The sequence below is a fragment of the Lutjanus erythropterus genome, chromosome 2 (assembly GCF_056507025.1).
Source record: "Lutjanus erythropterus isolate fLutEry1 chromosome 2, fLutEry1.hap2, whole genome shotgun sequence".
Lineage (NCBI taxonomy): Eukaryota > Metazoa > Chordata > Actinopteri > Lutjaniformes > Lutjanidae > Lutjanus > Lutjanus erythropterus.
Genome location: NC_139318.1, coordinates 21,469,579 through 21,750,936, shown reverse-complemented (window position 1 = coordinate 21,750,936; position 281,358 = coordinate 21,469,579). Strand labels below are relative to the sequence as shown.

General features: G+C 38.4%; 12 protein-coding genes across 52 annotated transcripts; 4 read left to right on the top strand and 8 right to left on the bottom strand.

The window, feature by feature from the left end:
* Positions 1 to 5,253: 5,253 nt before the first annotated feature.
* On the bottom strand, positions 5,254 to 10,038 carry faim2b (Fas apoptotic inhibitory molecule 2b). The gene is made up of 11 exons (XM_084732548.1): positions 9,960 to 10,038; positions 9,669 to 9,736; positions 9,518 to 9,582; positions 9,355 to 9,408; positions 9,204 to 9,254; positions 8,604 to 8,643; positions 8,463 to 8,500; positions 8,286 to 8,373; positions 8,010 to 8,105; positions 6,475 to 6,528; positions 5,254 to 6,371 (listed from the first exon to the last, which is right to left on the bottom strand). The coding sequence occupies exons 1-11, from the start codon at positions 10,036 to 10,038 to the stop codon at positions 6,222 to 6,224; spliced, it is 783 nt and encodes a 260-aa protein (XP_084588674.1). The 3' UTR covers positions 5,254 to 6,221.
* A 5,186-nt stretch (positions 10,039 to 15,224) lies between these two features.
* LOC146331530 (nuclear receptor subfamily 1 group D member 1-like) lies at positions 15,225 to 28,337 on the bottom strand. Its single transcript, XM_084732537.1, has 8 exons — positions 27,573 to 28,337; positions 21,033 to 21,344; positions 20,830 to 20,918; positions 20,567 to 20,711; positions 17,746 to 18,347; positions 17,464 to 17,649; positions 16,757 to 16,967; positions 15,225 to 16,499 (listed from the first exon to the last, which is right to left on the bottom strand). Exons 1-8 carry the CDS (start codon positions 27,589 to 27,591, stop codon positions 16,303 to 16,305), a joined length of 1,761 nt encoding a protein of 586 aa, XP_084588663.1. The 5' UTR covers positions 27,592 to 28,337; the 3' UTR covers positions 15,225 to 16,302.
* Positions 28,338 to 47,667: 19,330 nt separating this feature from the next.
* LOC146331529 (retinoic acid receptor gamma-A-like) lies at positions 47,668 to 97,966 on the top strand. 3 transcript variants are annotated; one of them, XM_084732511.1, is made up of 9 exons: positions 47,668 to 47,888; positions 65,857 to 66,260; positions 92,333 to 92,481; positions 93,825 to 93,966; positions 94,082 to 94,245; positions 94,393 to 94,569; positions 94,807 to 95,011; positions 95,456 to 95,614; positions 96,458 to 97,966. In XM_084732511.1, exons 2-9 carry the CDS (start codon positions 66,092 to 66,094, stop codon positions 96,775 to 96,777), a joined length of 1,485 nt encoding a protein of 494 aa, XP_084588637.1. In that variant the 5' UTR covers positions 47,668 to 47,888; positions 65,857 to 66,091; the 3' UTR covers positions 96,778 to 97,966. The 3 variants fall into 3 exon arrangements, with proteins under 3 accessions (XP_084588637.1, XP_084588645.1, XP_084588653.1); XM_084732519.1 differs by having other exon boundaries at positions 47,668 to 47,893; XM_084732527.1 differs by lacking the exons at positions 47,668 to 47,888; positions 65,857 to 66,260 and adding an exon at positions 76,278 to 76,801.
* Positions 97,967 to 100,166: 2,200 nt separating this feature from the next.
* Positions 100,167 to 109,205, bottom strand: LOC146331528 (calcium-binding and coiled-coil domain-containing protein 1-like). 3 transcript variants are annotated; one of them, XM_084732503.1, is made up of 14 exons: positions 109,051 to 109,205; positions 108,184 to 108,332; positions 107,974 to 108,076; positions 106,885 to 107,087; positions 106,490 to 106,702; positions 106,216 to 106,364; positions 106,058 to 106,127; positions 104,927 to 105,181; positions 104,697 to 104,822; positions 104,305 to 104,400; positions 102,847 to 102,934; positions 102,607 to 102,758; positions 101,315 to 101,397; positions 100,167 to 100,916 (listed from the first exon to the last, which is right to left on the bottom strand). In XM_084732503.1, exons 2-14 carry the CDS (start codon positions 108,313 to 108,315, stop codon positions 100,889 to 100,891), a joined length of 1,698 nt encoding a protein of 565 aa, XP_084588629.1. In that variant the 5' UTR covers positions 108,316 to 108,332; positions 109,051 to 109,205; the 3' UTR covers positions 100,167 to 100,888. The 3 variants fall into 3 exon arrangements, 1 of the variants encoding a protein (XP_084588629.1); XR_014771659.1 differs by lacking the exon at positions 101,315 to 101,397 and having other exon boundaries at positions 102,607 to 102,937; positions 104,275 to 104,400; XR_014771657.1 differs by lacking the exon at positions 101,315 to 101,397 and having other exon boundaries at positions 102,607 to 102,934; positions 104,275 to 104,400.
* Positions 109,206 to 110,630: 1,425 nt separating this feature from the next.
* LOC146331527 (single-strand selective monofunctional uracil DNA glycosylase-like) lies at positions 110,631 to 113,135 on the bottom strand. Its single transcript, XM_084732488.1, has 2 exons — positions 112,762 to 113,135; positions 110,631 to 111,308 (listed from the first exon to the last, which is right to left on the bottom strand). The coding sequence occupies exons 1-2, from the start codon at positions 113,092 to 113,094 to the stop codon at positions 110,778 to 110,780; spliced, it is 864 nt and encodes a 287-aa protein (XP_084588614.1). The 5' UTR covers positions 113,095 to 113,135; the 3' UTR covers positions 110,631 to 110,777.
* A 2,370-nt stretch (positions 113,136 to 115,505) lies between these two features.
* Positions 115,506 to 141,454, bottom strand: znf740a (zinc finger protein 740a). 34 transcript variants are annotated; one of them, XM_084732211.1, is made up of 21 exons: positions 140,967 to 141,452; positions 137,543 to 137,705; positions 137,173 to 137,355; positions 136,391 to 136,537; positions 135,255 to 135,372; positions 134,925 to 135,008; positions 132,516 to 132,599; positions 130,596 to 130,679; positions 129,994 to 130,077; positions 129,434 to 129,517; positions 128,972 to 129,055; positions 128,215 to 128,298; positions 126,294 to 126,377; positions 125,836 to 125,919; positions 123,972 to 124,055; positions 123,422 to 123,505; positions 122,742 to 122,825; positions 122,225 to 122,308; positions 120,115 to 120,198; positions 119,574 to 119,692; positions 115,506 to 118,904 (listed from the first exon to the last, which is right to left on the bottom strand). In XM_084732211.1, the coding sequence occupies exons 2-21, from the start codon at positions 137,585 to 137,587 to the stop codon at positions 118,731 to 118,733; spliced, it is 1,962 nt and encodes a 653-aa protein (XP_084588337.1). In that variant the 5' UTR covers positions 137,588 to 137,705; positions 140,967 to 141,452; the 3' UTR covers positions 115,506 to 118,730. The 34 variants fall into 34 exon arrangements, with proteins under 34 accessions (XP_084588337.1, XP_084588353.1, XP_084588345.1 ...); XM_084732227.1 differs by having other exon boundaries at positions 136,421 to 136,537; positions 140,967 to 141,451; XM_084732219.1 differs by lacking the exon at positions 140,967 to 141,452 and adding an exon at positions 140,618 to 140,811.
* A 4,529-nt stretch (positions 141,455 to 145,983) lies between these two features.
* LOC146331525 (LIM domain and actin-binding protein 1-like) lies at positions 145,984 to 169,359 on the top strand. Of its 3 annotated transcripts, none has more exons than XM_084732192.1 (10): positions 145,984 to 146,070; positions 151,321 to 151,460; positions 154,866 to 154,908; positions 160,218 to 160,619; positions 164,830 to 164,884; positions 165,258 to 165,355; positions 166,008 to 166,086; positions 166,228 to 166,259; positions 166,371 to 166,501; positions 167,356 to 169,359. In XM_084732192.1, exons 2-10 carry the CDS (start codon positions 151,342 to 151,344, stop codon positions 168,422 to 168,424), a joined length of 2,028 nt encoding a protein of 675 aa, XP_084588318.1. In that variant the 5' UTR covers positions 145,984 to 146,070; positions 151,321 to 151,341; the 3' UTR covers positions 168,425 to 169,359. The 3 variants fall into 3 exon arrangements, with proteins under 3 accessions (XP_084588318.1, XP_084588309.1, XP_084588325.1); XM_084732183.1 differs by having other exon boundaries at positions 166,368 to 166,501; XM_084732199.1 differs by lacking the exons at positions 145,984 to 146,070; positions 151,321 to 151,460; positions 154,866 to 154,908 and adding an exon at positions 155,388 to 155,417 and having other exon boundaries at positions 166,368 to 166,501.
* Positions 169,360 to 173,203: 3,844 nt separating this feature from the next.
* Positions 173,204 to 194,890, bottom strand: LOC146331524 (SPRY domain-containing protein 3-like). Its single transcript, XM_084732171.1, has 11 exons — positions 194,781 to 194,890; positions 192,179 to 192,325; positions 191,966 to 192,041; positions 186,517 to 186,641; positions 185,298 to 185,430; positions 184,983 to 185,171; positions 178,153 to 178,302; positions 175,581 to 175,638; positions 174,782 to 174,901; positions 174,562 to 174,686; positions 173,204 to 174,050 (listed from the first exon to the last, which is right to left on the bottom strand). The coding sequence occupies exons 2-11, from the start codon at positions 192,304 to 192,306 to the stop codon at positions 173,916 to 173,918; spliced, it is 1,239 nt and encodes a 412-aa protein (XP_084588297.1). The 5' UTR covers positions 192,307 to 192,325; positions 194,781 to 194,890; the 3' UTR covers positions 173,204 to 173,915.
* A 4,312-nt stretch (positions 194,891 to 199,202) lies between these two features.
* LOC146331523 (insulin-like growth factor-binding protein 6) lies at positions 199,203 to 203,217 on the top strand. Its single transcript, XM_084744724.1, has 4 exons — positions 199,203 to 200,198; positions 202,014 to 202,042; positions 202,153 to 202,272; positions 202,744 to 203,217. Exons 1-4 carry the CDS (start codon positions 199,889 to 199,891, stop codon positions 202,846 to 202,848), a joined length of 564 nt encoding a protein of 187 aa, XP_084600850.1. The 5' UTR covers positions 199,203 to 199,888; the 3' UTR covers positions 202,849 to 203,217.
* Positions 203,218 to 207,887: 4,670 nt separating this feature from the next.
* On the top strand, positions 207,888 to 218,532 carry LOC146331522 (phosphatidylinositol 5-phosphate 4-kinase type-2 gamma-like). 2 transcript variants are annotated; one of them, XM_084744705.1, is made up of 10 exons: positions 207,888 to 208,216; positions 208,345 to 208,442; positions 210,834 to 210,930; positions 211,513 to 211,662; positions 214,180 to 214,326; positions 214,689 to 214,727; positions 215,903 to 216,016; positions 216,096 to 216,351; positions 217,567 to 217,670; positions 217,790 to 218,532. In XM_084744705.1, exons 1-10 carry the CDS (start codon positions 208,070 to 208,072, stop codon positions 217,868 to 217,870), a joined length of 1,233 nt encoding a protein of 410 aa, XP_084600831.1. In that variant the 5' UTR covers positions 207,888 to 208,069; the 3' UTR covers positions 217,871 to 218,532. The 2 variants fall into 2 exon arrangements, with proteins under 2 accessions (XP_084600831.1, XP_084600839.1); XM_084744713.1 differs by having other exon boundaries at positions 208,103 to 208,220.
* Positions 218,533 to 223,717: 5,185 nt separating this feature from the next.
* Positions 223,718 to 252,538, bottom strand: LOC146331521 (arf-GAP with GTPase, ANK repeat and PH domain-containing protein 1-like). Its single transcript, XM_084732158.1, has 20 exons — positions 251,729 to 252,538; positions 249,988 to 251,233; positions 241,331 to 241,389; positions 241,095 to 241,182; positions 240,351 to 240,436; positions 240,077 to 240,218; positions 239,854 to 239,988; positions 239,648 to 239,769; positions 239,291 to 239,452; positions 237,975 to 238,058; positions 237,593 to 237,697; positions 237,333 to 237,492; positions 235,161 to 235,289; positions 234,649 to 234,786; positions 234,384 to 234,443; positions 233,855 to 234,006; positions 231,776 to 231,866; positions 229,326 to 229,548; positions 228,166 to 228,469; positions 223,718 to 225,526 (listed from the first exon to the last, which is right to left on the bottom strand). Exons 2-20 carry the CDS (start codon positions 251,144 to 251,146, stop codon positions 225,257 to 225,259), a joined length of 3,669 nt encoding a protein of 1,222 aa, XP_084588284.1. The 5' UTR covers positions 251,147 to 251,233; positions 251,729 to 252,538; the 3' UTR covers positions 223,718 to 225,256.
* Positions 252,539 to 255,480: 2,942 nt separating this feature from the next.
* cdk4 (cyclin dependent kinase 4) lies at positions 255,481 to 274,150 on the bottom strand. The gene is made up of 8 exons (XM_084732146.1): positions 273,871 to 274,150; positions 263,186 to 263,420; positions 262,963 to 263,098; positions 261,945 to 262,112; positions 260,819 to 260,928; positions 258,346 to 258,396; positions 258,109 to 258,244; positions 255,481 to 256,373 (listed from the first exon to the last, which is right to left on the bottom strand). The coding sequence occupies exons 2-8, from the start codon at positions 263,410 to 263,412 to the stop codon at positions 256,272 to 256,274; spliced, it is 930 nt and encodes a 309-aa protein (XP_084588272.1). The 5' UTR covers positions 263,413 to 263,420; positions 273,871 to 274,150; the 3' UTR covers positions 255,481 to 256,271.
* Between the last annotated feature and the right edge of the window lie 7,208 nt (positions 274,151 to 281,358).

The following is a 281,358-nucleotide window of genomic DNA, read 5'->3' as shown; positions in this document are numbered from 1 at the left end:
TGTAACTCCATGTTACATCCGTGTCCATGAGAAGTGGTTTTAAGCGGTTTTGTTGTGGCAAACCTTCAGGTATCATTAAATTCATCCTCTGTCAGATGGATGAAGTGAACATGCTTTAGATCTGAGCTGAAAGATAATGTGTACAAAGAACAATGCAGTTACTAAATTAAGATATAGTTTAGCAAAAAGCAATGAGGGAAATCAGATAGAAGACTTAACATGATCCCTGAGAATAATTTGTTTGAAAGGAAAGGGAGCTGTAAGTCTTTTTTGTTTCAATGCTGCTGTTGTCACCTGAGTTTGATTCTCTGTCAGTGATTTTTTTAGTTTATAGAAAGTTAAATGTTTTCTGTGTTTTTTTTTTCTTTCATCTGTCACTTGAAAACCTTTTGAGCTAATTTGCCTTATTTTTTGATGAATTTATCTTTGAAGTAGATTTGATTTTAGCTGTAGAGTTTAGCTTTTTATAGAGTAGATGTTAGTTTTTTTTTTCTCTGCGTAGGGATTGATGCTGTTAATTTTGTGCACATCAAGTTTTCTCTTGTTTTCACACAAATCTCCGTTCCAAACCTTGTGTTGTCTGTCCTCATATTGTGTTAGGCCTGTTTGTAGAAAAGACTTTTAGAGTGGAGAGCTGAACCAAACAATGGAAGCTCATTTCTGCCGGTGTGATGACAAAAAAGATCCTGTGAGCCATGAGAACGAGAAACCTTCTCAAATGAAAGGTCTAGTATCTCAAAATAATGACGTGGTATCACAAAGTAATGTCTTAGTATGGCGATATAATGAGAAACTTTATCTAAATACTGACATAATATGTCACAAAAATTAGTATTTCTTTCAAAATAATGTCATAATATCTCAAAATAATGAGACATTTTCTCCAAGTGACATATCTCAAAATAGTAAGATTTTTTTGCTGGAAACAGTGACTATTATTTATAAAACATTCATGCCAATAAAGCATGTTGAATTGTGAATTGCATTGCAACAGAACACAAACATTTCAACAAAATAATGACTTCGTTTAATGAGATAATAATGAGATGGGTAGACTGACTCATTATTTCAAGAATGTTTCTCATTATAATGACATACAGGATCTTTTTTTCCCATCACACTGGCAGAAATGGGCTTCCATACCAAACAATGAATTCATTTAGCGCTGATCCAAAAGATTCATACTGATGCTGCATCAGTGTTGCAGCACAAAGAGGCTTCGTTCACACAAGCCATGGGTATGTTTCAGTCTGTCAGTCAGCACATCGAGTGGAGCTCGCATAACCACACACAGTACATCCAAAATATGTTAACCTTTAATTTATACAGACATCAGAAACTGTAGATATGTAGATAATAGAAATCATGGTTTTACAAAGGACTGCTCACTAGACCATGGAAGTGCCATTAAAGACGATTCTTACAGCCTTTAGTGAGACAGCAAGTCTGAATGACTTTGTGAGTGATCCTAAATTCTGCAAAAACTATTTTGAGCTAAGCCTTAATGTTTTTTCTCTGGATGAACTGCCTGATCTCTCAAAGGATTGACACTAAGTTGTATATACTGCAGACAAATGGCAACAGGCTTGTTTGAACGCCATCGAGGTCGTCGTCATGTCAGTCGAGTTAGTTGTTAGGTTTCATGAGGATCTGCTCCTCAACCATCCATGTTTGAATCCAGTGAAAAAATGCAGCGTGATAATGTCTTTCTCAAAGCTTGCAGTTTGATGATTCTGTTTTTGTTTTTGTTTTTCACACTTCGACTGTTTTTTTTTTTTTTGCTGTGTGTTTCTGTTGTTCATTTCCGCAGCCAAAGATGTTGTAGCCCCGTATCGTTTAGCTCTTGGTCACACACAAACTGCTCTCATTCACGGACGATCATCTGCTGTGTGCAGCTGGATATAAAATGACCTTTTTCTGGTTTCTGATAGATTCAGAAAGAGAAAGATCACAACCACCCCTAGGTGGTGACATGTGCACAATATTCCACATAATGACTACAGATTAAAGGGATATTTCGAATGTCGTATGAGGTACTTATTCATAATCAGTGTATTATCTAGAGTAGATGGCGGCAATGTGCTGCTGTGGACAAAGTCAGACATAAAAAAGCTCACAAAAAATATATTAGTTTAAGTGTATGCTATATTTAAAATCTTTTCATAGCTTTACCTTGATATCACGCAGCCTTTCCAGTGTCTTTCTCCCTCATCCAGACTCCATCTGCAAAAACAGTAATTTTACCTCACAGTACACAGGAGTTGCTCGTCTACTACTGCCTTGATTGGTTAGTTTGGTTTTTTGTTATTATGTGACTTTGTTGAATCTGAACTAACCTCTTAAAACACAGAAGTCACACAATTGCACAAACAAATTAACCAGTCGAGGCAGCAGTGGACCAGTAACTCCTGTGTTCTTACAGAATTTGCATATGGAGTTTGATTGGTTCAGAGAGAACCATATGTGGCTTGTATAACAGTGCTTTCTTGTTGGAAAAGGCTGTCAAGTGGTGAGAACATTCTAAATATAGCATACACTTAAACCGATGTTGTTTTTTTAGGTGGGCATTTTTTTTTAGGATGGTAATAAACGTTTTGCTGATGACCAGCAGCTCATCTCTCAGCTTCCTAAACTTGTACTCCTGCTACTTCTCCAAACTGGGGGTGTGCAGACCACCATCTACTGTAGGTAATACACTGACTATGGATAAGTACCTCATACAACCCCACTTCAAAAAATCCAAAATATCTCTTAAAGGTTTTTTGAGAACTTTTTTTGGCACTACTGTATCCATCATAAGTACACGTATCAGAAAAATTCAGCAGATTTTCAACATGAACAACTCAAGAAATTATCTGGTTTTGATTACATGTGCTAATTAAACTGAGTTGCCCTCAGTACACGTTTGAGTGCATGTAAACAGACTCATTATAAAGTTTATTGGCCTCTGCAGACACCCAGAGCAGAATGGTGGCAAGACTTTCAGACACGAGAGCTAATTTTGTAAATAGTCTTTTATTTTTCCTTCCACTTCCTCTTTACACCATTTTGTTTGTTTCTTCTTGTGTGTGTGTGTTTTTGTTTTTTTTTAAATGATTCATAACCTGTCCAGATAACACAGTGACTAGCAAGTTTTCAGATTCAGTGCACCATGAAGGAAAATGTCATGGATATTGTTTATATGTTCAAAGAAATGATATTCCATGTATTAGCCATCACTTTTAATACAAAAAAACAGGATTTTGGAACTATGAAATGACCACTTGTTACAATGCAGTGTTTATTTATGTTTTATTTTTTTTTAACAAACTCATCAGCAGAGATCATATTAGATGAAAACATGATGCTCCAAAATTAATTACCATCATGAAAATTATAAAACCTTAAATAACTTTTAAATTGTAAGAAGATCGGTGGTGTGCTCTATAGACACTACACAATATTTCAAAACAAAATTTGTCCTTGCACTTACTGTTTTTAGTTGAGACCGATTTGAAATTCTTCATCTTTTGTCCATCCTGATGTAGATTTGATGGCTTATTTCATAGCTTCAAAATGTTTTGCTGCTAAAACAGGATTTCCAAACAGGTGGTGAGATGTTGCCCAGACTGGATTTTCAAAATGTGTCTTTTATCGTAGTTTGGTTAATACAGAGTATCCCTCTTTTGTTTGATTGTCAAGAATAACTTTAATAATACTAACACAAAGAAATTAGTTTCCTAATGGAAGTAGTTGTACTTTAAAATTTCAGAAATGTTGCCTAAAGGTGACATTTTTGAACATGAACATAATGCCTTGTTTTTCCACACTGTATGAACCAAGTTTGTGTGAATCCCAAACATTATGAAAATCCGACAGGCTCATCTCGCTCCCTGCTTGTGAACAGTTTTCTTATTTATACAAGAACTCATTTTGTACAGTTTTGTTAGAGGAAAGAAGTTTTGATATTTGGTTATTTTGCAAAGCCACTTGGCTCCTTTTGTCTTCCTGTGCCAGAGTTGCTAAATTGTCTGTAACTTGTGTTTTTTTTATTGATGGAGATAAGACTTTCCTTCTTTCTTGGTTTTCTCTTTGAATTTGAATATGTCAATTTTTCTTTTCTTTTTTTTTAATAAAAGCCTTGTTTCAATGACCGGGTGAACTGTGAGTTTGATTATCTGTCATTTGCTCACCATTAGAGTGCATTATTGACAGCAAATGGGTCATTACCTCCCGCTGTTGTTGTTTCAGCTGTATTGATAATTAGGGATACACGATATTATCAGCATGTCGTCTGTAGCACCTGAGAATGGGTTAGTAAGGTATCATATTATCCTAAAATGAATGTTTCTGCCGATGTGATAGGCCAGTAAAATGGCGCTTTAATCATGCACACCTGATGTGGGCGCATCTGCAGTGTGGAAGTGTGTGATATTCTCTGCAATTAGGTGGGAAAAATATGTGCACATATCAGTACCAGCAATCGGCCAACACAAGATGGAAAATATCAACATATTGGATATCTGCAAAAAAATATAATATTGTGCATCCCTTATGATAATTACTGTAGTGGTAGGTGTCATCATAACTCCAAGGAATGTTGTGTATCTGTTGTTGCTGTCAAAACTGATGTATCGTATCAACTGTCCGTTTTATAAATCCACATGTTCATGTCCCCTCTGACTTTTTAAAATCCCCCAAAAATACTGCAAACTCCTCCACACATTTTCACTGGTTAAAAAGAAATTAAATAATATTTTTTTACAGTGAATATTCTCCTTAAAAGATGTTTGAACTGAATATTGGTCAAAAATAAGGCAGTAGAGGACAAGCATTAAGAAAGATAACCAACCATTAATTTGGAAAGATCACTTTAGTTGTAATACTCTTAATAATAATCTTTCTAGATTCATGTAAATATAAAAAGTGCAGGAAAGCATTCACATATTTTCTTTTTCTGAAAACAAACCACACATAGGAGAAGTTAGTCTTAATGCCTTTTCTGTTGCAGTGTAGTTTTTGTGCCTAAATATAACCAAACTGAGAGAGAGAACTGAAAGAAAAGAAAATAATAGGTCAGCTAAGTATTAATAGGTATTACATGAGACACAAACCCCTTGACCTACTCATCCACCACAACCTGCTCCCCACATGGACTTCATTGCTTATTATACTACAGCACCTGACTTCCTAAAACATCTCCACCAGAGCCTTTCTGGCAGAAAGCCTGGAAGGCTGATCACATGCAAGAAACAGTATTTTTCACGTGTTGGTTTTATTTTGACGTCAGAATCAAATGAATACAGCTTCTTGTCTTTAGAAAAATATTAACATGTTATGTTTACTATACAGTTAAAACATTTCTAATAATAATAATTTTCTATCACATCCACATTAAAGGCCACATTAAAGTTGCAATAGCAATGACATCAGATCTCTAACTAAAGTTAAAGCATGTGCTCTTTCCATTTGTCGTCTTAGTTTCAAAAGTTGCGATGTTAGCTGAATCCCCTTGTTCAGGTTTCACTGCTAAATGAATTCTTCCAAAAACATCCATGCTCAAACTGAGATGTTAGTATGAAAATACCTTACACACATACAATAGAACTTTAAACTTGTCATCTATTATAATGTGGTTTAAAAACAAGTATAAAACAAACTATCTACTGTACATAGCCGGTGAAACAGTCAATTATTGGTTATTGAAACAAACTCAACTGTGCTCAACTTGAAAGTGCAGATTTTCTGAATCTTCCCTTTTTCTGTTAGTGAGGGATAAATACAGAAATGCAGCCAAAGGACCCGATCATAATTTGGTGTTATCATGAGCCTGATGACTGTTTAAACACAAACTGTAGGTCAGCGGGGGTCACAGCAGACCCCAGAACAATACAAAAACAGATCAACAAGAACGGCCAGAGTACAGTGAACATTTACAGCAAGGTATCAGGCAGGTGTCAGCCGTGTCAGGACATTATGACAAAACCAGCCGCCAGGTACGTAAAGACGAGATTACACAGTCCACAGCAAAGAACAAACTGATTGCTCCCACCTTGATTATATCATTTTGATGCATGCACAAAACAGAAATGGACAAAAATGGAACAAAGAAAACTTCAAAATAATCATTCATCACAAACCATAAAGCTCTGATGTCATCTTGTTCATGAGGGTAATGAATCCACGTTGTTTGCTGAGTTTGTTAAGCGTTAAGATAGTGCAGTTGAGTGATAGATATCGCTTTAGTCGCGGCCTCCTCCCATGATCTGCAGCAGGAAGCTGAACAGGTAGATAATGTCCAGGTAGATGCTGAGGGTGGCAAAAACATATTCCTCTGGACTTATAGTGTAGCGCTTGTTCCCTAATAACATCTGAGTGTCAAATGCGAGGAACTGTGGCAGAAAAAGAGACGGGGAGAAAGCAAGGAGTGTACATGAGTTAAAACAAACTTCAGCTGGGCAATATGGAGGTTTTGATGCAGTATCTGATTCTCACCAGAGTAAAGAGGATGGCTCCTGCCACAGCGTAGACGGCATGTAACCAGGGGACCTGTGGTGTGAGAGAACAAACACTTCAATCTATCCAGTTACTTTTAAATAATAACGCACTGCTGAATAGGCCTTCAATTTGAATCAATATACAAACCTTTTATCGACATTTTTGTAGCCAGTTATGCTAAATGGGCAACAAACAGGCACAAATTTGGAGAGGTGACCACAACTACTGACCAGAACAGGGCAGGAGTAGGGTATACTCAGGGATGGTTGCAACTGGGGACGGTTGTAACCAGTCTTCAATCAGAAACATGCTAGAGTGATGACACTCATACTGCACATGCTCAGTCAGACCCTGTTTCCACCAGGAGGTCAGAAGACACATTCAACATCTGCTGCTGCATTTATTTAAAAAAAACATAATGAGCTGTATTTGTGTCACTCTGCCCCGACCTTTTGTAAGACTTAATCAAAACTTACTTAGTTTGAATCCTTATTTTGTTGACTTCTAAGTGACATGGTTAGCATGTGTCAAGGTCAATTATCTAGTTCTCTCTATCCTCTATCCTCTGTCCAACCTAAGCCATATCAAAACCGACCATAGATAAGTCACTCTATGGTACATAATAGGATAGTTCACCCAAATATAAATATGTGAAGCTTTCTTAACACACATAAGTCATTGCGAGGTAAAAAAAAATGTATACAACAGTGAATACACAATAAATACACATTTTAAGACTTGTTCCATTTTTCCTGTCTGACAAGGAAATATAGAGACTGAATAGTGTCTGTAACATCTGCATACTGACTGTTCTTCTCATAAACAAAACTCAAAAACTGTTACTTTATAAATGTCATTAAATAAATAATACTATAATTTTATAGTAAAAACAAATTAAACTATGATATTATGGTAAATTAATGCATATTTTCAGAACACTATTTATTGTATTTTATTTTATTTACACAAAAAGCAACAGTTGCGAAATATGTGGCAACCATCCCCTGATTGTGTTGTAGCTGTGCCCTGGATTGGGGTCAGTTGTAGCATCTGACTTCCTTTCAAAAAAAATATTGTGAACAATATGCTATATGTAATCATCATTAAATGGTATGAGTAATTAGCAGACAGAAGTAACTTTAATAGAGATTTGGTTGTTTAAGTCTAAATAATCTCTGAGCAACTGACAGACATGCTAATACTCTAAGTAGTTTTTGAGAGGAGTATTTTTAAAGTATTTCTAAAACCAGGAGTTTTACATGTAGTTGAGTAATATTTCAGTAAAATAACAGTGCTGTTTGAATACAGGTTTTCAGTGCTATTTCCACCACTGGTAAAAAAGCATTATAAAACACTGTTAAGAAGGATAGCAGGATGCTAAATGAAGAAGGACAGTGCAGGGCTTTGCTAGATTATCTGCAAGGCTAATCCCTTTGCAGCACCTTAACCTGCAACTGCTGTTTGACTCAGCATCTATTTTAGACCCCTAGAAAAGTGTGTCTACGCTGAACTGGTGGAGGAGGTGAACTTACGTATCCAAAAGGGACGACAATGGAGATAGTGATGGCACAGAGGAGCATGACCATACACAAAGAAAACAGGATGCCCTGACAGGATGTGACATCAATCTGCAACAGAGGGAGAGAGCGAAAAATACAAGATGATCAATTGAAAATAAAGGCTTGAATTTTTAAGTTTAATTTGCTTGGATACATAAAGTTTATATATTTATGTTAAATTAAAGAGAAAAGATTAGTTGATTCCCCTAAATTACAGCATGATTTTTTAGAGTGAGCAGTTCTTCTCACCTTGCTCTGGAAGCTGAAGATGGTGACAGACAGACACACCAGAGCTGTGATTCCCAGACACAGAACGACTGATTTGGTGTTGTAAAAGCTGGAGGAAGAGAAGGAGCCTCGGATGAGTTGCAATCAATGTGTCAGACACCAAAATTAACACGCGCCTGCATCGAAATATATATTTACCTCGACACAAATCCCATCATGAAGGCCATGCTCAAAGTCTGACGGGAAAAAGGAAAGTAATAATACCACAGTTAGGCTTTATGTTAAAGAGCATGTTGTGTTCTACTGCAATGATCCGTTTTCACAGTGAGGAATACTCACAAAGAGAACTAACAGAATGAGATTCCAGGGAAACTGCCTCCTGTTTAGGTGAAGAAAAGGAAAATCTACTTTAACACTTTCATTATACACTCCATTTTGTAGGTGCTTGAATGCATTGGTTCCCAACTATATTCTCAGCCTGCACTCTTTGTGAAACAGCCCCCTCCTCATTTATAATAGTACACAGTTAAAACAACCAAAGAGCTGAGAGAACAATGGCCAAGTGTCAGGGAGAAGAAAAGAATGAATTTGTCAAAAAAAAAAAAAAAAGACGCCTCTCAAGTATGTATGATTGTTGAAGATAAAAAACACATGATATGGACAAGGAAATAGTTTAAATATTCAACTTTAACTATTCAGCACTCACTTGCAACATTCATAGGGAATAATGTGCACAGACTTTATCCAAATTGCTTGTTTAACACAAACTTCCTGCAGTTATTGTGTTCAGTATTTGGGTAATTAGTACAGTTTATCAGTCTCTACTATTTTTGGTATGCACTGAATATATAATAGCCATAGACTATATCACTTTAGTCAGGGGAACCACTGTCTGGATGAATGGAGGGTGCTGTAAGTAATGTTGCATAGAAAGAGTACCTCAGGTCTCCACAGCAGGACAGGGCAATGTAGGTGGCAAAGAACATGAGACTGTCAAAAAAAAGGGGAAATGATGAGACAAAACTTGATAAATTCAGTATAATAGATGAAGGTGACACTATAATGTGAGTTATGATGTGTTTTCACTTACTAGGATGCCATGTACAAGTCAGGATGAGTCTGAATAAAAAACCTCACAGGTGCGCTGTGGAGACAGAAATGACATGGATTGCAATCAGGTTTTAATCAAAATCATAAAAAAAAAAAAACCTTTGTGTCTACAGAGTGATATAGATTCCCACAATCGTAGTTACCAAAATGAAAAGAGACCAACAATGGCCACTGTCACAAACAGCTGAACCATGAGAATGGCGTAGACCTGCAGGAAGACATGGATGGTGTCAGAGCAATGGTGTCATTATGTTTATGTACGAGTGACGCTGGTCTCACATAATGCGTGTGTACCTTCCTGATGAAGGTCCGTCTGATGGTCTTGTCATCCCAGGCGAACTGGGCCTCCATCTCGTCATAGCCTGAAGAAAGAGATACATGAGGATTCAACTGTGTAGGAAACTTTTTATGACTATAAATTAAGATTACAAATAGCAATGAAACAAGATGAAATCAATATAGAAATATAAAATCATTGTTTTAACACCTATCCACTTGTTGTCTATGTGTTGTCAGTCTTTTTTCTCTTTTTTTCCACCTAGTACCTTCACTCAAACAAGCATATACAAAGAGATTTGTTCTTACCTGCAGTCGCCTCCTGATAGGTTGGGGGTTCATTGTCGTCTGTCACCTGCTGGGGTTTAATTACTGTTAGTAGGGTCATTACAAAAAGTAGAAGTACACATAAATGTCATTATTTGTATCTGTATCTGTTCAACCAATAAAATTATCTGTTTCTGTGTCTGTATGTGGATAGAAGACTAGAGGTGGGAGTGATTTACACCAGAAGTTCTGTTAAATCAGGAAAATGTTGTAACCTAATATTCACTGGTAATGCAGATGTTGTGCCTACAAAGCATCGTGATTTAAGATTGGTATATTATTATTTATAAAAAATATTTCCACATCCTCATTCCAGAATTTTAATCTTGCTCTTTCTGTCATCTTTTTTTTTTTTTTTAGCTAAACTAAGTTTTATGAACTGCCTGAAGTGCACCAACACCACCCATTTAACTGTGGGACACTGGGCAATAAGAAACTGAAAGGAAAAAAGTTTTATAAACCAGAAGATTCAGTTTTGCATTGGAGAAAGAAACTACAGATATATATAAGTATATAAAAAATATCCCTTAGTTGAAGGGAATAATCTTGGTGTATTAAATCAGTGACTGGTTAAGGCAGATACAATTGTTTTTTTTAAACATGCTGAGGTAATCATGGTGCTGAGCAGGTTCAGATAAAAGAAATATCCACCACAGTATTTGTTCACAGAATAACGTATTTGGATTTGGGCGAATCTCTGATAAAGAGCAAAACATTCTTTGCATTCCCTATGTTGTTTTAATAATTCATGTTTACTCTCATACACATGAACCAGCACAATACTACAGTTACTGTCATCTATTATTTATCTGTCCAGAGTCTATGACACATTATATTTTACTGTTAAAGCTGCCTGCATACGACAGATGTGTTCAAAAAAACAGCCTCCATGTTTGATAAATTCAGAGGATTAGGTTGGATGTGGAGGGCCTCCATCTTTTCGTCACCAGTATAAACAACACTACAGTTGAAGCACAGAGAACCCAATGTTCATTAAAAGACTTCTTTCACACAAATTTAAAAAAATCATGAAACCTTTGTCACTAATTGGTTAATGATTTCTGATCCTGGCTGTGATATCGCCATGTAGAAGCATCAGAGACAAGAGCCTCTACAATCCTACCTCAAAGTCATGATTTTTTTAATATGAGGTCATCTTGGGAGGATTTTGAGTATAAGTCACTATGTCAATTTAAAACAAAACAAAAAAATAAAAAATAAAACTCATGAAATTACATTAAGATGTAAAAGATCTTTGAACCAATCACAACACAGTGCATTGTAAAGCTGAAGTTTATCTATAAGGCAGGAAAGTTAAAAACATACCTTTCCCTTTTTCATGATTTTCCTTTTTTTTCACCTTTGTGGTGATGATGATGATGAGGAACTCTACCCTGATGTGATGTCACAGGTCAAATACTTTGCTTGCAGGCAGCCTCAGCTCCTCTTCCTCTTGTTTAAAGGGGGTTGTGTGGTCCAAAACACTGCAAGTTGCGAGCAGAAAATGCTGTTTGTGGGATAGTTGTTGCTCTGAATTTGTCTCCTGTGTGCGGATTACACTGAAGCTTTATAGGCCTCCATGTGGTTAATCTCTCCATAACCCTGATCCCACGCCACCCCCATCCCAGCAAAGTCCAGCTAGTCCTGAAACACTGAGATGAAGCCGGACCGTACCACTGCTGCTGGTAAACAGGGGTGTTGTGTATGTCTGTCTTTGCTGGCACAAACCGTCTGTACAGTGTTCCAGGACAGTTAATCATCCCAGAGCTCACCAGAAAGATTCAAAGGACTTATACATCTGAATTACATATGCATTACATAACTATATTTGCTCCACTTTAGGAGAAAAATGAGTGAGGCAGACCTGTGAGATATTAGATTATCAGTATATTCATATTGTATAAAATATATTATTCAAACAAAACCAAGAACCCACACTCATGTGAATTTGTTTACACATATATGCATATGAAGACAGACAATATTCATATATATTATTAATGAGAGAGCTCACATTGCATCATTACCAAACTTTTTTTAAATACTTTACTTAATGTAGACTTTGACGTCAAATTTATGTCTTTTGTACTTCTCTGTGTATAAGTGGAACAATTAAACAAACTACAGTAGACTAATATTTACTATATATGTGTTATATAAGGTAATCATTGTCCTCTTTTTTTAGTAACCCAACAGTAATCTATTGTGAACTATATGACATCATGTTTCTGTGTAAGACACTGGTTTAGTAACAGGCACACCAGACTAATGAGATTGACGTTAAGAACGTTATTGAGCACACACACATAACCGTTAAAAGACTGTAATAATAAGATTTACCAGCGAGCATCAACCTTTGATCTACTGGGACACAACAACAACAACATGATATATGGCTCTAAAGACAAGTGATATTTTATAATGAATTTTGTCTGAATATAGTTCATAAAGTAAGGAAGCACAAAAGGAAAATCATCTAATGCTTTCCTCTTCCACTGATAGCCAATGAGAAATACTGATAAGGATAAGGATGCATTATTGTCATTCTACCACATGTTAAACATGACAGAATGAAATTAGGTACTCAGGTATAAGTATAAAACATACAGGCAGATATCAGGGTGGCCAGTGCCCAAAGTGCAACAGTGTTCAGGTAGACAGCACAGTAAATAATGATTTTAATAGCAATAATAATGTAAGAGTCATTTCTAAATAGCAGCAGTTGGATCACAGTGACGAGTAGCAGCAGGTTTTGCATAATAAAGGAGCGGCAGCAGCAAAATGGATTTGAAAAGTCTCATATACATTGATATAGTGCTGCCACATCAAGCGTTACTTCCATAATCATACACTGTCTGGTTAAGTGCCATATTTTATTTTTTACAGTCAAACATTCATTTTTGTTGAACAGATTAAAAAAATCTACAGCCATAAAATGTAAGTAAGATACACATCAATACAGCTATAATGTTGAAACAAAAAAATAAGATATACTAGCAAAACACTGACAGGAACCATTTTAGTGCATAATTAGTACCTTTACTTTTGAGCCTTGAAGTAAAGTTTGCTGATAATACTCACACACTTTTTAAGTAAGGCTTTGAATATAGGACTTTCATTTGCAGTGAAACTTTTCATAATGTGGTATTAATGTTTTTACTTAAAAAAAGGATCTTCCATTACTGCTTCAGGCCATGCAAAAAAAAAACAAACAAAACAAAACAAAAACAATGAGGAAAGCCAGAATAAACATATAATTAGATAACCACTGCAAAAGCATATGCAGGTACCTCAGTAAATTTCCTCAAATCTTCAGTCCATAAACATGTGAAATCAAATACCGTGCATGTTTTCATCTTTTAGCCACTAGATGGCAGCAGCAGATAAGGATTTATTGTTTACTCTATGTTGCAAGAAGCAGCCTGTACCAGACATGGTGATAGTAGGTAGATGATAATATAGATGTTCAGATGTCTTATGAGGAGAGTTAATGCTTTGTGTCTGCTGCTAATCACACAAGGTTCTCCTTAAACAGTTCTCAGTTATTAACAAGAATCCCTGTTATTCTGAGTAAGGCCTAGGGAAGAAAAACAGAATTTAAAACATGATTATTAGGAAGATAACACCATTAAGAACAATCTGTTCACAGTTTGAGAGAGTGAGAAAGTTCCACTGAAAAGACTCAATTGATTTTGGTGAATATATACTGTCTCATGAAAAGCCTGGGGTTTTTTAAATTGTGGTAGTAATTCAAGTTACATTTTAAAATAATATAGAAGAGGACAGCAGGTTGGAAATTATATTGGTCCTTAATTAAAAAAGAAATCCGAAGTGTGACGAACTCCCACCTGCTGATAAAGATCATCAGGTATGATGAAAAGCTACAGATCAGCTGCTAAACAGATTGCATGGAGAGATTTGATTTCTCAGCTGTATAAGGTCATGAATGAATTTTTGGCTTCAGGTATTCTGGTCTCTGGAGACACACTTTGATACTTACATACAGCATACTTTGATACAGCACAGAAATGCTGACTATTTGCTGTTAACGGTGCACACACAGCTCTGTCATTACATTGTTGTTGCTGTAATGATAGGTGGTATTGTTGATTTTTACAGAATGGGACATCTGGTTTCAGAAGTAGTCCTGGTCCCTGTGTCACTTCATAAAAATATGCCATGGCCCAATATAGTTCTTGTTGTTCTCGTCCTGTCCAGCAGACGGCGTGTACAGACCATGACATGATTCATAGAAAAGACTGGAACACTGGTTGCGTCACAGCTCCAGCAGAGACAGAAGCAAGACTCACTCTATCAGGGTTTTTTTTTTTTGAGAGTAAAAGTTTAGCTAAGTTCAAATAAAGGGAGGACAGGAGGGAGTTTTTGGATGATGTGTTATTTTTTAATTACTTGCCATGAAGGGAGATCCGTGCACTGGATATAGAGACAGTAGAGCGAATCACCTGATGTGGAGGAGAGTTACTGCTTTAATTAAAACAGGTATATTAGTGGATATTTGTCTCCTGCTTTTCATATGAGGAGTCACTGGTTCTCCTGAATGTTTGAACTGAAAATACACAAAGGGGGAGGCAAGCCAATCATAATTACTTATTGATTTTTAGCATGAATCCTAACTAGGTATATATACATTCTTTAAATTAACAGTAATTTAAGGTGTCTTAAAGCAAATCACAAACATGTATAGATGATGTGGACACTTTTTAAGGCCACAGTCACTGTTTGAGGAAAATGCTCCCAAACATTTACACAAATAAGTTTTTTCCCAGACCTTCTACTCGACTGAAGAGACAGCAGAGATGGAGGAAGGCTTCTCCACGTGCTGTCTGGCACCCTATCTGTTAATCTCCAGAGCATTTGCATACTCACGTCCCATATTAACCTATGGTGTCATATTTGCATAGATCATTGAACAGAATCCGTCTCAGTTGACAGTCTCCCTCCGAATGGCTGCTTGTTGTCTGCGTGTTGGCGATGAAGAACCTCACCTTATATTTATTGAAGTGTGGCACTCTTTGAAATTACATTTACTTGTTATCACACACTCAAAAATCAAGTGGTGTTTCTTGTTAGTAAAAAAAAAAAACCCTAATGGCTCTCAGGCCTGGAGCATGATTGGCTGATTGCCTCTGTTGCTAGGCTACAGCTCCATGGTATGCCTCGGCAATACAGACGGGAGCATCATATTAAGGAGGAAAATGAAGAAAAGATGAGCACAAGGAGGGAAAATGCTATATAACGTTATTTAATAATGGAACTCTATGGTGTAAGCATAAAACATTTACAAAATATTCACAAGGTGATGCAGTCAGTTGACCATACATTTATTTCAATTATATATCTTCAAATAAAAATTTTAAACGCAGGGGTCAAACGTTGCTTTCTCATCGCAGTCCGGAAAGCAATCTATTATTTGTGATGTCATACATACAATAATTCATTACTAACTTCATTTACATATCCAAGAATCTGCAAACTAACAAGGCTTATATATACAAAATTTACATCAAAAACACCTCAACATATAACCCATCATACATGGTCTAAAATGACCAATAATTTCTCCCTGATTACCGCATACAAATACAATGCAACTTACTCTCATTTCTTAAAAATGTTATACATTTCTCAATCACAAATGGGTGATTTTTTTATAAAGATTTCCCACATGGTGACATGGTGTGAAAATAGCTTATGTCATTTCAACAGGGCATACACAAACCGTCTTCCCAAGACATTTCTATTGCTATGTTATGCATTGATTTAAAAGGTCTTCACGATGTATGGAAAGTGCATGAATGTACTGTAATAAATCATTGTTGGTGAATGTTTATACATGTTCCTTTTTCTCTGGGCCAGAGTTATGTGCTTCCCTCTTGTTAGCTTTGTGAGCTGGGATAGGAGGACAAAGTCTAGTGTGGAACAACGGGCTCTTTCTTCTTTTTGGTCTCCGGAACAGAAAACCGCCTCTGACAAATACTCCAGGAGGGAGAGGTGATGACTTCTGATACTGACTTGAAGAACCCAAGGAGGAACACTGTCTATGTTTTGATAATGTTTTTTTTTAAGCAATCCTGGAAACAACTGGAGGAGGAATCAGTTTGAATTCAGGAGCCTCCACCTCTTGCTGTGCCTACATCCTCCACTGATATTTTTTCCACACAGCTTCAGACTCTTGGCACAGCTCCCACAACAACTGTCCATCATGCATCAGGCCAGTGTACTGTATGTGGCAGGCCAGGCTCACATGGGGAAGCTAAGAGGGCTCCCCAAAGCAGACACCTCAGTCAGCTTCAGCTCTCGGAGCTCATGGATCTATGCGGAAAGCTAAAAGCTTGTCAGAGTGATGGTTGTTCAGGGTGCGCAGGTCAGGCAGACGCAGCAGCAACTTTGGGAAGAGGGTGCTGTCATCTGGGCGGCGACTGGTGATGAGAGAACGCAGAGCTTTTATTAGGTTCTCCTGCAGCTGCTCCACCGCTCCCACCTCCACAATACCAGAGCGATCTGGAGAAAGAGAGGACAAATTTGGGTTAAGGCACAAGAAAGTGTGTGCATACAGTATCTGCTTGTGTACATGTATATATATACTTGGCTAAAATATAAACACAGCACTTTTGTTGTTGCTCCCATTTTTCATGAGTTGAAATAGCCATAGTTCGAAAGTTCAAGAAGTCCTGGATTTTTTACTTAAACCCATGAATAATGGGAGCGTGTGAAGTGTTTAATTTTTTGTTGAGTACATATATGAGAATTAGTCTTACCAGCAGAAACCAGCACAACAGCCATGAAAAGGGCCATTTCATCTGGCTCCAGACCCATAGATCCTAGCTTCTCGCTAAACTCAAACATGGCGTCCAGTAAGGAGCCCATGCCGAGAGCCCTCAGTGATGCCAGTGAGTATGTCTGTCCATTGAGGAAGGTCACCGTCCTCTCCTTGGGGTCAAACAGTGAGCAGAACCTCACCATCAGAACCTGCAGACAGAAGAACCAGACCATGTCAGCAACAGAAAAAAACTCCAAAGGATAAGAAACGATATAACGAAAAACTTCCACAGTTGACCATTTCAAAATCCCGCCCCATTCCTGTAGATATGCTATATGCTACGTCTTGTGATGTGACTATATGTTGCTTTACAGATATCCCAGCAACACCTTTTAAATTTGGTTGGGGAATGCATGACCCACCCTACTATGTCTCTGATTGGCTTACCCTGATATTTGTATCCTAACTCTACCCAATCTCACTCCTCATGCCTAAACCTCTTCAATCCAAATGACCCAAACCAACAAAAGCAACAAGTACTAGCCAATCAGAGTCCAACTAGAGCAAATCATGACCTTGCTCTCTTGGGAAAAAAAAAATTGTGTACAGGGAGCAGGATAAAGGAAACTAGGCGGAGGTTCCGCTGGGTACGTTGCTTAACAGTTATTGGGGCACAGACCAAAAGAGCGGTGGGACTAGATGTACCTGGAAAGTGCCAGATTTGAGCAGCATGACCTGATCATGCTGGCTCAGGGTCTGGAAGCCTGGGATGCTCTTGGCGAACTCCACTACTTCTTTAACAGCAGGGGTGAAGCACTGGGAGAAAGACTCCCACACCTCCTGACTGGAGCGACTGGCCGGAGCCACAGGACATGAATTGAGTGGACATGCCTGCAGGAGAAGGCATTAAAAGAAGCGTTATAGACTTTTTATTGACATTAGATTGATAGATAATCACATACTTGATAAGGGGAAAAAGAGTCTCACCAGCACTTTGGCGCCACCATTTAGCTTCCAGGGGCATGGACTTTGGTTCTGGGAATCCCTGGCTGGGTAATTGTTCTGATTGGTTGAGTAGGACTGCGATGATAGGTTTCCACTGTAGGGGCACTGATTCTGATTGGAGGAGAAGGTGTACTTGGTGTTGTCGGTGTTATTGTTAGTGGAGTTTTCGTTGTTGTTGGGTCCGACGGGGCAGTTTGAAGGGACACGGTAGCTCGATGTCAGGTTCGCCTGCTCCACCTGAACTGTGTGCTGAGTTTGGGTTGCTGAGTGTGACAGGGAAGGCTCCTGCACCGAATTGTTCTGGAAAGACGAAGTGCCAATGTTGGCGTTGCCGGCAGCCATCTTGGGCGGCTTCTCGTCACTGTTCATTAAGTTGTTGCTGCGGTAGGACTGCGATATGGAGCCCGCTCCTTCATTCGTTCTGGGGTCCGGGTTCTGGTGGTTCTGGGGACTGCAGGGGGCATCAGGGGGAGGTGACACCTCCATCTCCATGGAAGCTGATTCGTTGAGACTGTTCATGTAGCTCTGCATCTCATCCAATAGTCTTTGCTTCTCCCGTTTGGGAATACGCCCAAAACGCACAGCTGAGGACAAGCAGAAGAGAGCAGCCTCTGTTAGCATTTACTGGCATCAAGCATTGATATCACTGCCAGCTCCTTACTGGCAGGAATTGAATACTAGTACACTGAATAACAGAAACACTCAGGCACTTAAAATGATTTTCACATTCAAACAATATACAGAAACAACCACTTCTTGTTCTAATATGCATTCTACATCTGACATTTGAGCCGTAATCTCTATGTGGATTAGTAATCCTGAGACCTCCCTGCTGTCCCGGACTATTCTGTGTCCATCACAGCTGTTTCACCACAATACAGAACACTTAAGCCTTCATCTCATCCAACTGCCTCATCCTCCTCTCCAGCCTTTCCAATCCTCCCTTCCCCCCCTTTTCAATTCTGCACCTCCACTGACAGCCCTATTTATAGCACGCTGTACGCTATACCACCTCCCCCAGTGTCTCTCTCTAGCTTTCTGTCTTTTAGTTGAGCACTCGCGCTCTCTTTGGCTGTGGAAGTAGGTCACTGGGTCAACAGCACTGAACATGATGTCATTAGCAAAGTGACAGAGTGAGTGAGGAGTGGAAAGGTCAAAAAGACACTGCAGGCAGGTAGGAGAGGTGAAGAGGAGGGTTGAAGGTGGAAAAAAACTGGATGATCAAAAATTAATTTGCGAGGAGATATCATGTTGCCAGGTCGAAAAACGTGACATGAAAATGAATAATGGCTTTGGAGGTCCATAACATCGATTAGAAGCAATAATATTTTTCTTTTTAATTTAATTTAATTTGTGTGTGTGTTCAGGAAATGAAAACATGTCAAATATGGTTATTAATAATAAAAGTTTCCCTGCTGTGATCTGACGAATTAGCAGGTGATTTTTCACTGCCGCATTTTGGCTTTTTTGGGTCAGCTAAAAATGTTTGCTCCAGAAAAAAACATGATTTATTATCACCTAGTTTAACCGCCTCCCGAGAGATCAGAGTCCTGCGGTGAAATAATGCAGTAGAGCAGATTAAATGTGTTAATATTATTTTAATTTCAAGTCGAGCACTGCAGGTTGTCATGATTAACAGGGCAGAATAACATTATGTCTCAAATGATTGTTTGTAGATGTCAGCGCTGAAAAAAATAAATAGGTAAGACTGTACATCTTGGAGAACACATGGGGTAATCAACAACTTTGTGCCCCAATTTCCCAAAATAAACTGTATTTGTCACAGTTTCTCCATGACTGATGACTACTGGGACTCGAGAGCTCCTCTCGCCATAAATCAGACAGCACTGCAGGGCAAGGAGAGGAAGACGGGGGGAACAAAAGACAAAAGGTGGGGAAAGGAGAGATGAAGACGAAGATGAAGAGAAAATGAAATTATGCGATGAGGAGTGAGACCTGCTTAAGTTCGATTTTTTGCTTCTATGAAACAACTGACTCTCCATGTATGTAACCCTGCATCCATGGATCAATAAAATCCTTTCATATCATTTAATGATCTCCATTTAACTTGTTGTTGTACATTAAGAGGTAAATCAAATGTATAGGCCCAGATTTATGGAATTTAGTGAATTTGACACTGAAATCATGTTCCTCCTTGTGAACCTTTAGGGTACAGTTAAAGAAATGTCATTTCATCTTAAAACTAATGGCAAGATGCTTCTGCTAGTTGCACAGATCTATTTGTTTTAAGTCTGCTTTTCTTTCTTTACTTCTGTTTATGCTTAAATATATAGTTTGTGTTATATGTTTTTTTATTGTTTACTTGTTGTTTGTTTGTTTTGTTTCCATTTTGATGAGTCATAATGTTTTTGCTTTTTTAAGGCATATGCTATTTGCTCCCGGGATACAAATGTGGCTATTTACACCTAGGCTGGAACTAAGTCTAAAGAGTTTCAAGTGACTTCTAATCTCACGTCAGCCTCAAATCCTTGACTCCTTGACAAGTTTTGAGCCCCACTTTCCTGCATGGGAATCTTGGGGTTAACCTATTTATCCACTGCAACTTAGCTTTTTATAGCTAAACCATGGGGGTCAGGCGTGAATAGCTTGGTGCAAATAGACACCACATTCTTCCCTCCTCTCCTGCACTGCAACTATTGTCTTTTCTGTTGGTTTTGTACCTTTATTGTACAAATAAACTAAACTAAATTACACTAAGAAAACAAAATAAATGACTTTCAATTTTCGTTGCCACTTGTCTAAATATCTTCTTTAAGGACATGACAGTCACACTGTCTCTCACCATCTCTGGACATGCCCACGGAGAGACACTTCTTAAAGCGGCAGTGCTGGCACCGGTTTCGGTTCATGCGCATGATGAGACACTTTTCATTCTTCACACACATCTTGTAGTGGATGTTCTGCTGAATGCTGCGTCGGAAGAAACCCTAGAGATGGCACAATCGGCATAAAGACTTTAGAGTGTCTTTTGTAGCAATGTGTGTGCTTGTATAGCACCTAGTGAACACAAAGACATGACATAATATTATCTTTGTTCGCTCTCACCTTGCAGCCTTCACAGGCATGTACGCCATAATGGAACCCAGATGCGATGTCACCACACACCTTACACAGAAGCACCATACCTCCAGTCTCTATGAAAGAGGCACACACACACAACATCAGAGAGAGAAATTCAATATCAATATGCCTGCAGGTAAACATATAGAAGAAGAGAACATGAAGGAGGGGAGTGAGCGTGTACTTACTGGTGAACGTGCCAGTGAAACCACAAGGTCTTTTGGCCACTGTGGGGTGGTTGTAGGTTGCAGATGATACCGTCGTTATTTGGGCAACAGGAGCATTATTTACTTCAGGAAACTGGAAGACCATTCGTGGGGAAGGAGTTCCTCCCCCTTGCTCCCCTCTCTGCTTCAGGGCCCCAATCTCCTGAAAGGAGACACCCTCTGGGGATGAGGGCTGCGAGTGGGAGGAGGGCGACTGGGTCTGATATCCACTTGAAGGGCTGCCAGGACTTGGGCTGGCACTGCCGGACGAACCAGCGTACAAGATAACACCACCTGGAGGAACAGAAAGGGGGCAAAAAAAGCTCAGTTCACTGATCTTCATCTAAGTCGGTGTTCGCATGTAGAAAGCGAGTGAGAATCCAAGTGTTGAGCAACGCTCCACTTTGATTCAGTGAGCTTACTTGGCAGACGTCCACAAACGCACACAAAAACCCAGTTCGTGTTGGGACAACAGAAATTTGATCTGATGAATAATTTAGAAAAAATGTCACAGCTAGAAGAACAACAACTCTGACCTGGATATCTGTGAAGAGTCTTTCGGTTTCTAATCTGTAAGATGATCAAGTAACCTAAAAGAAGGCTTTGTCATAGCAGTGGGCGTGCTGCTTTTACTGAACAGTGATACTTTGGCATCTATGAAGCCCATTGGAGAATTTAATGCTAAACACACAATACCAGGTAAGATAAACACCCTAATCTGTTGGCTGAACCAACACTCACACATTATTTACCCATGAATAACATTTAATTTTATCGTCTGATAAGGTAGGCTTTCTATAGAAGTTACATTTCTGTGGTGCAATAAGCTGCAATGTATCATAAGGGATATTTTATGTGAAATTGTAAACTATAAGCACGTAAAATTTGTGCACTATATAATATAAGCACTATAACATGCTTATCATAACATGACAGTAAGTCACTATACATCCACAATGAGTGGCATAGACAGGCTATAAACAGGCCTTTGTTTGGGGATGTCACATCAAGTCGGAAATGCCCTATTACCCCTCAACAGAACACCCATCCGCCCCCCTTGTTTTGCAGACAGTGTTCTTCCCTGCAAGATGAAAGACTGCCCCTCACGTGCAGGCTCAGCCAGCCAGCTCCCTGCCTGCCTGCCTGCCTGCCTGCTTTCAGCACTGAGTCTTTCCTCCTCCAGCCCCCTCCCTTCTTCTCTATCTTCCTCCCCTCCTACCTCCTCCCTCCCTCCCTCCCTCCCTCCCCGTTTTGGCTGCGGGCCTGCAGACCCATCTATCCGCCAGCCACCTGACCGGGAGCTCACATGGACTCTTGACACAGTTCCCGCCCGGCTCACAAGGCTCTTTGCGCAGTCCCGTGTAGACAACAGCAGCAGTACAATAACAAGCGCGAAGGCTGATCACGTTTGGAATAGAGAGAGGGCTTTAATGCTGTGACTACAGACGTAGGGGGAGGCAAGCAGGGCACAGCTACCTTAAGTCTTTGCATTCCACCAAGTCAAAACTGTGCAGAGGGTAACAGTCACGTTGTTGCTGGGCACTATTTTGACACATTTAATTGATTTGCTTGAAGGCTTTAGTCAATAAAAGGGAGAATTTTTTAATGCATTTAAATCACCAGTTTTTAAGGATGGGAAAATGCAAAGCCACCAAAACACATTCATAATTCATTTAAGTATTTAAGTAAGTATCATAGTAAAAGAGCTAAAAACAGTCATAAGATTTAATCTCATTATTCATTATTTTAAGAATTTATGAATTTCTTCTCATTTCGACAGCCCCCTTGTGTTGATCCACATCTTCAGTTCAGTTTGCCCCCATTTTATTAGCTGGATCACTGTGTCAGGTGTTGAAATACTCAAGAGCCTGCCAACTAAATCATTTCCCATGTGCAGAATTAGCATGTTTTACATTCTTCATTCACGATCTTCACAAGTCACTTGGCTCACATCACAATGATCATGATCGCAGTTTTGTGGGTCACTATCAGTCAGTTGACAGATATGAGATTCTCCTTGAACAAAACAGCTTTGCAACGCAAATCTCTGCCCTGCACCCTATAACAGGTTACTGCAGCCAATTCAAGAGATGTGAACGTATCTAACTGTGCTGGAAGTGTTATCTCAGTACTAACAATACCCTTGGGCCGTCTATTCTGTCATTCTGTGTGCATTTCCTCTCAAGGACTTTGAATCATCTGAGAAAAAGCCTTGCTCATCTCTTGTGCTGTCTCTCCTTGAGAAAACACGTGCTGTGTTTCTGTTTAGCTCTAAGTGCCTCCTTAATTCCTCTGCTCACACGTGTCAACACTGGATGCAAGGTACTCTGGTGGCCTGACGGCTTGTGTGTGGTGGCAGCTCTGGTATCAAGACTGTGACTTCACTTCACACACAAACGCTACATGTGCCTGTGCGAGTTTCCTGTGTGTGAAAAAGATAAAGCTTTATGGACATGTGTATCACCTGCAGGGGGACAGGGTCACTCCCTGCTGTCACATGAACTCCACACCCACTTTCTACACTCACAATCTCCACCCCTCCGGTATGAAAACATTCCATATACTGTCTCCTCGTAACTATTTCCTGGAATCTGGTTTGACCGGTTGCCAGAATGAGCACTGGGAATATCATCAACCCTGCTGTACTCACGCAGGCACAGGTTACAACATGTGACATGTGGATACACAGAGAGTCATAAGAACTACAGTATAAACAAAAACGGCCCACTGCCCCTCCTTTTGCCAGTCCTCCATAACTTCCCCTCTCGTGTGTTCCCACCCCCTGGGCATGCATGAATGCATGGCAGGCAAACTGTATAGACATAATGCTCATATCATGTCTGGGGGGGAGACGCCCCCACCGAACTCCAACTCTTACATGTGAACATTTACAACTGTGCATGAGCAGTAAGCCTCACTCCACGTGAAACAGCTGGCCTCATGTCATGTGTCTGTATTTATGAACTGTTTTCGAGGAGGATGGTTCCATGAAGGCAACATAAGGGCAAATTTGCTTTATATCACATGAATCTCTACTAATCTTTTATTGCTCTATAAAGAAACATTAATGATTCCATTGTATGTTGTTCCAGTTCTGGAGTTCAAAAGTTTTTCATGTAGTTCTTGTGTGTTGACCCATACACACACGGGTAAATAATTAGAAGGAGCACAATCCTTGAATAGAAATACTATCTGCCACCTGAATCATGTTTGGCTTTCAATGTGAATTAGTAGGTTGCGTGATCATTTGTCAAGGTGACAACCATGAGGAATCTGGTTACAGGACTGGCATCAGACCTCAACATTAAGCTTATTGTTCCTGTTAGGGTGAATTACACCTGTGACACACTCATCTACATAAACACATTGGCTTTTAGCAGGTTTTTAAGGTACCATTTCAGAAAACAAATTATTTGGATCACGTATCTCTGTCTTTTCAACTTTAAAGACCATAACGTTCAGGTCATAATCATGCTTTTAGGTCACAAGGTCAGCTCTCTGACCACTGGAGGTTATATAAAGGATGGTCATTAGACCATGGGGTCACAGTCTTCGTCCTTAAAATTATACTTAAAATTAATTACACAGTTTAATCTTGAACCAATGAAGTTGAAAGGAGAGATTATGGTTGATTATTTTTTTAATGTCCTGCAGTACATTAAATTTGGTTCTAGAGCTGCAACGATTAAACTATTAATCGATTTGTTATCGACTATAAAGTTTATCTGCTTTTACTTTGATTTTCCGTTCATCATTTTGAGTCATTTTTTGATCCAAATTCTATGACTTCAGCTTCTCAAATATGAATATGTTCTTTAGTCTTCTGTGACAGTAAACTCAATATACTTTGATTGTGGATAAAACAAGACATTTGAGTATATCACCTTGGGCTTTAGGAAACTGAACAACATTTTATTCAGCAAACAGCTAACTGATTAATTGATGGTCGACAGATAAACTGACCATGAAGATAACTGTTCATTGCAGCCCTGCTTCATACTCATAATACTTACATGATAATTTATTGGATTTAACTTTCATTTGACTGCTATAAAACTGAACATATACACAATTTGGATTAGAGACAACTCCAGGAATCATGTCACATTGCACTATGTGATGTTACTGCTAGAAAATCATTCTCTTCAAAATAAACACACACGAGAATAAATGGTAGTGCATTAATCTAGATACACAATATCCCATATTATATAATATTCCAATCTAACAGGCTCATTTTGTGGATACTGCTATTGCTCAGTGCCTGCATGATAGTGGCTCATTCAGGTATTAAAAGTCTTGCATCTCTGCCAACACTTGAATGGTTGTGCGTCAAACTCAAAACAAGTACTGGTTACTCATGTCACTCAAAACCCAAATTGAATGCAGCCAAATGTAGGTTAATATGCCATTTCAGACAGCAAACTGCGACACTTAAAGTTTAATATTCCCCACTGTAACTACCAAGAAAACATTTCAAACCAGTTATAGTAACCAGGACGAGAGAAGGAGCTGTTAAACCTCTCTGACCCACTGACCAGCTACCAGCGAATACAGCGGAATCCCCGTGCGAGCTGAGCGGAGCTGTGTGTGCGCTCGGTGGAGGGATGGGGAGCGACCGGAGAGGGGCGGGGTGCGGCACGTGGATGCTGAGGCTGGATACACGTGCTGTGAGCTCGAGGCAGGGTAGCTGCGTATTAAAAAAAAAAAAAAGAGGCGCATGATTCCCTACATTATCACGACTGTTTCTACCCAGGGTGCACTGGGGCGGGGAGGAGATGAGAAGACATGACAGTCATAATGGTCACCCGCTGCTCAAGGACGTTATACTGTCTGTTACCATAGCTATCATGTTTCTATCGGGGTTTATATGATGATTAGTGGTGGCGTCTTTAAACATTATTGGATTTTTATCTGTTGAGCTTGCTATGACGTGGCATACATTTAAATGTTGAATCACGTTCCTATATTATAATATAATATATTATATTATATGTATTATGTTGTTATTAACATTTTATTGCTGTTCAGTAAATTTCAGTTATTCACACAGACCTTAATCCAAATGTCGTATCCAGTACAATATTCAATCAATAGGCCAACTGCTCCACGGAGTTAACGGGAAATGGTTTTAAACTGGTATCGACTGGTTCGCTGCGCTCGGCTCATTCATCATCAGCTTCCATCATGATTCAGGCTCTGGCAGAACTGGATGTTTACTCCGAGATGGAAAATTTGGCACCGATTTACTTGTTTTGACTCAGTGGGCGTGACTGCTCCTTGACATGGCCTACTACTCACATGTGTTTTGGGGAAAAGCTGCGATATCATAAAACAGCCAAGGTGAATGACTCACACGTCGCTACAAAGTAACTGTTCCCACTCTTTACGTAGCAATTTGCCTTCGTCACGTAACAGTACATATTCTTAAAGTAACACCATCTACCATTTACAGTTCTCAACCTTGTAACAGTTCACGCTGTCAAAGTAACAATTCCTCAATCTTTAAGTAACAACTTGCACTGTAACAAGTCACACTATGAAACTTCCTTAAAAAAAACGCGTCACTTGACGTTTTTCACTAAAGTACGGAAGCCCAGTCTTCACTAATCCACGCACTTTAACTGTAGAGTGAGTGTGTGATTCACCGTATCTGCCGATCAATAACACATAATAAAAACAATAATGTTCAGATAAGTGGTGTGTGGGGCTGTGTGAAGGGAACGTGCCCGCTCAGGGTCGTTCTGGGTCGCGCTTCACGTGAGTTTGTTTACATGCAGAGAATCGGAAGTCCGCCGCGAAGACTGACGAGAGAAGAGGACTTCCCTCTTTTTTCCTCTCCTCTCAGTCTTCAGCTCACTCACTCCAAACTCTCAACTGTCTGCAGCCCAGAAGCACTTGGCAACCTGCCACATGTTACACAGCTGAATTACAGTTAAAAGCCTGCCATATTCATCTTAAATTATGTATCATTCCTGAGTGTGCGACTGTAACAGCGAGAATCCCAAAAGATGCACATAAAACCCCTACAGAAAGCGGAACTGAGAAGCAGATAAATGTGTTCTGCCAACTATTAGAAGAATTAAACACAATATTGTAAAATTACAGTGGAATGGGATAAAAAACTAAATGCATCAATGCATTTTTATGCTGCAGTGGCGCTATAAGAAATGTACATATTGACTGATTAGTCAGTTTTAAATATAATTTTTAATCTTATTTTGTGTCGTATACTGTATGTTTATATACTTTGTAATATTCATAGGTTTTTCTGAAATTACATTTTATTCACTTGTACAGTGACAATAAAAAAGTTATCCATCTTTCTACGCAATAGCGCATAAAAGGACAGTGCTGATAAATCATTCTTGACGTTAACCGATAAATTTGCTATACAGTAAGTATATCTAATGTAGAGAAAAGCAATGGCATATGGTCCCATAATGCACCACTGCCTGCATCTTTTGAAAATACTAGCACTGAAATAGCGGATTAAATTAGTACAGTATAAATATTACTTACCACCAGGACTATTTTCCATGTTTCTCACTTGATCGACGCTGTTCAGGTGTTCCGTGTTCAGCTGAGGTCGTTTAATGCTGGACTGACTGCCTTTGCTCGCCACCGAGGAGTTTCGTTGATACAGGTGAAAGAGTCATGAACTGCCAAGGCATAGAGAGTGTATCCAAAAGCTCAGACCAGCGGGAGTGTGCACAGGGCATTGGGGTTCTGGAGAAAACCCGCTCAGCGAAGAAAAAAAAAAGTCAAAAGAAATATTTTGTTTAAAAAAAGGAAATTAGAGCAGATCTCTATTTGATCCAAATAACTTCCAAAGGTGAGGAGATGGACGCACAGGGCAGCTCCGTCTGCACACCTTATGATGTCAGGCTGTGGTAAGATATCACTGTATAGGGCTTCTCTAAATTACAAGAGGTCCCAAAGCATTCAGCTGGTTGCTTCCATGTACAGTCACCATTAAAACATGACCAGAGTGGAAGTAGTTTAAACACTCCCCACTCATCAATAAGCAACACGCGTCCTAAAATAACCAGCACGTTTTCAGGTGCCTGAGAAATGTGACCATTTTTTTTCCTCTCCTCTTTTTGTGTGTCCCTTCAGCCGCCTGTTTGTTGATGTGTATCAGGGATGTCTCTCTCTCTCTTTCTCTCTCTGTCTCTCTCCTCTGTCACGCTCTCTGAAAACATTTCACCCACCTCCTCTCCTCATGCCCCCACTCTTTTTTACTCTTTCTCACTTTTTCATTGGCCGACAGCCCCGCATGGAGACGGCACATTGGGCTCGTTCGACACCGGAATGCTGCTTAAAGCTCCGCTGCATGTGCGCATGGCATGTGAGCTCACGCTGACCTACTAACACACATTTTATGCTAATGAGCTGCCTGGGCTCGGCGATAAGGCAGCGAGGAAACGAGGAAGAGGTGGTCAGAGGAGGAAGAGGTCTCACTCCTGCCTAGTTTCCACGCTTCTCTTTCAGTTTTGTTGGGTAAAGACAAATGATAATGGACTTTATGTCATAAGATAGGGCTGAGAAATAGGCCTGCATTGATATTGTATCAATATCATGACATGAGACTAGCTCATCTGTTATATCTTGATTTGGCATACATGTTGTATTTTCCTTGTTTTAAAGGAAAACAGTAGAGTGATGTAATTTTTTATTTTATTTACCAGACTTTATGTACTTTTACTTACTTATAACCACATTACTGATGATTATTTATAAAACATGTCATCATCTTAATATTTTATCATCAGTATCAGTATTTAGTCATCAGTATTGTTGCAATATTGATAATGAGGTGTTTTGTCAAAAAATATATTTATATCTGCACAGACTAGTATTATTCAACATGAGATTGTCTTTGTATTTATGCCATGTGTATTAATGTTGAGTACTTTCTGATGTATGATGGTGACGGTCCACAAAAAGAAAAATGTGATGATTTTGTCCATATCATCCAGCCCTACTGTGAGAGAAGCCATTTTTAATAATGATGCCTATGAGTGAAGACCAAAATTTTACCTTTGTGTTGAAAGCATGTTGTGCAAGCAAAGGTGATTAGCTCATTTCTTTTTCAGGATGTCAATGGTAATGATCTATCCCTTTAGATTGTATGACACATGTAATGGAGTGTCTGTTTCGAGCTTAACAAAAATGTGTCCCATTAGTTGCTCTGTATGTTGTATTGTTATATCTTTTCATAAACTAAGAAAGCCTTTTATTAATGTGTTGACCTTTCCCATCACACCACAAGTAAATTTAATAACATTAGTCAATAGTTTCTATACAATTAATGATATTTAAGATAGGAAAAGATAAGATCAAGCTGCAGGGAGACAAATTTAGCATTACAACAGCACAAGAAACTATCAGCGAGGGAGGCGGGACATTATATCCCACTGCTGAGTAGAAAAAATATACAAAAATAATGAATAAATCTAAGTTATAGACTGGGGTGACAGGTGGGGTGTTGCATGCACGTGGCATCACACTATGCAGGAAGTCACTGCAGTTATACCCACTGAGTGGCAAAAAGAAGACTGAGTGGGAGCGTTAGTGTTCGTCTTGAATGCCACAGAAACACAAAAAAACACATCTGAAAAGATCTTTTGTGTGATTGACTGTACATAGATTCAACAAGAAATCTGAGCAACCTTTTTACAGACTGGGTCCCTGCAATTAACAGAAACAACTGAAATCCACTGAAAAATGTATTTTATGGTTGCCATTTTGTGTTAGGTATGTTGGATTTTTGGGTAAAATCATAATTTAAGTTATATACTGAACTGAATAAAATTACTCATCAATTAAATATTTACCATCTTTCATTTATATTCAGTGTAACTGAGCCTTTTGTACCACAAACATGTACCACGTTGTGTATCCTCACTCCAGACATAACTGCAAACATAACCACTGCTGTAGGCAAGCATGTCTTTCCAGTAATGTCATAAAATAGAAATATCTGTACCGAAATTATTTCACCACCAAATCCTGCCTTGAACTGTCTGGGCTTTTGCATGTCTTCTTTGCTTTGTATATTTCCTCCAGCACCAAAATCACATAGGCCTCTTGTAGGCTACTGTCAATATCGATGAACCAGTGTTCTTTGGTAAATTGTAAAGATCACTGTTGCCAGTTGCCACTTCTCTCAAAAGTAACTGAATTACTTTACCAATTAATGCACCATAAAAATAATTAGCTTGTATGGAAAGTAACAGTCCAGTCAACATGTTTAATAGCTTGCAGCCATAGACGCCACCGATTTCTCTGAAATGGTCGTGATCCTACTGGAATTCTGTACAACTTAAGTCAAGCAGTTGAATATTGATTCTGACGTATCGTATATGCAACAAACAGACATTTTGGTGATTTTGGCACTGATAAAATGTTTTATTCAATATTTGCAGCTTGATAACTCGTCTAAATGACTGGGGGAGACGGTTACTTCTGTTGCCAAAATGACATCCGCTGTAAAAAGGTCTATAGTAATTAATACTCCCACCCACCAGAGGGCAGCAGCAATTAGCGTCTTCTTGCAAGCTACATTTTTATTGCCCATGGGTTAGACAGTAGGATTGAGTAGAAGAAGACTTACAGGTGGTTGACTGTGTTAACTAAGCAGCAGTTAATAAATAATTATGATGAACAGTTTATATTTAGCTATGATGAAAAACATTAAGCTCAAATTTGCTTAAAGTGTCTTGTGCCACCAGGAATAGGCTGCTTTCATCTGTAATGTCTGCTGCCCTCTGCTGTTATCCTCTGTTTTACGGTAAGACAAGGTAACAAGCAAATTTAAATTTTGCATTATCAGTTTGAGAAAAGTAACCAGTTAAATGTATAGTTACTGTCAAAAGTAACACGTTAGTTCCAATACTGCTAGTTTTAAAGGTCCCCTGCTAAAAGCTGCCTTGTTGCAGGATGGTTTGCCACTCAGTCCAACTGAGGGCGTGTCCTGCCCCTCACATGCCCTGTACAAACATGAAAGTTGCAGAGAAACAAAACAAAACGTGACCCTATATGCTAGTTTGCACTGATGACATGTAGGCCTTTGAGCAAAATCAATGATGCAGAATTATGCATGAAAGGTACAGTGGAAGGCTTTCACCTCACATTGTAGTATAATTTTTAGTTTTCATTTTTTGTTGTCTTTCTTTTTTCCATTTTTTCATTTTGAATATTTTGTATTTGTTGCATTATACAAACAACAAGGCGCATGTCATACTGAATATACAGTTCACAGCAAAACAATTGAGTGTCAGCAATGTCAAACAAAAATATGATTACAGGACAACAAAAAACAATAATGAAATAATTAAAGAATGAATTAATACAGGGGAAAAAACAGTTGTCAATCAGGAATTATGGTAGGCTACGAATATATTCATTTTTAAATTTGTCAACATTTCACGTAAATTTATATAGTATTATAACATTTTGATACCCAGCACATATGTTATGTGTTTTAAGAAACGACATTTATGTATGAAATACTTTGCCAAAATAATTAAATTCCTATTCCCAATCTCTATTTTTTCTGGTTTCCATTTGGAGACCAAATTTTATACTTTTCAAACGTTAGAATCTGAATATTTTGATTAATATAAGTTATCCAATACTGAAAACCCTCCTCAGAGGTCCTACTTAATCCTCATGAGAAAAACATTGTACTTCAATGTGAGGTGAATGTGTCAAAGCCTGTCCACGTGCCTCAGGATCAGGGCAACGCAGCGTGAAGAATGCACATGCGCAAAGGCTAACGCCCACTTTCTCAAACCGGAACCTGGCGCAGTCTTCTCGGTCGAGGAGCGCGCTGTCTTCTCAAACATAGACGATCTCTGGCAGGGAGAGCTGGCACGTGCGGACAGGGCGGTGCTCACCGTGACTCCCACCGTCCCTCCTCCTCTCCGTCACGTTTCCCTTTCTCTCTACAGATTGTGTTTGCTAAAAGCCAAAATAACGCCGGAGATTGGCTGGGACAGAGCGAATGTAGGTCAGGAGCTGCTTGTGCAAACATGAGCATCGTAAAATAGCCCAAATGTGCCCAAACCCGCGGTGTTCTTACAGAAAGCGCTCAGAAAGACCGCCTGTTGCGGGCAGACACACAGAAGATTAAATTTAGGTCACGTAGCTCACCCTGGGGGGGCTGGTTGGGATGTTATTATTCACAACCGTTTTCTTATTCTCGATAGGTGAGCTGAATGAACAACACCTCACTGCAGCCTCCGACTTGTAGGGAATTAGGCTATGGGGTCACAGAGTGTTTGATATTAAACTCATCACCTGCTCTGGATTTCTGTGTCATATGCTTGTGCCTATCAGTTTCAATTAACTACTGGGATCAAATTATGCAGAACATTTTGTTCTCATTGACCTCCAACAGTGTTTCTTACATTTTCATCCAAACATTTCTCCACATTAGGACTTGTTTATTATACATTAGGAGAAATCCCAGAAATCTTTGTATCCACTGAGCCAACTCAAGTCTGGTTATGTGGAACAGTGACTTGATGATATGGGACACTCAGGAGGAAAGTAGGGGAGAGCAGGGACAAAAGACTGGGGGGGGGGGGGTGGACAATTGCGACATGGATGACAGGAATGTGGAATGAAGTTTACAAAAAATACACTCCGTCATTGAGTCCAGAGCTGAAAATCAGACGGATCCAAGTTTTATTGTCCACACCGGGAACTACAGCAATAATTATGTAACATTCACTGGCACTTAGCCTATTGAACCATTTTTAATTACTTACTTTCACTTACTTGTACAGTAAAAGCAAAAATATTTTGTGTTTTGTGTGTTTGTTGAAGATTGTAAAATTATGTCATCTGTTAGACCTATCCATTGGCTGAGTACCGGTGAAGGTAATCATGCATCTTTGGTGCTATAACCAGGGTAAGGTTGACAGAGACAGGGGATAATATAATAAATATAATTAAAGATGGTTTTTTTTGTTTGTTTTGTTTTACTCATTGTATTTGCTGGAAATGTGCTGAGGTGAGGAAGACCAACAGAGGTCTCACCTGCCCAGGTGTGTATGTTAGAGCGTGTCAGGCTGTTTTATAGGGCTACAACTAACAGTTATTTTCATTGGGAATTAATTTGAAGAAATTAATAATTTTCTCAATTAATCAATTATGTCACAATCTTGTCACTTGAAAAATCGGTCCGAACATGTGGAGTACATTAAAATATGTCACTGTAATGATTGTTTTCTGTATCGATTAATCTGTTGATCATTTTTTCCACTAATTGATTAGTTGTTTGGTCCATATGTTGAAAAATGCTGATCAGTGTTTCCCAAAGCCCAAGCTGATATCCTCCTCAAATGTCTTGTTTTATTCATAACTCAAAGATATTTGGTTTACTGTCAGAAATGAGCAAAATAAATAAATTAATTGATTAAAACCCAGAAAATATTCACATTTAAGAAATTAAAATCAGAGAATGTAGATGTTTTCTTCCCAAAGAAATTACTCAAACCGATTAATCAGTTATAAAAATAGTTGATGGTTCATGTATAATCGATTAATATTCAATTAATTGTTACAGCTCTACTGTCTCATCTTAGGGACAGTACTTAAGAAGTGATGTGCACTTAACTGAGTTTGACACATTGGACCAATAAAACATTTAATGTTATTTTGTCCCTGCTCTCCCCTACATTTAGTTAAACATTTTACTTAAGTATTTTGATTTTATCTGACTTTTTTACTGATACTCCACTACATGTCAGATGTCAGCAGCTATTATCTCAGATTAAGATTTTACATAAAGGAATATATGATCAGTGTATAAAAATGATGTGTTGTTATAGATTAAACCAGCCAACAGCAGTTCAGAGCCCCACCTTAACCAGCTGAAACATTAGAAGAGGCACCAGTTTATACATGAATAATGATGATCCAGTGATAATATAACATTAACAGGGGCCTTTCTGTTTAATGACTCATTTTACTTTACATACCTGAAGTGCATTTTGTGCTCTTATACTTAATACAATTTTGAATACAGGGCATTGATCTTGTAACTATTGTTGTGTAACTACTTTCACTTTCTTTTCTTCTGCCACTGGCATAATCACCTACTGTACAATATTTTTGCATCAGTTGTTTGTACAAACAGTGACACAACAGGACTAACAGGTTTCTCTGCCATACAGAGATCTAATTAAAAGGATTCAGTTATAACCTGCTCTTCAACTTGCTGCCGTAGGTTAATCAGTCTCTCCTTTAGAAAACACACGTCTTCATGTAATAATAATAATGTGATAATATTATTGTTTAACACTGATTCCTTTAATCCTGATCCACAAACTTCAAATGTCACATTTTGGTTGACTAAATAATTCATGAGAGTTTTATTGCCTTATTTTGACTCCGTTTTATGCCATAGGTTGATACCATGTGTTGTTTTTAAGATCAACTTCCTGTTTAATGCTCGCTCCACCCTTTTCCATTAGCAAAACAACAATGAGTAAAGTTTCTTTTGAAAGGCTGAATGAAAATAGTTGTGGTTTCCGTAAGATATTCTAATACTATCTTATGCACCATACCTGAATTCACTCAACATTTTTAAAGTGGAACAAATAAATAAAAAAATAAACAAACAAACAAAGCATTAAGGTTGCAGGTCTGAGAATCACTCAAGTAGAGAGATCCTCACCACTAACCTGATCTTGAACCTGATACCTACAGCAAATGTCATAAGTAATTAAACAGCGCCTCCCTGTGGTTTAAATAAGCTGTGCAACCCACTGCTGGTGGATTAGACAGATGTGTCCATTGCCGTTGTCATTGTACCCAACAAAGAATCAGGTCGTCTGGACATGAGGAGGGATCTGGGCCATGTAGTCAGTGCTGCTGATGTTTTTGGGTGTTGCATTGTAGCATAAAATGAAAATGTATCAGAGGAGATAAAGCTGTTTGTTCATGAAAAATAGTAATATTTATATCAATTTTTTATTTGTTTATTTATATATAAAAAAATTATTCTTCATCTGTTGAGGATCGGCTGTCATCTCTTTATGCCTATCAGCTATTTCATAATGCCATGATAAAAAGCATCCACCTCTCCACATTCCCCTTTCAGAGCTTTTAAAATGCAAGGCTCTTTATTTTCCACAAGGTGGCAGTGCTTGTATAGGCAAAGATGTGAAAAGAGAATTGGGGTTATTTCCAATAGAATGTGTTGGCTATTTTGTCATGCTATCCAAATCCTCACAAAATTTAAAACAGTCTCAAGGTCTTTAAACCTCTGCTGTCTGTTACAACACTTCAGTGTACAGTAGGTGTGGAAGTATGTGTTAATATAAACAAAGATGCAAGCAGGACTAAATGACACATATAATACATTAGCATTGGTGCTCTAATTAAAGTTATAGGGCCATAAGGACATGAGCACTGAAGCCTCAGTCACTCTGTTTGTGGTATATACTCACACTGTGCTGAGGCCCTGTCTTCAAGGGTTGTCAAAACATAATGTGACTTGTGGAATTTACAAGATTTTTTTTCAGTCTCATTGCTATGCTGTGACACCTGGGAGAATGAATACAGCTCTGCCCGGGGCAATCATCCATCACGTCACAACTGCTCCGTGACACACTTGCCGGTTACACTAATAGCATATTGACAGTTTGTGAAAGTGTAATATGTTTAGTGGGAATGTAATGTCAGCAGAGACTTTTCTCAGTGACTTCAGTTTATCTACATGGAAAGTTTTAAAGACCCAGGAACACCATAGAGAAGCTGCAGTATTGATACAAACTGGTTCTTCATCTTCTGTTTGGATCTGGCCCAGTTTACTGCATCATTCGTATCAATAGCCTCAAATTTGAAGGGTAAACCCTGCTCTCATGTGAACTGAAATCATACAGAGGCGGTGTATGCAAAGCTCAAGTGTAGATCCGAAGCCAGGGTTTAGACTCTGTGTTCTGTATGAGGTTTATCCCCACACCTGCCTCCTCAAAATACAGTCATATCCAGTCATATTAAAAGATTATGCACCATGCAGCCGACTAAAATGACAACCAGAACTGCAAATAACCATGAATGTCAACATTAATAATATGTACACCAGTCTACTTTGAATTGTGATGTTCAGCGTTCTCTTATTTTCCCGAGTCAGCTGAAATGCAGCAACAGTTCTGCTGGGCAGCTGACTTCCATGCAGTGGCTGCAGAGTTATTGCATTTTGACAGTTACCACGGCAATGAGAGCCATCAGGGATGCAGATTCATCTGCTGTGTCATAAGAGGAGAGTTTAAAGACATAACGTAACATTTCCTCATTAAAATGTCTTAAAATGACTACTGCTATGTTGAATTGTGTACTTACATTATTCTAAATGTTTTCAACTATTTTCAAATTCCAAGAAATTTGTAAATTTATTCATGGTAACAACATGTTTCATTTGGTCGCCTGTCAGTGGCATCATATCCTGTTTACCCACTATAACTTCCAGGAAAGCACCAGATGAGTCAGAGAGTGAGGTAGGAAGTCGGCAAACATACAAAAAGTGTGGTGAATAAAACTTTAATACATTACCTCATCCATGAACATGCTTTCTGAATCACATCAGAAACATTTTTGATCGCAATGGTGAAGTGAAGGAATCATCTCCTTCACAACGTCATCAACATCCATTTTTTGATATTGTTTTGATTGAGAGACTCGTAGTGGCAGGAATTAAATATTGTGTGCTTAAACAATAGCATGATGGATAATAAATATGAAGGCATTGGTCCAAAAATAGACAAGAGAACAACTGTTAGGATATAGTGTCTAGATTTAATATTTCAAAACCAAGTTTTCAGAATAGTAGACCTTACCCCGTCTGAAAGGCCTCTAGACAGGATCACAGCTGGTAATATGAAAAGTGAAGCAGTTCAAAATTTGAAAACAGTGGTTGGTAGTGAGTCAGGAGGCAGCTGGCTTGTAGGAAAAAGTGACACCATGGGTGTGGCTGGCAATGGCAAATTAGCCGTTAAATACCAGTCAGTTTATGTGTATATATGAGGCTGTGAAGCAGAGCTTCGTCCATGTAGCTGTGACCTACAATGATGAGAAATGTTTGTCCAGTTAGAGGCGGAACCAGTGTGAGCTTCTCAGGGGGTACAGGTTTTGTTCTCATCATGAAATGATAAGGACCAGTGGATTTAGTGGCATCCAGTGAGCTTGCCGATTGCAAATACCTCGCCTCACTCTCCCCCTCCCTAACATGTAGGAGACCCTACGGTACTCGTGCAAAACTCGAAAAGGTTGCATCAAGAAAGTGTTTGGTTTGATTATTCTGGGCTGTAGAAACGTGGTGGTGCAACATGGTGACCTCCTTGCACTCTGTAGATATAAATGGCTCAATTTAAGGTAACAAAAATTCATCAGTTACATGCATAGATTGGAATGGCAATATTTGCTGCCGAAGAGACAAAATAAGTCACAGTTGTTTGTCTATGTATTGAAGATACACAGAGAGATAGACAGTGGAAAGCAAGTCTCAAACATTTGTGTGTTTGAGTGAATAAATCTTGTAGTCCAGCATGAGGATTAACATGTAATTTCATCTAAACTGTTCTATTAGATAAAATGTTAACATGACAACAAAACAGCTCAAAATGTGATGTACAGTATATAGAATATTTTATAAAATATACAGCTTAAAAAAAGCTTCATCTAATTAATGTAATTTGTGATTGCATATATATAAAAACATTTCTACACTTGCAAACCAGACAATAATTGGCACAAATCAATAAAACAACACTTTTTCCAGTTTTGTTGATCTATTTTAGCAGTGAACCACATTTTAATAATCTCCCACTGATTCTATTCTTACAGTGAGTACCACATGTCCCTGCAGTATAGTTATTTGTGCAGAAAGTAGCTCAAGTTCAAAAGTATTTGACTTCACTGTTGCCTGAGGGGACATTTGAGGGGAATGTAGGAAACAGCTGGTCACAATAAAATGGAAAAAACAAACAAACAAACAAACACATCAACAGACAGTAATGAAATATTGTACTGCTGGCTGCATTAAGGCACACTAAGTAACACTGAGAGATTATATTTCTGAATGTATTACTCTCCTGATAAACAAAAAACAAAGCCAGTTTGGTATGCTAATAGTCACAGCCTTTGTGTGATACTTGCCCCTGTTTACCCTCCAGAGGGCATTTACATTTTCTGACAGGCAGACAGACGTTGCAGCAGGCAGCCGAGATTTGCAGAGATCTGTTGACAGGCGTCTTCTTGTGAACAGGTGCCAGGTTATCCTGAGGGGGACGACTCCATCCCTGCTGTATCCTAATACTTTAATGTATTTACTTTTGTTTTAGTGCAGTCAGGAAAGTGGAGACAGAGTGAGGGAAAAGACGGGTCGGTAAGAAGTTGTTTCAGGCAAATAAAACATTTAGACATCCTCTGTCTTCATGTAATCATGTATATAAATGTGTACTATAACATGAATAAGAGTTTGTCTATAAAGTTCAATTTATTATCCATGTGTAACATGGATATTGAGCAATTTAAGCTGTCTTTAGTTACAACATTGTATACAATCAATTCAGTATGCTGTTGCTCAAAAGGTGGTTGTTACTAAGTCCAAGTTTTAATGTACAGATATTGATCATGTTCAGTGCTGCTTTCTACTACATGGAGCAGTGAAGCACATGACGCTTTGCTCATTTTTCATCTATTAGACCAATGAAAAGCAATTTGAAAGGGTAAATAATGGAAGCCAGACATAAATCTCACGGTTTGTTCTTGGTAGCACACTGGAGATGGTTCATTAGAAGGAGTTAGAAATGTCACAGTTTCTACTGGAAACTTGAGTGTGATAAAACTTGAGTTTAAAAGATGGTTCGATATTTTATATTTAGATTGGTGCCAATATAAAGCTTTGGCAAGCAGCCAGTTAGCTTAGCTTAGCATAAAGAGTGGAAACAGCAGAAACAGTTAGCCTGGCTGTTTTATTATATTATCATTTATTATCGCGAACACCTATATACAATACTTAAATCTGTTTACAACTACATTAGGCCTATAGAGTGTCCTAAACCATTTATCACATGTTTATGACATGCTAAATAAGGGGACTTTAGATTAAATTGTTGTCCATTAATTAATGAAATTTAAGGAATAAGTGTGTTAGTGGCAGCTAGCATTGAGCTCGCACATTACTTCATGACACCCTCCCCTTCCCCTTCCCCTTCCTGTTTACAGTCTTTATTCTAAGCAAAGTGAACCTGCTGCTAGCGGCAGCTTTATATTTACCATTTAGATGTGAGAATGAATCGATCGATCAATCTTCTCATGACTCATGACAAGCAAAGTGTGTTATACAAAATGTCAAACTATTCCTTAAAAATTGGTTTTTGCTCTTTGTTAGCCATTTAGGGGCTACGTCTACTGAAAAACTGAATGTGTTACTGAGGAGCATGTTGAATTTTGGTTGGTCTTGTTGGTCACGATTACCGATACCACTTTTTTCAGAGTACTTAATAATGCCATTAAAATTCTTACAGTAACTTTAAAAACATGTTTTGTTTTCATTAGATGGTCACTTTTTAAATGTAATTAATCAATGTTGCTGTTTTGTGCTACAAGTTTAACCATAGTTAACTATACACATTACATTTTTAGGTTATTTTAGCAGCTTATTATGAAAAAAAGATGGTTACAGGCTGGTGGCAGCAGTGTTTTTTCTTCGCCTTCGGATTAATTTGCCGAGGCATCAATTAGGTTACACCCGCCAGCACTTATTGGACAGCGGCTGGCTGCGGTCTACAGCTGCACTCTGCATTTATTTCAGTTTTGGACTTAGACGGAATTTTACGGACGGTTTCCAAAGTCTTTGTGTTCATTAGTGGATGATGTTGAGGACAGCGAGTCTCTCGCTGATGATGACGACGTGTCCAAAAAAAGAGGGTAAGCATCAACAAACACCTTGAACTCTGCATCATGTTGGTTCTTTACTCGTATTGAGCGGCTACTTTTCGTGACGTGGTGTCGGGCGTGGGGCATCGAAGTAGTTTTAGTTTTAGTTTTACGAGTACGAATATGTGAGGACAGTATCGGACCAATACCCGATTCTGATATCGGTATCGGTGCATCCCTACTCACGATAATCCCGCCCCAGCCCCTGATTTAACAGGTTCTTGGTTTAAATGCCATTCTCAAAATGAGTTCTCCTTGCCACGAGCAGTTCTTTGGTTGTCAGGCACTGGCTTCGAACCAGCTCCAGTGCTGCCTTGTTTGAAAAGGGGTATTTTTGGACTGTCTCATATGATGACAAGACACGGGGTGAATCTGGACTTCAGCCCATATGATGGTCGGCCCCTTCAATTGGGAAAAGGCTTGTTTCTGAGGCTGAGGAAAACGATGAAGGAGTCACAGTGACACTTCTCTCCATCTTTTTCTCCTCCTCCTCCTCCAATCACTCGTCTTGATTCCTCCCTTGTCCAATCGTTTCATTTTTGTAGTGTTTTGCCCTCCAATCACCATCTGTCCTCCAGGCAGTAACACTTATACATATCTGCTGTAATTAGACAATCATTTCCACATGTGGATCAAACTCCTTCAACCACTCAACCCCTACCTCACCCTCCCATCCGCCCACTGTCTCCTTTTTCCTCCCTCTGTTTTTCTTATTTCCCCGTCTCACACTCTACTACCCTCCGTGTGCCCCTTTTTCACTTCTTCTCTCCCCCTCTTTCCCCTCTCGTTCTGATTGAATTACCATAAGTGCAGGTCTTGGCCAAAATATGCCAGCTTGTTCTGATTAAAACTGTCCTTGTTATACCAGAGACTTTCCAAATGGCTGTGAGCAGTTTGTGTGTGTGTTTGGGGGTTGGGTTAGGAGGACGAGGAGGAGGAGGGTGAGGGGGGGACGCATGCAGTTTGTGTTGAAAAGAAAAATGCTGCCAGACAACATCGTATGGCGAAAGATTAAGAGTGGAATCCCCAGACCAAGATGGGGACAGAGTGGACAGAGATGGAGAGGCAGTGCGGTATAGCGGGAGGGAGGAATGAGACAGTAATGGTAGTTGACAGAGTCGGGTTCACAACAGGTTCATGGTGACATCATGGTTGAATTTTGGGGAACATTTATATAGGAAAAACTATTCGCTGCTCATTGGATGCACATGTACGCCCCCAACCTACACTCTGAGAAACAAAGGTGCTGACTAGAACCATAAAGTGTTCTTTGGCTGGTCCTCAGAGAAGAACCCTTATTGGTAGAACCATTTATAAAGTTTCCACTTTGAACCTGTTCAGAGAATTCTACCTGTAATCCAACATAAAGGTTTCACCCAGAACTCCCTATGAGAGGTTCTTCTATGGTGTAATGGCTCCACCCAGAACCGTATTTGAGGATTCTACCCAGAACATTTCCACTCTTAAAGGGTGCTTAAAAAAAGAGAACCCACCCAGGAGATTCCACCAAGAACCCTTTTTATATTACAATCCAGTGGGTTCTACTGAAAACTCATTTATATTCCAAGAGATCTATCCAGAACCCACGTAGAGGGTTCTACTGAGAACCCTTCTATGTTCCAAGAGTTTTATCTAGAACCCACTCAGGGGGCTCTACTGAGAACCATTTTATATACTGGCGATCCCTTAATATTCCAAGGGTTTAATCTATAACCCACTTACAGGGTTCTACTGAGAACCCTTTTATATTCCAAGGTTTTTATCCAGAACCCACATAAGGGGGTTCTACTTAGAACCCTTTTATATCCTAGAGAACCCTTTTGTATTCCAAGAGTCTTATCCAGAACCCACTCAGTGAATTCAACTGAGAACCCTTCTATGTTCCAGGAGTTTTATTCAGAACCCAGTCAGCAGTTCTACTGAGAACCCTTTTATATATTTTAAGAGTTTTATCTAGAACCCACTCAGGGGGTGTTACTGAGAACCCTTTCATGTAATGGTACAAAGAACCATTGAACAATCTCTCTAAACAGTCCCTGAGAATTCTTGACGGACCCTTCACTAAAGTATTCTTCACAAGCAAATGGTTCTGAGAGGAACCTCAGCCCCTCAAGAAGAACCCTTTTGGAACTCATATTTCTAAGAGTGTAGTTTTTCTTCCCCGGCTTCTTCCTTTCTTTCTCTGCACAGCCACAAACTCTAAACGTTGCCACCAAATATGCAAACTTTTGTTTGGTGTTTTCAAATGTATTTTTGGATATGGTGTAGTGAATTTATGCATCTTTGTGTACGCGAACAGTTTACCCAGATTTTGTCTGTGTGTGGATGAAAAACCTCCCTCATCCCTCAGGTTGTACATTAAACTTTATAACCTCAAACTGACAACTGCTACCCTGAGTGTCACTCTTTTCCTTTTCTCTCCCTCCTTTTCTTCCCCAAGTCCTCGTTTTCTCTCCTCTTTTGCTGCCTCTTTTTTTGCCTGCAAGTCTAGCCAGCCCTCACCACTGGTACAGTATGTTCTTTGTGTGCATGTTTAGCTGTTTGAGAGACAGAAAAGACATAAAGGAGCCTTGGGACCCGAAATGTGTTTATGGTGTATGTGTGGGTGTGATTATATTTGTGTCAGCTCTTTTTCTTGCTTGAAGAAAATTAACAGCAGGGAGTTGTGGTGAATTAAAGCTTCTTTGTGTCTTGTGCATTTTTTTTTTTTCCGGTGCCAGTGTTTATTGGTTTGTGGGCATTTGCCAGCCGTAATATGAGTGTAACTCTGTCTCTGCCTTTTTTTGCATGTATGCTTGTATGTTTGTGTGTGCCTGAGCAAGCAAGCAAGCTTGTCATGCATGCCTGTCATCCTCTGCATGCCTCTCCGTGCACCACAGAGCTTCACATGACATCAATCTGAGAGCAGTGGGATAGTGATCTCATTACCAACAGCCTGTTGCTGATTAAAACCTGCCGTCTGCACCCTCCTCCTTCACCCTTTCTTTTCTTCTCCCTCCTCTCCTCTCTGCTCTTGCCTGCTTCCTTGTCCTTTGCTCGCTGCCCCCTCCCCTCTTGCCTCCTCCACCCCTCAACTCCAGACTCGCACCATTCTGCGGTTTCTCCGCTGCTGGCTGCCAAAAAGGGCCCCATTTCGAGCTCTGCAGAAAGTTATAAGCTCCCCTCTTTTTTCCCTTTTCAGTTTTCCTCCTCCTTAGTTTCTTTGTTCTTTCTTCTTTGCTATACATCTTTAGGCTGTCTTTACCAGACGCCTCCTGTACCCGTACCTGCAGGCCTCATCTAAACCCTTCTCATGTTCCTAATCTTCCATCTGAGTCAATCTGCTTTGACACTCATCAACACTAAACAAGAGTAAAAAGTGGTAGAGAAGGAAAGTCTGTGTGAATGTGTGTGTGTGTGTGTGTGTGTGTGTGTGTGTGTGTGTGTGTGTGTGTGTGTGTGTGTGTGTGTGCGTGTATCAACATGTGGACATGTGCTTATTAGTGCCTCATAGATTTACAGTCAGAAATACACAAATGCTTCTTTCACACTCAGCCAGACGTTATACACTCCCCTCCTCTTTGAGCATTTCACTGACACAGAAACACAAACAGGACTAACCTCTCACCTCCCTCGCCGACACTGTTGCTGAGAAGTGTGGCAGCAACCCAGATGGGCCAGCAGTGGACCTGTGATTGGACGATCTCCAGTTCCATGTTTGTGAACCAAGTCATCAAAAAAAGAGACTCGAGTCAGAAGTCTCACAGCAGAAAATGCAGATTTTGATGAAGGTTTAACAAAGAAATTAAATAACGTGTTTATGATTTCCGTTGATAATTTTGTTATACTCTTAGAAATAACCATATAGGGTTCTTTGACATATCTCCATAGGTGAATTGTTTTCGGGCCCTGGTAGCACCTTTTATAAAGGTTCTCCCTGGAAACCTTTGAGATGGTTCTATCTTGAACTCATCATAATGTTGTTCCTAAACCCACCTGTTACACCCAGAACCTTCTGACAGCCTCTACAGAGAAGCTTCTATGGTGTAATGGTTCCACCCAGAACCCTTCCTGAGATTCTAATATTTTCTTCTTCTAAGGGTGCTAAAAAAGAACCCACCCAGGAGGTTTTACCGAGAACCTTTTTTTATATTCAAAGGGTTTAATCTAGAACCCCCCAAGGGGATCTACTGAAAACCCACTTTTCCCAGAGGGGTATCTAAAAAAGTTTCTTTTAGAATAAGGGTTTCACCTGTTACCCTCCTCTGAGGGTTCTATAGAGAAAAAAAATCTCTCCACGAGCCAAAAATCCATTGTGGCAGAACACAAATGAAATTAAATGAATAAGGAGATTCCAGATACATTTACACTTAAAAAGACCTTTTGGGTAAACATTTTAAAATTTGAGAGTGAAGACTTTTAACACCCATGCTTTTAAAAGTCCAGAAAAGGCTCTTCAGAAGCAAATACTTCTTGGTAGAATGTCATCCCTTCAGGAAGACCCCTTTTGAAACCCTTATTTCTAAGAGTTTATTTATCAGTAAAAGATGACAATTATTCTATTTCCCTGAAGCACAAAATAAAAGGTGCTGAGGTCAGCAACAACAGAAAAACAATCTCTGTCTCATATTTGTACATTAGGTCCCGTACGAACAAAATCCATTCCAGATATTTCTCTTGTTCTTTTGTTCTACTATTGAAAACACACACACATCACATCACCGCAGCGAACCATTTAGTTATTCATTTATACACCCTCCCTCACCATGTGGCTTAGATCTGTTCTCTCCATGTCATGTATGAAAGGAGCCGGTGAAGAGGTCTTCACAGATGGTGATATGAATTTCACAGAAGTGCATTGTCAACATGTTTTGTATATTTTGTTATAAAGCAACATGCTTCTAACACATAGTTTTGCAAGTGGGATTAGTTATGGTGATATTGTAGAGTTTGACGGTGCAAAGCTTTGTTACAGTCTTATATAAAGCCCTGTCATATTGCGTCAAAAAGTAATCACTTTATTTTGTCTGCATGCGTAGTCCTTTATATGAGCAAGAATTCAACAGTTCTGGGAACTATGTAAAGCCTACTTTTTCATGAAAACTCTTGTAGGTAGTAATAAGACTAAATAAAAAACAAACATTAGAAAAGCCTCTGTACGATCAGGTCTGATCAGACTAAATGGAAACAAAATGGAAAGCTAACATTTTATAGGTATCTTTTTTAGCTCAATTGGCCATTTTTGTTTCCAGACATCAAATTATTTCGACATACTTGGGTACATTTGTACAGACAGGTTTCTGTATAGAGCAGACCTATTCAACAATAATGTCACTGGTAACATTCGGTCAAACTGAATAAATGAATAACATTAGAAGAACATAATTTTAAGGGGACATGGTTGATAAAAAGATAACAGATAAAGATAAAGATAACCATTTCTAAATTATTATGAAACTTAAGGACTCAAACACAGTTATTTGATATTTTAAAACCTTATTGATCAATGAACATACAGAGAATTTAAAAGACATTGTGCTTTTGTCTAAGCTTTTGTTTTGGAGGGTGACCTGCGCTGACTGTTTGCTGTCATGGATCAGCCTGTATAGTGAGCTGACTTACCACTGAGGCCAGTCAGTCAGTCAGTCAGACAGTAGCAGACAGTTTTATCTCTGACATGAAGAGGCAGGTAGCTCTGCCCCTCAGGGGCCGACTGGCCAGGTTTGATCTCATCACGGATCAGATGTATCTCCATTAAATGCTTCCTTACCAGAAAACCGCTGGGTTGATTTGCTTAGGAAAATCCTGTAGGAGGAGAGGAGTCCGCTTGAACTGATTTAAAGGTGCGGAAACTGCCAGGAGAATGGCCCTTTGTACTTCTCAGGCTGGGCAAGATGGAAAACAGCTCATGGTAGTTTGCATTTTGGAGATTTAATAAAGTCATACAACATATATAACAGGCTCTGTAAGATTTGTTTGGAAACGAAATCTGTATTGTAGATTTGTTGTACATGTAGTATTTTGTACACTCCTCTTATTTGTAGCACCTCAAATGTATTGTGAATTAATAATAGTTGCAGTTTGTGTTAAATATATACTCTTTAAAATAAATGTTCGAAAAGGGTTCTTCCTGAAGGGCTAAGGTTCTACATAGAAACATTTGTCTCTGAAGAACCCTTTTTTCGAAGAAAGGGTTTGTCAAGAGTTGTTTGTAAGACTAAGGGTTTTATTAACAATACTTTTTGAAAGAAAATTCTTCAAGGAATGTTGGGATCTATTCCATCAAGGGTTCTTTGTACCATAAAAGGGTTTGTGGTAGAACCCGCCAGCTATGTTAATAAAAAACCTCTTGGAACATAAAAAGGCTTTCGTTAGAACTCCCCGGGTGAATTCTCGAAGAAACTCTTGTATCATCAGAAGGTTCTCAGTAGTACCCCCTGAGTGGATTCAAGATAAAACCCTTGAAATATAAATGGCTTTGTGGTAAAAACCCCCCAGCTGGGTTCTAGACAAAACCTTTGGAACATAAAAAGGTTCTCGGTAGAGCACCCTTAGAAGGTGGAAACCCTAACCCCCAGAAATGGTTCTGGGGAACCATTACACCATAGAAGGGTTCTCCTTTAGATCTCTCAGAGGGGGTTCTGAGTGGAACCATTCACAGATGTTTCTAGGTATAATCTTCTATGTTGGGTTCTTGGCAGAAACCTCTGAAAGAGTTTCAGGTGGAACCTTTTAAAGTGTTCTACTAAGAACCAAGTGGTTATTAACAAAGTGGTAATTAAATAACATATTTGTCTGAGTCTGAGACATCTGAAAATGTTACATATCATGACTTTAAGTTTAATTTATACAGTTTATGGCTGCTGTATGCATGTTAAATGCATTTGTGTTATTAATTGTGTTACATTTTGTAATGCAATCTGACACTGAATGTTTCATTTCCAGCTATTGTTCTTATGCGTCAGGAGGACACTTAGTGTCATGAGGACACTGTGAGGGTGTATTCCTCTCCCATTAGAGACACGTAGTCACAATAAAGCCCTGAGTGGCCCTTGATTGGCCCCAGTCCCCTGGACTCCCACATTGGCTGGCTGTGGTCCTAAAGTCGAGGCATTGTAAACATGGAGCGAAAGCCAAGGACTGATACTGATATCCCCAAAGGTGTGTGTACAGCCCTCTGCTGCAGCATGTGTGTTTGTGTATGTCTGTAAGTTAATGACTTTTTCATTAGTGCAAGTGTGTGTACATGCATGCGTGCACCACTCTCATCTGTGTGTGTGCATGTGTGTGCATGTGTGCGTGTGTGTGTGTGTGTGTGTGTGTGTGTGTGTGTGTGTGTGTAGGCCTATCTTTGGATGGTGAGCAGAGGAGGAACAAATTTAGAAATGCAAAACAAACAGAGTTGAAATCCAACAAAAGAGTGTTGACGGACAGTACAGTGGAGAAGGAGTGGAGGTAAAGAGAGGGAGAAAGACTATGAGACAAAGAAGGAAAGAGAGAGAGAGGAGGGGGGTAAAGAGGGGGTGGGCAGCAAGTTGAAACCTAAGCTTTCTGGACCCTGTTTTCCCTTCCTTCGGGCATTCTGTGGCTGGTAAAAAATGTGCTGTATATTTGAAGTGTTGGATCACGTGACAAAGGCAGGGTTTGTGAATCAAAGTACACAATGATTTCAGGAGGAGAAAAAGACACACACACTCAGAGAGAGTCAGAGAGGGTGTGTGTTAGTGAGAGAGAGAGACGGGAAAAGGAGAGGGAGGCGGAATGCAACAGGCTGAGCTCTACCGTCGCTGTGAGTGGGACTGACAAACACAACTACTACGCTCCTTCACCAGCTCATTTCTCCTCTGACTTACAACCTCACTGACCGACACACTGTGTACTGAGCTCACGGCTTCCCAGGTATGGTACGTTTGCTTTTCGATCCCACTTTCAAGATCTTCCTCTCCTCAAAAACGTAGCCTGTTGGCGTGTGTGTGTGAGAAAAGAAGACAGACAGAGGACATGTCAGAGCATGAGTGAGATGTGTGTGTGTTTCTCTTGTTCTCTTTCTGTGTGTGTGTGTGTGTGTGTGTGTGTGTGTGTGTGTCTATGGGACAGCATGAGCGCAGAGATTGAGTTTCCTGAGGACAGCTTTAATTGAGAACAGAGATTTTCGAGAGAGGGAGAAAGAACAACAGAAACAGCTAAAGGAGGGGAATGAAAGCTGATCAGCGCTTGCATGTGCTCCCCGGCCGCTCCATGTGAGGAGAAGAACGCTTGTGGACATGTGTGTGTATTTGTACGTGTGTGTCCTCATTTGTTTGCCCCATTGATGGATTCTCATCTGTGTGTTTATTCCTGACTTCATAAACTCTGATTCACAGTTACTGAAAGATTTTGATCATCAGAAGAAGAAAAGGGAATGTGTCATGTTAAAAAACAATGGATGTTAGAAATCCCCAGCTTGTTACAGGATGACACAAATAAGAGAAGAAGTTAAATTTAAGACTTTTTTGAGACCATTATGAATGCAATTTAAGACATATTTCAACATACTAGCAAAAAGTTTGTATTAGTGGTTAATTGGCAAATGTTGGTTTTGTTACAGCGTGATGAACAAACACATTTAAAAAGTGATACTGAAGTTGTTGCAACTTTAACGCACATGTAGTAACATTTATCATAATTAAATCAAAGACCTGTCAAAATCATATTTAAGATTTTTTAAAGGAAAAATCTGTAATATGTTTGTACTAATTCATAAAATAATCATCGTATATCATCAAAGATTAAGGAAACTTTTTATGTTAAAATATACACTTCTCTTAAAATAACACGACAGCTGTGGTGTCCTCCTTTAAAATTCCTATTCCAGCCTATAACTTGTGTTATTGTTACTTCAAATTGATACTGAATGTCAATGAATGATTTAGTATCTGTTTGTAAGTTGTAAGAAATCACTAATAATATAGCTTTAGAAGCGGTAGATGTTACTAGTTAAATTAACCAATATATTAATAAAGAAGCAGTAAGGCAGGCAGTCACCGACCTCCAGCTCCAAAGCAGTGGGCTTTTGTTTTCAGTATAACAGGGTTAACTTTACATTGACAGACAACTGACACTTCCAAACAATTTGTCAACCTACGGTGGAGAACTCGTCCTTATTTGTTATGGTCAATTTGCAATGTTGTCTTTCACTCCAGCAGCGTTCGAGCTTCCTCAAGTCTCGGGACAAGGGGGTGAAAGTAACAAACCCACTTTAACCAAAGATCATGTATTAAATTAGATTTCAACCTATTTGACATACCATCTATGACTACAACTTTCTATTTGAACTGCAGTTCTTATTTTTGGACACAGTTGTTACATATTGCTCTTTTAACTCCAGAAATTCAGATTATTGGATTTTAGACTATAAAGACCTAAATATGGACCTACAGAAGCAGCGTACTATACAACACACTTAATACTAGAGCAGCACTGATTAGTTGATTAATCATTTTGTCGATCAAATGAAAATTGATCGGCAACCATTTATAACTGAATCATTTCGGTCATTTTTCAAGCAACAGTGTCAAACATTTGCTGGTTCCAGCTTCTTAAATGTGAGGATTTGCTGCTTCTCTTTATCACTTATGGAAGCAAATGAAGAATCTTTGGATTTTGGATTGTTGGTCAGACAAAAGAAGCAATTTTAACATCTTAGTTTGGGCTCTGGGAAACTGTGATGACTATTTTTCACTTTTTTTGACATTTTATAAACCAAATGATTAAAGGTAGAATCAGTAGATTTTGACCAATTTGTCTGAGCTGTTCATAAACGCACCAGAAAGATAGTTGACTGTTGAGTCTCATTCCCAGTGCGTCAAACATCGACTTCTGAGGTTGGTTAAGTTTCTCAAACAGAGCAAAATAATGAGAAAAAATGAACGTACGAGTGGAGGGAAGGGTCTCTATAGATACAGACACCACCCAACACTTCAGGTGGGTCATATGTGATGATTGAAAGGGATTATGTTTATATTAGTCTGTACATTGTTCTTTTTTTTGCATGTTGCATATTGTTTCTTGAATTGATTAATTGTGTAGCCCTGCTGCAGTCCTACTGCATGCTATTTTCCACTGTTGCATGTATCCGTCTTGGTCTGGAGTGCTACAGGTGAGCTCGGTAACCATCTCAGGGCCATTTTCCAGCAGCAGACAGACAAAGTGACTTTAGCCTGCAGCAGTCTCTCAGCCAACAGACCGGCTGTCAGACTTGATGGATCACTCCATCAACATCACAAATGGCTGAGTAGGTCTGCTCTACCTGAGTATGTACACACTCAGTCACTCATCTCCCCCCTCAGAAGGTTATGTAAACAGGTCTCCATCCACACAATTACATAAACGGCATGGAAACAGTGAAATAGGCGACTCCGGATATCACAAGACAGTCTGCTGTGTGTCTGATCACTGCTGCTGCTTTGCATTGTATTTGTGTGCATGTGTGTGTGAGTGTGAATAAACTCACTGAACCCCTCCTATTGAAACACAAGGCCTTTTTATACACGCTGTGAATCATTTCAAATAGCATCCTCTGTGCGACATGTGCTATATAAATCCAGATGCACTGCTTGCTTGATTGATGATTGTGATTAAGATGCTATTTATCTGCCGAGTGTTTCAGCTGATCCGAGCTGCCCACGTCTGTCCGCTAACACCATACTGCTGACCGCCTCTATGCTATAATGCCCTCCAATGCAAGGAGCTATTCTAGGAAACTCCAGACAAATCTATTGCAGATTAATTTTCCTTAATGTCTGGAGGAATGCTCATCAGCACATCCTCAGGAGCTGCTTATAGATGGGTTTGTAAGCAGCTAGGACATCAACAGCTGGGTGTAAACAATACAGAGTGTATTAGAGATCACATTCTGCAGGACAGTGACAGACTTGCTAAATATAACTTCTCTTCTTCTTTGTCTTCTTCTCTTCTCTTCTCTTCTCTTCTCTTCTCTTCTCTTCTCTTCTCTTCTCTTCTGATTGAAAGGGTTTGATTAGACCATGCCTTTCATCACTTTGTCATTTTCTCTGTCAGTGGGCATCCTCAGAGGGTCGGCTACTGACTGAACTCTGTCACTCTTGTACTCAATCTTGAACACTAAACAAAAGGATGTTATTGCATTCGCAACTCTGTTGGCTCACTGAAGGACTCTGTAAATCTAGAAATCTCCCTCATCACCATCACATTAATTAAGGTTGAAAGATATAATTCTTATAAATATAATGAATATAGTTATAAATATATAAATATTATATCACTATTGTGATAAAACTAGATATTGTCTTGGATTTTAGATATTGTAAGTGTTGTCTTTTTAGTGTTGTCATTTTATTTTCTGAACCTACCAGATTGTTCTAGCTGTTCTGTTATTTGCTTTTACACATTTAGTCATTATATCCACATTCCTGATGATTCTTTATCAAAAATCTAATTGTGTTAATATTGTATGAAAGCAACGGTAGTAGTTGTAGTATTTGATTTTATCTGTATTGCGCAGCCCTAATTCCACTAGAAGTAAAAAAAAATTAATAAAGATATGTCTGTGTTATAGCAATTTACTTAAATTGTACAGTTTTCCTTGTCAGTGTTTTACTCTTATATATCTGATGTTATGGGTTAATATTACTGCTGCTTTAATGCCTGTGTTATACATTAATGTATATGGTGCATTTTACTGCTGTTGGCTGAGCTAAATTTAATTATTTTATATACGTTTGGGTACTTTAATCAACAGAAGTTATTTTAGAGAAAATGTGTATACCAAGATGTATGTTGTATATTGTGGAATAGACTAAAAATATCAATCTTACATTATTTATAAGCCATGTCAACCAGCCTTAGATATAATGTCATTTTAACCTTTCAAAAGATTAAGTAGAAATATTACATATATTTTGAGATGATCAATAGAATGTTTTTACTCAAAGTTACAACCCTTCTTTTCTTATTTAGCAAAACTGTCTGGGTTACGTTTGGGGCAGAGACCACTTGGTATTTAAAGATGTGCCCTAATTATGCTGAATTTGTCATTATTTCAATGTACCCTCGTGGTTTTGGCTGGCTTGTTTTCTTGTTACATGTATTAATTCTCTGGCCCATAAGATTTAAAAGGAAAGCTCACCTCAAAATCAAAAATTGCCAATTGCCAAGTTGCCAAGTTCTGGCAATATTGTCAGTAGTCTTCTTTCTCCGATATAATGGAAGTAGATGGCACTTGACATGTTGTGCACCAAAAGTAAATTCCGAAAACTCAACAGCAGTGTCTCTTTCTAGAAATCATGGCCTGGTTACTCCAGATAACCCACAGATCTTGTTGTGAGCACTTTAATGTTGAAACTATTTTCTGTCTAGTAGAAAGAAAATTAAAGGGACAGTTCATCCCAAAATCAAATGCAAATGCAACCCTTGCAATGCAAATGCATTTGCATTTGATTTTGGGATGAACTGTCCCTTTAATTTTACCATGCTTTTCATCACTTGGTCATTTTCTTTCTCAGTGGATGTCCGCAGAGTGATCTCTGTCATTCACTCCCAGGTCAAACGTTTTCAGCTTTTAAAATCTAACATTTAGGTTTGATACATCTGTTTTTGGTTAAATCCTGTTTTTTCCTTGGTTTTCATCATTTTGGGAAGAAACTTCTTGAAAAATGGGTTTGGTGTGTTGTATTGAACTCCTTTAACTACACTGCAATCTCATCTTTGTTCTCTACACTTTTCGAGAATGGCAGCCCCTCAGGCTGAGGAGGCTCTGGCTCCTCGCCCTCTTTCTTTCTGTGCATCACTGACCTCTTTCTTCTTTATTTCTTCAATATAAAAAAAAAATCCCTCCATCTTCTTTGCTGGTCTATGTCAGCTGAGTTTGATTTTGTACAGGGTTGTTCTCATGGTCGCTACATATAAATGGAAACTTGGAACTTCCTAGACAAAGAAGCGAGCGTTTTGCTACTTGTTTTTGAGAGGGGAAGACACAAATGTTTTCTTGTTCTGCTGAGCTACATATTGAGTTATTTTGAGAGATTTTGGTGAAAGCCATGGACTGGCTGTGGTTCGACTTGACGTGCCCAATTTGCCTCAGAGATTTGGAAGTCACTTGTAACATTCATTATTGCTTTCTCTGCACTTTTTCACAATTCAAGGCTGAATGTGTCTCAGTGTGTCTCTCAGTGTGTTCAGTCGTGGCCCGGGGCTGCTCTTCAGTGCAGGCTACAAGTCCCTTTAAACACACTTTTAATCCTCTCTGCGGAGGAACAGCAAGGCACAGATTTTGAGTGTGTGTGTGTGTGTGTGTGTCTGTCTGTCTGTGAGGTGAGGGGGTCCAGGCTCACTTTTCACCATAATACTAAATGAAAAGCTGCCTACCAAATGGTTCAATTAGGCCTGACCCATGGCTGGACCGCTGAGCCTGGAGCGACAGGGGCCTGACCCCGGGTCTGACCTGCAGACCCTCGACAGCCCACAGGGCTGGCTCCACATAATGACAACATTGTGTGTTTTATGAAACATTGCTATCATCAACACCATCCCCATTAGCACTGCTAACACAGAATTCACACTGTGTTATTTCAGCTATGTCGGACAGTTTAAATTTGTGCACAAGACAAAAGCCATAAGTTAGTCAAGTGACACTATATAGAAATGAACAAACAAGTTGGAGAGGCGCCCTAAACTGCCCACGGTGGCTCTCAGATCATTTTCTAGTATCTTTGATGCTTACTGTAAGTCTATTATGTGCTATAGTGTAAATATTTGATTATGCTATATTTTATAAATATGGACTTAAGGAAGCAACATCAATTAATATAATGTGGTGTATATTTTGTCTATTAAACAGTCTGAAACCATTTTACTATTATAGAAGATTTAAAGAAACTTCAAATATACACAGTGGAGAATCGGTCCATGTTTGACATTTTTGAGTCTAAAAAAATGATTAACCAGTTATCACTGTTGCAGTTAAGTTTTTGTCAATTGACTAATCAATCACTTGTTTCAGTTTTAGATACATTTTACTTATAGATCATCATTATGGATTCTTAAAAACATGACAAAGTGGATAAGTTATTGACCCAGCAATAGTTTTTCACAAATAATTCTGTTGATTTCCTGCTTGAAAACAGCATTGTTGAGGATACAGTCATAATTTCAGTTGTATGCAGTGTAACTTGAGTCCTTTCTGGGAACAGGTGTTGTGTCAGTAAACATTTCTATATGGTGTTAACACTCTTTTAGTAGATATACTATAATCTTAAAATAAGATGCATTATGGATTGTGGGCAGAATTGTAAGACCAATTGAATTTAAAGGACTAGTTTAACAAGTTTGGATACACACTTATTGGCTTTCTTACTGAGTTAGATGTTAAGATTGATACCACTCTCATGTTTATATGCTAAACATGAAGGTGGCTCTAAGCACCTCTAAAGTTCACTGATAAACACAGTATATCTTTTGTTTAAAACAACATGATGCAAGAATTATTTTTAATGTGATTTGGTACCCCTAAAGTTTCTTAGGGCAATTATGCACCACTGCTGTAAATATATACCTCTGCACACAGGCATTTGTTATTAGCATAGCTCTTCAGTCGGGGGATACTTTGTTCTGAGTGAAAAGTCTCCATTGTGACATCATGGGGGAGGAAGGCTGCAACAATTCTGTGCAGAAATGACAGCTGAAAGCGGCAAAGAGGAGAACAGATTTAAAGTTTTGACAACATGATTGGCTGATGGAGATTATCTGATTGGTTGACTTAAAGAGTGAACGTTCATGGATTGCTGATTGACAATAAGCGGGTAAAGAGAGAGGAGTAGAGAAGACAGTTACAGACAAATAAGGTGTAAATATGGATTAACATGCTGAGCTTCATTTACTAGTAGCTAACAGTAAGAAAGCCAGCTCGGCATTTGTCTTAGAGTCTTTTACTTCTCAAATGTTGAAATGACAATTTAAGCCCAGTCCAAGCAGCCTCTTGTTCGGTCACTTGCTCTAGTTAACTAACTAGCTAACTAACGGCAGCAGTTAGATGTTACTTTACTGTCTGTCAGGAAACTCTATAAACTCCGTTATTGAAGCAGGACTTCAGAGGGAAAAACAGAAAATGTTTTCTCCATGAAACATAATTGAGTTTAAACAAAATCAGTGACATAGTTGGTGGTGTGTGACATAGTGCCATTAAGTGTTGTGCACTTCTCATGGGAGATTGTACCCAACCCAAGTTACATAGTGCAAGAATAGGTGTTCAGGAGCAGAGTGGGAATAAAAGATGCCCCATTCTTTCTATTGCACGTCAGTGTACCGTCAAAATGATTTTGAAGCTGTTATTTTAAGGTAAAATAGTTACATAAGCTTGTTTTAAATGTGGGTTCAATGTGGAGTTATTAGCTATTTCTTATATAGTAGTGCAGTAGTAGTAGTAGTATATAGCACAATAGTTCACTATATAAGCTAAGCTAGCAAGCTGCAGGCTGTAGCTTAATGTTTGGTGAACAAACATCAAATACAAGAAGGGATTCAATCTTCTGATTTTACTTGCAGCAAGAAAGATAAAATAATATATTTCCCAAAATGTGGAACTGTTGCCTTAAGCTTGAGATGCAACAGTGACCAAATGAATTATCTTTCTTTTTTTTTTCAGACTTCAAACATAGTTATTTTATAGCTGATAAAATCTAGGCGAGGGAGATCTGATCCTGTTTACTGGAAATAATTTTAATAAAATGAATGGCTGGAAGTCATTCTGAAAGATGTTCCTAAATGCTTGGAACATAGATATCAAATGTTGTTTTGAGGCCTAATATATATACATCTGTGTGTAAATTATCGACATCATGGTTTGCATAAATTGAAAATATGTGCTTGCCACAGCCAGAGACATTTTGTGGTTATAGGATGTCTGTCTGACACTGATGGTTTATGGCTCAGCGATATTTGTATTCCTCAAAAGACATTTTTACATGTCAGTTTGACATAAAATATAGTACGGTCATTTGTTGGAAAATCTAATTATGTTGTTTGTGGGTGATGGTGCCTATGTTTTTTCTCATCTGTAATGGTTTCTGTGTGTCAGTATGTGCATTTTCTCCTCATCGTGTTCAGAACAGCTCATCCCTGGCTGCATTCTCTCAGAATAAGCTAGATTTGATTGTGGTTTTATGGTTTACTGCTAATTGTCCCTGCTGAAGTCATGTTTTTCCCTTGCATTTGGATGTTTTTGGGGAGTTTTTAGCCTTCATGTCCACTGAGACTCTGCCTTTTAGTTTGCGCTAAACACAGAAACTCTGTGGTTTCAAATGCGAAGATTGTGTTTAAGTTTCTCCTCTTGATTTCCTTCCCACTACTAATGTCTCCATGGATACATCCACAAGCTGAACAAAACCATAAACTTTCTTGTGGTGTGCAAGTCAAAAGTGGCTGAAAAGACTGACTCTTTGCTCAGTATTAAACTGATGAGAACACATAGATTTCAGAATAAAAGACAAACAAAGCTCACATCCACAAATGAACCTCAGAAGATAACAAAACCAACAAATTCAAAAAGAGAAGGTCTACTCGCTTATTTTCCAGCTGACTCACTTTGCTCTGGTTTGAACCCACATACTGGAAGTTTGGAAACAGAAAGATGACTAAATAGCTGGGAAGAGAAAAAACATAATTTTTAACTTTCTATTTACTGACAGGAGAAAAGAGCAGAGGAAAGGAGTAGTCTTTTTGGTTCATGTGGTCTCTCCTCAGTCCAAACGATCAAAGTGTGTTTATCATCACACAAACCATTTTTCTAAGTCTTAGACGAGCGTTCACACTCTCACTGGAGTGAACACATCTCCATGTAATTCATCTGATATGCTCGCATTGAGGACTAATCAACCACATGATTAAACAAAACAAAGGACATCATTATGTGATGTGGAGCGGAGCGTTTAAACCCTCTGGTTACAGTTTGGAACTTAATTAACACTGGTTCAATTTCATGGAAAATATTAACATTTACCTTTTGAACTGTGTGTTTATGATGTTGTTGCTCATTTTTTCCTTGTTCCTCTTTTTTTTCTGACTGAAATCCTAAAACATGGCAATGTGCTCCTTTGTAGTTGAGACAAGCTATTGTGCACACGAATGCTTTTCCATACGAATATAACATTGGCCATGCATGGTCCAAACTGGGTAACAGGGAGATTTTCATGTATTTTCTGCCTTATTCCTAATGGCATATAGCACAGACAGATAGACAATAAATATTGGAGTGAGAGAGAAAAGGGAGTGACGTGCGAGAACTGGATTTGTACCAGGAATGTTGCAGTTACCTGGTACTCCTTTTAGACCCCGAGGCCACCGTGACACCATATTGCAAACTGCAGAGCTAATGGTGATTCTGTTAATTAGCCTACAGTGAACATAATGTAAAAGACAGAGTCCTCTCCTGTCACAGTACATGAAGGTGTGGGGCATATTTTAGTGGTTGCTAGCTATACGGGTTGGACACAATGATATTAAGTACAAAACAATGCAAACACATTATAGGAAGTTTGTTATGTCAAGCTTACATGCAAAAGCTTACATCTAATGAAAAGACATTAAAAATATGTTAACATAAATAAATTCTGAGATGTTTTATTAGTCCTTTATTAGACTTAAAAAAAAAAAATAGAACCAATTTGCAACAAACTTTTTAAGGGAAATATAATGCCACTCAAATATGTTTTTTTTTAATTAACATAATGAGTAAATGTTGCCAGTTAACATGCTTGGAAAGCTGCAAAAATCTTGACACTGAATGTGTCACTAAAATGTTCACTGACAAACTATTTCAATTGTTTTCTGCCAAAATAGGAAAACTTACAAAACAGTGTCGAGTTGTAGTGAGCATAGCATTATTCATGACATAGAGCCATTGGGGAGGGCGTGGATGACCAAAGGAGAAACATGAAAAAAAAAAAAAATAGAAAATACAACGAAGTTAAAGGAATATGATCTGTGTTGGAGAAATAAACATAGAAGAGTCATGATAAGCTTTATTTACCTAAAATTCAAATTGAATCCCTTTTATCAGTTGCCTCCCCAGTTATTGTTATGGATTGTTAATACTTGTGGAGTGTGGGGGTGTGAACTGTCTTTGATTTCTGAAGGGGGACAAAATAGAGAACGTTTGGGAACCACTGGCCTAAATCTACCCCAAATCATGATATTTTCCTAACCTTAACCAAAGCACTTTTACTGCTACTGAGTCTGGATAAGAACCCCAGATTGTGGTGCTGAAGTCCTGTCCTGTGGTTTGTTCACCCGCAACCACCTCTTTGTGCATCCAGCACATGATATAAACGTAGGGTTAGTTCAAAGAGATGTTGTCTGTGAACAGATTCCCAGCCGGATTTATGTTGTCACCACAACATAATTATGAAAACAATTTAGTAATATACAAACCTTATTTCTAAGAGACATAGTTGGTTTTACTGATAATGTATTTGTACTTCTCAATATTCACTGACAGATTCAGTTCATAATACCGTTTATAACATTACAAGAGGGACTGAACAGCACCAGAGACAAAAAGGACCACCAACAGAGACAGAAGAGGCAACTCCAACAAAAAAAAAAAGTGGCACTCATGCAGCCAAACCCCAGCTTAGCCCTTTCAAAACAATATTACTCAAATTCATCCCATCTCTACAATACTAATAAATTCTTCTATTACAAGGAGAGTTCACTTGTAAGTGTCAGTAATAATACGATTTCTATGTGGCATTTATTGCGGTTTTATAACAAAAAAGTTGTGATTTTGACCAAGAGATTGAATCAGGTGATGATGCCAGTGAAAATAAAGAGGGATAAACTCTGAACCAGGCAAAGATTCAGAGTCTTTAAAGAGCTATCAATGTAAATGAATATTGAACTTTATTATTACTATTTTCTTTTTTTCAGAAGCAACAAAAGGCTGATTGATGCATGCTGACATGTGAAGAAGTACTGGTGGCCACCATGCAACAGTACACAGCAATACAAAAGTTTTTGTTCCTGCAATTGTGTAGCTTGTCCATACAGTCAGGACAGGAAACTTGGAGCTGTTAGTCCTTAGAGATGGATACTGTGACTTGGGAAAAACCTGTGGTTACATGGTCAAACACTAAAATACGTAACAAATTTATCACGTTGGCTCCAATTCTGCTCCCAACTGGGGTTTAATGTTTGTCAAAACCATGAGTAGAAGTGAATCATTGATGCATCAATTCTTTGGGCTTGATGGGTATCTGAAACATATTTTTGTTTCACGTCTGTAAGATAATAGATCAATATCCAGTGCAACCAACAAAACAGAGTGGATTATGCATGATGCATTGATCTTCTCTACTGAGGATAGCCAAAGTGCCAGTTCTAAACAACATCTATATTTTTCATTAACTTACTCACCCTGATCAAGCTTTAGTTTCTGAACACTTTAACTGGGGCGTTGTTCATTCACTAACTGACACTGAGAGACACGTAGACTTCCTATCACCGCACATTTCTCAGCCCTAAAAGTGGACTCATTATACCATAAAATTGAAGATTAACTGTAATTCCCCAGTAATCTTTTTTCCCTAAAAATGCAGCACCACATCAACTCCACACCAACAGGACATTTTTCTATAATGTGCCGGGAAAAAAACAACAAATGAAATGTAACCAAAATGTAACCAATGCACTAAAGATTGATGGATCTCTAAGAAAGCCATTTGCGGCCATAATCTTATGCAGACTTTTCGTTATGTACAGTACATAAATACAGAGAACACATTTTGCAAAGTGTCTGTCAAGGAGAAGAAATAATTGAGCAATTAATTTTACAGCAAACCTGTCAAAAGTTACAGACAGTGTAATTAACTCAGGTCAGGATACATCAACACTAACCCAATTGAAAGAGCACTTTTTTCTCTGTGTTTGAGGCTTCTGTACAATCTGTACACTTTTTTTCAAAGATTGACAGTTCTTCTCAGAAAGAACAAGTCTTAAAGTGATGGCTTGGCAAAGTTAAGAAGACAACTTTCTTCTACTTCTAACAGAACGTTTAGATTCTGATACAGCCAAGTACAGCATGAAGATGATGTCATTAAGCTGTATTTATTTTGATTTTGTCAGATGACTTTGCAATCACAAAACACACTCGGCTGTCTGACCGGCCAGAAGTTGGCCGTGACTGTTGTTGTTGCAAAATAGGATGAGAAATACCAGATTTTTCCTTTTGTTCCTGCAGTATGAACAGAGATCTTTATGAAAACAACCTGGGAAAATGTTTTCAAGTGCTGCTCACGTGACAACAGAAAACAGTGGCCGAGACAGGTTCAGAGGTTTAATATCTGCCCATCAACTCTGCGTGAGTTTGAGCATGCAGCATCAAAAACACTGAGTCCCTGTCAGCTCAGGGTTTGATCCCCCCCTCGGGTGCAATGGCCCGATCCAGGATGGTGTGGAAAAGGTCTCTCTGTGTGGCACAACAGTCTCTGGTGAGCACATTATCCAGGAGCAGCCATAAGTCCTTGCTGTAGCTCACCTCCTCTCCTCCTGGGTTGATCCTCGGCAGGGCAGCTAGCTAATCTGACTGCATGTTTGAAAGAGTTTGTTTTAGGTTGTTATATGTTCTGCGTGTGAAATAAAAGTTATCAACTGGTTAAGATAATTTTGCCACTATCGCAATACTAATTTCCATGTGCATGTTAATGGTAATTCCCATCATATGTTAACAATGAGCTAATGGAGCTAAAATCGATTCAGGAATTGCAAAGATTAATACAGCAATTGTTACAAAAAAAAGAATCACGATACATAAGAGAATCGATTTTTTTCCTCCCACCCCAAGTCCAAAGTAATAGTAGTAGTAGTAGTAAATATCATGCAGCTTTGCATGTTGTAAATTTAGTGCGATAGACTCTTGAATTACTAATCCAGACAAAAAGTCGTTTTCAGATGTAAATGAAAACTAAAATGACCCAGTTCAGTGTGGACAGACTCAGTTACGACCTTCTGTGCGTGTGTGAGCGTGTAGTTTCATAACTGTAACCTCAAGCTGATTTGAGTTGGAAAAACCATAAAGTTCAGTCGCATTTACACCCAGGATAACCAGCTCCAGATGATGCTCCTAACAAGCGCTTGAAACATGCTATTCAAAAAAATTGTTTTTGTCATTTCAACTGTTTACATCTGAACTGTGTTTACAACTGTTGCAACAATGCACTGAACACAATGACGTAGCTCCCGACAGTGTGGTTTGATGGAAGTTCTGTGAAAACAAGCAAAGCTTCAGCAGCTTGCTGGAAAAGACAGAGGAATGGAAAGCCCCATCGTTTTACACCAAAGCTGTTTTTAATCCCCTATAGTCTGGGAAAAAGGAGCATCAGCTGTGTGTGTTATGAAAGTACGTGTGTTGGTGTGTGCGTCTGTATGTCAGCAGGACCAGGACCAGGTGACCCGGTCTGACCTGACCCAGCCAGGTCTCATAAAAGCAGCATTGAGGCCTGGAGGCCCGGAGATACAGCACTGCTTTTGTTGCCCTACCCAAGGTGTATTCCCCCTGGAGGGAGAGTGGCAGAGGCGGGGGCAGGGGGGTGTTACTCATTAGAGAGAAAGAAACCATTCCTTGGCTTGGGCGCGCATTATTTCATAGTTTATTAGTGGAAATAAAACTGTTTCTTTATTTTTATGAATGTTTTCTGCAACCGCCGGACCTGTTTTTTTCTCCCTTCTCCTCCTCCTCCCATGCTGCGTTACCACAGTCCGTTCTTTCTCTTATTAATCCAGTTTCCAGTATGGCTCTAATTAATAGGACTCTGTTCACTTCTTACACATGGCCTGCCAGATGCTTGAAACTCCCTCCTATGAGCTTCCCCTCCCTTTCTTTCCCTCTGTTTCCCTCTATCTTTTCCGCCCTTTTTTTCAGCTTTCAACACTTTATTTTTTCTTCATCCCGATCCTTTTATACGTCTGGCTTTCATACGAGTGATTTTGAGTTTGATTGGTTAAAGAGTCAACTTGAAGGACTCAAAAAGGTGCATCTGTGGAAGGATCCTCTGTCCTATATTTACTCCTTCATTCTTCAAGGTCAATTGCAGCTTTCAATGGTGCTTCAGCATGTGTGAACGCAGTGTGTTTTCCACTGATTACTTGCCCATGAACATGATTAAAGTCACAGAACATCTGTGTGTGTTCACGTCTGCAGCCTGCATGTCCGTGCTTGTATGTTTCTGTGTTCTGCTTCTAGAGAGGCATGGGTATGCATATGTTTTGCAAAAAAATGTCACCGTTCTGTGTGTGCAATCACTTTCTATAATCACTACACACTTTGTCCAACCTGTGTTTGACATTCTTTGATGGTCAAACACAAAAGTTCTTTGTGGAAATACTTGCAGGGACTCTCCCTAACTGGCCCTCGCAGTGAAGAAAAACCGCAGCAGAGCCAAGCAGTTACAGAAAAAATGTCAATATGGGAAATATGACTTTAAAAACAACACTCACTGCGCTGACTTTGTGGCTTTGTGTGTGAATGTGTAATATGTACTGTATGTGAGTGTGTGTGTGTATGTGTGTGGGAAGAAATACTGTAGCTGCTGTAACAACAAAAAGATGTCAAGGAATTTTACTCTAATAATAGTAGCACAGATGCCTCATGATTCATCTGATAGTTTGTCCACCCATTTATATCAATGAGTGTTGAGTAAATAATAGAATCACCCCTCATAAAGCAATACAGTTCAGTTCTAATACTGATTCAACAAAAACTGAACATTATAACATTAAGGGAGGGAGGATTTGTTGCAGGGCTTTTGTTTTGGACAAATTAGTTTAAGCATAAGGGTAACCTAACAAACTGGTGCCTGGGTGTAACTTAAAGGAGAAACCTGTAATACATTTACTGCAATAAAGCATAAAATGACAATGATATGTCATCAGAGATGAAGGAAACGTGATAAATTGAAACAATTTTACAGCTGCTTTGTTCTTCTTTGAAATTCCTATTCTGGTCCATAATTTGTGTTATTTTTTGTCCATTTCATTTTTAATAAAGTAAAAATTAATGTAGAATGTTCACTGAATGTGAAAAGTTTCTGTTTATGAATCGTAAAAAAAAAAAAAATCATGAATGATCTTTTAGAAGGAGCAGATGTTTTTAACTTAACTTTTAACTTTAACAATTGAGCAATATGTTAATGTATGAAGGTACAGTACCAGCAGGGGGTGATAATGATGGAGCAAGGAATGAATGTAGTATAAGGAGGGAGAAAGTCTGGTCATGGAGGGGTTGGGGTGGATGAATGGGTAAAATTCAGGACTTTGACATGGGAGACCAGGGTTTGTTTCCTGTGTGAGACCAATAGTCATCAATGATTGTTTTAAGAAAGTAGCTATTTTAACCGAAAGCCTGATGTTTTCTGTAACCTAACCAAACACTTTCATTGCCCAAACTCAACCAAACCGCAACCACCACCTGAAATATTTCTCAGCAAGCTTTATTTTGAATGCGGAATGAGAAAATGTACTGTTAACGCCAAGATGAGGCAAACTGTGACGCTGTCATCATGGACCAGTGGGTCTGTTACACACTTTGGCATAATACCAGGTTGAACTGGAACACTGTTTCTGGGAAGACTTGTTGCCGTTGATTTTTTGGTGTGATATGTAAATTTTGTGGGTAGCATTAACATTCATCAGCACAAGGGGTAATTTGAGTGAATCAGCCCTTTATGAAATGCCTGCTTTCTTGTGAAATTAAAAAGTATTACTTGCGTGTAACCGTGTGTGGATATGTATATCAGGTCTGGGGTGACCATTTGCAGCAGAGCTGTAATTGACAGGATCTTTTGTGTGTAACTGCCTATGCATACTGTGTTAGTATACCTGAATTATATCTATGTCTAATCTAATCTAAGACAGATTACTAGTAGTTCCTCTCTGATTCACTCAGTATTTCTGCTGATTCTGTATTTCCATCATAGTAGTTCAATGAAAGACATTTATAAACTCATATTTCTCTCACTCTGGCCCTCACCCACCCTGGGTGTTTGATTCCCATGCCGAAGCAGGCCCAAAACAACAAGACATTCTTTGGCCGGGCTGTATTTACCACAGCTCCACCACAGAGAGTTAAGCTCCACCCACTCATGAAATCACTGAAGGGGATGAGAGAGTCAAAGAGAAACAAGAGGAGAGGGCTGCCCTCATTTAACTTAGTGACAGCGTCACAGAGCCACTACGTGAGTCCTCAGAGACAGAGAAGGTGAGACATCATCACAAACCTTCAGCAGCTTCAGCTTCAGCCTCAGCAGAGGGTTTGTGGAGTGGGGTGTTGTGGGAGTGAGTGGGTTATGTGTTTCTGTTGTTGTAAAGGGTTAATTGTACCCATGTTGTGGCTGGCTGTTCCCGGGCAGGCTGGCTAGAGTCAGGCTGGCAGAGGGAACAGAGAGACCCTTTATAATACTGTTCTGCTGATTGAAATCATATGGCATCGCCTGAAATCATTGCACTACTTTGAAGACAGACAAAAAGCAGGAGAGAAGTGTTGCACACCCTCTGCCTCTCTGCCCTTTAAACTTTTTCTCCAACACTTTCTTTTTGCTCTGTCTTCTTTGTTTTCATTCCATGTCTGGAGTTTGCTTTTGAGTTATTTCCAATATTGTTTTGGTTACAAAAAGGGATAATTTTGTGTAAAGTGTTGTCACTGACTTGACTTGAGCCACTGTTCTCTCAATGTTTTAAAGGGACAGTTCAGATTATTTAAACTGGGGTTAGTATGAGGTGCTTATCAACAGTCAGTGTATTACCTACGGTAGGAATCTAAGCAATGAACTGCAGTGGACAGGGTCAGCAACAAAAGGTATTTTAGCCACTTAAAAAAAACAATATCATCTTAAGCATATGCTATACAGCAGCCTTCTCTGGTGGGAAATTGACCTGTCATAGAGTCATGTGCAGTTAGTCTGCTGTTATCCAAACTAAACTCACTAGTGACTGCATATTTCATTAGTTTGAAAGTATTTTCAGTTTGACAAATGAATTATACTCCATACTTATCCTGTTTGACTACATTTCAAATTATAATATATTTGTAAATTTACATTTTAAGCCTGTCATCATTCATTCAATGATCTACCTGCTGCCAGGTATATTGGCTGTATATCTCCACATGCAGGTTTATGAAAGTCTCTGTCCAGCTGAACATCCTCACTTATTCTGTCCTCTTCCCCCTAACCCTCTCCTCTCACTGCAGTCATTGATCCCCCCTTGCTGTGGCTGTGGCGAGTCGTTTTTTTTTTTTTTTCTCTGAAGTAATTTTCATATTGAGAGGTTTCCTCTTTATTGCAGTGACAGTCTGACCCTCCGGTAACAGCATTAACAGCACTTGCTTTTCCTGTTTCGTTTCTTTTTGAGGTCTTTTAATACGACAGTTAATGCTGTTAAAATGACAGATTTTTCTCTTTGATGCCATTTTCATTTGCGAACATATGGGGCAGGAAGTGCAGCCATATAGGTATTATTGGGGTGTTAATTACGCTAATTTACTCATGCACATGCACTCAAATATGCACAGGTGGATCATTTACACAGTTATCTGAATTTATAAGCATTGGTTAAATCTGACGTGTTCGCACAAACCTTTTGTACGAAAAAAAAGTAAGACAAATTTAAGATAGCAGTACAAAAATGTTCGTACATGAGGCCCACTGAGTTCTCTGTGACTCTGTGCTGCTCCATCTACTGTAGATAATACACTGGCTCTGAATAAATCCCTCGTACAACCCAGTATCAAATAATCCAAACTAGACTTCTAACCAGACTGTGGTTCTGGTGTCTAACCCTCCCTTCTTGTCTTCTCTCTCTACAGAGTCTGGATCTGGTCAGGTCTTGGTCACGTGACTCCTGGTCTCTCTCTGACTCTTCCTCCCTCCTCAGCATCCCTCTCACCTCTCTGCAGCCCAGCAGCAGAGGAGCCAACAGCTGAGAGGGGCTGAATGGCACCGGCCCCTTTCAAACTCACCGTAGGCCCCTGACAAAGACAACGCCAGAAGAGGACACAGCAAGACAGTCAGCAAGACGAATCACCAGCATCACTTTTAACCATGGCAACCAACAGGGAGCACCAACTGCGACACGTGACTGGCTTCCCTCGCGCTATGTACCCGTTCACCTTTAACTCCATGCGGAGCCACTCCCCCTTTGACCTGCTGGCCAGCAGCCACCTCTTCGGCCGGTTTGGGGCAGACCTTCCAAAAGAAATGGCTGCATTGTGTAAGTAATAAATAGCATCTATTATTCATTTACACCGCTCACACAAAGGAGATCTGCTTCATGTCATGTGTCCATTACATAAAAAAGAAATTTAAGGGCAGTCAATGCAAGGATGATACATTCTTTCAAATTTCCAGCTGAAGGACATTTCGTTTCCCATAAATACTATACAACAATAATTCAACAAGTTTGTAAAGTGAGATTTAGTTGTAGTTCCTGCTTTGATTGATTGGTTGTCTTTTTATATCCTCTGGGCTGTGCACAGGCACTTTCGCTCCCTGACAACCCGCTCAAAGCTACAATTTCACATTCAACTAATTCAGATTCCAGAAAAAATGTGTTAAAAATGTTTGATATTACCATGAGGGGGTTCAATCAGGAAGCAAGAAATTCTAATCCCACGCACTAGCACATGACAAGACACTGTTTTGTATAAAACAGAGGAGATTAAATTTTTCTAAAAGTTTTCAGGGGTAATTTGGGGTTAGGGGCAGAGATGGCAGGCTGGAAAAAAATGGTGTGTAATTTGGTGCTGTCCATACAAAATTAATCTTTCAAATTATCATTAGAGCAGAAAGAAACAGAAGTGTCCTTAAAAGAAAGATGAGACTTTTGGCAGATGAAAGAGTTTCTCATTTGAACTTGCAGAAGCAACACTGTGTTTGGATAGAGGCATTTTGGGTCACAGGGGGCGCTATTGCACTTCACAGTGACAGAGGCTGGGTGAGACTGCAGAGGGAGTCTTTACAAGAGTTTAAACATGAATGAAAATGAGGTCGATTTGAAGAGTCAAGGACACTTTCTCCTTTACTTTCTCTCTCCTTAACTTCTTTCATTATATTTTTCCTTTATTTCTTTTCTCTTAATGGTTTTAAATGATGTTTCTCAGACTTCACAGGGTCACAGCAGTATGTAATTGAATCTAAACTCAGACAATTTCTAACTCCATACTCTCTGTAATGCTAGTGTTGTAGCAATTTCAAGTTATATCTACAGTTGGACTTGCTATTCATATAAGAGAGAGAAATATTGACTCAAACTCACATATCGTCAGACATGAAAGTACAAAGATATTTTTTGCTGGTGTAAGCCTTGTGCTTTGTGCTTTGATTATTTCTTCTCTTCTCTTCAGCATGATACAGTAATTATTCAACATTACAATTTTTTTCAGTTGCTAACAAGTATCAGTCAAAACTAAACACTCTTCTTACCGTCTGCATTACCAACATGCATGTTGGTCAATTAGTTATCCTCACTTCCACTTCCAAACACTTCATGCATGTCTTAGAATCAGCTTGTTGGACCAAAATACCAACAACTCTCAACTATACTTTCACATTGAAAGCATATATTGTCATTCATAACACACTGATCTAAAATACTCCACAATACTCCAATACAAAAGGGAGAATTATATAAATGTCAAACTGAGTGATTTTTCACATAAATCAGTATTTTGTTATAGAATATTCCAAGAATATCAGCATTTCACTTATTAACTGAATTAAATTATATGTAACAAGAATGATTCAGAAATGCTGCAGTTTGCCTCAGTTTTGTTTATTTTTTCTATATCTTTACATAAAGTAGTAATTTACTTGTGAAAAATAAAAAGTTGAAACAAAAAATAAACAATAAAAAAAATACAGTAATTACAATACTGTAATTGCAGGAAGTCTTGGTGTTTCTCTCCTTTGTCCTTCACGCTTTCTCTCTCTCTCTCTGCCACTCCTCTTTACCCTCAAACCTGCCTTCCTTGATGCAGGTTTCATACATACATACAGGTAGACATATATACATATAAACATGTTTCAAGACAAAATCCAGGATAATATGATTTCATCTGATTTTTTTTCCCAGACCAAAAAGGCTTACGAGACACCGCTATTTAGAAACAAACCCCAGCAGAGACCAGAATAAAAAATGACTGTAAACCCTTTAGAATAATTTTAATCATTTTGTCAACAATTCCCATAGCACAGGCAGCTCTTTAGTTTGTATTTGTCGTCATGTACGTTTTCAGTTTCACAATAAATTGATGCAGGTACCTGCAGCTCAAACCTGTTAGTGTGTTTCCATGAATAAAGCTATCCTCATCAAGTTCTCTGCATTTGACTGCTGTATGTATGTTAAAAACGTACTGCTGGTGGATTGTCTGTATTGAACAATAGTGTGTGCAATAGTGTGCAGTGATCAAATCAAACACTTTACACTTACTTTTTGTAAGAGTGAAATCAGGCGTAGAAATACCTGCTGAACCCTCCTGTCAATCACTGTGTGTGTGTGTGTGTGTGCACACAGATAATGTGTTCAGTGAGCTGCTCATATCTGTTTATCTGCAGTCATATTCTGGAGCCCAAAAACCAGGCTGGTAGCACTCAGACTGTCATTACATCTTTGACATGTTGCCTCTGGGAGATTTATACATACAAAGACAGAGACAGAAAGATATGAGGGTATGCATTATGTCAGTCAGGATAGATGGCAGTAAGGGTGGTCACGTAACAAAACAAAAGGCCCAGAAAACCAGGTGCATACAGAATATCTACATCAGTCACATTCATCAGTGGATGTATTTCAACTTGATTTAATAGTTGACAGTGAAGCCAAATAAGAAATAAATATTGCAGTTACAGGGTGAAACCAGGACACCATGTTAGATTTCTTATGCACGTAGTAATGATAATTGGAAATTATACGCTGAGCATGTACTGGAATAAGACAAAAGTGGCTTTGTATGTGTGCACCCATGTGTGTGTATGTGTCTCTGTGTGTGATACTGAGTAAAAGGAACACTGCAAAAACAGACCTGCTAGACAGAAGCCAGATATTCTTAACTATAGCCAAACTGTCTTGTTTTAAGCAAAAAAAAAATCTGGCAATGAGGTAAGCCAATTTTGCTGGGCTAGAATTCTTAAAACTAGCTTATAAATCTGGCCACTTGAAGACTGTAATGGGACTTAAAACTGGAAAAAAAAAAAGCCAAATATTTCACAGTCAAGCACTCACTTTAAAATTCATTGAGCTGGCTGAATCTCCATCTTAATTTAAGATTTAGAGTTAGAAAGAAAAAGTTATAAGAGGACACATTTTCTTGAAACTGAATATTTTGGTGAGACATTTTCTTCAAAAAAGCATGATAAAAACAAGCGACTTTGTCTTAAATTAAAGCACCAGAAGCATTCTTATTTTTAGCATTTTTTTACTTAAACAGGTGAGAAAATCTAGCCGCTTTAGTGAAAAATCTTGACAACATTAGTCCATCATTCAGGGAGTGAATGTGAGCAACAGAGAGAGCTAAACTGTTTCAAAGCAGTAAACTAAACTGCTGTAGAGTTGCATGAAATAAAGTTTACTGGAAGTAATAACAGTCTGTCATATTTTCATATCTGACAATGATGCTTGTAGGATCTGTCTGCATCACTTCACCAAATGCGTCATTGCACTGTGACTCATTAGGCTGTGTTTAGATCTGAAAATATCCCTCAAAACCACTATGAGTTCTGCAGTCTGTCATGCATTTTGCAAATGGATCATGCTAAAGTTAGATAAATTTTTCTTAAAATGTCATTACTTTTCTAATGCTAAACCTGCTTGACAAGATTATTTTTTATTTTAGGCAACAAATAAGACTTATTTCTCAGAAACACAGCTTTTTTTTTTAACTTTCTCAAAATTTCTTTTTTGCAGGTAAGGGAGGAAAGATGGAAATGTGTGTAAGATAAACACATGTAAGTTAATCAGGCAAAGGCAAACTAATTTACCCAGTGTACATATATAATGAATCAACACTGATTCAATAAATACTTTTTCAGATAATGAGATTACATTATACAAGTATACAGTCCCATTTCATCTTCTCAGCCTGCTGCTCCTCCATGATAACCTGCTCACAGGTCACCTGGACAGATACATACAAGAGACTACAGTCACTGACATACTGACCTAAAATTAGTCTGGACATTAAAACTATGTTCAGAACTGGACAACTCCTGGGGAATGTGAGAAGACCACTATCAGTTGACCAGGGGAAATACCAGACTACATCCTCTCAGATCAGGCCTCCCAATCAGGATACCTTACTGTCTCACTGAACGAATAAACTGAAACCTCAAGTCCATGATAGCATCATACATACGTGGAGAACAAACACAAAACCTAGAATACGTGCTTCACAACTTCTGCTTTGCTTTGTGCTCTGCTGTCCACATGTCAGGGGGTTTCACAGTCCTTCATGGTTTCTGTTTTGAATTGAGTCGAATTGACCGAACAGTGTCTTGACTTTAAAGTGGAAACAGACAACTTTTCAACTCCCCCAAGTGTTTCAAAGTGGTATTATTGTTTGTGCCGCTGTTGCAAAGACAACATCTGCACACAACACCAGATTGCTTTCCATTTCCTCAGAACCTAGCTGCATGAAGTAGAGCTTTAATTGTGTCTCAAAAGTAGAGCCTATGAAGGTCTGATGCAGACAAAATTCTAGAAGAAAATATCTGGAGAAAAATCACGAGTTTGTTGATTAATTTATTCTGTAATGGAGACAATTCTCCAGATTCTTCATAGTGAAAGTGAGGTTTATAGGGAACCAGTCTAAACATGGATGGTGTCATTATTCCACAGCCATTTCCTTTATAATAATAAGTTAAAGCAAAAAAGTTGTCTGTTTCCATTCCATTACTGAAATTTGCAGGACGATTAAACTGAGAATGGACTGAATATTCTGACTGATATGCGCTCTTGAAACTATATGGCCCTGTATTATAAAAGCAACAGTGCTGAACCAACTGAAAAACAACATGAGGGTAAGCTGGGTATATGCGATATATGGGTGTTTAATATACAGCTTATAGTCAGGGTCGTCACAACACACAACACTGATGTCAGAATTTACCGACCACACCCCGATTACACTTCTACATCACTCCAGAAGGTGAGAACTTTAATGACTGTAAGTCAGCAAAAATAAGATATCTGTACAGTGTTAAAGGACCAGTACGTAGGATTCAGTGACATCTAGCAGCGAGCTAGAGCTGCAAAACTCTCACAAAACATGAAAGGTTGTATCTAGAGCCAGCGTTTGGCTGTATTCAGCAGAATACTGTGAAACAATCAGGAAATAAAGTTTAATTTCTTTGATTATCTGACTCTCTACCTCGCATGACCACAGCTACATGCTCTCTCTCTTTCTGTCTCTCTCCCTCAAATAAATGGATGCACACCAAAGGAAGCTTCATGGTGTCGCTATTCTGCAACACAAACTACAAGCCAGACCCAGACGCTGAAGCAGGGCACACAAAATAATCGAAGTGATGAGACAACTGGACAATTACCATTGTTTGGTCCCTGAACTCAGTGCCCAGTTTCAGTGATAGCGATCAGACTGTGGAGCAGTCTGTTCGCCAGTTTATGTGATTTGCCCACTGCATTACAGAGCAAGAGTAAGCTTGTTTAAATATAACTGGAGGCATCTGCAGCCTTTCACTTCCTTTCTGGTAGCTTGTTCATCATGCTCTTCATATCATAATGTGAGAAAGGAGTTGACACATATATCAGATAAATAAAAAAAATACTTTTATCAACACTATAGTTGTCACTGAGTTTATTGTGGCTGTCAGCCAACAAGGGTTGCACTTCTTGTTATTTTCAATGAGCAACACTAAGCATGCAAACAATGAGCCCCCTCTTAACCATCAAGTGAAGCTATACAATAAATTACCTTATCTCTCATCAGTGCAAAGTGAACAAAATGAGACAAAATTACAGTGGAGGTTTTAAATGGGATTTGCAAATTAGTTCAAACCAGGTCCTAATCAGTGTGAGTGGAAGACTGGACTTTGTTCCCTAATGAGATGAAACTCAAAACATCCCTGGACTTGAAATTAGTGGATATCCACATCAAAAGCTCCCTGCTGTGCATTCAATCATACAGTAAGTCAGTGAGTTCTCTCTTCTTTTTTTTAATAGCACTGGGATCTGGGAATTCATACTGTAAAACCTCAGAGGGAACTCTTTTTGACTGGAGCTTTTCTGCCCAGAGCTTCCTGGAACTGGTGTAAATGCACGATAACATCTCTGGATTTTCTTAGGAATAAGTCAATATTTCTCAGAGGTTGTTCAGAACAACTTATTTTGTCTTTTTTCATGCCACCGGGATCAAAATTCTGGGTTTTTTTTTTTTTTTTTTTTTTTATTCTGTAAATGCTCTTAGAAATAAGGGTTACAAAGGGTTCTTCCTGAGGGACTGAGGTTCTACCCAAAACCATTTGCTTTTTAAAAAGAGGTTTACCAAGGGCTCACTGTAAGACTTGAAGAAGACTAGAACACCCGGGTGCAGAAAGGTTGTGGATGAAAGCCCCAGAGAGGGTTCTGGGTGGATCCAATACATTATAGAAAGGTTCTCTGCAGAACCTCTCAGAAAGGATCTGGGTGGAACCTTTCACAGATGGTTCTAGATATAACCCTTTAGGTTGGGTTCGAGGTAGAACTCTTTGTTCCCCTAATTGTTCTCCTAAGGCGACAAGCTGAAGAACCCTAAGTGGTTCCAATTAGCACTTGTATTTCTAAGAGTGAGAGGAAGAAATCTGTAGTGATCACGAGGAAAAGACGTGTATTTTTCCACAATGAACACAATGTCCTTTCGTAATTTCTGTACTAGTCACATCTTGTTCTTTGTAATGTTTTGAGTCTGTGTGTGTGTGCGTGTGTGCGCGCGCGTGTGTGTGTGTGTGTGTGTGTGTGTGGTGTGATATTAGTAACTTGAACCTAAAGGCACAGAGTGAGACTTGTGTGTTTTTCTTTGTGTCTTTCATCACAGGCACTCTGTTTAAGCACATACACACATAATTATCCATGCGTCCACACACACACACACACACACACACACACACACACACACACACACACACACACATGCACAGAATCAAACACACATTTCCACTGCCACTCTGTAGGCTGCACATTCCACCACCCATGAATATCACAAACCAGCAGTCTCTCACTCCTTTGCCTCACATTTTGTGACTATATTTGTGCGCTGGCTCGCTGATGACCGCAGTGAGACTTTGTGCAAATATCTGCGGCCGAGCTGGAGGAGCTGCTGGTGTGGAAACAGACAGAGGCCATTGTTCAGCTCTGTGTGTTTGTGTCAGACATGACGACTGGATGAATAGCCGGAGAACCTGATTGTGAATAGTTGTAATGTGACTCGCTCCTCCTGCAAATTGTGTGTACGTGTGTGGGACAGGGAGAAAGCTGCTGTTAAACTAGCGGGAGTGAGTTTATGTTTTGTTAAAGGCAACTTCTTCTTCTTCTTCTTCTTCTCTTTCCTCAAAGCAACAACAGGGGGCAGGGTGCTACGAGGCGGGGAGGGTAATTGTCTCAAGGTGTGGAGAGAGCTCAGCGGGCTGATACTGTGCAGCTCTGCTCCCTGCAGTGTGTCATTGTGGTGCGTGAATGTGTGTTTGTGTGTGTGGCTCCTGGCTGTGATGGTGAAAGACAGGTAAAAAGTCCCCCCTAAGCAGAGAAGGGGATAACTAAAAGACTGCTTGCAAGATGCATTAAAAGTTAAAGAAAAGGCTGCATCCTATTATCTTCCAAATAATAGTGAAAAAATAAATAAAAAGAAATGGATTCAGGGAGAAATATAAATAAACAAACAAACAAGAGAAACACAAAAGAAAATAGAGAGAATTTTAACTCACAAGAGCTGTATGAAACATACAACGCCACAGGCAGGACAATTTGGGAAGTCAGTCAGTGTGTGTATGTGTGTGAAGGGGGGTGTTAGAGCCCCAGTGGGGGTTTCTTCCAGAGTTCATCCTTCTTGAACGAGGGAAGGAAAGGGAGGAGGAGAGGGAGGAGGGTGAGGCTGTCTCGTATACAAACTATCCAGACTCCAGGCCAGTGCGGTTCGCCTGCAGCGGAGTCGCACTTCAGTGTGACTGAAGTATCCAATAAGCTCTGGGAGGGAAGATAACTGAATCCATTTGAACTGAATTGAATTAGATATGTGCACACATGCCAAAACCAAATGGAAAAAGAGAGAAAGAGCTTAAAGAGACTCAAAAAAATAGAACTTGGAAAATGCATTAGAGAGAGATGGAGAAGTATGACCATTAAGAAAGAAAAAACACAATGATGTATGGACTGAAACAGACTTCCACCTTAAGACTGAACCTTAATTTCCATCCCATGCTGAGCGCCTTTTCTGTCTCTTCTTTTGCTCTTCTGTAACACTTCATTTCATGGGTCTGAACAAAAAGTCTTACAATTAATTTCTTAGAAAGTTAGAGAAAGGCAGATTCAGACAGTGTTTAATTGGAATACTCACAAGTAATTGAATCCAATTAGTGAACCACAGGTCAGGTAAACATGCGAAAATCTGAAATTTGTCAACTTAATGGGACAGTTAGCCCCTAAATCAAAAATACATACATTTCCTCTAATCTTTAGTGTTATTTATCCATCTAGATTGTTTTGGTTTGAGTTGCAGAGTTTTGGAGATATTGGCAGTGCAGTACTTCTCTCCAGTTTAATGAAACGAGATGGCACTAGTCCTGTGATGCTCAACATGCCAAAGAATATGTTTGAAAAAATCAACTGCAATGTCTCTTTTCAAAAATCATGACTTCATTACTCAAGATAATCCACATATACATACATGTATAGGTATATACATTTTTTTGGGTGGCACTTTGAACACCACAAACTGAGTGTCATCTAATTCCATTATATTCAACAGAAGGCAGACATCACTATGGCAGTTATTTAAAAAAAAATCAGCAACTCACACCAAAATAATGTAGATGGATAAATAGCATTGCAGGTAAGAGGAAAAGTATGTATTTTTGATTATGGGGTGAACTGGCCCCTTAAGCATGCAATTCAATACATATAAATCATTAAAGCGTTAGTTCACCCAAAAATGAAATTTCACTCAATATCTTCTCACCCCTGTGCTGATGTGAGGATGGGTGAAGATCTACAGTTCACAAAACACTCCCAGAGCTTCAGCAGAAAACAGCGTTGCAGCCAAATCCAGTACAATTGAAGTGAATGGTGACCAGTTTTAAAATGTAAAAAAAGAACACAAAAAACCCCCACATACTGCTCATGTGGTATAATCCAAGTGTCTGTAAGCCGCGACATTAAAATTTGACCCAAAAAGACACCATTTACACCATGTTTTTAGCCTAAATGTCAACTGTAGCCTCTCAGACTGGATCTGTGTGCACATGAGTGTGAGCAGGTGTGTTCCTGTGGCCACACAAAATCAGGCCTGCATGATATGGTTAAAAAAATCATATTGGCATTATTTTGACAGATTTGATATGATTCACAATGATCATTTTTGCATCACAATTTTCATTTTCACTGAAAAAAACTTTTAAAATCATGATGACATGGCATGTCATGGGGTCTGTAGCAGTACTTCATTGTAATATTGTTTATTTACACTTTTTTTTAAATGCAGCCAATTAAATATTGTATTCGGCCATATTGCAATTCCGACAATATTTTGATTGATTGTGCAGCCCACCTCAAAATCCCTCTGCGTCTGCACTACACAGACAAGACAGAAGAGCATCCACTTGCAGTGAAAGCTGGGAAAATTAGCTAATGATACTGTCACTAAATTACCTCTCTCTCAGCACCTTTTGTTCCTGTTCTGAACAGCCTCTGTGAGGTGAGGTGGGAGTTTTTTGCTTAAGGTGGCAGAGCTGCTCAGGAAGCAATGCTCCCTGCTGTGCAGAAACAAAAAAGGAATTAATGCAGAAAAAGACAGAAAGAATAAAAGAAGAAGGAGTGGTGGGAGGAGGTAGAGGGGAGGCAAGGAGAGTTTGTTTTCATTTGCCGAATATGAAATATGAAGAAGCAAAGTTGGAAAACTTGAAGGAGAAAAGAGGGAGGGGGAAAAAGTTTGGTGCACAGCCAATCAGAGAGCAGGTACACACCCCCTTGGGCACTAGTTTCCCTCCCTCTTCTTCCTCCTCAGCCCCACCTCCTGTTTCTGTGTGCTGAGAGAGCATGCAGATAGTTGGCTGTGTGTCTGTGGTGGAGTGTGGGAGGCCCAGAGAGCCGGCAAGAGGGGAGCAGAGAGCAGCTACAGCAGTGAAGGCAAAGCAGACAGGAGAGGAGAAAGTGATCTAAGAACAGAGAGGGTTGTAGAGCAGAAATAAGGTGAGAAAGAAGAGATTTTGTCCGTCCGGAGGAGTTACTTTGGAAGAGACAGGCATTCAGGGTGCAGTGGCAACAACAGAGGTCAGACAGACAGACAGAAAGACAGAGAACACCTGGACCAGGCAGGGCATTGAGTTTCAGTCAGTTTTTACAGTCAGTTTCTCTCAGAACAAAAGCAGAGAGGCTGCAGTCGTGTTTGCTGTGATCTGAGAGGAGCATGTTTGACTGTATGGAGGCTCTGGGGCTGGCCCCGCGGCCCCTCTTTGATGTGTCCGGACAAGGCTCCTGCATGCTGGCCAAGGCCACCCCTTACTTCTCTGGCTTGGACCCCTTCGCCTGGGCTGGGACGAGCAGCATTCAGTGTGAGTACTCACTCCATTCTGACCATTAGGGCTGTGTACTGGCAAGAATCTGACGATACACATACGTATCATGATACAGGGGCTCCTACTCAATATAATGAATATAATGAATATATATGTAAGCAAGCTGATGAATTGCATCAACTTTGAGTTCAAAAGGTTAACTTTTTAGGCAATCAGAAAAGTGAAGATAGGTAATGAAACTGTTGTCTAGCAGTCAGGGGTTTAAAATCATAATCTGCAACATTTTCCTAAAAAGCTGTATGTAAACACAATCACTTATGACCCACTAGAAGTGTGGGGTGGGGTCTGTATCTGCAGAGACCCTGCCCACTATCTGTATTTCTGTATTTTCTCATTATTTTTCTGTGCTCAAGACATTTTAGAAACCAAAGATGTAGGTATTTTAAGTCCTGAGACTGGGACTCTGCAATCATTTATCTATTTTGTACGTTTATGAACAGCTTGGACAAATCCTGCTGATTCTACCTCTTAAAAAAACACAAAATGAACTACTGCCATGAATCTTTGCATGTATAAGGACATCAGCATACAGCGTTTTTGAGAATCAGTACTTACTTACAAAACGTAATATGGTGATACTCAAGCATATTAATATTTTCTTATACTCCTACTGTCCATCAGACTGGGAAAGAGCAGCTCTATGTGTGTGTGTGTGTTACAGTGTGTGTGTTTGTGTTCTTATCAGAGAGTCCTGGTTTTGTTATCATAGAGCTCTCTCCACAGGAAGAGTCAGATTCCTTTCGATTCTATGTACCCATTCTCACCCCGCTTCTTGTTTGTTTATGTGCTTAGTGTGCTTTGTGAGGCTGAGTGAGTGAGCTGGGGGGAGAGCATATTTATACATCATCGTGTTTGTTTTCTTTATGAATGACTTCACATGACTGACAGCTCTTTTAAACAATTCGGGGGGACCTGACCCGGCGATGTGTCCAGAAAACAACAACTGCCAACGTCCAAACAGAAACAGCACTGACAGATTGAAGGCAAATGGGCCTTGAAATCACTCATTCAGTCTTTTTTTTTTTTTTTTTTTTTTTTTGGCCAGTTGACTCACACGACAGAGCCACAGTTACTTAGAGACAGATAGTTTAGTTAGATAAATAAATGACACACTCTTCTACCCTACATAGTTTTGAAGTTGATGCAGTTGGAGGAAGTTACTCAAATTAATTTTCAGAATCAACTTTATCGGTACACGTCACACATCTGGAGCAGACCTAGAGGGCTGGTATGATGTGGCAGCTGCCATCCCTAAAATATGTCTTTCGTACACTTTCATACCATGAGATTCAAAAAAATATACATGAAAAGTTGTGTTTGGAGATTTACAAGAGTGAAAGTCCAATGTCCGAGTGCAAATGAGTCTACTTATCTGTCTATATAAGCTATATATTAGGGCTTTTGAATTCGATGCATTATGTAGATTAATTTGAAAAAAAAAAAAAAACATGTTAAAAAGCATAAATCAACTCATCATATAATCATCTGTTCTGGACACATTTTAGGCTTAGAAGTGAGGGTCTTATATTTAATGAAAAAAGTTGAATTTGGACAAACTGTTGATTTCTAACGCACCTTTAGATGTGTCTATTCAATGTGTCATTTATGTGCCACAGTAATGTAAAATATCTTAAAAAGATTTTCCATGCAAATATTTGACTCTGGTTTTTCTCTGATCTCAATGCACTTACACAGTAATAGATATACAGCTAAGAACAAGGATAACAAAGCTGAACAAATAAGGTAAGGTAAAAATGTTTAAGAATACAGAAAACATAAATAAAACTCAGTTTAGAAATCAAGCGTTTCTGAGGTAAATAGTTAACAACAGATGTACACTGTAGAAAATCATAGAGGAATCTAGTGAAATCTACTAATCTTTTCTCATTTACTTAACGTAAATAAACAACATTTATTTATTCAAGTTAACTAAAGTTAAAATTCTAGTATTTAAGTCTTTAAGTCTTTTGACTTGAAATGACAGGTTGAATGAATGTCCTCTACAGAGTTCAATCAAGTCATTAGACAAAGTTTAATACTTGAAACATGAGAAACAATCAGCATCCATTGTTTGAGGGTTAAAACTCTTCGTGTGAAATGAAGAACTGATTTCTGAAACACAGAAAATGTTGAAGTTAATCCATTTTGTTTTTGATGTTTGTCAGTGGGACTGAAGAGTACTTGGTTCATATCATAAGCCTATTGAACATATTTTCTCAAACACAACTGAATGAATATAATTAATATAATTAATTTGACTAGAAAAGTTTGAATCATTACAAAATTAGCTTTTTTAAAAAAATTCAGTCAACTTAAGAAAAACATTTAAGACAACCCAACCTCTAACATTTAAAACAAATAGCAAAACAAATCAATAAATATTGAGTGAATATACACGCATAGAGTGGTAATGTAGCAATATCCTTCAGAGGAAAAGACTACTGTGAGAATGAGAAGTCAAATGTTTAAAGAAGTATGAATCACTTTAGATATAAGTACTCCCTGTTTCCTAAGTCCTCGTACTAGACAGTATTTTGACACCTCTTCAAAAGACCTGAGCAGATGAGGCACAGATTGCATCAGGTATTAAGACACAGTGTTACAAAAGAAATGTAGCCACCACACAGGAACAGTCACACAGACAAACACCGCAGAGATGAATGAGGAGAATACATCCATGTGGCATAATAATAAGCAAACCTTTTGTCATTGTCATAGAGTCCACTTTCAGACTCTTTGATTACACTTGGCTTTGTGGCTCGGAAAATCAAACATTGACTCCATCTATCTATAGAAACAGACTGAGCAGGTACTGACCAAGCACACAATTGGTATTTTCAGAATACTTCCTCTCTCCACTGTCCTCTCCAAACGGTTTGGGATGTCCCCACTGGGCACCTTGAGTCTATTTATCTTCAGTAATTATTTAGATACCGGGGCATCAGGCCCTGTCGAGTCCTCGCAGTGCTTGCTAATGATGATGGATGAGCAGTCAGGATGACAAACACCACAGCAGGGCCTGTTTCAACTCGCTAAGGAGCTTCGCCAGATGCCAGCCTGACAGATGAATGTCCACGAATGTTCTCGTAATCAGCTTTTCTTTGTATAAAAATCAGTGGCTTAGTGTATTTTTTAATGACTGTGCAGGTTCAGTATCAGTCAAGACGTTACATGTTAAGATTTCTTTCTGCAAGGACAGAAGACACCAAAACAATGTTCACTGACCTACCGCAGGGGTTAGAGGGATTCAGTCCATGTCTGTCTGTAGTAACCTGTTAAAATTTATAGGCAGTAACATGTAAACTTTAAAAATACCTTTATTTCTTTATCCAAAACATCAGCATAGTTTTTACCTCAACCAGTTTCTCTCAAACACGAGGCTTTGCTGGTGGACTGCAACTCTATTGCAAGCTACAGATGAAATGATTAAATGATTTGTCAAATAGCAGAAAAAGAAACTGCAACTATTTTTGACTGTTGGTCAAATAAAATATATGCACTGGAGCTGCAACGATTAGTCAATTAATCAACTAGTTGTCAACTATTAAATGAACACGAACTGTTTTGATAAATGATTAAGTTAAAGTTATTTTATGTTTGAGAAAATTCAAAATACTCATGCTTGTGTTTGAATTGTAAATGTTTACTGTTTTCTTCACTCCTCTATGACAGTAAACTGACTCTTTAGGTTGGGGAGAAAACAAGATCTTTGAGGATGTTACATTGGGCTTTGGGAAACACTGAACATTTTTCTGATATTTTATGACCCAAAAACTCATCAATTAATAGAGAAAATGATTGGCATGAATCGATTATGAAAATAATCCTTAATTGCAGCCTATTATACAGTGTAACTGTGTGTTTTTCTTGCAGCCTTTATGTCCAAGACATATTTCCCAGATAGCAGATAAAGTAATCATGTATCCCTTAAATCTTGAAATTTAGACTTTTAAAGAAGTCACTGTATTTGACATTTTACAGACCAAATTATTAGTCCATTAATTAATCAATCACATAATTGGCAGCTTAATTGATAATCAAAATAATCTTTGTGGCCCTGCATATGATGTTGACTTAGCTGCATAAATTTCATGTTCTGATTAAGTGTTATTAACCAAAGGTGAGTATAGTCAATACACTTCATTCTACAATTGCTGGTAGTCTATTATTAAGTTATTTGTTTCTCATTATTTATAAAATATTAACCTTAAGATCTCACAGTATATACTCACTTTGCTTATGTTCCATTATATCCAAAATATCAACAAAAAAAAAGTCAATTTTGTCTAATCTTGTGAATTGTTGCATAGATTATGATCAGCTGGAAAGTGAATCAAAGTTTTCTTTCAGAGAACATAAACCGTTGGACACTGCGGCTCTAAATTCCTCAGAGCATTTTGGTCTCCGTCTTTTTGACACAAGCTTTCTCTCCTCTGTATGTGTGTCTGTGTGTTAAGCGGGGGTCATCTTTTCCTGTGTTTTTTTATATGTGAGGCAGTTCAGCACCTCTCTGCCTTCCTTTGTTTCAACGTCAGGAGGCATTAAAGGGAGCAGGGACATGCCAAACTCGGTGCGCTTGTCTCTGTCACTGCCTCCTGTGCAGCGGGGGAAGAAAAGAGTCCCTCCTCTGTGTGACATTTGTTTTTCTCTTCTTTTGAAGATCCCCTCTTTCTACACTTGATCTCTCCCTCCAGTAGTGTGTATCTGTGTGTGTGTGTGTGTGTGTGTGTGTGTGTGTGTGTGTGTGTGTGTGTGTGTGTGTTCCTTCCAGCAATAATGTGTGTGTGTATTCTTTGGCTCAGCTTACACGCCTTGTGTTGTGTAACCGAGAACTTTTAATGATTCAATTACAATTACAAAGGGTCAATTAAGAGATTAGGCGGAGTGTAGGGGCACAGGCAGTTAAAAGAGATGAGGGCTGAAAGCAGAGTGGAGAGATGAAGTTGGATTTGGGATTAAACCCCCCTCTGAACTCTTTGTATCTCGGTGTTTCAGGCCTGGAGGGGAAATGCTCTCCTCTTCATGCAGTGATAATCTCCTTCTTCTCTGGCACCCTCTTCTCTTTAAATGGGCTCTTCAAAGCTGGTTTAACAATGCTTCTCGACCACCAGACCATCACAAAGGAGAAGAATGGCTGACTGTAATGTTGTTACTGTCAGTGTCTGATAAAAACAGAAGATATTAAGATTTTTAGGAGGTGTCAGCATGTTGTATTTCTTGGACTTTGCTAATCTTTAATAAAATTAGGTAATCTGTGTCACTGGGTCATGAAAAAACTGCTCTGTACTCTTGTGCTGGTGATGCCTGTGGGCTGTCTTTCCTCTCCAGTGTCTCTCTCTCTCAGCACTGGAGAGGAAGAAATTACACTGTGAAGTCTAAACAACTTCTGTGAACCTGGAAATTCAAGTTCAGTTAGTGTGTGATGTGGTCAGGGAGAGCGGAGACTCTTGGAGCTGTAATGAAACAGGATTGCATGTAGACCTACGCCCCTAAAAGTTTAATAACAATCAGATTAAGCAATTGCAACAGTCATAATAAATGCAATATGAGGATATAGGATAGGGTTTCATTTGCAAAAAAACATATCTTCATTTTTATTTATTTGGCAACTCCACTGCACCAGTCAAACTGGTGTCGGTTTATTCATTTTTAGATTGGTGTTTATGTGTTTTTTCAAATGCTATGATACAGTACATTTAAAAAACATTAGCAATGGATCTCAAACTGGTAACTTTTAATTTTTCCCAGTAAATGTTTAGACATTAAGTTGCATTGCATTACATTGCATTAACAGAGTTTAATTCAATTGTGGTAAATTTAGAAAATCAGTGCAGAAACACTATCAACACTCTGTGTATAACCCTAAGCAAGTTAACCTTTATTGAAATAATAACTAGATTGGTTTGTTAAGAATTGTTCAAAATGCAAATGTGTTTTCACACTAGTTTGATTTATTTTAGTGTTTTAAAGTCTGACCAGAGAAGACACAGAGTGGACAAAGCAGTGGAGTGGTTAGGTGGTCAGAAAAAAAAGGTGGTTTCATGTTACAACCGACTCTGCAAGTATGAGTATTTGCACTGAAACGCTGGGTGAAATCATCAACACACACACACACACACACAAATCTTTCTTTTATTCTTTCATGTGGTTTCAAGAAGATCTTTCCTACAGACAGCCTCACATCCCTCTCTCTGTTCATAAACAAGATTATCAGACACGTCATGTCAGATTATTTGGTCACTGTGAATCATGCAAACACTGTAATCAAATTATTACTCTAATTTGGTTATTTGGTTAATCAGGTTACTGTTTGCGTGTTATAACATTTACCTTTGACTCTGAACGCCTACAGACTCATCTGTTGGGAATTCACTCATGACAAAATTCACAGCAGGTGATGGATAATAGATGAACAGATCAGACAGTGTTTAGATTAGCATATTTTTGCAGTTACATTACTCTTATAAAAGCTTCAGGATCAAAGTTGATCCCAGGCTGCTGATCAGTGACTGTTGCTGAGTCAAGCTGCTTGAAATCAACATCTTCACTCGTGTTGCAGCTTGTCTCTGTTTGTGGTGTAGTAGCTTCCAGCCAAGTCTCCACCACATCGAATGAACTTTGGCTGAGTTTGGCCTGAATTAATAAGATCATCTTATATATCTACTAAACCAGTGGTTTTCAAATAGAGGTCCAGGGACCCCCAGGAGTCTGTGGCACTCTGCTAGGGGGTCTGTGAAAAGTTTTCAGAGTAATTTAAATGATCACGATCTACATATTTAAACTTTTATATCTAAAAATAGCTCATACATTATATTCTAATCTAACAATCTTTAACTCAATCTTTATATATAAATATATATATGAAACTTTCTCCCACCAATCAAGCATCCCTCATTATGCCATATTTTCTATCATGTAAATTGCTGTAATTAAGGATTATTTTATCCTATCTTAAATATCCTGCAGTGTACCAAATGTTTACAAACTACTTAAAGTTAAACCAGCAGACACAAAAGTACCATTAAGCTATTACATGAAGATTAAACTTTTCATCTCACTGACATACAGGATTAAAAGCTGCATTGTTTTCATACAAATTTGCTTTTATACTGTTTTAAATCTTTCCACGCTGCCTGATTGCTTATACTGAACTTAGAAGCAGAATATGTGTTGTTGTTGTTGTTGGCTCTCAGTGCAGTATTCATGTTGCCCAGTATGGAGGTGGGAGCTGTAGACTCTGTGGACTGGTGGTGTTATAAAAAAGAAAGGGTGTATTGTATGTATGATGATGAATGGGAGGAACAAACCCAGACTTAACAACCTGTCCCGTAAATGCACCCCCGACCTCGCACTCTGCAGACAAAGCTCATCTCCTTGACCATGAAAAAAAATAAAAATTAAATGAATGCTGTTTTGTCTTAAATCTCTCCTTGAATGACACATTGTCAGGCTCAACTGAGTGTGAACTGTGACTTCCTGAAGATCTGTTTTACGCTCTTTGGGCCCAAATTTCTGCAGCTCATCTGAAATTGCAGGACGAGGTTCACAACTGTCTAAGAGTTCACAGGTCCAGGATTTCTGTTTCTGTAAGTGAGCTTTTGCAAATGTGTGTGTGCCTTTGTGCACTGCTGCTTGTGTGTTTGTTTGTGTGTGTGTGTGTGTGTGTGTGTGTGTGTGTGAGTGCCTGCTTTTTAAGTGTTTGCTGCTGCTGTTTTTATGGAGCCATCTCCTGGACAGTAGCCTGGTTTTCACAGCCTTTCCTTTACAAGGCGCTGCCAATGACAGGAAGGACTCCTCCTCCTGCCAGGGCAGGAAGGCAGGAGAGGACAGAGGGGGGAAGAGGGTTATTAGTGAGGGTTGAGCTGGGGGGGTCAGGGGAAGACAGGAGGGGAGGGGGACGCTGGTGGTATTGAACTTAGAACAGCTGATGAAAGGGATTGTCACTCACATCTCCCCCATCTCCTCCCTGCTGTTGTGGTAATTACTCGCTCAGCATATTTGAGGTTGTCTCTCTCCCCTACTGTTCCTCTGCTCATGAATGACAACACGCTACAGTCATTTTAAGCAGGACACAAGCATTTCATCATGAAACATACAAACCGTGTCACATAATCAGAATTTAAATAGCAGAATCTAACTTTACCCTTTATAATCAACTCGTGTTGTAGCTATTTAATAATGACTGACATTTATTCCAGTGTTTTCCTCCTCTGTCCTCCTCACATTGTTTCAGTGCGTGTTGTCGCACTCAAAGTCACGCAGACTGAAAACCCTCACATACAGTCCAACTGACCTGTGGCCTCATGCAGCAGCAGCCCACACACACATATTCACATGTGCACGCACATTCCTCAGTACGCTGCTGAACATTTTGTGAGGCGAGAAATTGTGTAAAAGCTGAATTTGTGATCCAAATTACTCTTTTTGGGACTCGGGGAGAAAGAAATATGAGTCCTTTGAATTTTATTGTGTTTTTACAATGATCTGTCACAAATTTCTAGTCACATGAAAAAATAGTATAGCCACATTTTAGCCATTGTTAAACATTTTGTAGTAATACCACAGTCCTTGGCATTATCTTCCAGTCTTCTGCAGCATGAGGCTCTTTGGAGCCCTCGGGCCAAAGTCTAGTTCAATGAGATGTGCGATGTTGGCAGGTCGAGCCAGGCTGCAGGGCCTATAGGCCATATGTCACAATGTGTCGACCACACAGCCACTCCAAGAGGACTGAAAAAACACCTTCAATATCAGTGTAAAACAAACCACATGCTCACTCTGTTAGTGTGTTTGTAGACTGTATTCAGCCCATAGAAGTGCAGCCCGATGACACATGGTGTCAATTACTGCATTTTCATTCTCATGCATTTGTTAATACAGATCGACAGACTGGCTCTGTCTTGCTGAAACATCAGCGTCCTCATCCCTGACAGATCTCTGGTGTAGATTATCAGTGCAATAGAGGACAAGCTGATCTGGCTTTCTAAAGCCTGAACAGCTTCACTTTAAAAACATGCATGTAAATTATTTTTACATGTCTGCTCTCAGAAAGAAAGAGAGACAAATAATCAGTGGTAGAGAGAGTACTGAAATTCTGTAGTCAAGTACAAGTACTGTTAACTTACTGAAATATTACTCAACTACAAGTAAAACTAATGAGGTGTAAAAAATACTCAGGGGGATTAGTTACTGTTTAACCACTGAATGCATTATAAGTAGCAGGCATTCAGTTAAAAAGGGTTTCTGTTTCTCCAGTTCTTCTGTTTAAATTACTCTCAACTCAGTGGTCACAGTCACCTTTCCAAACCTGCCTGTGTGCCTGCTGCAGCGTTTTTTATTTCACCCATGAATCATGGTTTTCACGCTTATGAAACAGAAAAATAGAACAGAATAGAACAGAACAGAATAAATCTTTATTGTCCACTTAGGTGGAAACCTGTCTTCGGCTCACCAAACAGAGGACTCAACAGTTAGTAAAAAAAACAAGCACACAGACAAGATTAAATACATTATAAACATCAACCATTACACACTAAGAGCAGTTCATGTCATGTCACTTTGCAGAGTTAAGAATATGCAGGTGAAAGGTTTGGATATTAATTCAAATTGACTGAATTTTCATCTTTTGGGTGAAGTTTAATTGCCACTGTCACTCTAAAGTTGCCATTTGATTGATGTCTGATGTTACAAGTATTATATCATTTCCTGTTAGTATCAAAATGTTATAACTAAAACAGCACAGTAGCCTACAGTATATTGCAAACAGTTAGTATGTGGAGTGGATCTGGGACACATGAGTTATTATTTACATAATTTAGGTATGAAGAGGCTGTGGGGTACGCACATCCAAAAACTTTGCACAGCCGCCCATTCAAAAAAAGCTGAGATTGAAGATCTTTGTTAGATTGAAACGTTGCTCACATGTAATGTAAGTTTAGTCATCTGCTCAGGACTCAAAGTGTCATTCTTGTGCTTCAAGACTCTTGAGCATCGGAGCTGATAAGGAAGGTGTCTGCTTTCAGAGGGGCTTCTGTTGTCTAAACAGGCATCTGTTGACCCGACAACAAACAGTAAACAGGAGAGGAGGAAGGTGGGAAAGACACAGAAACACAAGTAGGAATTCTATTGTACAGTCTCTGTGGGTGATAGAAGCTAGAAGGGGACTTTCTGATAATGACAGATAATAATAAAGACAATGACAAACATCCCAGATTTTCTTAGTCCACTAAAAGTTTGGGTTTCATGTGAAGCTGTATCCAGCTCTCTGATTCACACGAGTCGTCTTGTCTCCTGTGCGTCCAACAGGGGTGTGTCGATTGATGTTGTGACACGCTGAGGGGTGAGCTGTAGGTTAAGAGGAGAGAGGTATTTTCTCCCAGCCGAGGCTCTGAGGCTGAGCTCAGTTCAGGGTGATGACAGCTGCTGACAGGTTTTGGCTCCTCTCCTTCTTTCTCCACGCCAGGTAAAGTCCCCTCCTCCCCCCTCTCCCTGCCTTCAGCCCAGTGTCTCTCACCCTGTCTCCCTCCGTCATGTTTGTGGGAGTCACACGTCCCTCCTCACCCGCTCTCACCACCTTCAGACAGTGTCAGTCACTGCCTCTCTGCTGGCGCCAGATGCAGCTTCTCTGTTTCAATGGGAGCTATTTTTCCACTTGTTCTGTCTGGGCCACTTTTACATTGTCAGTGTTACTATATAAACAGAAAACAGTGATCAGGTTACAGTTACAACCATTCATGCAGCTCCGCCCCCTCACCTCCACCGCCTACACCTGGGCTCCACATTATAGTATTTACCTCCTGCTTAACAAGCAGTTCTTTGTTTACTCCTAAACTCAAGTGAAACACAATACTTTCTCCTGCATACTCTGAATGATTTTAACACACTTATTGTCAGAGAACACTGCATGTTGTTAACAGTGTTTTTTTCTGGGAAAAAAACTTTACGAAATCTGGTTCTCTGTCTGACATCAGTTCCATTATGGCCATTAGGTGGGTAGCTCTTTATTTACCCCTTGGAAATGTCTATCTCACAGCAGCAGAGATATGAAGGAAAAGGAAAAAGAAAGGGTAGTAAATAATAATATACTAATACCAATGGAGAACAGGATACATCAATAAGCACAGTAAAGTGTAAAAAGTGTAAAAGGTAAAAAGTGTACAACAGTGCAATATACAGTATGCATCAATAAAATTGAAGGTGTGAAATGTGCAAAACAAAGCCAGCATGGATAATTATGAAATGTATATAAAGCCTGTGCAAACAGGCAGAATCTGTATAGGTATGAAAGTTATTAAATGTTTTAAAAGAAGTACACACTGACAGAGTTCACTTTAATAGTTAGGGCTGCAACTAACAAATAATTTCCATTTCAATTAATCTGTCAGTTGCTTTGTCAATTAATGAACTGTCACACTTTCCTTCAGCCCGAGGTCCCGTCTTCAATCTACTGTCATTAAAGACAAGCAGCAAATCTGCACGACTGAGATACTGAAAGCAAAAGGCTCAGATAAAACAAATGCTAGAAAAGAATTTTTAATCATAATGCATCACTTCTGATTAGAGCTGCAAAAATTACTTGATTAATCAGTTGCTGATTGAAAGAAAATTAGTTGCCAGCTATTTTGATAATCAATTAATCGTTGCAGTCATGTTTCAAGCAAAAAAGTCACAAAAAAAGTTGGATCCTGGAAATATTTGGCTCATTGTCTAGAAAGAATGACTTAAATGAGTCACTGTTTAAATGAGTCAAACATCAGTACTGTTAAATGCACTACCATGGAAAAATACATTTTAAAGCAAAATAAAAGGAGCAAGCAGCACAAAATTATTCAGTTTTAACAACAGCCGCACACAGGCTGCCAGGTGTTTGCTATAAACTGAGCGTAACATGAAAATGAAAAATGAAATAGAAAAAAAACTATTTAATGTCATGTTGCAGCAACAGATTGAGGTTTCAAATCGCAATGTGTTGAGTATTTTTCTGTTAAAATGACATTAATATTGTTAAAGCTCACTCTGGGACGTTAAAACAACAGAAATGTTCAAATTTATGCACGTGTCATCAAATAAATTAATGGCCAGTGGTGTGCAGCGTTCCCAGTTGGTGCGTCTTGTATTTCCATTTCAGATTATTCTCACTAAGAGAAACAGCCTCCCTAGTGATTAATATATACACTAATATTACAGAATGACACGCTTACACATCACTGTGTCACAACCAGTTGAACCAGTTTAAGTCAATGTAAAATATATGGTAATCCTGTTAAAAACAAGGCCTCATATCTTAATTTCTTATATCATGTTTTTATCAGATAATAATGATGTATTGTTTGATGAACAGTTGCAGAACAAGTGCTACAGAGAAACACATTAGGATGATTAACTGAACGTCTTGTCATATTTGAACACGTTTTTGAACTTTAAAGCGAGCTGCTGCTGGTCATGTAGTTAGTAATGGCCTTCTTCAGTCAAGGTCAAAGTTAAATGGTCACGATTTTATTTAACCTCTCGGTCACTGGGAAGTTTCTGTCCTCGGACTCACCTCCGTCTCTGCCTTTCTTTCTCTTTTCATTTTTCCCTCTGTGTTTTTATTAGATTATTCCTTTGTGCCTTTGCTTCTCTGTTTTTTGAAACCTTACCACTCTTGTTAATGACAAGCTGTGGGTTCAGGTTGGGGTTGCTGCGGTTGGGGTGGGGGCCACATTTGGTTCAGTCCTGTGTTATCCATTGAAGGTGGCAGGAGGGGCTGTGACTTTGGGTTTTTGACCCCGGATTCTTTATTTTTACTAGGAAGGGATCCAAGGATGGAGCAGTTGATGTGAATAGCTGCCCAAGGTGACTGGATCCCAATAAAGAGGCCGTCAGCCTGGCCGGGGGCCTCCTTCCCATCCCAGACACAACCTTTATAGGGCCGCTTATGAGCCTGGGCAACTATTAAACCCTGTCCAGCCTGCACTGAGGAATTTAGGGCCAGGAAACAAGGGAGTGGGGGTGGGAATGGGCCGAGAGAGGTGAAGTTGGGGTGACTGAAGGTGAAAGTTGAAAGGCATGTTCGAAGGAATCTGGTTGTTCTTCAGTCATCACCTTCAAACGTTGTACCAGGCGTGTGGCTCTTTCATTCTTTTTATGCTTTAAGTAGGGATATAACAATATAATGAATATCGCAATAGTACAAAAAAAAGGTCTTGATAACATACTGCACTTTGACAACTCTACACTGTAAGAAGTATATTTCAGTAGCACCTTCAGTAATGTAATGTTTTGAATGAGCCCCATTCATCTTTTTGCTTTAGACATGGTAGTCTATTTTTAGACTATTATAACAACTTGAATTTACATCATGTATCCTTAACCTGCTCTTCCTATTTCAGGAAAAGCATATCAGTTAGGTTTCTCTTCACATCCACGTCTTTTTCAGATTTTGCCCCCGCAGCCACCGTTTTCTCTTGGTGACTTGGAAAGAAGGTTAAGTCTAATTATGATAAAGTTACACTTTGTGATCAAATAATGAATGATGTTAGATATAAAATGGTCTACCTGATTTGTTAAATTGTGTTTGAGTTTTTGTTAACTCACTGTATGACACCAGCTATCATTAAGTCATGCTAACATTAGCAGTTGCATTCATAATATTTAACAAACCGAAATAAGAAAGGCTACCATAAAAAAATACTTGAAACCACACTGTCATGTTGTAAAGGAGCATTATTTTACTTTTCGGTAAAGTAAATAATTGATTGAAATTGAAAACTGGAGTTCACTAACCTTAACTGTAGCTTACATTAATTCATTAGTACATCTGGCTTAAAGCAATTGTGTTCATACAACTTGTTAACCTGATCTGAAAAAAAAATAATTTGCGTGTTATCAATTGAAGTATTTTTTAAAATTGGTCTAATGTACCATTGAGACAGTCTGTCCAGGATTTTGTGGCCTTTTTTGGGGATTGTTGTGGCCTGAAATGCCTGATTTCAAGACAGCTTTTTAAAAATTTGTTATGCATGTTGCAATACTTTTAGTTTTTTTTCGGAATGAAACTGCAGGAGGAAGTGAAAAAATAAAGTTCAAAGACAACTTGTTCTGGTTCTGAAATAAAACCTCACACTTTTTCTTAGTGTTATAAGTAACCCTACCAACAAAGCTCAGGAATACAAAAAGAAAACAAAAACAAAACAAGCAAGCACAAAATTAGAAAATATTAAAGTGCACAGAGTATTGATAAATGCTAATAATAATGACAAACCGTGTTTTTTTCAGTACCCATGAAAAAATAAAAATAATAATAATAAAAAACAGCAGACAGTAAAACAGGGTTTGATTAATTTAGATGTACGTGTGACATTTGTGCACAGGACTGCTATGAACTGCTGGAACTCAAAAGAAAGCCGCCATGATTGGTCAGATTTGTGGGAAAGTTGCTGTGATTTGACAAACTGTAAGGTTGATCAGAATTCCTCTGAATTGGTTGAACTTGCATTAACTGTTGCAACATTGCAGCTTACTAGAAAGACTGATAAAATGAGTGCTGCATTGTTTTTGTTTTTCCGTTCCTCATACATAAATGAAGATAATTCATTTTGCACATGCTTAGGTCATAGCTGGCTACTTTTATTTTATTTATTAAAGGAATAAAGCAAGAGGCACATCAAGTTAAAAGGGAAAAAATAGTTTTTTATGAACAAAAAATGCAGTACACATCAGATTTATTATCTAACGACTAATTGTTTTTTAAGATCAAGATAAATAAATATAGTGTGATGACCTTTTATCATGGTATTGTCACATGAGATTTTAGTATCAAGATTCTCTAGTTAGCTGGATTTTAATCTCCACTGCGTCTGTTTCACATTGTTTGTTTTGAGCGTTTTCATTAGCAGCAGTTGACTTTGCCTGTGACCAGCCAGCAAATGGTGTTATACAATGTGCCATTTTCTTTAGCGAGACAGTGAGAAGGAACAGAGGGAGACAGCCGAGTCTCATAAACATCCCGCCTCTGTTTGTTCACATGGAGCTGGAGGTATATAGGCAGGTCTGGTTGGACAGCCTTTCAAATAAAAATGTGAGCTTGCACACATGTGCGTCCGTGCACACACAAACACACACCGAGCAGATGCAAAAAATTCAGATGTCAGTCAAAAAGTCAACAGAGGTATGCTGCTCCCCCCCAGTCACCAGTAAATGGAGAAGCCAATCAAATCTCAGCTGCCAATCAGCATTTTATCAGCAGGGCCATCTGGCCATCAGCTAATTGTGTCTCTTTTAAGTCCCTGTCAATCAGCAGTGTCCCCCCTCCCTTTTCTCTTAAAAATGTCTGCCTTTGAGCTTGCCTTCTGGCTCCAAGGGGTGGCCTGCATGGGGTTGGGGGTTGTTTGTTGACCACTCTCTCCTAATCAGTTGTTGTATTAGCTTTCATCATAGTTTCAAAGACTTTAAGAACTTATGTAAACAAGATTTTCTGATATAATAAGAGACCTTAAATTAAGTTTCTTTTGTTTCTCTGTCTCTCTGCAGCGGTGGAGACCCAGAGCACCAGCTCAGAGGAGATGGTGCCCAGCTCTCCTTCCCCTCCTCCTCCACCCCGTGTCTACAAGCCGTGCTTTGTGTGCCAGGACAAGTCATCTGGTTATCACTACGGCGTGAGCTCCTGTGAGGGCTGCAAGGTAAATGAAGCCAGAGACTCATGAAGACTTTACAGGATATGTATGAAGTGAACAGCTGAGTGAGAAACTGATGCTCAACCAGAGCCTGACAGATGTCGGCAGAGCTGTAATGTTCACTTTTGTTAAGCTGCCCTCTAGTGTATCCTTACTAATACTGCACATTAGTAATCTAACAGATGTGCTGTATGTGAGCAGCAAATGGTTACTGAATAAAACTAGTGTTGAAGTGGAAATTTGGAGCTTGAAATTAAATTAAAAAAAACATATGGAACATTTAGAGAACATCCAATAGAGGTTTTCCTTGCTTGTAGTTTCACAATTAAGAAGCATTAACATCCCCAAGACTATTCTTGTCCTGCTTTAATGTACAAATCTGCCCTCTGGGGCATCAATAAAGGATTATCTTATGAAATTTAAACACAGTCATGCTAGTGGTTTGGTGATGCTGCACTTAGGCACAGCAGTGCTTTGAGCTACATAACAGCATGTTCACACTCACAATGGTAATGACAATGCTAACATGTTGATAACCATGTTACAATCTTTTAGCATACTAAGTAGTTCAAAACACTCAGTATAGCTTTACATGATGAGATTATTATTAGTTTATATATATGTATATATGTATATATATACATACACATATATATTAGTTTATATTTAGTTAACTGAAATAAAAAAAACTGACTAACTAACATACTTACAAACTGATACTGATACTAGTTCTTTGTCAGTTTGGTCAAATTGTCAATACTGGCATGAGGAGGCACTGATGGATAAAATTTACTGAGATTATGATATCCACGTGACTGTGGGTCATTTGCCTTCACAAAGTGTTATATTGCTATCATAATACATATTCTGAACTTCTTCAATCTTGCCTCTGTCAAATGCCTCCGATATTAAAAAAGTAAATACTGTAACCAACATACACTAATCTAAAAGTGATCTTTTTTTAAACAATAAAAACTAAACTTAAATTAGTAAAGTGACTTTGGAAACTAACTGAAACTGAACTGAATTAAAAAAAAAAAAAAATAGGAAAATGAAAATAAAAGCTCATGAAAAATATACATATATATAAACTATAATAACTATAGATGGCGGTAGATGAAAAAGTAAAAGGGCCACTAAAGTGAATCCTCAGAGTGTCTGTGACAATGTCATGACAATCCATCCATTAACTGTTGAGACATTCCACTAAAAAAAAAAAAATGTGAACCTCAAGGCACCAGAGGAAAAGTTGGGGATCATTAATTTAGGATACATAGTCTAGGAACCGTGATGAACTCGATTTCATGAAGTGCGTATTTTTCTGTCATGTTTTCTTTTGCTGCTTTTAGGGTTTCTTTCGGCGCAGTATCCAAAAGAACATGGTGTACACCTGCCACCGAGACAAGAACTGTCAGATCAACAAAGTGACCCGCAACCGCTGCCAGTACTGTCGGCTGCAGAAGTGCTTTGAGGTTGGCATGTCCAAAGAAGGTGAGGAGAACATATGGACCTTGATAACTTCTTTATAAAATAATACTTACAACAAAAACCTAATGGCGAGTTTTGCTTTGTAAGTGTGTCACCGTGTGCCTGTGCTTCCCTGTAGCGGTTCGTAACGACAGGAACAAGAAGAAGAAGGATGTGAAAGAGGAGGTGGTGCTGCCAGAGAACTATGAACTGAGTGGAGAACTGGAGGAGCTGGTAAACAAAGTCAGCAAAGCTCACCAAGAGACATTTCCATCTCTGTGTCAACTAGGAAAATACACCACAGTGAGTATATTTTAATGCATAATCACATCCACCCCCAAACATGCACACTCCACTCGAGCATTAGCTCACTGCTTTGCCAGAAGTACAAACACAGTATGGACTCTGCACAGCCACATAGACAAAAGTGTCCCTCTTTCTCTCTCCCAGAATTCAAGTGCTGACCACAGAGTACAGCTGGACTTGGGCCTGTGGGATAAGTTCAGTGAGCTGTCCACTAAGTGCATTATAAAGATTGTGGAGTTTGCCAAGCGGCTACCAGGTTTCACTACGCTCACCATCGCTGACCAGATCACCCTCCTCAAATCTGCATGTCTGGACATCCTGGTACCAACCACATGCTCCTATTATTTTTTCAACCGACCCTCTGCCACACCTTCCACCAACCTAATGCTTCCTCATTTGTCACGCTGCTTAACTTGTCAATATAAACAGCTCCTGAAAAATTCAAATGTGATTCTGAACAGCTGCAATCTGCATGCAAATACATATATATACTCCATCTTATTTAAAGCCCGCTTTTTTCTTTTCGTCTCTGTCTTGTAATGTTCTTCCCCTGCTTAGATGCTGAGGATATGCACTCGCTACACCCCAGAGCAGGACACGATGACCTTCTCAGATGGCCTGACTCTTAACAGGACCCAGATGCATAATGCTGGCTTCGGTCCGCTCACAGACCTGGTGTTTGCCTTCGCCGGTCAGCTGCTGCCTTTGGAGATGGACGACACAGAAACGGGCCTACTCAGTGCAATCTGCCTCATCTGTGGAGGTAAGGCTGGGCTGCTTAGATTACAGCCTTTAAAAACATCACTTTGTTTCTCTCACTACCATCTTGCAGGGGTGAAGGAAAATTTAGTTTTTACATGTATCTTGATTCTTTTTTGAAAGATTATGAGTCAATGCAGAAAAGCCAAAAATCAGACATTTTAAACCCAGATCTCAACATGTTGATGGCTTCTAGCATTTTGTTCTTGCTGGCGTTTCTTGCTGGCTTTAAAGTGTATGGAAACATTTTGGTCTCTACAAAGTTGAAGGGAAAAGGGATCACAGGAGCCACATTGTATGCAACTGTTTAGGTATCAAGATGCATCGATAATTGTTTTCTAATTGCATCATAGCCAAGAGGTACCAAGAGATTCCCGCCCCTATCAACTTCTAAACTACTAAAATTTACTTACCTCTTAACATTTGTGTCTTCCTGTCCTTGTTTCAGACCGTATGGACCTGGAGGAGCCACAGAAGGTGGACAAGCTGCAGGAGCCGCTGTTAGAGGCTCTGAAGATCTACACACGTCGCAGACGCCCAAACAAGCCTCACATGTTTCCCCGCATGCTGATGAAAGTCACAGACCTTCGAGGAATCAGCACCAAAGGTCAGCTGAGGTTTTAAATCACTACCACAGATTAGAGGGCTGGGTATCAAACCTTAATAATTTTTTGGTAGCTACTAAAAGAATCTCTCAACAGGTATACAGTACTGAAAGCTGGTGTTGAATGTCAAGATTTGTATTGTTGTTTAGATTTTCCTTAATCCAATTTTTAAAAGATGAGGCAAAGTATATAAAGAAAAGTATTAGGGGCAGGCATAAGGGGAGAAATGAGAGGAGGAAGCAGTTAAGAATAGATACTGAGAATAAAGTTAAAATACCATTTTTGGAATAAAGTCAAAATGGTATTTCAACTTTATTTCCAACTTTTTTATTTCATTCTCAAACTTTCAAGTTCATTTGTGACATTTTGACCTTATTCTTGAAATGTATTTTTTTCCCATATGTCTGGACCTAATACTCTTTTGTAGGTTCCAGCTGCTTGTGTCAAAACAACTTAAACATTGTTTTAGTATTAATACTCAAACTCAAACACTGTGTTGGCACTTGTTTCAAAACCGTTCAAACAATGCTTAGCCTTACTGAGGGGATGACGAGTTGAAAATAATGAAGAGCAATTGAAGAGTTACATTTCAAAGAAAAACATACAGTATTTTTTAAAAAGGTTAGAAATTAATGCTAGTTAATATCTTTGTATCCTGAGAACAATGCATATAAAATAAATCTGTCAGACACCATACCATCATCTGCATACACAGAGAACGTGGCACTGTAGAGGCATTTTTTTCCTGTCAGTAAGCAATTAATGTAAAAAGTGAAACATGGACATTGTGCTCTCCTTTTCAAACACTAACCATTAAATAAAAATGTGTGTGTTTTTACTCGTAGGTGCAGAAAGGGCCATCACACTAAAGACGGAGATCCCAGGCCCCATGCCTCCACTGATCAGGGAGATGCTGGAGAACCCCGAGGCCTTCGAGGACAGCAGTGACTCAGGCGACAGCGCTGCGGCCGCTCCCCCTGCTATTCAGGCCATCAAACAAGAAGAGAAGGCCACATACGAGTCAACCGTTGAGGAGGAAGAGGAGGAGGAAGAGGACGACTACTGGGATGAGGAGAAAGAGCGAGCGGCAGACAGCGATGGCGAGCCATGTGGGGAGGAAGCAGCGGGCGTACAAAAGAAAGGTGTGACTGGGAAAACGCAGTGAGAGAGACACAATGATGATGCTGCTCCCTCCTTCAGATCGCTGAGCCCTCGCACAGCAATATCTCCCCTAAAAACCTCAGAATTAGGCTCTTATACAACAACGGTGTTGCATACAGCACATATAAATGTATACTGTAAACGTCGACTGAAAGGAAAGTAAATTCAGTATAGGAAGCAATGAGTGGGAGAAGCAAAAGCACTAAATGTCAGTGGGTTGAGGAGAGCACCATGAAAAATCACTGTGCCAAAATGAAACTGAAAGATACTTCAAGTGTTTCGTCCACCCAAAGAGGAACGAGACGTGGTGGACAGAAGAAAATGCACTCCTCATAAGGGCTATGCTTTGTATAAAATTGATGGTAAAAAATACATTACAACAACAGAACTCTATGTGGTGTCCATTTGCCGCAAATCTTCTTCTCAGAATTCCTTTTATTACTATTCAGAGATATGCTACTTATTTTTTTATCGTATGTTTTTTTTTTTTCTAAGCATGTACACATTTCTGTTCTTTCTTTCTCTGTTTGTGGGACTCTTTTGCTTTTTTTGTATATTTTTCACTCAGTCCTGCTCACGTTTGACTGGACATATTTGTTTTTTTTTTTAAGGTCATCTTTAATTTTATGCATTTCAGCTTTATCGGACACAGTGAAAAGCAATAGCAAAGATAGTAAATAGAGCAATAGCAAAGAGAGAGCAGGACTCCAAACTCACAGTGTAACAAGCACATGTTATGAAAATCTCTGATGGGTAAAATAACCGAAAGAGAACTTCAGCTGTAATTTCAGCTCTGGTGCTTGTGATTCAAACGAGACTCTTAACAAAGAATGCAAAACAAATGCAGCAACATATCTCCACCTTTAGACAAAAATACACACTTACAATCATTTAAAAAAAAAACTTAGACTAAAGAATCTGCAGGGTAGATTTAATGTCATCACACAATCTCAGGTTGATTCTATCAGGGCCACGTCTCACCTGTCAATTCAGTATTTAAAAAAAAAATAATGTGAATGCTCCAACATAATGTCCCAGTCCTCAACACAAATTCTTCTTATACCAAGGAGTATGGATTATTAAAAATTTAGAGCATGCTGCACATACTGCTCTCGGTACAGCAACCAGGTACTGGTAAGCCATAATACTTTAATTTTGTAAGCGTGAATAAAGAATCATCCAAACAGACATAACCCTTTAAAGCAGTTTACTTCACAGGAAACCTCAGGTGTGTATATGTGTTTGCATGAGTGTGTAACTGAGAGAATTTACCATAAATACACAAAATGATGTTGTAGAGATGTGACATTACCTGCCATAACAGACATAATTCACAGTAAAGCATTTACGCAAAAGTCCAGTCCAAACATCTAGATGGTTTTGTTGTGAGCTGCTGAGTTTTGGAGATATTGGCCATCAAGAAGTCCGCCGGCTCTCAAATATGTAATGGCTTGTGGTGCTCAAAGTGACGCTCATGTGGGGACTACTTTCTTTCTAACAAAAAAACCCCTGCTTTGAGCACCAGAAGCCATCTGCTTCCATTATATTCGAGAGAAGGCGGACAATCCCTGTGGCCGATATCTCCAAAACAACTTGGCAGCTCACACCAAAACAATCTTGATGGATAAATAGCACTGCAGGTCAGAGGACAAATATGTATTTTTGATTTTGGGGTGAACTGTTCCTTTAAAAATGCACATAAAATAGGTGTTTAAAAAAATGTTTTCACTGACTCAAAAACTTCAGGGGGGACTGTAGGAGATAGATGCCGATGCAAGCTGACTAAGAATCACATGATCAGTAACTGAGGTTGCAACCGTCCAGCGTGATTGACAACAAAAAAAAGCTTTACATTGGGTTACCTGTCTGCTGAAGCACAGGATGATACTTTCAAAACATGTGTTCAAGTGTGCTGTATCTGATGAGTGATGCAAAATATGGATTTTGTAAAATAAATACTTAATAATTTGTTTTTCATTGAGACTATACAACTTTTTTATGCAAGATGTATAAAATTGTCATTATTTGTGTGATGAGAGACGATGTGAGTCTGGCTGAAGTTTTAACAGTTGCAACGGGAATGATTTCCCATCAGCATGTTGTCCATCTTGACATGAAACATATTTTTGATGTAGTTTGTTGATACGAGGGATACAAGTTTTAAAGATAAAGCCAGTGTAAAGGACTGTGTGTTTCTGGTTCATATCATATATGGAGACATTCACTCCATTAATGACGCGGAGAAAGAAAAGAAAACTGATCCTACATGACCTCTGAGGCGACACATACCAGCATATAAAAAATAAGGTCTTTAACAGCAGATAGAAAGTCACCAAGGATGCAGAAGTTAATTCACGTACTAAATAATCCACATTGGTGCCATAATTATGTTTTTTAAGACTATTAAGAATTGTGATTTGTTTATTTTATGGGATGGAAATGTCACAACCATATGACTGAGGTGAAAGACAAGAGTTTTATCCTCACTGTTTCTCTTAGTCTGACATACACACACATGCACACACATATATACACACAGACAATATTTTGCACATTGTCAGCCAATTCTGCTATGTTGTTTATTAGTATTTAAAGATGTTTCTACATCACATAACCATGATATTTCATTATAAATTGTTTTCCTGATTCTTTTATCTTTTTCTGAAACCTGTTTCTTTTCTTGAATTTGAGCTGGTGCAATAGATAAGCCATGGAAGAGGTTACAAAGATCTCATCTCTGTAGACAAAATACCAAAGACAGATATTACATTACATTTGGAAAAAAAAAAAAAAAACATTAACAAAAAAATCTATTGAGCTCATCGATGTGAAATATATTCACTCTGTATTGTGTGATCGAGGAGATTACTTTTAAAGCTGGAACCATTTTTATCTCTGTTACATTTTGTTGTTTTTTTTAAACTGATGTCTTACTTATTATAAACGCTGTCTGTGTAGCGTACAAATAACTTCTGTTCATGTTCAGGGATTCAGACACCTTGTGAGTTTTTTTTTTTTAATTGGACTTACAAAATGGCTCTGATACACAAACATACAAAGAAAAACAAAGACTGGGCTTATCTGTCCTTGTTTTTACATTTTTTTTTAACTTTTGCTTATTTGTTGCTTAATGTTTGCTTATTTGTTACTTGTTGTTGTCTTTCTTGTATTTTGATAAAGGCGCTTTTTGTTCTCAGACCTTTCAGAGTCCAGTTGTCATCTTTTTTGTCATCATCACTTTGCACACCCTCGCACAGAAAGTCTTAGGATGGAAACTATTACTAATATTAAGACTTTACCTGAATGCCTTAATAGTCTGCATTATAAGATTGTATAAAAATGGTAAAGATTTCATCACATACCTTCTATTCAAAATACAGACTGCCATCAACATGTATTTATTATTATCTTTTATTAAAGAGCCCTGTCTCTCCAACAGAAGCTCGGATCAATAAACAAAAATATCATATGTTACCTTTCAAGTTCTGCCAGCCTGACCCTGAACTCAACAGGCTGCAGAAGAACATTTCACACTCGTCTGTAACACACACCCACACTATTGACACTGTTTCAGGATTCACACTCACATGCAGAGGTTACAGGCTGATATAATGCCCCCAAAGCAAGACGTAATGTATTAGAGTCAAGCCAATCATGGCATCATTTGACACTTTTCTTAAAACAGATGCAACAAATTTAATGTCTAAACAGTCTAAAGCAAAGTAAAAGATATTCTTGGAAAATTGGTGTCTGTATATGAAAGACTACATGAAATGAGAAGGAAATTGTATTAAAAATTGTATTATTAGCACTTAATGGTTATCCTGTGTTTTTATTAATCCTTAAACAGTAATAAAACCATTAAAACAACTAATAAAAGACAAAATTCTAGACACTTAAGACAAACTGTGCCATGTTTCTTTGAATGCAGGCACTTGTGAGGCAAAATCTCTACACTGTAAATATGACTTGTTTGAAGGCCATTTTCTACATGAACAAACAAAAAAGAAAATAAGCAAAAAAAACAAAAAATGCTACTAGGTCTTTTTATGAACCACGTGAACTTGCACTGCAGTGGTAAACAACCCTCTTGCCATCCATCATCCTTCTTCATGTCACCACATGGGGGAGTCAGCCAGCTCACTGCAGAGAGAGAGAGAAATGACAGTTTATCAGAAACTACTGAGTTCAATAATATAAACAAACAATTTTAGTCAAATAAATAAATACATAAATCCCATGTCTCTGCTCTTGCTGATGTACTGCTTGCTTAACATCAACTTATTTTATTATGGCTGCTATTTTTACTCTTATGGCGATATTGTTTACACTTTTATTTTTACTTTCTAGTGCTCTACGTGACAGAAAAGAAAGTGCCCAGTCAGTGGAGCGACAGCTTTTATGAAACAACAACCAATCTGCCAGCGAGGAGAGTGTGAATGAAGTCATCGTCACAATATTTTAGGAGAGGTGATTCCAGTCATGGAGGCAGACACAACAAGGTTTGCACTGTGTGACTGGTAGAAAGCCAGAACTGTCACCTCAGGATGGGGTCAGTAAGTTCTGGTAGGATCAGGCGCTTCCCTTCACCGTCTCTGTTCTCACAACGCTCCTGCCTCTCATCCTGATTGAACAGACAGAAGCAGAGGTGGATGTAATGTACATGATCAAAATATATGTGTGGGAACCAGTAATGTGGCTCTGTTTTTGTATTCTTTTAACTGAACGTCTAATACGTGTGAGCTGTCATTACCGAAAAGGAAAATACAAAGTACAGCCCTTGGATTAGCATGTATGTATCTTTTATTTCTTCTTATATAATCTGAATCATATTTAAAAATAAAGTTCAATTAATTTTAAACATCCTACTGCTGTGTATTTGTAAAACAAGGCATAATTGCACACGGATAAGAAAACTCATAACTGATTCCTTTTCAGTGGAAACATTTTCTTTTTATTGAGACCATTGTTTACAAGGTAGCAAAATGGGTTCCGTAATCTATAACTCTAACCTAAAATTTATAACACTAATAGACAGGCTATAACATTAATCTATAGTCTGTTATCTTAACCCTAACCTTTAATCTATAACCCTAATCTATAGTGTGTAACACTAATCTATAGTGTGCAACTCTAGTCTGTCGTTTCTAACCCCTTATCCCCTAATCTACTGTCTATAACCCCAATTTATAGTCTATAGTCCTGATCTATAACCCATAAAAGTAATCTATAGTCTGTAAAACTAATATACAGTCTTTATCACTGATCTATAGCCTCCAATCCTAACCTTTAGTCTAGAACCCTAATCTATAGTCTGTAACTCTAATCTATAGTATAAAACATTAATCTATAGTGAACTCTAGTGTATAGTTTGTAATCCCTTATCTATAATCTATAACCATAATAGTCTTTGTAATCTCTGACCTACAGTAAAATGGTCCATAATAGATTACTTGAAAGATCAAAATAACATGTTTCCTAGTCGCACATGTTAAAAATGTATGATTGACATTATATTTTTAAGAAATTCTTTATCCAATTAAGCTGCTGAGCATCAAGGAATAATTTAGTTTGACCATCTTTTAAACAACCCAAGCTGCTCTGTTTCCTCTTTTAAACCTGACTCAGTAGGAATAAGCACACTGTCATCATGACTTCTTTCTACCAGGCAGCATTAAAGCTTTTCTGTTCAACAATGGAGGAAAAACTCAGAGGGCGATGGAGCTTCAGGACTCCTTTGGTAAACTATTTAAATGTTTGCCTGCCCGGGTCTGTTGGCTCTGAATGCAGGTGTTGAACCCTGTTTAGTTTATGTGTGAATAGGAGGGCATACCTGCGTGTCAGGGGCTGGAGTGTCTTCTTTGTTCTGGTCTGTCTCAGGTGGGATCTCAGCTCTGTCGGGCTGTTCCAGGTGAGTGGACAAGAAAAGAGACGCGCTGATCTGGGGGGGAGCGTCCTCGTCATCCTCAGAGGAAGAGCCGGGAGCTGTTTAAATCGGTACAGATGTTTCACTTTGATATTCATTAGTCCATAGAAACAGAGGTGATATGTGCAAAGAGACTTCATTACTTACAGACACATGTAAGAACTTCTCCATTTGATTTAGTTTCTGACACAATGCCCAACCTCTGCTCCAACTGACGGATGTAGCTCACCAGGTCCTGCTGGTGTCCAATTACAAACCCACAGATTTGAAGAAAAGGAAAAAGAAGAAGAACTGAGCTGATTAAGTAAATTTGGGTGGTTTTCAATGTAAGCAGTTAAAATGATAATGTCCTCTCAGGATGTGAATTTATGAAGGTGTTTCTTACTTTTTGTATTTAAAGACTGCTTTTAAAGGCATAATATGTAACATTTCCAAATTAAAATGCCTAAAAATGACTAGATCTATTTGTTCTATATTTTGTTGAATTGTGTAGGCCTACTTAGATTTTACCAAATGTTTACAACAATGTTTAAACACAGAGAAATTTGTAATGTTATTCAAGGTAACGGAGCGTTTCATTTGGTCACTTGCCAATAGCATCATGTCCTCTTTACCCCTCTAGTTGCTATAATTTCCAGGGAAACACCAGGATATGTTACAGAGTGAGGGAGGACGCTGGGGAACACGGCTAAACATAACATGAATAAAACTTCAAGACATTACCACATCCATGGACATGAATTGTGCCTGAACCACATCAGTAGATTTTTATTGGTAATGGTGTTTGTTTCACAGTGAAATCAACAACGCCCATAATCCCATGCTACTTCACAACATCATCAAACTACATCTTTAATTATTGTTTTAATGTGAGGGAGACGCCTAGTGCCATCTAGTGGTGGAAAATACTCACTACAAAGTACTCATTATGCAGAATGGCCAATCTCACAATAATGGATTTTGTTGGACTATAATTATCGATGCATTAAAGTTTAGGGTAAGTGATTCTGGAGAAAGATAGTTGATTGTTGAGTCTCATTGTTTTGTTGAGTGGCTCAGGCTGATTTATGAAATAAAATAACTCAAGTTGTCAAACTAATGTAGCGGTGTAAGAAGTGTAACATCTGAATTATATGGAGCAGAAGAACAAACAAGCAGTAGAAAACAGAAATACTCAAGTTAAGTGTGAGTACCTAAAAGTGGACTTGCAATACTTGAGTAAATGTGTTTAATTACTTTTCTACTATTGACTGTAAATACAAGCCTGAAATCTGGAAACTTCTGACTCAGAATCTTATTTATATGATGAGGACGCTCTGAATCAATGTGCCTTAGGTGCCAAATTGTGTTGGGTGCTTGAACCCTGTTTTACCTGCTTGCATATCTAGTTATTTATTTTTTTCTCATTTCTTAATTTTGTCCATTTTATGTGTATTTTTTGAGCAGATGTAACACTAGCCGCCCTATAAAACATGAGCAATGTGAAAAGGCAAAAGAAGAGGGTTAAACATTTAGGTGAAATTGATACTCAATACTAAATACCCATCTTATTAAAGAAATATAAAAGACTATAACCTAGATATGTGGTCTGGTGTGGCTCCTTGCCTGTTTGTCATCCTGCTTCTGCTCTCTGTCTCTCTGGGCTCTCCTCAGACCGGCCTTCAGCTCCTGCAGCTCGCACTTCGTGTCACTCAGCAGCACCTACAGGGGGCAGCAGCAGCAGCATTTTACTCATCATATCCACCAATCTGACCTGACTTGTCCTCTTTGCTGCTGTTGATCACATCACAGTGAGAGGAAATGTTTACTCACTGTTCATGGAAGCCTTTCTATTTGTGCCAATGTGTGAGTTATAAAAGAACTACGCTGAACTCTGGCATCGTTCTCCAGTTTCTGTCATCTGAGCAGCTGATGATGCAGATTTGTGGCACGCGAGCAGTTATATTTAGAGCTGGATGTGTTTGCGTATCGAATAATGGTGATTGCAATCGACTTACTCGATTGCAGTCTCTCTCACTGACAAGCTCTGCTTCTAGTTTCTCCCTCTCCATCCTCTCCTCCTGGAGCCACTCCTCCTTCCTCTGCACCTCACAGATCACTTCTTGTAATTTCTTTTTATCCATCTGGAATATAAACAAAGAAAAAAAAACAGTGATGAAAAACAGAAAAGAAAGTTTAGCAGCTAAGTCAGGTTGACATAGGGGTCATGCATGTGCTGCATCCTCACTTCTGCTGCATGTTTGTATGCTTCTCTTTCGAGGGCCCAGTTGGCGCGCTCCTCCCTGAGGACCAGGTTCTCCTCAGACAGCTGCAGGGTGAGCTGGGCCACTTGCAGCCGGGCTTGGTGCAGCTCGGTGTGGGTAAGGCCCTGACGGGTGCCCAGCTCCCTCAGCTCTCTGCGCAGGCTCTCGGCTACATGCTCACTAGCCTCCAGACGCTCCTGCAGCCCTTGTACCTCCACCCGAGCGGACTCGTTCTCTGCCTGCAGGGAGACAAGGGTACAGGATGTACAGAAATTGCAAACAACTGAAATAAGGGAAAGAAACATTTTAGCTGTCACAATTCTGGCCTAATAAAACCACAAGAAGAAAAGAAAAAGTGAAAAAAAAAAAAGAAATTCTCAGATTCTACCACTGTGTTAATCCAATTAAAGTGTTCTTACTCCAACTGACAAGCAGAGCTGGTTGATTTAACTTCCTGACTCAAGTGAAAGTGAAAAAATACAGGTTCTGAAATGTACTCAAAGTATAAAAGTAAAACGTTGCCTTCTGAAGGTAATTTTTACCAACTGTTTCTGTGCAAAGCTAAGTGAATGTGACCTTTTGTCCACAGTAGAGTCTCCCTCTCTTGTCTGTCTCATGTTGTCACATCTTTTACATTTTTTTGTCTTGTTATGTTGATTTCACCTTGTTTTGTGTTGCTGTGTCTTCTATGTCCTTTTTCATCCTGTTACATCTAGTTTCAAGCTGGTTAAACTTAAAAATGCAAGATAGATGAACATGCTGAACATAGGTTGGGTAATTAGTTTAAAGTCTTAAAGTTGAAATGTTCAGTCATACTGACAATGCATGTTGCTATACTAAAAATAGCTTTAACTATTTTTTTTTTTACTAAATTCCATGTACAAGAAAAAATCTATATATATATATATGCTATGTGCAAAATGCGTGTGTTGTTAATTTGTCTTGGACTAACTGGACTGTATCAGCTTTATGAACATAAAGTTTCCATATCATTTTGACAGTCCTGAATGTTGATGTGGACTGAAACACTAAAACACTAAAATTTTGTATCATGTCCTCTGTCCCCATCTCTGACCAAGCTATTTATGTTTGACAATAGAAGAAGTAGTGATTACCTGCAGAGACTTTCTCTTTTCTTCATCATGTTTCATTTGACAGGACATTTTCTTCAGTCTCTCCTTCAACCTGTGGTACAAAACAATAGGTTTGTTTTAGGCTCAAAGAATAACAATAGAGAGACGAATATAAATTAGCATCTGTCTCAAACACTTGCCTTTCCATCTCTGTGTTTCCCTCTCTCTCCCTGTCATTCAGGATCTTGAAGTCGTCCTCCAGCTCTTTGATTCGCTGCTGACTCTCAGCTTTTTCAGCCATAAGTCTGCTCAGTTCATAAGTCAGACTTTCCTGACTATATTTCACATCCTTTTAATGATGCAAAGAGAAAAAAAAAATATTTTAGATTCTATTTCACATACAGCTGTTTCTTTAAAACCTATTATTAATCAGTGAAATGTAGTACATGTTGAAAAGCTATGACCTGTCTGTACCTTGTGTTTTCCCTCCACCTTCTTCAGTGTCTGATAGTTTTGTCTCATGGTTTCTCTGAGCTCTGAGATCTCCTCCCTCATCGCGTCCCTTTCACGCTCCCACTCCATCTTTGCTTTTTCTCCGTTCTTTTTCTCGCTCTCCCTCTCCTTCTTTGTTTCGTCCAGGGCCTGCTGGATCTCTGCTTGTTTATTCAAGCACTCCTCCAGACGACTCTGTTCAGAGAGGACAGGGGGTTCGAATCATTTCACACTGGGATTATTTTTAATGGAGGATATTCAAACATTCAGCGTAAAAGGATAGATTATCATGTTTGCGGTTCTACTCAGGTGATTTCAACAGCTACAGCATGCAGGAGCTCCACTGAAGCCACTTTATTGAACCACTTTATTCCCACCTGCAGCAGCTGAGCTCTGGGGATGACAAGGAGCAGCTCCTCCTCTCCGTCCTCCTCATCTCGCTCTGCTTTCAGAGTCTCCAGCTCCTCCAGCGGCTTGGGAGCACAGAAGATGAAGGGACGACTGCGGGCGCAAACCTCTCCATTCTTATCCACATACACAAACTCGTACTCCACGGTACTGGGGCGCGGCAGGAAGAAGGCTGATTAGACATGTAAGAAGGGGAACACAACAAGCTCTCAGTTAAATGACCCACACAAGTTAGCTTGAATTTGACCACATTGACCCTGGTAACTTTTGATTAATACATTAATTCTGTATTATTTGATGTATCAAACGAAAAAAGTTTCATTTAGCTAAAAAGCTTTTTTTTGCTGATCTTCAGAGGTTTAACTTCTCACTGTTGTTTGTGTTTACAGCACAGCAAATGGTGGAAGTAGTCAGACTGTTAATTAACTATACTTTATTGTAGAAAAACTGTCATAAATTATGCATCCAAATTTTCAGTAAAGAATAAAGTTAAAGTACAAGGATATAAGTATCACTTTTTGTAATTAAAGATATCATTATTGACACTATTGTGGTTTTTTTTAACTGTACTACATGTTGACTGTAATTAGTGGTTGCAGACATTAATGGGTATTAATGTGTAAATTATTTTAGGAGTGCAACTAATGATTATTTCCAGTATTGTTTAATCTGTTGGTTATTTTCTAAATTAATTGATTAATCAATTGGTCCATAAAATTTCAGAAAAATAGTGAAATAGTTTCTTAATGTCCAGAGCGATGTCTTTAAATCTAGTCTTGTTTGACAGTCCAAAGATATTCCATTTAGCATGATATAAAAGAGAAAAGCAGGTATATATAACAATAACTTTCTGCCATTTTTGAATGAAAAAAGTACTTTAATGATTAATTTATCATCAGAATTGTTGGGGATTATTTTTCTGATGGTCAGAGGTGCAACAGAGCAGACAGAGCAGTGAAACACTGCACTTCTGCCAAGTGTTTGTAAGAATATCAAGAAGATCCATTGAAATAGAGACTGTATCGTGTTTTTTTTACAGTGTTTGGCTGAATTCTTACCCTGGAAAAGTGTACAACAGTTGACATTGGTGCCCTCAGTGTAGCCTTCAGGAACAAGAGCCCATGTGTATGTATAATACTGTTTCACTGAAGACCAGCCCACCTGCAGCATGATATCAAACACGTGACACAGAACGTATTTTACTACAACAATGATGTTTTTTTTTCTGTTTTACTGTGGGGTCGTGTTGCTAAAGTGGGTGAACGAACCTCAAAAATGCCTATCCAGTCACTGCTGCTCCACTGGTGGTCAGAGGTCAGGCTGTAGTGGCACTCCACTCTGGTCTGGGGGAAGTACAGTTGCCCCACATTTCGAAACACCACAGCGGACTGTTTTTCCATGGTAATGAGAAGCTGTGCTGTTTAGGAAGAAAACAAGGATCCAGTGAAATGTGCTCCAGTTTCAGTCTGGACGAGAACAGCTGATGAAAGGTGATAGGTGACTCGGTTCAGTCAGGAATGCAGCTTGGTCATAACACCAGTCCCTATGGCCCCATAATATGTTTATAAACAACGAGCTCATATACCTACAGAGCACTGAGGTTAAAACATGTCATCTGTAAAAAAATACCAATATTATAGATATAATAGAGGACTGTTTGTAGCTCTGAACACTACTGCATTGTATAGCTGTGTGAGGATGTCGTTTTTTTAAATTATTTGAACAATAAAAATGCCCAGCTACCCACAGGCATCATAAATTATCACAAAATCCTACTGAAACACAGTTTTTAGAATTAGTTATTGATAAAAAAAAAAAACCCCAAATTAATAACTCTGTGTCATATCCCAATACTGCTTTTTCCATGTCTTATTTTCTAATCCTAAAAAACACAAAAATGACATCATAACTGTGCCTGTGAACTGTGAATTTTATGCTCAGTTTGACAATTTGACAAGTACTAATTACTCTGAAATGTGTGCTTTTAATAAAAATATATTCATCCTTAACAGATGTATCAAGCCTTTTATTGGTCTAATTGCTATAATTAATAACGTAATTATTCATGGCTGTCTAAAAACAATAATTTCATGCTCAATAAATTGCCAAATTTTGTGTTGTTAATATTTTCTTACCTTATTCTGCTAGAAAATTTAAGGGATGTCTTTTCTGTCACCTCATGGAGGACAGAGCTGTGCATCAATCTGTAGAAAATGATGAGCAATCTTGTCAGCTGCAGGAGTTTCACAACATCTCCTGAACCATGTGGACTCCCCAAGTAAAATTAGTGATGCCGGGGGCTCATGGGAGATGTAGTTCATGTGTACGCAGCTCATCAAAAGGCAAAGCAGTGTTGCACTTCAACTCCCATTACAGGGCGGTGTTATAGGATACAGGATCTGCTGCTGGTGGTTATTTCGCATTGCAATTCTAAGTAGTGGCAGTGGAGGGGGAGGAAGGGGAGGGTGACTCTGTGCTGAGGCTAAATATTTCTCTCAAGTGAACCCAATGTCCTGAAATCAGCAAAAGGTATAAAAACAGCAGGATCTGCACTTTAACAAAAAGACATTAACAACATGATGCAACTCATTTTTTGACTGTGTGAGACATTTATGAGGGAAATTCCTGCTTTTATTTCAAACTGCTGTGGAAATACTGAAACAGATATAGGACTCATGAATTTTAAACCATATTTTGTGTAAAATAAATGAGCTATTTTCATGTTTCATCATTTGGATACAGCAAATACACAGCTATAGTCTGTAAGTTTGATTATTACTGTCAAACTGACTGTGATTGCGCAAGAATTGTGGTCCCACTTGTGAACACTTGATGGCAGTGCAATTTTATTAGAAACACATTCAACAAGTGATTCCCAAGTTTTGGGATTCACATGGTCAAAAGTAAATCCGAAGTCACAGACAGAACTCTGAACATGACTGTGGCCTGAAAACAAGTTTTACATTAGTGTACTACAACTGTAAAATAAATTAATGCAGGTGCTGAACACTGTGATGACAAGTGGTGTACACGACATCCCTGTGTTATGTTAAAAGTTTTTAACAACTCCTTTCAAGTTTGGTACTATTTTAATAAATTACTTTCTGCATGACGTCTTATCCCTCAGCGGAGCCTCTGCACCAGGGAAAACTTTGCTCTTTGTGGCATTGGTGGAAAATGTGATTCAAGTTCCTGTTTGCACATGTGGGCAGCAATAACTGCTGAGAGAAGCAACTTTCAAAGGTCTCTACTCATTTTGTTCATATCTCAGTCGAATTCAGTGATGTTTTCAGCTCTCACATGTAGAATAAGAAACCACAGAGGTTGACAAAAATTTGTTGGTGTTGTTGAAAAATCAAATATAAACTGCTTTTGACAGAGTCTCTTTTTTCACTGCAGAAAACTCGATGTTTTACAAAATCACTATGATGCACTGATCACCAACAGAATATTTTATCATGTTTCACTGTTACAGATCATGAATACAAACTTACACACATATACAAAACATCTTATACTTACATTAGTGTACAGATAAAATTGCCCTGTGTACACTGATCTGTCAAGAAATACAAAGGCAGTCAAGTCTTTACAGAGGAAGATGTGCAGCTGTGAACAGATGTGTTTGCAGCTTTAGTTATGACAGAGGGAGAAGGCATTAGTGTTTTTCAAACTCTCTTTGGGCTGTTTGCTGCCGAGTTTCTCACACACTGAACTGTGAGGAGAATTTTGAGTCTATACTTTTAAGCAGTACATTGAACCATCAATCATATTACACACTGTCTTTGTTAGAGTTATCCATTCTTCAGAGGGAGTGCACGCCATCCAGCTATAAGGCGAGTGTCAGAGGAGGAGGATTTGCTCACACATTGCTCAGCAGTGACATGACACCGAGTTCTGTCAGCCTGGCTTTGGTCACCTCCTCCCAGCCCTTATTGGCCAGTGGGTTCCTGGGTGATGGATGCATGATGCCCTCGACTTTCACATCTACATTTGCGGCATTCAGAGCTCGCCGCGCCCGCTGCTCTGCCACCTTGCCAACCCCGATCACCATGGAGACGCCCAGTGCCACCACCGCCTGGCACAGTGCGATGTCACAGAGGGCCAGGAGTTTTTGACATTCAGCTCGAGGCAGCTCAGGGGGGGTTAAATTCTTCCCGCTGACACTCATGAAAATGAGCGGGCACAGATTGTGCACAAAGCAGTGCCTGAAGAACAGCGCTGGTTCACCACACAGCTTCCTGAAGAAGCCCCAGAAACGTGCACCGCTCACTTCACTCTGAGGGCAGGCAAGTCCTGTGATCTTTCGCTTCGGATGCTCGTCAGGAGGATGACCGACCTCCCCTGTGATCTTCAGCCAATCAACAACTGACTTCACTTCACCAAAGGGGACCTGCACAGAGAAAGTAAATCATTTCAGCTTTTCTGAACACATCAGAGGCACAACATTGAGAGTTACTGTTGTGAAAACAAAAATTAAATTGATTTTAACAAGTCAGAAAAACAACTTTGTCACAGATAACCAGCATAGCAACATCTAATGAGAAAAACTGGGGAAATATAGCTTAAGCTGGGTGTAAGTAATATATTTCATGGCCAAATTTAATCCATCATGGGGGATCTGAGACAAAAATGAGCTGTTGACCACAAAGGCATGGTCGCTCACAATAGGACAGCTACTTAAGACAGATAATAATGAAGGATCCACCTTCCTTAAGGCTAGAGCTAAATATTTAATCAAAATATTATTGAGATGACAACATGGCCAATATCTAGATTGCAGTAGCTGCCAAAATATTTCAGTCACCCCCTGGTGGCTGGCTGCAGTGTAGGTCATAAATCCCGTCCTCCACATTTTCACAGATAGAACGTGGGCCAAACTAAACATCAAAGAAAACATCCAACTAACTGATTAATTACTGTTTTTTGTCATTTTAGAAAGTTCTAATCATGCTGGTGTTTATTCAAGTGTTCATTTCTCTGATCAGTTTGGTTTCAGTTAGACCCTGGTTTCAAATGACGTCACCAGCACAAGATGGCAATAAGTGAAGATGTGTTTTCCACCTCTATTTAAAGTTGTCACAACACGCCATCATAAATGAAGCATCGTGGTGATACAGAGATGCCCCGACCTACAAATCATATACATTATCCAGATGTAAGGAAGGAAGGTTTGTCTGGTACAGGCCCAAATAACTGTCACATAATTTTATATAATTTAATCTTTTTTTTATTATTCATTTCAGTGAAAATGAAATGCAAAAATTACCATTCCCACTAAAATTGGAACTCATATCACAATCACAATATCTGTTACTTTTTGCAAATTGTTCAGCACTATATGAAGCCTTTCATTTTGGTTGATAATGTTTTTAGTGGAGCATATTTCAAAATAAAATTCCAATCAATCACAACACCATCTGATACACAATGAATACGGGGCTTTCAGGACCCCTGGCGGTCTGGGGGCCCAAGGAATCTGTCTGCCTTGCCTTGTTTGTAATTTAGAGTAATATCACTGTCAATTCACTTCATTTTATGATAAAATACAAAGAACAAAATGAAAACGAAAAAAGCGCAGGCTCGCACGTAGACATCAACAACGAGAAAACATTAAAATATTGAAGATATGACAAACTGATGTCATATTTTCAGGAAAGACGAAGACAGCTCCTGCTGATATTAAGGTTTCTTGTTGTTGTTTGGGTTGGCTTCCGCATTCATAGCCAATGAGCAAAGACCATCAGTGCGTAATCACTGCGTTACCACTGCCTTATCCACAGTCCTGTACCAGTTTAACATGCTGAACGAAGCAAAATGCACATCTGTATGAAAGCAGAGCTCACCCCTGTCTGTGCCATGCCGAAAGGTCCTGGATTCATGCCTAAGAACAGGATCCTCTGTCCCCCCTGACAATACTTATTCACGTAGCACTGGTGTGTGTCCCAGGCGTACTCCAGCGGGTTGTAGATGTACCGGACAGGTTCGCTGAAGCTGAGCGTCCGGAGGTGGATGTTCAGCTCCAGCTCAATCTGCAGAAACCTGGAGGAGGGGGTCGGGCTGACCTCCGGTACCAGCTGAACTCCCCGCTGCTCCTCCGACTCACACAAAGGCTTCGTCTCCCGGTCACCTCCTGCAGCGAGCTGAGCCTCGTCTGCACATGTTTTGTCATCTGACATGTTTTATCCTAACCGTATAAAACGAGTGCCGATTTATCAGATAAAAACGTTGCATTAACGTTCTGACGGATTATTTAAAGTTTTTGACCTTAATAACGTACCGTGCCGGAGTCCTTTTGAGATAAACATGAACTTCTTCTGTTTTCTTCCTCTGCATCTTCCTGTGTTTGTCATCTGGCCACATTCAGAGCGGCTGCTGCCCCCTACAGCAGCACGCCTGTCATTACATTTAATTATCCCTGTGGAAACGTGGGTCAGGGCTAAAAACACGAATACAAGAAAAGGAGAGAGGGAGGAAAAAATGAGAAAAAATGGAAATAATGTACCATCAGTCCATATGACTGACTGTATTTGTCTAATAAATAATTAGCTTTAATTGCCTTTTTGTTCTTAAGATCTCTTAACGTGGTGCCAAATTGATGCAGTTCTTGATTTAAAAAAACACAAATTTGTTTGGAGTCCGTCTGGCTCTTCTTGCAAAAGGGAAAATTTCCCACTAATACAAGTAAGTGCAAAAGCACAGTATCTTCAAATAACCATGTGAGCAAAATATAAACAAAAACAAGACACAGCTACTAAATTAAGATGATTAACACAATGGAGGACCCATTCTTACCCCTAGCAATTTTGCAATTTACCAAAACCAAATGACATGCTGCAAACCTGGGACTTTTGGGGTTTGGAGTCCCAGAGCATTTTTCCAACCTTGCCAAGTTGGTAATCAAGCCCTGTTATCTTCTACTAATGATCACTGGGCATGTCTGCAGGCTTGTCCTAATGTCCCTAACTACATGTTGACATATGATAGTTATGATCCATCCATATCCAAAACATCCCAGTGCTAGAAGAAATGATCCATCTACTCCATCAACTGGGAAATGTAAATTCTGGATGTCAGCACTGATGTGTAAAGTAAAAATGGATGAAGGATTCACATTTGTGCAACATATCAATATTAGTGGCGTATCTTTTTATGTTGTCATGTTTTTTGTTTTGTTGTTATTTCCAATTGAATGAAGTACAAAGACAAGCTATTTAATGTTCAAAATGAGTAACTGTATTGTTTATTGTAAATATATACTCATTCTGTATGTGATGCCTGCAACATGTTCTATGTCGGTCTGTGTTGTGACAGGAACTTGGTTACCGCTGTGTTACATCACCTTTTTCTTTTGACAACACTCAGTAAGGTTTTGGGAATTGAGGACGCTGATTGTTGAAGTTTTGAAAGTGAAATACTTTCCTATTCTTGCTTGATATACAACTTCCGTTACTAAACAGTCTGGGTTTCTGTTGTATTTTGTGCTTCATAACGCACCACACATTTTTACCGGGAGACAGGTCAGTCTATTACTTGAACTCTTTTCAATATGAAGCTACACCTTTCTAGCTCATGGACAATGTGTCTTGGCATAATCTTTCTGAAACAAGCAGGGATGTCCTTGAAGAAGACGTTGTCTGGATGGCAGCATACATTGCTCCACAACTGGTTTGTAATTTTCAGCATCAGTAGTGGATTCACAGATTCTCATGTTTCCCATGATGCTATGGGCACCAACACCTCCCCAGACCATCACTGACGCTGGGTTTTGAAGTTAGTGCTGGTAACAGACCACAGCAGTTTTCTACTTTGCATCAGTTCATCTCCAGAGAAGTCTGCAGCGCTTCTGGATGCTGTTGACGTGGGTTTCCATTTGCATGATGGTCTTAACTTGCATTTATGGACGCAGCGACAAATTTTGTTTACTGACAACAGTTTTCGGAAGTGTTCCTTCACTATGTAGCATCCTTTATATAAACATATTTTTAATGCCATTTTTGTGATCCAGCACCAGAACCACTGAGCCCAGGAATTTTTTGTAACACTATGCCACCTGAGGGGTCAAGGGTCACAGGCATTCAATCTTTGTTTTCAACCTTGTCTCCTCGTGCAGCAATTTCTCCAGATTCTCTTAATCTCTTAATGATATGTTATAGCTTGTAGATGGTGACATCCGTAAGTTTTGTGCAGTTTTGTGTTGAGAAACATTGTTCTTGAACTGTTCAACTATTTGCTCCTGCGGATTTTCACAGCGGTGACCTCTCAGCCTTTGGAAAAAGCCTTTCATGCCCAGTCGTGATACTGTCACGTTACCAATCAACCTGTAGAATGTTCAACACGTTTTTGAACACTTCACAACTTTCCCATCAAAACAATAAAGTTTATCAGTTTGAACATTAAATCTCTTTGTCTTTGCACTGTATTCAATTGAATGTAGATTGAAAAGGATTTCCAATAATTGCATTCTGTCTTTATTTAAGTTTTACACAGCATTTCAACTTTTTGGGAGTTTGAGTTTGTACTTGAAACGCTTGAAATAAAAAAAAAAAACATTGAAATTAAGTCAACAGAGTCAGTAAGAATACAAAAGTCCTTTACAAATTCTTTTATTTCAGCATAATAGTAAGAAGCCTCTCCTCTGATTTTCATATACTTGAAACTAATTGGATCACAAGGGTACATATTAGTTAGCCCATTTTACAATAATCATTGTAACATTTTTTTAGGAAGTTATTCTTATGCACTCATTTTCCTACACAAAATAATCAATATCAAGATCCTATCTTAACTGAGGACCATAACTCTGCATGCAAGACTAATAAAGAAAACAACTAATCTGTGATAGCTACTGTTATGCTGTTGTTCATCTAATACCATTATCAATATAATTTACTACAAATACCAGGGACTTCGTATAAGAAAAGAAAACATTTTCTTGTGGTACTACTGCCTCTAATGTCAAAATTACCGAACATACTGGGCTCTCAACTGTACTGATCCAAATTGTTCTGTCCACCTTCTGTGTCAAGTTGAGGAGAAATAGGCTTTGTCTAAAACCTAAAATCTAGTACAGTCTGAAGGAAAAAAATATCCATCTCTCTTTTTTGTCTTTTTTCCTTTCACTCCAGTGTTTACAATTTCATCAGAATAAAAAAAGGTCCTTGAAACAATCATCAAAACGTGATGAGAAATTCTCAGACAAATAAATCCTTGGATCTGTCTGCAAAATTAAACCTCAATCTTATAAACAAAATGATCTGAGACTCAAGGATTCTATTGCATTTTAAACAATGAGATTGATAATACTAAAAATAATAAATGACAAAAAGGTATTAACAAGTGACGTCAACTATATACTGTATTGCCCTTTAGCCTTTTCACTATATGTGCTCGTGCCAGCAGTATCCCTTCCACAGATTCGGAATAGTGTTTCCAAAGCAAATGAATGCATTTCTCAAACTTGGCCCCTTTGCTGCCACTGGCCTCTTCTACTTTCTCGTCAAAGTCACGTAAAACTGAAACTCATCTCTGTACACACTTGAACTGAAACACAACTTTGCCTTGATATCAATGGACCGTTTAGAAAAAAAAAAAACTTTCCCATAATACTTTAGGTAGAATATCAACATAACTAAGTAATCAGACAGCTACTTATTTGTACCAAACACAAATTGTTCTTCCAACAGATTCCATCTTCACATTCAGTCAAAAATTAACTGGACAGAAAGAAAGAAAGAAAGAAAGAAAGAAAGAAAACAAAAGACGTTCTCTGCTTAGTGCGATCCAAATGAGACTGTAGTCCCCTGAAACACCCTTGATGGCTGCTTGTTACTTCCTGTGACATCAAAGGACAGTTGTAAAGTCTGGGATTTGTACATGCAGACTAATCGTCCCAACCAGCACTGACATTTCTGGGTTAAACAGAAACAGTTGCAGAAAGGAGCAAGTTTGAGAAATTTCTGCAAACAGGCAGCAAAGTGGCTCTTCGCTGTCTGACCGTCAAAGACTTTTCACAAAGTACGATCAAGAGTTCATCATATGTAAAAGAAATCATTCCTTACAATATCATTTAGTACTACAATGATTATTTGTGTATCCGCACTTACTTAAGGCTAAACCCAATGACATGACAGACATCCATTATTACACACCAACCACGTAATATTTGGATAAAAAGGCAATTTGTTAGTGTGTAGTAGAGTCAAGCAAGTGTTGATTCTGCTGTTGCCTGTGATGAGCCAAAGCACTGCAGTGGGAAACAATTTAGCACTACTGACTTCTCACAAGGACTGTCAAACTTCCAGGGGCTTCTTTTAAGTCTTATATCAGTAACAATGACCCAAAATATTCATTATCATCATCAAAAGACAACCTCTCTTGACAGGAGAACACATTAGTCTTTTTTAGCGCCACTGAAGCCATCAACATTCTGTAACCACGACAGCTTTAGGATTAAAAAAAAACATGATGAAAGGCTGTCTTGTCTTAGTAAATACATCTGATCCACGATAATAAACAGTTGAGAAAAAGGCAAATGAAAAAAAAAAAAAGAAACACACTAAGGCCACAAGATTTTGTATACCCCCGTTAATCTCACAATGTGAGAATCTGTACAAACAACATAATGGGACTTCATGTGGCCGACCTGCACGATTTTAGACCAGGATGTATGGACAGAGGAGGGAGAGACACTTTTCTGCCAAGTACTGGAGATCTCTGCATATATCTACAGTATATATACAGCTTAACGTACTGTAGTGTGGGAGGATGACTTGCTAAGGCTGCTGTCCTGCACCATTTCCTGAGTGACCCAGCAGGTCACACATGACACAGAACGTGAGATACACAGGTGATAGTCCTGTGACTCTTCCTGTCTGACACAGTGCCAGTCAACTGCAGGGTGCCCTGTCTTCATCCACTTCTTTGAAGTCCTGGTTTACAGTTATGAAGCGCTGTTTGATATCACTTTTTTACCCAATAAACACGCTCACAAAGTTACTCAGGTTTCCTCGTGATTTCACTGTAACTGTGACAACAGACTGCATTTGAACCAATTTCTAACTTTCAGTTTCTTTTTGGCCCATTTTGTGCATTTCAAAAAATCACCACTCAAGTCCCATAGAGAAATAATAAACATTTTCAATTATTTACACAAAATAATGATCCAAACTGTACTTCCCATGATGATAAAGGCAGGGAAATCCTATTGTTCCAATCACGTTTAGACCAGATACTGCTTTCAATGAAATGTCTTAACACTGTGTTAGCTGCAATAGTAAGCATGATCTGGTCTACGTGAGACGTCTGAAGACTGGTTTCCCTGCTTTACCTGTAAGGAAAGTTCAGTTTTACTAATTCTGACCTAAGTGACAATCCTTTAAAGTCAAAATGGGCCGCAAAAAGAAAAGTAGAAATAAGCTCAAATACTCACCACTTCATCCCATTTTGTTGCTAACACGTCAGGATAAACAATACCCACTGCCCTTCCCGAGTACCACCAAATGCAGATATATTTGAACAACAATAAAAACTTTTCTTTTTTGCAAAAATCAAATAGATTAAGTACAAAACAGGACCACTGTTCATCACAGAAAAGTCTCGTCTTTAAAAAAACGGGGGGAGAAAAGGAAACACAGTAAAAAGTCAACAAAACAAAAACACAAATGTCCCTCTGTCATTAGTAATCCCCAGACTGGAGCTGCAAGCTCAGTCTGTGCTAGAGTGTGGCGTCACTCAGCACAGAGCCGAGAAGAAGAAGAAACCCTGTGGCGTGTCCCATCTCTGGCGGTGTTGTGGATGCAGGGAAGGTGGAATGTCAGACTGCCAGCCGACCTGGAGGGGGATGCAGGGGACTCCAGGTTGGGGGTGCAGGTGGGGGTTCTTGGGGGTACGGGCGTGGTTCGCAGCATGGCTGGTTTTCTACTTTGGCTACGCTGCGACCCTGGCACAACCGCCGATGCCGCAACAGCCGGTCAGTCCGTGAAAAGTTCTTCAAAACACACAAATTGGACTTTGTTAATAATTCAAGTAAATGTGAAGGAAAATCTGTTTTAATAGTTCTAAAGACCAAGAAACCACAACAAACAAGTCTACTTTAAAGGCGCTTTTGATAACACTGATAACATTCAGTCACTAGAGGTTGCACTCTCCCTGCCCCTTCAATTCCAACCCAGTGGTTGCCAAGTTTCTGTAGTTGGTTGCCCAGGAAACAAACACATTTGTGCCAGATTTTGACATGTGCAGACAGGACTTCATGGTGCTTTCAAGTGCAACTCGTAAACTCAAAAAGCTATACTCTAATGGCAACAAAGATGGTTTAAAACAGATTTTTTTTTTCAGTTTTAATCTGTCATCACTTTCTTGTTATTTCATTACATTATTTTTAATAATTAGATGCTAAAACCACAACAATATCCCATTAATTTCTATTCTATTATAAGGATGAGCAGGTTTGTTCTTGAAACAATACTCTGTTTGGATGGCATCATTTCTTATTTCCAACATTTAATATCTTGTCTTTGCACTGTTTTCACCTAAATCAATGCCAAACAGGATGTGAAAATCATTGCATTCTGTTTTTGATTAATATTTTACATAGCGAATCAAGTTTTTTGGAATCAGGATCGGACATTAGGGTCACCTTGATTTGTTTACATACCTGCTGGCACCGTTCACACTGGTAAGGCTTCTCCCCACTATGGACACGCTTGTGTCTCTCAAGGTGGTAGCGCTGGATAAACCTCATATCACACATGTCACAAGCAAATGGCTTCTCTCCTAAAAGAGCACACAAATACACAGTCAATGCATCAATTTTAGCGTTTTGTACCAACAAACAGTGTGCAAATTTACACTTACTGATCTTTATTTGGGAACTACATTTCCAACACTTACAAAAAGTTGGAAAAAAAACTGCCCTATCATAAATTTCAACAGTTTAATTTCAGCATTTTTAAGACTGATATTCTAAAAGGCCTCGTCATCAACTCATTATGTGTAGATCAGAGTGGAATTTCTTGATTTCGTGGCCCAGATCTACGCAACATAGTGGCCCCGAAAAACTGGGGCAAGAATTTTGAGGCTGGTTCAACATCCCATCAAATGACTTGACAATCCAAACTCGAGTTTGTTGTGACCCCGTTCTGTTGCAAGCGCCAGAGCCTTTCTCAGTAATAAGGGTACGGTAAAGGAACGCATACCCGTATGAGTGAGGCTGTGTCTCTCCAGGTGGTTACGCTGAATAAACCTCATGTCACACATGGAACAAGCATACGGCTTCACCCCTACACACACAGAGCAATATATTAGCCCTACTACCCACAAGAACAAGACATACAACTTTCAAGCTCAAGCTAGCACTAGAACTAAAATACTGGCACATGTATTAGCTCATTTTTTGGTAAGTAATGTGCATTTCCTTTCTTAGAAAATATGTTGGAATGTTCAGACATGCAACTAAGACAATACATTAAACTTTGAATGGAGTTAAGTCAGAATTCAACATGATGTGAAGCTAAACGATATTTGTCCTAAGTGCTATGTGACATGAACATTTAATAATTGTATTTTTCTGAATTCTGAATCAGTTACATCCTCACCTCACACAACAAGACTATTTCAGGATCCTCTCACCTGAATGGCTGGTTTAAATTTGAACCTGTTATTACTAGATATTAAGCATAGGCACTATGTTCTTCAGATATTACACACCGGTTTAGACTTTTCTTAACAAACTGATTCAATGCAATCGAATGCTATTATAACTGCAACATGAGGGTAGTCGGGGTGGAATTGGGTGCTGCTTGGGTGTTCTGTGCTGATCTGCCAAAATAATATAATATTCGTTTCAGACTGATTCACACGTGACACAGCGATACAGACTGCAGATTTCAAGGACTTGTTCTGATTTAAAATTTGGAAGAAATGAAGACTTGTTTAGTTTCATGGTTTTCAGTTATGCTCACTGACCTCTGAGAGCAAAGTTTAGAGCTACTGCATTCCCCTGCGTGCATGACGAAAGACTACTACATTTTAAACTTTAAACCAAAAACAATCGAAAACTTATTTATGACACAACATTCTGCCTACTTGGTTTTTGCTTTCAAAATAATTTTGGATTCTTTATTTATTTCTAAAATTGCAACTAGCAGTTCATAAAAACAGAATTCACAAGTGGAATCTAGGTCAGATTCATTAACATTTAACCTAGCTAAAAGCCAAAATATTCAACCCTGTGCATCCACATTATACTTCTTGAATTGCCCTCCAGTATTACTGGTATGCTTCATAAAAAGCCCTCAAAAGGCTGGTAAACAAAACGGATTACTGCCTTTTGGCAACCAGCTATCAGTCGAGTTGTAGTTTACATCCAGTTATGATACCAGTGCCATAAACTATTAGTGATACCATTACCATACTTCATTTGACCCCCCCCCCCGGCTTCATTCAATACTAATCATATGAGCGGAAGCATTCCTGAGATAATTCTTCCGCATTTTATTTCTATCAGATGCCATAGGGTTGTAGAATGGCCATATTTTCAAGATATTTTGGTGGCATCTCAGCATGCTGATCAGCCAACACCATCAAATACACTGCCTTCAACTTCTCCACACCAAAGACTGAATGGGCTGTTGTGGTGTGGTGAGAACACTTGCAGTGATTGGCTACAACCAAAAAAATAATATGTTTTTTTTCCTATATGTGGTTAGAAAAGAGATCGAATGCAGTTATCATTTGACTGCTTGGTACAGAGCTATTTCAGTCAGACGGGTGTTCATTTCTCAAGCTTTTTACAAGGGAAGACTTGCTAGTTACTGTTACTAATTGTACTTTTTGTCACGCTAGCTTACGGTAACAGGGAGATGCAGAGTTGAGTGACCTTTCAACTTGGTGTGTGCAGTTTTTCTTAAGAATGTGGTTACGGTGTACAGATTGCATTTACACCGGCCCTAACTGATTAATATGTGTTTTTCCTATCCAGATAATGTATCTAGATAGGTGTCGCTGGCTTTTTACTACCCAGGTATTAACTTGAGCACACAAGAGGTTTATATTATCCATCAACAATTCTGGAGAGCAATATTCTCTTTGTTGCTACATGACTTTGCCTAGTTTCAAATATAGGTGACAGAAATGTATAAATACTAATATTTCAAACATCTTACTAACAGCAACTAACCTGAGCACCTGCCAGAAAATATATGTTTTGACTATTATTGTGACCACTCGAAGGTATCCCTCACATTAGCACAGTGAAGAGTAAATGGTGATCTATCATGTGAGAAGGGCAGGTGCACGGACCCATACCCGTATGAGTGAGGCTGTGTCTCGCCAGGTGGTAACGCTGAACAAACCTCATGTCACACATGGTACAAGCAAAAGGTTTCACACCTAAACGCAGAGCATCAATACATTATTTTCAGGACTTCTTAATTTCTGTCACAATCCATCAATCAGTAATGTGCTTTAAACATCTTTTAAAATTGATGGGTTGTTAACCACTTTTCACTTACTATGTGATTTTTTTTTACTGAAAAATATGCATTTGTTTTTTTTTCTCAAAGTCCAATTAAGGATACAAACTGTGTTGATCAAATTTCCGATCCACAACTAAACACATCACATGAGCTGATGATGTCACAGTCCTGTATTCATTTACAAGTATGGACAAATAATGCAAGATAGCATTGATCAAGAGAAATGTATAACTATTTATTTTCCACAGAATAATAATAATAATAGCCTCTGACAGCAGACTGTATCTAATACAAGGTTTAAGTACAGGCTGATGTCAGTGTCAAGGGTAAGGTGGGCGGACGCATACCCATATGAGTGAGGCTGTGTCTTGCCAGGTGGTAGCGCTGAAAAAACCTCTTGTCGCACATGGTGCAAGCATAAGGTTTCACACCTAAATGCAAAGTAGCAATATTATATTACTTTACCTCAGTTTTCATTCTTTACAAATCAATACCTAAGCTATTGGTTATTAACCACACATTTGCCAATTCATGCACAAACAAAAAGATATGTGAAATGTTACCTTCATGTAACAATTATAGTTACCAGCTAAGACAACTACGCAATTTACCTTTTTAGCTAATTGCAAAATGATTAGTCATTTTCATTCTTCAGAATTACACTTACTGTTAGGGAGCACTGCAATAAATATATTTGTGTTTTAAAAGCAAATGATGAGGCCAAATGTGTCAGTACTGCTGTTTGTTTGTTTTTTTACAGCCTTTTTAAGTTATTTTCATTTAAAGGTCCTGAATATTCTAAGAGGAATTACTATCATTGTAATTACACTGCCACAACTTATATAGAGCAAAGGTTACAGAAATTTAATGCAAATGCTTTGCATGAAAACTTTTACAAATACCTTTGAATTAGGCTATCTCAAAAATAACTGATTGTGCTGCCTGCATACATCAGCATAATAAAGACTATACTATACTGTAATAATGACCTACAGTATGTGAGAAGGGCAGGTGCACTGACGCATACCCGTATGAGTGAGGCTGTGTCTCGCCAGGTGGTAACGCTGAACAAACCTCATGTCACACATGGTACAAGCAAAAGGTTTCACACCTAAACGCAGAGCATTATGGTATTATTTTCAGACTTTGTATTTTTTGTGTTCACAATCCATCAATAAGCAATATATAAGATATTTCAAATATCTATTCAGAATTGATGGGTTGTTAACCACTTTGTTCAATTGTTTTGAAATTTCTTTAAGGAATGAATTCTTGTTTTTTTAAAAGTTATTGTTCCTCAAAATCCAATAAAGAATACATCAAACTGTGTGAACCAATTCTCAAATCCACAACTTAACACATCACATGAGCTGATGATGTTGCAGTCCTGTATCTCTTTACACATTTAAGACTTTCATATTGCATTTACACACATGTAGGGTAGGCTTGATCAAAAATTGTTCTACTCATCAGTTCAAGAGAGCACTGACAACTACCTTATATGACTGACTCTATATTTAACAAAATGTCATTACAGTCTGATCTCAGTGACATGGGTAAGGTGGGCGGACGCCTACCCATATGAGTGAGGCTGTGTCTTGCCAGGTGGTAGCGCTGAAAAAACCTCTTGTCACACATGGTGCAAGCATAAGGTTTCACACCTAAATGTAAAGTAGCAATATTACATTACTTTGCCTCACTTTCCATTTTTATAATTTAGGAATTAATATCTACGCTATTGGTTATTAACCACACAATTGCCAATTCATGCATGAACACAATTTTTTTCAGCAAATATTTCCTTCATAATGCCTTTAACCATTTCATAGTGCTGTACAACCCCAATTCTAAAAAAGGCTGGATGTTGTATAAAACATCAATAAAAACACAATGTAATGGATTTGCAGAAGCTTTGACCTGTATTAGATATCTAATGTTCAAATGGAATATTTTTTTTGTAAATATACACTCATTCTGAAGATTTAATGCCTGCAACATGCTCCATGAAGTTGGGACAGGGGCATGTTTACCACTGTGTTACATCACTTTTTCTTTTAACAGCACACTGTATGTTTGGTAACTGAGGACTCTAGCTGAACTTCTTTCTAATTCTTGCTTGATATATGACTTCAAGTGCTCAACAGTCCAGGGTCTCCATTGTAGTATTTTTACGCTTCATAATGCTCAACACATTTTCAACAGGAGACAGGTCTGGTCTGCAGGCAGGTCAGTCTAGTACACAAACTCTTTTACTACAAAGCCATGCAGTTGTGTCACACGCAGAATGTGTCTTGGCATTTGTCTTGTTGAAATATGTAGGGATGTCTCCGAAAAAGACATCATCTGGATGGCAGCATATGTTGCTCCAAAATCTGTACATGCCTTTCAGCATTATGGTGCCTTCACAGATGTGACATTTACCCATAATGCCATAGACACCAACACACCCCACCATCACAGATGGTGGCTTTTGAAGCTAGCACTGGTAACAATCCAGATGGTCCTAGATGGCTGTTGTTATGTGGCTTTTACTTTGCATTGTGGAGTCTTAACTTGTATTTGTAGATGCTGCAACAAACTGTGTTTACAGACAACAGTTTCCCTGGACTTGACTCTTATATGCAGAGATTTCTCCAGACTCTATGAATCTTTTAATGATATGATGGATTGTAGATGGTGAAATCCCTAAATTCCTTGCAATTTTGTGTTGATAAATGTTTTTAAACTCCTCCTTTTATACCCAATCATGACCAATGAACCTGTTTACCTGTGGAATGTCTTTTGTTGCCCATTTTTTGGAAATGTGTTCAGGGTTCAATGTTAAAGTTTTTTCCTACTTGCCCTGCAGGGCAAGTACTTCTCAAATCTACCTGCCCCATCTAAATTCCTATGAGTCCTGCCTAGGAGTTTCTTTTTCTAGCTGCGTGATGTATACTTTTGCTCACAACTTATTTATAACTAAAATCCATTGTCTGTTGACTGAACAAGATTATTTATGTTCATTATTTGTCGTTAATGTGCTGTTGAGGATCCTCATTGTCTTTTTTCTTTTTTTATGTAGTGTTACAGGCATCAAATTCAGAATGAGTGTATACGTACATAAAACAATAAAGTTCATTCGTATGAAACATGAAAAACATTGTATCTGTACTGGATTCAATTGAATACAACTTAAAAAGGACTTGCAAATCATTGCATTCTGTTTTTACGGCATCGCAACTTTTGTGGAATCAGAGTTGTGGCTACCAACAAACATTAAAAAACAATATATGGCTGATAATGGCTAACATCAACAGACTAGGAAACCTTTTGAAGATTTATACTTCATATTGACATTTCCCTTAAATGTAAAAGGCATATGTCTGAAGTGCACAATGAAAATTAAATGTGTACACTGATTTCTAACACTGAATGTCATGGGCACGGTGCACGGACCCATACCCGTATGAGTGAGGCTGTGTCTCGCCAGGTGGTAACGCTGAAAAAACTTCATGTCACACATGGTGCAAGCATAAGGTTTCACACCTAAACGCAGAGCATCAAGAAAATTATTTTTGTCTCTCTGCCACCAAAAGAAAATAAATAAATCTGTACTGCTATTTTATAACTTAAGAATACCAGTCTGGACTAAATTGATATCGGTGGTTAATAACCAATGTCATACCCTAAATTACTTACAAGGGTACAATATGATATGAGTAAATATGATGAATAAGATGCTTGTTTCAAATTCTCTAAAATCCACACACACAACAGAACACATAAGATGATGACGTCATCTTGATATTACACGTGAATGCTTTGTGTAAAAATACAGATATTTATATAAGACTAGATCAAGCATACAGATGTTGCAGCATCCTAATCTTGTGACTGGGTTAAGATTGGCTGACGCATACCCATATGAGTGAGGCTGTGTCTCGCCAGGTGGTAGCGCTGAAAAAACCTCTTGTCACACATGGTGCAAGCGTACGGCTTCACCCCTATACACACAAAGTACCAACTTTAGCAGAGAACACTCAACTGCCAAAAATGATCGACATTAAACTTTACTAATTGCTTAGTAAAGTTTGGTTGCACTTATCAGCGCTTTGTTTACACTGGAAATTCCAGCCGCTTCAAAAATATGCTCTTCCAATTGGAAATGACATCTGATTCAAGTTCCACTGTAACTGCTAAAGGTCTAAGGCCAGAATCTTAATTAGAAAAATTGAAGGATAGTAAAAATTTCCTGTGTAGAAAGCTAAATTGACTTATCTTCAAACCTAAAAAAAAATACCAAATGACCAGACAAATACTTGAGGTGAAACCATCGTCCCTAGTGGACACATTCCAACTAGCACAATATCAGGTTTTCACACTATGCCAATAGGTGATTGTGTTGATGTGTTCATGTCATTTCAACATACCGCATACAGATTTCAGGAATGGAATTATGACGTAAATACTTGAATTTTTGTAACGCTGATCGCAGACGTTAGACAATTTTAGGCAGTTGGTAAACAACTATGCACAATACATTAAGAATGGACATTCGTTTGCAGAGCAACTTTTGTGATTTAGCTTATGAAACTGATAAATAGTAACAGAAACTAGTCTAAAACCAACACATAGAACCTAGCTTATGTTTCAAGCAAAAATAAACCATTAACTCTGCTCTCTCTTCAAACTTAAAAACTGTACAAGCAGACTGACAATATAAAGAATATTCTTACTCATAACCTGCTTTCTTATATGGCAGACAACAAAACTAAACTATTCATAACAGAGGATTATGTTATTTCCTCACCATTACTTTGAATGTGAAATGACACACTGACTAAACCATGGGGGCAGTCAGCTCCAAATTTGCATACTTAAACTTTTTACAGGGAATTTTAGCCTAAATATAAACTAAATATAAAATCACATTCATATCAACTGAGATCCCACACAGTGTTTTTTCACCTACGGGTCTTTGTCCCCTACCAGGTCACATTACCAACACATACTCCTTAGTTCAGAGTTTAAGAAACATTTCCACAACTATTACAAAATGAATGGTCTCTCTGTCAGTACCTGGAAAATCCTTGAGTCCTTTATAAAGGGAGATACAGCCAATGTGGCCTGTGTTTATCTTTAGTTGCGCAAATGCACAAATCTAGAATTCATCAGCTGTACACAGTCACACGCCTGCAACTGCTTCAAAGCAAACGTCTTCCTTGACCCAGTTTGGGGTCAAAGGACTGGACTGTTAATATTCTTTAGACACTTCAAATAAAGTCAAATGGAATAGGAAAGATTTATCAGCATATCAGATGGTCTTTTAGCCATTATGCATTTTCATGTATTTTGTATTTTTGAAGATTTATTATGTTCAGCTACTGGGTTGACGGTACTCTAAGCTGGTTTTTGTTAAAGTAGAATTTCTAGTTGTGGCTGAGCTGATTCTAATACAGTTAAGTCTGTAAAGGGAATTTGTGAGTAATGTAAATTATTTTTGGCTTGCAGACATCTAAACATTTAAAATGCATCTGACATATAGGCAATCACAGTTTAAAGCAAAATAGCCAAATAAAACTATAACCAGATAATTGTTTTGGCATTTTTGCTTCATGGTCATCATGTCATTTCATATACAAAGTATAGGTGAATGTATTGTTATGCAAGTGCTTATGAGGCTCCTTGCAGATGTTACATGAAACATTAGCACTTGTCACTATAGTGACAGAAAGCAATACAAACTCGAGTTTGAAGCAGCCATGTAAACATTAATGTGGAGCGCATGCATGACTTAAGGCAAAGAAAGAGTGTGTCAAGGTTAAAAAAGTGAGGACATACCCGTATGAGTAAGACTGTGTCTCTCCAGTTGGTAACGTTGTATAAATCTCATGTCACACATGGTACAAGCATATGGCTTCACCCCTAAAGAGAGCACAAGAATGTTAGATGTGTTTCAGAAGACTGATGAAGTTCACGGAGTCCAGTATTTTGAAATTCTTTCAGGTTGTTTATTGTTGCATGCTTTATTATAGAAAAAAAACTGTTAGACATTACACAAAAAAGAGCCTAAGAACATGCAGACATCAAGAGTTAAGGTGCTTCATCAATTTAGGAGAAACAGGGTTTACATGTTGCAGGTTGGACCAGCTGGAATAATATTCAGTCATCGTGCAAAACAAATTGCTGTCTTCAAGATGCACCATTTCACTGTTAAGCTAGGCTAAGAATTATTCTATTTGCTTAACAAAATCTTGAGAAATGAAGACACTTTTTCTTGACATTTTAGTCTCTTGATGCCTGCATTTAAAACACTTTTTAGTGTAATGTTCCTTTCATTGGATATGAAATAATACTCAATAATACACATGCAATAGTACCATTACAATGTTCATACAATGACAGAGAGTCACTTTTTCAGTGGACAGTTTTCCAACAAAGCCTACAAATTCTATTAAACATTTTTAGAAGGGGAAGTTAATTTACCAATAATGGCATACTTATGGTATTGTATATAGAGGAACTTCAAAAAAATCATGTGTAGGTTGTTTGTATGAAAGGTTTGATAGTGAAAGGGGAACAATTAATTCAAGCATACCAGTATGAGTGAGGCTGTGTCTTGCCAAATGGTAACGCTGGAAGAACCTCATGTCACACATGGAGCAAGCGTATGGCTTCACCCCTAAACGCACACAGTACCAAACTTTAGAAAATGTTTTCATGAACTATGTACAGAAAATGTCATTTTACATACAGCAGTCAGTATTATGTAATTACAAGGTCTTTTACAAAGTATTTTCATGGCCAACTAGTCTGTATACATACAAAACATAAAATGAGTAATGTCAACCCTAAAAGCAGTTATCAAACATAATAAGTACACCAGAAAAGAAAAAGATCTATTAGTGCTTGAATTTCATAATCAATAATATGGATTGAGTAGCACAATTACAATTTCTTTTGTATCAAAGTACTCTCACAGGTAGGTGATGCCTACACACGAGGGCAAATATCTACAACCCCGATACTGTTTAGTGAGAGGAATAATTAAAACTTATACCCGTATGGGTGAGAGTGTGTCTTGCCAGGTGGTATCTCTGGAAAAATCTCATGTCACACATGGAGCAAGCATATGGCTTCACCCCTGCACACACAGAGCAAAATATTTTGTAAAAAACAACACAGTGAACTGAACAGGACACACTCGCTTATGTTATGTATCCAGACATGCCAGAATCAGATGCAACATTTTGCCAACATTTTCTAATCTATCCAATGTGTGAAAAAAGGGACCTCAATAAGAACATTTTTTTTGCTGAACTCGGTGCAGCTTTTTAATACCAGCATGCATCTTAAGTCTTAAGAAACCAAGGTGTAATTTACAGGCACAGCAGTTAAGTACTAATAAAGAGAACTTGAGAAATGCTGTGCAAAATAGCACCTTAAAGGGTTACAACACAAACTAAAGGCACTCCTCCAGCATACACTAACAGTTAAAACTGATTGATGCTTATGAAATTTTTAAAAACAGTCAAGTTTTTTTCTATCAACAAGGGAGAGATTAACTTCAGTAAACTGGGTATTTGGGCTCTACTGTAGCAAAGAAGGGTAAACCCATACCCGTGTGAGTGAGGCTGTGTCTTGCCAAGTGGTAGCGTTGGAAAAATCTCATGTCACACATGGAGCAAGCGTATGGCTTCACCCCTACACACATAAAAAGTATGTAAATATAAAAATAGAAACAGAAAAAATATGTGTCAACACATAACCATCAACTCTTCCCTTAGAATAGCTCTTCTTTTGCTTCTAGACATTGTGATATCAGCCTGACAAACAAAGGCTTGTTTTGCAGCATATGGTTATGTGTATTGTGACCACGACTGGGTCATTTAATCAAAGAAAAAAATCTTGAAAAATTAGGAAATGAGCAGCACAAGATAGAGCATTCAGCAGGGGAAAAACTGAGGTTGTGTACATTCAGGTGGCCCAACTCTATGCATCTATTTACATCTAAAGCTAAAACTTGTTTTGTTTCTTTTTATTATTATTTTACCATCCTAATACATGTCTGGATACATCTTTATGTTTCTGAATATGAGAATATTTGAAGCTAGTACTTATTTGAGACACCCTAAACCTGTTTACATTGCTATTGTTGGAAAAGTTTAGGCACCTCTAAAACATCACTGCTACCTAACGAGCTGGGGTAAGCAGACGCATACCAGTATGAGTGAGGCTGTGTCTTGCCAGATGGTAACGTTGGAAGAACCTCATGTCACACATGGAGCAAGCGTACGGCTTCACCCCTACATACACAAAGTATCAACATATTAGCTACGACGTTCCTTAAACATCAAAGGAGAGCATCAATCACAGGCATTAAATCACTAGAACCTGGCAGACATTACACATTCCAATCAAGCTTCATGCGAAGAGCAAATTTGTTTCACTTCTAATTAGTGAAAGTGTCTTCTGCTTAGGGAGCATTTTTTTCATATCATCTGGAGTATGTCATGAAACAAAAGCAGCAACAGGATACAAGCCAAGCATGTTTAAAACAAGACATACAAGTCAGCAGCATGATAGCAAAGATATGTCTAAGACGGTGATCACACTGGCCAGCTGAAGCAGAAACATGTGCACACTTCTCCACCATTCACTATTACTACTGTTAACATTTTTTTAGAATTGTGTTGATCCTGTCTGTAGCAACTTACTGCAAGTTGAAATCTGTTTAATTGATGGTGGCATTAAAGTGTATGTTGCTTGGAAGTGTTACAAGTGTGCTTGTTTTCTAGCAGTCTAAAAGTCTCAACTTTCAAAAGCTTACAATCTGATCTCCGCCATAAACTTACAGCAGAAGCATCTGTACAAGCAACTGTGCAACTATATCATAAAAATTAAATTTAAGAAGCGAAACAACAACTATGACAAGTGAGCTGTGCAGCCATTAATCTGTATGTATAATAGATGTGGACATCAAAGGACTATTCCCATAATATACCATGGCCATCAGCTACTTCAATATGGCTGAGTCAGGCAGGAGGGCATATTATTATTAATATGAACTTGAACTCTGCATATTTTACCGTTGCAGTAAAGCTATGCACAATTTGTGTATGTGAAATTACATTATTTTGACCCCCCTCTCTTATACTATCACTTCCTTCAAAAATCCTAACCATCGTAGACACATCCATTAATGACTACATAAAAGGATGTGCACTAGTACGTACACAATGCATGATAGCTAACAGCTAGCTTTATCTCTTCAGTGCCACTAAGATGATCAAGGACCAGTAACAATATTCTTGGAGAATAAAAAACAAAATAGAAAACGAATCAAAAGTAATTTTGCTGAACAGCAATGGTATAAGAGGGATAATACACTTTGAGGGGTCCACAGAAGCTATTTTAGTTCATATGGTGTTTATTATTGTTATTATTATCATCATTGTTATTATTATCTATTCATGCAGCACATTACAACAAATGGCCCATTAATGGACATAATGGAAAAAATTTAGAGGCTACTGTCTCAACTGTTGGACTGCAAAAACATGTTTCATTATTTTGTCCACTTAATTCAACAACAGATTTCTATGTTTCTTGACAGTTGGATTTATCGCAGGGTTTTTCTATTAGATTTCATTATACAGGAATTACTATTTCTCTGGTATTTCATTAGTGCTGTTTATATTATACTTTATTGTAGTACTGATATTTTTATGGGTTTATTTTTACAAATGATAAATGGCTGAGATTAAGTGTGTCAGGGGAAAAAAAATCTATATTGAGAAAAACAAACAAAACAATGGTTTAAAGTATTAACTCTTACAAACACCTGCATCAATCACCGGCATCTCTGAACACTCTGAAATGATCCTACAGTTTGGACCCCTTAACATGGGATAATAAATCATCTTTTTTTTTATAAAAGGCAAAATGTAAGTCTACAGGACTGTTCAAACATACTGTTGAAAACATACTATTGTCAGCAATCAGTGCATCGTATAAAAGGCTACCGTTTTTGTTTTTTTCCTGTTTTGTTCTCTATCATTTCTTGAACTTTTGATCTCAATAAGATTCCCTGATTCATAAAGTGTCTTAACTTGAACTGGGTACGGTAAAAGGACGCATACCCGTATGAGTGAGTCTGTGTCTCTCCAGGTGGTAACGCTGGAAAAACCTCATGTCACACATGGAACAAGCGTACGGCTTCACCCCTACACACACAGAGCATAAAATTATTAGCTATTCAGCCTATCAAAGAAACGAAAATGTGGGGGGGGGGAAATCACAAAGAACAGAAAGAACAGATGCATTGTTGCCACAAAGAGCAACTGCTTACTGAAATCACTGGGATATTGGAATAAAATATATATACTGTATACTGTGTATGTGTATGTGTATAAATAAACCATATCAAATGAGTTGGGTAGATGTGGTCAACATTAGATTACTATTGATGCATTTCTTTTGGTGAATACTGTGGCAGCAGTCACTGACTTACAAAAACGATTAGGTTAGAAGTTGACTTACCCACAGCATACCTCTTAAATAATGAAAAACAAAGATTTGTGTGAAACACAAATATTAACACACTATGCAAATAGTTTTAACTAAAGTCCTCAATTTTCATGTGATATAAATAACGAAGAACATAGTCCTTTGATGTCCATGCAGTTATTTTCAGTGACAAAGTTATAATTATATACAAAAATTATTAAAGGAAATAAATCTTGCATGTTTTTGCGGCCTGTGCTTGGAGGCTTTCACATACTGTGCATACACTGGGGTCCACAAGTTGAGTCCACTTTCAAGTCCACTATCAAAAAGTCTTGTTTACAGAACTGTTTGTTGTCATCATTTAGCAACATAAAAGATAGCTTGTTTTTTCATCAGTTGTTAAAGGAATATCTTATTTACCACTAATACAAATCTATATATGTTAGAATGCACACAGTCAAGTCAAAACAACCTTATTCAAATAAATAGCACGACTATTCTCTGTAATAAAAGATGACAATTATGGCTGATTTTCAACAGAGAATACCATGCAACCTTTATATAGTTGCCCATGCATACTACTGCTTTAATGTTGCATTTCAACTCTAACTTACTTTTATCTGGTCTGTTAACACTGTTTGAGTAAACCAATAATGTGGAGCCAAGTGGTTCTCTAACAAAGTTTCCCAGCACAAATCTGCTTCTAAATTCAAGTTTTGCAGGTTCTGCTCCCTGAATTTCTGAAGTCAAATAATCCAGACCAAGAGATGACAGACCTTTCAGAATAAAGCAGCCAGTACGCTGCAACATGATGGCCTGTATGGGTGGTCAGATGTGGTCTGTTTGACTAGTGAACAGCTGTGATATGGCACTGTTCAACAGTGCATTCTTAAGTATTGTACTGTGCAAGGTGTTTACAGAGCATGCAGCAACTGCTAAATGGTGAAACATAAGAGGACACAGCGTAGCTTACTGGTAACCTACAACTGCATGTTTCTATCTTTTTAAAGAGGAATTTGAAAATGTAGATGACAGTTGTCAGGGCATAAAACCAATCTCCTGTTGATCTTTCCAAATCAATACTCAGCAACATAGCCTAACAATGGTATGGCTGTCAGTGTTAAGAATATGTTAATTCAAAAAAGTGCCCTTAAATCTAAATTCAAACTGAATCATGGATTTGGAAAATTACGACACCCCTGCTCTTCAAAATGACCACGCCATGTGAAGACCAGCGTATAAAGCCGACATCTTTGCAGGACCCAACAACATTGGCATGAACACAAATTCCAATGATAAAGAACCTCATTTGTGACATCTTAAAACAAATTAACTGCAAACTATATGAAAAGGATGGGCCAAAAACCAACATGAGACAAACAATGTAAAGGTATCACAGTTGAATGCAGAAGAAAATTGTTTACACATGAATCAAAGTTTGAATTTGCAATAAGAGCTTACGACAGTTACAAGAGAGGCTAATGCATACTTCCACAGGCACCACAGCTCAACCCCATGTAAAGTTCTGGAGAAAAGGAGGAATGTGTCCCCAACATCTCTGGGATAATTTATAACAGTCCTAAAGAAATATACTACAATTTCTAAAATAAATAAATAAATAAAATTAAATAAATAAATAAAAATCTCTCTCTCAAATAAGATTCTCAAATTTCATTTAATTTCATTTCAATAACTGACGCCAGTCAAAATGGATAGCTATGATTATAGCAAATAATGGACATTGAAAGATGAAAAAGAACATATCATAAATGTTAAAACAACAGTTTTTAATAGTGGACTCAGGACTGTTGGACCACACTGTATGACATTGCCTTCTTTAAATTTGCTGGTGTTGGGGGACCAATATTTATGAGACAAATACTTAGCTTTATATTTTGGGGTGAACAGATTTTGGGGGTGGCTTTGTTGGAAATTACTGTCCACAGACAAAATGAACCCTGAGCATCTGTCCATTGATTCAAGTGACAGACTACAGATGTAGTCGGATTTATGTAATATGGGTACGGTTAAAGGACGCATACCCGTGTGAATGAGGCTGTGTCTCTCCAGGTGGTAACGCTGAATAAACCTCATGTCACATACGGCACAAGCATACGGCTTCTCCCCTAAACCGAAGAGCACCAGTTTTAGTTAAAGTCCCCACAGATACCACCAATTAGCTGTGAGGCAAAAGCGATTACCAAACAAGGTTTTTAAGCAGGCCATTGCAAAACCTTACAGTTGCTGCACACTCCTACATTTAGTCCAACTCAAGCTTTCAGGGCCTCTTTCAACAAATGATTCATGTAATCAGGCATTAAAAGCTGTTCTGGCTTAACTGTAAAATCGAGTTGTTCAAGCATGACCCATACCTGTATGAATGAGGATATGTCTCTTCAGATGGTATCCACTCCTAAATGCTCCATAACAGTGATCACAAATAAAGTTTTTCTGCACTTTGGATGATGGACCATTCTCATCTCCTGTGCCCTGATGAGGACAACAAGAAATAATGGTTCAACATTTGTTAAAATGCCAGCTTGACAGAACACTGATAATATAAAGTCCATTTTACCACAAACACAATGGCACAATCTGTCACACATACCCACCCACAATGGCTCAGAATTTAATGAAAATCTAAAAGTCCTGTGAAACGTCAGTATATCTAGGGGACCAGTGTGTAGGATTTAGTGGCATGTAGCGGTGAGCTTGCAGAATGCAACCTCACTCTCACCTTCCAAGCATGCAGGGGAACCTACTGTGGCTGCAAAACTCACAAAAAAAACATGAAACGCCCTCTCTGAAGCCAGGCTGGGCAACAAGGCAGCCTCCGTGGACCTGTGCCCTCTGTGTATATAAATGGCTCATTCTAAAGTAATGAAAACACAACAATTCTTATTTTCAGGTGATTATACACTAATGAAAACATACTTATGAATATCACATTCAATTTCTGCCCTATTCTGACAATAAATCCCTATAAATCTTACACACTGGTCCTTTAAGGCATGTGATTTATATTACACTGTAAGGATGCTGCACACAATCAAGATTTTTCAAATTTATTTGAATGGTTTATCTTTGACCAAATTATCTTTGGCATAAACAAGCGCGATGTGAAAGGTTTTTTTTTTTTTTTTAACTATATATAATTAACATTTGAATTGAGAAATACCCCACAGTCCCCTCCAATGGCCTAATGCCCTCATGTTACTGCTCCCCCTGTTATGCACACAACTGCAGTTATTGTGCTCCGCTTCACTCTGCTCCCCTCCCCCTCTTTCCTCTCTAGAGATCCTCCACCCCCTCCACATCTTCCCTGAACTCCTCCCCCCACCCCCACACAAACAAAAAGTGCACACATGAAAGCTCCGAGTCCGGCGCACTTGAATAAAGTTAAATGGTTTTAACTAAACGTGTGCAAGCAGCTAACGGGAAATTTTATGTGATGAGGAAAAATGAACATGCACGGACCATTCCCTATTTAGCAACCACAGCCACTGACCTTCCCACCCCTTCCCTCTTGTTCTCTCACTTTACAGGGCGTTACTGATTTCCTGTTCTTTTTTTTCTGCTGCATGTCCTCGTTGGCTCTCATCTCCTTCTCGTCCAACAGGCGGGGAGCTTGGAATTCACCTTCCTTCCGGATGAGCTACAGAGCCAGAAAAAGTTAATTATTTCCCAAATTCAGATCTGTTTACTTTCAAAGTGATATCTAAACACAACTCAAATGAAGTGACAAATGTGACCCTCTATTATGTGCATTTTTGCCACAGCCAGCTGAAAAAACCAGCGTTAAATAGTATGGGTTTGTAAATTTAGCATCTCTGTTTTAGAAAAAACAACTTTAGAAGAATGTGAATAATTTCAGATGAAGGAGGAATAAAATATACTGTACTGGTAAGGGCAAGGGTTTTTCCATCTGAAACAAAACTAAATTTTGATAAACTAGAAAACTGTCATTTGTGTATGTAAAGGGACAATGGGATACATGTAGTTTCTAAAACTATATCCATCTGCCGTTAAAAATATAACCTTGCCATGATTATGTTACTACCTTTTTCTATCCTTAAAATCATGTCCTATTTACAAGTTAAAAAATCATAAAACAAGAAGAAGGGGCTGTTTTAGAGAGAACAAATCAGCCATACTACATTCAGATGGAAAATCCGCCCACACTGAAATTTTCAATTCAATAAAGCTGATTGGTTTACACCCTTCACAATACTAAAAGTGAAGCACATAACAGTCCCATTTCCACTCTGCATTTCACAAGTAGGTCCTAACCAGGGGCGGACAGCTCATTCCAGATGGGAGGATCATGTGGCTCTGAGGACCACGGTCAGGTCCCTCTCTCTGTGGTGGTCCATGGCCGAGTGGAGCCATCATTTTTTTGGGCGGAGCGGCCATGGAGCTGGCCTGCATCAGGGCCATACTGGAGAGGACAGCCTCGCAGCCAAGCAGCCCCGCCTGCAAAGAAAAAGAATGAAGAGCAACACTTCACCTACTGTAGCAAACACTTAAAAACAATTTGAAATTATCTGATTCTTGCCAGTGACATGGCATTTGCCAGGCTATTCATCAACGACAACATCCTGAGTGACACAAGACTTCAAGCAAAGTTATTTGTAACCACTTTGGATTTCTCAAAACAAACCCATTTCATATGGTCGCGGACTGAGCTGCTGGGCAGATGTGACATTGCTGTGGTGTATGTGAGCGCAGGGACAGGGGTGGGGACAAGGTCATCCAGAGATCCGTCAGTCAGGATGGTCGGGCTGGTGGGAAGCCACACCCACCTCACTCATCTAGCATTAAAACTGAGGAAGAGGAGGATGTGGATGAAACAGACAAACATTAAATTACAGCACAACTCGCTGTCTTTATCGTTACATATTCCATTAACTCAAGTTAGGATGGTGATTTTTCACAATGACATTTAAACATCACATCATACAACACACACAGATATTTGCACAAATAACTATGTTAGGCCTTTTTTAACCCTTTTTAAAGAAACTAGTCAGTATACTTACCATTAGACAAATCTGAACATAAACTGAGTTCATGAGTTTACTGGCTGTGGCCAATATTCAATTAATCATACAGTGTATTTACCGTATAACTAGGTTTTTCTCTTTTGGAGCTATCCTAGTTGATGGTAAGTAACTGATTGGACTGGATTTCAACAATTATTTGCTTCTATATAAACCCCACGCATAAAAATTAGCCCATAACCAAGTTGTGGTTTGGACTACAACTGAATATCCAAAGTATTGAACTGATGGGTAACACACAGTACAAGAAAATCAAATTAATATAAATAACATTATCTGGTTAGGTATTGAACATCACCTGTATAGCTGATGTTTCTCTCATTGGACTGCGAGGTAATTTGAAGTCAACCTGAACAGTGATTTTCACTAGCTCATTAAAAGGGTTGAGTATATTTCCTATTTTAACTGAATTATTCCAATTCTGCATTTAAGAATTGCCTTGAATCTGGTTTCTATTTACTGGCATATTGTTTTGATGGAAAAAAAAAAAAGTAGTCTGTTAAAAACACCGTTTTGTGAGGCAACACTGGGCTGCTATGAATGAATATTTTCTGATCTGTTTTGGTTTAAAGGAAAAAAAAAATCTTTCAAATCAAGTCGAATGACTGGTGATTAACATTTATGTTACTCATGAGAAACAGATTGGATTAGCATCTATTCATTTGAGGTCATTAAGGCTGTTACTGGAGCCATCAAAAACATCCAGTCTTACACTGTGCTACACCTAAAGACAAACCTCTGATCTGTATGAAACTGTTCTCACAGTGCATTACATTTTGCTGTACTGCAACTGCGTTTTGTGGAGTTCACCACGAGTTTTAAGTGGTAGCTCCATTGTAAAAACTATACACACTGAATGCATAACCACTGAAGACAGAAACACAATCAAAATTTGTTTTCAAGAATCAATAAGTGGAATCAAAAGGCACACAATCTGGACCCATTTCAGATTCCAAACCACTCATTGATACCAAAACAAAAAAGTAACAACTGTCCCCCAGCCCTAAAACAATTACTATCACTAAATTTCCACTAGTAAACTGAATTATGGCAAGCCAACCACAAGGCACACCGGAGTATTCTGGGTACACATGAAGTATAGGTAGGTTCATTTCTACTCTATATAAACAGCTTCCAGGTTTTGTTAAAAACTGACATTTTATACAAGCATTTGACATTAGGGAAACAAGTCAAAACATGAGGACAAGAGGGGACTGTAGTGAAATTTAGGAAGCAAAAAAAACAAAGAGTAATGTCATTTCTTGAGTATAATTGATGAAAAGACTAGTATTTTGAGATTTTTTTTAACACTTCAAAATATTGACCTTATGCATTAAGAATTTTTAATGTACATGTGTTAATTGCTTGTACAACATTAACTTCAACAAAGGTTCCTAAATACAGAACAGAATTCAACATATATAAAAAAAGAAATGTTATACAAAAAAAAGAAAGTTTAGCTGGCCAGTGTGTCCAGTGCTGACAAGCTTTTCCTACTATGCATGTTGCTACTGAAATCACGTTCTCTGTCTCAGCTTAACACACATCCAATCACAACACCACTGTGTAAGATATGGTCTGATTCAAATATTTATATTGGTTTTCAATTAATTTTATTTTGGGTGTCATAGACCTAAGGTTTATGTAGGCCAAAAACATAGTGCGACAACATTTTGGGCATACTAATAAAAACCCAGAAAAATATAGGAAGAAAACAAAAACAATGAATGAAATGTGAAAAAGTAAACAATGTGAGGGGGAGTTAATTGTCTACGCTGCAGTGACTGTCTCTGAGAGCCCTCGTTCCTGATCAAACAAATACAAGGCCAATCATACAGTGCAACTAATAAAGCAAAACGTCTCAGAAAACGTTACATCTCTCATATCTAAATGTTTGGCTAAACATAAATTAATGTCGTAAGCCTACACAGACTATCCGTGAGAGTGGTTGTAATTCTACTTTTATTGTTCATGGGAATGCAAAGGCTAATATTTTTACAACTGTGTGTAAACATATACATGTTTCATCAACCAAGCAAAGCTCTTGTCTGCACTCACATTTACCCGATACATTAAAACGTGCGTTTTGCATCTTGACGTGGGGCTTTAACAAGTAGAGCTATATTACGAGGAGGCCATGAATTTACTCGAAGAAACATTGCTGTATCTTATGATGGCTTCTCCCGGTTTAACGTTACGTTTTGGCTTCGTTTGTTGTTTCGTTTGCAACTGTGGCACAAGTTAACTGTTACTCTTGTGAGCCTTAATAGGTTAACGGTTGCCAGGCAGATGCACTATACTTTAACGATAGAGTGCTTTCGCCATTGGCGTTGGTTAGCTAGCTTGCGTTGCTAGGAAAATAGACACCTAGCGTAACGCTAACATTGGCTAGCGCTAATTAAAAAAAACTACACGGCTGCGTCGTACAGTTACGTCTCTTGCTGCCGTTCTGTTATGTCACCCGAAAAATTGCTATTAGCCTAATATAATGTTATTGTAAAAATAATTATGTATTTCTTCTGCACTGGCTGATCTGGCCTTCGCACTACCACCCAACCTAGCGTTAGTTTTGCTGATGTTGAACAAGCTGGCTAACATCAGCTAGCCAGCAGCTAGCTGCTCGCTGGCGCCCTCGCCCACTGAAATGTTAGTAATCGAACATTTTTTCAGCCCACCTGGTCATCGGTTCGATACAGTAGCTTTGCAAGAGTATCAATCCTGCAGACTGGAACAATGAAACATTTCACCATGATAACTCTACAAGACACGACCTTAACTCGTTCAAGACAAGATTGAGCGATAAAGACATTCGTGATGGCCGTCGTTGCGAGTGCCTCCCCCTCCCGATGATTAAGCTAACGTTTGTTAGCGAGCTAGCAATGGCTAACATTGACGCTGTAATATTGGCTAAATCCCTCTGGTGCCATTCCCGAGCGTGCATTTTTACTAATGAAACAACAGACCACTGCATGCACAGTCAAAATCCACCGAGCATCGAAGAAAAATTAAGAAATATTTATCTACCTTTTAGCTTCACTCGCCCGACGTTTTCAAGAGCGTCTCTAGTTTACAAACACAGGAAACGCCACAGGATGTAACCCACTCCCCCACACAGCAGCAGCGGCACAGCCTCCTCAAGCGAAGAGAAAAGGGTCATCTTCTCCTATCAGTTCCCCGATAACACAGAGCCGTGCCTCAAAGTGTCAACGAAATACGTCTGTTAATCCATTTTCATATTGTTTTGAGGATTTTAAGCCCTCTAAACGTGATATCGTGCGTGTGTTGTTAGGTGGAGCTGCCCTCCCTTCAGTTTGTACCAGATTCAGACGACGGCTGAAAAGACGCAGATGAAAAGAAGGAGTGGACACTAAAATGACAGAAAACAGAGACGTCCAGACGACATACAATCCGCTGCCCCTTGCCCTGTCTGAAGGGTCCCTGGAGCCAAACAAATGTCAGTGATTAGTAGAACAATAACACTGCTATTATTGCCGTCGCTGAATCGTTTAATCTTACAGGATAATTAATATAATGAAATAGCACCCCCAATCTGCCTTTTAACAGGCGATGGCGTCATCGTCAATTGTATCACCGTTCATTTCTTTAAATTAGTTTCCTCTGCTTCTTTCTTTCTTTCTTTTCTTTCTTTCTTTCTTTCTTCTTTTTTTGCATTTAGGTTTGTTTCCATGCTCACCGACCGATACTGGATTTTTGGGGCAACAACAGACAACAGAAGGAAGTAAAAGCTTCCAATATCGATATACCGGCCAATATTATTTTTTTTAAATTGGAAAATCAAATATGACATCAGGGCCCTGAAAAGGTCAACTTAATTCATTCATAAATAACTAGAAATAAAAAAAAGAACAACCTGAATAAGGAAAACAATCAAATATATATAAAATGCTTCCAGAATAAACAGCAATCTGCATCATGTTTTGGAAAAAAAAATATCGGATATCAAAATGTATATTTTATCGGATAAAATATACATTCTCTTTCTTTATTGATTTTTATTTATCAAGTTATTAGCACAGGGCTTGATGTTAGATTTTTGCCACTGTTGTGGAAAAACCAGTGGAAGAATGTCAGCTAACTTGGTGCATTTACTCAAGTACTGTTAGCATGTGAGTACTGCACTTCAAATCTGAGGTGCTTGTACTTTTGAGTCTTTTCCAAGACTTTTCTTATTTCTAGAAAATATGATGTTATGAATTAAACTATACAACAGTATATACATGTACAGCTGAAATGATCAGTCAGTAACTCATTTGACAGGAAGGTAACTTTAACTATTTTGATAATCCTTTAAGTCATTTTAAATCAAACATGATTTTAGGCTCTGTGAAATTGTGGCAGCATTTCTTACTATCTTCTGAATTTTTACAAACTAAACAATCATGATTTGACCAATGGAGAACATTACCAGCACATTCACCTATAATGAAAATTGTTTGTTAATCATTAGTTGCAGCTTATTTTTAGTAACATTTTCATCACAGGACTTGTAACAGCTTTTTACAGTGTGGTATTAGCATTTGTATTTAAGTAAATTATCTATATACGTCCTTGTCTGCACTGTGTAATCTGTAAACTATCTTCTGTTTGGGGAAATCTTAATGAAAGATTAAAAATGTGTGATTATTGATTGCTTATATACTACCATTAGTAGATAGTTCTTCATACACATATTGAAACATAATATTGGAACTAATATTTTTTAACACAGTAACGGTCCTTATTGACATGCCTCATCCACTATTTATGACACTTTTTATGATACTGTGTACACTTCAACATAGAGAAACTCTATTGGATTCATCAGCACACTTGCTATAGGCATCTGACAACAAAAATAACAGTTGTCTCAATCCCTTTTGAATACATGATTTTATCTTCTCTCCATTTAAACATAATTTTTGGGAACAAGAAAAGAACAAGAGACTATAAATGATTCATGGCTGGCAAAAGAAAGAATATTGTAGAATTTTTAATTAGAACTTCTCAGTCTATAGTGTATATCTAACATTTCATATCCATCAGCTCACAAGTCTATATGTGATAATATGTGTTGTTAAATAGCATTAAAATTGTACACTGATAATATTATAATGTGTCCACATCACTAAGACTTGACACTGTTGTATTACACATCAGTGTCAAGTCTTAGTAATGTGGACACATTATAATATTATCAGTTAGGAAAAAAAAATATGACATCAATGAACTTTAAAGTAAAAGGAATTATGCTTTCTGTTATCATAAAATTACATTAGGTGACCAAACAGATCAAAAACACAACTTTCTCTAAGTTGAGGTATTAAACACTGTATTGTTTCATTAAGACAACTGAACAGATATTTGTTCCTTTCTTTCGAACCTTGAATTCAAAAACTCATTCTTAAACCACACTGTCACTGAGTTGACTTCTAGGTTGCAGGAAGGTGATCAATCTGCTTCACAGCAACAACCCTGGGGTGTACGATGCCTTGCTCAAGGCATCCAACTGGGTGTTTGCCAACACTGGAGAAGATTAAAGCCATAATCTCCCTTCTTACTACAACAGCAGCCACGCTTATGCAGAGGGCAAATGCAATGCAAACAGCCAATTCACCACGCATAGCAGGAACCTATTTACTATTAATAATGCAAGATCTCTCAAAGGTACTCTAGTCTGAACATTTCTATTGTTCTGCAGGCATTTACCTGAAAATACTGAAATGTTGTATATATGACACTTATCCCTACATTGTAATCTCTGTTAAAGGACCAGTGCATAGAATTGAGTGACGCCTATGGGTGAGGGTGTAGCATAGACCGAATATTATGTAGTGGACAGAGCTTCCGGGTCTGCAAAGTGAAGCCTATGTGAAAGGGCTTTAAACCTGCTCTCTGTGGTCAGCAGGGGTTGACTCCACTGGCTGCAAAAAGAAGGACAATTGTATAGAGACTTACTGAAAAATGACCCTACTTCACACTTTATTTATGACTTTCCTGATGAGTTTATGGTCTCTATCACTCATTTCAAGTATTCTCTCATACAGTATGTTGATCATTTGGTAAATTAGGGTCCCATTTAGAGTAAAATAGGCACTAAAGCACACTTTGCTTCAAGTTGGGGCTACCCTCTGAATGTCTGATCAGTATTGATACTACATTGCCCATTTCTGGCCTAAATATTTCCACAAACATAATTTAGTGTATTGTTTAACTCTAATACAAGAAACTCTGCGGCTTGACATGGCCATCATCACAGAGCCAAGCACTGCCCCAGTTGCAGTACATCACTCTATGTCATTGGTACTGCACTTACTGTATTGCAAAAAACAAGATGGTAGTTCTGCATAATGTCAAACTCGAGGCTTCAGAACGGTAGCCCACAACCCAGTGGGTGATGTCACAGCTGGTTCACTCTCGAGTTGTACATTGCAACCAGCTGAATACCACTGGCCTCACCCTCCCCTTCCAAGCATGTAGGAGACCCTACATGGCTGCGAAACATGCAAAAAACCTGTCAACCCTCTCATTTTCCCCAGGATTTTAACCTTCTATCTCATTGTCCTTCCATTTTAATGTTTTCCCATAACTCTCTTGACCTTTCTTTAAGGGTAGGCGTAGCCTGGCGGGTGTATTGGATGTGTTTGCTTCATTGCTCTCCCCAGTATGTTGACAGCATGTAGAACATTAAGCTGTAACATCTAGTCAAGAAGAAGGAGGAGCACCTGTGGGAGCAGGCCCATAATTAATGAAGAGCTATGTCGGTCAAAGTCATGCTTTTGGCACACAGATTTTAGTGTATCACCATATCATCATTAACTCAAGGTATGAACTAGGCACAATCTAGACACAATCCTTCCTGCACTGATATTTTAAAGCAAATTTGCTTGATGGTGATTGTAGGATCCACTGTGTACACCATTGATTAAATGTAAAGGGTATGTGGACAGTGGTAGGGGCGGTGGGATGAAAATATTTCCCTTATATTCCCAGTGTTGACAGATATGGGAAAAGAACCAGTCTCAGGCTTTATTCCATTTATGCCATATTCTGCCAATAAATCCCTGTAAATCTGACACACTGGACCTTGAAGAGCATGGAAATGCCAGAATCAGACCTCTATTTGCAAATATATTAATAGTATATCTGCTCATTATTCTTCTAATTTTTTGCAAATCACTTTGAGCTCCTCTTAGTTGCGCTCTCGCCAACCTTGAAACCTCAAAATATTTGAATTTCAGACTTTGTTGCATGCATTTTGATGACTTTAAAAAAAAAAGAAAACTTAAAATGACACGGCACCAGCATTTTTATGTTAAATACTTTTAATTTTACCCATAATTTTCAGGAAGGAATACAGGATAAGTCACCCCTCTGGTATGAACTTGCATAAATCTGTGGCATAAACTAATTAATCAGTTTTCTTTCTTTCTTTCTTTCTTTCAGATGCTGTATAGTGCCAGAGACAAGTTGTGATAATGTCAAAGCACAAAATATTTCATGAATAAGGAGAAATACAGGAGAATTATGATCCCAGTAGAAAATAGGGAGATGGCAATGAAAAACAGGAGTGTCCTGGGAAAATCAGGAGGGTTGGCATGTAAGTTTAAAAGGTGCAATATAAATAAAGTGCATTATGATTTATTGTCATTATAATTCGTAGTAGTGGTGTTATTATAAAATCTAAAATGGAACTTATTAGAGCAGTGCTGAACCACACTCTGTCAGCACTGCATTGTTAGTCCCTGGAGGAACAATTGCTGCTCTGTTAAACTAACTGTATGAAGCCTGTGTTGTTCAGCATGTTTGCTTGCTTTCACTCTCTTCCTTCACGGTGTTTTCTCTTCTCTTGAAAAGTGATGGCGTATCGTGTTTTTGTTCTCAGGAATTTCGGTGGGCGCTATGCAAACGCGCTCAGCTCACGCGGACATAATTGGACCAGGTACGGGTAATGCAATACCCAAGGTCATTGGTGTATAAAATCACGTGACCCGTCTCTTCCACTCCCATGACACCTTTCTGCTCGGTCCACCTCTGCGCGGCACACACCGGGCGGTGGCGCAGCGGCAGCAGCGAGTGTCAGGTGTCTCAAGGTTTCACAAAAAGAGTGACTCGACGGAAGTTCGCACAGGTAAGACAAAAACTCACAGCAAGGACGTCGAAACAGATGGAAATAACTCTAGAGAGGGCTGTTTTAACAAATACCCAAATGCGTGTATTTTGAGAAGTCGAGTGGGTGTGTGAGTGTTTAGAGTTTCTAAATTAACGCACATGCTCTTTGTTGCTCTCAAAGGAATTTACTGACTTCCGAGATAATCGATACTAAACCTGTCCAGCTGCTGAGGCTGAACTGTAGGCTCAGGTTGTCACTTTATACTCCTCAGTGAATAGAACTTACATGGACCGAAATTAAATATGAAAGCATATAAATATATTTCCTGTATGTGACCATAGTTTGGTCACAGACGCTCTCCACTAAGCTGATGTTAAAGTACTCAGAATAACATGTTTGTCTCTGAGCAGGGCTGCCAATCTTCAATATTAGTCATGTCTGTTTATTACATCGCTGCCCAGGTCAAACTCATACAGCATAAAAGAGAAAAGAAAGTAAACCGAGAAAACTCTAAACTCTCTGCATTAACCAGATTTTAGACTTTTCTATTCAGTCTCCTAAGTTTTGAAACAAACTTAAAGTCAGTGATGCCTGTCCACTGTCTTTTGTTGAGATACTGAGTGATAATTAAGTGGTTGCAACTGAAACTATTAAGTTATAAAACATTATTCACTTAAGTGAGTTTACTCAACAGTTTTACAAATTGCAGATTATCTCAGCAGAACATTATTAGTTGTTAAAACTGAGTGGGGCTCAAATCTAATGAAGTAACTTGCCTTAAAATATTGAGTTTCCTCGACTTTTTTGTTTTTATAGTGTGTAAACAACATGTTTTTCTGCCTTGGTTTTTAAATAATAATAATTGCGTCTTAGGTCACTCATGTATGAAGCAACGCAGACTCCTGACTCATGAGTCATACTGTATGCCTTACTGTGGTTACCTGTTGTCAGGGAGAACTTGGCTTGGGTTAAAGGTCAGTATCCACCTTTCACTGATAACAAGTGATGGAGATGAAGCTAAATGTGGGTGTTTAGATGATCAGATTTCAAAAGCTCATATATCAGATAGCCTGCCGTGACTCCAAGGCTTCGCTTGAACAGACTATACCTGCTGAAACACACAGGGGCACCTTTGTCAAGGCACTGTTTACATTCTGATGCCTTTGTTACTTTATATTAATGACGATTTTATCAATGTTCTGAGAAGTAATCGATAATACCATGCCAGGAGGTGTGGAGCTGTCAAAATGAAGCACAGGTTTTACTTTGTTAATGTAGCACTTTTAAAAATACTCTATAAAGTGCTTTGCCAGGCAGAGTGAGGTAGAGTTGTCAGAAGGCAAAATGAGAACAGAAATGAAAACAAAAGCAAGACAAAATGAAGGTAAAGATAAAGTTAAAACAAGAGGACAGAAAGATTTTAAAATGCAAGATACTGAATGTGAAAATAAATTCAAAAAGAAAAAAAGCTTGTTGGCTACTATGTGACAGTTTAGTGTAGACAACAGTTTTCTTTTATTGCTAATTAACAATACTGCTAACATAACTCTTCTTTTTATATAGTTTCATATAACTTATTATGTTATTTATTACTTTTATTATTATTATTATTATTATATAACTTTATCTAGTTTATATTGACAAATGTTTGACAAAGGTTTGCACATTTGTGGTGTATAAGAACTTAGAAGGAATGTAAGAAAATATTGACACACCTATGTTTTGTGATACTGTATTGGTTCTCAAAAACACAGTGTCGTGATATCCTCATACATGCAAAGATTCATGACAGTGGTCCATTTTGTGTTGTGTTTAAACTTGTGTTATATCTTCACTGTTCTGATTGCAAAAAGAACAAGAATTAAATAACTTTATAAACAGATTTATGCTTATGGTGGTGTGTTTAATACTGTGATAGTTTTCCTGAAATTAAGTTAAAAAATAGGAATATATCATCTTGCTTACAGTAATGTGGTATGCATTGTATCGCCAGATTCTTGCCATTACATAGCCCTAGATCTTAAATGTGTTGAACTGGCATATAATCGTGTGAACAATTCGCATTTGGATTTGAATAGTGGTTACATATCATGATCATTGAGGTTGGGCTGCAGAGTTAAAATAAAATAGCCTCTTATACAATACTGTTAGTTTCTTTTCTCTCAGGCTTCTAAACCAGATAATAAAAATTGGAATCCAAATCTACAGTAGATTATTAAGACTGTTTTCACATACAGGAAAAACATGCTATGGCCCCACCCTATTCTTTATTTAAATCACAAACATTTCCTATTTTGATTTTCAGACGACAGCTCTGTTCAGCTCAGCTTTGTTCATTTGCTTCTCCTTTTTTTCTTCAGTCGCTGTGGCTTCCTTCAACAGTTTAAGGATATGCAAAAGAGGTGGATAGGCGACTCTGAAGTCAGTCCACCTGTGTTGTCCCTGTGACGGACTGGTGACCTGACCAGGGTGTGTCCCTCTCTTTCCATCCAGCACAGACTGGAATATGTTCCAGCCCCCTTACATTTCATGCAAAAAAGACTAACAGGGTAGAAAGGAGAAGTTAACTTTCAGCATGGCCATCAAGTTACAATGTTTTACCATTCAACAGTAACTGTACGCATCAGAACATACACTTAATCAATAGAGAACGTAAACTAACTTGTCTGTCAGGCCTTAAAACCTGTATCAACAGCAAATAGCCCCAAGCACTTCAGACGTAAGAAAGCTAATTAAAGTACTTGAGCTGTGGACCTTCATGTCATTTTGTTGTACTTTACTGTTTGTTAATTGTTGCTTCTGTCCACATTGAGCCTTACAGCCTTACAGTTAATGAAAGTAATTACATATAATTATATATAATTCCATATTGTAAAGATGTAACTCAGTGGCCACTTTGTTAGCTTCACCTATACAGTTTAATGCAGGTCAGTACAATAGCTCTGTTTAGGACTTGGCAATATATTGATATTATTGATATGAGACTAGATGTTGTTTTAGATCATGATATGACATAGGTGTTGTCTTTTCATGGTTTTAAAGGTTGCAGTACAATTAAGTGGTGTAATTTTCTGAACTTGACTGTTCAAGCTATTCTTTTATTTGCCTTTGCACATTTAGTCACTATCTTCACATCACTGATGATTATGGTGAGGATTAAAGGCTCTGAGTGATTGACGCTTTTTTTTTACCCCACCCACACTCCAGGAACTCTGCCTTTGATTGGCTAGTAGTTAGGGTTGATTATAGAGACAATTTAGCATTGATATGTATACAGGTGTGTCTTGAGATTTTGACCGGCCCTCGGGTGTGCCTCGGGCAGAAAAAGTTTGAAAACCACTGATCTACACCAATGCATCACATTCAATATTCTATCATCATATGTTTGCACTATTTTACAAAATTTACATTGAGTTATTTTAGAGAAAATGTGCACATCGAGATATGTATATCATATATCATGGAACAGCGTAAAATATCTAGATATTATTTATAAGCTATATTGGCCAGCTCCAGTTCTGCTATGAATCCTATTTTTATGAGGTACATAATGTTAAGTTTTTTTTATTTCAGAAATGTGTAAATTAAAAGATATGTTTATTACTGAGGTCATAGTTAAAGGTGGTGTTTTAATGAAGTACATTCAATTTAAAGGTGTTTATGATATTTGTCCTCCCTATTTTCATACGTCATGGTGTCAAACTATTAGAAACACCTATGCATATAATGCAGCTCAGTATAATACCACCTCCAGCTATAACCTTGATGCAAACGCATATAACTGAACATCACGATTTCATTCTGTCCCACTGCACGATTATCGATGCATCTTGATGCATATATATACATGCATATCTGTTACATTTCAGCATCCAGTTGCTTCAGCAGTGAAGAATGTAACTCTTGTCTTACAAAATTGTTACAGGTGATCAAACTGTTGAGAATTGGGTTTTAAATTTCATATTATTGACTTTTCTGGACCAATTTCTAATCTTTCAAGAGAGAATCACTGTGCATTTAAGAATTTATTATTTCCCCACGCCTAATTAACACCTCTATGAACATGTAAAAAAAAACAACCTTGAATATTATAGGCAACACAAAAGTAAAGTTTATGGCTTAGCTGGTGTATTGATTCAGTAATAGAAGTTTACATTGTATTTATCTAAATTGGTAAGTCTGTAAGCACAGTCAGAAGTGTTGTTGCATTGGGCTGTTTCTGAGTGTTTAAAATCAGGGCTATGTTGAAATTCAGTCCAAAGTCCTCCCAGCATTATCGCTTTGCGTCTGAGTGGTGATGTAATGACTGCACCTGAGTGAAAAGGCTCAGACAGTAAGAGAAATGATTATGATTGTGTCTGTCAGCTGGACACAGCGGTGATTTAAACACATACTGTCTGAGCACTAAAAGAGGGATTCTTGGATCCAAGGCATCAGGTGTGTGAGTGCATCAAAGGCTTGTCATCCCTCTGCAGCACTTTATTTAAGTGTGGGTTTGTCTGAGTGAAGTTCAAGTTGTGAGACGATAACGCTGTGGGACACTGCCTTCCTCTGCTTTTCTCTGTGCGTGTTGCCCCTGGTGAGTTGTCGCATAATGACAAATTGCTTGCAGCGTGTGGTTGTGTTTCTATCTTGCAATCAAGCGGCACAAGCCAGAGTGCAAGTTTGAACGTGTTGACTTGTTTGCATGCATAGCTGGCTGTACGAGCACTTACTGTATATGTGCAAGCACCCTTTGGTATGTATGTCAGGCAGTGGGGGTGTGTGAGGAGGTAAACTGATGAAGAGCATCTTGTAAATCAGTGATCTCACACAGCAGATATCCTTAACGTGCACAAACCTGGACTCTGGCACCAACACTCTGAAAAGTCTGGACAAGACAAGGTAGATATTAGCCTTGTTTTTCCATTTAAATCAAGGCTGTTTTGTCTATGTAAATCTTGTCTGATGTTACTATGCAGTACTGTCAGTATGGTGATCTCAAACACCTAGGAAGACACACTTCCTACGTACGTTTGTCGATGGCAGACTGGTGAACAAATGCAGACTAGAGAATAGGCAGGAGCATTTTATTTTCTGGCCGCAGGAAGCCAGGGTTTGTCAGTTCAATGAGGCTGATTATTTTTTTTTTATTTAAATCTAGGATGCTGCATGGTGATGATAAATTACTGAAGTTTATTTTTCTCCGGTAACTTTTGGGAAATTATTTAGAAGTGAAGAGTTTTGATAGGTGTATGTGACTTAATGGTGGTTGTGTTTGCATTTCAGGTATTCAGATAGCTGCCAGAGATGGAGAGCAGTTCGTTCAACAGACGGTCCTGGGCAACGCAGTCCTTGCGTGTCACTGCGAAGGAGCTGTCACTGAGTGGCCGTGGGAGAAACAATGCCATTGCTGAACGCTTCTCCAAGTAAGTAACACCTGCTGGCTTTCAGTGATGTGTGCCATCAGTTTACACTTCTGAATCTATTTGAAAGACAAGACATGAATTCTAAACACATTTCTAGATATGACCAAGATCTGATATCCTGATTTAGGTCATTTCATATCCAGAAAATCAGAGGAGGGAAGTAACTGAGTAGAAATACTGTAGTACTGACTTTACTTGAGTATATTTTTTTCTGTCAACTTTTTACTTTTAGTCTTTACATTTTAACACAAATATCTGTAATTTCTACTTCTTAAATTTTCAAAACTCGGCTTGTTACTTCAGTTTTAATATATTTGAGGGGAATTATTGATTATTTTTTATTTTGTGTCAGTGAACGCCACCTTCCCAACATCAAGACTGTTTTTATCCTAAATGGATGGAACAATAAACAGATAGAAAAAATGGTTTCTTGGTGTATCCATGAGTGTAACACGATGCACCAAGATTAAAACAACACAAAAGACATAACAAGATGAAAACGACATAAGACTTAACAAGATGAAAACCATGGAAGAAGACAAAAATGAAGTAATAACACAATACGTAAAAGACCGAACAACACAAAAACGACATACAAGATATAATAAGACCAAAACCACATAGCAAGAAGTAATAAGATGAAAACTAGGTAACAAGACAAAAGTCAAGTAACTACATGAAACTTAAAAGACATAACAAGATGAAAATGACATAACAAGATGTTTCAAGATGTTATAGACAAAAATGATGTAGTAAGACAAATTAAGACATAACAAAGCAGAAATGATGAAAAGATGTAAACAGACGAGAGGGAGACTCAACCATAAAGAAATGTGAGGTTCAGTTAGCTTCACACAAAAATACCTGGTATAACTGTCTTTCAGAGGGCAACTTTTCACTTTTGTACTTTGAGTACATTCACGAGCCTGTACTTTTTCACTTTTACTTGAGTGAGGAAGTTGAATCAGTACTTCTACTTTTAGTAGTGTCTTTTTTTACACCAATATTTGTACTTCACTTGAGTAAAGAATGTGTACTTTTCCCACCTCTGCAGATAATGATGCATGTCACAATATAGCACAATTCAATGAATTGAAAAGGTGTATTTCTTATTACATTTTAATGATATACTTGAGAGACACTCTCTCTCTCTCTCTTCTGTTGGACATGATTCTTGTGTGGGTGGTTAGAAGAGGTTTATGGTTTTTGAGTCTGTTATGGGGACCGGTTTGTGGTATAATTTGCCATGGACACTTTTCTTGTCAGTGTCAGACTTTTCATATCCAAATCACATGTAAGTGACATGGGATGCGTGTCTTTTAAATACCTTGTTCTGTCTTGACTGGTTCGAGTCTTTATTCTGTTCAGAATGACCTCATTCTGTGTCAGATTCACTCTCCATGTTTGCTTTGTGTTGCCTCCATGCAAATTTCCTGCCTGCATCTGTGCCGTGGGGTTGTGATCTACAACAGAATGTGTCTCTTTATCTATATGTTGTTTGTTTGTGTTTAATTTTTAACTGTTAATATGTAGGCAGGTATATGTCTGCAGCATCTGAATCCAAGACAGTTTTCCCTATGGTGACAATAAAGTATGTTGTATCATATCGTTTCATATCTCAAGAATTTAAAGCGCAGTCTAAACAATGAAAAATACGGCCATGAAGAGTCTGATTTGAAACACAACCAAATAAATGATAGAACACAATATGGATGATGGATGTTTTTCTATTGTCACACAATGTATATCATCATATTGCACAGCCCTGATATGTGATATAGTTGGTGGGTGTAGTTTGGTAGAAAGAAAATAGTTCCTACATGAAACTGCTTACAACAAGGTCTGTGGATTATCTTAAGTAACCAGGTCATGACTTCTGGAAACAGACATGGCATTTTTTCCAATGTTTTCCAATTTGTTTTTGAGCTTTGAGCACCACAAGCTGAGTGCTATTTAATTCCATTTTCATTATCTCCAAAACTCCAAAACTCTTCAACTCATACCAAAACAATCTAAGTAGACAAATAGCACTCCATTTTTATATTATGATTTATTTTGTATTACATGCTGCTTATTTAATATACACTGCCTGGCCAAAAAAGTCACCAGCTGGATTTAACTAAGCAAACAGGTTAGAGACTTTCACTGGGTAATTACTGCAGTGATTAATATGTTTCAGCTGGCAACCACCATGTCAGAAGACATATCCTGTGGTCATGGAAAAGATGTTACTCTGTTTCATAAGGGTCAAATTATTGGCCTGCATCAAGCAAAGAAAACAACTAAGGAGACTGATGACTGAAACCACTAAAACTGGGTTAAAAGCTGTCCAACACATTATTAAAACCTGGAAGGATAGTGGTGAACCATCAGGAAGAAATGTGGTCTGAAAAAAATCTTGATCAGAGATCACTTACGCACAATGCAAAGAGAACCCAAGGGATTGGGACTAAATGGCTGTGTATCCCTAATAAAACCACTTATCAGTGAAGCTAATTAGAAAAAGAGGCTTCAAATTGCTAGGAAGCATAAAGATTGGACTCTGGAGCAATGGAAAAATGTCATGTGGTCTGATGAGTCCAGATTTACCCTGTTAAAGAATGATGGTTCATCAAGTTAAGAAAAGAGGCAGATGAAGTGATGCTCCCATCATGCCTAGTGCCTACCGTACAAGCCTGTGGGGGAGGTGTTATGATCTGGGGTTGCTTCAGTTGATCAGGTCAAGGTTCAGCAACATTCCCAAAAAGTGAGGTCTGCTCACTACCTGAATCTACTGAATGACCAGGTTTTTCGGTCAATGGATTTTTTTCTTCCCTGATGGCACGGGCATATTCCAAGATGACGATGCCAGGATTCATCAGGCTCAAATTGTGAAAGAGTGGTTCAGGGAGCGTGAGACATCATATTTACCATTGATTGTCCACCACAGAGTCCAGACCTTAACCCCACTGAGAATCTTTGGGATCTGCTGCAGAAGATTTTACACAGCGGTTCAACTCTCCCATCATCAGTGCAAGATCTTGGCAAAAAATAATGCAACACTGGACAGAAATAAAAGTTGCATTGCATAAAATTATTGAATTGATGCCATGGCAAATGCATGCCGTAATCAAAGCTAGTCCCAATGTAGTCCAATGAAATTTTAGAGAGTGTGACTTTTTTTGGCCAAGCAGTGTACATAAACAATAGTGTTTCTCAATTTGTCATTTCATATAAAAAATATGAGCCCATAAAATGTAAAGAAAAGCTCAAATCTAAACATTAAAAACTATGAAAAGTTGTCATAGTGTACAGTTGTTGAACACCTTGTGAGGCTGTTGAAAGAAGAAATGCCACATTTCTCAGAAAAGTCTTGTGTTTGTGTTTTGAGTCACCAGAGGTCAGTGTTGTTTCTGTGTCTCTCAGGTACCAGAGAGCTGCTGAGGAGGCCAGTGCAGAGAAGAAAAAGGTAATGAGCATTTTTGTAAAGATGTCTGTACAGGTTGCTGCAGATGTATTATTTTACTTAAGAGACATTTTCAGAGTTTATGGAATAATGTTGTATATCTTAAATTGTTATTCACAGTCTTTAATCCATGACACATCTTGTTTACATCTCTCTTCTAGCAAACTACATGATTTAATGAAGTGTGTGTGTCCGCTGCATGTCTTGCTTCATTGCTCAGTAGCTGCTGGTGGTGCTGAACTAATTGTTGCATGCTGAGATGAGGCGTGCACACACACACACACACTGACACACTCACCATGCTAACACAGTGTCTGAGCCAAATGTCTTAGCTGACCTCTCATTGGCCACTTGTTGCAATGGGCAGGCTATCAAACCCATAATCCTACTACAGTGTAATCCCCCTGCAATGCTCTGTGTCTAGCTGCTTTGTCAGTGTGAAAGACTGATAAACAAAGCAGGACTGAGATTAAATGAGTAACTGATCAGCTAATAGCATGAAGAAATACAAGGTAATGTTGCTGTGGATGTGCTGTAAGAAATGTGATTCTGTACCAGTGTGTGTGAGTGTCTGTATGTCTGCTTTAAAACCTTTTTAGTTTCTATAGTCTTTGTTAAATGATCTGTCTGGTAATGACAAGAAGGCCTGGTTTTTAATTACTCCAGTAGAAACTTCATATGAGTGTAGTGAATGTGAAAGCAACTTTTCTGCGTTACTAACTTACATGCAGCATTTAAAGAGCAGAATTCAAAAGATGCTCTTAAGGCTAACTTGTGTTGAGTCCCACAAGTTCAAGTTGTCATGTTTATTCTTTAAGCTAATTATATTTCAGTGTATTTAATTATAGTTTGTGATAGTTGTTAGCAGCCCATAAAATGTGTAAATATAAGCTGATGTAGAAGTCTAGTCAAAATATTTGAGCATAACCCTCGTGTCCTGGTGGGTCTGAGGCAATTTTCAATGAGCAACGTAAAAGACCATCTGTCTATGTATGAGGGGGGGGGGGGGGGGGGGGGGTCGGGGGAAGGGGGGACTTTTCAAATACAATGATTAGTCCATTAGAGAAATTACATAGTACATACTGTAGATAAATGTTAAAAATGGCATTTTTGGTTACAGCTTCTCAAATGTGAAGATTTGCTGTTTTTCTCTGTTTTATATCATAGAATGCTGATTATTGTGGAGCTTTTGGACTTTGGACTCTGGTAGCCTGTGAGGGGCATCTGTGATAATATTTGACTAAATTACTAACCAAAATATGATCATATTATTTGATAGATGGAAAATAATTGTGACAAGAATTGGACAAGTATGTTCTGTCAAATCCAAATTGTGTTATTTGGGAAAGCAAAATATAAATAAATATAAATAAATATTTATTCTATCTGAAGCTGGTCATTATTATTCAGAAAAAGTCAGCTCCATTACCACCTTGGCATCGTTAAAAAAAAAGTTGCATCTACGTTACTCAAGCACTGAGATAATGCACCACGATTATTCCCTTGAGTGGAAGGATATCTTTATATACTTGTATGTCTGAGTTCAGTGTCCTCCAGTTAAAGGGAAGGTGGTGGTGGGCTTCAGATAGTTCATACTTACTTAGTAACTTAGTAAATAGAAATAAAGATTTCTCTTTATTACATACATGAAATATACAGTGTGAAGATATGGAAATATTTAATTATATGCCAATAATAAAGTATTTAGATTCTTTATAAACACAGCAGTTGAATTGCCAGTAAATATTAGGTTAGAACATAAAACTTTTGCCCGATTTAATGCGACTACTGGTATAAACAACGCCCACTCCTGGCCACCTCTGAATACAGACACAGCAGATGAAAATAATGACGTCTGTGTGCATCTCTTTTGTCCACATTGTTAACTATTTTCATTCTGAGCAGTGATGAAAGCCAAATTGGTTTAGCTTTCATCACACTGTGGACATAATATTTTCATGGTTCGTGTTCTTCCTGCAGAATCTGCTCACAGGATTGACAGTCTCAAGCTCGTTCCTCAGTTTTCATTCAGTTGGTGCAGCTGCTCTCAACTTGCTGGACTTCATGATCAGTCGAACTAATAACTGTGCTCAGTCTTGCAGCTCCAATGGTGTGAGTCAGAACAGACTAGATCATCTATCAGCACATACTGAACCAGCGATTAAAAACCACGAGATGGGTTTGGTACAGTGGTCTGCAGTTCAGCTCAGTAAGGAGTATGTTTGAAAAATCAAGGCCTGATGAATTTGCAGAGGAGCACCTCCTGCAGCCTAATATGCCTGCTGTAACACAATCTAGTCATCTCCAGCTTGTACAGGATGCAGTTGCGTGAATTTTAGTTTTGTTTTATAGTTAACATAACATTTTTAGCTACTTTTATTCATCATTATTTATTTTAAAGCTCATGAATGGTAACGGTAATGAATTTTTCTTGATAGCGTGACATGTCTCATGTGACCAGTATTCAGATCCTTCACATCAGTAAAAGTACCAGTACCACACTGTGCAAACTCTCCAAAACAAGTAAAAGTCCTGTGTTCAAATCTTACATAAGTAAGAGTATGTAAGTATTATTAACAGAATTTACTTACAGTATTAAAAGTAAAAGTATTCATTGTGCAGTAAAATGGTCATTGTTTTACTTTTATAGCTGATGTTTTTGGATTAATATTACTGCTGTATTCATGTTCATTTTCTCAGTCAATAGAGGAACACCTCAACCTCCAGTTTATTACAGAAGAAGGGCATGAAAAACTATAATCTGAAAAGTAAATAAAGTCATCAGACAGATTAGCAAAAAGTACAATATTTGCCTCTGAGATTAATTTTAACGCTTAATTTTCTTAAATAATTGATTAGTTGTTTGGTCAATAATAAGACAGAAGATGGTGAAAAGTGTTGATCATTGTTTCCTAAAGTAATGTCTCATTTTGTCCACAAACCAAATGTATTCAATTTATTGTCGTAGAGGAGTAAAGAAATTAAAAATATTTTAGAAACTGAAATAAGAATAGTTGCCAGTTAATTTAATAGTTTACAACTATGGTTGTAGCTCTACTTGTAATTAATTGTAGAGCTCTCATGGAGTAGAAGTATAAAGTTGCATAAAATGGAAATATTCAAAGTACATGTACCTTGAATTTGTACTTAAGCACAGTACACGCATATATATAGACACTTTCCTGATTTGGATTCAAGTCCAAAACTAACTGACTGTTGATCATTAGAGTTTGTTTTTTGTGAAACAACCTCCCAGAGTGTCTGAGCTCTGTTTAAAATGTAAAAAGACTTTTGTTCTTTTATTTTTCCTTTCCGTTACTTGCCTTATTTAAAACCTTTGTCCAGTTTGTGGAGTCGCATTTCTTTAGCACTATTGTCCTCAGAAATCATTTGCGAGTGTAAAAATGTCAAAGCCGACACAGTGAACAAAGAGTTAACTTTCCTCCAGAATGTATCATTTCCTGCTCTGGTTTCCTGGGTATTCTGACTCTCTCTCATTCACTTTCCTGGTGTTAAAGGGGCTGGACTTCAGCTCTCATGAGCAGATTTAGTCTAGCTGCTAACATCTGGGAGATCTGTGCCTCTGGCTGTCACTCAGCACACTGACCTGTAAAGAAGGACCAACTAAAGGACACCTCTCACTTTCCTTGCTGTCTGCTTGTGTTTGCAACTCGTTTGGCCACTCCAGCGCATTCACTGAGGTTTTCTTTTTTTTTCTTTTTGCTTAAAAGGGGAACAATCTTGTCACTGTCCAGTTCTTCCCGTTCACTCTGGTCTTGCCTCACAAAGACAGTGATTGTATGTCTGGGGGGTTTGTCCCTTTTGTTCAGTCTTTTATTCTTACATTCTCATTTCTTTCTCCTTTCTTGTTTGCCACTTTGTGTGTATGCATGTTCATATAAGTTATTTGTAGATGTACCAGATTCATTTGATGTACTAATGGGCTTAAGTAGTTAAGTCTTCTTTTGTCATCTCTAATCCTCTCTAAATCAAGTTAAACCTTTAGTTTGCTTTTTCATAATTTAATAGTTTTTAAATGTTTCCCACTGACCTGATCTCAGCTGTGAAGCTTGTCTAGAAAAGCTCATATTTTGTTTCTAAGATTTATTAGTTGATTAGTAAACTTATATGAGGGTGATTTATTCCAGCGCCCACATCCTCTTTCTTCAACGTGTCATTCCTCTTTTATAATTAAGGAAGTTCCCTGAGGTCGCACGGCAGTAGTGTGCCTCCTGTTGTTCTGTCGTGCTGTTTGCTGCTCAACATTGTCCTCAGTGGTTTTTTTTGGGAAAGGTGAAGTTGTTGTGTGGAAAGGAATGTAGCTGAAAAAAAATCTGCCTGCATGCTCAGCCCCGCTATCTCCATCTTGAGCCAATCACTGCCTTCAGCAGCCACAGCAAAACATCTATTTCCTGGACCAACTTTGAACAGCTGTTCACCTCATCTGTCAGTGAAGCCAAGTTCAGATCCCGGCATTTCCTCTATATCATTGTGCTGAACTGTATGTGTAGTGAGTTGAGACTGGGTTGCCCCAACAAACATTCAGTAAATCAAAGATAAGTTTTTATCAGAGTTCAGCAAAACTGGGTTTAAAATGAGTAAATTCAGATTAAAAACTAAGTAGAGCTCTGTTGCACAATTAGTAAAAATTAGTCTTAGTTTGGTAAATCCAAGTTTATTTATGTAAAAAATTATTAGAGTTTAAATCAATATGGAGAAGCTGAGTGCTGTCAGGACCGAGTAAATATAAAGGAGCGATGAAAACCATTAACTTTTGGATGCTCTGTATTCCTTACTGTTGCGTTGTTTGCTAGCTTGCTAAAAAAGTTAAAATGTTGTTTGCTAGAAAATATATTGTTTGCTTGCGAGCTCAAAGTGAATAAAATGTTACACTGTTAGCTAGCTGGCTAAAAGGTAAAAAAAGAGTTAAATTATTTACTTGTTCGCTAAAAACTTCAGTTTAAAGTTGATACTGGACCGCTGTTTAATTGGACTTTGGAAATGTAATCTAGGTTCACAGTTTAGTGTACAACTACACTGGGGTTTAAAGACAGGTTTAAATTTAATCTTTTAAGAATTTTAAGCAACTTTAAAATTTTGTTGCAACATAATTTAAAGTTAAACCATGAATCAGGTTTCAAAATGAATCCTTGTTACTGAAACCCAGCCTGTATTCTTTTTTGCCAAATGCAAATATTTTTCTAATTCAGCCAGTACACAAAGTGACATGGCTGTGTGAACATCAGAGTTTATACTGTTGCTTCTAACTGATATATTCACTTTTTTTAAATCTCTCCTTCTCTTCCTCACAGACTTCTGAGAGTGCAGCGCCCTCCCTGCGGTCAGCCAACCTGAGTGCTCTGAAGAAGCGTTGGGAGCAGGCAGGGAACCTTGATCAGGCGAAGCCTTCATCCGTCCCGCCCCCTGTCCAGTCCAGCTCTCGCTCCAGGCCCGCTTCAATCACCGAGCACAGTCCTACATTAAAGAGCCCCGGCCCACTGACCGCTCAGGGAGGTCAACTTACAGCCGGTCGTAAGGCGTCCCAGAGTGAAGAACAGAGAGGGATGGACAGGGATGAGCTGACACACAATGAAAGACCAGAAAAGCTTGAAGAACAAGTTCCAACCAGCCCCCGTGCCTCTTATGAAAAACCCAGAGTGCCACTGAACAACCTGAAGATGAAGTTTGAGAGGGGAGAGGACGCCATGAGCAAGGTAGTCAAAAACCTATTCACTGGAGAAGAACACAAACACAACACATTTGAGACACAGTTGCTGTGTTCTCATCAACATATATTTATGCAAATTTTGAAGTATTGCAATAGAAAAGGTTGATAGATACAAAATTTGAACTTCCTCAATTTCACCAAAGACTTTTTACAGTTGCATAGTTTTAGGATGTTTTGAAAGAGAGTCACAGTGCTTAATGGGAAACACCTTTTCCAAATAAATTCTGACGTCACGATCATTCGACACATAACTGATCGGAGGTTTTGGTTCCAGGAAAAGAAGAAGAAGCAGTTTCTGCTGTTGGCATTGACCATTCAATGAAAGAATAATTACAGCTTGCCCAAATGAAAAACTTTTATAGAGCAGTTTTTGTGTCTTCTTCTTCTTCTTCTTCTTCTTTGAGGTTTATTGTCAGATTGGCAAACCTGTGTTTCCAGTTTGCATCCTCTAATTATTCTCCTCTGTTTATTAAAGGCAAACGATGCAAGATTGTCCTAAAAAGCAATGCATATACTCATACAAAAATAATCCCTCTCAGTCACGACCCACCAAAAGTGCGTGGTGGCGCCTCCATCTGCCCTCTGCCTGTACAACTTACTAACCCAAAATGTTGGTATTTGTCTTCCTTGGAATGAGACTCAACAATCAACTATCTTTCTAGTGTGTTAAACAGAAACTGACGAATCATATTTAGCCTGTCTTTAAATAGCCTATACCCTCAACTTCTGACAAAACTGCACTTTGCATAGCCCAGTTTATTTGCTCCAAAGAGTAAGCAAAGAGTTTTTTTTTTCCTTTTTTGCAAAACTTTAAAAGTTCGCTTCAAATTCACTCAACATTAAGACTGAAACACAGCTAATGTGACGAATGAAATAGTCTTTCTTGGAAAGAAACACTGTTTTTTGAAGTTTTTTTTGTTGCTTGATGCAACACATTTGTACCATGTACTCCCATTATATTTGAGAGGAGGCAGAAATCTCTACGGCTGATCTCATAAAAACTCTGCAATTCACACCAAAATAATGTCGATGGATAAAGAGCACTACAGGCCAGAGGAAAAATATGTATTTTTTTTATTTTTGAACAAGCACTGAAATCCCCTCAATACATCAATAACTACATTATTTGAGTACAAAACTGGCACAAACATTCCCAGTTTGTGCTCACATTCAACATCATTTGAAATCATATGCATTTCAATGAATGCTTCATGAATGAGTCCCTTCTTCATCGACAGCTGTTACAGCTGTGCACCTAATGGCCTTGTTTCTCAAGTATTTACTGTAACCACAGTGTTGATGATTGGGATTTACTGTACTGATGCTGGCCAGTCGAATGTTTTTCACAAGTGGTTAACCCTGATGCATAACCTGAAGCTGCTTTTGAAAGCACAATTCATGTGTACCTAGGGTATAATATGATGGTTTATACTGTGCACCAGTAGGCTTGTGTCCACCAGGAGAGATTTGTCAATCATTTTTGTGGTGGGAGCTTGCCCTTAGTGTCTCTCCTAGTTATGTATTATTATTACAAATTAGGGCTGGTTTCTTGTATGAGCTTCCCTTTTACTGACCACAATGATAAAATCTCCATCCAGCAATACCACCGAACAGTGAAAGCCAAGCTCCTGCTGTCTGTGCAGAAATACTCAGTGCTCACTCAGCAAAGTTATGTTTCTTTCAAACAAATTCTTCCTTGTGTTCCCTGTATTTTCTGAAGTAGTCTTGTTCCACCTGGATTTTCTGTTCTTCCCTTTCACTCTGGCTGTCTCTTCCTCTGAGCCACAAACAACAAGCCCTCCACTCTTCACCTTTCATAGAAGAGGAATGCAGAACATTCCTCACCTAGGGCTGTTTCATTCTTCAGAGAATGAAACAGCCCTGTCTTTATCTCACTTTACATTTGCCACACTGTACTCTGGATTTCAGACAGTCTGTGGCATCGTATTTTTCAGGTCAGTGTATGTGCAGTCATCACACATGTGCCTTTTATTTTACTTAATGTTCACTCACTGTTGCCATGGTGTTGTAGTTCTGCAGCTCTGGAAGTTGCAGTCCTTTAAAAATTCTTAATAGTATGACTAACGCTGTGACATCACCATTAGGAAAGAAGAAGTGTAGACGTTACTGTTGAACTTGACAAGGAGAGTTGTAAACACATCTGTCAATACTGGCTGAAAAGTTGAATATCTTCCTCCGCAAACATGCAGCTGTGCCCTCGTCTAAACGAAGCTTTGAGTATTTCTTAGTCCAGTTGGTGTTTGGATTTACATGGCTGAGGAAGATGAAGGCACAGCAGGACTCCACTGTGAAGCAGCCTGAAGAAATGAGCTGTTTTAATTGGCCAAAAACTCTTTTCCACTCATGTCAGAATAACTGCTGAGACGAACGATCTGGTTTACTCATTAGTGTCAGTGACACGTGGGCACTCACACACACTCGCACACGCACAAACACACATGCACATACACACAGCTCATTCTTTTGGTAAAGTGCAGTGGAATATGTTGTTGGTTTTCTGGACTGCAGGTCAAAGGCATGTTGGTGGCTGTCCATGCAGATGCCTGACATTTTTCTGTCTTAAGTGCAGTGTTGCTGAGATGGAGCCTGTACTTAAGTGTTTGTATTTACGACATTGTGTCAAAGGCCCTCATGTGATCAGTAAAAAGGTAGAATCTGGAGCCAGGATTGAGGTACAGTGTTCCAGTGTGTTCGATTTTAGGGAAGCTATTTGTAGAATATGACAGAAATGGAATATAATATTTATAAGTTTTCACCTGTGTATGCTCATCTGAAAATAAGAATTGTTGTGGGGTTTTTTTTTTACCTTTGATTGACCCATTTATATCTATAGAGGGTGCAGGTCCTTTTCCATGAATGCTACCATGTTGCACTTACATGTTTCTACAGCAGCCCAGAACAGACAAACCAAACACTGGCTCTGGGTAGGACCTTTCGTGGGTTTATTTTGGTGTGTTTTGCAGTCACTTTAGTTTCTTCTAGATGCTTGGAAGGGGAGGGTGATGCAAGGTGTTGCACTCTGCAACTTCCCTGCTAAATGCCACTAAATCACAGATACATACTGGCCCTTTAAAGCTGTGCATCCATCAAGAATAATTCTGGGTAATACATGAAACACAAAAGATATTTCAGGTTAATTAGGAAATCTGGGATTTCAGCTATATTTTTGTTTATGAGAATACAACCACTTCGTATCTTCTACCTGTTTTGCACAGACAATTCACGTTCTGGCTGTGTTTCTCAACACAGTGCTGACCTGTGTGGGATGCTTCCACGCCAGTCCTGATGACTTGATGTGTCATGCAGGCAACAGGACAGACAGTGCCTCATGTACAGGCTGTGAAACTTGTACCCACCAGTAATCTTTGTCTCAGAAATAATTTCAGACTCTCAGTCGCCTTTTATGCTTATTGACAGATAATAACATAATACCCTATTGCAGCCATTCCCAAACTTAAGAACGCCACGGCCAAATTTGAAATCTGAAAATCTTCTGGGGCCCACCCAAACCTTTAATCCCACTCTCAACACACCATAGTACCAATGACAAGATAAAAGATACGTTCTGGTGATTATGTGACCGATCACCAAATACACTGTTAAATGACAAATAACACATCAATTAAATCCCATGGTTTTGTCTAATTAGTTCTGATTGCTTGAAAGAATCATAAGTATTTTATGGTACAAATGTATAAAATTCAAGCTTAAAAATGACAGTTGTGTTTCATGACCTCTCAGGGCCCACCTGCAGGGCCTTCACGGCCCACGCTGTGGACGTCACTGCTCTGTTCTAGTAGATCACCCACAAACTGGACCACTTAAAAAAAACATTTGTCAAAGAAGTAAACAATAGACATTACACTTTATGTGTATGTCCATCACAGCAGTACAGCAGTATTTGTCCCAGTTACTGTTTCTTGGATATAAATCCTCACTAATATACATCCAGATATAGAAGCCAAAATGCAAAGTGTCTGTGGTGTATGATGGTGTAAGATTTATAGTAATGATTGCTTGGCTGAAAGACAAGAAGGAAGTAAAGCTTTGAAGAACTGGTAAGAAAATGAAATGACTGATATACTGTATGCCATAAACTAAAGTCACAGTGACGCACATATGATGAGTTCATAGCACCAGTTTTGTAAACTCAACCAATCATTTTACCCTTACAGGGTGGCAGGACAAGATTGCGCAGTAGTTCTTCAGAGGACACGGACCACCACGGGGGTAAGACAAACACACACACACACACATATACACATCCCTTTGAATAATCAACTGAGGTTTTGTACATGTTAGTAGATGTGATACAATTCACAAAATAAAATGAATCTCCTAGCCTATAGTCCCGAAACTACTTTTCTTATCTCTGCCTTAAAATGCAGTTATTTCAAACCTCAGTCCTGCTGTTTGTATGCATATGTGTGGGTGGGCTGTGTTGTTTCAGGGACCACAGTAGTTTGTGCCACAACTGGATCATGAATAATCATTTTAAACTTAAAGATGGGGAAATCATTTGTTGTTTAGGTGAAATGCAGCCAGAATTTTTCATGTTGGTGTACTGTCAAATCATTGAGTGTGATTATCTCCTGTGTCGTAGGTGTGCCTGTGCCTGACAGAGTGTTGGAGTCAACATCCATGAGGGAGAAGATGGCTAAGTACCAGGCTGCTGTTTCTAAACAAAGCACCACTCACGCTGTGAGTTCATGAATTAAAAGCTCAGTTAAAACATGTTCAAAGCATAACTACAAAAACTGAATCTTTTAGTCTCTATGAAGCTTATTTTATTGTGAAACATTTTTTATTTTATTTGTGAAAAAAATTCTGCTACATGTGTTTTTATTTATTTATTTATGGTTTGTTTGATAGGGACAGATTCAGTTAAGACAAGCTGAAAATAGCTATTCAATGCAAGTATCATAGTCTTTATAGTGAATTAATTTGCAACACCTATCTCTAGAATTACTTAAAATAAGAGATTAAAACTAACAATAACACTAAAAAAAATAACACAGACAGCTTTAGACTATTAAAAATGGTCTGAAATAAGCCAGTTTCCATACATCAGCCGTTAAGGTGACTGAGTTGTGACTACATTTGTTATCCAGACAATAGTTAACTTTAAATATAGTATTAATGGAGGCAACATTGTGTATTGGTGATTTATGAGTCTTTGTCTCTAACCACTAATGTTACTGTATATACATTGTTTGCTGTCTTCCTGTTTCTTTAATTTATTCCTTCCTATACGTACACCAGAAACAGAGGAAATACATTAACAGTTCATTATGTAACTGCCAGTTTACTCAAGGTTTTGTTTTTCTTTATTTTGATTTTGTGTTTCCTCCAGGGTGTGACCCCAGAGGTGCCTGCTCCAAAAACGTCTGCACCAGTAAATAAAAAACTCTCTCCTCCACTTGAGTGCAATGGTGAGTCTCAACGGATAGTCCAAGAACACATCGCCATGTTAATGTCATTGATACATTATTACCTGTAATAGAAAATGTTAATAGAACATTAACTACAATATACAAACACCGATTGACATTTGTGTGTTTTGTGTGTTTCAGGGGAGAACGGTGAGCAGCCCAAAGCATCCAAGGTGAGTCAGTCATCACAACAAGCAGGAGACATGTATGAGTCATCAGAAGAAGTCCAGTTTCAACCCTTGTTGATTATGGATATATGTGGCTGTTATTGTGTGTTTTAGAAGTTCAGCCCACCGGTGAGGGAGACGTGCATCGCCTGTCTAAAGACCGTGTACCCACTGGAGAGACTGGTGGCTCTGCAGCATGTCTACCACAAAAGCTGCTTCCGATGTGTCCACTGCAACACAAAGCTCAGGTTAGTCTTACACTGTTGCATTTTTCTCAAATGTCTTTTCTTGTTTGTCACCATGTCTTTTAATGTAAACAGTAAATATACAGTCAACAAAAATATAAATGCAGCACTTTTGGTCTATGCCCAACGTGGAAATAGTCATAGTTCAGTGACAAATAAATAAAACTGTAAATAATAAATAACAAAGTAAATAATGCATGTCTCAACTGCAAGTGAGTCAGGTTTTTTACTTGCACGTCTCACACAACAGGTACACTAATTTTAATCAGTGCAGCTGTCTGCTCCAGCTCCCTGCATCTCACATCCCAGCTGCATCTGACAAGCGTAAATACAACACTTTGTTGATAATATGTGCTTAAATGCAAGGTTGATGTGTGTGTGTGTGGTCCAGAGCCAGAGATCAACACCTTCTGATCTAGTTTAAACCCACAACCGCTCCTTTCACTTTAACCATGAGCTTGGAAGCAATACACAGGAATTTCTTGAACGTCTGCAGTATTTATTCCTTGGCAAACTGTACATTTACTTTCACTAGACAACTTCACTGCTAAACTTGATCCTGTGCTCTGAGTGCAGGCATGAGCCTTTCTTTTGCTCCTCCACACACACTGTACGCACACACTCACTAACACATATTTTAACAAATTGGGGAACAAGGTTTATTTTGAGAAAAATAAACCTTTTGTGTCCACGAAAAAAGGTCTTATCTTTTATTTCAACTCTTGAAAAATGGGAGCAAAACCAAAGTGTTGTGTTTATACTTTTGCTAAATACTTAAAATCTCCTCAATGGCTGACTGTTCAAGAATGACAAACAAGAAAATTAGCAAAATATCATCTTTGTTCCTCTGTTTCTAGTCTTGGGAGCTATGCCTCTCTGCATGGTAACGTCTACTGCAAGCCCCATTTCAGCCAACTATTTAAATCTAAAGGCAATTATGACGAGGGCTTTGGCCATCGGCCTCACAAGGAGCTCTGGGAGCCTCGAGCTGATGGAGACGAAGGTGAGGAAGTTGTCAAGCCAAAAGAACAAGAGGCACCAGTAGCGGCGACGCATCCAGTTGAGAGCATTTCCGACAAAGAACCAATCCCGACTGTGGAAACATCCCCGCAGGTGAAGGTCACAGACCTGACCGCCTTACTGGAGACTCGTGTTCAGAAAAACACCAGCTCCGGTGAGAAGTCCACAGAAAAGCTGTCTGAGTCTCGCAGGCTGAGGGTCGCCTGGCCTCCTCCAGCGAGTGAGGGCCAGTCTGGGACAACACCACTCAGTCCAGTCATGGAGGGAGCTGCTTCAGGCCGACCCTGGAGAGCCAAGTGGCCCCCGGAGGATGAAGCACCATCATCCTACCAGAGCTCAGATCGGGCTGAACTGAAGAGCCTGAGGAGGAGCTCTTCTCTGAAGGAGCGCAGTCGGCCTTTTACAATCGCAGCTAAACCCAACCCCGCACCCAGTCTGGGTTCCAGGGAACCTCGTCGCCCTCTCAAATCCTTGCTGGAATGGAGGAAGTCATTTGAGGAACAGCACCCATCTGAGGAGGCTCCCAAGGAAAATAAGCCAGAGCTTCAGAAGGCGAAAAAGATGGAAAAGAAAGAGGAGATGGCACCTCAAATACCAAGCGAGATCGTCTCAGAGGAGGACGTGGAGATTGCGCCTGAGCCACGGGAGGAAAGAGACGGAGAAGACCAGAAAGATGAGGCAGCAGCAGACAAGATGGCAGCAGAAGAGAGCTCCCTCAGGAGCATCTCCCCAGATATCTCACCGTCACCTTCTCCACCTCTACAGCCGAAAGAGAACCGCGCTTCCCAGGACGTGGGCTTCTGGGAGGAGGACAAAGAAGGAAGTGATGGTGAGGAGCTGAGTGCAGAGGATATAATCAAGAGGAACCGCTACTATGAGGAGGAGGAGGAGGAGTCTGACTCATAGAATCATGACAGTCTCATTGTCACGTCCATCCACCATAAATCACACTTTCAGTCAGGTTTGTTCTCTCAGTTTAAAGGTAGATCCCAGTTATAGCTTTGCCAGATTTTATAGTGTTATAGGAGAGACGCACAAATGTGTGCATATACATTGCAATAACTGCCTTTAATTCTTACTTTATAAGTATAAATGTTTGAGTTCTTTTTTTATATTTTAATTATATACTGTAAAAATATCTAATACAGTTTTGTAGGACTCCTGATTATACTGGAAGGTGGGCCTCTACTAAATTAAATCATTGCATCTCTGAACCTCATATCTTGCTAATTATATGCACCATCAGTAGCACATTATTTGCAGGTGGTGTTTCCTAAAACCATTATACTTAATGTGACACTTTAAGTGCTTTTTAATGACAGGCAGTATGCTGCTGCATCAAGTAAAACAGTCATTATGTGCATTTTTGTCCTACATAAAATGCAGACATGACCTAAATACGTATGTCAAACCAAAAAGCATTCACTAGTAGTGTGTTTTTAAGATGTTGGTGGAGAATAATCTTATCTTATATTTCATATTCTTACACATTACCTAAATTTAAATTGTAAATTAAAGGGAAAAACAAACAAAACAGAAACAAAATGAAAATACTCTGGATTAAGTTTTAGAAAACCTCCGAACAAACATTATACAGGGCTCGTCTTCTCTCAGGGATGAAGACACTGTCACCCAGGTAAGAAAAAAAAATAGTACACTAAAGTAGACTTGACTCAGGTTAAAAAATACTTTGTATACTCATGATTAATGTACTAAATGTGTGCTATTTTCTACATACTAACAAGGTACTTAATATGCTAATGACATACCATTAGTGGTAATATAAATATGCTGAAATACAATTAAGTTAACTTCAATGTGGTATTTTGAGACGCCATTAAGAAAAACTTGTATATACTTATAAATTACTAATAATGTACTTTTTAAAAATACTTTTTTATATTTAGTTTAATTGTATTTTAAGTGCACTTAAAAGGTATTTCAAATTTGAATAAATTACATTTAAAATGTATTATCCTCACATTTTGATTGAATTATAAATACTTCTTTACATAAGTGTACTGACAGTACTTGTAGAAAAAAGTAAATTTTAAAAAGAACAGCATTGGTATAAAAAGATGTACTGAGGTATATTTAAGTGTATCAGTACATTGTTAGTATATGTAAAATAGCACACTTTTAGTACAATAATCGTGTGCACATGGAAGTATACTTAAATTAAGAGTACTTTAGTATACTTGTTTTTTTACCTGGGTAGTGTCAGTGCTCAGACATGTCCAGCTGCCTTTGTACTGTGGGACTCAGTACCTTTCTATGTCACTGTCAGAGGTATTAAAATGACTGAAATCCCCCTGTTGTCCAAATCCTGCAGAGCCGAGAATATGTAGTTTACTGCTTGGACTGTTATCGAGTCTTTACCTTCTCACTGCACCTGTCAACAGTCACAGGTAACTGAAGATCTTTAGATGTACTGTTAACATTAACAACACTATCCTGCAGATGGCACTCTAGGTTGGTAGAAAGTCAACTAGAGCACTACAGTGAAGGCAAATTGCAAAGGCCATGTCTGCTCTTGAAATTTTCTAACCACTATTCTCACAAAAAAAAAGCTGGTAACACAATCATCTATTAATCGCTGTCCTCTGTCTAACAACACGAGTGTATCATCTCTTCTGGGCCTTCTGGATTTGTTTTCAAATGTGATTCAGTTTATATGGTGTCTGTAAAACACTTTGTATGTTCAAATGTGCTGTTGAATATATGTTTGCACTGCAAATTTTTTTTTAATAATTGGTATAATGACACACAGGGCATTTCAGTCTTAACTCTTGTTGAAATACAATTAAAATGTATCAATGAGGAAATTCAGAGTTTGCACCAACTTGACACTGTGTTTATTATTGTGCCTTTGTTTTTTGTCTTTGTCAAGGAACAACAATTTTACACATCAAATTAAAGGGACAGTTCGCTCCAAAATGAAAAATACATATTTTATTTAATATTTTGATTTTATAGTGCTGTTTATCGTTATGGATAGTTTTGGTGCAAGTTCCTGAATATTGAAGATGCTGGCCGTAGAGATGTCTGCCTTCTCTTCTCTCAGGATGTAAATATTAATGGCGTCCTCCTCATCTAAGTGTTAACCTTTTTTACATGAGTAGATGCTCACGAGGATGCAGTTGGCAGGTGTAGTTTTGTAGAAAGAAAGTAGCTCCTACATGAAACTACTCACAACATGGACTATCTTGAATAATTACATCAAGCTGATAGCTATCTAGTTGTATTATACTGGAGAGAAGGCAGACATCTCCACCATAACTAGCCAAAAAATATTATCTTTCTTAATTTCTGTTTTCTTAATGTCGCAGATATTGATATGACAAATTGATTTTTCAGATTTTCTTATATTCATACTCTCTTCTGAGGCATCATGACTTTTAGCCCTGTTAATATCATGCAGCACCTACAGTCACTGTGAACTGTTGTGAAGTAATGAGATACTGTACATATTTAATAGTTTTAAGACTTCCATGACACTAAACAGTGGAACAGCTCTGAAACATCATTTAGCCCAAATAATGCCATAATTTATATGCTTCAGTGCTTCATTACTTCTCTTGAAATACTGTTGATGAGAAAAAAAGACAACTTATCAAGTTGTTGTGGGTTTTTTTTTCAGAATTTTTGTCCACTGATATAAGACACTACTGTGGGGAGAATAGTCATACATACATAATTTGGTCAGCAACCAGCGCTAAATGTTATTCAGATTAAGCAAGACAAAAGAAAAAGCTGACGGAAGAGTCTTTGGTGCATTGGATGTCAGTATTCTTTATTTTTGGCTTTTTTGATTGCTTGTAGTAAAAAGAGACAAGAATGAACAAGAGGAAAGTCGAGATGAAACAGAAACGTTCATGACGGATGTAAACAAGGGCAGAACTGGGAAACACTGAAAGATGCCCTGATTGTTTTAGACTTAATGATTAATTAAACAACAGATAAAGTAAGGCTTAATATTAAAATGTTTGGTGCTAAACATTAAAAATGTGTGGCAGGTGGCCAACAGCAGCAGAAGACCATTATTAGCTCCTGTGAACAAAGGTGATGAATCACAAAACTGGACATTTGTGAAAAAACAAACATGAGTACATCCTGTCTCCAGTACAGGCTGATATCATGATGTGCAGAGTGTTTCCTCAGCACACGGTTAGCAGCATTGAGCGACACATGAACACCAGAATCTTTAACATTTCCTGCCAATCAGGGAGACACCTCGTGGACGCAATTATTCCTCATTCAAATGAATATCCCAGCAGCATTTGGAGTCCAACATGGATCCAATAAGGCGTTTTCTCAGTGACCTGCAGAGCCTACAGACATGTGACACCTCTGGGATGAGGTGCTGAAGTGTGAATGTATCTCCACAACCTGGAGAGTCAGCATGAACACATACATACAACATATACGTGGAACATTTCCAAGACCTACACCTGAATCCTACAAACACGTGTATTATCTGACAAAAGATTCAGTTTGGATTAGCACATTGGGTCAAATGCTTAAAAGCAGTTTGGTTGTTAAGCCCACTTACAACATCAATCAAGTTCTTGTATCGGTTTATGTCAGTTTAAAAAAAAAAGAAAAAAAAGAAAATGAAAAACAGTATGGCAGCTTTAAAGTTAAAACCCTCTGAAAGTTGTTGCCAGAACTAACAGCCTATTGTTATGTTTTTATGAATAATTCATAATGTGTAAGTCTGCAGAGATCCCTGTCGTAAGTGTAGTATGAATTGACATCACAAGCAGCGCCTTTCTCTCTACAGTTTTGGTAAAAAGGCAGGTTTCACAAAAAGAAAACTATTCTTTACTTAACTTGATCTTGACACAAGAATCAGGGGAAACAGTCAAAAGCTTTCTACTTCAACAGTCTTAAATTGCAAAAAAATCAATTCATTAAAAAAAATAATAAAATTAAAAAGCGTTTAAGGTTTGTGCCAATCAATGGTTGATTTCAACATACAGCAAAATCACAAAGAACCATAGAAAACCATAGAAAAGACAAAGGTATTTGATTTTGATTTTCAAATATACCTGAGAGCAGCAAATATTAGTTACAGTATGGCTTCATTTCCAACATATTCAGATGGTGGAGTTGTAATAAATTTCCTTCTACACCATATTTAGTCCTCAGCTGTTCCTGTCTTGACTGGGTTTAATACTCAAGAGAATTGCTCTACACTGTTTTCCCTTTTTGAGACATTTGCTACCCATGTCATCCAAAATACATAATGATTCACAGAAAATACATTCAATATCATGACCTCAAATGTCTTCAGAGTTCAACTTATCAAGAGGCTCCACTCAGTTTGGCATGTAGGAGAGGCAAACTGTAACATACATGCTTGAAGAATGTATGTAGTTACACTGAGACACCAAATATCTATATACTGGAAAAACACATTCAAAGCAAGTCACTGTTGGTCTAAATCTGTTCTGGGTTCTTCCCCTGACATGATCTTGATTTATCCCCAAGATTTTGGGTGATTATGATTGTATTTAACGACAGTATATCATCTACAATTATGTTCAATTTATACCTGATTAAAAAAAAGGACGACAGCTAGTTATAACAATCAACCTGGATTTGTAATTTTCTTTTTAAAACAGCTTACTCAAGTATCACAATTGAAGGTCATAATGATGGTTTGTATTTAATTGCCACAAATTTTTATTATATTTAATGATCCCATAATTCCTAATGCATGTGGCTTGCACAGTTGCCAGTAAGCTGTAATGACTTTGTCAGAACAAGTACACACACTCGTACAGGACAACGGCGATAAAGCAGCTAGTTTTAGTGCACTTTTTTCAGTGCAGTATGTTTTTTTTTGTGAGACTTTGTCAGAATATCGCTCTCACCACTGAGTGTCAGTATCACACCACTGACTGGAGGAAGTACAGAAAAGCACAGTGTGGCTGCAGGCTGTGAGAGAGGCACTACATATCTGCCTGCGGGCATGACAGCTGATGAGAGCGTTCACTAGTTGGCTGGGGTCTTTACATTCATTATTCTAGCGAGACCCTGTTTTTGGCATTGTATGTTATTTTATTTACTTAACTTTGTTTGGAAAACGTGTCAAAAATAGTGTTTTACCCTAACAAACCCCTGGTTCAACAACTTTCTGTGAAACCATTTCCTTTTATAGCACCTCTTTGAGGCCCACATGTGAAATAAACACGACATTATTTTGATCATTCTCACAGCATGGGGGCATCACGATCTCCCCCGACACTAGAGTGACTTTTCAAGTAACACCGTGGAGCCTATTGATATGGAGGTATTATTTAATGTCCCAGCTCCAATATGTACCAGAGCTCATTCATTCATTCATCCTTGCTCTGATTTTACCACTCAGTTTTCATTTCCTCCATGCTGCTCAGCCACTGAGGGGGTGCAGGTCCACTCTGACCTTCTCCCCTGTGCTCATCATGCCAATCGTTGGGTACAAACCTCCCACAGGTAAGGCCACTTCCCTGCGGCCCACCACTTTTCCATTTCTGGTGAAGAACACCTGTTCAAACACAAGGGGTCAGCAGAGATGATATGAATATTTGATCTTACAGCTTTAAAGAGTCTGTATTCAGTCGAATGCAAGTTGAAAAGCAGATTATAGCGTTCTGTTTTTTATTTATTCATGGTTTCCATGGCAGCAGTAAGAACAACTCATTGTTTGTGAGGTAAAATTAAAATTATTGACTTCACTAATGGAGGCTGGTTGAGCAAGAGAGATTGATATTTGGTTTATATAATACAAGGATGTCTGACAGCAAGTTAAAGCGGTAAAAATACGAGTACACTTAAACTGATATTGGGCTGTTTTTTCGGTGGTAAAAATACATTTTGTTGCTCACTCTGTCCGCAGCAGTGCATTGCTTAGCTTCTGCGCCAATAACGTCTCTGCATCAACAAACTGAGGGCATGTCGACTGCCATCTAATGTAAGTAATACAGTGACTAAATAATCCAAACTATCCCTTTAAGAGTGCCCTGGTTTTATTTTCTTGAATTTTGACAGTGTCTTACCATGACCTTCCTCCCTTCCATGTCTTCTCCTTCGTCCTCCTCCTCATCTTCGTTGTTTGCATACAAGTCATTCTGAACCTCGCTGGGCTTTGGAAACACCTCGAGGTCCCAGTCGTCTGCTTCGTCTGAGAGAACCCAGACACCGAAAAATAAGGAAAGACAGTTAGAGGTTGTACATGATGAGGCACACGGTTTTGGAAACAATACAAAAGATGCTAACCTCCGCCATCGAGGCTGTAGTCACGGGGAAACATGATGCCACAGCCCATAATGTCCCCTTCAAAGCAGCGTGGTCCAAACGGGTCCCCGACCCCGCTGCCCTGGAACAACTTTCCATCATCTATGAAGAACAACTGATCAGTGCTTCATGTCACATACATGAGAGAGTCTGATACAATCAACATCTGCTCATATTAGTATCAATGTTTTTGTTTGTTTGTGCAGTGTAAAGTATCGATCCTTTCATTTTCTGAACCACTAATCCTGTTCAGCCTACACACATTGTACAGACAGTCTCAGTCCCACTCACTCCTACAGGCATTTTAGAGTTTCCAGTTCACCTGACCTGCATGATTAGGACTGTGGGAGGAAACCAGAGCAACAAGAGGAAACCCACGCACAGACAGGGGAGAACATGTATCAGATATTGAGTTGGAACAATAATACTTCAGTTTAGTGGGAAGTGTTTTCAGCAACGCACTGTTCTGGCTGTTTCCAACAGGTGGGAGCCAAAGAAAGCTACACAGAAATCAATTATAACCTTTTAAATATTTCATTATTATTGATATTAATAATAGTGAAACATGCACAATTGTGCATTTTCTACTGTTGCTGGAAACATGAATGACAGTTTGGTGCCACAATAAAATATTGGTAACACAATAAAATATAATAAAGAATATAAGATAATAGCACTGCTCATAATCACATAATGATACTGTACATATGGATTTAATGCAGATGTTTATAGAGAAAACACATCATGCACCATCATGATCAGTCATCAAGTCATCACTTACCTGCATGATAGGCTATGGACCCTCTGCTCCAACCTGGATGTCTGTTTTTGGGGTAGTCCTGTGAAACAAAAGAGAAAGTCACATTTTATGATTTATTAACACACAAACTAGTCTGATAATTGTCTCTATCCATTTCATTATCTCCATCGGGCATAAGTGTGTGCATGGGTTAGTGACCAACAGACACCTTGCTCACATTCATGCCTCCTAAAATGTCACTTTGATGAATAAGGTTCATGGGATAATAAGTGTGTTAACATCATCTTTCATCAATTAAATCACCTCTAGACTACAGTGACTATGCAGGGAGGGTTTTTTGAAATTGATTTCCTCTAATAATAATAGCTCTACTTTAATATTGACTTTACAGTGACATGTTTGGTCTAATCCTACATGTCTAAGTAGCCATATAAACCCTTGTGAGCAGAGCACAAGTGCAACAATGACATGTACAGCAGCGGGTATGAAAATTAGGCGCTGGGCAGAGAAAGCATGAGAAGATAAGGAGGAAGGAAAACCACTGGATTAAAGAGATAAGGTGTCCATAATGACTGACTGGTGCATAGAAAACAAGACTTTTCCCTGAAGCAACAAAAGAGAAAAGGAATGCACCATAAACAATTGCTCCTTTATCCAATATGAGCAACTATTGAGCAACTGCTGACTGTTGCGCATACGTTACCCTGAGACAGAGAGACACCTTTGTTTTGATTTTTTGCAGCGAGAGGTAATGCTTCCCATCAGCAGGCTGATGCGTCTTGCAGGAGATGACGGGGGATGGAACAAAACCTCAGGAATGACCGTTTGATGGATTTATAATGCTTCACCAGAACCGCAGACACATCGAGAAAAACAATTCCCGGAAAACAATCAGCAAAATGACAGACCTCCATTCTCCACGCCGTTTGACCCGGGGGCGCAACATGCCCACACACAGTAACTAACAGCAGAGGAGTCAGGGGGAGCTAAAAGTTAAGGGCGAGAGAAACAGTGATCCACCACCTCCCAGGCGGTGAGCACCATCACAGCTGGCAAAACAGCAGTGTGATTAGCAAGACTGACACTCAAGCAATTAGCATCCAATAACCAAGAACGACGAGGGCTGCAGGTCTCAGCAGCGAGCAGCAATCTCTGAGCTGCACTTCATTTCATATCTGTCATTTAAAATGTCACAATGAGCGCATCCTGTGCAGTTATTACGCTGCTTTTATTTATATTAAACACAATGTGCACAAGTTCATGATGATGTGTCAACATCCAACAAGTCGTCTCTTAGACCCAACTTATTTACAAAATATGGATCATCATTCACTGTCATCATTTCAGATTAAAATCACCTAACTGAGCCAAATTAATTGGGATATATAAACTTTAATTGCTTAGCCTGAGGAATTCATGCATACTTTTAATTCTTTTCTGTTTATTCTGTCTTGTGTACAGTAACTGATTGCATGGAAAGAGGAAGTAGAATTACCACCAACCAGTAAAGCTGCAGTTTACACGTCTGTCCAGACTCATATAATGTATATAGTGAAGATTTTGAAGGAATTTAATAAAGAGTATTAAATGTAGTTTTTGGCAAAATGTAATTTTAGAGATGTAATTCCAGTGAATAATTTCCAGTGAGAAACAGGCCGTCTTCCCTTAGAGGGAACATTATGATGTCACAGTGAACTTGACCTTTTGGATATGAAATGTTTTATCCTATTAGATATTTGTGTGAAATGTAGTCATAATTAGTACAATAATTTTAATGTTTTGTGGGGTCACATTGACCTTGACCTTTGACCTCCAAATTCTAATCAAGTTTAAAGAAATGTCTTTATTTGTTCCTGAGAGATCACAGTCATGAGAATGAGACGGCTGCAGGGTCACAGACCCTTTTGAACTCCAAATTCTAATCATTACATTGTTGAGTCCATGTTGATGTTTGTGCCAAGTTTAAAGAAATATCGTCCAGGTGTTCCTGAGATATGACATTCACCAGAATGTGACTGATGTGAGGTCATAGAGACCTTTGTCCTCCAAAATCTGATCAGTTAAACCTTGAGCCCGAGTGAACGTTTGTGCCAAGTTTTGTCAATGTGTTGTTGTGATGTCGTGTTCACAAGAATGGGGCGGACAGACAACCTGAAAACATAATGCCTCTAGCTGCAGCTGTCGCCAGCAGAAAGGCATAATCAAGAAGCAACAGAAAGAAACTGACACAATGCTACGATCTCACTTTATCTCATAGGTAACCTTTCACATGCTTGACTGCACTTTTCTACTTAACATGGCAGATTAGCATGTAAATGGAACAACCTGCTTTCTGTGGAAAACCAGATGTGGGGATGAAATGAGACAATATTTATTCTGTTGTTAGCTTTTCCTCTTTCGGTCATTCATCACTCAGACTGGAAACAGTGAGAGCAGCGGTGCACATGATGGAGAGCAATGACGAGGTGTGAGGTGGGGGAGAGGTTTTCTTTACCAACAGATAACCACTGAGTGTGTACAGTAAGTAATCCGGCGTGTCAAAGGTAATGACATGTGATCATTATGGTTGTGACTGAAAAGAGGATCGTCTTACCCTGCGTGCGAGCCCCAGGGCGATGTAACACTTCTCTCCAGCATCTGTGATCTCTAGTTCATAGTAGTGGAAGCGTGTGTTGAGAGGCCGACGAGCCTGAGCCAAGCCCACGTCCACGATGCTCTTCCCTTTACCCACATACTCCAGCAGCTGTGGAAATAATCCAGATGAATACAGGCTATGACTGAACACAGAAACTGGATTTGAGTCTGTAATCATTTGTTAGCATCTTAGCATGAGAACACAATATAGAATTTAGATGAAAGCATAATTTAGGTTTCTGTTCATACTTAAAAATTATCCTTGGACACTTATTTGAAGTATATTTAAAGTAACACCAATCAGTATTTTTATATTAACAAATAATCAATAGCTATGTGGCTTTTAGCATCTTTTAGCTGGTTTTGATTTTCCAGTCCACATTAAGGCGGCTGTTTTCAGTTAAAAAAAACTGACAAATAGACTGTGCTTCCTTCACCACTCCAAACAGCTGACAGTCAAAGTTAGCGACTAGTTAGCTTGTGAACATAGTGAAGCATCTAGCGGGTAAAGAGTAGGGGTGTCATGTTTTCAATTATAAATTAAAAATAGATCAAAATCAAAAGCAGGATTGGTAATTCTCCCAATATGTTTTTTTTTTCTCTCTGCCTCTGCCTGCCAGTGCATGTCTAACAAAAATACAAAACAGTACAACCCTTCAGAGATAACACACTGTAGCTTATTGGTAACCTACAGCTGCACTCTTTTATATTTTAAAGAATATTTTAAAATGTAAATGACAGTTGTCAGAACATTAAACAAATAATCTGTTGAGCTTTACAAATTAAGACTCAATAGTCTAACAACTGCATAATCATCAGAAATCCAACTGAATTGTAACCTTAAAATAAAGTCAAATCAAAGCCAAGACACTGCTTGTAAAGAGACATATTTCTCTCAGGAGTTAAAGGAAGAGTGAATATTGGATTTACATTTGTGCTGCGTAAAACTTGACTGCTGTTAAAGATATTGCAACAAATTTTTCAGCGTTGTTTATTCAGCCTGTTGTGATGCCCCAAATTCACCAAAAACATCAATGTCTGAAGCTATAAAGCAAGACTATATGTCTTTTGAAAGAAGGTATAACATAATCGTAGCCTAGAGGAGAAAAGTTGTATTCATAAGCCAGAAAACACACCTTTGCTCAGTTCAATAAATTCACAGCTTTTGCCTTTACAGCCTTACCTGGTCTAATATGACCATTAGCTTATGGTGGCTAATGTTAGCCTACTGATGTTAAATAGATAGGGTTACTGAGTCATTTAGCTACCTTAATGAACCTTATTTATTTGAGTTACTGTTACACATCATTTTAGCATAAAATAAAGTTACACAGGGTCCCTTTAAGCTGCCTGTATGTCCCTCCTGCCCCATTTCCAGGGTAGCTTCTGTTCCACTAACCTCCATAATTCAGTGCACTACATGCACTACAATACACTGTCTTTGTTTTGTTCAACAGCTCAAACTGTGTGTGTGTTCTCTCTAATTACTTAAATAAATAAATTCAACCACTGCCTTCGAGTAGTGAAGACGGATGTTAAACTGTATGTTTTGGCGTGTCAACGAAACCGGAGGAAGAGTTTAATCAAATTGTTTTAATGAGTCAAAAGCTGCTGCATTTCACTACTAGTGAGAACATGGCTGATTTTGCTCTGGCCTGGCTGCTGCTCCCCTCTCAGGTTGGCAGAGACAGGAGTTGAATAACAGGAGAGAGCATGTTTTATTCACACATTATCCTATTAGGGATGTTAGATGATAAGATGAAAAAAAAAAATAGGTCGCAACGTCATCCAATTCTTTCTTTCCTGGAAAAATAGGGCAGGATTTGGATTTGTCATCCCTGCACCGTATTGCTGGGGTACTAAAAGCAAACCTACAGCAACAGAGATAACAGAACTGTTTACTACACGCAGCAGAGGAAATCAACACCGCCAAAGCTGAATCCTTTCACAGAATGACCTTCATAAATGTCACGAACACATGGGACCACAATACAGCCATCTGAAGATAACAGTGAAAACAAAAGACTTTCATACTCCATGAGTGTCAAGGCCCAACATTTCATTACTAACATGGCTGCCAGTTTGCTGAGTTAAATTCACTCTTCTTCTCGTATGAACTCTCAAACAGCAAGTTTAATGAGATCTAAAAAACTGACAAATAGTGTTCGATCTCATTAAACTCAACCACTGTCACTTGACCAATAAGAACACGATCAGGTTTAGTAGCTTAAATCTTACATTGTGCTCCTATTTAAAGAAATAAGATATAATTTAAGTCTCATTTAACAGCCTTTGGTAAATTGTCCTGTGTGTTTACAATGACATTTACACAGCCATATGACATCATTCAGACAGACTACATTATTAATACCAGTTTGTACATTCACACAAACATTCTGTTTCATCTTATTTTATTTGATGCCATGTATGGCCCTATGTAAATATGTGTGAGAACATTATGAGAACTTATGCCCCCGTCACCCTACGATGTATTTTATTGATTCTAAAGTAACATATACATACTGTAGAATTATACACATACCAGTATATGTATGTGTCTATACCCAAAGAACAAAAATACAGGACACCTGAACAAAATCTCCAGAACAACAAACCGAAGATTTAACACGCACATAAACGACTCCTACCAGGTCAAAAGGAGAAAAAGTGAATACAAATAAAAAAGAAATAATTGAGCCTCAGTCTAAGCATGTCATATATTAATGTACAAATGTTGTAAAATAAATAAAAAACCTGTGATGGATGTGGACATTGCAGGGGGATACCTATATATCTCCAGGTGCTTCCATCATATGTGCTGAGTCTGTCCTCTCAAGATAACATATGAGGGGACTCCAGGTGTCCTGAAGAGTGATTGATTATCCCTGATGGTATATGTAATATTTTATTTTTTTTATAAGGAGGACATAGGTGCAGATAATTCAGAAATCCATATACCTTATTTACCGACCTTTTTCCATGACAGAGCAATAATTCCTTTGGCTAATGACTTGTGTTTTCTTAATACGCCTCCTTCTCTTCCTTTTCTGTCAACATGTAAGCACAATTTTGAAAGGTAAACAGTCTCTCCGGTGCTGTAACTGCAGCTGACCTCATTTGGATGAAAGCTGATAGTAAATCACTAGCTATTCTCTAAACAGCTGTGCCAGTTTCAGTTTATTTGTGGGCAAAATTGGATTTTGTGCGTCTTAATAAAGAGTAATAACACACCTGCATATCAGCATTTAAAACCTTTGTCCTATACCTGACTAGGGCTGCGCAATGTGCTGACATATATCAAGTGACGGCTTTAAATTTAATATTATGTTCTACTGTTTACTTCATTGTATTGCAAACGGCGTTTTTACAGCATTATTTTCTGCCATTTGGATGACGCTTTGCATTCTTCCACACAGTACAGATGCAGGCAGGAAATTTGCATGAAGACAACACAAACAAACATGAAGGACAGTGAACATGAAACAGTGTGTTATATGTTTGGTTTTGATATTTTTGACCAGTCACATTTAGGCCTACATTTATTGTGTTTGCAACTATACTTGTTTTTACTGACCTTTTAATATTTTATACGTTAATATTTTATATTTTGTTAGATGCTTAATTGAACATTTGCACAAAGTTTCTAAATAAAAGGAGAAAAATAATCAAATATGACAACATTTTATTTGTCAAGTATGCAATTCAAAATATAATAATAAAATAGGCCTTTCCATGTGGTAATTTATTATGAAAGAAAATGCATTATATCGTAAAACATCGTCTCGTCTGCCTGACCTTATTTATTACACAAACAACTCCAGCAAACCAAACACTTCAAACGGAGTACAATTACAAGACATACCAAACCAAATTGAAAGAAATCCTGTGAGATCCAGAGAAACGGTACACAAAACATATATTATTTGTTATAAAATTTTAACAGGTTGAATGATAATTAATCAATTAATGATCAATCATTAACATCCTTAGTTTGGACAAATTGACAGAAACTGCAAATGAGGCTAAAATAGATAAAGAGAAACAAGAATGTATAACAGTGAGCAGGGGTGTAATAGTAAGTACAACAGTGGGTACAGTTGATCTGAAAATAGATGAGTAAACTCTCAGCCTTAAAGAGGGGGATAAACTAAGTTTACTTGGGTTTATCCTCCAGTACGCCCCTGGTTGGAAGTCACAAACACTGTAATCCTGAACATAAACATCACAATAAAACTTCAATAACAAAGCATACACTGCTCTGTCTCTCCTGAGCCTTGAACTCCCACTTCTTGCTTTGTTACTGACATGTTTTTCTGTCCTGACAGCTCTTATGTAGTGTTACGACGTGCACATGTGTAATTGATGAGTTTCAGGGAGATCAGACTGCGGTTTGTGGGCCCTGCATTCATACAGGACAGGGCCAAATTTGTAGAAATAAAGGATAATTAAATGTGCGGGTGGCACACAGGTTGCTCGCTCCTGCCTCAAGGCTGTTCAGCTGTGATCCCCTCCCATCCCTTTCCATTCAGGTTTTGTGCCTATCAACGGCTGAGTCAAAAACAAACACTGCAGTCCTGCCGTCACAGGGAGGGGTGGACACCCAACAAGAGAGAGACGACGGGGTCAAGGAGTACTTCAGACAAAATAGTGTTTACAGTATTTATATTTCTCTCCTAATTGGATATTTAGGAAAAGCTAATTTACTTGAAAATTTCTGTATTGAGTATATGAGATTTGATCAGACCTTAGAATCTAAATGTGCAGGTGTATGTAAATATAGCTTTGTCAAGGTATGTGTATATTTACTGCACGCATTTTGCATTTTTAGGAGAATAGGGAAGCACGGGAGTGGCTAGGCCTCCTGGGGAAGCTTTTGTCTGTGTATAAGTGAGTGTCTTTGTTTCCTGAAAAATTTGCACTTTGCATTATTGATCATACGTATTGATTTTTCTGGTTTTGGATTTGACAGATCCACTAATTCTCCATAGGGTTACTCCTTTGTTTGCCTCTGATCTGCCAAGGTAGATAGTAACAGAGCAGCCATAACAGAGCCGGGTTGACATCTGTGTAAAAAGGCCGGCATGACGGGTCAGGACACTGTTTAGTTGCACATTCACTGCATTGTGACTGTATTCTTAAAATTACAAACTTATTATTATTCTGTTTTAAGCAGAGAGAGGGAGACAGACGAGTGGACACTTTTTACAACGCTGGCACAGCAAAGAAGAAGAAGAAGGCAGACTTGTGAAGGCTCTTTATGCGTCAGCTCTTGTATACCACCACCAATGCATATGGGTAGGGTTAAGGATATGGTTAGGGTTCTTCATACACTCTGTGTTGACAAATAACACCACCACCAATTTCAAATTGGAGTATGCAGCAGTACAAGAAATTTCATCTTTTCTTATCCCTCACATTCTTCTCAAAACCTGTCAAAACCTGGCACCTACATTACACACAACGCCACTCTGACTGCCAACAGTTCAGTTGGAGTTTTGGGTGTGTTATTTGCGGCTAATGTAGCCTCTAGCCTCAAGCAGAGATGAGGAGCAGGCTACAGAAATCTGATAAGCACACTTCTTTCTAACTTCACACCCCCAGATTTGGAAAAGTTTTCATGTTCAGAACCAACAAACACAGACTCAGGTGACATCACTTGAGTAAATCTATCAGATTTCACACTTTTTTTTTGCTTATGCACATTTACTCTTCAAGACCTATAAACGGACATTGATATGTAAAATCAGTTGAGTTCCCCTTTAAGAATTTGGGATATTTTAAGTACATGGATATTTATTTTTTACAGTATGAGCGGGACTTAATGGGCAAACCACTGAATGAAGTTTATGAGTGAGGGAGTGACAAACAAGCTGTATCTGCTTTGCAATGCGATTAAGGAGTCAAGCTTCGAACCCCAGTTGGCAGCCGACCTCGACTGAAGCTTTCTGATATATTCCAGACCAATAATGTAGGGTATGCAGATTCTCTCTCTGCCTCATCCTCCCACTGATACCAGCCAATCGTTACACAGCGTGAACCTTCACAAGGGAGACAACCTGTCACATATTTTAAAAAAATATTTCTCTGGGCTTTTTGTGCCTTTATTTAATAGGACAGCTGAAGATATGATGGGAAAGGGGGAGAGAGAGTGGGGGTATGATACACAGCTACAAGCTGCAGGTTGGAATCAAACTGGGGGCTGCTGCAGAGGACACAGTTCATGGGGTACATGCTCTGCCAACTGAAACAAACGTTTTATGTTTACCTTTAATACCCCTGAACTGCAGACCTGCTCAGAGTAGAATTAAAAATCTGGTAATCACCCACTGTCACATCAACTGTTGGTCTGTGAACTACTGTTTTGAAGCCTCAAGTCTGGCATTATTGCTGTCTTCTTCTTGTTTTTTTTTGGAGCCAGAAGTGACAGGATACGCAACTGCAATACCTCTATCCTGACTGGATTTGTTGATTTGCTTTGTTGTCTATGTTACTCTAAATAGGACCATAATTTACAAAACGAACATCACACTGTACTGACTGAGACCATAAACTCGTTAGGAAACTGTTTAGTAATACAAATCAAATGAGAGGTAGGGTCATTTTGTCATAAGCCTACATAAAATCAGACTTGTCTTTGCAACCAGTAGAGTCGCCCCCTGTCGGCCATTAAAAAGAATGCAGTTTTAAGGTGCGTTTCACTTTTCAGATCCGGATGTTCTGTCCACTATTGTCTACTGTAAAAGTTTAAGAGTAAAAATGTTTTTTTTCTCTCTCTGAAACAGGACTTACCGTGCCGGTCACCTTGACGTCATGGAGACGGCCCCAGTCCTCTTCATGACTGTCCACTATCATCTGTCCATCATCCTCCTCCATCCCCCATTCAGCGTTCAAGTCCAGTAGCACTTCTTCCCCCAGGGAGTGCATTCCCACAGCAGGGTAGAGAGCATCAGGGGATGCTGGGATTTCTACACTGCCAACCTGAGCAAAAATTCAGACACAGTATTGTTTAGGGGAAAGTATCCGGGAACTATGAATAAATTTACTTGTAAAAATGAATAAAAATACATTCTGTCTGAGGTAAAATGGTGGTAATGGAGCACTTACTTCTTTGCCATTCTTAGTAAAAAACACTGTTAACTGTCCATCCTCAGAGTCCAGCGATATTCCACAGCCAATTCTGTCACCTCTGCAGCATTTTGGACCAAACTGCTGTCCTACAGTGCTGCCATTATACAGCCTGAGGAAAGACAAGTAAGGAGAGCTTCAGTGGCTGATCATTAAGGCTCATTATCTTCAGATTTTGCAGATAGAGAGCGAAATGTCAGAGGACACCAGAAACAGAAAATGAAGTTTAAAAAAATGGTTCATAATCAGCAGCTCATTTGTGTTATCTCCCTCTAAGTAGGTAATAAATTACACTGTAAATATTTACACGACCTGGTGTTTGTACCGCAAATTGCTTTGTATTTTTACCTTGATTTTTATATTATTCTACCACGAAATGAAACATTCTCATATCCAGCCAGAGACCTCTGCGCCCTCCGATCATTTTCTATTATCTCTTTCTATTTATTTATTGAATTATTAATTTATTTGGATCCCCATTAGCCACTACCAAGGTGGCAACTACTCTTGCTGGGGTCCAGACAAGTAAACATTACATAATAATTTAGAGCAATTAAAAATCTAAGGCAAAAGGGAACAAAACAAACAAACAAAAATGGACCCATCAGAGAATGTGTGCTGTTGGTCTGACTTTTTTTTAGGGTAAGTGTTACCGTGTTGTTTTGAATTCACATAAATTGAAAGTACTGTATATTATCATCATAAACACCAGGAAAGAGAGAGAAAACCTTCACAAGGTAGATAACCAAACATGTACAACAAATCCATACAATACAATTTGTTGTATAGCTACAGTAACTACAAAGAGACAGTCAGACAGAAATGTGTAGCTTCTCTAACCTTTATCCAGTTCCTAAAATGTCAGACCAGGTATTATCCTCCCACGCTGAAATTAAAACTAGTTTTTGAGAACCATACATGAAATATGCATGTTTCCTCAGCTAGGACTTTCCCAGATTCATTTCAAGTGAACTTTCATAAGCTGACATTGAAAGCAGCATGAAAGGATCTCTTGTTGGTCAGCATGGGCAGGAGGAATGACTACGGCAAGAAAAATCTGTTTCAACAGGCATATTATTTTAAGGCGAGACGAACATGAGATGCAGGATATTTTATACATAATTCTGCTGCATCTTCATGTCATGTTTTATTAATAACATGTTCAGTTTACAGTATATGTAAAAAGAAAGTCACATACTTGCCATCATCAGCATGAAAAGCCACAGAGTTTGGGAGCCAGCCCGGCTGATGGTCCAGCTTGTAGAACTGAGGCACCAAACCAACAGCAATCATTCCTCTCACCCCCGTATCGACAATGGTCACCTGTAAAGACCACAGGTTGAACTATCACCAAGAAACAAAAGAAAAAAGCTGATTATGCTAGGGATGAAACTGTAATCAAACCTAGTTTACCTCAGTTTAATTGGAAGACTGTCATTAAATTCTCCAAACAACCTGAGGCATGAGCATCAAAACATAGCCAGTGGCTTTAGATACTAAAAGTCCTATGTGTCAGATTTAAGGGGATTTATTGACAGAATATGGCAGAAAGGAAATTTAGTGTTCAAAAGTTGGTTTTCATAGGTGTATAATCACCTGAAAATAAGAGTCATGCTTTTGTTGCCTTAGAATGAGTCATTTATATCTATAGAGGGAGCGTATCCTCTTTCACGGATGCCAATGTATTGACTCACCATGTTTCTATTGTGACCCAGAACAGACAAACGAAATACCAGCTCTAAATATGGCATTTCAGGATTTTCGCAAGTTTCTGGCCAAAGTAGTTTTTCCTACATGCTTGGAAGGGGAGGGTCAGGTGAGCGGTATTCAGTTGGTTGCAATCTACAACCTCGCCGCTACATGCCACTAAATCCCACACACAGGTCAGTATTTCTTCTAAATAATGTGCTGAGTGATTTTATTCTTTCTCTGATTCATCTGAGGATGCCAACTCTGAATTTAAAAGATGCTATTTTAACATCCAAGGCAACAAACGTCATTAATGACTCATTACAAATTATGTGGAAGGCTTTTATATTGATAGACAGAAAAAGCAGAATATCTGAATTTAATTTATTTTCACTTGGTTACTGTTGAGAGACGAGGGTGATTCAGTCACTGAGATAAATTAAATAATATGTGCAGTACTACTGTGTTTTGCTCACAGGTAAGCCTGTTTTAAGCAAGCAAAGCAATCACGTTTATACAGTCAACACTATGTTTCGATGAAAATTACTAAAAATCTACAGTCATGTTACCTGCCCTGTGAAGCCGTAAACTGCACAGTGAGGCCTTGAGTTAGTTTAGCGTGAGTGTTAGCATGCTACATACTGTGCTAATTAGCAAAGTACAGCTAAGGCTGATGAGAATATAATTAGTTTTGCAGCTTTTTAGTCATAAACTAAAGTACTAGACTGATAAACCTTTAGTTCTGGCATTGCTAATGGTGTCAAGGGATCCAAGGCATTAATTCTCTGCAGACCTTGAACAACTGCACAAACTTCATAGAAATCCATCTGATGGTTGTTGAGATATTTCAGAGTCAAAGTGGTGAAACACAGTCTACCACCTAGTTTTAAGTTTTACAGATTGTGTGTAGGTCTATTTGCCAAAGAAGCTCAGCCCCCCCAAACCCCCCCCCCCACACACACACATTTTTACAAGCCATTCTGCTTCATGAAATAAAAAAAAACAAAAGCACTGAAACTATATCGTATTTCTCTGTACAACACTGCATGTTGATTCAAAGTGAAAACTTTTTTTTAAAGAGCTGGCCTTCACCATTGTTATCATAACTGAATACTGACCATATGACATCATCCCCGGGGAGCCCTACATGGACACACTGCAATCGGAGCACTGCTGGCAAATCCAGGACAAGAAGAAGAGGAAATTTTCAACTTCTTTCCCATGACCTCAGCACTGGTCTCTTGAGAGGGAGAAGTAATATGTCCCTATTTTCTGTGTCAGTGTAAAACATGCAGATGAACCCTAAAATCTGCAATCACCATCCACTTTGCTATCATTTATTAGCTCACATGCCCTTTTACGCAAATGGCTTCCTCTCTCTTCCTACGTGACTCCCACAGAATGAGTCACAACAATGAAACATACGTAAGTATAAAGGTTGAGCAGGTTAGTTACTGTTTCACTACACGTCAGACCACGGGCAGGATGTGTGTGTTAGGCAAGTTTGAACACGGTTTATTCTGAGAAACAGTCACTGTCTTGGGATGTTTGTGCACTACAGTGTCTAGATTACCAAGAGCGGTGAAATAAACAAAGCAGCACACTGTTTGTAATCAGCAGTGGCTTTTATGGATCTTTGAAACCAATTTTTCAGGGCTGAGATAAGAAACCCTCTGCATCAGGTCTAATCAGTTCAACCAACAAATAAAATGCACTGCTGAAACTTTGATAAACTGTATTTGTGTATGCAGCAGCTGCAAAAGCAAGGTTTGCTCTTTTATTTGTTTTTTTACAGTATTTAGTACTGTATTGACCCTTCGTACTAGTTTTACTGGCTGCTAGTGGAGGCTGTCTCCAAATAAAGAGTCCAAATTTGACTTGTTGCTGACATTTAGCACCACATAATGTAAGCAACTGCATATTTAAGACCCCACTTTACAAGATTCTCGTTTTAAAAACTAGCTCATTAACTCCGCTAGAAACATGTAGCTAAAACATCAGGTGCTTCAAACAACTCACAAAGCTAACATTACCTTAACTAGGAGAGTTCAATCAGTAGAGTGAAGATCTCCATCAGGCAACAGATAGTGAAGCACCTACTGCAATGCCACCACAACTGCCAGATGCAACCAGCAGAGATTTGCAAAGTTTTCATTGTCTTTGTTTTTGTATAGTATAGTCTCAGGATTCTTTAAGATGCTTAGAATTTTGGATTGGGTTTGAGCCTCCTGGGTTCACCTAACTCTAAAACTTAGACTAACTCTAACTCTAAAACATGGCAGAGATATAATCAAGAGGAGAGGATTTATTCATCTCATACCGTACCTAACTTCAGTGGATCATAACATATTGGGCATGAAATCATGAAATGAAATGAAATCATGCCCAATATGTTTTATGTTATATGCCCAATATGCTGCAGATGCTCCAGTTCAAAATGAAACAAAGTTTTTTTTAAATGGATGTCAACTTTTGAGCCGATACAAAGGCCAAAGTAGGGCGTTCAACACAGTAGGTAAGCCTTATTTTAGTCAGTTAAAAGGGATGAGGAGTCAGCAGTTGGCACAAGCAGGTTTTGTACGGGTTTTTTCCCAAAACTGTGAATCACCGCAACCACAAGATGTTCTTAAGCATTAAGTAAGAAATGTGCACCAAAAAAACATCTGATTGATCCAGTAGTATGCAAGGTTAGTTGAGGATAAGCTCCAGCCCTGTTGGTCACTCACACCCCCACACATGAAACCCATCGCATGATCTCCTCCAGGTGGAGGAGAAGATAATTAGCTAGTTAGCTATAGCTGCTGAAATCTGCCCAAAGCTGACAGTTGCAAGTTAGAGATGCGATGCCTGCTTTTGTCTGCTTCTGTCTGAAATCAAGGACTTATTGTTTTAAAAATTACTGAGGACAAGTTCAAAATCTGCCTTTGTGATCATTGTTAACGACATGTGTTCAGTGCTGAATGAAGGGCTTGACTAGCATAGCAACAGTAACTAAGGCAGATGTGGCTTAGAACACCTTTTGTATGAAGTGAATCGATGTTATGAACCTGGTGACTACATTTACTGAGCTCTTCCCACTTCTTCGATCAAAAAATATATTGCCGTTTCCTCGTATTCGCAAACACTTTACAGTAAAAGTGATACAATCAAAAGACATCAAGATGTACTTTCTTAACTGTAACTGGACTTGGTAAGTTGACTGAGCAGTGTGTCAGCATCACCGTTGTTCAGGAAAGGTGTAAACTGGCAAACCTGCTCAGCATGCTTTAGTGAATCTGTTTGAACATTAACAATGATAGTTGTTATTTTTTGTGCTGACGCTTAATACTGACACTGCTCCTGACTTTGATGTAAATGATCTTGGCAAATATGAACTTGAAGAATCAGCATTATTGTGCGCCCAGTCCCAGAACACAATGTAAAAGGAGCTGCCAAGAAGTCCAACAAATCTGTTTCCAAGCTGAAAGATGTTTGTTTGTCAAATAACTGTTGGTCCCTTATGATTTCTTTTTCATTATGACTCAACAAGATGAAGACAGGCAGTCAGACACGACGGCCTGCCAAGTCTCCTCTTTATCAACACAGAATGAGAGCTGTGTCCTAAAGCCACGATAAACAATTAAGCCAGAAAGTTAACACCATCATTACAATCTACTTAGTGTACAAGAAGTAAATGTTCAAATCTAACCTAATGACATTTTTCTTACTTGGCTGAGTTTTGCTGAATTAGGTGCAAACATGTTGGCCTTTCTCTACTTTCCTTGTCTGTTCCTTAAAGACGAATATGAATGTGCTTAGAATAAAACGAGTGAAGTTTTGTTTTTATGGCCTCTGCCTGTGTGTCATGCACAGCTGTCTGCAGTGTCTCATTTAAATGTGTGGAGGTGCAAGCACTGAGTGGCTGTTTTAATCATCATTCATGTCGAGCAGACAGGACATAAACTGTCTATGATTGTGTCTGTCATACATAATTAGCATACAAAGTCTAATTGGGATGTGGAGCAGGTGATTTTCCTTTAGTAAGTTGGCTGTGAGCAGTAGTTAACACACGTGATTAGATTGTTTGATTTCTTTCTTTTTGTGAGTTTGTGGGGATATTTATCAGTTTATATGCACTGAAAATATAACAAGATGAGGATCATCTGCTGACAGTTGCATTGTGGGACAATAAATGTCCAGCAATACCACAAACAATAATTGATTTGTATGTAATATGAAAATGGGGGATATGACTAATTTGTTAGTACTTCACTGTAGAAACACACCAGTACATACAGGTATTTTCATAGTAATATAGTAGTATGTACGTATCCCTTAGCCTCTCTTTTGTTTGGATCTTCATCTATTTTTAGAATAAAGTCACTTAGGTTAAAAAAAATTGAGAAATTGGGTTGTTTCATCACACCATTTTTTTTTTTTTAAATGGATAGTTTGGATTATTTAAAGTGCGAGTATGAGTATGAGACCCTGTCCACAGCACTACACTGCTTAGCTTCCTACACTGGAACTTCGGCTGCTCCTCCAAACTGGTGGCCTCATACAAACACCACTTAAAAAAAAATACAAAATATCCCTTTAAATTAAAACTCAGATATTTGAGAAAGGTCATAAGTAACAGAACTGAAAGCCATCCAAAATGCCAATGAGCCGTCAAAATGAGACAGCTGTACAGTCAGAGCCCAGAGTGTAACTGGTGAACATGGCAGAACTAGCTCATAATTACACTGGGCTGGCAGTCAATCAACAATGAGGCTGCTACCACCTGTGAAAAACTGAACTCAGGTTAGAGTTCACTTTGGGTTCACCACTGAATATCACATTGAGAGGATAAGGAAACAAAGTACAGAATTATACTGAATCATGCAAATGTACATGTTTAATCAAGTCACTAAATAACCAGTGTAAACTGTCACGCCATATTAAAAGGCATGGATTGAAAGGAAATGATCAAGTCTTACTTCGAAATAGCGATTTCTTCTTGACAATGGCCTGGCCGCCACAAAACAGCCAACTTCATCTGAATTCCCATGATACCTACAAAAACACCCAAAAAGAAAAACAAAATATTACAATAATAATCAGTGCTGATTCAGCATGCGGAGGAAGGGCTCCAGCATGTAATGAGGGACTAAACCACACGAGTCTCAGGTTCACACTGTCATCACTGTCACCTGAGTATGTCTCCTTCTCTTAGCATCCTTTTGAGCCGCTCCCGGTATCGCACTGCTCGCACTTCACGAATTTCTCGGATGCGTCTCCTCCAGTTCAGAAAGCGATAATGAAGGTTTATGTCGTCCATGTCTGAAAATCATTACAGTCTAGGACACAGGGAAACAAATGAAAACATGTGTTACTGCTTTAGAGAATCATAAAAATCAGGCCAACTAAGATATTTATCTGAGGATAATGAGCTGTTTGGACGTATTTTTAGACTGAAATGTTCAAACAAATGTCTGCACCAGAGCAATAGGGGAAAATAGATAACTCAAAAAAAAAAAAAAAAGACAGTAACAGCACAGGTCCTCCTTAAAAACACAGCAAACATATTTGACCACAACCTGATTACCACAGTTGCCTGACAACAACAACAAGGACCTGCGTTTGAACCGCAGGCCAAACCCTTCCCGTGACGAGTTGATGCGTTTGTGTTTTTCCATTTATGTTTAATCCCACATTCCAAAGACAAGCAAAGGCCTGGACAGTGACTGTTCACTGCCAACAGGCAGGAACGTGAGTCCCCTGTTCGTGTTAGTTAGTCCCGTGATGGTCAGGTGTGGGTGTCTTCCACCAAATGTCAACTGGGACTGACTCAAGTATGGACAGGCTCTCCTGTTAATAATAAGAGTCATCCGCACTCGGTGACGTGTTTCAAGACTTTCTCTATTGCCACCCTAAAGGCCTACATCTGAACTCAATACCCTAAGTGATGTAGGGCACAAATAATTATCATTTTTTTTGTTGATTAATCTGCAGATTGTTTTCTGATGGACTCAATCGTTCAGTCTCAAACTTTTTCATGTCAAGGACCCCATTAGACCACCATCCTCCAATCTGAGTTGGACTTTGTCTTAAATGAACCAGCAAGATAGTTGATTATTGAGTCTCATTCCAAGGACAACAAATACCAATGTTTTGGATTGGTAAAGCATCTTGAGCACAGCGAAATAATAAGAAAATAAGCAATTACAGGCAGAAGGCAGGGTCTGAACAAGAGTGAAACAAGAACAAGAACAAAAACAACATGTCTACAAACTTGGAATACATAAATTAAAGAATATCTGTCATTTTTGCTGAAAATATTACTTAAACTATTCCAATATCAAAATATTTGCAGATTGTTTTATAATATGTATAATCAATTTATCATTTCAGCTTAAACTGCACAACAAATTATTGTCCAGTAATGGAATATTTATATTATTATTTATTATTCAAATAATGAAATTAAAACTACAGGTTTTTTTTTTTTTACTTTGTTTTAAACTACAAAAATGTTTAATTATCAATTTTCTTATCTGTGTCAGCCATGAGAAAAAGGCAATCATCAGTATCACCAGAAAACAAAATCTATGTCGTGCGTCCATATGTCTTATGCTTTTTCCTCCATCAAGTTATGTAATCAAAGCCAGGGTAAATAAGGTGAATACACATTTTTAAAACAGTCAGGTTTTGTTTAGAGATGCACAATAAAATGATACTGATATTGGCCTGTCATGTTATATCAGTCTATATCAGTCCAGGTGTATATTAGATGATAAATGTCAGCTATACTAATATCTGATTTGACATATTTGGTTATATCAGAGCATTTAAATTCTTCGACAAAATATATTAAAAAAACAAAGTATACATGATATAAGCAAGTTTTTATGGACTTTATTTGAAAAAAAAGAAAAATTGAAGAGTCACAGTGTTCTTTGTTTTTGTTGTAATAGTCATGTCAGTTAGATGATTGATTTAGATAGGTCACAAAAAAAAAATGTAATCATCCATCTTTGCTCACTACATCTGAGCCTTTCTTACCCTCAGGTGATAAAAACTTGTTTTTAAAATACAAAAATATCAGTTAACTCCTGCGTAGTGGTCATGAGAGGCAGGTAATTATCAGTTACCAGAATCAGCTGAAATAAATCCAAATCGTGACAATTTATTATGCTTTTTACTCTTTCAGGTTTTGTAATCAAAACCAGGGTGAATCAGAAGAACGCAGCTTTTTTTAAACAGTCAGATTTTGTAATTCCATTCAAAGTCATAACTCAGAACATAGTAGTGTAGTGTAGTGTAGTATTTCACCTGTATTTTAGCTGATTCAATGATTTATCACTACAATACAGTGGGGAGTCCCCACGAAGTAATGTTAGTTTCGTTATAGAAAGCCTGAAAATTTGTCTGTTTCTCTTAAAACATGAAATGTGACACTAAATTATTAGCTAATTCCTCAAAAGTGATAATAGAACCAAGCTACAAGCCCATATACGACGGAATAAAATAGTTTAGACTGTAACTGGTACGTGTATTGATAAAGCAAACGAATATGCGACTTCATAACGTCATTTGCTGTGTTAACGTTTCCGATCTACCCATTTACGAGCCTACCCTAAACGCAGCATCGTATTTCCCAAACTACAGGCAGGACTGTCTGTTGGCCGGCTAGCTGCTTTCAGCGACACAACGTTACCGCGCTGTGTGGCTTATAATGTTCTGAAAACGTGACTTTACCTCAGGTTATACACACACTACTGAAATACAGTTTTTGTCGTGTCGGTTCCTTACTGTTTTAAAACTTGTAACGCGTCGTCCTTCAGTTTTTCTTCCAATTTTAAGGAGTCGAAGTCTGTCAGTTTACGTCCAACCTGCGCTGACGGAAGTCCCGCCCCCTCAACCAATCACAGCACAGGATAAATACAGCGTATTTAACCTGTGCGCTGCCTTCTGTGTGTGTGTGTGTGTGTGTGTGTGTGTGTGTGTGTGTGTGTCTCGCTCTCTCTCTCTCCCTGTGTGTGTGTGTGTGTGTGTGTGTGTGGTTCAAAAGGCTTGTTTCATTGCTATTACAGTTGGTATTTTACATATATTTTTACATATATTTGGCATGAGGAGTACACGTATAGAGACAGGAAAGTATTTTAAAACCTTACAAAAAAAGAAGCAACATCGCTGCAATGTTTTTATGGATACTTATTTATTTTATGAAAAAAAATAAACTTTCGTATATTTTTGTCTACATTCTAAAAGACGTAAGATCAGTTTTACAGTCATATTTGTTGCTTTGCTTTTTACTGGGGCAGTAGTAACATGTGAGGACTTGGCTTGCACTTCATGTTACAGCACACTGACAAGACATAACACGCCTGATTTTGTACTAGATTAGACAAAAACCAGAAATAATGTGTTCTTTATTAGGCAGTAGTTATACCCTAATTTGACACCATAAATCTAACTGTACACTAATTAGACATAACAAGCCATACTTTGTATCAAATTAGACAAAAATTCAATAAAATGTTCTTTTTTAGACAGTATTAGACCCTTTATTAGACTCATATGTGACTTTATTAAAGGGCATACATTAGGGATACATTATAACAGAATTCTACTGTAAACTAAAGTGTATTGTTTCCCACTGATAGAATTGGGGCAATTAGCATATTTATGATTTCACTTTAGTATACAGTGCAGTTCTGTTGTAATGTGTCCCAAATTACAGTCTAATGAAGTCTATTAAGGATCTAACAGTGGGAAATAATACACTTTAGAGTCCAATTCTGTTGCAACGTGTCCCTAATTACCTCTAATAAAGTCTAATAAGGGTCTAATGAAAGGTTTAATACTGTCTAATAAAACATATTATTTCTACTTTCTGTCTAAACTGATACCGAATACAGCTTGGTACTTGTTTTATTAGTGTACTGTAAGATAAAGTGCAACTGGGACTTATCTTGGAAACCAGAGAATGGCTGGTTCAGGTCCAACACAGACCTCTGTACGGAGTGCAGACTGGTAACTGGAGAGGTGCCCTTGAGCAAGGCCATGAACCCCTAACTGCTTGTGGTGCAGCCTCATTACTTTGGGTCCTGTGTGTGTGTGTGTGTGTGTGTGTGTGTGTGTGTGTGTGTGTGTGTATTTCAGGCCTATGTGCATTTATAATAATAATAACAAGGGAATAAATAAGGAAAATAGTCAATTAAAGTTTGCTTTGCTACATCTTTTCTCTGGGGAGTTGATCTGTGAGACGTATAAAGGAAAGAAAAACAGGGATGTTTGGTACCTTAACTCTAAATGACACAATGCATCCCTGTCATGATGAGCATGTAATACTATTGAATGATACATAAACCTTCATATTTCTCCTCTCTGTCATCAAGGGATGCTTAACGTCACATATTTTGGTAGCGTAATGGTTACATTAAGATCAGAGCAGAGAGTTGTCTCAATGCTATATTTTATTTACAGTCAGATGGTATCAATCAGATTTTACAGTATATAAGCACACATGTGCACCCATGGTAACCATGAAACTACACACACACACACACACACACACACACACACACACACACACACACACACACACACACACACACACACACACACACACACATACACACACACACACACACACACCAATTTAACCCATGGACATAAATCATTATATATGATAGTATTATAATTGAATTAAGAAACAGTTGTATAAAAAGAATACAAAGAAAAGACCAGATGGGGTTGTTTATATTTCAGTTCAATTGTTTTTATTGAATGTTTCACTAAATGCAAACATTGAAACACAAAAATGATACAGCAATGAATAACAGTGGACAGCAGTACATTCACACATTCTATCACATATACAGACAATTAAACCAATTGTGCTCATAATAGATAAATAACAACAGATGGGACTGTTTTTGTCAAAAAAAATCACATGCCCGAGAATACATCTGAATTCTGTATCACCCACAGAGACCTAATATATCCCAAAGTATTAAGGGATAAATTCAGATCAAGTGGTCTTACCTCATCTTAAGATATATTTGAGTAATCACTCCTACTCTTTCTGTCTCTAACTAAATTGCATTGCTACCTGGGATGAAGTGAGCACAAGCTGGATATCAATACATCAAGTTAGAAGAGAGGCTGTCAGACTTTCTAAGATCGTGTCTTCTAATTTAATCTGTTTGTGACTCACAGTGGAATCTGCAGGGTGGGACTTTTTGCTCGTGGCTATTAATGTGTTAGTCATCCAACCTTGAGTGGCACTCCTTCAGCCTCTCAGCGTCGGCCGTTTCCTCTGAATCTTTAGCCCTGCAGTTATATGGTCTCTGTAAACACGCTCTGTGAGCAAAGTGTTTTTTTAGTGGTTGCTATTTAAAGAAAAGTCATAAAAATGCCAAAAACAAGGGTGGAAGTAACTTAATACTTTTACTCATGTTATTGGAATTGGATTTTTTTGTTGTTTATAAGCCTGTAAGCCTACATTTGTTGTAGACTGAAGAATTTATGTCCTTAACTGCATTTTAAATGATCAGAGTATTGTGCTGTCGACTCACTATAATCACTATGAACTGCACAGTACTGTAGCAAAACAACTGATTATAGTAATTTACTCTATGAAAACATTTTAATATTGCACTTGGTTGAGGTGCAGCTCAGATGAACTGTTTCCATTATACTTAATAATCTCCTCAGAGGTGTTGTATGTATAATCTACAAAGTACAAGTAATTACAACTGTCAGATAAACAGGGTGGAGTAAAAATATTTGCTTGTGAAATGTAGTAAAAAAACAAATGGGGGAGAGCTGGGGCAAAAGTAACTTAGTATGAAATTTATGCTGTGATTATCTCTGAGCCCATACAAGTCTGATGTTGAACTGTGTCAACACATACAGCACACAATACTATCCAGAACTGCCAGAAATCTTGTGGATACGTCATACTATCACAGTAAATTCACTCAAGCTGTAATAATTTTTGTTTGACAAGTAGCGTTCAGTGTTTTATCTGTTACACTTAAGATAATTCAACAGATGATTAAGTTCTTCAACACATCCTTAAGTTTGCCATGTCAGAGTCTTTCAGGCAAGTTAGATTTAACTGCCAGGAGTCACTGTCGGGATGGAAATAACAGTTGTTTCTTTCATCCCTCCACAGTAACACTATCTCTATTTACTAAAACAAAAAGTGCGGGTGAGAACAACGGAAAGAGAGCTGGTTGTCCTTTTTTGTCATGTTAGTTCTGTTAAAACAGTTATATTGTTTTTATAGTTGGTGTAAAATGTTTGGTGAAATAAAAAAAAAATGTCAATATTTTTAGATTAAGATAAAGAATATGACATGTTTTCAATTCAATATTAACAAGGATATTGTCTGATATTTTTTAATAAAAAACAGAATAATATAAACAATAGACCCTTCCTGAGTCCCGCCTCTTTTTGCTCTGTGCTCTAATAACAGTTGAGCAAACTTGGTACCTCGGTCAACTTTCTCCTTTTCCTGTAATACCAATATACAGAGTCACATCTTAAGTTAGCTAATATTAGCAAAACACTGGCTAACTAGCCAGCTAATTCTTGACATAGATTCGCTAGCTTGTTATTGGGTGTTTGCTATTATTAGTTAACTTAAGGTGTGAATATGTGTCGCTTTTACAGGTCCCTCAGCAACATCTTTTAAATATCTTCAAAACTGATTTGTCTTATCAAAATAGATGAGCCTAGCCCAAAATATATCGAAGTGCAGGAAACAGGAAAGAAGAAAGTCGACCGATCAAGGTTCTGCCAGATACCTAGCTTGTTCTGCTGGCACTGTAACACAGAGTGAAACGGCGTGGGCGTTAGGAGGGGTCAATGTAAGTTTAAACTGTTGTGTAACTTTTGATTCCACATATGATACCTCTGTTCCAGCTGACTGGGCCCAAACTAACAATGCACAACTTCTGTTCCAAGCAAAGTTATACCAAAGTCATTCTACAATTGTACAAAATGTCACCTGGCATTGACAGAGCAATCAAGTGAGCTGTCATTCTCAATGAAAATTAGTTTCTGTTTGTAACACTGTCTTTTAAAATGACGTTCATCTGGAAAGTGTTACTTTTGTACCAGCTTTCCCTTATAAAGTGTCATTAGTTGGAAGTACTCAAGTTAGTTATAGTGTAGAGTAAATACAGCACTCAAATAAATATATTTATATACTCCACCACTGCTGATGGCTTCACTTTTTCCTTTCATTTTGCACTGTTACTTGAGTTGGTCGCTTCAGTTTTCAGCTACAACTCATTTTGACTGATAATAAGACACAAAATCTATTAAATTCTGTATAAACACGTTTCTTTTCATGATAAACAGCAGTTATTTTAAAATGTACATGGTGAATTTATTGTCTGCTGGGCCATGATTGGTTGGTTACATGAGAGCGTCACCTCTGTAAATAAATGACCCTCTCAGTGGGGAAAAGGCAGAGCAATGGAGGAGCATACACGGCAATCACTAGTGATTTATGCCGGTGTAGAAAACATTACTATCCTGCAGGATGACAGGCAACAAATGGTATGAGCATGCGTGAGTGTGTGTCAGAGACAAGGGGAAATGGGGTGTGCTCAGTGGTGTGGAAATGAGAAGGAAAACTAACATTCTCCATCACGTACCCTCCCATACACCTTTCCCTACTGGTTTGGGCTCTTTAAAAGCTGCTGCCAGTGGTGTCTGTCAGCCTCATTATCACTTTGTCTTGGCTTGAGAGAATCACAATCCACCTTACACAGGACACACAGACAAACTGCAGCCGGTGGATCTAATCTAAGACCAGAAGTCCTCATAGAAATCAATCAGGAAGTCAGTTGTAGGAGACTTGACCATTAGCGGACACCCTCCAGACCTCCGAGTGTGAAATGCTTCTGTATCTAAACATCCTGGTGCTGCTCACCCTGCAGCCGGCTCTGTCCATCCCGCTGACCACCCCGTCCAGAGGATGTCCCACCTGTAAACCAAAGCCCACGCAGACTCTGCCGTCTGTAGATTTAAACACCACCGCCCTGGCCGTTGGAGAGCCGTGCGGGGTCTACACTGTGAGCTGTGCCAACGGTCTACGCTGCGCACCTCCAGAGGATGAACCGAGGCCCCTCCGGGCCCTGCTGGAAGGCAGGGGAGTCTGCAGCAACGCCAGCAGCATCAGTCCAACTGAAAGCATCCAAACGGCAGGTAAGAGTCACACTTTGTGAATGAATGAAGCAGAGCCACTGAGGTTTTAGGTGAGGTTCAGGGTGTGTGGATTTTCAACCTCACAATTTCAAGAAAACTACCTTCACTACATTTTTGAGTTTTGAATCAAACTTAAAGTTTTGAAATGAACTACACAAATTTTTTTCGAATCTATAATCTTTTGTCGAGATAATTTACCTTATTCTTTAGATAAATTTGAATCTTTGAGTTTTCAAAAACAACCAAATTGAGCTGTGAACCTGATTTCTTGGGTGCTTGAAAATCTTATTGTTGCAACAGAAAATATTAAATTATTAACCATTAGTCACTTTCACTTCAATGAGTTTACTCAATAATTTTTGAAATACAAAAATGTTTGGGTTTCTAAAACTGAAAGATTCAAGAAGAAAAGTATATTATCTCAACAAAGCATTATTATTTGGTAAAACAGAAGTGTTTTTTTCCCAGTACTTCAGAGATTGAGTTGGGCTCAAAACTCAAAAATCTATTGAAATAAGTTGCCTTGACATTTGCTTTGTTCTCTAAACTTTTTAATTTCTGTAGTGCTAATACTAATATACTAATATATTCGTTCAGATTAATTAAACTCTAACTTGAAGTCTTTTGACTTGAAATGATGAGTTGAATGAATGTACTGTACAGAGTTCAATCAAGTTTACTTTAAGATAAGATATGAGTTGCTTCTTTTTACGGTAATGAAATCATTGTTAACCATGGAGGTCAGTATTGAATTCAGTCTCAACCTCCTCACACTTGAAGAGTTGTTGGCTCAACTTATCTTAATAACTTAAGCTTATTGAACATGTTTGCTCAAGTGCAACTGAATTAATATCAAGTTTATTTGACTATGAATGTTTGTGCATGAATGAATCAATTAATCATTAGAAAATTACTTCAGCTTGTCTTTTCAAATACAGTCAACTTAGAATTTTAAGATAGTCTGAAAACTAACTTTTGTAAGTAAAAACAAATAGTTGTTTGTCTTTAAGTCAACTAATGAGCATTCAGTGAGTCTTCCTGTAATGTTATTATTAGTTTGTAATAGTCATGATAATATTTAGATGGAGGAACACACCTGTGTTTACACACTGAGTTTATATTTCCCATGACCCAGCTGCCCCCGCACAAGCTGTTAAATAAGAACATCTTAAGAAGATGTAGCGAAATATAGCCGTAGGCTGCGTGAAAAATGATTTTATGGCTCAGAGACTGCGGTATAACCACTGATTTGTTTCTCAAGATGAGTTTTATGACTGATCTATTAATACTTTGAGTATTACTAATGCTATTAGTTCACAAAGAGCCACAGAGAGTACATAACAAAACATAACAAAAACTATTCTAAAAAGAAGTTTTGAGGGGTTCATAAAAAAAGAATAAGGGCTAAGGGCTGACCTCACAATGAAATGATATAAAATGCATTCAACTAATTTCTCCCCTATTATGCTATTATTTTTTCAATTTCACTACTGTAAACTCACTACCTTCACAGATTATTACAATAAAATTTATCACAGTATTGTACAATGGAATATGAGGATTACAGTGTAAAACTGTAACTAGTCATGACAGATATATTTATGAAGTTTTGCTGTTGTAATTTACACAGTTTCTAACTGTATTTGTTACAGTAAACTTATTAAAAGTTTTCTTCATAATTAATAAAACACTGTAAATTGCAAAGAACTGTAATTACTTTCAGGACTTGGCTGTATTTTACAGCAATTTGTTAGCAGGTATTCAAACTGTAATAAGTGTTCAGTGCTAAATGTTTTTGTCTTCATCTGCTCCTAGAACCAGCTCCGACTGAAGATCCAGATGAGGTAAAAATCCCCTCCAGCTAATGACTGTAATAATTCGGAGAAAGAGCACATGAGTTATATAAAATCAAGCTCATGCTCAACTATCTGTTGATTTCTGTCTCTTCCTACAGGCTCCATGTCGTAAACTGCTCACTACACTTATCAAAGGTCTTGATGCCCATTTATTTGACTCCCAGCATGACATCTACATGCCCAACTGTGACAAGCGTGGCTTCTTCAGAAAGAAGCAGGTGAGTTGAGATGAATTACAGGAAATGGTTGAAGTAGGGCTGCAACTAACAATTATTTTCCTTATCAATTAATCTGACCACTGTTTTCCAGGATTAATCACTTAATCATTTAGCCTATAAAGTGTCAAAAAGTTCAAATAGTGATGTCTTAAAATTTCTTCTTTTGTCCAACCAACAGTGCAGAATCAAAAGTCTCTTCATTTAGTGTCATAAATGACAAAGAAAGCAGAAAATTCTCACATTTAAGAAGCTGGAACTGGCAAATGTTTGACCTTGTTGTTTGAAAAATGACTGGTACAATTAATCGATTATCAAAATATTTGGTAACTAATTTTCTTTCAATCAATTAATCGAATAATCATCTAATTGTTACAGCTAGATTGAAACCATTTTAACAAGACATTGCTACAGACATGCGGTTTGTATTTCGAGCTGCAAAACCTGATGTATTTGTTTGTTCGGTTGCTGCAGTGCTGGTCGTCCCGAGGTAAGCGGCGTGGCAAGTGCTGGTGTGTGGATCAGAACGGCATGCCGGTCCCCTCAAACACTGAACAGAAGGGCGGCCTGAGCTGTTAAAGTGCACGAAGCCTGGACTGACGCTTCATTACCGACATGAGATAAAGATGAAGGAACATCACACAGAGTTTAAAGAAGCTCAGCACAGTGTCACATTTCATCCTCCGCCAGCCCGAAGCAGCTCTCCACCAATGAGAAGCTGCTTTGAAATCAAGTGTAACTTTGTCTCTTTGCGCCCTCTACTGAACATATCAGGACTGCATTAATTAGACAGTAATTTCACATTTGCTTATATTAGATGTAGATGAATGTATATTAACGTGTGAAATTTCCATTCAAGTGTCACATTGAAAGAGACTGTTGAGGTCATTTGTACTAACATGAACTGTCTCCTGCCCAATAACTAACACAGTAACAGTAACTACACCATTGTACATTGCAACGTACCGTATTTATATTTTCAGTAATTTTTTTTAACTTTGAGACCACTGTAAGTGTATTACTGTAAGTGCTGTACATAATCTAGATGTAATCCTATTTATGTTACTTTGAATATGATATTCTATTTATGTTAATAAATAATTAATATGATATCTTGATTTTAATTTGAATAAGTAATTTATGATTGGTTGCCCACAAGAGCAGACGCCTGAGGTATTATTTTAAAAACATGAATTTCTAATGCAGAATTATAGGGACATTAGTATTACAAGCCTCTGTTACTGTCAATCATCAAGAAAATTTGCCTCGAACGATAAGAGGAGGTGTTTTTAGGAAAGGTGAAGACTGACATTGATAGACCATATTGCAACAGTGAGAGATGTCATGGTTATGGTTTTATGGCTTCTGTGCATTTAAAGAATGTTTTGTTGCCATTTTTTGAATAAAAATCACTTTGCTCAAGTAGTAAATCCACATTGTCCTTCAAACCCAGATGAAGAAGAAGAACAAATTTTAAGACTTCTTTGAAGGAGAATCTCATCTGCACAGGGGTTGATGTGGGGTTGGAGACTAAGACATTATCACACGTAACACAAGTACAGCATAATAATTACAGCAAAGATGGCTTAAAGTAACCAAGAAGACACACACATACACTAGTTTGAAAAAAGAAAAAAATAGCATCACTTAGAAATTTCTCCTTAGTTTTGCAAGATTTTTTTTTCAATTAAAGACATTATTAATGTGGTGAATGACCGCTGATTTATAATGGAATATCTACATAGGTGTCCATTTTCAGCACTCCTATGTCCCAATGACACACTGCATTAGCTAATTAAAGTTTATCATGTTGAAAGGTTAATTGATTATTAGAAAGCCCTTCTGTAATTATGCTAGCACAGCTGAAAACTGTGGTGCTGATTAAAATGGGCCTTCTAGTTGAGTATCTGGAGCACCAGCATTTGTGGGTTCCATTATTATTTTAAAATGGCCAGAAAAATCACCTCTCTTCTGAAACTCATTAGTCTTGTTCTGCGAAATAATTTTATTCTATGTGAGAAATTGCCAGGAAACTGAAGATCTCATACAACCGTGTGTACTAGTCCCTTCACAGAACAGCGCAAACTGGCTCTAACCAGAATAGAAAGAGACGTAGGAGGCCCCCCGGTGTACAACTGAGCAAGTAGACAAGCACATCAGAGTCTGATGTAGACGAGTGGCAGCTTCATTAAATGGTACTCACAAAACACTGGTCTCAACGTCAACAGTGGAGAGGTGACTCCACGATGCTGGCCTTCTAATCAGAGTAGCAAAGAAAGAGAAAAGGTTTAGGATTAAGATGTGCAAAAAACAGAGTACAGGGGAAAACTGTTATGGGCAGACTGATTTAAGTTAGAGGTATTTGGATCAACAAGAACATTTAAGAGATGCAGAGCACATGAAATGACAAGATGCTGGAGGAGTGCTGAATGCTGTCTTTCAATCACAGTGGAGGAACTCTGATTATCTGGGATACTGTGATGCAGGTGGAGTTGCAGTTTTGTACAAAGTAAAAGGCATCTTGATAAGGGAAAAGCTACACACCTGTGTTTGATTAAAGCCAGTCTCCTCCTAAAACAGCACAATGACCAAAAGCCACAAACTATGCAAGTCTTATTTAGGGAAAAGGCAGTCAGTTGGTATTCTGTTTGTAACTGCGTGGCCACTGCAGCCACAGTTGTTGCTGTGGGAGCGTCCTGACTGTATGGTACGCAAGAAATGCCCATATAGCCAATCCAAACTGTGGGAGGTGCTTCAGGAGGCACGGGGTGATTTTTCTTCAGATTATCTCAACAAACAATGCCAAAGGTCTGTGAGTCTCTAATTTCTGCAAATGTAGACTTCTTTGATGAAAGCAAAGTTTGAAAGACAAAATTATTGTTTCAATATAAATTAATTTTTCCATACGTGTTTATATGTCACAACTATATTCTCTATTTATTTTGCACCTCATTTATGAACAAAACTGTGTTTTCATGGAAAAAAAAAATTCTGGGTGACCCCCAAACTTCTGAATGCTATAAAGGCACAATAATTGTATTGCAAATTAATATTATTTTAGAAAGCATGACCCCATTCATGAATAATGCCCTTTTTAACATGACTTCTGGTATAAATCACCAAATACAGGTACACATAATTTTGTTGTTTGGACAGACGAAGATATAAATAATGATGTTTAAGAATTTTAATAATGACAAACCTCTATTACCTATAATGTCATTGTTAAATCTTTAATCTTATGTGGTTGCTTTATTAAGATTTCTGCAACTTTTATTATGCATTATTATTTATGTATTTGGTTATATGCACATATTTACAGTTACATATATTCCACTTATTCACAACTTTATGATGCGTGTCTCTATGTCTCTCTCTATTAAATTATGCTTCAGAGATATGGGGCTTAAAAGAATGTTAAATAACAGACTCCATACAGAACAGGGTGTTTTTAGGTGTTCATGAGTTTGCTCATATTTTGTCTGTTCAGGATCATCTGGGTTGGATTCCTGGTTCAGTAAACTGAGACTGTGAAATGGTAAGGCTGTGGAATCATTTGCTTAATATGTCAGAAACAGGATCAGTAAGAAGGTTTTTCTCTGGAGTAAATTGCACAATTCTCCATGAACAAGAGATTCTTGATAGTTTTAAGGAAGCTGAATTACAATATACACCGATCAGGCATAACATTATGACCACCTGCCTAATATTGTGTTGGTCCCCCTTTTGCTGCCAAAAGATGTTAGCAGCAGATCCTTTAAGTCCTGTAAGTTGTGAGGTGGGGCCTCCATGGATCAGACTTGTTTGTCCAGCAGATCCCACAGATGCTCGATTGGATTGAGATCTGGGGAATTTGGAGGCCAAGTCAACACCTCAAACTCATTGTTGTACTCTTCAAATCATTCCTGAACCATTTTTGTTTTGTGGTACAGTTCATTAACCTGCTGAAAGAGACGACAGCCATCAGGGAATACCGTTTTCATGAAAGGGTGTACATAGTCTGCAACAATGTTTAGGTAGGTGGTACGTATCAAAGTAACATCCACATGGATGGCAGGACCCAAGGTTTCCCAGCAGAACATTGACCAAAGCATCACACTGACTCTGCCAGCTTGCCTTGTTCCCATAGTGCATCCTGGTGTCATGTGTTCCCCAGGTAAGCAATGCACATGCACCTGGCCATCCACATGATGTAAAAGAAAACATGATTCATCAGACCTGGCCACCTTCTTCCATTGCTCCGTGGCCCAGTTCTGATGCCCATTGTTGGTGCTTTCAGTGGTGCACAGGGGTTAGCATGGACACCCTGACTGGTCTGCGGCTCTGCAACCCCATTCACAACAAACCGTGATGCACTGTGTATTCTGACACCTTTCTATCAGAACCAGCGTTAACTTCTTCAGCAATCTGAGCAATAGTAGCTCGTCTGGCGGATCGGACCACACGGGCCAGCCTTCACTCCCCACATACATTAATGAGCCTTGGCCGCCCTGTCGCCAGTTCCTTTTGATAGATACTGACCACTGCAGACCGGGAACACCCCACAAGAGCTGCAGTTTTGGAGATGCTCTGACCCAGTCGTCCAGCCATCACTCGCTCAAATCCTTACGCTTGCCCATTTTTCCTGCTTCTAACACATCAACTTTGAGGACAAAATGTTCACTTGCTGCCTAATATATCCCACCCACTAACAGGTGCCACGATGAAGAGATAATCAGTGTTATTCACTTCACCTGTCAGTGGTCATAATGTTATGCCTGATCGGTGTATTTATAGTAATAATTTATCATGTAGCATGAACACAATAAGAGGAAAGTTAGTTGCTAGATTTGAGGCAAAATGCTTAAATGGTGTTTTGTTAAAACCACAATTATGAACATATGTTCAAATCAAGCACAATTATGGCCCTGAATATTATGTTAGAGCAAACTTATCAAGGAGTCAAAAGTGTTAAATTGCACAGCTGGGAGCAAAAGTCCTTCCTCTGAACCTTGAAGCTGGCAGATTTAAAACCATCCAGGAGGACAACAGGCTGTTTGAATTGTGTGAACTGGCAGAAGTGGAGAACGAATCACATTTTCTTCTGTATTGTCACTTTTATGATGAGTTAAGAATATTGATATTCAATGATCTGTCTGTTCAAAATCCACCCAGAAATGTTCTGGTGCAATGTTGATGACAGAATGGAATGATTGTTTAATTTTTAGTAGTTATAACTTGACTACTTTTATTTGTAAAGCTTGGAAAAAACGTCAGGATGGTTTTATCTGTTTAGTATAACTTGTAATTTATGTTGCTCTGGTGTCTGGTCTGTTTATATAAATAATCCTGTCTTTGGCACATTGTGCATGCCAAAATAATAAAAATTATTCAATTATTATTATTATTATTGGTAGTAGCAGTAGTATTGTTATCATTATTGTTGATGTTGTTGTGTTACAGTTGTTACATCACATTTTCTTAGGTTATAAATTCCTCCTACATCACATGCCTCAGATGAGTGAAGTTAATCACAAATCCTGCTGTTTACTGACTTCAGAGCTGATTTTGTCGTTGTCGTTGCTCTCAGGACTCTCAAGCACCTGTTTGATTTCATTGTTGTTGCTCTGAATCGACGTGAAACGCCCAAACTGTGAGGTCCAGGAGGTTTTACTGTGCTGCTGCTGCTGCTGCTGCTGCTGCAGAGACTCCCAACAAGGCGGACTTCAGGCTGCTTTACATAAACAGGACGCCACAGATGACAAGTAAAAACCCAGCTCACACACACTGAGACGCGAACACACACGGCCGTGGGAGCGCCATGTCTTCTCCCAGCACCTCCAACCCCCTGAGCACGCTGGCACCCAAAAGGAAGACGAAGAAGAAACACTTTGTGCAGCAGAAAGTGGAGGTTTTCCGAGCCAGTGACCCCGTGCTGAGCGTCCTGATGTGGGGAGTCAATCACTCGGTAGGTATGTGTTGCTTAACCAGTCTCTTTCAATTGGTCTGTGTGTGTGTGTGTGTGTGTGTGTGCATCTGTGTGTGTGCATCTGTGTGAATGTGTTCATTAACTATTAACCCACTGATCATGCGCAGATTAACGACCTGAGCCAGGTGCCTGTACCTGTCATGCTGCTTCCAGACGACTTCAAAGCCAGCACCAAGATCAAAGTGAACAACCACCTCTTCAACAAGTAACCCAGCTCCTCTGAAACTCTCAACCTTCATCCTGCTTCCTGTCATTTGCACTGATTTCTGTGCCTCTTATGATTTATTTGCCTGCATGTGCTTATCACAAATTGCAGACCCCTTTACAGAACAACAATGCTTTTTCTTTCCCAACAATATGTTTAAAACGACCACAGCCACAGCTATTACCACGAACAATGAAGGCAGACCAGTCAAAGAGATGAAAGAAATAATCATTTAGCTTGTCAAGGTGATGCAGTGTGCAATATTTTCAATTCTATAGGTAAAAGAATCATACTATATATACCAGAGATGGAAATGCAGCATCATTTTCATACAGTGTCAATAAGTTTCAGACAAACTAAAAGAATTCTTTTCTTAGAAGATGTTTAGAAGAGGAAAATCAGTCAAGGAAAGTGTTTAACAGAGTATGTTTCAAAAATAACATGCTATAACCTCTGCTTCGAGGTTCACTTTCTATACAGAGTCTAGAAAACTTGAGTAGCTTTCAATAATCCTTTAATCCATTCAGGAATCCAGGTTGTGTAAAGACTTAGGTGAGAAGAACAATAAAATATGTTTGCTAAAGTTAAAGTGCTTTTTCCTCTGAGAAATTTTATTTAAATTTTATTTATTTATTTATTTTTTTGGTTGATGTAGAAAGACTATAGGAGAAGCTGTTGGAATTATACTATTGTCTACTTGTATTTTAAAAACTGGCAGACTTGCTGCCCTGACACACACATGAAATTCATGTTTTAGTTGCATTATAGAATATATGGATAGTGTTAAAGGGGCAGTTCACAAAAAAACAAAACAAAGAAAAACATATTTTCCCCTGGCCTGAAGTGCTCTTCATCCATCTAGATTGTTTTGGTGTGAGTTGTTTGGAGATATTTGCCACAGAGATGTCTGCCTTCTCTTGAATATAATGGAACAAGATGGCACTTGGCTTGTGGAGCTTGAAGCACCAAAAAATACATCTGAAAAACTCAGAAACTTTACAGAATACATGACCTGGCTGTTTCATGTCAGAACTACTTTCTGTCTACCATAGAAAGAAAATAGTCCCTACAAAGTCTGTTGATTATCTTGAGTAACTGGGTCATGATTTCTGGAAAGAGACATTGCTGTTGTATTTTTCAGATGCATTTTTCTCCAGTTCCATTATATTTTAGAGAATGCAGACATCTCTGCCGCTGATATCTCCAAAACTCCACAACTCACACCAGAACAATCTAGATGGATAAATAGCACTGCAGCTAAGAGGAAAAATATGTGTATTCTTGATTTTGGGGTGAACCTTCCCTTTATTAATATGAACATGATTTATAATAGGTTACCATCTCTGTGCAGATTTGATCCATTTTGAGAACATATCAGTATAGAAACAGCTGCACAAAATCAGCAAACATTTAATCATGTTATCCTTCTGATCACATGATGTGAATTTGTTATTTAAAAAATGTGCTGTATTTATGAAGATATAAGGAGATACGGGAAGTGGAAACAGAAACGTCTCATCACCATATCTTGTCAAACTTATTTGGGGTGGTGAACTTTTTTATATTTATTTAATGAAGCTCTGGTAGCTCTCAGCTGCTGATTAGATGCTGTGCGAAGACAGTAAATCAAGCTGCATTATTCATATTTTATGTATTAAAATGTCTTTGTTTAAGGATGCTGCTGTAGAGATTTCAGATGAGTTATGTGTTACAACTTCAACTCATTCAGTTCAAAGTTTTGCATCAGCTGCACTTTTTCAAGACCAAGTTCAGCAGAATCTTTCCTTCTGTTGCTGCTACCTGTGATAAATCTAAGTCGGGTGATGGGATCCTATCTTTTCTGCTCTTGCCCTAAGCTAAGTTTTTCATTTGTACAGCAACATATACAACAAACGGCTAATCCCCGATGGTCTATTTTTGATATTGAGTTGCTCCAGTTAGTCTTTGACTTTTCCCTCTGCATTAGAACAAGCCCTCATGTTTGGTGTGGTCACAGCACAAAGGGTCATTCAGAGAGAGCTGGAATCAGTTTCCCCTCCTTGCTATAAACAATGGCTAAATGGCGAGGTTTCTTGTCTAAAAATTCGGTACAGTCGTTTAAATGCCCACCCCAAGTTTCTTAAGATCTGGGGAGCTTCTATTGATCACATGTTGTACTTTACTATTTTGTACTGTACTATACTGTACTGTATTGTGCATTGATCTCTCAGTTTTTCCTCAACCTCATGTAGTCTTAGTAGCACAGACTCTTTTTCAGACCCTCAGTTCACTTGTGGACATTTCAGTCATCGTACAGACTGACCTGTATGTGTGCACCTTTTCAGTGAGCTGAGCTATTGTGGAAAAAATGTACATAAATAATCTGTATTTAAAAACGCTTTTGTTCCTCAGAGAGAACCTTCCAGGACAGTTCAAATTCAAAGAGTACTGTCCACAGGTGTTCAGAAACCTGCGAGAGCGCTTCGGCATTGAGGACCAGGATTATCAGGTATGAGTATAAACACCTTTGCGGCATCAACATGCAAAAAACATGGATAAAAGCTTATTGTACAAGATGTGGGAGGGAACAAAAAGCTTGAAAAACAGAGACACAGACTTAAAAACAGAATGCCCAGTGTTTTTAAGGGTTTTTTTCTTTGATATAAACTGATCTCTATGTTTTGATCTGCTCCCTTCTAAATTTGCATTTCTTTGTGTGATATTTGCATGTGGCAGGTGGCACACATTCATCATTCACTCTGCTCAGTGCACATTTGCTTAGCACACAATTACTGCATGTAAGGCTTAATGCGCATGCACTATAAAGGATGTGCTGATAAAAGTTTTATTCCTGCACATCTGTAAGAGTGTTGAAAGAAATGTCTTGAAACATTGCGTGCATCAGTGCAAAATACAGCATGATAACACTCCCACAGATATGTCTTATCTTTCTTTATATCTTGTCTGTTTTTCATTATAAATTGTGTTTCAGTGAGTGTTTTGAGACAAGATACCATTGTAATTGATGTCGAGGGGTTCACTGGGCGGGTGTACTGTGCAGCTCAGCTGTCTTCCTCTGTCTCACCAACAGGTGTCTCTAGCCCGCAGTCCTCCACTCAAAGACGAGGACGGGCCGTGCATGGGGCTGCTGCTGACATCATATGACCGTACTTTGGTAGTGAAAGAGATCTCCAGTGAGGAAGTGGAGGAAATGCACAACATCCTCTCTGAGTATCACCAGGTAGGATTAACACAAGCCGGGAGTCTTGGGTGTACGTAACCTTTCACAGTGAGCAAAGCGCAGTCTTAAGCCCCACTTTAGTGAGTCATTTTAGTGAGTCTAGATTGTGATTCAAACTCCAGCCAGTAAAAATCAGAGGATACGTTCCATTAGTCACTGTGTCTTTTGTGCGCTAGGAGAAAATGTGCTCTTTTTATGATAACCCTGGTTGCCATGGCAAAGGTTTTACAGCAGCATCAAAGCTGAAAGACGAGTGTTTGACTTTCAAATAGTTTTTCTTCTTCACGTAATGATACACATGCACGGCTCTTATTTTTTACATTTAAATGTATCTGTAAGATTCACTGTCACGACTGTTTCTGCAGAAATGTATGACGAGCAGGCTGATGGGAAAGATTCAAGGACAGGATGCACTCTCTAAAGACATTTAACATATTTGACTTTACATCTTGGCAAAAATAAACACAATACTGTAGTTTTGAATGGATTATTGTATTCTTTTTATCCTTTTGACCTTTATTCAGTGCAACCATTCAGACTTGTTACAGTAGAAAGAGCACTGATGTTACTAGTAAGATTAATGATGGATCAGTTCCATTCAATTGTCCTAGTTAGGGACACAAATTGTCTGCATTTTTCTTAACTGATAGTTGAAAACCCTCACAATTGATTAATTGATTAATCATTAATAATTAATAAGACACTAAACACTTTTTCTTATTCAGCAAATGGCTCTGCCAGACAAAACAATGTCAAATGAGGCACCATTACTGCCATTTCTAGATGATCAATTAATAATCAGTGAATACATTTTAATTGGTTAAATTGTTATCGGCAGTTCATTGATTAATGATTAATCATTAACATCCCTAGTCCCAGTAAGCCATGACAGTGTGACACTGAGTCTGCATGCATGAAAACCAGCAGCCTGTAGCACCAGCTGTGTTAGTTCAAACTTAAACAAACAGCCTATTTATAATGTAAATTATTTCTAAATTTTGACATATGGATTACTGAAATGAAATCTGTTTCACTGTGGAGATAAGCTACAGTTACAAATGCCCTAAGGTAGGTGTAAATCATAAAATGTCACAGAACTATACTCAACAATGTTAAAACATAATTTTTTCTGCCAAACGCCATCAGTTTTCCATTAACTGCAGCCATTTTACAACACAGTAATCCAGTAGACACCCAATTTACTGATATGATATTTCACTATCGACCTAGTTTACAACGATGCGCTGTGATGCCAAGTGGCTCATGCCAGCCATAAAGCTAATGCACCCGACTGATTGGCCATTTGCCTTAGTAGTGACTTCATGTCTAATTCCATTATGTCCAAGGTTATCATAGTGAAACCAGTTTAAGTAGCTGATTTGGTTACAAACTTAATCATTACCAGGCTTCTATTGTTGACTTCACATACTAACTTAAGAGAGAATTAGGCATCGCTGGTGCAACCCACTGAGGGTCGTGAAACTGAAGCAGCTAAATGAAGTTCCGCGATCAATAATTGTATTATTTATACCTATGCATTTGCTACTGTGATGTTAAAACTTCTTCTATGAAAAAGGTCTAGGGACAATTAAAAATGTTTGCAGACAAACTAGGGCTACATGAAACATCATAAAATCCCAGCTACCTGACCACACAAACCTCAATAATGCTAACACTGAACACCGCTTTGTCATTCTATTTTTTATGTTCAGCATCATTTAAGTTAATCACTTTGATTAAGTGTTTTAAAGAGATGAAAAGAGATTCATGAAGAATCATGTGAGAGAATCAGGATCTCAATTCTTAGTGAGAAATTATTCACATTTTAGCAAGAACTGTGCAGCCCTAAGATAAACCCTATCTCACTGAACCATTCTTGAAACAACAAAAAAAAAGAAAAAGTGCCACTTATTAGTTTTTCCAGAACTTTGAACTATGTCATCAGTGGGTGAAATTTGCTCAGACTTCCATATGGTAATGAAGTCTGTAAAATGCTGTTGAAAGTTCTGGAAAAACAAAGTAAGCAGACTTAAAAAGTTGCCCCGTGGAGATTCCTTGTAAACAAATAAAACAGTTGTATTCAGTGTCACTTAACAAAGCATGTTGTTCGTACCCTTGGGCTCTGACAAATACAATGAAAGATCTTTCTTCCACATGAAACACTTTAAAAAGATTACATCAAGTTTTGTTTGCATCCATGTCAATTTACTAGCAGCCTTCTTCTTCCCTGCTTGTACTGGTGCATTGTTGCATTACTGCCATCTGTAGCTCAGTGGACCAGTATGAAACCATTAGAATGACTGTGCAGGGCAACATCTGCATGGTTGCACATGTGGCCCACTTCCTCCAAACATTCCTCCATAGTGCTACTAGTGGTCAGAAGCCTTCAAGAACTGTTCTGTGGTAGTCTTTTAAAACTAAAATAAGCAGTCCACTGTTCAAGATATCAGTGGACTGAACAGGACTGTGCCACTGGGTTGATGTGTCTCCTTTATTTTCCCATCTGTTCTTTTTTAGCATATTGTCACCTGCCATGGCAACACACTGCTCCCTCAGTTCCTGGCCATGTACAGAGTGACCGTGGAGAGCGAGGACACCTACCTGTTAGTTATGAGGAACATGTTCAGCCACAGATTGCATGTACACAGGAAGTATGACCTCAAGGTAAATCCTGCAGAAGGTTTGCATTTAGTGATTAAAGTTTTGCATCACCTCAGTTTGGCCACCTTCTGTAATGTCACTGAAAACTGCAAATGCTGTGACTGGAAAACTTGAAAGACATATATAATATAATCACATCATATAATTCTACACATAAGGGCTTAAATGCTCACGGAATTAAGTTATGCCAAGTGTAAAACTGCAGACTGTTAGATTAATTGCCATTCATGTATCATGGCTTTCAGGGTCTCGAGGGGCCAGGATACTAGTTATAGCTTTGTGAAGTAATGTGTGAATATGATTTTTGCACTATTTTGGCTCAGAAATGATCTATCAGTGACTGTGGGTTTTTTTTCTTCCTTCAGGGGTCCCTGGTGTCTCGTGAAGCAAGTTTTAAAGAGAAGGTGAGAATCCTATTAAGGCACGACAGATGACAAAGTTGTACCACACTGTATTGTATCATATCGCATGGCATGGCATGGCGTCAGAGGCACGCATCACGGTTCACTTTGAAGAGCTTAAGCTTAAGCCAGCAAATATGGATACCAGAAAGAGAAACAAGTAATTTAATTTTTTTTAATAATTTTAATTTTCAATGTAATTTGACTCAGATTGATTGAAGAGCTGATTAATTTTGTTCTTTGAGCTTGTTACCTTGAATGATATGGACGACCTGGTCAGATATTTCTTAACAATAGAAAGACTGTTAAAAAAATGTCTGACACAGCTACGGTATTTGGCTTGTAAAAGGAAGCAATGTTTCTGTAAGCCAAAAAATAGGATCAGTATTCCTTTAACCACTAAAGTGGTGGGTAAAAGGGGTGCGTCTGTGATGTAGTACTGCACTCTCATAAAAATGTTTTATCTTACACTCCCTCAGACATTAGAAAACTCCTCCAGAGCCAAGGAAGACATTATACAAGTGTTCTCACTGGCTGGTGTTTCTCCTGAAGATTAAAACTGACTTTTAATTGTGTAAATTGGTGGAATCCCCCTTTAACAACAACCAGAACACTGCTTTTGATTCACATTAAAAAAAAAAAAAAGTAGAAGACTGTGGTAAGTGAAATAATTACAGCGAGATCTAATTAAATCTATAATTCTTTATTGTTTGCCTAACGAGGATGACTAACCAGCTTGAACTGGCTGCAGCTGTGCCAGCAGGCTGTCTGAAGGTGTGGACATACCGTACATCCATACTCCATCTCTAACAACAAACAACAGAATGTGTGAAATCACATCTCCTATATTGTATCTAATTGTTGCTGTTAATGTCTTAACTTTAGATTTTCAGAAATGTTTCACAGAAAAATCACTCAGCAGAGTTTAAATAACATCAGAAGGCCTCTGACCTCGATAAGAAGATGTATGTAGTTCAAATAGCGGCAGAGCTGTGCAAACCTTTGATCTTTCCAACTGTGTTGATTCAGAAAACATAATTTGGGGTAATATTATTTGACTTTTATGTCGCTGGAAATAGGATGGCTGATGGCGTTTTAATGAGAAAAATGCTAATGATATTGTGATTTCTAGACTATATGTAATTTCACGGTTGCTGACCTTCACGCTATATTTCCAGGTGAAGGAGCTTCCCACTTATAAAGACGTAGACTTCAGGAACAATATGCAAAAAGTTTATGTGAGCGACGAGGAGAAGGAGAAGATCATGGACAAGCTCAGCAGAGACATTGAGGTAAGAAAACAGCGTTGAAGAAGCACACAGCCGTTGTTTTCTCTGACACGATCTGTGCACGTGTGTCTTCTTGCTGCAGTTTCTGGTGCGTATGAGGATCATGGACTACAGCCTGCTGCTGGGCATCCATAATGTGGAGCGGGCTGAGAGGGAGGAGGAGGAGGAGGAGATGGAGTCGTCCTATGAAGAGGAAGAGGAGGATGAGAACGACCTGGCTCCTGCTCCGGGCTCCACCTCACCTGAGGGCATCAGTGGCTACATGAACTCTTTCAAACCCATGGGTCCTGGTGAATTCGACCCTTATGTGGATGTATACGCTGTTCAGAGCGCTGTAGGTGAGTCCTGACAGCTGAGACATCTCTGGTGAATTTAAGTAGGAGCCCTATGCTGTAAAACAGTGGTTCTCAACCTGGAGGTCGGGACGAGGAGGACTGCAAGATAATTTGTTGGGATAGTCAGATGGTTGTGAAGAATAAAAATGTTGTAGCAAACAGCATGGGATGAGAGCTAGGAAGCAAACACTAACAAAAAGGAAGCTCAGGCAAGCTGCAGAAACAATGCAGGAGTGCAAGACGAACACAATATCGTCACCTGGCAATAACAAGCGACGAGGAGTCCTACTACTTTGTAACTGTTAATTGTCTGTCGATGTAAAGTTAAGCCTTATTCTGAAAACCAAAGCTCATTGCTTCAAAAATACACTCTCTGTAGTTGGAGGTCAGCGACTGCCGTCAGACTCCATTAACATGTTGCTCAGTTTAACTGTTATAAACAGCTTCTCCTTATAAATGATTAATGACCTCTTACAAATCAGAAACAGACATTAACTCATTTTGCCACAATCAATTTGATCTCCAGTTAAGGTAAAAGTTTCAAAGGCCTCCATGGCTGTAGTGTTGCTGTCAGAGAAGTGAGGATTTTAACTTGCCATGTGTCTTTGATAACATATCATGTTTATTTTATGATTTATTACAGTAAACATATTACAGATTTATATTACGTATTTCTCCTTTAACAAACTACTCAGTCCAGCACAGTAGGAATGATGGGAAATCATCCGTATTTTAGACTGCGTGCTCAATTTTTACATTACATCACCTGCACTAGTGACATAATTTGCCTGAGTATAGATTTTATTTTATTTGTGAGACTCAAAATGTGCATGTGTATGAGTTCTGCTAGCTATCATATGCAATAGCTAGAATTTAGTGAAGACTTCTCAGAAAAAGTATTTCAGCTCAATACTCCACCAGGAGACTGGAAAGGAAATGGAGACTGTGTCTCCGGGTCACCTGAAAGTCTGACAGCAACACCATCAAGTGACAAACACAAGGCACCAGCGTTTCTAACAAAGGAAGTATCATCCTGACTTTCTATAACATTGATTTTTTTTGTGGTGGTCGCAAACCCCAACCTGATTATTCTGGGGGGTCGCAACTCAAAAAGGTTGAGAACCACTGCTGTAAAACACCTAAACCTCATCTCATGCTGGGTTACAGCAGATAAGATCAATATCACTCACCGCCTGCTGTGAATCACTCCCCCGGTAGGTGCACCCCAGAGGGAGGTGTATTTTATGGGTCTGATTGACGTGCTGACGCAGTACGACACCCTGAAGAAAGCTGCTCACGCTGCCAAGGCTGTCAAACACGGGGTGAGCGACCAGTTGTTCTTTAAAAGGCTGTATTTAGATCTCTGGCCTGCAAAGTTTAAAGGGTTGCTTTCATTTCCAGTTCAGATATATCTAATCAGCTGTGTCTGTGTGTTTTGCAGGCAGGAGCAGAGATTTCTACAGTTCACCCTGAGCAGTACGCTAAACGTTTCCGGGAGTTCATCACTAAGATCTTTGCTTAGATCAATGATTCAATCCAGGCTACTGTCATCATTTAATAGAAGAGGAGTGTCACTATACAATACTCACATAATCTCAAATCAACATCAAGAAGCACTGAAAATTTACTGTTAATATCTAAATTATTTATGTGTTTTTTAGCATTTACCCTCCATATCATTCTGTGCTGCAAGATAGATTTTATTCTGATGGAAGATTGGAATTAACAGATATTAGGAAAAAGTCTTCTTGGCGACTCAATTTTACACTCTTCACTCCCCATCCTACAATTACTTTTGTTAATTTTAGAGGGGAGATGAGATCATTAGGGGGAGACAGCAGGTCACCATTAAATGCCACATAGAAGTGGTGTGCATCATCTGAACGCTGGGAACCTGAACATTAATTTGAGATGCAGCTCAGCACCGTGTGTCAAGTGTTCTAGTCATGAATCTGTAATAAACACTGTGCAGAGGCACCTAATCACATTAGTGTACAAGGGCTTAGAACATTATGATTGTAGTGTATGACCGTCATTTCCATGCTCATTTATGTTGCCGAAGTGTGTTGGAACAGTTTTGGGTTGATACTAGGGCTGGGTATATTTTAAAAAATTATGATACCAGTACAAATACCAGCACATTTTGAGTGATACGATGCCAATAAAGTGCTTCATTCAATTGCCTTTCTTTCATTTTGGTGGCTTCTAGCTGTAGCTGCGGTGGTCGGTCAATCACACATTTAAATCGAAGAACACTTGTGATTGGCTGCAAGCAAAACCATACAAATCATCATTTTTTTCTAGATGTGGATACAAAAAGGACTGAATGCAGGTATCGTTTAACTGGACACGTTTCAATACTACTTGTCACTGGGTTATTTAAATCTCTACCTTAAAGGTATTGAGTACCAGTACCCAACCCCAATTTATAGCATTTATTTCACAGATTTGGTGCAGAATGTAGCCATTTTACCAACTGAGTGATTGAAAAATTGTCAAAAATCCCTGCAAAATGAAAACACCAAGACCCCGAGGAATAAATTGAAGAATGTCTAGTTTGGGATTATCCTAGAAGTCACAATACGTCATTTTATTCAGAGGTCGCGTTTCAAAAAAAATTGTCTCAGTACAACGAAATGGTTACCATGGGGACTAACATAATCACATATAAATACAACTGGACTCACTAAATCCACCAGAGTCTCCAGTTATACTTAATTTATGATATTCCTGTACTGTTTAGTTTATGCAGTATGCAGAAATGTTGAAACTAAACAGGCAAAAATAACACATTTATCCTATATGCAAAGAATGTTTTTTTTTTTTGTCCAGAACTGCATGGGATAACACAGAGGGGGCGTGTCTGTAAAGAGGAGACTCTTGTGTACCCAGGGACTCCTTTGGAAATCACCATACTAGTTTTTCACGTGCCAAAAACTGGAGCCTAATTTAGCCAACTTCAGTGATATGGTTGTACCAATGGATTCCTAGGTCTTCTAGTTTCATATGATGCCAATATCTTTACTCAAAACTGAGCCTGCTACAGCCTCTGGTCCTTGAGAGTTGAAGAGGTTCAGTTTTCTTTTGTTTTCACCAAAAACTTTGTCAACACTGCTTTGATTTTGAGTGGCAGCCAGAGAAACAGGACTGCTAAACAGAAATCACAAACACCTCTGACACAAATGTATTCTTTCTAGTGGCCATTGGAGGGTGAAGAGGATGAGAGAAAAAACATGTTTTCTCAACACATTCATTGTTGTTTTGTCTGACTTTCCATCAGCGCGTCTCCCTCACTGCTGCCTTGGAGAAAAGTTTATGTTTTGTTCTAATATATTAATTTGTGACTCTCTCTTTTCTCACCTGTGAACACAAGAACATGACAATACAGTCTCCTTGTCGGCACCGATGTGTCCTACATGAAATGATGCCAAATGCAGATGTTTAATAAACAGCTAAACATAAGAATCTGAGTAACTACCATCTATTAAAGGCTATTTCCACAAAGAGGAGACAAATACACCAGACCAGCACTTTCATTAGAGATTGCTTTGGTTCTGGAAAGACTTTCACCATGTTATTTTCCTTACCAGTAAAGAAATGCATATTTGCTATTATGTGTGAATATATGAGCAGCTGCAGATTTAAGTCTAATTTAATTTGCATTTTGAAAGCCAGAAAGTGAAAAGTCTTACTTGCACATTTACAGTAGCGCTGAAGGGCAACACCCGTCTGTTCTCAGTGTTCAGTGTTTATTATGCTACATTGCAGTGTAATGACGTGTTAGCTTCAGGGGATGCTACACACAAGCTTGCATCATCTGAAAGGCACCATAGCACACTAATTATTAAACCGTGAGTCGATCAAAGAGCTTTTATGTCAGATGCGGCTTTGATCCAGTCTCATGTTGTATATCACTTGTTTTGCCTTTGAACAATATTAACTATTTAGCATAATGTACCCACTTCAGTAAAGTATCAAAGGAATCAAAGAATAAAAGTTAACCTTGGTGTAACACTAACAAGTGAATGGAAGCACAATGTGATTCATGGCATCTGAGAGTGTGTTCTTCTAACATTTATTCTCAGTGGTAAAGCATTAATTTTTGTCCTTATTTAGTCCCTCTCCTCCGTCCCAGTCCTCCTGGCACACATTCCCGAATCTCTCATCTAAGATTATCATCAGGATTTCACTTTTAATAGCTGAGTGGACAAACAGGCATGAGGGACAAGATTAGGAGAAACAAAGCTTGTGAGACTAACTCTAAAATAAGCCCAAAACGTATTTTATTAGTTTATATCTTTTGGATTGTATGATATACTATCAGGAGATAAACTGACACAACACCTGTGCTTTGTATCATTTTTTTTAAACCATGCATATTATCATGAAGTTGAGTTAAACTAACTTTTATTAGGTAAGATATGTATCATATTCTGCCTTATATGCCTTATTAACAAAATGACCAAAATGCAGCCTCCTTGTTAAACACTCCATCTCCTAGTAGAGTGAGAGAGTGAAGGATTCGAGGGGCTGTTCAGCTGAGTATGTTAGTTTTGTCTGCCTGACTCATTGATCCTTTATCTGACTGAGCTTTGTCCAATTTAGAGTCTGTGGCCCCGACCATGGCTCTGAAATATCAGTAGCCTAACTGTGCTGCGTATTGATAAATCCATGGAACTGTCTGTGGTTCTGAAGTAGCAGATAAATTTGTAATTGTGACTTTTTTTCTCAGTATGATCATACAGTAGAGTCTATGTTGCTGATCAATACACCCCCAGACCAAGCCACGTCTGTCACACATTTGACTACAAATGTAGTTTCTACCATAGACGTCTGGTGTAACCTGGGAGTGGAGCAGGTCTGCGCTGTGCTGAGCTACTATACTTACATAAGTCAAGGTAGAATTTTCTCTTTAATCATCTGTACAGGCCACGATCCCCACAAATTAATCAAGAGGTGTCATTCAGTAATAGCTAATCTGTGAGAGTTAGTTTGTGTGATGCAACCCATTTTAATTTAGTTGTAACTCCAAGCTAAGTTTGAACTGATGAGCAGATGGTTCAAGTGGCTCCAGGCCTCATTTATAAAAATGATCTGAGATTTATACTTGAACTCAGTCTTATGATCATTCATAAAAGATACTGAGCATAAATGAACTTGCTTAAGCAGGATCTAAAAGCCCATTAAGAATTATTAAATTAAACTGAGTTTAGATCACAGTGATGGTAGAGGAGATTGAATCCAGACATTCAACCAACTATCACTTAAGTCAAGTCAGGACTTTGCTAAGACATAGGATTATTTCCACATCAAAGTGAAGTTTCGGAAATAGTTACTTTATTTTTATCTTAAGCATTACTCAAGATCAAAACTGATCATCAATCTGTTTAATAAATGAGGCCCCTGGTCTTCTGAATTTTGTAAAAAACAATTCACAACAAGGTTAATTTCTTATTATGATCACCCTTGTTCCTGCTGATGAGTATTTCCTCCATTTTCTGTGTATATTTTCTTTACATATGGTATTTTAGTGTTATAAATCAAATGCTATGCTTTGTAACATATTTTGCTCTCTGGGTAAAAGTAAATAGAAGCTTTCTTGTGTTTTTGGGTGACCTGTTGATTTATAATGTATGTGAATGTTGCCTCTACAGTATATGTGTTTGCCCAGAAAAATCACTTAACTACTGTGAATTCATGAAACTGACACCATCTTAGCTGTGATATTATGGTATAAAAATGAGTCCATGACTTCGACCTAGAAAGAAGTAGGTCAAAGCCAGTAGGGGCCTTTAACAAGAACTGGTTTGATCCAGAAGATGTCATGTTCAAATGCTGTTTGAGAGTTTAGGAATGGACCTGCCTCCACTTGTCCAGAAAACAGCTCTCAGCTCAGCTAAAAACATGAACCCTCTGAACACCAGCGTGTGATGCAAATATACTGCGTGATGTTATCGCCTCATAAAATGTTAATGTTAATTTTTGACACAGCTCTAAATTGAACACATAAAACTCAGCTCGCCTTTTGAAATAAGGTCTTCTATGAACCCGGGAACAGAAAAACACACACAAATCTGAACAGAACACCACTGGTTGGGCGGTAGCCTCAGTGTATTGATAATGAATGCTCTATGAGTCATTGCATGAGTAAAAAAATACAAATGGAGAGAGATGCTTACATCACAGACATGTACACTCAGCGGCGTCTTCAGATTAACACAAAAAATACATACAGTACTGCAGGAGGGTTGTTTTTTATGCCTTTTTTAAAATATTAAATTGGGCAACATTCCTCTATTTAATGGTCATTTTCAGCCACTTACAAATATAATCATAGTCATTCAAAGGCCCAGTTTTATAGATCATAACCTTTACCCAGTTTGAATCTATTAAACCATACTATTTAATTAGTCACAGCAGGAATAATATTAGTTAAGTGAAAAATAAAACGCCCTGACAGTCCACCAAAACTGTATCATCTAAAAAAACCCCACATGTTAGTGTTTGAAATAATGAGTTCAAACCATCGGTTTTTGTATACATTCAATCAAAATCAAGGCATTTCACTTACATCTTGTATCACACTCGCCTTGATAATGAGCTGCTGCTGGAGTCATAATGCACACATCATGTACAGTGTTCATGTCACGCACAGTGATACAAACAGAACATAGAAATCTCAGTCTTGGATGTCAAAGAGTTAATCAGGTGGTTATTAAAGGAAAACCAAACCAAGACGCTGCACAGGAAATCTCTGAACAGCTATGAGAAACCCTTTGAGTTTTATACACAGAACCAACTGTACAAATCATACAATAACAATCTGGAAAATGAAGCACTTTTTAAACTTTTAGAATTATAATATTTTATCAATGCATTTCTATACAGTTATTTTTGATTATCTTTAAAACAGACTCTCTTTTTCAGCCACTGTAAAGGTTTTTTTTTCTTCTTTCAACTTACACAACATTATTTATGCACTGAACGACCAGCTGTGTTGAACATAACACAGTACACGCACTCTGAACTTAAAACTGACATTCGCTGTCAATAAAGGTAAGAAAAAGGTGTTTTATAACCCCTGATTCCAAAAAAGGTTGGGAAAACATAAATAAAAACAGAATTGCACTGATTTGCAGATCCTTTTTGACGAGTTAAGGTTAAAACATATTAACTTTATTTTTTGTAAACCTGTTTTGAATTTGATGCCTGGAACACGTTACAAAAAAGTTTGTATTAGTTGGTAACAGGTGATAGTATCATCCTCAAAAGTCTCAGTCATTCACAAGCAAGGATGGTGCAAGGATCACCACTTGGTGACCAACTGCATGGGCAAATAGTCCAACAGTTTCTCAACACACAATTACAAGAATCTGAGAATCTGGAGAAATCTCTGTACATAAGGGGCAAGACAAAAAACCAACACCGAATGTCTCTGACAAGTATATTACGACATGGGCTCTGGAACACTTTGGGAAACTGTTGTCAGTAAACAGTTCGTCGCTGCATCTATAAATGCATTTAAGACTCTATCCTGCAAAGTGAAAGACATGTAACAACATCATCCAGGAACAACACTGACTTCTCTGGGGCCTGAGCTCATCTGAGATGGACCACTGCAAAGTGTTCTGTGGTCTGATGAGTCCACATTTCAAATTGAGTTTTGAAAATCATAAACGTCATGACCTCCGGACTAAAGAGGAAAAGGACTATCCAAATTATCAAAAGTGGAAAGTCCAAACCCAGCATCTATGATGATACAGTTGTGTGTTGTCACATCTGTGAAGGCCCCGTTAATGCTGAAAGGCACATACAGGTTTGGAGCAACATATGCTGCCATCCAGATGATGTCTTTTTCAGGGATGTTCCAGCACACTTCAGCAAAAAGAAGACACATTCTGCACGTGTTACAACAGTGTGGCTTCATAGTAAAAGAGTGCAGGTGCTCGACCGACCTGCCCGCAGTCCAGACCTGTCTCCCACTGAATATTTGTGGAGGGAATGAAAAAATACAACAGAGACCATGGACTGTTAAGCACCTGAAGACGGAAATCAAGTAACAAAGAGAAAGAATTTTGCTGTCAAAAAAAAAGGTGATGCATCACAGTGGAAACAAACTGCTGTCCATAAATTTTCGGAACTGTTCATAACTATCTGCATTTCACAACTTTCACAGTCTTTTGTTGCTCCTGTCACAACTTTTTAGAAAAGTGTTGCAGGCATTAAATTCACAGTGTCTATTTACAAAAAAACATTAAATTTATCAGATTGAACATTAAACATCTTGTCTTTGTACTGTATTCAGCTCAATATAGATTAAAAAAGTATTTCCAAATCATTGCAGTCTGTTTTTGTTTGCATCTTACAGGGCATCTCATCTTTTTTGGAATCAGTTGTTGGTTGGATTCTCAAGCAGATAGACGTCCATCTATGAAATCGTAAACTTATTGCAGTTCTTTACTTCTGGGCTCTAGATGCTCAGATAAGCTTGTTTGAGGCCAAAGGCAAATTCCCATTCTGAACTGAGTGGAGAGTAAAGTTGAATATTTACTGCATGATGAAATATGAATCATACCAGCTGGTATACAGTGCAATACATTCCTATTAAATCTGTAATCTCATATTCTTTCTTCTTACCATCTACATAGAAAGTGTAGTCAGGAAAATTTCTCTTTTGTTTTGGTTAAATCTTTCTAGCAGACTGAACGTGCCTGTGTGATCACTAGTGTGTGTTTTCATCCCTGACAAACACACACACCCTTTACAACCTCAGGGAGTGCAACATCTGGCAACATGTTCATCAGTCCTGCTGCTCCTGTGTGAGAGTACAGGACACTACGACAAAGCGACGGGCTCTCTCTCTCTCACACACACACACGCACACACACTTTACCACGCCAGATTTCGATTATGACACTGCCCTTCTAGACGTGCTGTAACTCAAGCTGGTGCTGCCGCTCTTGTGCGAGATCTTGAGTGTCGTGGCAACTGTCAGGCTCGGCGTCATGGCAACAGGGAAGCTGGATGTCGCAGCTGCTGCAAAACCGACCGTGGCAGCTGGTTCATTCGGGCACCCGTGCTGGAGCAAGATATCCACACACTCCTGGCTGCCAGCACTGCGAGCCAGAACCAGCGCCGTCTGCCCCTGAGCATCCCGGTACCGAACATCACAGCCGTACTGAAGGAGATTTAAAAAAAGAGAAGATTAAAAAATGATTAAATTATGTAATTACCCCATATTCAACATTTTAAAGTGATAGTTTTGTTTTTTTTTTCCTCATGTATATTTATAAGGTTTTGGGGTTTTTGTAAACACACAACATTGGCCTACACAATCAACATTAATAATAGTTAGAAAAATACATAAGAGCTCCTTAGAAACATAAAATCCAACATATAACAGCCAAAGTTCAGATTACAAAGGGGGCATTGTAATTACAATATCACAAGCAAAAAGGGGCCGTAGGGATTGGTCCACAGTCAGTCAAATACAATGTTTGCAAGTGTTGAAGCCACAGTGGAGTTGGAAAAGTGGAGGTATGGAGTCCATATTTTCATAAACTGTCCTTTAGATGAGTGGAGTAGGCATGTCGAGTATTCAAGAGGAAAATATTCCAAGATTATCTTATGCCAATTTGCTTTAGAAGGAGGTTTGTCATTTATCCATGATAAAAAGATGTTCTTTCTTGCAGCAAACGCAAGGATAGATGCACCAAATATTCTTCCCATGTCTTGTATAATATTCATCCAACATGTTTGAATTTTGGGACAGGACCACACGCATCTTACATTTTAGACACAAAGGTGAGACCTGAAGCTTCATTTTGTGTGTTTTGTTGGGAGAGATTTGCAGACGGTGCAAGATTTGAAATTGCAGCATCTTAGCACGGTTGCACACGGACATCTTCTTTGTATGATCCCATATCACATCCCATTCATCCTCGTCAATATTTACACCAAGTTCATTTTGCCATATCTTTGCAACATCCTGTGCATTCAGCACATCAATCTGGCTTAAGACATTGTAAAAAATGAGTTATAGATTTTTTGGTTGGGCCAAGTAGAAGTAACTGCTCTATTGATGATGTTGTGGCTTTGATACTGAAAGTAGTTTTTCTAGTTATGAAATCTCAAACTTGAAGGTATCAAAAGAAATTATGTCTAGGGAGATTGTATTTTGTTTTTGAGTTGTTCGGAAGACAGCAGGGAAGCGCCATCAAATAAATCACACATTTTCTAGCTTTGATTTTTTAAGAGGAGTTGTGTCAGGTACATACATGTAACCACTGTATTATCTACACTTTGAAAAAAAGTGAAAAAAAAAAAAAAAAAAATCAGAATTTCAAGTGCAACTGCCTTCACTAATTTTTTGAGCTTTTAGTCAAACTCAAACTTTCAAATAATAAATATATATAAATAATAAACAAAAAAAAGTTTTGCCAACCCATAAGCTTTTGTAAAAAATAATTTACTTGTCTTCTTTAGATGAACTTGAGTCTTTAGGTTTTAGGAGCCCCAAAATTTTACATTTCAAAAATTGTTCATAGCTCAGTGTGAACCTGATTTGTCATTATTTGGGTGCTTGAAAATTAAATGGATGCAATTGAAAATATTAAATTATTAACAATTATTCTCTTTCATTTTAATGAGTTTACATAACAATTTTTGAAATGCAGTTTTGTCTCTAAACCTAAAGATACAAGTTTTTCTACGAAGAAAAGTAAATTATCTCAACAAAATATTACAAGTTGGGAAAACTTTTTTTTAGTTTCTTTCAAAACTGAAAACATTGAGTCCAGTTCAACTCTCCACAAATTGAATGAAGATAGGTGCTTGAAAGTATGAGTTTTCTTAACTTTTTTGTACAGTGTACAGTAGATGGTCAGCATGAGCTCAGTTTGGGGAAACAGAGAGGAGTGCTGGTGTGAGAAGCCAAGACATGCACTGCTGCATACAGGGTCACCAACATAACATATTTTAGCCACCTAGAAAAAGGACTACTTAAAAAAAAATTGGCAACAGTTTCACTGTATGCTAGATTTAGAATATTCTCACTGCTTAAACTTGCTATCAGACATCCTTTTCTGATGGGAAACTGACAGTGTATGAGGCCAATATCACCAAGTCTGCGGCTTTGATCTGCTAATTTGTGTTACTGTGGGACTTTGGTGAATCTGAACTAACCTTTTGAAACACTGAAGTCACACAAGGGAGTGATACTTGGTTTATTTAACAGTGGTTTCCCATCAGAGCAGCCAGTCTGATGGCAATTTAAAGCAGTGAAAATATTCTAAATGTAGCACACACTTAAACTGATATTTACTTCTCCAAACTGCCACCTACTGAAGGTAATACACTGGATATGGATAAGTAGCTCAGACAATCCCACTTAAAAATATCCAAACTCTCCCTTTAGGGATGTTTTATCACATGTGGAATAAATTACAACTTCTGTCTGACAGGACTGTCTTAAATTATACCAACAAGGTGTGACTCAGTGAGCTTTAGTGCCTTTCACACATATAGATCACCCTTGAGTGGTTTGCTGAGTCATCTGTTTTAACGCTTTTTGTTTTTTGCTGAGACTCACTTAGAGGTTCTTGAAGGGTAACATTTATTATTTTGCCAGTTTTGCATAAATCAACACAATGGTTTGCTGTGATACAATATTTTACATCATTTCAAAGCCTGTTGATGCTGTAACTTCACTGTAACATCATCTCTATTCCTATGCGTCGCACTTCTTTGGTGATATGATTCAGACCATTAATGCAAAAGTTTCAGTGATTCCTATATCAGAGAAGGAGGTCAACATACCCAAACGAGAAGCTGCGTCATCACCACATCAGCCTGCTGACAGGCAGCATGCAGGGCAGAACCGGGCAATCGCAGAGCTAAGAGTGACCTGGAGGAGAGCGCCAAGCTGAGGGGGGCATTAATGTCCTCCTTAGTGCAGTGGGCCAAAAGGAGCAGCAGCTTGGGGAGATTGTGCTCCATCACTGCCAGAAGAAGACGGCCAGATAACGTGATGTCTGGGCCCTCGCCAGGAGTTGGAGGAGGCAACGGTGCCACAAACAGTTTTTGCTCATACTTGGCCCTGATCCAGGACTCCCGTTCCTCACTGAACAAGCAGAAGATGATGATATTCAGTGAAACACATTTACAGCGTCTTGTCTTGCTCCCGTTCAAGAATAACATTTTCTTTCTACTGAAACTCGTAAATTCAGGCAGCTAATTTTTAACTATGCAGCTCATACCTCCATGAAACACACTGAAGTAAAGCAGTGTCACATCCATAAACTTGGTTGCACCAACAAAAATTAATTTAAGATTATGACAAAATGAGGGTTTAAATGAGTAAATCCAGAAATTAAACAGAGCTCTGTTGCACAAAAAACTAATCCCTTAAATCCACATTTAATGATCTAAACCAAAATTAAATGTAATCAATATGGAGAGGCTTGCTAGCTAAAGCATTAACAAAACTTTACATTGGCTGCTAGCTAGCTAAAAAATGTCAACAAAATCTTACATTGTTTGTTAGCTACTTAAAAAGTTAACTTAAAAACAAAACATTACACTGTGTGATAGCTAACTATTGTTTCCTGGCTAGGTAAAAAAAAAATAATTAGCCTAGTTAGCCTACAAGTGAAGCTCTAATTTCTCCTCCTTTAAAAAAAGGACTTGTTGTCCAAAATTATTGGGGAATCTGACCAAATAATGGAATATTTTAAGATGGGCAACAGCAGAGCAAAGAAGAATTAAATTCTATCTATATGTATTGTAAAAACTAAACTGGGTTTTCAAGAGAGGTTTAAATCTAATCTTTCTCAATTTTAAACTAGTTTGGTGTAATATAATTTAAACTGTGATTTAATCAGGTTTAAAAATGTATTCTTGTTGGTACAACCATGCCATAGTGTTACATCTCACAATATTATTAGCGTTTTTTGTTTTTTTTTACAGTATGTCTTTACCGTGTAGCATCAGGTGCTGGTTTACGGCGGCCTAGTGTGCGCGCCTCCCATATACTGTTCACCATGTGGTTGCCAATGGCACTGAGGACCAGCGTGAGCTCCCGTGGCAGATCATCAAGGTCCAGCGAGCGGACACGCGACAGGTGGGTGCCCAAGTTTCTGTGGATCCCCGAGCACTCGATGCATATGAGAGCGCCCAGGTTCAGACTGGCCCAGGTCGGATCTGGGAAAGAGCACAACAAATTAGACCGCTACATTTGAAACTGGTCTATGTGAAAACGGCTGATAGATTTCTTCTTTTTAAATATGCCAGTTGGCCAAATTATTCCACAGAAGTGTCTAAAGTTGTGTGAAATTCTGTTTGGACAGGTTTTAAAGACAAGCAGCTAAATCTGAAGCCAGTGTGCCAAACAATATTCTCCCCTGAAGCTCTGGCTCTTTAAAATGTTCCAACTTGAGAAGAATATTCAGCATTTGATCTATTTTTGTTTGGTTTAGTGAAATCTAAGACACTGATTTTAATTATGGGGTGTATTACTGAAATTTTGCTGACTGTATGTCTAACTATGGTTCATCATTAGTATGCTTTGCTTGTTACTCTCATGTTGGACTGAAACTAAAAATGTTTCTGTATTGTTTGCTAATTGGCTCATTTACCTTGCAATTAACATTGTAGTAATTGTTTTGGCAGATCATTTTCCTTACGGAGGTAAAAAAAAAAAGTTGTTTCATGGCGTGGATGGCAACAGATGAGGATTTAGAAAAGATTCAGAGAAGCTTTTAGGTAATAAAGTTTAACTACAGTCAGCAAGTTTCTTCAACTTGCCTTCAATATTTCAACAAGTTACACAACATGGATAATAAAAGTGAAAAATAAAGTTTCATCTGCATAAATATTCAAATTCAAAGGACGCACAAAAATCAAAGATAGAATAGTCGTGGTATGAGTCTTTCCCAGTTGCAGTGTTTCTTGTGGGGCTAGATTGTAACTCCATCTTGTCATTTGTCTTTCTTATGAAAATTTCGTGATTTTACAAAATCTGAACTGATAAAAACTAACCATATTTTAAAATATACTATGTTAATAGACCAGTGTGAAGGATTTAGTGGCATCTGTTGGTGAGCTTGTAGATTGCAAGTGACTGAATACCACTCGCCTCACTCTCATGAAACTCACGAGAAACCCAAAAGCCCTGTCAAGAGCCAGTGTTTGGTTTATCTGTTCTGGGCTACTGTAGCAACATGTCGGCCTCTGTGGGGGAGGATCTGCACCCTCTGTAGATATAAAGAACTCATTCTATGGTAACAAAAGCAAAATGACTCTTAATTTTGGGTGATTAACAAAAACAAACTTATGAATATGCCATATTCTGCCAATAAATCCCTCTTAAAGGCACAATATGTAAGGTTTAAAACATTCAAACAACAGAATGTGAAGAAATAACAGTTTTGACATCATGTCTTAAGTTAGCATCCTAACCAGCTAGCCATGGCCTGGCCTATCTAGATAAGATTATTCAGGCCTCCTCATTTAATTTCAGCTAGGAGGTGTGTGCAAGCAGTGGGTTTTCTATAACAAGCTCTGTTAGTGTTTTTTTTTAGCTTAATAATTAAAGAAAATAAACTCACTAAATGTCAGGAGAGGAAATATTCTCATACCTATTTTTCTCATAAAACAGAAACATACAACCGTACACCTTCTGAATTCAAGTTTCACTCTTTCTAAGAACTGAGACAAGCTTAATTACCTTGTTCATTCATTGTAAAAAAAAAAACAAAACAAAAAAAAACACTTAATTTAAACTCGATAGAAACAAAAAACAATCTTGGTTAGTTAACCGACCTAACTAGCTGTCAGCAGCTACAGTTAGCAGCAGTTTGGTGAAATGCTGCCCACTATTTGTTTGGAATATGACAGTTCTTACATATTGCACCTTTAAATCTTACACACTGGATCTTTAAATGTATGCACGGCCTAAAGATGGGCTTATTCGTCAGTCTGAGATGTGGAAAGCTCATTTTACATCTGAATCACCTATTTTTTTCTAACTTTCCAAATGACAGTTCAACAGTCACATCCATTTTCCAGTGATTGGTCAGGTTTGCTCTAGTAGTGTGAAAATGTGCAGAGCCTCAAGTGTTCCACAAAAGATTTTCTCCACATTCTTCACAGCTTCTTGCTCCACCTAAAAAGGCAGCCACTCTAAAAAACTATGGACAACTTGGTTGTTGCATGAAACCTGGCCGATTTTTATATTAATCACAAACTCTGAAAATGGTAAAAAAAAAAAAAGAAAAAAAAAAGAGCAAAGAGGAAATGAAAAGAGCTCTTGAGAGTGATGACACATCTGCAGGGTTGAAATGAGGCGAGATGGCAGTAAAGCACTAAAAGCAGACACAGATATGAATGTGTACGAAGACAAGAAAAGCTACGAGTGTGTGTCACTAACTTGGAGCATCACAGTCAACACAGAAGTTGTTGCCCTTTGCGTTGCGGATCGCTTGCAGAGCCACCGCTTCACTCTGGCTGTTCTTGCGAGCCTGTTGAAAACACACAGTATACAGTTAAAATAAGAGAAACACCAGAAAACAAACCCTCTGTGATATTAGCTTAGCTATCAGCTCTCATTAATAATAACTGATTATAATTTCTTACTCTCCAAGTGAAAAAGCTGTGATAGAAGGCTATAATCATTATAATGACCATTTAAAACTGTAAAAGTATTGGTTTAGGCCTCCTATGACAGACATTTTTTATAACATTAATAAAGAAATGCATCATGGGATTAAAGCAATTATTGAGAATCATTAAATTGGTGGAAATGATCATTTTTGGAGATGATTGAACTAATTCCACATCAAAATGCACTCCCCACTCTGGAGGAGAAACCAGCCGAGTCCATTAGTGGACAGGACCACATACAGTTCTGGAGATGGGGCGGGTTTTGGTAATGGCCAATCTAATTATCTGCCCTCATCCTTTTTAAAAGCAGCAGCCGCAGTAACAGCGTCCTAATGGGCCGAGAAGAGAGTCCGGGCCAGCTTCTCCTGAGAGAAAACTCTTCTTATCCAGGAGTCCCAAGGTGCAAATACATCGCACACAAATATGATTATACGGCCCTCCAAATGTACTCGCAAGGACAGATAGTGTCCCCTTTGAATTTGAATTGACATTTTATGTAGATGAATGAATGTTTCCATGATTACTTTCTGTTGTCTGTATTGTGCTCAGTAAAATAAGTAGAGTGGCCTTCCATTAGTCATATTTAGATACATTTACAGGTATAATTTGAATAAAGCAATAGTGAGTTTAAGCAGATTACAGGACTCAAAGATTGGTTCTAATTTCCCATATAGAAAACTGTGCTTGGAATTTTGAGTAAATCATCCCGCAGACACATCCCTAACAACTCTATACTATACAAATGATTTCAGTTATATTCTGTGTCTATGTGCCAACAAAAGCCTAAAGAATTGTTCTGTAGACTTGCAGTAAGAGGTGGTCTGAGCAGATGGAAACGCAGACTCAATTTCATGCCAATATGGGTGCCAGTATTTCACTGCAACACCTGATCTGCATAAACACAACCTCAGGTGTATGAGTCTGCCCTCCTTGAAGCAAGCAGGGCCACATAATGCTAACAAATGCACATCTTGCGCTGAACGAAAATGGAATTTCAAGCTGCATTTGTGTCTCTACTTGCTTTGTGGCCGCATGAAAATGAAGCCTGTAATGTTTTCCAAGAATACATGCAAGAGAAAGTATTTTGTCATAATATTCATAATATTTTGGCAGTTGTCAATCAAATTATCGCTTTACTGGCACACATAACACAACTGCTTCACACGTGGAGAGAATATGCTTGGAAGATACAGATGCACTATTTTATTATCCCAAATAAATATTAAATATGATTTGTCTGCATCTTTAAAGTCTTTAGGGAATGTGGTGAAATGTTAAAATCATTAAATTTGGTGAAATAGTTATATCAATCTAGATATTTATAAAAATCTTATTAGTAATAATGCCTACTGTACTAATAGAGAAAAGAGATAATTAAAAGAACAAGTGACGCAAATCAAAAGTATAAAAAAGATCACGTGCATACAGCAGGATGTGTTAATCTATACAGTATGTGTGTTTGATTATGCATGTTAATTAATACAGACTTGTATGTATGTTCAAGTACTTGTATATATGTAGTTGTATACACATATCTATCCTGTCTTATCTTGTGCATCAATATAAATGCTTACTGGGCTTCACTGTTATGAAGACATACTTATTTATTTAGTCAGTTTTCTTCTTAATTCTTTTAGTTTTCTTGTTGTTGTACTTTTATAATTAGAGTTCTCATTATTGCAGCAATACAATTAAATATGATTAATTGGGGGTTACAAACCCTGTATAGACATAAAAAATGAAGTTGATTAATGACAAAATATTAAAAGAAGAAATGATCATTATCTAAATACAGTGAGTGAACTGTCTATAGAGAGTGCACTGTGTGGCTTTTGTTCATTCGTGCCTTGTTTTTGCTGCTCTCACACAGCTGCAGGCTGGCCAGGATCTGGCTCTCAATGGCCTGGACCCATGAGTCCCTCTCCTCCACACTCTGGGCTTCAAAGTGCCACGTCTGGCCAGTGCTCGACACGATGAGGAAGTCAAAGTTATCCTCATCTGACACAGAAAAAAACATTAATATGCAACATACAAGACATTTTTCATCAGATGTTATTCAAATGTATGAGGAGAAAATTCATCAATAGTTTTTTAGCATTATGAATTAAAGAGATGCATCAGTACAGTTTGAGTTTGTGTCTAACAACTAGTAAGCATAAGTAAGTCTTCCTATGTTGGTGAACTGCTGAATTATAACTAAAATTTCCATATATGCTGGTAAAATCATTTCGATGTATGGAAAGACTATTAATCAAATAGTTGTAATTAAGCCATTCTACAACAAAAGCTTGATAATATCCTTCATGGCAAACAGACTGATGTGTGCAGAGGGTCAGTCAGAGTTTGAAAGATTCAACATGACAGATCAACATTACCTGTCTTGCTTACGTTTCTTAAGCTACCAAAGCTTTTAAGTTTCCACATTTTGCGCTTGGCTGCATGAGAAGATAGAAAATGTCACAAAAAAGACAACAAGAGAAGGGAAATTATACATATTACAAGTTGAAATCAAATTTAATGTAAATGTATCAATAATTACTATTAGTTTTGTAATAATCAACATCATATAAAAAACATCAGAGACTGATTGTTGCTTGTACTGCTGAAAATAGAAACGCATTTGGCATTCTTAGCTTTTACCATCTGCTTGGCCAATAGTTGCGTCTCCTTTCTGGTTCATGCTCTTCTTTCTGCGATGCTTCTTCCTGTCTGTCACCGGGGAGGAGGAGCCTACGTCTTTGGTGGAGGAGGAACTGGACACACCCTCAACTGCAGAGTCTGGCAACAAAATCACACAAGAACATATCAAATTAAATGCGTCCGGTGAAAAACATGTATGCTGTTAAAGTCAAGGTAGGCAGTTTATTTTTGTCGTCACTGTACAAAAGTTCCATGAAAATCTTGAAGCATGATGTAATTAAAGCGATATGAGACAAAAACTCTACTCCTCCTCTTTTGTTCTGCATTGAGGCTTTAGAAAATGTAGCCTGTGACAAGAGACTTTGGCAAATCACAGGTCGGTAAGATAGTCGATTGTTGAGTCTCAGTATCTGACCTGGGAATGAGACTCAGCAATCAACTATCTTTCTCCAAAATCGCGTACTGCACCTTTACATTAAATATAAGCACAAATGTTCTTTTCCTTTACCCACCAACACTTTGAGCGTGGTTAGACAGTGTAGAGGGACATCGCTGCACGCCTCTGTTACTCCTCAGGAACAGTGCACCACCCAGCCCTTCCATCTCCTCCACTTGCAGGAGGCTGCTGGCACTTACAGGGACTAAAGAGATGATAGCAAGCGCACACTTAATAATAGAATAATTTAGAAAAACATCAATTGAAAAGACAGAGCTGAAATTTAAAACAGATCACTGAGTCTGCATGAACACCAGAGAAAATAAAAGATGCAGAGCACAACTGGAGAAGTTTTTCACGCACTCTTTGTGAAAGTTGTAAAATCCCTTATGGTGCTGTTTTCCTCTTTTGTAAAGATTTTGCATTCCCATGCAATTTTCCCCCTATCTTGTACAGATACTTGACCCTGCCTCACAAAAAAGTATAAATACAAAGAACCGTGCATTTACTGTAGTTCACATTCTCTCTGCTCCCCCCTCACCACACACACTTATTCCTATTCAAGGTCTAACTCTTATGTGCCTCAACTCCACTAAAGACTCAAGCTATGATCAGTCTTTATTTGTCCTTTTGCTAAACCCCTCTTCAGAACAGCAACTGTCAAATCCTAAATTAGCAACCGTGACTGGGCACTGCAGGCCTGTCAAGCTTTAGATCTCTCTACATGTTGAAGAAGTGGTCATGGGGCTCTATGAAGAGCAATACTCTGAGTCTCATGAGTTTGGAGAGTGGCATCTTTTTTTTAGTCTTTCAAAAACTTGATGGATTAAACTTTGTCTTTATCTGCTCTAACATAAGCGTACTTAAACTTAAACTACCTGCAGTAATGTTACACCCAGCCAAACTTGTGTTAGATACCACTATTTTTTTGCCAAACTCATGGCTTATTCCCAGTGATTAAATTGGGATTTGTTACGTAGGAGGTTTGAGGAGGAAGATGTAGGTTGGTGCATCCTCAAAGTAGGCTGATGATGTATTTCAGGCAGGTTAACTTAACGTTAGCACTGATCCTGGCAACTCACTGTGATCATGGTACACCCATGATCACCCCGTGTATACGGTACAACTGTGTCAGCTGATCTGACTTGGTGACTGTCTCAAGGTCCGCTGCACTTAATTTAATCCTTGTGCCTCATTCTTTAAGCATTTATTACTATATTGTGTACGTAGCTGTTAAATAACTTTACATATTTTAGACCCTATGTTTCAAAAATTACTTTGAATTCTTATGTTACATCTTATACTGTTATCACCATAAACTCTGTACGTGCTGTTCGAGAATGACACACGTAGCAACAGTAACCAAGGAAGGAGGAGCTTAATAAAGGGTCAATTTCAGTTTATTCACATGGTGGCCATTTTCCACTGATGTCATGCTCACGGTGGAAATGCTCAAATGTTGTACTGCGGTGCTCTTCACTACAAGTTATATAAATGTAGAGAATCAAACAAATCATTGTCATTTCACCATTTCCTGATTGATCAACAACTGAAATAGCAATGGATAGTAAAAACCTTGAGACATACTTCAAGCTAACAATAGCTAACAATTAGCATTCAGCCACTTCCTAACTGACATAAGTAGTTGACAGTGTTACAAGATACAGGAACGGTGTAAATAAATTCTGAAATATTAACGCACACATTTTTTAAGCCTGGAAGTAAAACATGCTGGATGTAATCATGCCTCTAATGCAGACTAATGTTAATATTAGCTGTCTTGCTGTCTCTTCACCTGACCTCAGAAATGTTTTGGTTAAGTCAGTAATGTTATGTGATATTTTGCTCACTGGAACATGTATTTCTGGGTAATGGTTCATACAGTGTTACATACAACACAAAAGTGTGTTTCAAGCACTTTAGCAGTGAGTGTTTTGCGTGGCAGTAATGACCTTGGTAATGTTAGCTAGGAAGTGGTTGAATGCTAGCATTAGCTGTTGTCTCATGGAAGCAAACGGGTTCAAATACATTGTTTTAGCTTGAAATATGGCCCGATGTCCCTCCACATTTTCACTATCCATTGTCTTTTCAGTTGATCAGTTGAAAGCTCATTTGAGCTTCTCACCCTGAGCATGATGTCAGAGGAAAATGGCTGCCGAGTTAATAAGGTGACTACATAGCCATCCATATAAGCAAAGTTGATTGTTGCGAATACTACTTAGATAGGATCTTTTTGTTATTGATTGACCTGGGCTGACACCCTCGGGTCCTGGCACATCTTTGACTCGTCCATTGAGGCCGACTGGAAGGCCGCAGGTGGGTACAGCACGAGGAGGTCGCTTTCCCGGCACCTTCACTGTCACTCGCAGCAGGTCCATCTCTTTCCCGGGGGCATTCAGCATGTAATCCTGCCAAGCCAAGAATCAGCCATTACCATCGAGCACGAGCTGTCAGCGGTGCTTTCAGCATCATAATGCACCAGAGTGCTCTGTCAACACACTGACTCACATTGACACTGGAGTGATAGGACAGTATGCCGTCGTTGGACAGCGTGACATACTTCTTCTTCCACTCTTTGTTTAGCGAGTTCCCGCTGCGCTTCAGCAAGATGCCCTGACGGAGGTGACAAAACCCAAGAGTGAGAATTTATTGCCAATGTCTTGTGTGTTCATCTCACAGATTTCGGCAGCATGACGACTGCTGGCTGCCAAAAAACTCCCACTCTCCTATTCATCAGGCCAATATGGGAGATCACAACACTTCATCACTCCGCATGATGAAACCGTCTTCACACATTTGGTTTCAAGTGACTGCTGGTGTGATGTCCTCTGCAGAGGGTCATTAGATGCATCATATTTGTTTCTGCATCAAGTGTGAATCAGTATTTTACCTGTTTGATGGGAATTGAGCGTCCACTGCCCATATCGCCCTTGCACTCTGCACTCCTTCTGTTTGAGTCACTGCCTCTACGGCCCTAGAAAACAACACAAGCAATAACTGCATAAGAGGCAAGAAGGGGGTAATTGGTTAAAAAAAAAAAACATAATTTAGAACTCTTCAAGTGTGGACGTTTTTCTTATGAATTGATGCGCATTTCATCACAAAGCCATAAAAAGTATTTGGAAATGTGAATGGAGTTTTCTGCTGACTGCAAAAGCCGACTTATAAACGTAAGCAAAAACTATAGAAATTAATTTAACATCAGTGGCATTCAGCCTCATATTAAAGCTGCACTAATCAGTTATTTCTAGATTAACAATGTTCCTGTCGACCTCAGTAAGTTTCATAGTAAACTGCCAAACAAAGTTCTGGTCATTTCAATGTCATAAATCACTTTTTCAGTTATTTGACGATTTTACTGAGAAAAAGGTTGTTTCATGCATGGTTTGTTTTTCAAACATCATACCTCAAAGAGAATGCAATTATATAAACTACAAAGGGTGACAGGCAACCTCTCTTCACTACAATCTAAAGGTCATTACAAAGTTTTGTATATTTAGGTGAAACAGCATGGGCAAAATACTTGTATGAGGCCGTAACATTTCATACTATGACTATGAGTCATTCCACAAAACTGGTACAATTTGGACACTCCACAACTTTAAGGTCATATTTTCCCACCTCAGGCATTAAATCCCTGTTATTATTATTGCCCAGTATTTTATGATATGGACACTATTAATCTTCAGCTCCTTAATGGTAACTCCTGGAAGCTGTCTGAATTAGATTATTAAATGCATTTTAATGAAATAAAAATGTTTCTACCAATCAGACATCCCTCACAATAATTCAATAATTGCAAGTACAGGAATTACATAAAAGCTCACTTTTGCTAACTTCAGTGGGCACTTTTTGTGACAGTGACCTCATCTTTTTTGTACAAAGATGTGGTTTAAGATGTGGTTTTAGAATCTGAATCAATATTCTTTTGATTGCTCTAAACATTTCAGAAGGAGTTCATAATGTTCACAAACATTCAAATAAAAATAATTAATAAAAACATATGTGTGATAGGGTTGAGATGAGGGTAACAGTCGAAGAGACAAATACAATTTAACATATAAGCAGTTGCTTTTAACTCTCAAATTCACTATAAGATTTTCCCTGCATTGTATTTCATTATGTAACAAAAAAGGGAAAGAATTAAAAAATAAAAAAGACACATAAACATGACTGTTTGGTCTAAAAAACTTGAGGAGTATGTACCGCAAAACGAGAGGTGCGTCTCCGGGTGGCACTGCGGACTGACCCGGGCGTTGCACTTTCCTGTTTTTCCCCTCTTGCTGTCCTGCCAATCTCTTTATGGCTGATCACAGGCGTGGAGGGAAGTGATGAGGAGTAATCACTGCTCTGACCACCGTTACTGGCCTGAAGAGAGGAAAGAGTCGGAGCAGGAGAGCAATGAATGAAGCGATAATTGTGCAGAGTAGGGAGATAAATAAGGAAAAACAGGCAGAAAGTAAGACTAAAAATGAACAATATAATTAGTGAGATACACAAACAAGATACAACTTAGTACCATTTTTCAGTCAGTGTGGAACAAATTATTAAAAACAGTTTTACCTGCCCTGGAAAGACGCCGGACACTGGGGTGGAGCCTCCAGAGTGACTGGGAGAGTTGGGAAGAGATTTACAGGAAGCCAGTAGTGCAGCTTGCTTCTTGGCTGCCATGATCTTCTGAGCAGCTGTGGGACAAAAAAAACCCCTAAAAATGACCCTTGAAAAGGACACATAACCTTTGTATTTTCTGCTTCGTGTGGGACACATACCATCAGTGAAGACTCTGTTTACGTTGAGGCCGTACGTTGCACAGGTTTCATAGTAAGTGCAGCGCCGCACGTCTGAGCAGAGCTGTCTGGCCCTGGCGTCATCTATTACTCTGGGGTTGGTGCTGCTGATCTTATCTAAAAACAGCCCAAATTACAAATGCACTAAAAGTCCACCTCTGCAAACATTTGAAATGAAAGCACATGTTGTGTGTGAGTGTCTCACCCTGAGTGCCGACCACTATGAAAGGTATCTCAGAGACAGGCCGGTGGACGGCGAGCTGGTGGTAGATTTTGTAAACTTCCTGGAAGCTGGCCTCATTTTCCAAACTGAAGACTAAGATTACTGCATCCACCCAACTTGCAAACTGAAGAGAAGGGAGGAGGAGAGGAGTGGCACTCAAAAAGCATAAGAGCAGACAGCTGGTAAGAACTAAATTACACTACAAGTTGAGTTAATTAAGTTTGCTTTTACCAAGTTCAATCAGTTAACAACACACCTGAGCACCTGGGAGCTCTGTCTCTTCTCTGATTATCAGCAGGTGGCTCTGTCCGTCAACCAGGACGTCCTTAATGTACTGGCGTCCTGTAAATACAGAGTAGAAATAAACAAGAGTTGTTACAGACCTTTTTCCCAGGGCCTTGCCTTGTTGCTGGATTATCTAAAAGGCATACAGCCGGCTTTAATGTAAAATAAAATAGATTCTACAATACAGAGTTTGTCAGTTATGTACTGACAATGTCAGAAAAAGCATACATAAAAATGGACAACATAACAGCTCCCTAAAAGTGAAGCCAAAACACCTAAATCTCCCCCTGGTGGTTGGCTGCAGTATAGGTCAGAAACCCCTCCCCTTCCATGTTAGCAGATGGGACATGGGCCAGACTAAAAAACCAAATACATGTTAAATAGATTTCTTCCAATGATGTTTTCTGTCATTTTAGGCAGTTCTAATCACACTGATGTTTGTTCAAGTGTTCATTATTCTGATTAGTTTGGTTTAATGAGTTTTGATTTGAGTTTCATATCATGGTAATGTTAGATGACAGTTGAGCCTTGCTTGCTTGCAGCTGTATGGGCAGAGCCCTGATCACCACTGTGTAGACTCTGGCTCTAAATCATGTCACCTGCGCAAGATGGCAACACTCATATTGAGATATTTTGGCTTCATTTACAATAGGAGGGAGAGAAGACATGTCCTCCATCTTTGTTACAGTCAGTATTGAGGGCATGTAAAACCAACCTTCAGCATTCTCCAGCTGCAGGTAACTTCCTGTCAAGTGTCTGTGGACCAGTGCAGACTTCCCACTGCACAGACCTCCTAAAACCCCCTGCAGAGCACACACACACACACACACACACACACACACACACACACACACACACACACACACACACACACACACACACACACAGAAAATATGAATTTAGTGTTAAATCCCACTCACCTGTTTGTAAAAGTTATGTCCTAATGCTTACCAGGTGAAGCTCCTGTATAGTTTGGCTCATGGTCCATTCTTGACTGCTGGTGCATGCAGCTGGAGACAAAAATTAACATAATAAAATCAGGAGAGGGTACCAATTAATAAAAAGCAATGCACTGTAATGATTTGATGTATTGCTAATTTGTTATGCAGCAAGATACAGGATATAAACTATAGATAAGACAACTCTGGAGTTGCTCTTAGCTGTAAGTGGACATTTATGGTTTTCCACACTGCAAGTCTTTGTGTGAGGTCGGGCAAGGCTATGCTAGACTAGGCTAAAAAAAAACTTCCTTCATCTATTTCTGTACTGGAAACACAACTGTCATCAGCTCTCTCATCTGACTGTGAGCGAGACAGATAATTATTTTTAAAAATGTCAGACTGCTTCAAGAGGTGGGTCATATGGGGCCTCTAGTGGTACAAACAGGTAACAATGGCGATTAGCCTCCAATAAAAGCAAAAAGAAAAACACCTTTTAATGACTTCAAAAGTTAATTACTTGTTGCATGTTGTCAGCATCCAAACTTCCACGGACATATCCATCCATCCATGAGTCTGGAAAATGAGTAAAGTAGCCAACTTGCATATCTCTGATCAAGCTAACAAAAAAGCTAACAAAGCTAAGTTTTACATATGTTGCAATGGTCAATTTCAGTTTAACAGTCAAGTAAAAGTAATTTATAAATCTGCACGGAAGTATAAATTGCTAATCAAAAAAAAAAAATCATCTCTGAAGTTACAATGGGGAGTGAAGGTCTGTTGTGAGGTTAATTTTGGGGTTAAAGCAAAGATTAGCATAACAGATTAACCATAACAGCTTTTGGGTTACAGCTCTGCTAGTTAATGCAAAAAGGAAGGAGATGACTCAATGTGAGGCACTAAGAACATCAGGCTCAAAACACTCTGTGTGACACAAGATGTAAGTCACCGCCTCCAAGGTGAAATACCAAGTTTTTAAGAAGTCCCATTAAGTTAAGTGAAAAAACAAGACTATTTCCCCAAAATGTTGGCATGCTCCTTAAAAAGAGTGATTGCTGACTGCTGGCCTGGTTTGGTCTGACAGCCTGTGGACACAGTCAAGAGAGCCAGGGTGTCCAAGTCTCCCCACGGAGGCTGCAGCTCCCAGACACTGAGTACCCAGAAAATTCAATCAAGTGTACAAGTGTGCAAGTCTGCATGAGTTAGTGAGAATGCCAGATATCCTTGGTTTACCCTCACATTGTTAGACACGGCACTTACTTGCTTTTCACAGTGGTTTGTCTGCAAACAAGTCCTCCTAGCAAGTCATTCATTATTTTATTCAGCCTTGAAAATGTATTAATCTTAAGAATTCAGCCAGCTGTGCTGAGATTAATTCATCTTGTTCCCAGAAACATTTCATGAATTTTATAGAAGTTAGTGCCAACAGAAACAAAACAGAATATGACACTTAGTGCTGAATGCGGTAAAGAAATTCACACCTGATTCAAAAAGACTTTTGAAAGGAGCAGGTTTGCACCAGAAACAAGCCAAATAACCTAAAATAAAAATTAATTTCTGCAGTTTCCCCAAAAAAGCTTTGAGCTATTATTGTCCATTATTGAGTCTTCCAGACGCTTAATACTTTAGCCTTATCTAGTATTGTTGACTTGTATTGACTGTAATTTCTAAAATACCCCATAAATAGAGAAACCTGCACTGGGAAAGGTGAAATTATTGCAGTGGTGATTTTTTACTTGTAAAAAAAAAAAAGTCTTTGGGGCTTAATCTGGGACCAAATTACTTGTCAAGATGGATGTTTTCATACTGAATGATCAATAATAGGATTCTGGTTATTTAACTGTGCAGCAATATTTTCTATCAGTCAGAAAGCAAATGGCTCTTTCAGAAACGATAGCATGTAACTGCTGTTAAGTGACTCATCTGGTTACAGAACATCATGTTTATGTTGAGGCATCAGCTGCATCCCCAGAGATGAGCAACCTCATTCCTCTGTCAGCTCTTATAGTCTTTGAATTGCATTTGCATCAGAATTTCACTAAATCTAATTGCTGATTGTATAAAACAACTCTATAGAGACGCAAGCTTTCATTTAAACAGAGAAAAGTGTAATGTGTTTATTTAAATGCACTTCATTTCATTGTATTTTTACATTTACATTACTGAACTGATCTATAACCCTTTATTGAATGTTTAACAACTCAAATAGACCTGTGCTTGTGTTGGTTTTCTGGCTTTGGTTTTTGTGATAAGGAAATCCGCCTGGCAGTGACAACACGATGACTGAGTGTTAATATTAAAAAGCTACATTATGTTCCAAGTGTCATGATGATAAATAATTGTGAGATTATGGCCAAATATATCTACTTCATTGCTTAGCTGGGATCATAATGATCCTCCAGCTGTGGGGGTTTATAACGTGGCAGTCAGTTTCGTAAGTAATGCTTTATCAGATTTGGCACTGACACACTAAAATAAGACTTTACCTCATTACATGACAAAAAAGCCTAGTTGCATGTATTACTGGTGTCACAGTGCAGGAGTTACAACACTGTTGCAGAGGTTTAAATTTATTCTTACTCTTAGTTTTACTACTCCATAGCTCATCCTCTAATTTAATTCTGAGGTCATGGATATATTTCTGTTCCACACTCTACAGAAAATATCAATCACAGCTCTGTTCCTCTCTCATATTCAGCCATAAAGTTTTTTTTGCAAAGAAACGATTCAGCCAGTACATAATTACACCTCCACTAGTTTCAGGCTTTTGCATAACAAGTCTCTTGAAATACAGTGGAAACCTCTTCTAACAATCCGTCTCTCAGGGTCATATTGACCACTATAAACGGATGATTATTATAATTGATTTTTTTCCTCATAGATATTACCATCAAATTAACATTTGTATATTTATTACATGAATATGAAGTAATGAAGTGGGCAGCTCCGCTATTTACTGAGTTTTAATAGCCGTTTCAAAATACAGCACAGCTGTTTCAAACATTTTTCAGTTTATTATACAAATTAAATTACTGTACCATATACAATTCAAATGCACTATAATTCAGTACAGTACTGTATATAAAATATGGCTCACTGCAGTTTCACTGCTGTGACTGGCTGGTTCGTTTTTGGAAGTTTGTCATAAGTTTTGAGAAGGCTGTGTTTGTCTTTTTCTGTCATGATTTCAACGTGTATGCAGCAGCCTCAGGTAAAAGCTGGAAGCTGATGGGTAACTGCGAGATGAGGCATCATGGGAATAAAGTTAAGAATTAGATAAGTTTTAAAAATTTCAGTAACAGTTTATTTGAAGGGTCACTCATAAGACTGTCATGACACCTTTGAGTTTTTATAAATATTTATGACAGCTATCATTAGTCATTTGGTCAGTTATATAAATTATGTAATTTTTAATAGAAAGTTGAGATTGTTTGAGGTGTCTTTGTTATAACAGCTTGACATTAATTAAGCCAATAATGTCTTTGTTATGACAAAGAAACTCAGACTGTTTAGCTTTATCTTAACATGACATTAAACTGTCTTATTGGTTTTGACACTGGCTGTCATGAGACCATTATAAGTGTGTCATGATTATTTTCCTTAAGTAAAGCAGTACATTTTGGACTTGTCACAAAGATGTCATTAAGTTTCACTACACTGTCAAATGTATTTGTAATGGTGTCATGGAGAATTTCCTGGATTTGAACTGAAGTGGTACCACTTGTACTTGTCATAAAGATGTGATTAAATGTTATAAAACCAGAGTTACAAAATGAGCAGATAGCGGTTAGCTGGTTTACTTGTTGCTAAAGGAGGCTAAGTCCTGCCTGCTGTTATCTGTAACTGGTGGTAGCTAGTTAGCTCAGTTAGCAGTGGAGCAAGCTGCCTTTTTATCTGACGCAGCTTTTTGTAACAGTGTCATGAACAAGTTTCTGGACTGTCATTAAATATTGTAAGGCCAGTTTGATGACAGAATACATTACCAATTACCTGATTTAGATTAGAGTTACCTGATGGAAAGTTAGTGGTTAGCTGGTTTACTTGATGCTAAAGTGGGCTAACAGCTGTATGCTGTTATCTGTACTTGGTCTAAGAAAGTTAGTTGCTTAATTGTCAGACTCTGTATCCCATCCCTTTTTGCTTTGTACTCTGATAACTGTTGAACAATTTGGTACCTCAATCAACTTTCTCCTTTTCCTGTAAAAACAATTAGGGTCACATTTTTAAGTTAGATAACTAGAAAGCCAAAATTAGCATAATACTAGCTTACTAGCTAGCTAGTGATTGTTACAGACTAGCAAGCTAGCAACAAGACACCCAGCAATGTCTTTTAACCATCGTCAGAATTTGGTTTTCTTTTCAATAGAGACGAATCAGCACATAGCACATTAAAGTACAGGAAAAAGGAAAGAAGACTGAGGTAGCAAAGTTAAGCTGGACTAAGGAAGGGTCAGATGTCTCAGCCCCGGGGTGCCAGGAACCAAACCAGCAAGAAAAACACCTCGGTATTGTATTCGCCACAGTCCACAGTCTGTCTGTTTTTTTCCTTGGTTAATGCCATTGTTGTCATAACATAGACATTGTTGTCTTGATTAACGTCAAGTTGTCATAACAAAGACATCTCAAACAATGTGAACTTAAAATTAACATAACTGCCTGAATAACACTCAATAACAACAATCATAAACATTCATTAAGACTCCTTCATGTTCATTGAAAGTGTCATGACATGGTTATGAAAGTGTAATGACAGTCACCCCCACTGTAAATAAAGTGTTACCAAAACTTTTTACATGTTGTCATGTATAAAAAGACCACATGAACACTGTACATGGAATTATTGTGAATTATTTAAACAGCACTTGTGATTATGTCCAAACTTTTTGATCCATAAGTGGTTTTCACTGTAAAAATACAGATGAGGTCACTGGTGTCAAGAATATGACAATCAAAACAAGCTGACTTCTTTATTCTATATTTATTCTATATATTATATTTATTACTTTATTCTATTCTATATTTTCCACTATTGATGGACTTTTTTTTTTTTTTTTACTTTTAAAGGTTGAAGTTCTACGTTAAAACACTTTGTGAGAATATCTTTGTGGTGAGATTGCACTTAACATTCAGATTGGAGTGCCTTTGCTCTAACCTGAGTAGAATTACAGCCAAGGTGCCTCAGTGAATGGACATTCAATAAAACACAGACACACACACAGACAACCATGAAGGACACCACGCACACACATCTGCAGATATGAGGCTGAATAGAGAAAGAAAAATGACAAACACACATACACACACGCACACACTCTGAAGCTGCTGGGTCACGTTGTGTTCGGGTGGAGCCACAATGTCCACCACCTCTCTTGGGGGACAGTCAGATTCTAACTTTAAACCCCCTCATTCCCATCTTTGGGCAATCCCCACGCCCCCACACTCCCCTCCATCAACAGCGTCACACCACAGACCAAATAGCATCTCTCACGGCTTGCTGTTGCCATGGCAACTCCATTTTCCAGAAGCCTCCAGCCCGGGTCTCCATACAATAAATGGTCTCTCATGGATACAGCGACGTTTGTGTGCGTGGAGCAGAGACACGATGTCCACCTGTGCATGGATCATGCTGAAAATATGCAAGTGTGTGTCTCTACACATTGTGACAACGCTGATCAATGTCTCTGGATTAAATCTGATCAGTAATGTTCAATATATCTTCAGAATTCTGACACAACATGCTGAAACAACACTTAAACACAATATAGCATTGACGAATGAATAGGCTCCATTTGAAGGCTGATTAACTCCATGCACAGAGCAGGAAGTAGCAGGTTCCCGCTCTCTCCTCACTCCTCCGATGAACACGGCTCTGTGTATCCCCAACCTTAATTATTCATGTCCCACTTACTACTGACAAATTATTCAGAGCTTACTCCGACACCACACTCTCTGTCAAAGGTGATTTCCTTTAGAATATATCAATAAAGATTAAAGATTTATAAGTTTGCATAATTTCCTTTATTTCAAATAGAGACGTCTAAATTTTTCATCAAGTGATTTTGTACTTTTTGACAAGACTGAACTAAATTCTATTTGTTTGATTGTCAGGATTAGGGGGAATCGAGATCCAGAACATTAAGTACTTGATAAATCAAAGTACTGAGACAGATCAGCATCTTTAACCCTCTTCATGATTAAACTGACAGTGAAGCCGATAAAGAACACTCTGTACTAAATTTTAAAACTTCATCTGCAACATTAATAAAGTTGTTTTTTTTTTTAAGTTACATATAAACAAAATTCCCTTCATTTCTCTTGGAGGTCTATAGGATCCTCTGAAATAAATCCAGCTTTTGCCAAAGATGATGAGTGACTGCACACATTTTTATTGGAAATCTATGGATCATCATAGGGCTACAACAATTATTCATATTATCAGTTAATCTGAGAATTTTGTGCAATTGATTGTTTTGTCTATGAAATGTCAAAAATAGTCAAAAATGCCTGGCTAATTTTGTCCAAACACCAGTCCAAATCCCAAAAATCCTTACTATCAAGTAAGACAAAGGAAATCAGCAAATCCTCCCAATTGAGAAGCTAGAAACAATGAATATTTTGGTATTTTTGCTTGAAAAATGACAAAGGATTAATCAGTCATCAGAGTAGCTGCTGATTCATTTTTTCACCTCACTGAATTAACTATTTAACTCATTGTTACCTAATAATGTTTCAGATCTGGATCACTTAAGAATCAGAGTCATGGTTTAACCATTTGTGTCACGATGGAGTAACAGTAAAATAAAAGCCACATAACTTTTGCAATCTCATTGCCTGTTTGACAACTTTTAAAGCTGTGGTAGGCAGTTTATTTTTACCATCATTGGGCAAAAGTTCATAAAGCATAATGCAATAAAACTGGACTTCTGCTCCTCCTCTTGGCTCCGGATGGGACTATGGACAGTCACAGGTTGGTAAACATCAAAATATTTGATGAGCTGAGAATGAGACCCAGCAATCAACAATCTCTTATCTCTAACAAACTTTCTTCACTTTTTTTTTTTTTAACATTTGTTCTGTTGTTTCCCTCTGCAGCTCCCATGAAAGATCTTCAAGTGTTTTTTTAATCAGCCTGTGTTGCATTTCAATTAGATAGAGGAGCAGCTCATTATTAGACAGATTGTCAATATATTTTCTCCAGATGTAGTTACTGTGTAGCCTTAAGAATTAGTTTCAGACACACCGAGAGTTTCTCCAAATCCTCACCAAATCCCTCAAAGACATGAAAGGTTACCTGGACTTGATCTCAGACAAGCTTTCAGTCACATCAGCTGCAGTTTAACACAAAACAAGTGTATGAGACACACCTCATCTACAGCAGCTTATTCTAACTGAAAATAACCACAGAAGACACTTTAAGTGCTATAACCACATTCAAATCCACTCTGCATAAAAATAAGAATGATAAATCTTTGCCCGCCAGATAACTGAATATTGCAGTGTACAATATGTAAATTCTGCTGCTCTCTCACATTAAAATAATAACAAAACACATAGTTTGATGGCATCTGAAGTACCATGGGATCATGGGAGTTGTTTTCTTTACTGTTAAACAACCACCATTACAGATAAGGATCTATCGAATGTGACTGGCAGAAATCACGTTCATGTACAAGGTAATATTAAAGTTTTATTTAACATTTAGTTAACATTTAGTTATGTTTGCAGACTTCCTTCCTCACTCTGACATCTGACATATGTCGTGTTTCCTAGAAGTCTTAGCTGCTAGCTAGCAACAGCTAGCAGCAAATTCACTGTTACCATAAAGATTTCTCTATGTCTATGATTTTGTATAATTTAGGCACAGAACTCAATAAAATATATAACATATGTCTCCTGTTTTAGACATTTCAATGCAGAAATGTTGCATATTACAGCTTTAAGTAAATTAATGAATTACAAGAGCATTACTAGGACTAAATAGCACATTTTTTGGTTTAGGTCCACACATTTCCCCAGGGGACAATGTAAGCAACAATAAATGTGTAATCCTGTGTAATCACATTAAACAAAATGGTCTTCTGAGTCACTTAAATTTACACCCAAGTGGGCACTGAAGGGTGAACTTAAACAACAGATGTGAGTAGTTGTTTTTTTGCCACCAAATTCTTCAGAGTTGCACAGAGTTGAATGTGTTGGTTCATTTGACCAACTCTCCTTAAAGTATGTAGAGCACTGTGTGGCTCAAAATGACTAAGAAGAGACAAAATGTATGAAATGTGAACAGAAATGCTGGCATGAAACACTCAGCCGATTATTATTAGGGCTGCACAATTAATCAAAATATTTTAAAAATCACAATGGCCAAATACAATATCCAAATCACAGAAGCTGTGTTTTTTGATAAAAGAAAAATGAAGAGAGGAGATGTTTGGTACAGACCTCAACAAATGTCAAATAACTGGTATTTTTATAGTTGTTTTTTCAGAGAAAATGAAAAATGGAATACAAAAATTCCCGTTGATCATAAATCATATTACAATCACAGCATCTGTCAAAATAACTGCAAAATAATTTTTAACCATGTTGTGCAGCCCTAATCATAACTGTGTATTTGACATGAAAAGCTTATCATAGAGGTCTGTGCTCAGCAGCTACATGAGGTGGCCTTACCTTCCTCCTCACTTGAGCCTCTTTCGACAGCTGGATAGAGGGGAGGTGCGGCGTTGGCACTGGGCGATGCAGCTGTACTTTTGGTGAAAATACCACTAATAAACTTCAGCATCTTCCGGTCGCGGGGAGGAGCTCGCTGGATCGTTCCTGCCTGGCTCTCCTTCCCCTTCTTCAGATCGTCAGAGAGGGAATGTAGGTCGCTGTTGTCCAGAGTACGACTTGTACCTTTTCTCTGAGGCCTGGACATGTCGGTGGCAGGAGGAGGCGCAGGTAAGGATATAGAAACCGTCTTAAACCTCTCCCCCTGAGGACTGTCCCTGGTCATGATGCCTGAAAATCCTCCGCTCATGGGAGCTCCGGGGCGGATGAGTGTGCCCCTGCCATCACTGTCGGCCCAGGATGCCCTGTAAGGCCCCAGAGTTGTAGCTGCCATTAAGGGGGACTGGTCCCCGATACGGTTATCCCTTTTATCCAAAGTCTTCGCCGAATGATACAGGCCCGTGTTGGCCTCTCTGACTTCCCTCCAGCAGGCGGAGTTGCCTCCTGTGTGCGACCTCATCAGGACTTCAGGACGCTGGCTGACCTGTGGCGGGATGGAGAAAGGGAGGCTGCAGCGTGAGCGGCTGTTCAAGTCTGCTCCATTCTCACCCTTCAGGAACAGCATGGGGGGCTCTCGGTAGAGCTCCGTCTTGGGGCGCAGGGCCTCTGAGCGAGGCCCCTCTCTACGCACAGTCCCCTCAGAGGTCGTCCCACTGTACACTTTGACCATTTGCCTAACAGGTGCATGCACAAAAGAAGTGTCTTTGCTTTTCCCAACTGACATGATGTCTTTTTGGTGTCCATGAGTGTCCTTCCTCTCAAGCTTCCCCCAACTGTCAACAGGGCTGCCATATTTGACCTGCACCTGCTCAACTTCTTCTCTTTCCACCACCTGTGTGGTCTCTCTCTCCACCACTTCCTCCTTTTGAGGGACATTGCACACCTCCTTCTCTATCTCTTCCTCTTCCTCCTCCTCTTCCTTCTTTGGGCTCCCTTCCCCCTCTGGAAGAGCCTCCTTGTGGCTCCCTGCTACATCCTCCTCTGGCACAGCCTCAACCTTCACCAGAGTGAGGGAGATGAGGTAGGTGGTGCGTCTCTGTGGGTTGCTTGCCTTGCTCATCGGGACGGCAGCAGACTTCAGCACAGTGGCACCTGCTCTCTGACCTAGCCAGACCTGCACACCTCAGTCATGGCAACTGGGACAAGACTGAAGACGGAGGAGAGAGAAAATCTGAGATCAAACACCTGATCAAACCTGGTGAAGATGATTGTGTGTGATAGCAGGCCCGTGCACTTGACAGGAACACCCTTTTAAAATATAGACATGAAACAAGGATTGCTTCGAATTGCAAATTTGCAGAATATATTTAAAAGGCTGACCCAGTGGTGAAACAAGTCTAGACTGTTTTTTTTAATGCCTCCATTAATCCTCCTCAATGCACACCGCTACTACTGCCTTCTACCACTGATTCATTCATAATCCTCCCCTCTCTTTGCTTTGCTTTCCTTCTAATTCTGCACAAATCTGACATGCAGACACACAGATAGACAGAAGGAGACATTTCTCTTTATTGTGTTGATGTCTGAGCCTGGAATTATGCAACAGTCAATGCATTCGGTTGATCCGGTTCTTGATAAGGACTTCAAATGAATAATGCCACCTTACTACAGTATATGTCTTGGCTTTGGCTCATATCATTACCTTCATTTTTCCCTGAAGAATATCCATTGCACAGTTGCTTGATGAAGAATTTATCTCGCCATCAGATCACCATTCACATCAAACAAGGCTGAGAGAAAAAAAAGGGAAGCTCCAGCTGATGAGTCCGAGAGAAAAACAGGTGAAAGGGAACAGGGTGCAAAATATCAAAATGGAAAATCATTCACTTGTCACGAAGCGTCTGGCAGCTGGAGCCTCCATTTGACAATGTCATGCATAAAATTATGTATGCACGGTGTGAGGGTCACTGGAAGATGCCGAAAAACATCTGTTGTTATGTCTCCAGAAGATTTTTTTTTTAAGATGAAGTAGCTGGATTTACCCAACCCCAGAGCAATGCTTCCTTGTGCCTGTATCCCTCCTCTGGAGAGCAGCTCCTCTCGTTCACCGCATCCTCTCCTCCGAGTGCCTCATCCAATTAGCAAGTCAATAAAATGTGTCTGTGAGGCAGAGGAAGCCCACCAGCTCACCACAGCCCCTCCTCCTTTTTTTCCCTCTCCTCTCGCTGCCACAGAGCCTTGCAGCCCCCCTGCTAGCCCGCCGTTAGCCTGCCGCACACCCAGCTCCACATTGGATCCAGCTCCGGCAGAGAGGATGGGGATGAGAGGCTCGCAGTGAGGTGGTGGTGATGCTGGTGGTGGTCCTCGCCTTGCACACGTTCATCAGATTTTTATCTGTGTCGACAAAACAAAAGAGACAGGGGGGAGAAAAGAAAGAAAAAACCCTCAGCTCTGCTCCTGCCAATGCATCTGCTCCTCTGTCTCCAGCTCTTTCACTCCTCCTCTCCTCTTCCAAAGCGATTTATGGGCAGCTCCTGCTCTCTCTCCTCTGCCTCACTGTCTGTCCCCTCTGAGGAAGAAAGTGAGGATGCACACAGGAAGGAAAAATCTGGATGTCTATGGATCATTGCAGCAGGGCATAAAACAGGAAGAGGATAAAAATTATGTAGCAAGAGAAACTGAATTAAGCAGCATGTAATTAAACTCCATGGAGAGGAAACTGAAGATACTAATTTGGGTGTGCAGGTGATGATGCAGGACAGACAGTGGAAGAATATAGACAAGAGGGAAGGAATAAAAATGAACAAAATATTTCTCTTTTCACAACACAAATCTCTCTTCAGGGGGAAGAAGCCACTTTTCTTCCCTCTCTGCTCGTCTCCTCACCATTAACCTGTCAACATCTAAAAAAACATGATTCAAAAATCAAGTTAATTAGCAGGGTTGTTTTTTTACAGCTAAACATGAGTTCTCCGAACCTCTAAAAATGAATTTAAAATTTTGAGTAATCAAAACAGCAATTACAACTAAACAAGATTAATCTGTAAACCTTACAGGGGAAACTAAGCAAACATAGAAGCTGGTGTAAATATCTGCTCTGGAATATGGATAAAGATTATATGAGGATGAATATTTTACATGGCCTGCTTTTAGATTCAAGTAAATACTGTGGGTCTATTTAGGTCAGGAAAACAAATGTTAGATGTGTAGATGTGTAGCTCAGCAGCGTAAATATTCTTTTTTAACCATAGGTTTTTCTTAGATTTTTTGTATTAAATCAATTTGTGGAATGTTGCCTCTTATTTTGATGAAACACTGCTAGCTAATTGTTTATTTTGGCTAAAAAAAAACCAAAAACAGTTAAAAGTCAAGTGCGGCTGAGTGGAAAATGTCATTGCTTAAAAAATTAGTTTGACATTTTGGGTTATTAGTTTATTTTGTTTTTAAAGCAGAAGATCGATGCCACTTTCATACCTTAAAGCTAAATATGTAGCTGGAGCCAGCAGTCGGCTAGGTGAGCTTAGCATAAAGATGGAAAACGACTAGCCTTGTCATTTCTTAACACGGATTCAGTGAGATATCACATGTTAATTAGCTTTAGAGTTGCTGGTTTACACTTTTTGCTAACCAGCTACTGACTCTGGCTACATACTTAGCTTACATGTGTGAAAATAGTGTCAATCTGCATTTTAACTCTCAGAAGGAAAGCCGGCCAGCAGCTGGTTAGCTTAGCTTAGCATACAGATGGGGAATGGGAAAACAGCTATAGCCTTGTAATTTTTACACTTTGGCCTTTGCAGATTATACAACTGATTAACAGAGATATAGTCTGTTAATTAGCTCCAGTGGTGCTGGTTTCCACTCTTTATGCTAAGGTAAGCTAATCGGCTGCTGGTGGTAGCTTCTTATTTACTGTCCAGACATGAGAGTGATTATCAGTGTTATCATCTAACTCTCAGCTATATAAAGTCAATAAGCATATTAATTTAAAAAAAAAGGTCTCAACATATACTCTGTATGAATGTGTGTCAATTTAACATGATATTCTTTTAAATTGCAGAATATTGTTTTTTTTGTAGTAGTAGTAGTTAAAGGCACAATATGCAGGATTTGTCATTGCTGTAAATGCACCATTCAAAGTTGGCCCCTCCTCCCTGGTTCAGAGGGTGAAAGAGAAAGAGCAGTGGTGGTCGAATGAGGTAGAGAATGAATACAGTGAGGACACATTAGTGAAAACAAAACAGTTATTCAGGGAAATAAATTATTATGTTGATATTGTCTTACAGTGGTGACTTTCTCAAACACCGCCACATCCCAGCACAGTCCTGTGGGACGGATTTTTTGTGAAGGCAGCCAAAACGAATCTTCATCCTGTCTGCTGTGTCCTCAGTCTGTATGCTGCCTGTGTGTGTGTGTGTGTGTGTGTGTGTGTGTGTGTGTGTGTGTGTGTGTGTGTGTGTGTAGCTCAACCCCGCCCTCAGTCAGACACCTTTACCCTTTTCCAACACATTAGCTCTGGCTCTTGAACCGGTTCCATCCAACATTCCTAGAACCTCAGTACTATCTAACAAACCAGCCACCAACGTTCCCATCAGTTTTGAATGGACTCATTGTAATCAAGGACATCATCAACAGAGGGCGCTGCAAAACGCACAATGACCTGTAGAAGATGAGACACCCATTCTGGTTCCCAATGAAAACCCGACATTTTATTTTACCAGTTTACTTTTGGGGGAAATGCTCAGAATGGTACAAAATAAGGTGCACAAACTGAAATGGGTCCGGTTCCATGTTTGTGGAAAAGGTCCAACATACCTGCAGCTCTCGAGAGACGCAGTTAGAGATTGTGTTTTAGGAAAATCCTGCATAGTATGCCTTTAATTCATGAGACCGTTCATTTTCAATTGACCACAGTGACAAATTAAAATAATTTAAAGGATAGCGACTTTAGTAATATGCCCCATGCTCGCCCATGGGAACTGCTATCCAGCCTTTATTTATAAATGAAAGATAGAGTGTGAAAGTTGTATAAATGTCCTTTTGAGTGACAAAATAACCTGTAGCGATGACACATTTTTTATATTTTCTCCTGAGTTACAAACTCTGTGTGGAGTTTTGAGAGATGAGAGCATTTAGCAGGCAGGAAGACTGACAAAAAGACATTATTGACTTGCACTATGTGGAGCACAATAGCAATTCACCTGCAGAAACCAAAAACAAAACATCTCTTGCTGGTGTAGACAGCCACATTTGTTCAGTGTTTATTTGGTCAATATTAGAGGACAAAAGGAATAGAGTGAAGCTACTTGGTCTTTTTTTTTATTTTTGTTAGTATTCAATATAGTTCCTTGATTTTTCACAAAACATTTAAGTCCATTTCGGTTTTCACAGAATCACAGTTCCTTATTTTATATGGACTGCCATCTGTATAATAATACACAAATAAAGTCTGAATGTGATTAATACTTTCATTTTTATTTGTAGTTGCAGTGCTGGTTGATTTCAGATGGTTTTAGCAAAAAAAATGTTAAACATGAAATGAAGTCCAACCCTTCAGTCCTCCAAAGAAACCATTTCTTTCACCTTATGGGACTATTTAAGGCCAATACCAGTATTTTTGTAATGCGTGTCACTTTCTTGTGCGTTTTTCATCAACTACTTCTTTCTTTTCCTTATGATTTTCATACAGCTTAATGCCCATCACAGGCTTGTGGTGTTTTTGTTCCTTTCGTAGGATAAATATTAATACAAATACAGTAATTTCACTGACGCCTGGCTGCTCTAACCCTGAGGTGTCACTTCTGTCAGACTTAGTTCAGCCTGTAAGACAGAAAGATGACATCTCTGCTTCCTTCTGTCTAAACACTGTACAAAAATAACAAGAGCAACATTTCAGAGGAGATGACAGACGTTTCTGCTAATCAGTCCCGGCTGACTGAGACTGATACAGAAATCAAACATCAAAAACACTGGTACTGTCCTTGAAGACATGACATGTTAACATCATTAATTGTGACATTTACATGTTGGAAAGCACGCCAGTGATCCTTAAGTTCACTCCTCTTCTTTTTTTATTCCATATCTTAGGCTTTAATCCTTTTTTTTTGATGCAGGAGTGACAAAAAATATCCCAAAGCACAACCCAGATGTCTTGAAAGGCAATGCACTGAATGAAATCCTTTATGGTTAGGCCAGGTCTAAACTTAGACACTGTTACCTCTCGCTGCATGTCTCACTGCATCTTTTCAGCTTTTTGTCTGAGTCTGTGTCTCCTCTGCCTGGAAATATGGATGTTCTAGGGCGTTCAGGGCAGATATCCGTTTGAAAGGGTCGAAGGTCAGCATTTTCTGTGGTAAAGAGAATAACAGGATATTAGAGCTGCGTCACTATCAGATTTTAGGTCTTAAAGGCACAGATCAACATTGTGAAACACATTCCACTTATACTACTTCACTTTCTTGCTGAGAGTTAGACGACAAGATTGATACCACTCTCTGACTGTTAAATATAACTTAGCTGTTTCCCCATGTTTCCAGTTTTTATGCTAATAGTTGTTTTTTTTTTGCAATTTTATTTAATATTGCATCTTTCACAGAGCAAGGTCACAAAGTGCTTCACAAGAGTAAAATTAAATTAATTTAAAATAATACAATTTTTGCACAAAAAAGGGGCATATGCAGTTTAAAAAAAAAAAATGTGATTAGACCCACTGACTCATTTCCTATTGCCACTAAATGAGTTCACCTGTTTGGTTTTTCCACCTGATGTGTCACAATTGTCGTCACAAATGCGCCAGAAAGCTGAGATTCAGCTGCGGTGATTCACTTTGTTTGTAGCTTCTAACCGAACCTCTGTGGTTTGAAGTGTACTTTCTCTCCTGTGTCACTGTTTGTATTTCCAGGTATCTGCTTTATTTTACTTTCGCTTTCAGCTGCATAGGAGTTGTGTTAAGTTACTGCTGATGAAAATAAATCCTAACTTTGCTACTTCATAATAAAAGCTTTTAATTAACAAAAAACACGAGACTTTTAATGTGATCAATTCACAGAAAAATAAATTGGTTTGTCTGCTGTTTTACAGCCATTTGACTCAAGACAAGCATGTCATCAGTTAGAAAGTGTTGGAGATTAGTGTGTTTACCCAGGTGTCATGTTTTCATCACTGCAAATCAGAACTACTAGTGACTCCTGCAGAGCCATTTGATCTGGGAATGAACACCACTTTTACCCTTTCCCACTGAAGACAAAATCCTGATGGGCTTCTGACCATAGAAACAGTAACAAAATTAACAAACAATAAAACATAAGCAACAACAGACCTTAAAAATACACAAAATTACAAACACTAAAGAGCTAAAAGCCAGTTTGAATAATTAATAGCTGCTTTCTTTAGAAGAAGCATCAAAGGAAACAAAATCCTCCTACAAGAACATCTAATGCAGTACCTTATGTATCATCTGCTTAATCCATACAATTTAATTACAAAACTACTATATAGTAAAAAGCCATTTTTTGCCCATTATCAGTTGCTAAGCAACCAGCAGAAACTGCAGGATGTTACTGGACAAAAATGTTGAACTTTGCCTCTAACAAGTACAGAAGAATGTCGACATGTAGAGCTCAGAGGACAGTCCCCAAAAATAAACTAATATAACTCACCACGTGTCTTTGGTCATTAGGATTTTGTTATTTTAATGAGGTTAGTTCAGTGAATTCTTGCCCAAAATCACATTTCTTATTTTGCACTAAAACCTACATTTTCTACATCATATGCAGATGCAAATACTGAGTATTTTAAAAGATGATGTTTTTGTGATGTTTCCAACTCTGTCTGATGAGAAGCACACAGTCTTAGACTTTGAAAACTGTATAAGTCATATTAGTCAGAGGAGTTTGTAATATGGCACCAGTGAAATTCTTGTGGCCTGCGTCAAACATCAGCAGATTATGAGTCTATGGGTGAAGGAAATTCTTCTGGGGGTCTGAGGTTACTTGTCTGTCACTGTCCTGATGTCAACTCTGTATATAGACGAAAATTAATTATCATGTATGATGGACTGTCATGTTAATTGTGAATTCTTACCAGCAATAGTTGCGCCCCCTGCTCATTTATCTCTGGAACAAAGTCAGTGATTGGACGAGGTAAGACAGGGGGGAAGTTTTTTCTTGAGAGCGTAACATCGGCGGGCCACTCCTCCTCTGGTGGCAAGCCAATAACTCTGAAATGACAAACAAAATTTCAATGAAACAGGTTCTATATAAATCATCTTCCAATACATCTCTTAATCAGGTTAATGTAACAAAACTATTTGTTACTCACTCAAGGATTTTCCCAAGTTGGTCCACTTCTGAATCTCCGCAGAACAAAGGTCTGACAGACAGAGAGTTTGTACCAAAGTTAACAGACTGACGCAGGTGTCATTTTGTTAGTTCAAATGTCTTTGTGATTACTGTCCACGCAGGAGGACAAACAGCAACACGGTGTCCTTTAGACGCAGATTAACAGTTGAGCATGAAGAAAAAACTGAATGGTTCTACTGTTTGCATGAATCTGTAACATCTCACCCAGATCCACGTGTTAATTGTTTGTGATAATATAAGATTAAAACAATGTGCCTCTGCTCTAACAATGTATCATTATATAATCACCATCATTACACTAACTGTTCCCAGGGCAATTATTCAGAGACATGAATCTCTTTGTGCAATGGTTTATTTTTACCACTAGATGGAGCTAACGTTTATATGAATCAGTGGTTCCCAGCTCATCTTGCAGAGATGTTGCAAACAAGACTGATGAAAAACCACAAAATACTCAGTGGTCTCCAGGCAGAATAAGTTGACTTGAATTCACACGTTTCAGACCCTGCTGGGAGGCAAGTCCAAATTCTATGATGTGGGGACCTTTTTAAAATTTTAACTTGAAGGATATAAACGACTGGGATGATCAAGCTAAGAAAATACATTGTACCTCTGGATTACATAGTGTAGTATAGTCTTCTTTGTCTGCAATAGGATCTTAACTGTGGGTGTAACTCTCTTTGAATAAGGTTTACTCTGTAATGTTTGTCTATATTTAATTGTCTTAACATTTCTTTTTCTTTTGTAACCACAAGAGGATCCCACGGAGGGTTGGTTGTGGGTTGGCTGGGGATTTGTTTTGTTGTGTACTTGTTATCTGTTAAATACCAATAAAAAAGAATATTAAAAAGAAAAATCACACTTAATGACTTTTGTTTGCAGAAACTCCCCGTGGGCACGTAAACACTAATAATGTTTGGATGTGCTGAAGCAGGACCAAGTCTGTGAGATTATTTATGGCATCAAACATTTATTTTTTTGCACGACTGGAGTGAATTAGAATCGGTTGAAAGAGGGGCATGACTGAGGTACAGTATTTTTCTGTACAACATAACATAATATGTGAGGCAGAGACCAGCTGTTCACCTCCTGACAATCTGAGGCTCCAGACCAGATTTCCCCAGAGCCACAGATAACTTCGTAATGTGAACCATTTACAGATCAAATCTGAACCTGCCTGAACTGTTGGCAAACTCATCACGACTGCTGCGACACTGGCACAAAAATCTGTGATGTGTTGGAGTTAAAATCTGGACACTCGCATCACTGTAATGAGTGTACCTACTACACGTCTAAAGGTGGAGCAAACCTTCCTCTCCAAAGATGATCAATATCATATTGGGTAATCTTTCATGTTCTATTATGTCACATAATATAGTGTTCATATGTTTGGGACTATAAAAAGGAAAAGCTGTGAAATATTCCCATATGTGTACAAACCTTGCAACTAAGTAAGTTTATGTTTAACTAATCAGAGCAAGGAACCATTTATATTTAATATATCTGCAAACTGTTCATTATCAATGTATTTAATTAGTTTTCTCTACAATATCCAATCCTGTCAAGTTAGCAGGACTAAAACATTTTTACAGTTACATTTAAGCAACTATAAGCACTTTCCATTTCCATTTTAAGGCAAGGGAGAGATAGGATCTTGATTAAACAGTAAGCAGTAATTAGTGGGATCCTGCAGTGAGGTTGTAGATTACACCCAGCTGAATACCGTTCAGCTAACCCTCCCCTTCCGAGTGTGTAAGAGAATTTACGGTGGCCACAAAAAAATGTGAAAGGCCGAACCTAGAGTCAGCGTTTGGTTTGTCTGTTCTGAGCTACTGTAGAAACATGGTGGTGCAACATGGCATCCTCTACAACATACTCTGCCAATAACCCTCCTGAATCATACACACTTTTCCTAATCTTTCACTAACCTTAATAAGGGTTAGTAACCTAAATCAAACAACAAATAAGAGGCTGAACACGGTATGTGCTTTGTGCGCCCCCCCCCCCCCGGTTTATGTTTTATGTGCAGTATAAAGATGCCACATTATCCAGATTGGAAAAACTGTTGCCAGTGAACACTCAAGCGGTAGTTTCCACCAATAAACATCTGGCAAAGCAAATTAGTATAATAAATGTATTTTAAAGACGTGGCTGGTATGTGTGAGTTTCAAACTCTGAGCTAACCTGAGGAGTTATAAGAAAAACTGCAAGTCACTTTGTAAACACAAGCTTCCACCTTGCAAAGATACCTTCAGGATATTTAATCAAATATCTCCCGCATTTCAACTTAATGAATCAGATCACAACCAAAATCTAATGCGATGTTCCTTTGTCCAAGGTCTCACCAAATTACATCAAGATCTGTTAATCAAATTAAAACATGACGATCATGACGGAAATACAAACATAATTATATAGCATCAGTGACTCACTTGCGTCTGAACATCTCAGCGAAGATGCAGCCGGTGCTCCAGATGTCTACAGGTGTGGCGTAACTGGACTGCAGCAGAACTTCAGGAGGTCGATACCACAGTGTCACCACCTACGAGACACAAACATGTCCATCAACACACCAAAGACCACAAGTTGTTTAAATAAGTATAAGGAAAACAACGATCAGTAACCAACAATAACTTAAACTGACATATAGTATGTAGGAAATTAACTGCACTTTTTGCATGTTTTAGCTTGTTTGCAACAAACTACATGTGCTTTAGCTTAACTTTGTTTCTGCTGACTTTTTTAGACTTAAGTGGGGTTGATTTTTCAATTTCCTTTTACGACCATATGAATATCAAGTTACAAGCTGTACTTTGTGTTGTGTTAAATACTGAATGTTATGCTAACAGATTTAACTGAGACAGTAAATCTGGTTAATATTACCTGCTATATATTAGCAGGTTAGCAATGCCACTGTGAGCCAGTTAGCATGTCAAAGTTAGTATTTAACTCAAGTGCTGCCTCACAGAGTCACTATCATGGCTGTAGACCCTCAGTCTTGTTAAAACTAGTTAACTCAAGCCAAGATTTGACAGTCAGCTTGTGAGCAAATATCACCTTCATGCTACATTTTCAAGAAATTTAACTCCAACGACAAATAATAAGCTAACTTAGTGTAGTTCTTCCACCGCCTTAGCCACAAAATATAAAAAATAAAATTATGCACACACAGCCTATAACTTTGCTTGGTAAAATGTGAACACAGGCTCTTCCAGTCTGCATATCATCTGATTTCATGGTGAGTCTGACCTGGTGGCAGGCAGAAAGAGAAATGGTTGACCTTCTCACTGATGGTCTTGTTTGATTATATAGGTCATATAGAGGCATCAGTATTAAATTGAGACCATTTCATTACCAGTTACAATCCGTTTAAGTGCAACTTGGACTAAAAAGATCAGTATAATAGATGAAATAAACACATTTGAAGTGGTTGAAGGTTTTTATTTTGAACTGAAATGTATACAAAACAAAAAAACAACAAAATAATGCTGGTATGCTTTGGAAAACGCTGTAAACACGACCCACTGAAGCATTTGAACGGTTCAGGTGAGTTCTTACCACAGGAGTGAGGGCCATGTGGCAGCTGTAGATCCTGGCCAATCCAAAGTCAGCCAGCTTCACCTGACCCTGGCTGGTTACCAAAATATTCTCTGGTTTCAGGTCTCGGTGCATCACGCGGTTAGAGTGAAGGAATGCAAGGCCGCACAGCAACTGCCTCATCAAGTCCTGCAAAAACACACAGGTACATTTCAACTGGAACTAACCTATTTCAACAAAACAGGCTTTTAGTTTAATTGAGTGTAATTTTACTTTTTTCTGGTTAGTTATACACAACAACAACAAATTGATCATACAGTTATTAAAGTACTTAATTAATACTGAACCATATAAAAGAATAAAACAAAACTAAATGTAATATTGTCTGATTGAAAGAAGGTGCAAGCTGAAGCCCAGGCTTATTGTGCCTACCCATAACACTCCACTACGCATTACTCTTAACTCTACCTATAATAGAGGTCAAACAAAACAAGCTACAGACAAACAAACAAAAAAACAAGACAGTTTCTAAATGTCAGTCATTTCATTTTATACATATAACTACGTTCTATTAGTTCAATATTACAACTATTCCGTTATTTAACCCAACGTTACATGTAGAGTTTTGAAGGTCCATAAATTTAAAGGCACATGAATCCAGAAATAAAAGCCTTCTTGACATTTCCTTTGCTCATTTTTTGCAGGGTAAAGGTGGACTGTGCTCAGGATGTCCTTAGTATTGTGCAGTATTTCCATGGTTTTAGACAGTGTTGTTTTGATATGATTAATGTGAGGTTTCCAACAGATCACATCACAAGAGTTACATTGAGATTGATTTTAAGATTTCTGAACACAATTAATTTTGTTTTACTTTGATTTCTTGACAATTTCTCAGCATCAAATTACTTTTTTAGGGTTTCAAATTACCCTTCAAACTGCTTCTAAACAGGCTTAAAAGACCCTATGAACCTTTTCTTCCTTCTAGCTGACTGTATGTGACAGATTCTGCGGTTTTAATATTGGTTCAGTTAGTTCTCACTTTGATGTGGCCGGGGGATAATCCTGGAGCCGGGGCTCTCTCTAGGTACGTCTTGAGGTCTTGGTCCACATGTTCAAACACCAGAGTGACTTTAGTCTCCTGGTCCGACCTCTGGGTGGCACATACATCCATGAGCCTGTCATGTAGAGTAAAAACAGTGTCTTCAGTGTGAGATGGTCACAGTGAATTATAGACAACGACCACACTCTGATAATGGTCTCACCTGACTACATTGGGGTGGTCAAACTGCTCCAGTCTTCTCAGCAGAGCCACCTCTCTGACTGTGGAGATCGGGAGGCCATTTTGGTCCGTCTGGACACGCACGCTCTTCAGAGCGACAAACTGGCCGCTCTCTGTGTCTCGGGCCTTATAAACCGTTCCATAAGCGCCTCCTCCGATCTCTGCCACTGGCTCATACTGGATACTGGTGCCGTGGGCCATAGCCAACATCAAACAGACTGAGAGACAAAGTGACAGACACATCAGATGCAATATATATAAATTATATTAATTACAATAATGAGATGATAGAAAAGAGATTTTGAAGGATCATACCACTGAGCTGATCAACTGATAATACTGGAAATGAACAAGGGCCTCACTGGGAAACCTTCTCCCTGCTTTATACACATCAGCATATAATAGAAAATAACACAGACACCCGCCCCCCTATCATGGGGTCTGTCCATGTCAACCAAAGCAACACTTGACTAAAACCTACCCAGGAAACTTTGCAACAAAAACCTACTGATAATTGAAGAAGATGCAGTTATAAACAGGAAAAACATGGCACACATGAACATCCGACAACCAATAATCCCCAAAGCTCGCAGATCTGAGATGAATCAAAGCCTTTTATATTTGTTTTTCTTAAGACTTTTTTTTAATGTGCTATCTATATTTAGGTCTTTTGTGAAGTTTCCTTTTCTTCAAATGTCTCTTGATACTTGTCATTTCTTAGCATTATGTTTTCATGCATGCCCATGTGCAATAAAAGCTTGTATTTTTAAAATATCATATATTAATTTATTATATACTTATGTTTATAGTTTACAGCCATGCTAGCAACTCTGTGAGCTGTAAGGGCTGGGCCACACTGGCTGCATGAGCAGCACGTGTGTGTCACTGAACCTGTTGGTATTTATTTTGTTGCCCATATTAGCATGGCTGCAGCTACACTGCATCTAGTGATTCAGGATTTGCCTATTTTTTCCCTCCCTGAATGAGGGGGGAAAAGAAAAAAAAAAATCACATACGGCTCTCTGGTTACAACACTTTTCTTCTCTTCAAAAGTCTTGTGCAAACTTACTGTAAAAAGATAAGGCTGGTAGTAGCAGCCGCGCAGCAGAAACGCTGCCTGTGTGGTCACCACAGACGTGCGAGCTGCAGCAGTTCAGCGAGACAGACATCACGCACGGGTTCATGCACCCAGTGTGGCTGGAGCGTAAAAGTGGTGATTTGAGCTAAATGCTAATGTCAGCATGCTAACATGCTCACAGTGACAGCAAGCTGATGTTTGGCAGACGATATTTACCATTTTCACCATGTTTGGTGTGTTAGCATAGTAACACTTACTATGTGGTGTTAAAGTATAGCTGAGGCTTTTGCAAGTTTTCAAAGTTCAATTTTTAACCTGATGATGGCGCTAGAGGAAAAGTCAGAGGCTTGTCAAGGGAGGACTAGAACTTATGAACAAACGTTCATGGCAATACATCCAATAGTTGCTGAGACATTTCCCTAAAAATACAAATGTCCGCTCATGGTGGCACGAGGGGGAAAGTCTGGGGCTCCCCAAGGTTCTCATGATATGTCTCAGAACCACATATCTGTGCAAAGTTTATCCCAAACAATCGAGTAAAATGAAATGTTTGACTAGATCAGTGAAAACACCGACATGTTGGTGATGCCAGAGAGTCAGTGGATCACCAAGATTCTCTCTCTGGGGACCAAGAATTTGTGAACATGATTTTATGGCAATCCATTCAGTAGTTGTTGAAATATTATATTTTGGACCCAACTGGAGGACCGTTATCTATGGAGCCATTAGTGACACTAAAATGTTAAAACGAATGAACATTTAGATGACAAAAAACATCTGACAATAGTAAATCAGTAGAATTACCTCTGCAGGACAAAGAATAAACTCCTCTCATACTTTGGCTCTGAGAAGCTGGTGGATATGCAGCAATAAAGACAGAACTGTCCTCGGGCTAAGAATAACACACTGCAGAAGCTGAAATTCATTGGCCTTTTTACTCCAAACTGCTCACATCCAAAATGAACAGATGCTCCTCAACAGCTCTTGTGCTTCAATAACAATTTCTGAATGAGTCTATTTTCAGCAGTGTGTCCCAGAAAGCGCTTTTTTCTTTCTGTCCTTTTCTTCAGCTCTGCAAATTTCTTCAAATATGTGTCTTATGTCACCTGTGGCACAACTCCCCTCTGTTTGACCAATTTAATATCATTCAAGCATTTGCATTCAAATGAGCTCGGCTTGTTAGCGAAGAGATTTTATTCCAGGAGTTCAGTAAATGACAGACTCATCGGTGTCCACGGAGGAGATATGGACGTGTCACATGTGTGATGCAAGGCGGAGTCTCAGTTGTAGTATTTCACATACAGCCAGGCATTTGTAATGCGAAATTCTACAAAGGAGAATAAGGGGGACTGCTTTTTCAACTTTAGTAATTACATTTGTAAAACAGACTGATTCATGCTGTCTACCAGTGTGTAGTGGTTAAAGTGCCGCTGTGTACAGAAGGGTACTCTGTACAACTCGTAGCTGTGCCAAAGAGCTGACTGGGCCGTTCTGGTGCTGTGCTGAATGTGCAAAATGTACAAAAATACTGTTTCAGCTATTAGGACTGGGTAATGCAAATAAAATCCTCTATGAAAGAATGTGCAAGTTCTTATTTTAACATTTTTATCAATACATATCACAGTGTGGTCAAAAAAAACAACAACTGAAAAACTGTTCATAGATAAAATATTTGAACTGGAACACCTAATCCAGTGAATTAAAAACCCAAAAAGTATCAAAGTACTTCATCAGTGAAATGAAAATCCTGTAAATCAAATATTGTGATGGAGCAGTCCCGCTCGCTGATGTGCAACAACAACCCAACACAACCAGAGGTCATTACACTACAGTGACCTCGGAATAAACACTCATCTCAAGCCATCTTATCTTGTTTCACTTTGACTGACTCTAATGAAGACACAGTTGAAACGTTGCACAATTAAATCTATCAGCGTGCTCCAGTCGTTTGTCCTTCAGAAGTCTGCTGTCCTCAAAACTAAGAATTGAGTTCAATTTCCTTTCTGGGGGTCAATAAAGTTTATCTACATCAGGGAGGTGAACGTTTAACGCAAATAAACAGGCTGCTACTGAATACACATACAAACGTAGGCAACTGAACAAGCTAAATATCAATGACATCACCATACAGTGTTGTACAGCAAACATGCAACAAACAGTTGCCTATTTACACAACTAGCAGACTTCAAGCAACATTAGCAATCAACTGGAGTCGTGTTTTAGATTATCTTCACCAGCTCCTGAGGGAAATATCGGGTGGTTTAGCTGCTAAATGTCCCGATGTGTTCACCAGCTAGAGACTTTTTTTCTCTTTCTGACAGTACGGCCAGTTTAAGAGAGCTTTTTCACTAAAAACAGCCGCCTGATCTGGCTGGAAATCACTCCAATAGCAGCAGTGAGAATCAAAACAGTAAAGCTGTGGGCTGTTAAACCAAAACAATGAGCTGAAAGATGTTAAAATGCTCTGCAGAGCTGAGTGGAACTACACTTTGTCTTAATTCTCTGTGGGGTCATCACTGCAAGACTAAACAAAGTCATTTGACCCATTGATAAATTAAAAGATACTGACTATTGCAGCTTTGACATCACACAGCGAATAAATAACTCTCCTCAGTATATTTTCATAGTCCATTAATCGGTTGTTCATTTTCTTGATTAATGGATTAATAGTTGTTTGTTTTGAAACGTCAGAAAATGGTGAAAATGTTAATTAGTGTTTCCCAAAGCCACAGATGATGTCCTCAAATGTCTTGTTTTACTCACAACCCAAAGATATTCAGTTTACTGTTAGAGAGGATCAAAGAAACCAGAGATTTTTCTTTTTTTTTCTTAAAGCATTACTGAAACAAATTTATCAATGGTCAAAATAGTTGGCGATTAATTTCATAATTGGTCAGTAATCGATTGTTGCAGCTCTAGTTATGTACACAACATTTTATGGCATGTTGCACTGGTCTCGATCAGGCTGGAGCCTCATAAGAGCTCTCCAGGTACTTCAGGTGCTTAAGTGTGTGGCATATTTTTATCCAAAGAGGAATTTATCAATGCTCTCCTGCATTCACCAAATGTTTATAATCAACGAACAAAAGGACAAAGTACCTGACCTCCTAAAAGAAGTCAAATGAGTCACTCAACGGGACGCCATTTTAAAGCAAACACTGAACGCAGGACTCTGCCAGCACAGGAAGCGTCGTCAACCACTCAACCCAAACAGCTTTTTTGTCCCATTGCTTTTAACTTTCCTCTGGCCTCTCTACCAACTCCTTCCATCCGCCTCCTGCCAGGCAGCAGCCACACAACCAGAGAGAGAGCATCACCCCACTGCTTCCTTCCCTTTGTTCAGGTCTCAGCCTTTAATCTGGCAAAACAGTTTGGTACACTTCCCCCACTCCGCCTGTCCCCTCACCTTCAGTTTACACCTTCCGCCTCATCTTCACAACCCCACACCTCCTGCCAGGTGACAGGCGGTGGGCTCAAAAACCATTCCAACTGCTTTTAGGGCTTTTATTTTATAACCTTGCTGATGATGTTTGAGGTAAGAACATTCTTCACCTGACTGATATGTTGGTGTGGAGGAAAAAATAACTATTAATCCCCTCCTTAAAACTCAACTTGATCCAGCTCTAACAAAAACAGGACTTCTTCTGTTTCAATTTTGATTAGACTTTTTAAAAAATATCTGTTTATTACCTACTAATTTGCATAATTTACTTAATTTAATATACAGGGATATATGTGTGGCCTGTACACAGTTAATGCGATTCTTATTAATACCTTCAACTATCTTGGTAACTTGGATTTAAGTTTACAAACTTTGCACATTTTCCTAAACTGCTAACAGCTGATTAATAATTAATAAAAATGCTGTCTCATTTTTCTATTTTTTTAAAAATAATTTTAAGTTTAATGTTAAGTTTCCAACTTCATGAGGAGCAATTACTGACAATTCAAGATTATCAATGAATTATTGATTAATATGTTTTTAATTGGTAATTAAATTCATAATGACAATTAATTGACTAATGATTTATCATCAACATCCCTACTTGGATTCAGCCAACTAATACTGGAAAACATATGCAACAAGTACTAATTTTTCTATGAGTTTTTTTGTTTGTCAATTGATTAGTACTGAAGCTATAAAAAAGAAAAATTTGTCTTGAAGGCAGCGCTCAGTGACAGTAGGCAGACTCAGCAGAACTGATCAAATATGAATCAACAGTCTGTTAGTGCATTGCCTATTTCTCGCCTCAAATGTTTTCAGAGAAACATTTTCATGTAGTTTTAAGCTGCAATTTGAGGAAATTCGTAACCAGGTCACCATTTTTCTTCCTGCTTGAAAACGGACCAAGCACCGCCCCAACTTACATGTGTCGCTCATTGTTGCTCTGATTGGTTGCAGGTCTGACCAGTTGTCTGAGGCATTTTGGTCTGCAGCCCTTGATAAAACTCCTTAGAAATAAACCAAGAGAGTGATGCCAGGCTAACAAAAATGGATTTTAATCCAGAAAATGATCAGCAGATTATTCATTGACAACAACTGTATAGGCTCATGTGACTTCCCTTCAGCTAGAAAATGGGTCATATTAATATGAATAATACTGTCAATAAAATACTGATCTATCAATAGAAAATGCTGCGTCAGACTGTGTATAAACTATGATCACAGTGGATTTGTTGGGACAGTTAAAGTGTGAATGAGATGTTGAACAGGTCTACAGTACAATTACTTCTATAGAGAGAGTAGTGAGAAAAATACAGCAACAAAAGAGCAGTAACACAATCCACTGAAAACCAAACCCTTCAACAAAGAATTCATTCTCTTCTGTTCTTTACCACATGCTTCATTTTCCAAACGCTCGAAATGGCTGCTGTCAATCATCGTGTTGACAACATGAGACAGCATGTTTGGACTCTGTCTGTTGAACTTTGTCAACACAATTGCTTCACGAGCCCGCAGCAGAAAAAACAGATAAATGCAGAGTTACTGTTGAATGTACCAAAACATGTGCCTTATTGGGCTGAATTTTAATATTTGGATGGTTTGATTAAATAACATTTACAGCCTTTTGGATCTGTATGAATATCAGACCAGAGCTGTGGTCAGCTCTTCTACTAATCATTTACAACCCAACACATACATACAGGGATCATTATATAGCACAAGAAATTGTATTCTTTAATTTTCTATTAATTTATACTGGTCTAAAATACTGGATGCTCTACTGGTGGCAGTGAACATGACATTAACTGACACTGGGTGTTAACAGGTTATAACCAAGGCTTTGAATATTCACATACCATGCAGCCAAACCACAATTATTGAAGTGGTTAATATAAACTGTAGCTAATAAGAGGAAGTGCCGCTGCATTATTCACGTTGAACACGCCACATTTCTTCCTCTTACGAAAGATAGTTGAGTCAGAGCGTCTGCGGACAAGAATCTGTCCGCATTCCTGTGTATCTGCAAGAAATACAAATTCCTGACAACATTACTCAGACCAAAACTGAGCTGACAAAATACAAATTAAAACCTGAAAATCTCCTGCAACAGAAGATAGTTGAATTTAGCAATGCAGAGTAACACAAAAACACAAACAATATAACTCAAGAAACATTTGAATGCTTTTAATGTTCAGACTTAAAAAATCTCCAGTTTAGTTTAATTCATAAAGATTTGTTGATCACTGTAAAATGTAACAGAACTACTTAAAAATAAACATGTTGCACGTTTACTCTCCAAAACAAACTTCATCATGTCCTATGACCAGTGGGCTATCACCTACTGATGTTCATCAAGTGATAGTGTGGTAGTGGATAGTGGCAGTGATACGTAAAAAAAAAAAGAGTTTTTAATTCGATTTCAGTCCACTGACACACCAAAAAAAAAGCTATATTTCCAAAACCATTGTCTCACATTTAGTTTTGTATTATAAATAAATTGATATTAATTTAGTTTATGGTTTTAAATTCATTTTTGTAGTATAAATATTTTATCATATTCATGTGGAAACAAATACTGAGCAACACATTACAGTTACAGAGGAGTCAGGGTGAGCGTTGCTTCTCTTAAAGGGACACTCCCCGCTGTAGTGCTGTTTACCAATCTAGACTTTTTTGGCGTGAGTTGTCAAGTTTTAGAGACATTGGCCGTAGAGATGTCTGCCTCCTCTCACTAGTCCTGTGTTGCTCAAAGCACCAAAAAATAGATTTGAAAAATACAAAACCGGCATCTCTTTCCAAAAGTTATGACCCAGTTACTCAAAATAATCCACAGACCTTGTTGTGAGCAGATTCATGTAAGAACTTCTTTCTGGGTCATGATTTCTAGTCTGCTGGTTTTGAAAAATTTTAAATGTATTTTTTGGTGCTTCGAGCAACACAGGACTAATGCCATTTAGTATTATTATATGGAGAGCAGGCAGACATCTCTACGGCTGATATCTCCAAAACTTGATAACTAACACCAAAACAGTACAGACTGATAAACAGATGAAAAATGTGTGTTTTTGATTGTGGATTAAATTGTCCCTTTAATAAGACATGAGCTCCTCTTAAAACAGGATTTGTGAATTTTTGGGAGGGGTCTTTAAAATACTGACAATAAACTATTTTTGTCATGCATTTCTATGTTTCTGTATCGTCACCGTCATGGATCATTAAGCTATTGTTGATCTGTGACTCATGCATGAGGGTGAATCATCACTACTTCACTTTAACAAAGATGCCCACATGCTGTTTTTGCCATCATCATCAAAGAATAGCAGTGTGATGTCATAATGAGCTGTTTCACTACTTGACCTGTCTGTGTCTTATTTGTACAGATAAAAAACATTTTAGAAAGGAATTAATAACTAATAACAATTTCTTAATAAATTTGCTTTACCACTTTAAAAGACTTCCCATTTTCATAGTTTGATAATACTGATAAACTTTGGTAACCTTCCCTTAACTTTTTGGTACAATATTCCTGTGGAAAAATTCATTTAAATGCTATTTTAGTTGAATTAGGTTTTGTATCATTCTTTAAAGTTGAAAGGAGGTTCATCCAACTATGTTATCTTAATCACATATCATAAGTTCACAGATTGCCCCAGATGTTGGATGCTTCATATAAAAGTAATTAAGCTGATTTTAGGTGTTTATCATCCACGCCTCACTGCCATTGTGAAACTTTCCACTGTAGGCAGACTGTGTGGCAACTGCTGTGGGAGGCAGCCTGAGAAATACAGAAAATACAGGGAGGGAGGCCTGGAAACAAGGGTGGAGAACCAGGCCTGTACACTCAAATAGAAAACCGGAGAAAGTCACAAAATCCTTCATGATTACTAAGAGTTCAACCAACGCTAGATTTTTAAGGGTGATTTTACAGCTGGTTTTCATTTTTTAACTGAACTGCATAACACAAAACCATTAGTGGAATATAATTAAGTACTTGCACAATGTGTAAACGTAAATTCTTCTGCTAGGGCTCTCTCTCAATGAAACGACAGCAAAAGATGTAGTTTGATTACATCATGAAGTAGCATGGGGTCATGGGAGCTGCTGTCTTCATTGTTAAACAACCACCATAGCTGATGAAAATTTATCTGACATAACTCAGGCAGAAATCATGTTCACGGACGACGTAATGCATAAAAGATTTAGTCACATTATGTTTAGTCACGTTCCGCAACTTCCTTCCTCACTCTCTGATGTATCCTGTGTTTTCCCAGAAGTTTTAGCAAATATAGCCTAACAAAAAAAAAATCCACTATTACCTTTAATACATGGCATATTTTTCTGGTTTGGACCATTGTTGGAAACATTTGAGAAAATATTAGTACTCGTCTGGCATTTTTAAACAATTTTATGTATTGAGTACTTGACCTTTCAATACTTACATTTTATTGATACTTTCACTACAGTAAAAATTTCAATGCAGGACTTTTAATTGCAACAGAATATTTTTTTACAGTGTGATATCAGCACTTTTACTTTAGTAAAGAATCTAAATACTTCCACCACTACGTACTGAGCAGTGCATTTAATTGTCAAAAAATAAATGTATATAATATGCTGCAACGATTGATTGGTTAATCAACTATTAATCGAGTATTAAATTAGTGGCCAACTATATTGATAATCAATTGTAATGAAGTTTTTTTTTTATTTCAGCTTCTCAAATGTGAATATTTTCTGGTTTCTTTCTCCTCTACAGTAAACTGAATATGTTTTAGTTGTGGACAAAATAAAACATTTGAGGACATCAACTCGTGCTCTGGGAAACAATGAATAACATTTGCACCATTTTGTGTCATTTTATGGACCAAACAGTCACAATCGATTGATAGACGAAACAATCAACAGATTGATCAATGATGTAAACAATTATTAATTGCAGTCCTGTAATATATATTTTCTAAACTACCAATGACATATCTTTTTTCTTATTAATATCATGTGGCTGATTTATCTGGCAGGCAGAGCTGCAACGATTAGTCAATTATTCAACTATTAAATTAATTATCAACTATTAACTGTTTTTGAGCCTTTGTTTTAAGAAAATATGTTAATAGTATAGTTTTGTGATTCCAGCTTCTCAACTGCAAATATGTTCTGGTTTCTGGGCTCCTTTGTGACATTAAACTGAATGTGTTTGGGTTGTGAACAAAACAAGACATTTGAAGCCTTGTGCTTTGGGAAACACTGATTACCATTTTCTGACAATTGAGAACATTATCAACAGATTAATCGACAATGAAAATAACTGTTAGTCATGCCCCATATTGTATATGTTCTGAACTACCAATAACATAATCTTTGTCTGTGTTATCTCATTAATATGTGGCTGATTCATCTGTCAGGCTTTAACCCTTGCAGCGTCTCCACCTTAATTTCCCAACATGGAAAAATCTTTCAAATTAAACTATTACATGACAGAATTAGCCTGTTGAAAGGCCTTTTCTGTCTCACAATGACTGATCGGGCCTGATGTGGTCTTCATGTCAAACCCCTCTGGTTCTAGAGGAAGTGGTCAGGTTGTAAATGACTTGTCACCTTAAAAACATCTCCTCATTTCCTTTCCAGTGACACAACAGCTCACACCACCCAAGGAGGAGTAAGACAGAGAGGGGGCAGTTTTTCACGCAACACCTGCAGGTTTCACTCACAACACTGAGTTGGTTAACCTGCTACAGGCCTATTGATCACCTGTGAGGAGCCTGTCGGTGTGTCATTCATTTATCCAGCGGATCAGCTCACATGTTAGCCGGACATTGAAGGCCGGTGGGCGGAGGCAGAGAGAAGCAGGCCAGGACAGACTCCCAACACGTGGTGGAGCTCCTCCATAGCGCTCCTTTGTTAATTAAACTGCCTTAAAGAAACAAAAAGTGGAACAACAACAGGCCACACGGACTTTTCTCCCCCTCACCTACACGTTCACTGACGTGGCGGAGGGAAAACAGTGAGAAAAAGTAGAGACGGCAGACAGATCACCGCCAGCAAACTTCCACTTCCACATCTGTGCCACCACAGCATTACATAAATGTCCACAGACTCACATGAATCACAGCCAGTTTGTCCTGTGCGCGACAGCTCATGTACTCACCTCCGTCTGTTTCTGCTGTTTCAGGTAAAAGCAGCTCCCTTTAGATTTATGAGGAGGACATGCTGCCTAATCTGCCACGTATAACTCCGACACACAGAACCGGGTCACAGAGGCAGCAGGTCGGTCCAGGCTGACTGCTTCACAGCCCGGTGTGCAGACGATCTGCTGCTGCCGTGGAGGAGACAATCCAGCGATATGATTTGGGCCTCCTCCACTGTTTTTTTTCTTCTTCCAGCCTGCACTCTTCTTTTTGGAGTTGTCGCTTCCTGTTGCTTCTAGCAACTCTTGGAGGAGGCGGAGCTAAAACATGTTCACGGCATGTGCCCTGTAAGATAAGACCTAAAACCTCTGCTGCCAGTGACAATAATCATATAAACCAAATCATTTCATTATGTTGGTGTTGAATGCATATTTTATATGTATATAAAGATGAATACTGTTTGTCTATTACAGTGTCAGAAAACAACAACAACAACAACAACAACAACAATAATACACTACACAACTGACAAACAGCCCACAAATGTCCCAAGCAGAATAAAACATTAAAAAAGGCAGAACGAAAGAAAATCCGGGCAGAGGGCGGGGTCTGTGCAGACGGATTACGTTCATGTGAGTCACTGAATTGTTTTGTTCTATTTTGTTTTTTTTTAAACAATGTTGCCTGTTATATTAATCGTCTGTATCTCAAATAGAAAAGCGCCTCAAAGCAATAAAGCTTCTACTGTATTTAATAATGCTACTTAAGATTTTCAGATGTCTATCGTGTGCAAGCAAATGTATTTCTATTTTTGCAGAAAACTGGACAGTTATTCTAATGCTAATAAACTAATAATATTAATAAATTATTTGAATAAGGTTAAAAGTAATTTTATATTTAGTGAAATATGTTTTTAAAACTAAATCAACACATTAAACAAGGTGCTTTGGGCCATCAGGGGTAAGACAGTATTACATTTGATTTGATTGATTTGTATGTCTTTGCTCATTGTTGTTTTGGGTTTAGGGTTGCTGAGAGCAATGCAATAAAGTCATATTCGGCGACTTCATTCCCCAAGTAATAGGTAATTTGGGAAATAGGAAATATAATCTATTGTTGCCCATTGTTGCAAACATTTGGGAAAATGTTGGTACTAGTACTAGTAGTCAGTAGCATTTTTAAACACTTGAACGTTCAATACTTGCATTTTATTGATACGTTCACTTCAGTAACATTTTCAATGCAGGACTTTTAATTGTAACAGATTTTTTTTTTTTTTCACAGTGTCAATTTTTAAGTAAAGAATTTAATACTTCTACCACCATGTACTGAGTGATACATTTAATAGTCAAAAAATAAAAGTGTCTGGAGAGCAGACATTAATCAGTTATTAATGGACTATTAAATTATTAAAAGACTATTTTGATACTCAGTTATAATGAAGATTTTTTGATTTCAGCTTCTCTAATGTGAATATTTTCTGGTTTCTTTCTCCTCTACAGTAAACTGAATATGTTTTAGTTGTGGACAAAATAAGACTTTTGAGGACATCAACTCGTGCTTTGGGAAAAAATGAAAAAAACATTTTCACCATTTTCTGTCATTTTTATGGACCAAACAACTAATCGACTGATAGAGAAAATAATCAACAGATTAATCAATAATGTAAATAATCATTACATTTCCTTACTAAATTCAAGTGGCAGATTTATTTGGCAGGCAGAGCTGCAATGATTAGTCAATTAATCAACTGTTTTTGAGCCTGTTTTAAGAAAGATATGGCCAAATGTTTTGATTCTCGCTTCTGAAATGTGAATATGTTCTGGTTCTTTAACTCCTTTATGACAGTAAACTGAATGTGTTTGGGTAATGGACAAAACAAGACATTTGAGGACGTCACCTTGAGCTTCGAGAAGCACTGATTACCATTTTCTGACAATTTATGTACACAGCAACTAATCTACTAATTGAGAAAATTATCAACAGATTAATTAAAATGTACATTATAGTCCTTTGTTTATGGTTTCCTATTTTTGTTGAGCTTTGTTGTCCTTGTCTGTTTACAGCTAACTCTTAAGAGGAACAAAAAACTAGAATCAAATTCATTGCATGTCAAGATTCAAAAATGTATTACCATTTCAATGAAACATTGATTGGAGTTTGTCTTGGTGTGCACTCTATATAACTAACCACACAAACATTAATCAACAATACAATGCAAATATCAAATCAAAAATACTCTGTCAAGATTAAGAAAACATAAGCATAAACATATAAATTCAGAGTAAATCGACCACCACTGTCTTGTGCATTAAGAAACTCACTACGGGACACAAACTGAGTTCATGAACTGAACTGATGATGAGGAGCAAAGGGCTTACTGCTCTTAATACTAATCAATCTTTAACACTACAGAAGAGAGACAAGAAGTGCACTAGCTGGATGAGATGGGTCTTGTTTGAGCTTATTTTACATGTGTTACGTTAGCATCTTGTGCTACAACTTTATGTAAAACTCTTGTGTTTTACTAACATTATCATAAAGAATTAAGTCATGCGGTAAAGCACACCATGTTTCTTACTACATTTTTATTTGACCACTCACTTAGGTTACAATCAGAGCTTTATTCTGTACCCATGAATAAATAAAAGTTTAGTTGGCCATCTGACTGAACAAAATCACATAAGAAATATAAAATGATGATTGAACACTCTGAGGACACAAATATGTTGGAGGAAAACCGGCACTTAATGCAGGATTCATGTATGAGTCATGAATTAACTGGGCTTGTCCGGGGCTATTAGTGTGGGCTGTGATAGTTTAATGAGAGTCTCTGCCGCTGCATGAGGCCTTTGTGACATTAAGTCTAAACAGTGACATTTAAATGAAATACATGCAGTATTACAATACAAATATACCCTTTATCAGTTATTGTCCCTGTTTCATCTTTAAGGTCAGTCATCAAATGACTATTTTTTGATCTTTCCTAAACACACAGGTGTTATCACAGATGTTTGGCAAATCAGTGATTTTTGCTATGATCGGCTGTGCAGAGCAGCACAAGTAATATCCTTCAGTTGAAGGGAATCGTCTTGGTGCATTAAATCAGTCATTACACTGTGCCGAGGTAATCATGGAGCTGACTTTTTCCAGGTAATAATGAGTAACTTTGGATAGACGAAATATACATTGCCATTTCATGATTTGTGTTTTCCCAAATAACATATTCAGATTTGGGTACATTTCCAGTTGACATTGCACTTTTGCAAACATTAGAAGAAGAAGAAGAAGAACAAAGAAGAAAATGTCTGAAGACTTTGACGTAGAAGAGGAACATCATTTCTTTGTTGCAGCTGCGCTGCTTGGACGAGAGTTTGTGTACCTGCTTCAGGTGTGTGCACCTGGATCAGGTCTGAGAGGCTACAGTTGACATTTAGGCTAAAAACATGGTGTAAATTATGTCTTTTTGGGTCAAATTTTAATGTTGTGGCTTACGGACACTTGGATTACACCACACGAGCAGTATGGAGACATTTTGTGTTTTGTTTTTTTTTACATTTTAAAACTGGTCACCATTCACTTCAGTTGTACTGGATTTGGCTGCAACGCTGTTTTCCACTGAAGCTCCAGGAGTGTTTTGTGAACTGGAGATCTTCACCCATCCTCACATCAGCACAGGCCTGAGTAGATATTGAGTGGAATTTCATTTTTGGGTGAACTATCCCTTTAACCTGCAATAACAGATTGTTTTCTTTATTTGCCACTTGAGGGCAGCAGAAATAAGTAGCAAACACAAAGCTGACATGTCATCACTTGTTAATATGGTGAACTTGCAACTCTAGCAAACAATTACTTATTTACACATCCAGCATTTCATGACACTCACAGTCATTAGAGGTGTAAGTTAACTAAGTACATAGTTATAGTATTATATAGTACATAGTATCGTACTTTGAGTGTTTCCATTTCATGTGAGTCTGCAACTACTCCACTGGAATTTAGAGGTAAACATTTTACTTTTTACCTACATTTGTGACAGCTGTAGTCACTAGTTACTTTGCATTTAAGCAACGTGCATTACAAACACATACACTTAAAATAAGTCTAAAGTACTCAAGAATGAATTAAACAGTAATACAAAGCTCCACCTTAAACACAACATTAAAACACCGGTTATATCTTAATGCACTAGACAATGTAAAAAATATAATGGTATAAGACTGAAGGGAGCCATTCTGCATACCAAGTACTGTAACTCTGGCACCTGAGTACATTTTGCTGACAGTACTTCTATATTTTTACGTCATGTTACTTTGTAGTTACATACTTACACTTTTTACAGGAATACATTTTACAAACAATATTATATAGCATGTTTCTCACTAAAAGTTATTCACTGAAATCATAAAGGTCAATATAGTGATCACTTCCACTTTGCCAAAAAACACATTTAATATCCAAAATATTATCCAAAATCGGGTAACAGTTCCAACAGGGGACCCCAGACATCCTTCTGGCCAAGCTCTCTTTTCGTCCCAACGGTACAGTAAAATGAATGTAATACCGCTCCCGCTGCTCCACTTAATATGTTTTATTGAATTCCTTCAAAGTAACAGGTGAATATAGTGGCAAATTCCCTGTTAAATTGCTTCAAAGTCTTCACTACGTATATATTAGGCTGGATGAGGCATTAATTCTATTTTTTGACAGCTCAGTTTTATACGATCATTGACAACTGACCCCTCATTCTTCTTAATTGGCTGCTAGGGGCCGCGAGTGATCAACAACTGCTTCAGGTTGAAATTGTGTTAGGGGCAGCATGTGTGGGAGTCATGTTATTGTGTGCAGAACTTTGCAAATCTCTGCCGGTTGCATCTGACAGCCATGGCAGCATTGCAGTAGGTGCTTCACTATGGTTTCTGGCTGGATCTGCTCCCTACTGAGTGCACTCTTCTAGTTGAGATTAATATCAGTCTAATTAGTATAACAGAATATGAAGCAGCAGAGAGACTGTGTTTAGAGTTTAGAGAGTTGTCTCAAACATTTGACCAGTTCTCAGTTTTGTCACTGCAGAACTGTGTTGGTGAAAACCTGTCTGCTGATGATTGACATTACATTTTTGATGTTTATTCTTTTCATGGAGCAGACAAGTTTACATTTTAGGTGAAATGATGACAGAATGAAGTTGCATAACCAAATTTCTGATATAAATGTTTTATAATTACTGTGTTTAACATGTTTATTTACTTTCCTCTTTAAATTGATGATATCTTCAAGGGACTTCATTGCATCAACTCACTTGGGACATAGAAATACCTCTAGCTCTGTAATAATCTTCACCACGGCCCACATTATCATATAGATGATGACAAACTGTAAGTCGCACATGATCAGAATTTATACTCAGTTGTGATAACTATCATTGGCCCAAATTCTCCAGTCTGCAGTCTTTCCTGCAGCACTGCAGCTCTGCCTATGATTATGAGTCTGTATATCCACTGGTGGAAGGTAACTAAGTATATTTACTCAAGTTCTCTAGTTAAGTTTTAACTAGGTGGACTATGAAATATGGTACTTTGTACTTCATTACAATTATTTGAGTCCTTTAGTTACTAGTTACTTTACAAATTAAGATTTCTGCATACAAAACATATGAAGAGTTTATAAAATATGATTTTTTTTGGCTATAAATAAATCTATCCAATAGTTGAAGTACAGCTGAAACAATTGGTCAATTAATTTATTTGACATAAAATTAATTGGCAAATCTTTTGATAATTAATAATCAATCAAAATATTTTATAGCATTTAATAAGAAATGGAACAAATCATATAATCAGATGCAAACAGTGAAGTAATAAATATAACTACAGTTAGAAGTTATAAATTAAAAATGGACCTTCCCTAAATGATGATCTATTAATTGTGAACTAATCACATAAAATCCAAGTGACATGATCATTTGTTAGCGGTGAGCCACAGGCTTATGATACATTCTACATTATTTCATGTATTAAATCATCACGGCTCATGCATTACTTAAGCATCACTTAAGTATGTGACTTGTACCCTTATTGTAAATTGTTACCAAACATCTCATGGTTCCAGCATCTCAAATGTGAGGATTTACTGCTTTTCCCTTTAATGTAATTTATCAATTTTTGATCATTTTGAGGTTACAATAGATACAAAATATTTCAAACCAATTCTAATAATAAAACCATGCTTTTATATTAATATACAAGTAATAGTAATCCATTGATATATATTGTATTACAGTATAACAGTGACAGAGTACTTTTACTTATATTACTTAATGTACATTTTCATGATTATACTTTTATACTTTTACTTTCATGAAAGATTAACATATGTCATCGTCTCTCTGCTCTTGTTTGTCTGCATCATTAATCTATCAGGATCTCCACCACACATTTTTAGCTCTAATACCTCTTTATTTTTTATTTGATCACTTTTATTTGAAGTCTTGATTTCACATTTTAATCGGCTAACTTTTTATTTTAAAGCATTTTTTAAAGTTTTTACCTCTCACCATAGTCTCATTTTATAAAGGTCAATTAGATCAATTAATCTGCCCATGAGATCATCAATATTCATATTCAGCATTTTTGGATAGTCAAAATAAAAATCTGACTTTTACTGAAACTGTTTTCCTGGAAAAAGCAATTACTCCAAAGGTTCAACAACTTACTGATTACTTATAAACATAAATCCCTCTATGACTTGAAAGAAACAAACAAACAAACCTTGAAGTCCTCAAGCATTTAGCACTTGCGTTTAGATGAAAAATAGGGTCACTAAATCAGAAATTCATGATGTCAAGCTTATTGTAAATGTGTAAAGCAAAATGCTAATGCAATCATGAACTTGCTCACCTCTCCTCCTTATCACATATTTGACTTTAACACTTGCTTGGGTTCAGACCCTCGAATCACCCACTCCACTGAGTTGGCTGTTTCTCTGAATATGGAAATGAAAAGTAACAAGCTGATAATTCAGTCTAAACAAAAGAATTTCTGCCCCACTGGCTGCAGATCTCTTGAACAGAGCAGCCAAAGGATGCAAAATGAATTTCAGTGGATACTGACAATAAAGTTGTACCATAGTTGTATTGAGGGAGGACATGAAGTTCTGATGTTTCAGTAGATGATGTTCATTTCATAATGCTCACAGTTTAGTTCAGCAAACAAGCTTCAAACAACAGCTTCTCTCTGTGATGGTGGAACAGACGTCTGTTTATCTAATAACAGACAGTCTCCTCTGAAACAATTATGTGACAGATAGTGTTGTGATTCTGTGAATGGTGGATCTATTGAATCTATTGTCTGCGCTATGTCCCTACTGTCTTGAAACCCAGAGTGTCTTTGTTTTGTTTTATTACGGTCTCATGACAGCATGCATGGTGAAACACACACACACACACACACACACACACACACACACACACACACACACACACACACACACACACACACACAGGCTTGTGT

Excerpts from the sequence above, each read along its gene's own strand:
- faim2b (XM_084732548.1), bottom strand. The coding sequence starts at position 10,038 with ATGACCCTACTAACAGTAATTAAACCCCAGCAGGTGACAGACGACAAT. Across the intron at positions 9,737-9,959 it reads CTATCAGGAGGCGACTGCAG|GCTATGACGAGATGGAGGCC; the intron begins GTAAGAACAAAT and ends CTCTTTCTTCAG. Across the intron at positions 8,501-8,603 it reads TCATTCTGTTAGTTCTCTTT|ACTTTGAGCATGGCCTTCAT; the intron begins GTGAGTATTCCT and ends TTTTCCCGTCAG.
- LOC146331530 (XM_084732537.1), bottom strand. Across the intron at positions 20,919-21,032 it reads TTTCACTGGCACGTTCACCA|AGACTGGAGGTATGGTGCTT; the intron begins GTAAGTACACGC and ends CCTCTTTCATAG. Across the intron at positions 16,500-16,756 it reads TGTTGTGCTGGTTTCTGCTG|ATCGCTCTGGTATTGTGGAG; the intron begins GTAAGACTAATT and ends CTCTTTCTCCAG.
- LOC146331529 (XM_084732511.1), top strand. The coding sequence starts at position 66,092 with ATGGCAACCAACAGGGAGCACCAACTGCGACACGTGACTGGCTTCCCT. Across the intron at positions 94,570-94,806 it reads CTGCATGTCTGGACATCCTG|ATGCTGAGGATATGCACTCG; the intron begins GTACCAACCACA and ends TCCCCTGCTTAG. Across the intron at positions 95,615-96,457 it reads TCGAGGAATCAGCACCAAAG|GTGCAGAAAGGGCCATCACA; the intron begins GTCAGCTGAGGT and ends TTTTACTCGTAG.
- LOC146331528 (XM_084732503.1), bottom strand. The coding sequence starts at position 108,315 with ATGGAAAAACAGTCCGCTGTGGTGTTTCGAAATGTGGGGCAACTGTAC. Across the intron at positions 106,365-106,489 it reads AGGTGGAGGGAAAACACAAG|GATGTGAAATATAGTCAGGA; the intron begins GTACAGACAGGT and ends CATCATTAAAAG. Across the intron at positions 102,935-104,304 it reads AGAAGCAGGATGACAAACAG|GACCTGGTGAGCTACATCCG; the intron begins GCAAGGAGCCAC and ends GGACACCAGCAG.
- LOC146331527 (XM_084732488.1), bottom strand. The coding sequence starts at position 113,094 with ATGTCAGATGACAAAACATGTGCAGACGAGGCTCAGCTCGCTGCAGGA. Across the intron at positions 111,309-112,761 it reads TCGGCATGGCACAGACAGGG|GTCCCCTTTGGTGAAGTGAA; the intron begins GTGAGCTCTGCT and ends TTCTCTGTGCAG.
- znf740a (XM_084732211.1), bottom strand. The coding sequence starts at position 137,587 with ATGTCACATCTGCCCAGCAGCTCAGTCCGCGACCATATGAAATGG. Across the intron at positions 135,009-135,254 it reads ACATATCCTCATTCATACAG|GGGAGAAGCCGTATGCTTGT; the intron begins GTATGGGTCATG and ends TCTTCGGTTTAG. Across the intron at positions 119,693-120,114 it reads ACACAGCCTCACTCATACGG|GAGAGAAGCCATTTGCTTGT; the intron begins GTATGCGTTCCT and ends GTGCTCTTTTAG.
- LOC146331525 (XM_084732183.1), top strand. The coding sequence starts at position 151,342 with ATGGAGAGCAGTTCGTTCAACAGACGGTCCTGGGCAACGCAGTCCTTG. Across the intron at positions 151,461-154,865 it reads ATTGCTGAACGCTTCTCCAA|GTACCAGAGAGCTGCTGAGG; the intron begins GTAAGTAACACC and ends TGTGTCTCTCAG. Across the intron at positions 154,909-160,217 it reads CCAGTGCAGAGAAGAAAAAG|ACTTCTGAGAGTGCAGCGCC; the intron begins GTAATGAGCATT and ends TCTTCCTCACAG.
- LOC146331524 (XM_084732171.1), bottom strand. The coding sequence starts at position 192,306 with ATGGACGACATAAACCTTCATTATCGCTTTCTGAACTGGAGGAGACGC. Across the intron at positions 192,042-192,178 it reads AGAGAAGGAGACATACTCAG|GTATCATGGGAATTCAGATG; the intron begins GTGACAGTGATG and ends GTGTTTTTGTAG. Across the intron at positions 175,639-178,152 it reads CCCTGGGGCTCGCACGCAGG|GACTACCCCAAAAACAGACA; the intron begins GTAAGACGATCC and ends TTTGTTTCACAG.
- LOC146331523 (XM_084744724.1), top strand. The coding sequence starts at position 199,889 with ATGCTTCTGTATCTAAACATCCTGGTGCTGCTCACCCTGCAGCCGGCT. Across the intron at positions 200,199-202,013 it reads TGAAAGCATCCAAACGGCAG|AACCAGCTCCGACTGAAGAT; the intron begins GTAAGAGTCACA and ends ATCTGCTCCTAG. Across the intron at positions 202,273-202,743 it reads GCTTCTTCAGAAAGAAGCAG|TGCTGGTCGTCCCGAGGTAA; the intron begins GTGAGTTGAGAT and ends CGGTTGCTGCAG.
- LOC146331522 (XM_084744705.1), top strand. The coding sequence starts at position 208,070 with ATGTCTTCTCCCAGCACCTCCAACCCCCTGAGCACGCTGGCACCCAAA. Across the intron at positions 214,327-214,688 it reads ACAGGAAGTATGACCTCAAG|GGGTCCCTGGTGTCTCGTGA; the intron begins GTAAATCCTGCA and ends TTCTTCCTTCAG. Across the intron at positions 217,671-217,789 it reads CCAAGGCTGTCAAACACGGG|GCAGGAGCAGAGATTTCTAC; the intron begins GTGAGCGACCAG and ends TGTGTTTTGCAG.
- LOC146331521 (XM_084732158.1), bottom strand. The coding sequence starts at position 251,146 with ATGAGCAAGGCAAGCAACCCACAGAGACGCACCACCTACCTCATCTCC. Across the intron at positions 239,989-240,076 it reads CATAGTGGTCGGCACTCAGG|ATAAGATCAGCAGCACCAAC; the intron begins GTGAGACACTCA and ends GGCTGTTTTTAG. Across the intron at positions 228,470-229,325 it reads CCAGCACCTGATGCTACACG|TGAGGAACGGGAGTCCTGGA; the intron begins GTAAAGACATAC and ends CTGCTTGTTCAG.
- cdk4 (XM_084732146.1), bottom strand. The coding sequence starts at position 263,412 with ATGTTGGCTATGGCCCACGGCACCAGTATCCAGTATGAGCCAGTGGCA. Across the intron at positions 260,929-261,944 it reads ACATGGCCCTCACTCCTGTG|GTGGTGACACTGTGGTATCG; the intron begins GTAAGAACTCAC and ends TGTGTCTCGTAG. Across the intron at positions 258,245-258,345 it reads CAACTTGGGAAAATCCTTGA|AGTTATTGGCTTGCCACCAG; the intron begins GTGAGTAACAAA and ends TTGTCATTTCAG.